Source organism: Mustelus asterias, chromosome 15 (assembly GCF_964213995.1).
Source record: "Mustelus asterias chromosome 15, sMusAst1.hap1.1, whole genome shotgun sequence".
Taxonomy (NCBI): Eukaryota; Metazoa; Chordata; class Chondrichthyes; order Carcharhiniformes; family Triakidae; genus Mustelus; species Mustelus asterias.
Genome location: NC_135815.1, coordinates 41,604,645 through 41,848,658, shown reverse-complemented (window position 1 = coordinate 41,848,658; position 244,014 = coordinate 41,604,645). Strand labels below are relative to the sequence as shown.

At 44.3% G+C, this 244,014-nt stretch overlaps 3 protein-coding genes across 9 annotated transcripts; 1 reads left to right on the top strand and 2 right to left on the bottom strand.

Moving 5' to 3' along the window:
• Positions 1-45,222: 45,222 nt before the first annotated feature.
• batf3 (basic leucine zipper transcription factor, ATF-like 3) lies at positions 45,223-65,897 on the bottom strand. The gene is made up of 3 exons (XM_078230554.1): positions 65,621-65,897; positions 65,401-65,505; positions 45,223-46,185 (listed from the first exon to the last, which is right to left on the bottom strand). Exons 1-3 carry the CDS (start codon positions 65,693-65,695, stop codon positions 45,973-45,975), a joined length of 393 nt encoding a protein of 130 aa, XP_078086680.1. The 5' UTR covers positions 65,696-65,897; the 3' UTR covers positions 45,223-45,972.
• A 13,264-nt stretch (positions 65,898-79,161) lies between these two features.
• nsl1 (NSL1 component of MIS12 kinetochore complex) lies at positions 79,162-102,050 on the bottom strand. The gene is made up of 6 exons (XM_078229820.1): positions 101,784-102,050; positions 95,340-95,424; positions 89,753-89,883; positions 88,321-88,378; positions 84,745-84,815; positions 79,162-81,355 (listed from the first exon to the last, which is right to left on the bottom strand). Exons 1-6 carry the CDS (start codon positions 101,913-101,915, stop codon positions 81,080-81,082), a joined length of 753 nt encoding a protein of 250 aa, XP_078085946.1. The 5' UTR covers positions 101,916-102,050; the 3' UTR covers positions 79,162-81,079.
• Positions 101,982-194,820, top strand: LOC144504478 (deoxyribonuclease TATDN3-like). Of its 7 annotated transcripts, none has more exons than XM_078229812.1 (10): positions 101,982-102,300; positions 121,829-121,861; positions 122,466-122,539; positions 138,890-138,974; positions 141,284-141,346; positions 169,279-169,388; positions 177,446-177,501; positions 180,548-180,660; positions 182,808-182,888; positions 194,128-194,820. In XM_078229812.1, the coding sequence occupies exons 1-10, from the start codon at positions 102,247-102,249 to the stop codon at positions 194,269-194,271; spliced, it is 813 nt and encodes a 270-aa protein (XP_078085938.1). In that variant the 5' UTR covers positions 101,982-102,246; the 3' UTR covers positions 194,272-194,820. The 7 variants fall into 7 exon arrangements, with proteins under 7 accessions (XP_078085938.1, XP_078085945.1, XP_078085944.1 ...); XM_078229815.1 differs by having other exon boundaries at positions 102,128-102,300; positions 182,814-182,888; XM_078229814.1 differs by having other exon boundaries at positions 102,128-102,300; positions 182,811-182,888.
• The last annotated feature ends 49,194 nt before the right edge of the window (positions 194,821-244,014 follow it).

The following is a 244,014-nucleotide window of genomic DNA, read 5'->3' as shown; positions in this document are numbered from 1 at the left end:
GTATCCAATTTAAAGTTTGTGAGATGGCCATTAACTGAGATGTCCACATTCCAGAATGAAGATCTGGAATCTTTGTCCTCACCCAAGAAGCAAGGTTGTGTGTCCTCTCAGTGTGCAGCCTGAACTGTGTGAATCTTCTTGGGATCTTCCATGTGCTTTGATGTTTTGGCTTCGCACAGCTCCCTGAAGTGTCTTGTTCAGTTACATTGAAAGCATTTTACTGAAATTGTCAGACATTGATCATACTTTGCTCCACAGCGCTGGCATAATCACTCTACTGCCCAGTTAGGGTATTGATTCCTATGGCCTGGAGTGTCCCTATTTCTATGCTGTTCAACTAACAGGACAGTAGGCTTTACTTTGTACCACAGTTTGCCTTCTCCACTTAATATTGGATCCGTGCTGCAAATGGATTTCAGCTTGCCTGACCATCTAGATGGCCTTCTCAATGGGTTAGATCTACCTTCACTTGAAGCATGTCTGAGAGTGTATTGTTCGCCACTCCCACAACTATTCTATCCCTGATGAGCTCAGATTTCAGGTCACTTTATTTACAGCCTTTAGCCATTCTGTTCAGCTCATTAATGAAGGAACTGACTATTTGTCCTGGCTGCTGGGTATATTTATTAAATTTAGCCCTTTCAAGGATTTTGTTACTTCTGAGTTTAATATTGAATAATTTCAAGTCATCAAATTTTGCAGATAATTCATTGATTCCTTGTCTACTATTACATTATCAGCTATTGGACCTACTGAATAAAGCAGTATGCTAACTTATCCAGCTTCTGCCTTTTTATCCAGACTTGAAGCAATTATGTGTCTAGGGAATCTCCAGAGTCCCCAGTTTTGTGACTGAGTCTTCAATAAGTGCAAATTGATCTGGAAGCACGGATTTCTGATCCATGGTTAAAATTTTTGAATTCTGGGTTCAGCTTTCATAGAATCATAGAATCCCTACAGTGCAGAAGGAGGCCATTCAGCCCATCAAGCCTGCACCGGCATCAATCGCATCCAAGCCCCATCCCTGTAACCCCACATATTTACCCCGCTAATCCCCCTTTTTGATTTGATTTATTATTGTCACTGTGTGGCCGGAGCCTTATACTGCAGTAGGCAACAGCTAAAGATCACCTCAAATTTATCTTAAATTCATATCAACACACATTTTTAGATTGAGGTGTGATGGAGCTTTGCAGTCAACACAAAGGTATCCAACTCATTAAGTAATATTCCTGAGTTTAGCTGGTGAAAGTGAAGCAGTCGTTGGAAAGTGCGATCTGATCTACAGCTTCATACGCAATTTGTAAAGCCACATTTTACCGCCTGGGGTTTGAAACCCCTTTCGAACAATAAGAAGGACAATGCCTGTCTTCTCCTCACTAACAGCATTTCAGGGCCAGTTACTTTGAAAGGTCGGGGGTGGCCGGGGGTGGGGAATCTCCCCGCTCTAGCAGCGCAGTGGGCTGGGAGACATAAGCAGAGGCCGTTTAGTAGGCTTCCCGTTCGGCGCCACAGCCTCTGTGCCTCTCCGGCCGCTGGATTTCTGGTGCTGTCAGCTCCCCGTGGAGCTGATTTAAATATTATGATCGCAATTTAAATATCATTAGCGGGCCTGGGACTGAAGTCTCCGGGACTGAAGTCTCCAAGCCCGCTAGCCTCTCCTCCCCTGCCAGGGATGGTTCACTCCAATGTGGTTTACAACAGCTCCCCACTAATGGGGAGCTGGCAGAAGTGAAGGGAGGCGATGGAGGCCCGTCAGAAGGTCGGGTCGGGTGCCCCCTTGGCACTGCCCAACAGACAAAGTGTCAAAGCCCACCGGGCATTGGGCAGTGCCAAGGGGCAGGGCCAGAGGGGCGGGCCTATTTTGTGGGGCCGCTGGGGGGGGGGGAGATTGGTGGGGGTGGGTGGTCCTGCTGCCACTCTGCACTTTGGATCAGTGACAGAGGGAGGGAGAAGGGCTGATCAGGGCTGGTCATCAGGGTGCGGGGTGTTCGGCCTGCTTGGGGATCAAGTGCTCGGGACTGCGGGCAGTGGGCTCTGGGAGATTAGGACTGCTGGGCTTGGGGGCGGGGGTGGGGGACAGGGGACGGGGGGGGGGGGGGGGGAGACGGTGGATAAGATCAAGGTGGGCCGGGAGTGGGAGGGGGGGGTCAGGGCTGGCCCAGGCATGTCCAGGAGACCAGCAATCAGGACATGGAGGGGTCGGAGGGGAAGCAATAGCGGGTTGCTGTGCTGGCCAGCGATCGGGAGGCCGACAGTGAGGAGCTACTGCACATGCGCTGATCTCTGCTAGGATAGATCGGTGCAGGCTCAGTGGCCCATTCACAGCTATGCTGCCGGTGTCTCCAGCGGAACTAGGCCCCGCCCATTGATTTTTTATCGTGATTCACGCTAAGGCACTCTGTGATGCGCAGAATGTGGGAGACTCATTTTGAAAATCCCACTGAAACAACTAGGGGATTTACTCCAGTTTTTACGCAAATTCGGCACTCAGAATTTCTTTGAGAGAATTCCACCCAGAATTTTTCAGAGGGTTATTTTGTGAGCTGCCATTGCTACAATTAAAAGCAAACATTTTCTCATTTTTTCTGAAAGCTAACGTCGTCAGCTAAAATAAGAAGCGGCACAGATTCTCCAACTTCACGCCTTTTACTTGTGGAGTTGAGTAAACCAGTGCCCTAGTTCACTGCAATCTGTTTGGCTCGACGCTGTGTGAAGAAGTGCCCCTTGGGGTGAGACAAGTACAGACAGCATTTCCATGTTGGTCTTACCAAGCAGCCGACTCTATTACAGGACGGGCAGCCTTGTATGAAATAAAATGAAGACTTTCTTTTCCATTGGTTAGACCCTCCGCTGGGCAATTATCAGGAGGATTGATTTTCTGGTGGATCAGATTGTGAATGGATAATTAAGACCTGTAAAAAATGGAGTGCAGACATGATTTCATGCGCTTTTTCCATTGTTCCGTGTTACACTATGCCTTGACGGTCAGGTTGCTGTGGTGATGGTTTGGTACCATGAATGCTGGTCATTTCTTTCTGGGAGGAGGGGAGTGGTATCCATCTGTCAGTTGCACCTCTTCTCCTTCCATCTTTTTCTGGCGTCTGAAAGCCTTTGGGGTAGAGGGGAGTTGTGGATGGAAGGAGGTTGTAGAAGTCGTTCACCTCGGTTGAGTCGTGTTTGTGTCTGGCTGCTACCTGGTTCCAGTGGACTTCAGCACAGTGTGATTTCAGCATACTGGTTGATAGTTGCTGGGGACGTGTGGAGGTCATCATTTTAACCAACTGCACCATGGCCACTGGTGGAACCAGAGGATCTTCTGGAAGCCATTCTGGCTGTGGTGTCACATCCACTGGGAATGCTGTGGTAACCTCCTGGGTTGATCTGGCCCTTGGTGCAGTTTGGAGATTGGAAAAGGCAAAGAACAGACTTGCTCCGTGAATAGGGAAGAGAGGTTATCAACAAAGTCAACATCTGAATGTGGTTTTGTGGTTGAGCTTTCTGGAGGATGCTGTTGAAATTGGGTTATGACTGAGGGCTTGTCACTGCCCCATGCTTTTGCCAATTGGTTTTGGCTCTTTAGCGAGAACTTCAACCGTTGTTTGCCATTCTATGTGGTTAATGTTCAGTTCTTTGTGGATCTCTTTGGGAATGTAATCCTTATAGATGTGTTCCCTTCAGTGCTGCAATCTCGCTGACGTACCTCTCGACTTCTTCACAGAAAAGTGAACATTTCTGAGTCTTCAGAGTGAAAACAGGATTGTCAGCTCACTCAGAGTGACAGTAGCCCCACTTTGTAATGTTCCCGAGGATGACCTTGGACCTGAGGGAACCTTGAACTGTGAAAAAAGGTCCTTCAACAGGTTTTCCTTTTTGTTGCAGTGTTCAAGTGCTTTGTCTTGAGTCTTCTTGTAAGTTATCATTGAACCTGTCCTGACATTCTGTTGTTCAAGGTGTTCTGCATTTCATTGAGTTGCCAAAGAGTAACGGATTGAGTTTGAATTTGCCCTTAAAGGACAACTAGCTGCTCTTTCAAATATTTATTTTTTTGTTCTACTCTTGCCTTTGTGAGCTGTGTATTCAGTGAGCATGCTTGTCATTGCTGACAGCTCCTTCTCTGAAGCAGCCTTCATGGTGTTTGCCCACTCTTTGTGTTTTTCAAGGGATCATGTATCAGTTTGTCACAGAGTAACTAAAGGCAAGTGAAGAGTTTGGTGAGCGCCTGTCTTGTCTGCTGTCGTGCCTGGCTGTCATTCATGTTGAGGTCATAAGACCATAAGAAATAGGAACAGGAGTAGGCCATTCGGCCCTTCGAACCTGCTCCTCCATTTACTAAGGTCATGGCTGATTTTCCAGTCTGGCTTTGAGACAAAAATATTTTCAGCTTGCATCTGTGCTTTAAATTAGTTGGCTTGGTGCAGGGGTCTTTTCTTGTTGTCCACTACCAGCCGTGAGTACGGATCAGGAAACTAGTCCGGGTCGTTGAGATGGAAATCATCTGGGTCTTCTGGCGCAGGTCCCCATGAAGATAACTTGGCTGCAGCTCTGGCCAGTGTGTGTGTCTCATTGGCGCCCTCGTGTGGTTGGTTCAAGTTTGTCTTTTGCCTATCCTTTGTTTTGCTGGGGCTTTTGAATGGCCCTTTTCAAACCTTGCGCAGTCCTCAGCCTGAAGATTAAAACATCCATCAAAGGCTGTTAACAGTTCTCTGAAACTGGTGTCGGATTCATCAATGCCTGGCATCAGGACTACATGAAACGCAAGATCACCAAAACTGTGACAAAACGCACAGACCTGTTTTTGCTCTGACTTTTTCATGATGCCTGATGGAGTCAAGTATTGTGAAAAACCGCTTCTCCTGTTGGATTGAGTGTGGTGGAATTTGTGACGCATTTTTAAAATAATTAAAAGTGTGCACATTCCCTTAGGAGATTGGAGGATTTCAAGATGATTCCGCCAGTACTCCTGAGGAGAAGAGCTTCATGCGTACTTTGGAATTTTGGCTCAGCTTTTAAAATGGCGGCGACAGGCCGGGAGGAGGCAAAAGCTGCAAAATGGCCACCGGTTGGGTCATGACTGTGAATGATTAGAGTGTGTTTGGCTTGCTGCAAATCAGGACCGGGTTGTGATGTCGAAGTCTCGCTGGCTGGGAGGCTGAACACCTTGGATGAGAATGTACAAGACATGATCAGTAAGTTTGCAGATGACACTAAAATAGGTGGCATTGCAGACAGCGAGGAAGGTTATCAAAAATTGCAGCAGGATCTTGATCTGCTGGGGAAGTGGGCCGAGAAATGGCAAATGGAGTTTAATACAGATAAGTGTGAGGTGTTGCATTTTGGAAAGTCGAATCAAGGTAGGACTTCCATGGTGAATGGTAGGACCTTAGGGAGTATCGTGGAACAGAGGGACCTTGGGAGGTCAGGTGCACAGTTCTCTAAAGGTGAAGTCACAGGTAGATAGGGTAGATAAGGTTTTTGGCATGTTGGCCTTCATCAGTCAGGGCATTGCGTATAGGAGTTGGGAAAATATGTTGCAGTTGTACATGAAATTGATGAGTCCATACCTGGAGTACTGTGTTCAGTTTTGGTCACCTTGCTATAAGAAAGACATTATTAAACTGGAGAGAGTGCCAAAGAGGTTTACAAGGACGTTCCCAGGACTCAAGGGACTGAGTTATAGGGAGAGATTGGACAGACTAGGACTTTTTTCTGTGGAGCGCAGGAGATTGAGGCGTGATCTTGTTGAGATGGATAGGGTGAATGCACGCTGTCTTTTTCCCAGGGTTGGGGAATCGAGAACTAGAGGGCGTAGGTTTACGTTAAGAGGGGAAAGAATTAATGGGAACCTGAGAAGCAACTTTTTTATGCAGAGGGTGGTATGCATGTAGAATGAGCTGCCGGAGGAAGTGATTGAGGCAGGGACATTGACAACATTTAAAAGGTGTTTGGACAGATACATGGAATAGGAAAGGTTTCGAGGGATAGGGACCAAATGCAGGGGTTAGCTTAGATGGGCTTTTTGGTGGGCATGAACCAGTTTGGGCTGAAGGATCTGTCTCCGTGCCGTAGATTCTATGATTTTGTCAAGCACTCTGGCTTTCATTTAAACAGGGGTTTCTGCATGTTCAATGATTTTTGTTTTGTTGTGCTCCAGACCTGGTGGCCATGTGGAGGTAGCACTGAGTCCGAGGTCAGGCTAGCAATGCGTTTCTTGTGGTGGAGGTGACTCACCGTTGGCCGCAGGCAGGATCACCTGTTTCCACTGAAGTCAATTGTTGTATCACCAGCCCACCTGCCCCTGGGGATCCCATGGCGCAGGCTGACTCCAGCTGGACTGGAAAATTCTGCTAGCAGGAAGGGCTGGAAAATCCTACCTCTGGAGTCTGGCTACAAGGACCTGGCAGCAGCGCCGTAAAAAGTTTAATGACCTCACATGATGGTTATGGTCAGTGAAATACGTTTTCAAAAGATGTCTCCTAATCATCACACCATCCGTCTCTCACACTGTGTTACAGCTCCACCACTCACCCATCAGCATGCCTAGCATCTATATCCATGTCTAAGATCCAGATACTCCAACTCACCCTTACACACTTTTGATTGATACCCGCCTCATGCCCATTTCTCCACATCACCCAAACATAGTGGGCGCGATCTTACCAGCCGTTCAGGCCATGCTCCCACTGCAGTGAATTTGGAGAATTTGGCGCCCAGCCAAATCTCCATTCACTGCAGCGGGATGGGAAAATACCGCTTAAAGCTTAAAGTGATCAAACAAAACAGACTTTAACAAAACTGAATGAAAGCCATAGCCTTGTCTGGAGAAGATTAGTGTATACTCAATCTAAAAGGTTTGAAAATTGCTTTAAATAATTTTATCATACCCTCCAAATGTCCCAATATCCTTTCCAAACAATGGATTTACTTTGAAGCCACTACTTTTATGTACGCACTGTAATAGAATCATAGAATCCCTACAAGGCAAAAGGAGACTATTCGGCCCATCGAGTCTGCACCAGCAATAATCCCACCCAGGTTCTATCCCTGTAACCCCACATATGGGCGGCATGCTGGCATAGTGGTTAGCACTGATGCCTCACAGCGCCAGGGACCTGGGTTGGATTCCCGGCTTGGGTCACTGTCTGTATGGAGTCTGCATGTTCTACTCGTGTCTGTGTGGGGTTTCCTCCGGGTGCTCTGGTTTCCTCCCACAGTCCGAAAGACGTGCTGGTTAAGTGCATTGACCATGCTAAATTCTCCCTCAGTGTACCCGAACAGGCGCCAGACTGTGGCGACTAGGGGATTTTCACAGTAACTTCATTGCAGTGTATACCTACTTGTGACACTAATAAATAAACTTTAAAAAATATATATACATTTATTTACCCTGCTAATCTCCTGGCACTAAGGAGCAATTTACCATGGCCAATCCAGCCGACTCACACACCTTTGGACTGTGGGAGGAAACTGGAGCACCCGGAGGAAACCCACGCACACACGGGGAGAACGTGCAGACTCCACACAGACAGTGACCCGAGGCCGGAATTGAACCAGGTCCCTGGCACTGTGAGGCAGCAGTGCTAACCACTGTGCAACCGTGCCAAATTACATAATAATGTGTGCCTTTCAAAGATAAGTTTCTCACTTCGAATAAATGGTGTTGAGTAGATTCAGTCAGCTCAAGAATAATACCACTTATGCCTTCCGTTTAAACTAGAGGTTCATCTTTCAAATGACCTAATTTTAACATGCCAGAAATTACATTATTGCGTATAGCCCATCCTCCTAAATAATTATCATTTCAAAAATTATCTTGAATTTCTTGCCCTCCCTATGGATTCTCTTCTCCCAGACTTTCCAAAAATTGACAGCAACCACGTGAGGCAAACCGCTGATTGCGCAAGTTTTCCCTCAAACTTTCAGTTGCCATTTTTGTAATTTCCAAGAACTCTGACTGATAATGGCAGAGATTAGGTGAGCTTGGTTGTTCCTTGTCTCTCTGCAAAGGGAATCTTCTAGAACACTGAACTGCTATACGAATAGCAGTTCAGTCAAAATATTAAAGAGCTACAAATTCATCTTTTAGGTCCAGAGTTCAGATTTTGATCAGATTTCCTTTACTTTCTGACAGACTTCAAAGGTAAAGATTCAGTGTTCAAACACGACACACTCTGCAAAAACAGACATGCTCACAATTGGCCACAACCTTCTTGCAGTTCCCCTTATTCTCAGTCAGATCTTTGGTAAAATTAACACTGAAAATGCATTACTCAAGATCTAATTTACTGTACGTTGACTAAATTACTGAGTACTCTCGCGGAACTTGTTCAGTGTTTCTCTGAAAAATAAAAAATAAAATATGCAATAAACACAGGATTGCTTTTTGAAAAATATCCTGAGAGTGGGCCTTCCTGACAGCTCAGTGGGCTTATTTATTTGATTTTGATTTGATTTATTATTGTCACATGCATTAACATACAGTAAAAGTATTGTTTCTTGTGCGCTATACAGACAAAGCATACCGTTCACAGAGAATAAAGGACAGAGTGCAGAGTGTAGTGTTGCAGTCATAGTTAGGGTGTAGAGAAAGATCAACTTAATGCAAGGTAAGTCCATTCAAAAGTCTGACATCAGCAGGGAAGAAGCTGTTCTTGAGTTGGTTGCTACGTGACCTCAGACTTTTGTATCTTTTTCCTGAAGGAAGAAGGTAGAAGAGAGAATGTCCGGGGTGCGTGGGGTCCTTAATTATGCTGGCTGCTTTGCCGAGGCAGCGGGAAGTGTAGACAGAGTCAATGGATGGGAGGCTGGTTTGCGTGATGGATTGGACTACATTCATGACCTTTTGTAGTTCCTTGCGGTCTTGGGCAGTAAATGAGTAGTTAATGACGGTTAAATCATGCAGGGCAGCATGATGTCCGATTCAATCCCTACTACATGGTGTGTTAGCTGATCTCACTCAGGGAAGTGATAGGAATTTACTATGAACTTTTACATCACTATTCAAAAAACTCTCCTAGACGAACATGGTTAGATTTTCCATTGTTTTCGATGATTCTAAGGCTATGTGACAAAGGCCTTGTGCTAATTCTTTCTTACTTTTGAGAGGTTGCTGTTATTTCCTTCTCTTCCTCCTAATAGGAGGAACCTGGGGAACCTGTCTCGGGGGCAGGGAATTCATATGGTGTTCGTGGAAGTGGAAATGACTAGGGTTGGGAAGCATTTTCCGATCGGGGCCATTGTGATCTCCTGGACTCGTTTCGATCGCCTCAGGGGGTCGGAGAGGAATTTCCCAGATTTTTTTTCCCCATATTGGCCCTGGGGTTTTTCACTCTGGGTTTTCGCCTCTCCCTGGAGATCACATGGTCTGGAATGGAGGGGTGGGGGTGAGTTAATAGGTTGTAATGAACAAAGCATCGTAGCTGTGAGGGACAGCTCGGTGGATAGGATATTGGTATGTAGATAGGCTGGAAAATTGGGCGGGGATCCTGGATTCAGGATTCAATCCTGGACCGGGGAGCGGCGCGGGCTTGGAGGGCCGAAGGGCCTGTTCCTGTGCTGTATTGTTCTTTGTTCTTTGTTTGTTCTAATATTGGTGTTCCATGATTCCTGCCAAAATTCTATCACAGCATGAAAATCCAACTGTAGTCAATGTGCAACATACCAATACTTTTATTTCCCCACTCCCTGGCCCTGCCCTGTAAAAATCAGCATTGGTACGAAAAGAAAAAGAAACAACTTGTATTTCCTGGCCCCTTTTCTGGCCTCGGACTGGTCCAAAGCACCATGAAACTGAGGAAGTACTTTTTGAGGACATGGTAGGAAAATGGAAGTTCTACAGGTTGAGAATGGCTGAAACATTGGGTGGGATTCTCCAGAGTCATCTGTGGCGGGACATGCTGCAAGCGAGAACGGAGAATTTGGATGCTCCAGCTAAAACTCCGTTCGCCTCCAGTGGCACTGGAAAATCCCAGCCGTGATCGAGGACGGAAGATTTTGGCCATCGAAAGAGGAGTGGTAAGCCTAAATTTTAGAGCTTGGGCTGCATTTCTACCCAAAAGAGGACCTTTTCCCATTTGTTCGCTTTTGGGAGAGGAGTCAAATGTGAGGTTGATGAGAAAGGATTTCAACCATTTAGTGTGCAACTGTGATGTCAAGCACATCACCATGTACATAAATGTCAGGCACCCAAGAGCTCTTACAATCCCTTTAGTAAGATCAAGAAACTGAATACTCTTCACATATCCACTGTAGGTCTCTGGAAAGTTGTTCTGTGGAAAAAACTCTCCACTACAATAGCAGCTTATGTCCCTGCAAAAAAGAAACTCTCCAGCACTAGTACAATGACGCTCATTATGCTACAGAATTGCTATCAAGCCATTGATGAGTGTTTTAATGGATGCAGAAGTAAACTCCAGAATAGGGTATCTAGGATCATTGAGGCTTGCTGCATGCTGCACACTTTCAATGTTAGAGTTAAAGGAAATGAGGGAGGGAACCCCTAACTGATGAAGTCAGCAGCTTGTGAGGGCGTGAGAATCCCTTGCGGACTCTCACTTAGGTTCGGAGCTGTACTCTGGATGAGCAGGGATGAATATCTCAAACAGCAGATAATGTGTGAAAACAACAATTCAACAATTATTCAACAATTACTAACAATTAAAAGAAAAAGGAAAAAATATAACTTTATTAAAAAGAAAGAAAGGAAGAAGGAGAAACAAACATTTTGGGTGGAATTTTCCTGTCTCACCCGCCATGGGAATCGTAGTGGGCGGGACATGGACCCTTGACCTCGGGTGGAATTTTCCGGCTTTGGGGTGAGCACGGCCGGAAAAATCCCACCCTTTATATGTAAAGAAAGACAACTTTATTATGTAACCTCAAATTGGTCTGTTCACGACAACTCCCCTGAATGGTAAAACAATCCCAAATTCGACTTTTCAAGACAGCTCCCTAAATGATACAATTCCTATTGGTTCATACATCACCAAGTCTGCAAGTAATCTCCAGTCAGCCTCACCATAGATGTCCCCCTTCCTCCATAGTCTTCAGTGGTTGACTCTTCCACTCCTGCTGCAGCCCTGAACATTAGAGGCTGTGCCTCTTCAAGTCCAATTTCTGGCTCCGTTCCAGCCTTTTGAGGCTTCTACTCAGACTTTCTCAAAACAAGAGTCTAGCAAACACGAGTCTTTATCAATTCTCCTCGCAGGCACTGTGAGGCTTGCAAACTACACAATATCCAAGTCATTTACACATCTTTTGATAATGCCTCCCATCTTCCATCAATCAAATCCCATTTCCTGGCTCTACACCATAGTTGACCAACACACGTGCGAGGTTATCCACTTCCTGGCTTGGAGTTCAAGTATCATTGAATGCAGTGAGCAAATGACTTCTGCTAAATGAAAACAACTTTTATTTTATAAGTGTAGGTTGAAAAAGGAAAATAACGAGTATGGATGAAATATCAGCTGTGAACATGGCCAATATGAAAAACCTAGTCTTGGGAAAACTTAGTCTCCAGTTAATAAAATCATTACTGATTACTATTGATTAATTATTTGACATTCACACTTAGTTTTGAATCAAAGTTTACAAAGTGACTTTAAATATTTAATACAGAAACAAGGGCAAAGGAGAAATAGAAACATAGAAAAACTACAAATAAAATGCAAAAATTCAAAATTGCAAAATTTAATGGCTGCAGGCTTCAGGCCTACAAGGTTGAAGAGGTCCAAATCGTGGAGGGTTAGAAACATGAGGAGGAACCTGTACCAGCTACTTCACAGATACATCCCAACTCACAACTGACCACTTCATATCAAAGTGATCTTTCCCCACTGCATCCTCAGTACTGCCATTGGGATTCCCCATTATGAATGCTTTCTCTCATCATGCTGATACAAAACATATATGTACCAAATTAGTCATAAGTGTCATAAGATATAGGAGCAGAATTAGGCCATTCAGCCCACCGAGTCCACTCCACCATTCGATCATGGCTGATATGCTCCTCATCCTCATTTTCCTGCCTTCTCCACATAACCTTTCAACTCATTACCAATTAAAAATCTGTCTAACTCCTCCTTAAATTTACTCATTCTCCCAGCATCTACTGCACTTTGGGGTAGAAAATTCTTCAGATTCACAACCCTTTGGGAGAAGTAGTTTCTCCTCAACTCTGTTTTAACTTTGCTACCCCTTATCCTAAGACTATGACCTCATCCTAGAATGCCCCCCAAGAGGAAGCATCCTCTCCATGTCTACCTTATCCATACCTTTTGTCACCTTGTATACCTCAATTTGATCTTCCCTCATTCTTCTAAATTCCAGAGAGTATAGGCTGTGCTGCCTCATTTGCAACAAATCAGCTCAAACCAGAAAGTTCAATGCCAAGTAATATTTACTCAATAATACATTGTGAACTGTTCTATCCCACCCACACCTCCGCCCCTTTCAATAGAAGGAAGTTCAGAGGTGGATGGCTGATCAAGTGTCTTTCAATCAGTGTAGCTGAGGACTGGTTGAGTACAGAATTGAACATCTGTGCTGCTCCTCTCCCTGGCTGCTAACTCTCAAATATTTAGGGCTCTGAAGGAGCTTAGGGAATGACACATAATGAACAGTGCTCTGAAAGGCAGTCTCATTGGACCTCTGCATACCCTCCAAGTTATTAATATTGGGCTTTGCATCCATTAAATCACTGGGCTGCAGAAAAGATGTCAAGTGGTTCTAATCGATTATCTACTTTTTTCTTTGTTTTAACCTTTACCAGCTCTAGAAAGGAACCTATGTGTGATGTGTGTTCTATTGGGCAGTTATTGTGCAATTCCTAGGGTAGCCCAAGGACACCCTCAAGACTGACCATTGGATCACAGAACATAAGAAATAGAAGCAGAAGTAGGCTATTTTATCCCTTGAGTATACTCTATTGCTTAAAAGGCTTGCCTTGATGTTCTGGGATGTTGTCCCCACTGTAATAACAGTAAGTCCCTCCAGCACTCACTCCTCACCCCCTCACTGCCCACCAACTCCCCATGTACCATCCATGCCAATCATGATCCTACTCAATGACATGGACCTTCATGACCCTCATAACCTTCATGCCAACATATGCTCCATGGCCCCTTATATGCACTAAACCATCCTATGCTCCTACACTCCCTCCAATGGCCCGTTATAGCCGCTATACCAACTTGGTGTCAACTCCAATGACCATCACTCATCCCCATGGTCCCTTATTGTCTCCATGCCAACTCAGAACAAATGCATGGCAATCCATGACACCCCACCCATCACCATTTGTCTTCATATTCTTCATGCCAATTCACCCAGTATCCACCATGGGCAAATCTCTGGAGGCATGCTGGAATGAAATAAAATAAAGTCCTATGCATATGTTACAGGCTTTGCTATATTAAAAAACTCTGAAAAAAGCTGATTCAGTACATTTAAATGCCTTCAAGTATCTAGTCCTTATCTCCTTATCTCTAGCTGTGCCACAGTAACTATAAACTAGATTTAACTTCTAGATTTGTTTAAGGTAGGGGAACAGAGGAGTCTTACTGAGTTCAGATATTGAGGATATAGTTTGGAAGAAGGGGTAATTTCTAAATAAAACTGTTTGTATGTGTATCAATCTGGGGTTTATATGTCTTTTAGAATTATAGTCCTGTTTGTGTGTATTTGTGTTTCTTTAATAAATAGCCTTTAGTAATTGATGTGCTACGAATGGGCTGCTTATTCTCAAGGATGGTTTCACATTAAAAGAAAACAAGATACACCACCACGGAGTAGTGTTGAGACACCTTTGCAGATAACATTAGCATGGTTCATGACAAACGGCAGTAATAGATTCTATACAGCATAGCTTGTTTATAGAGCTGTCTAGGAGAATGGATCTTTTTTTGACAGATTTATAAGCATCTAAAGAGGATATTGGTTTTCAATGCTGATTGTTATAATGTTTACTTATATTGACAGATTTATGAGCTTTCCAAAGACTTCCAAATATGATCATAATACTTGTGAATTATTTTTATAAAGTGGATATTGGTAATTGAGTTAGAGGAGTAACGGGTACAGGGACACTAACTGGGCCATGTCTTGGGAAGAGAGGTGGACCTTTTAACCTTTTGGTATCAGCCCACCTCCCTCTCTATCTCCAGCCTGGCACCTCCAGGCCATCCCACACTCATGGAGGTGAAAATCCCACTTGCTAGAACGGCTGGCCAGGGGCAAGATTACAAAGTAAGGAAAATTCCCAATTCCCTCCTCCACGATGAAAATCTGGATCCCTGAGTCTGTAATGGCAATTAGATGTAAACCATTTATCTCGAGCTGTGCCACTAGCTCATCTAGTTTATTGTGAATACATCACAAATTCAGATAAAGGGCCAGGTCACTGGGATGAAGAGAGGTGGGGTCTGCTCCTTATGGTTCAGTATGCCTTGCCCAGTTCTCAGTGGGGTGGTAACCCAGCTGATTTACATCCTCTATTCCAATTTACATCCTTCCTCCCTTGACTGGAAATAGGGCAGTATTACATTCTTCAGAATCATGCCATTTCTGGTCTCTAGGATTGGGAATGGGGACAGCCAGGGCCTCACAATGCTGGAATTGGCCAAGTGGTGGTTTTCCCACCACATTCCTGGCATTGGCTATTTTGGCTGTGGTGAGTATGGGGCTGAAAATAGATCCAGTTCCTGTTTCCCACCCCCAAAGTGAAAAATGGCGAGGACCTCAGCACCTCACTATACCGCAAGCCCACGGATAACCTCACGATGCTCCACTTCTCCAGCTTCCACCCTAAACACGTTAAAGAAGCCATCCCCTACGGACAAGCCCTCCGTATACACAGGATCTGCTCGGATGAGGAGGATCGCAACAGACACCTCCAGACACTGAAAGATGCCCTCATAAGAACAGGATATGGCGCTCGACTTATCAATCGACAGTTCCGATGTGCCACAGCGAAAAACCGCACCGACCGCCACAGAAGACAAACACAGGACACGGTGGACTGAGTACCCTTCGTCGTCCAGTACTTCCCCGGAGCGGAGAAGCTATGGCATCTCCTCCGGAGCCTTCAACATGTCATTGATGAAGACGAACATCTCGCCAAGGCCATCCCCACACCCCCACTTCTTGCCTTCAAACAACCACGCAACCTCAAACAGACCATTGTCCGCAGCAAACTACCCAGCCTTCAGGAGAACAGTGACCACGACACCACACAACCCTGCGACAGCAACCTCTGCAAGACGTGCTGGATCATCGACACAGATGCCATCATCTCACGTGAGATCACCATCCACCAGGTGCATGGTACATACTTTTGCAACTCAGCCAACGTTGTCTACCTGATACACTGCTGGAAAGGATGTCCCGAGGCATGGTACATTGGGGAAACTATGCAGACGCTACGACAACGGATGAATGAACACCGCTCGACAATCACCAGGCAAGACTGTTCTCTTCCTGTTGGGGAGCACTTTAGCAGTCACAGGCATTCGGCCTCTGATCTTCGCGTAAGCGTTCTCCAAGGCGGCCTTCACAACACACAACAGCGCAGAGTCGCTGAGCAGAAACTGATAGCCAAGTTCTGCACACATGAGGACGGCCTCAACCGGGATCTTGGGTTCAAGTCACACTATTTGTAACCCCCACAGCTTGCCTGGACTTGCAGAATCTCACTGGCTGTCCTGTCTGGAGACAATACACATCTCTTTAACCTGTGCTTAATGCTCTCTCCACTCACATTGTTTGTACCTTTAAGACTTGATTATCTGTAAAGACTACATTCCAATCATTATTCTGTAAATTGAGTTTGTGTCTCTGTATGCCCTGTTTGTGAGCATTTCTCCACTCCACCTGACGAAGGAGCAGCGCTCCGAAAGCTAGTGGCATTTGCTACCAAATAAACCTGTTGGACTTTAACCTGGTGTTGTTAGACTTCTTACTGTGTTCACTCTGTTTGGCCAGCTACACCTTTGTTACATACTCTTACAAAGCATCAGAAACAGATTACCGAGACATGCAGTGAAGTGAGTTGAGAGTCAGCCCAGTATGTCTGGCACAATTCCTTTCTTACTTCCTGTCCTTCAGTTGCTGCTAAGCTAGAACTGTCTTTTTAAAGGCTGCTCACTGATTTTCATGTTTTTAGCAGAATACACACATCCGATACCGGATTAAACATTACTCCAATGGAACTGAGCTGTTGCAGCAAACTCTCCCATAGATACATTTTCAGACCACCAACACATGAAAATCTTTTCCTATTGGTGTAAGAGTAATGCAGCTTACTGCGGAGAAACTCACCCTCACTTTCCCTGGTCATGGTGAAGGGGCAGAAATTGCTATCGGTCGACTAACCGCAATAACATTCTCTTTGAATCCACTTATGAAAGCAAGAGAGCAATAGGCTTTGTGAAGGCAATGCTGTTGATTAAGGCAGGCTTTGTGAGTTCTGCTGGCCATGATTTTGGGTTAGAGGTGGATAAAAATGATGGTAAATAAATTCTGTACAGTTATCAGTCCTCATGAACAAAAAAAACCCTTGATGTAAAAAAGTCTAACTCTCGAAAAGGCAAACCCCAGCACCTCTCAAATACTGGAAGCTGAATGTTACAATAGAAAATGAAAAAGGAACCAATGGATCCCCAAGACTGTCTGCTCTTACTCTGATAATGAATAACTCTGATGTTGAAACACCTTCCTTAACTCTTTGGGTACTGAATATCATTCCCACACTTTCCACCATACATTTGAAGCCATAGTGCTGAATGATTCAAGTAGAATTAGGGAGGAGCAGAGAAATTGGAGGATCAGTCTTTCCCTATCTACCCCATCTTATCCCTTCATGAATTTAAATAGCTCCATCAAATTATTCAGTAATCTCCTCCTCTCTAATGAGAAATTTCACAGACTTCTCAAGTCTTCCTTAGTTTCTTCCTTCAAAAAAAAATCCAATAAAAACATCCTGGGGTAACTTTCCACTCCGGAGACTAAGAGCAATGGGGGGCTGGAAAGACAGTGTGGAGTGTACTGGTTGTCGTGGCGGTTTTCCCCGTCAATTGTCTGCTTTGCAGCTCATTACATATGCATGAATACATGAAGCACATCGTATCTTGTGCTGGATTGGGCTGGGATTTATCCACCCTGCCATTACCCCATTGGCTCTCATTTCCAGGCGCCATATTGAAACTGTCCCCACACACACATCACTCTTTGCAGCCCAGGACTGGCCGTGCTGACCAGTAGAATGGCCCCCAAGGGAACTAAACATTTAGCGACACCACACTGCGGGCACTCCTCCAGCCAGTGGAGGACTGGCGGGACATACTTTTCCCCCGTGATGGGAGCCAACAGTCCATCAAACTCACCAGCAAGGCTTAGGAGCGGGTCACCAGGTCACCAGGGCCATCAGATCTAATGTGCCCCAGAGGAGAATCACCATCCGGTGAGAAAGAGGATGAACGATCTCATCCGCTCTGCCAGGACAAGTCCTTTCAACTCTGACCCTCACTAGCCCATCAGACATTCACAGGGATCTCACATACTGCCAGCACAAGGGACATCATTACTGAATCTTTCACACACACGTCTTCATCCCTTGTCACATGCTGTAAATCGCACATCCTCAGCCCATACAGAGGTCCACTCAGCACCCATAGAAGGCAGGCAAGCTTATTACCTGCTGTGGCATCAGTCCTGTTCAGTCTGTTTGTCCATATCTCTTTCATGTGTTGATGCGGACTCGATGGGCTGCAGGGCCTCTTCTGCACTGTAGTATTCTGTGATTCTGTGATTCTTTGTGCAGGAGAAGATTGCCCACAACAACAGGTAGAGGTCCCAGACCGGAGGAGGATGCCTGAGCTCAGGACACTCACAATATATGAAGAGCAGGTGGCAGAACTGGCTAGGGAGGCACTAGCAATGAATGGCCACCCAGACCCTGTGGTGTCGACTCCTCCTGGAGAATGTGGCAGATCTGAGCTACCACATCCGGTGACAAGTGAAGGAGGACAGGGCACTGTCTCTCATTCATCTGGAGGAATGAGAAGCATCTTCCGCACACCCTTGGTTTTGCCAAATGTCTCAGTTGACTGGGTTTGTCAGCATCAGGTTCAGGGTCTTGAGTGTACCCCGCTGTTCAACCCTTCTCCCAGCCTGACAGCAATGGGCCCTTCTTCTCCTCCGTCGCAGTTGCACGATTGCCAGAGTGAATGCAATGGTGGCTGCTCCATCCATAATGCACTGTGCTCGTCTATGCGGAAACATTGGGCAGATACACAAATGCACTTTGAGCTGCAGTGATCACCTACCTTCCTGTCACAAGCTAGGGAGTCATTGTGAAGTCCAGGGGTTACATCAATCAGAGCCATTCCATACCCACATTGTTCCTTACAGTGATATCACTGCCTTAAGGATCACCAGTGGGACCCCCCTGACCCACCACAAACACCACAGGCATGACAGGGCTTTCACACAGGAGGCATGGATCTGACTGAGTCCTGCCAAATGACAGCAGCCTCAAAATTGGTTACAGGCTCACACAAGAATGCGCAACATGAGCTAAAGTGACACAATCTCAAAATTGACATTTGGCTGTTCTCAACCTTTCTCAGCTGTGCTTTCTTCACCATTTGGTAAAGTGGTATTTAGGCAGTAAATGGTCATGAGCTCTGAAAACTTTCCAGCAATAGTACTGAAGACTTGTGCTCCAGATAAGTGGCAAGTAACATTTGTGTCAGGCAATGACCATCTCCAACAAGAGAGAATCTAACTATCTTCCCATTGATATTCAATGCCATTACCATCACTGAATCCCACTATCAACATCCTGGGGGCTATTGGTGACTAGTAACTGAACTGGACCAGCCATGTGAGGACTGAAGCTATAACAGCAGAGGCTCTAGAGAATAACTTCCCAAAGCCTGTTCACCACCAACAAGGCATAAGCCAGGAATATAATGAAATACTCTCCACTTGCCTGGAGGTTCACCACCATTCAGGACAAAGTAGCCCACTTGATTGGCACCACAAACATCACTTTTGACAACTCCTGCCCTGCCGATGCACAGGGGCAGCAGTGTCTACCATCTACAAGATACACTGTAGCAATTCACCAAGGTACCAGCAACAGAACGTTCCATCACATGACCTCTGCCACCTAGAAGGACAAGGGTAGCAGGCACATGAAAACACCACCATTAGCAGGTTTCCCTCCAAGTCACACACCATCCTGATTTGGAGCTATATTGCCATTCCTTCTGTCCTGGAACTCCTTCCCTAACAGAACTCTGGATGTAGATACACCACATGGACTGTCAATGTTCAAGAAGACAGCTCACCACCACCTTCTCAAGGGCAATTAGGGTTGGGCAATAGGTGCTAACTTAGCCCATATCCCACAAAATAATGAAAAGAAAATCAGTGTCCATCTGAAGTCCCTGGACACTGTTAACTTGAAAAGATGTATATCAATATACCCTCTTTCACTGAGGACACAAAAGTTCTGATGGCACAGAGACTCCCTTCTCTGACCCCTTTAAATGGTCCAGTGGGCTCTGGCAACCCTGTATCAGCAGCAGTGGGTCTTGTCCAATCCACAATCCCCTACTGTTTCTGTCTTCAGTTCTCTGTCCTTTCCAACTGTCTGACACACACAATATCACAGTCTCTGCTATATCCTTAGAGCCCCGATTCAACACCAACACAAGATTTGTTCTAAACTGTCAGACAGATGATTGATCCATGTGTGGAGAGACGTGCTTGTTTCCATTCACACCAGTCAATGCATTCTGAACTGTCCTCAACTCCACCACCGTGATTAGCTTCCCATTTACCCTTTTGCTTCTTATGTTTTCATCCCTACGGCAACCTCAGATCACATGGGCATGTCTTGGAACCTAATGATGTCATACTAACTCTCTTTTCGAATACTCTCCATTTAACTTTGGCTTTTCAAGGGGATATTGAACAGTAAGAAAACACAGGCCTTTTGCAAAGCATCATTGCAAACAACTTCTAAACAGCTTCATTATTATTTCTTATAACATAAGATCATTTCAAGAAGAATAGAGGAGTTATCCTGGGTATCCGGCCAATATTAATCCCTCAATCAAAATTGCAAATAAAAGCAAACACTATTACATTGCTATTTTGGGAGTTTATCATGTGTCAATTGGCTGCCATGTTTCCTACATTACAACAGTGATTGCAATGCTATTTTGGTTGTGAAAGTGCTATATAAATGCAAGTTTTTTTTAGGACTCCTACTGTCCATACCTGCTGTGGCCTATATTTGACACCAGGTCCCGCACCAATGTAGTTAAAATAAAGTTTATTTATTAGTCACAAGTGAGACTTACATTAACACTGCAATGAAGTTACTGTGAAATTCGCCACACTCCAGCACCTGTTCAGGTCAATGTACCCAACCAGCATGTCTTTTAGACTGTGGGAGGAAACCGGAGCACCCGGAGGAAACCCACACAGACATGGGGAGAATGTGCTAACTCCACCTCCACACAGACAGTGACCCAAGCCAGGTAATTGAACCTGAGTCCCTGGCGCTGTGAGGCAACAGTGCTAACCACTGTGCCAACGTGCCACCCTTCTTAATCATTCTCTGAAATGGCTTGGCAAAACACTCAGTTGTATCAAATCATACTACTACCTACTCAGGGCAACTAGGCATAGGCAAGAAATACTGGCATTGTCAGCAACATCCACAATTTGAGAATGAATTTCTTAAAAGAGTAAATATTAAGTGGCAAATGTTTAAATTAACTATGGTCCTTGCATTTCCTTGGATTTGTCACTGTATTGGCTATATTAGAATGATTTTTAAATAATTGGTGTTTACAATTAAGACGTTTAGGGAAAGTTCTGCACATTAAAAGAAATGGGGTGGCACGGTGGCACAGTGTTTAGCGCCAGGGACCGGGTTCAATTCCGGCCTCAGGTCACTGTGTGGAGTTTGCTCGCTCTCCCCGTGTTTGCGTGGGTTTCCTCCGGGTGCTCTGGTTTCCTCCCACAGTCCAAAGATGTGCAGGTTAGGTTGATTGACCATGCTAAATTGTCTATTAATGTCAGGGGGATTAGCAGGCTAAATATGTGACATTACAGGAATAGGGCCTGGTGGGATTGTGGTCGATGCAGGCTCGATGGGCCAAATGGCCTCCTTCTGCACTGTAGGGATTCTATGATTCTATGAAATCATACTTGGTTTATAGCATGTAGGTTTACAACATCTTCACGTTGCATACAGAAAAAATCGTTCCCATTGAGGTTATTTTTAGAATGTCACATTTTTTCTTCCATTAACGTCATTTGTTATGAGACTTTTTTGAGTTAGTTCTTTAATCTGAGGAGTCCCACCAGGAATGAATGTTCAGCCAATCAGAATGGCAATCTTTATTTAATAAAGTGTTAATAAATATTCTCCCATTGCGAGGGATCACAATTGGCACCTGATGAACTGAATAATTTTGAAATTCTTGAACAGCCAAATCAAAAAACCAGAAGAGAAACTATCTATTCTGAGAATATTTTCCAAAATTTTTAACACATTAGTATGTCCACTATTTTAACAATGTGCTGACCCATCCACCAATATCATCAGTCATTCCTAGCCTCACATTCCTACCAATAAATACACGTTGTTGTGGTAAGGTAAAACTGACATATCATTTTATTTGGTTTGTGAGAGAGATACAGAATCACTTTTAGGTTACTGAGGTGAATGCCTGAAATCAGTTTTTGGACTAAAAATAAAGTAAAGCAGTTAAATAATGTGCATTGTGGCAGAGTCATCCCAATACCTACTGGTGATCAAGTCTTCTTGGGTGACCATTGTGGTGACCACCATGTCGGGAATGTCAGAATGCTTCATATCTGACCGTTGTAGGAAGTTATCCCCTCTCAAAACGACTTGGCAGCTAAATGGTGGACCTTGAACAAAAAGAATACGCAGTTTAAACAAACCTCCAGAAATTCTGAATTGTAAACATAAGAAAAACAGCATTAAAACTGTGATTAATGGAAGAATCCCTCACCCTGAACTTTGCATCAATGGCTATGTTGAAAACAAGAAGACATTTTCATACAAAAGCTATTTACAAAGAACTTATGCTCCGAGTTGTGATCTTTTTCTTAATTTGTTCACTGAAGGAGCTAAGTGGAAGGATATCTTCTGTAATTCTATAATATCTGGTCTAGCTGCTCCTTATTTGCTTGTTCATCTTTTGTAAGAATAATTTTTTAACTGCTTGATATTTTAAACTTAACTCTCGGCCTGATACAATTCTCTGCTAGTTTCAGAGACTGGTGAGATCTTATAGGAGGAATAAGGTAAGTACAGTGTGTAAACTAATTACCAGACAGGTAACATACTGTTATCCTTCAGGGCTTTCCTGAAAGCTTACTTCAGTCTCAAGACACAGACATACACATGAGGATTTGGAGGGTTGGGACTGATGAGAATGATATAAGGATTGAGAGCCAAAGTAACCTCGAATAAAAAAAGTTTGAAATGTTTCTAAGACACATAATCAAACAAAACAATTATTTTCATATAGTGCCATTGTATTGAATTATATTTTTGTAGCAGAATGTCTCACAAGACTGTGATAATGCTCACTTTAATTCCAGGCTATCAATTTCGCCTTGAATTATATGTGCACATAATTGCAGTATTTTGGAAGGGTGGTGGGAAGTCCCGGATAGAAAGGATGGAGGTCATCTTAAGGGCTACTTAAAGGCTTCATTCACCACCCCTGGAATTCGACCAGCAACTACCAGGAAAGTCACCCTGTAGGACAACCGCACAGAATATCCTGTCAGGTTAGCCTTCAGCCTACTAGAGGGTCCCTCATGTTCACACTCTCTGTGGTCTATTGAGGGACTTGAGAAGGTGGGGGATTTGACTGGGAAGGCTTTGGTCTGTTATAGTGAAGAGTCATGATGTGGAGATGCCAGCGTTGGACTGGGGTAAACACAGTAAGAGTTTTAACAACACCAGGTTAAAGTCCAACAGGTTTATTTGGTAGCAAATACCATTAGCTTTCGGAGCGCTGACGAAGGAGCAGCGCTCCGAAAACTAATGGTATTTGCTACCAAATAAGCCTGTTGGACTTTAACTTGGTGTTGTTAAAACTCTTACAGTGAAGAGTGCCAGCCATTGTGATACTGCTGTTAAAACACACCTTCTCTCAGAGAGTGTAATTACTTGACAGGTGCTTACCAACATCTTAGATGGCACTTCATCTGTCCAGCATTTCATGTCCCTTCAGCTGGCACTTCCCCGCTTCCAGCCTTCAGAGCAGAACAGGAGCAGGTAATACAACTTTACTGTCCACTACAACTGAGGTAAGTACAGTGTGTATACTAATTACCAGACAGGGTATACTGGGTAAGGGCAGGGGGCTGACTACCACCAACTGCTCAGCAGCAGCTGGAGCAACAACAGCAGGAAAACTTGCTGCCTTCTCCTTAGCAACATGCTCCTCCACTGAGATCCAGCATGAAGGAGGCGAGACCCCTAACAGGGTCTACAGGTTGGGTCGGCCATCTCGACATGTCTGAGCACCGATGGCTGAGGTTCTCATGCCAGGTCATTGTTGACATCTGCATCCTCAGAGTGCAAGACTGCATCATCAGACACACAAAGCCAGTGGATGTCAAGGTGTCTGAGGTTGGATTTCCCGCCTCCCCCACTTCCCCGCATCTTTGCCACTCACCAACGTATCCACTCTCTTCTGCAAAGAAAGAAAGGTGTGAGTACTCATAATGGTTTGTATGCAGCGGAGGCAAGGACACCATTTGTGGAGGGTAATTGTGAGATATGGGTATAAGAGGGTCAGTTGAGGGTCATTACAAGACTTTTGAGATGGAGATGTGAGGTACTTGCAGAGAGAGTAATGAATGGATCTGCAAAGTGTGGAAGTGTGCTGAATATTGGGTAAGGGGCAGCACGGCATGGTGGCACAGTGGTTAGCACTGCTGCCTCACAGCGCCAGGGACCAGGGTTCAATTCCAGCCTTGGGTGACTGTCTGTGTGGCGTTTGCACATTCTCCTTGAGCCTGACTGGGTTTCCTCTGGGTGCTCCAGTTTCCTCACACAGTCCAAAGATGTGCAACTTCAGTGGATTGGCCAAGCTAAATTGCCCCTTAATGTCTAAAGATGTGTCGGTCGGGTGGATTTGCAATGATCAATGTGCGGGGTTACGGTGAGGGATAGGGCTTAGGTAGGGTGCTCCTTCAGAGGGTCAGTGCAGACTCGATGGGCTGAATGGCCTCTTCTGCACTGTAGGGATTCTATGAATTCATAGTGTGGGGGTTGGTACCTGACAGTGTCCTGTCACTCAGCTCTCGTGCTGTCCTGTGATCCTGGATTATTTTGGTGCATAGTCTTAGTTGGAAGGAACAGGATGGTGGCTGATTACCTCAGCCACTTCTATGCATGCCTCCTACAGCTCACCTCACTGCAGCCCATCAGCTCCCTCAGCTGGACTCCATATAGATAGAAGTGACAGACAAGAGGAGGGAGGTCATCCTTCTCAGGTCTCCTCTCCATTCCTGTGGGTGCTGCAGTCTCAAAACTCCAAGTGCTCTTGAAAGCTGTTCTGGAATACGCTGTAATCCCTTCTTAGCAAAAATCCTTCCTCTGGCAAGATAGCCTTGTCATCCTACCCACATCCCTGATTGGTCAGGGAGCTGGGACGCAAGCTCCTCATTGGTTTGCTCTTGTAAAGAATAGTTAGATGGAGGTCTTGTGGTCCTGTCTCTAAACCAGAAGCTCAGGGTTTGAATCCTGATAGAGGTAGATGGATTCTTAATAAGCAGGGGCTGAAAGGTTATGGAGGGTAGACGGGTATGTGGCATTGAGATCACAACCAGATCAGCCATGATCTTATTGAATGGTGTTGCAGGCTGGAGGGCTGAATGATCTATTCCTGCGCCTAATTCACATGTTCATAATTGTCTAATTGAGAGAGGAGGTGCTGTTCCTTGAGTTTGCATTGAGTTTCACTGGGACAGTATAGGACGCTGAGGACAGAGTGATCAGAATGGATGTGGTTCACAGAGTTATAATGACAAGTGACTGGAATATTCAGGTCATACTCAGCCATCATTTCCAAGTCTCTCATTGTCCTCATATCCTCTGGAGATCTTCTCTCCAATGACTCCAGACTCAATCTTCCAGCCCTAAACAGCCCACTTCTACCTCATTCCTAAGATCCACAAACAGGACTGCCCTGACAGACCCATCACTTTAGCCTGTTCTTGTCAGACAGAACTGGTTTCCTCTTAGCTCAACTCCATTTTTCTTCCCTTGTCCAGTTACTTCCCGACTACATTCTCAGTTCTCCTAATTAGTGTAACTTGCAATCATGCCTTCAGTTTTGGTATTGTCTTTTGCTCTTTCTCTTCTGTCTCCTGAAGCTCATTGAAGGTCGTTAAAACTGGGGGAAATTTTTTTCCTGCAAGTTCCCATACCGCTTGCTTAATCTGCAAAAATGTACTTTAAAAAGGGAAAAAAATAGCTTTCTTAATCAAACAAAGCTTTCAGTTGGTTAAAACCAAATACCACATCTTCCTCAGGAAAGTTCCCACCCTCAATACGCTTTCTCTTTCATGTTCTAAATTGAATGTGGGCAAAGACCATGGCCTGGCAGGGAGGGAGGGTGTGTGGCAGTGGGTCAGGAACCTGTTTGGGTGGTGCAGAGTGGCAAGTGGGTTGTTGGGGTGTGGCTCTTCAACTCAGATGCAGTTGCAGAGTGCACGGGGAATCCATCTGCTGCTGTTAAAGCCAGGGTTCAGGACTAAATTCAAAAGTTAATTACCTATTTGAAGATTTTAATGACTGTCTTGATAGCTGCTTGGAATTGCTGCTCACCTGCAACCCTGTCTGGGCCAAACCCAGAAGTGCAGTGGATCACACTCCAGGGATATAACACCACATTCACATCCAAGCAGTTACAATTCCGCTGTATTTTAAATTGAGACTATTCCACCAGAGGCAATCTGGGAGTTTGGTACAGATAGGATATTAATATTAATGGTTCAATTTGCCAAATATCATTATTGTTCTACAAACAACAATTATTCCCATACAATCAAACCAGTGTTTATTGGACAGAAATGAGATATGATTAACTAAGGGCAGAAAAATACACTCTAGTGTTCACTGCTTCATGTGAAGATATGAATTAGGAGCAGGAATAGGCCACCCAGTCCCTTGGGCCTGCTCCACCATTCAATAAGATCATGGCTCATCTGATTGTAACCTCAATCTCACATTCCTACTTACCCCAATAACCTTTCATCCCTTGTTAATTAAGAATCTATTTAGCTCTGCCTTAAAAATACTCAAAGACTCTGCTTCCATGGCCTTTTGAGGAAGAAATTTCCAGAGGATCACAACCCTCAGAGACAAAAATTCTCTCATCTCGGTCTTCAATGAGCGACCCCTTATTTTTAAACAGTGACCTCTAGTTCTATATTCTCGCACAAGAGGAAACATCCTCTCCACATCTACCCAGTCAATACCTCTCAATATCTTAAAGGTTTCGATCAAGATACCTCTTACTCTTCTAAAGTCTGGTGGATATAGAATAGAAGATAGAATTCCTACAGTACAAAAGAAGGCTATTTGGCCATCGAGTCTGTACCGACCACAATCCCATCCAAGCCCTATTCCCCTAACTCCGTACATTTACCCTGCTAATCCCCCTGACACTAGGGTCAATTTAGCATGGCCAATCAACCTAACCGGCACATCTTTGGACTGTGGGAAGAAACCAGAGCATCTGGAGGAAACCCACGCAGAAAAAGTGCAAACTCCACACAGATAGTGACCCAAGGCCAGAATTGAACCTGGGTGCCTGGCACTGTGAGGCAACAGTGCTAACCACTGTGCCACCGTGCCGCCGAACCTATAAACCTAACTTTTCCAACCTTTCCTCATAAGATAACCCGCTCATTCTTGGTATTAGTCTAGTAAACCTTATCGGAACTGTTTCTAACACACCTACATCTTCATGAAGCATAATATTGTGCGTTATGTCGATGGATGCCATTTGCAATAATGTGGCATGCGGATGGGTCAAAAAATTGGAGAGTTGCCCACATTATTTAGATTGCAAATGAGAAGGAAATTGAAGTAATTAACAATGCAAACCTCAGCTATAATACATTCAGAAGACAATAACGCCTTCAGGGTGAGAACCACGATAAGTAGGAAATCTGTTTTTTAAGGAGTAACTTGTTTGGGCTTGTTTTAAACTGCAGCTGGGACCAGAGTCTCATCTTTGCGATGACCATTTGATTGACTGCAGGGAGTGTTTCTGTGAATGAGAGGAAGAACCTTTTGGACATTGTTTTATCAGGAGGCCTCTCCTCGGATTCAGAGGGCTGTTTTGATTGATTTTCACCCCTTTTACCCAGGGGTGAAAAGTCCCTGGGACAGATGGGGATTGTGGTCTCTACTGGAGACACAACCTCCAGTGAAGAGGACAGAAAGACAAGGAGGAGGAGGAGGAGGAAGAGAATGGTGAGAGGAAGAGGGGAAAACAGGGAGACTCAGGATGTGGTTTTTCAGGAACGGGACAGTACTGAAGAGGCCCTGAAGGTCGGGGGAAATCAGAGACGCTTAGCAGAGGCACTGACCATCTTCCGCTGCCCCCAGGGTGTACAGGCAGAGATTTAGCTACCTGCAACTGATTGTGACACAATGCAGGAGAAGATACAGGCTGGAATTCCCTAGCCATTCATGCCCTGCTGCCGCTGTCAGCATGGATGAAGAGTTTGGCGCTCAGCCATCAGTATTTGAAGAGCCACAGTAACATCACTTTGTGAGATGCTCGCAGGGGTGATTTCACCCAGGTGCATAGGGGATCATCCCATGCCCGTCTCATTGAAGATAACTGTCAAGCTGAAACTCTTCACAACAGAATAAAAATCAACTATTTACCAGCAGAAGACAACTATACTGGAATCGGAGAGGCACAGTAGTTAGCACTGCTGCCTCACAGCACCAGGGACCTGGATTCAATTCCCGACTTGGGTCACTGTCTGTGTGGAGTTGGCACGTTCTCCCCATATCTGCATGGATTTTCTCCGGGTGCTCCGGTTTCCTCCCACAGTCCAAACATGTGCAGGTTGGGTGGATTGGCCATGCTAAATTGCCCCTTAGTGTCAAGGGCACTAACTGGGGTAAATGGGGTTATGGGGATAGGGCCTGGGTGGAATTGTGGTTGGTGCAGACTCGATGGGCCGAATGGCCTCCTTCTGCATTGTAGGGATTCTATGATTCTATGAATCAATTCGCAATGGCTGCACATGTTGTCATCTACTCCTAACGAGGACTATTTTGTATAACATTGTATCTATATTTATTTACTATTAGACTCAATTCTTCTAATCCATATGAATGTAGATACGTGTGTTTTACCATTTCTTACTGTTGTAATCTATCATAACTCACGAAAGCCTGGTTAAATTGGCCCATTTTTAAGAATAACTATTTGAAGAGGTACCCAAGGGAAAGGGAACCTTGTCAGATTAAACTTTTGTTGCTACCAGCAGAGGGTGGGTTGAATAAAGACTAGTTATCCTTTCTCACCCGAGTTTGTAACAGTTTTGAGGATATCCCAGCAGGGCGGTGACAAATTGGGGGAGTTTCAGCTGGATCTTTTGGGCAACCTCACTTTGGGCTGGTCATAACAAAGGTACCCGGGCAGCTGTTACCCGTCTTGCATCCAAAGGACCTCACAGGTTCCAGACCTTTTCACCAGCCTGAATTCATTTGAGGGATGTCCATTAGGGGACAAGGACTCTCCACTGAAAAAGGTGGCTAATGATGCATGTGAGGGTGCCCAGGCCTGGAGCTGAGAGATGGTATAATGTCAGCTCCACCACCACCTGGGCCACAATGGAAAAGAGCCAATGTTTGGACAGATCTAGAGGGGCATTACAGTTTCCCCCCTCATGTGTCCCTGATGTGGTTTGCTGTGCTCTCCATAACATCACCAGCAACGAGGAGATGGCCTGGAGGATCAGGGCATGCCAAGTGGGGGCTAATCCTCTGAAAATGAGGGTGATTGAGTTGAGTAACCATGGCGATGCTCCTGCTGATGTCCCTGACCATGGCCAAATGGATGGCCATGACACCAGGGATGCCTTAACATGGCAAAGGTTTCAATAGTACGTCTTGCCGCTGCAGCAGAAGGGATCTGGAGAAACCTTGGCCCTCTGTTCCCCATGTTGCTAAGAGAGTGTCCTATAGCTCCTTAAATCTAAACATTCACCATCACCCCACACGATTCCTCCTGCCCTCCCTCAAACTTTTATTTAATTTTTTCCCTCAACCTCCAGACACCATCACACAGACACAGTCATCAATAAGAACACCAGGAGGACAGAATGTGAGACTTGTGTTTATCCACAAGTTTGAAAGGTTTAACAACATCAAAGAATTAAAAGCTCACCCACATGCCCCTATTCGTGATTAATGTGGATATTTAGCAACATGTTAATGAGTACTCCGGTGCAGTGCTCCCCCCTCACTTGGGCTGCATCACAGAGTGGCGGCTGACCTGCCACCTCCCTGCTCTCAGTGGACACCCCGTGTGTGGTTGTGGCCTTGAGCATCCGACCACTCCAGGAGACTCTTGCTGACACGAAGGTGAGTCTTCAGTCGCCAACTGAAGTGTCATGAGAGGAACATCCAAATGGAAGCAGCTGTTGTACATCCTCAGCTACTAGCTCTGCTGGTCCACCCTGCCAACCTGTGAGGTTGCAGGAACTGCGTGTGCGACCATGCTTCTAATTCCCCTGTCGCCTTGGGTGTGTGTCGCTGAGCTCAGAGTGCACCTGGATGATTGCGTCTAAAACGCGCTCGGTTTATCCCCCCCGGGCAGTCACCAACCTATCCAGCACTTAACCAAGGGCGGCCTCACTGAATCTGGCAGCAGCTTTGCCCCTTTGGGAATGCCTCTGCCTTGCTCTGATGGCACAAACATCCATGTATGGAACTGTGTAACGAATGTACAACTCCCTAAAGCCAGAAGGTGGGTACTTAACGTCTGCTCTTCTCCTCACTGAAGCATCCAAAGTCTGAAGACATAGCCAGATGAAGCCTCCACTTCAATGAACCTCTCAGAAACCCTGTCCTGCCTCCAGTGGCTGTTGTGGACCTGGCTGACACCTCGCCACAAGCAGCTTTGGCCCCAGTCTCAGCAGTGCTTTCCAACTTGATAGCTCCACTTCTTCAAGACGCAACTTACAGACAGCTTCACAACATGGTTACTCATTCCCTCCGCACTCACTTGGAAGAAATGATTCACTGTATCAATTCCTCTTCAGGTCCTGGACCAAATAATACTCACTCTTGCTTTGATCATTGTTTTCTTGTCGATTGCAGTAAGCTGAAAAAACAAAGAAAAATACAGCATAGGAACAGGCCCTTCAGCCCAATACACTGTTTCTATCCCTCTGATCGCCTCTCGTTCATGTGTTTATCAAGATACACTTTAGCCAATATAAAGCCTTCAAACATGTTTTTCACATTGGTTTGGATTTATTTAAATGGTTACTTTTAGCCTAATTTCTCCTTTGTGCAGATGAGACTCTGAGCCTTCATGCATCTGTACGCAATTAGTAAAATTAAAACGTGGTAGGAAAATACCTTACGGTTGGCTGTTTAATGATCTTCCTGCTGCTGAGATGTCTGGCACTAATCGGTTCCTCCACCCACACCTTGTAAAATTGGTCGGCAGCTGGAGTTACGTTGGGGAGCCAGCCCAACATGGACCGGAATCATTTCATGGGTTCCCCCACCCCCTTGTCTCCATTTCTGCTTCAACATGACGAGTAAAATTCTGCCTTATACACTCATGGTTTACAATGAACAAGAACTCCACAGAAGATACGCTACTTAAATTTAAAAGTTCTGAAGTTACCTCATAAAAACCCCAACAGTATGGTCATGGATGGAAAGCGTTTACTTGGAAGATTAATTCCTCTTCAGGTCCTGGACCAAATAATACTCACTCTTCCTTTGATCATTGTTTGCTTGTCGATTGCAGTAAGCTGAATAAACAAAGAAAAATACAGCATAGGAACAGGCCCTTCGGCCCACCAAGCCTGCGCCAATACGTTGTTTCTATCCCTCTGATCACCTCTCGTTCAAGTGTTTATCAAGATACACTTTAGCCAATATAAAGCCTTCAAACATGTTTTTCACACTGGTTTGGATTTATTTAAATGGTTACTTTTAGCCTAATTCAGTGAACATCAGCTTTGCTGGCCTACCACACTGACGTTCCTTTCTGTTGTGCATGCCATGCAATGATTCACTGCAATTTAGGCTCACAATTCAACACCTCATGAGTTCCCGGTCCAACCATTTTGAGAGGAGAACAGAATGAAAGTCAGAATTCCCCTTTAGGGGGAGAGTGGGAAAATCAATGGGACAAGAGTTCATTCTTGTATATTTGCTGGGGTTTGGCTCATTGGCATTTGCAGAAACTCTTGGGCAATTGCTCTCTTGATTGGGAAATTTTGCTGAGGCCTAAAATGGAAGAAGTATGTAAACACAATAATTTGGAATGTTGGTGACTCCAAGATAACAGTTAATTTACTCAATGCCCAGCAGAGCTACATTGACCAGTTAGTTTCCAGGTTCTGTTGCTGGTATGTGCTGAGTTACCTGATACCAGTTGGGCTGTGGATAGGTATCCTCCCATTGACCTCAGTGTTTCTAGTTTAGAGAAGCCAGGGTTTCTGCCTCCATTCAGTGGATCTGCTGGAAATACAAGTTTGTACGCATAGGGGCAGGATTTGGCTTGCCATTGACATTCCTCATAAGAGTATAGTTTGCCAAGATTCACTGGCAAGTACCAGACATAGATAATCAAGGGTAACTGGAAGCCAAGGAACTGTTAGTGCCTTGGGGTAGGGATGGTGGCAAGAATGAAAAAATTTGAAGGAAAATAAAAGGATTGGGCTCTGCTAAAAGTAACCCAGTTTTCACCCCCAGTTTTTGAGGAAGTTAAGCATCCATCAAAATAATAGATTGAGGAAATTAGTCTGAACGCATTAATGCCAATTAATTTTTGTAATTAGCAAAGAGCCTTACCAACAGATATCCAAAGATCACTGACACACTACCTACCATTTTCAGTTCACAATGTTCCAATGGCATCATCAGCAGCAGATAGCATGCTAACTTTTTTTGAGTCCCATTAGCGGAGTATGTCAGCTGTCTACTCATGATAACAGCAAAGCGGCCGGGGCCCTTTTAAGGTCCAAGCCTTATTTAAATGGTAACACGGTGGCAACTGGCGACCTGGTGGCACAGTGGTTAGCACTGCTGCCTCACAGCTCCAGGGACCAGGGTTCGATTCCCGGCTTGGGTCACTGTGTGGAGTTTGCACATTCTCCCTGTGTCTGCGTGGGTTTCCTCCGGGTGCTCCGGTTTCCTCCCACAGTCCAAAGATGTGCGGGTTAGGTTGATTGGCTATGCTAAATTGCTCCTTAGTGTCCTGGGATGTGTATTTAGAAGGATTAGCAGGGTAAATATGTGGAGATATAGGGATAGGTCTGAGTGGGATTGTGGTGGGTGCAGACTCGATGGGCCGAATGGCCTCCTTCTGCATTGTAGGGTTTCTATGGTTTCTAAAAAGTGGTGATTCAGGCTGTTGCAATATCAGATGGCACGGAGACTACATAGCCAGCAGTAAGATAAAGCAGGAGAAGGGAGGGGGAGGGGGAGGGGGAGGGGGTGTGATCACAGAGTGGAGGAAGCCCAAAGTGACAGTAGACAAGAGGAATTTTGTCGTCTAGAGGAGAACTCCTACAACTGCGGGTCCCCAAAATAAAACATATATTGTTGATGCCTCTTCAGTTGCAGCACCAGTGCTATTAGTCCAAGCATGCAGAGTGCGCATGCCAACCACTGCTTGTCCTGAAATGGCAATTGGTATGTTGCAGGATAGGATCCAAATTGGCATGTTGGGCCTATCGCCGGACACAGGCTTTGCTGCCCAGTGGTAGGCTGTTGTCATGATGGCAGCAGTGGGACAAAGTAGTAAATCTACCAACCCCATTTTGAGGCCACTGATGTCAATTTCAGTGATTTAAAATCAGCCCGACGTCTTTAAACACAGCTTAAAGAGTACAGAACTACTCATGGGATTTCCAAAATAAAGAGAATTGGAATATTTGTCAAGTTTTAGATGAGCATCATTTAAAAATAGTTTTGTAGCATTTTCAAATTTGGGAATCTGTGACAATCTATAAAATCTGGGTGGCACGGTGACACTGTGGTTAGCACTGCTGATGCACAGCTCCAGGGACCCGGGTTCAATTCCGGCCTTGGGTCACTGTCTGTGTGGAGTTAGCATGTTCTTCCCTGTGTCTGCGTGGGTTTCTTCCAGGTGTTCCGGTTTCCTCCCACAGTCCAAAGATGTGCAGGTTAGGTAGATTGGCCATGCTAAATTGCCCCTTAGTGTCCAAAGATGTGTAGGTTAGATGGATTAACCATGATAGATGTGAGGGGTTAGGGGATAGGGTGTGGGGAGGGCCTGGGTAAAATACTCTGCCGGAGAGTCGGTGCAGACTCCAAGGGCCGAATGGTTGCCTTCTGCACTGTTAGAATTCTATGCTCTGATAACAAACAACTGATTTACTTCACATTTACTTGAATGCTATGTGCAATTGTCAATACAGCATCGGAAACAAGGTTGCTAATGTGAGCATCAGAAGATTACATCTGCTCAAAGCTACTGTTCCAGTGACAGGCAGATTTATGCGAGACATTAATGGAATAGTAAGGCCTGAAACATTAACTTGTCTTCGTTAATCAACCTGATGCACACTTCCAGTTTTTCAGCCAGACATTTCAAGTTCCCAGAATTTGAGGGGTTTTTTTTGCATCCTTAACATGAAGTTGTTTAATCTGTTAATCTTTTTTAGAGCTTTGCAGCAACTGATCATAAATTGTTGTGCATCTGAGCCACGCTTGTGGTAATTTTTATGATCTGATGACTCAATGTGATTTCCTGTTAGCTGGGTGACTTATAAACTAAAGCTGACAAATAATGGGAGTAACACTGCTAAAAATATGAAATAAATACAGAAAATTGCTGGTGATACTGGAAATCGATGACTTTGCTCCCTTGAATACATGAATACTTGGTGACAGGCACTAAAAAGCAAGACTATCCTCTGCCGATGCCCAAGTCTGGATCTGTCGACATGGGGTGAAGTTTAGATTGGTTTGGTTAGAGCAATTTTTAGATCCAGTGCGCTATTGGATATTCCTGGATCAGCTAATTCATGTCATTTTCTACAGATCCAGGAGCAGAGATTCAAGCAGAATGCGTACTGCTGGTGAACTGGACAATTGCAGGGAATTCTAAAGGGTAGATTAGAATGACAGAAATTCTGAAAACCTTTGGAAGGTTATGAAGCATCTCATCCTATGAACAGCTTTTTCCGAGGGGACGGGGAGTGGGTAGCTCAAGAGAAACGAAGAAACAACAGGCAAAAAGGAAGATAAAAAAAAACCAAAATCAGACATGAGTTTTCAAAAGCGAAGAAATATGGTAAAGAGAAGACAACTATATTCTTACTTTAATGTTGCTGTTTTTTTCAATGAAGATCCCTACACTGACTGCTGCCGATAATCTTCGGTATCCAGCTTGCATGGTATAATCCTGAATAGACTTCAGAACATTGTGCACTCTCTGAACACTTACACAAGCGCTAAGTTTCATTTTGTACATTTGATCAGTACAATTTTCACCGCATTGAATGTTAAATTGTGGGTGGTACACATGCATGTTGTGACAATACTGTGCCTTTAAGAAATTGTATTTTAGTTATGTTTCTTGTGCAGGATCTGTTCTGTGCACTTGGAGGTATTTTGTCTGGATCCACAGCACTGTTACTTCAGCCACATAATTGATCTTAATTGATACAACGTTTGTTTTAATCTGAACTAATGGATTCTGTTTTATTGTGTTTTCCCCTGGGATATTGCATAGTAGGAAGTGATTAGGTTGATTGATAGGTAAAGTCATATGATTGGGTACAGCTAAGTTTAAACAGAGAACTCAAGGCAGTCTGCTTTTTCGGGATCTTTAGAGAGTGGTTGCTTTCTCTGTCTCTCATGCTCTGTTGGAAGTGGAGACTGGAATCTGCCAAGAAATAAGTCTTTTCCTCTGTGTTTTGACTGTTTGGGGATGGAGCTTTCTCTGGAAGTTGCTGCATAAGAATTAGAAGACAGGGGTCTGCCTGAATCACTCTCCTGAAGTGTCAAAAGGCTTGAAATCTAATACCTATGTAAGCATCTTTAATTTTTATGATTGGTGATTCTAAAGAAGGAATTTAGGTCTATGTGGGGATACTGCTCAATTAGGACAATAGAGATAGTTCGATGTTAAGAATTATATCTTGTCATGTTTAAGTATTTCGATTGGTTAAAGTTATGTAATTATTTTTGTTATATTCCAACTGTGTTCTTAAATAAAGTTTGTTTTTATAAAAGCTTCCGAGTGGATCATTTGAATCATATCTGGAGTGAAACAAGTTATGCTCACCCTAATGCCAAAATCAAAAGTAAATGTTAGGGTCTAGGCTAACTTCATAAATACCTTGCAGTTTCTGATCTGGTCCTTAACAATGTCCACTCTTCCCTAAACAAACTAAACATAATTATCAGTAATAATGTGATTAAATATCTTCTACAAATATGTTTTGGACTTTTTTTTTGATGTACCTATGTAAAATTGACAATCCCTCTTTCAGTGTCAGGTACCTTACTTATATTATCATCTGAAAAGATTCAACAGGCACGTCAGGTGAATTTTTGGACTTGAATTCAGTAATAGAATTATAATATTGTCAAACTTCTCAGTATTTTTAATGATTTGGAATTCTTTTTTCATTTGACATCTAATAAGTTACTATCACTTTTTCACACAAAGGATAGTGGAAATCTGGAACTATGTCATTCAAAAAGCTGTTGAAGCTTAACCCTTCGAAAGTGTCGAAGCCAAGATTAATGGAGTTTGTTTGCCAAATAGATTCAGGGTTACGGGGGCCAATGCAGATGAGTTAAGATACAGATTAGACATGATATAATTGAGGGAGAGGAAGTGCTGTTGGGCCCTGCCCAATGTCAGGAGACCACCTATATTTAGCTGTGGGCTCCAGCCTCTTCTGGGGTCCATCTCATCCACCATTAGGAAAATCCCAGCAGCACCATAGCCATGCCCTGATTGGCCCCTTAATAGGCCTGATTTGCTACCTGCGGTTGGCATGTTGACTCCACCTGTGGTAAGATGGTTCACAGGCGGGAATGTGACAGATAGCTAACCCAGCACATTAACTTCCTCATTTCCTCCCAGTGCCATTTCCAAATCCATCTCTGAAGATTCCTGTGGTAGTGTGCCCCTTTAAGGGGCAAGTTATCAGGGAGGGTCACATGACCTATCAGGCCAATCATTGTGAGGCATGAATGGAAAGTGGGAGCATGGGCTTTCTGGCAGTGGGAGCCCAGGAATCGTGGAGATCAGAAGGATTCTTATCTTTGTCTTGTATATAGTTATTTTCCGTCCAAAAACCCCTGCTTGTTTATCTACCTTGTTGGTCGTCGCTTCTCGCAGTGATTGCATTTGGCGACGAGGTATATCTGAGTCTTTTTTTCTGTTATCTGCTGCAAGTTGGGAGAGCAGTCTGTGAATCACAACCTTAGAAATCATAGAAATCATAGAAAACCTACAACACAGAAAGAGGCCATTCGGCCCATCGAGTCTGCACCAACCACAATCCCACCCAGGCCCTACCCCCATATCCCTACATATTTACCCACTAATCCCTCTAACCTATGCATCTCAGGACACTAAGGGCAATTTTAGCATGGCCAATCAACCTAACCCGCACATCTTTGGACTGTGGGAGGAAACCGGAGCACCCGGAGGAAACCCACGTAGACACGAGGAGAATGTGCAAACTCCACACAGACAGTGACCCGAGCCGGGAATCGAACCCAGGTCCCTGGAGCTGTGAGGCAGCAGTGCTAAGCACTGAGATACCGTGCCGCCCGCAACCTTGTTGAAGAACACTACTCGAGTTCAAATCCCACTAATATTGCCCTCTTAACCCTGCCCCCATCTGTTGGAAAGGCCCCGTGGTTCCCTTTGGTTGCAGGGCCAGTCATGAGGGGACATAGGTTGAAGGTGAGGGACAGGAGGTTTAGGAGGGATGTGAGGAAAAGCTTTTTTACCCCGAGGCTTTGGTGTAATGGAGATGGGCCAGCATTCTCAGTGGTTCCCAGCAGTGGTCTCTTAATTGACTAGCTTGATAGCAGAATCGGGAATTTATACCTATGTCAAAAGATCAAAACAGGTTGGGACTCTTTTCTCTAGAAAAGGAGGGACTGAGGGTTGGTCCTGAGAGACATCTTGGTTATGAAAGGGTTTAATAGGGTAAATGCAGAGAAGACGGCTGTAAAAGAAGGTTGAATGGATCGCATATTTTCAGCGTTACAGTTATCATTTGGAGGTGTAAATAGTGTCCATGCTGCGTGGATGTGCACACTTCTGTATTGGCTGCACAAGATGTCATTTTGATGAGAAAATGAGCAGAGACACTGGGAATTTGTCAGAGTTTGTAGATTGAGATATCAATCAGTGCGTAACACTGATTTGTCTTCAACAGTGCCTATTTCAACATCAACACTGCAGCTAGTACTCCTCCTACTCCAAACAGCAGAGCAGGAACGGCCCTGGCATCACTACTTAAAGGGAACATCCATTTCTTCAGGTTGGCTACTGAATGGTTTCTAGTGATTATCGTTGAATTAGTCGAAGTGTTTTGTGGTCTGTGCTGCTATTAAAAGTTGGTGAATTCGGGAAGGGGTGGTGTGGCATGTGGTGGAGGCCTTGGTTTTCACTTCAGGTTTCTGTTCAGACCACTTATTCATGGTCATAGGTGCTGATGGTGCCATCCCCTCTTGCTCATGTCGCATGACAGGGAGAATGAGCAGAAGCAAGACAGAGGAAAGCAAGTTGCTTTAAGAGGGAGAAGGGGACAAGAGACCATGTCCATGGAATAATTCCCTTACCTCCGCCTCAGTAAGGGAGATCTGCAGAACATCACCATTTCACTAAAGACGAGCTCACAGAAAAGCTGCCACCTCAGAACAGTGGGAGGATTTTGTCAGTGGCTGGATAGATGACCATGGCTTTGAACTTCTCGTGACAGGGTAATTTTAGACTGGCGCAGGAGATATCTCCAATATTTCACAATTCACTCTTGTAAAACATTCTGAGTGCAAAGGGCAGGGGGGGCATGGTGGGTGGGGAGATACAGTGCATTCTCTTTCTGGAGAGTGAAGCAGATGGAGTGAGCACACAGCTCACAGGATAACACAGGATTTCCCATGGTGCAGAGTGCCATTGACTGCCTGCATGTCACGTTGCAGGCATAGCAAGCAAATTCAGAGATCTATCCCAGCCCCAAAATGTTCCATTCCTTCAATATCCAGCTGGTTAACAACCATACTCAGTGCATCATGCAGGTCAATGCCCAAGTCCTGGCAGCAGCCACGATTCTACAGCACGCCCAGGAGAGCTATTGTGTCCACAGTGCCTGGTTGACCCTGAAGTTCACCATAACAAGTACCTGGGTCCTTGACCTCTCTACCAGGAAACATCCTGACTAGTCCAATGAAAATAGCCAAGAACTACAGAACCTAATTGAGCTGACGTGCAACCAAAGCTTTCACAGAATGGAAATCTCACCAAGGCTCAAGAGAAAACCAACAATCCTCTAGATGGCTGACAACCACAGTACAGCATAAAACCCATGACATAAATGACAAATGGCAGGCAAAGAGCGCACAGGAGATCCAACAACTTGCAGATATCAGTGACATGCATAGATTCTCTAGAGCTGTCGAGGCTATCTATGGCCCAAGCACTCAAGGGCCAACCCCACTGAGAGTCATGCATGGAGAGGAGCTCATCAAGGACAGATACACAGTCAGTGCTCACTGGAGAGAACATTTTGAAGAACTTCTCGAACAAAACATCCTCAACACCATTCCTCAATACCCCATTCGCCTCAGCACTACCGTGTCTCAGAGCCAGGTTGAAAAAGCCTTTCGACAGCTGCAAAGCAACATGGCCTCTGGAGCAAATAGAATCCTGCCAAATTTCTGAAATACTGCAGAGATACACTCCTGGCCTGGCTGCACAAACTCATCCCTCCTTTGGGAAAAGGGGTGCGTGATGAGATATCTCAGGGATACTGTGATCGTGACGAGATTCAAGAAGGAAGATTAATGTTATTGTGGTAACTAAAGAGGATTCTCCCTGCCACAGGGAAAATTATTGCAAGGATGCTTTTCCATCACCTCCTTCCAGTGGCTGGAGAGCTCCTTCCAGAAAAACAGTGCAGTCATTTTCACCCATGGTGCAGAAACATAGACCTGCTCTTCACTTATCCCCACACTCTGCAGGCTTGGAGGGCCGAAGGGCCTGTTCCTGTACTATAATTTTCTTTGTTCTTTGTTCTCTGTAAGGCTGTTTATATCTTCCTGTAGTCCTTTCCTTTATTAGATATTTCCCCAAATAGCCAGTGGGGCCTAGAATTCCAATGACATTGTCCCAGTCTTTCAAGCGCTAAGTTCCTAACTTTCCAAAATGGCAGGAAAGAGGCACACATTCATTCTGGAAGTGCATCATCCATCATAAATGGTGGGATTTTCTGGCCACGCTCGCCCCAAAACCGGAAAATCCCACCCGAAGTCAATGGATCTTTGCATGGGATGGGAAAATTTCCCCCCTAGGAGTTCAGGGCTTGTCTCTAAACAAGGGGCTAAGTAATTTACATATGCATGCAAGAAGCTTAATTTAGGTGCCCTGTGCAAACAGCGTTTGCCTGTTAATGGCAGGTCAGTTGTTTCCAGAAAAGCCAGCCTTACATGTAACATAATGCGCAGTCTTTAAAATGACAACTGCCGCCCACAAGAGGGTAAGATTTATCAAACTTACCTGAAAGAAGAGTTGGATGGTGCAGGCCTGTTCCACCCAGCTCCATTTTAAAAATACACACCCACCACTCCTGCCAGTGAGAAAGAAATTCCAGGTACATAACTTCACCTTCTGTGTTCAAACCATTTATAATTTCAATGACAACAACTTGCATTTATCATAGAAATCATAGAAACCCTACAGTGCAGAAGGAGGCCATTCGGCCCATCAAGTCTGCACCGACCACAATCCCACCCAGGCCCTACCCCCACATATTTACCTGCTAATCCCTCTAACCTACGCATCTCAGGACTCTAAGGGGCAATTTTTAACCTGGCCAATCAACCTAACCCGCACATCTTTGGACTGTGAGAGGAAACCGGAGCACCCGGAGGAAACCCGCGCAGACACGAGGAGAATGTGCAAACTCCACACAGACAGTGACCCGAGCCGGGAATCGAACCTGGGACCCTGGAGCTGTGAAGCAGCAGTGCTAACCACTGTGCTACCGTGCCGCCCTTATATAGCAACTTCTATCTAAAATGTCTCCAGGTGTTTCACAGGTGCGTTACCACACAAAATGTAACTCCAAACACAAAAGGAGGTATTAGTGCAGATAACCAATCGGGGCTTTCTTAAAGGAGAGGTGGAGAGACAGAGAGATGTGGGAACGGAATTCCAGAATTCAGGATCCATGCAGGCAGCTGAAGGTATGGCTAACCTTAATGGAATGATTAAAACTAGAGATGCACAAGAGGCTAGAATTGGAGGATTATTGATGGCAGAGCTTAATGATAGAGAGAAATGGGGCCATGAAAATAAGCATGACAATTTTAAAATTGAGGCCTTGATGGACCAATGCAGATCAGTGAGCAAAGGGGTGAATGGCGAATGGAATTTGGTGTGGGGTGGGATGAGCAGACTTTTGGATGAGTTCAAGTCTATAGAGGGTGAAGTGGGGAGGCTAACAGGAAAAACATTGGGATAATTCCCACTTGCTGTTCCTCCGAGAAGTCTTTCTTAAATTCTGTCCTCTGCTTTGCGGTCACCCTTCAATCCATCCTGCTACTTGGTCTGTCACTCCCCATTTCTGATCTTTGTCATGAGTTTCTTATTTGACTTTCAGAAAGTCCATGTTAACCTCAAATTTGCACTGGTCTGAGTCAGCAACTAGCACTATGAATAATGATACAAAGGAGGCAACTCAAAGATTACCATTCAAGCTGGATTAACAATAGTTCTTATCCTCTTGGACACGATTAAAAGAGGTCCCAAATTAGAGAAACCGAAGCAAATTAGAATGGATTGGGATTTTAGGATAAAAATGGTTAGTATTCCATTAATATGCAAACAGATATGTTCAGGCAACTATGTATTGCTCAAAGACAAGGTAACTTATGAATACAATTTTTATTAAAAAGTGTATATACAGTAACAAAAATAAGATTACCAGTAAAACATCAGAATTTATTGCGGACATCATGACTCATCATAGATAGAGTGAACAGTGGGAAGCTTTTTCCCAGGTCGGAGGTGATGAACACAAGGGGTCACGGGTTCAAGGTGAGGGGGGCAAGGTTCAACAGTTGTCAGGGGGACGTATTTTACACAAAGGGTGGTGGGGGCCTGGAATGCACTGCCAAGCAAGGTGATTGAGGCGGACACGCTGGGATCGTTTAAGACTTATCTAGATAGCCACATGAACAGACTGGGAATAGAGGGATACAAAAGAATGGTCTAGTGGGCACATGAGCGGCGCAGGCTTGGAGGGTCGAAGGGCCTGTTCCTGAGCTGTATTGTTCTTTGTTCAAGTTTTGGATTAAATTTAATGAGTATGTATATACATAGATATACTGGGATAAATTAATTTCTTCATTCAAATTTCCTGATTATTGTACAAATTATATAGAAGCAAAAATATATTTCAGTAGAAAGCCAGCTACTTTGGCAGTGAATCTTCTTTCACATAAGAAACTAGATCCGGGGCAAGGGTGGGGGATGGGTATTGTTCCTTGAGCCTGCTCCCCCATTAATTTGTCTATGATTAGTCTTTTATCTCAACTCCACTTCCTCACCAGCTATCCAATCCCTTGGTTGCCTGAGCGAATTAAACTCTATCTAACCCAGCCTTAAATATACACAATAATGGAGGATACACCACCCTCTGGGGTAGAGAATTCCAAAGGTTCAGAATCCTCTGAACAAAATAATTCCTCCTCATCCCAGTCCTCAATGATCACCCTCTTATCCTGAGGCTGTGTCATTTTCTAGATTCCTCAGCCAGGTGAAATAAGCCCCCCATACATGTCAAGGCCCTTCAGAATCTTGCATGTTTCAACAAGATCAACTCCCATTCTTTCAAACTCCAGAGAGTCTAGGCCCAATTTACTCAGCCTGTCATGATAGCCTAATACTCTTATCTAATTAACGCTTACTGTACTGCCTCCAAGGTAAAAAACCCTTCCTTAAATATGGAGACCAAGACTGAACACACTACTCCAGGTGTGGTGTCACCAATAGAATTATGGAATCCCTACAGTGCAGAAGGTGGCCATTTGGTCCATCGAGCCTGCACTGACAACAATTCCACCCAGGCCCTATCCCCGTCACCCCATGTATTTAACCTGTTGATCCCCCTGCCACTAAGGGACAATTTAGCATGGTCAATCAACCTTACCCCGCATATCTTTGAAGTGTGGGAGGAAACTGGAGCACCCTGAGGAAACCCATGCAGACACGAGGAGAGCGTGCCAACTGCACACAGACAATCACCCAAGGCTGGGATTGGACCCGGGTATCTAGCCCTGTGAGGTAGCAGTGCTAACCATTGTGCCGTCCTGCAACACTCTTCTACTCCAATCCCTTGGAGTAAAAGCCAACATGCCATTTTCCTTCCTAAAGGTTCGGGGGGTGGGGGGTGGGTGGATCCTCCCAGCCTGCTGCGATGGGTATTTCTCGCTGAGCTTTTGTTTTTTTTTAAATGGAACATATTTTTGTTCAACATTTTGAATGACATTTGAAAATGCTTCCCATTATTTATTTACCAGCCTATCTTACTGTTTATTTACCCAAGCAACCTTAGCCAGCTCTCTACTCATAACTATGCAATTAGCTTTAAGTTGAAGATTCTTGTTTTGAAATACGGTAAATCATTCTCATTGATAAGTCATATGTGACCAGTTTCTGCATTGCTTAATTTGTAAGATCTTTGTCATTATGGGCGAGTGATTGGAACTGGGGAGGTGAATAAAAGATAAAGGGGAAATTTGATTTTGTTTAATTGTGTCTCACCAAATGCATTGCCTATCAATTAAGAACTCACTGACATTATGATCGGTAATTACTCAGCCACATATTCATCCGTCCTTTAACTTAAAGGGTCACTGTGCAAAACAGAGGCGTAAAAGAACAAAAGTAATGAATAAAATAGAAAAAAAGCATTGAAATTCAAGACTTGTATTGCATAGCAACCAGGTTCAAAGATTAAACCATTAGATGATATCAGGAAACAATAGTATAACAGATAAAAGCAAATTACTGTGGATGCTGGAAGCTGAAACAAAAACAGAAAATGCTGGAAAATCTCAGCAGGTCTGGCAGCATCTGTGGGGAGAGGATAGAGCCAACGTTTCAAGTCTGGATGACTCTGATGAAATTTCATACAGACTCAAAACGTTAGCTCTGTTCTATTTCTACAGTTGCTGTCAGGCCTGCTGAGATTTTCCAGCATTTTCTGTTTTTGATACAGTACAATAGTTTTCATAATGTGGCACCGCTAAACATTTAAGCCCTAAAATTTCAATGTGTGAACATTTCGTGCATTCATCTGAATTTCCTCTCACTCCAATGTTAATGGATGTGCTAACCCTGCTATATTAGAATAGAATAGAATAGAAACCCTACAGTGCAGAAGGAGGCCATTCGGCCCATCGAGTCTGCACCGACCACAATGCCACCCAGGCCCTACCCCCACATATTTACCCGCTAATCCCACTAACCTACGCATCAGGACTCTAAGGGGCAATTTTTAACCTGGCCAATCAACCTAACCCGCACATCTTTTTGACTGTGGGAGGAAACCGGAGCACCCGGAGGAAACCCACGCAGACACGAGGAGAATGTGCAAACTCCACACAGACAGTGACCTGAGCCGGGAATCGAACCCGGGACCCTGGAGCTGTGAAGCAGCAGTGCTAACCACTGTGCTACCATGCCGCCCATTATTATATAATGGAGAGAAATTCTCAATAAATATGGGGTGTTTGAACAGCAGTACCCCAAACATATTTACAAGATCCTCGTGCATGATGTCATAGTACAGGCATGTGACAGGATAGCTGTGACATTTTGGGCCCCGTATCTAAGAAAGGATGTGCAAGCCTTTGGGAGGGTCCAGAGGAGATTCACGAGAATGATCCCAAGAATGAAAAGCTTGACATATGAGGAGCATTTGAGGACTCTATGTCTGTACTCAATGGAGTTTAGAAGGATGAGTGAGGATCTCATTCAAACTTACAGAATACTGAAAGGCCTGGACAGAGTGGACATCGGGAAGATATTTCCACAAGTAGGTGAGACGAGGATCTGACGGCACAGTCTCAGAATAAAGGGACGACCCTTTAGAGCCGAGATGAAGAGGTATTTCTTCAGCCAGAAGGCGGTGAATCTGTGGAATTCATTGCCACAGAAGGCTGTGGAGGCCAGGTCATTGAGTGTATTTAAGACAGAGATAGATAGGTTCTAGATTTATAAGGGGATCAAAGGTTACAGGGAAAATGTGAGAGAATGGGATTGAGAAACTTATCAGCCATGATTGAATGACGGAGCAGACCCAATGGGTCGAATGGCCTAATTCTGCTCCTATATCTTATGGACATCAGGGCCACATGCTTTCCATCATGGTGCATTCTAGCTGCAAATTACCATGGCAATAATACATTCCATATCACAAAGTAAATTTCACTCAGGAACTGAAGGAACAATTTATTTCATACAGGGGTAGCTCTTACCTGTTCATATCCTTAATATGATAAAATTAGCATAATTCATTGCTCTGTGGAGATAGTTATTACTTTACTTCATTTAGTGTAAAACATGGCTTGTTTTCTTTGTTTCATTTCTTTGAGGAAATGAAACTCCTATAGAATTTAGGACACTAGTGCAAGTGGTCACAAAAATGTAACTGTTTATTTGGTCAGTTTTGCTGTTTTCTACTAAAGAACGAACATCATGACATGGTATCTGCTGGTTTCAATAATTATAATGTTGTCCACGTTGCTAAAGAGTGGGTTAAAATGCAAAGCTTATGAAATAAATGAACAATTTCAGAATGACCTCTCTCAAAAAGTTGAATTTCTTATCTGTTCACAGAAAAGCTTGTTAAATTGTGCAACAAATCATCATATTCTTTTGGATTGCCTTTGCCCGTGTGTGTTTAAAACAAAGATGTGAGCCAGGTTTCGGCTATGTGACTGCTGGCATGTGTAAAACCTTACTACATTTGATTTGTGAAGAGCACAATCCCTGAAAACTATGCAAAAGAAAAAAAAATCTACATGTCTATAAAATACATTCACTCTGGTGGTCTTACAGATAGAGTTTAAGCTAAGCAGGATCCACAGGCGGGACAATAAATCTGCAAAATCTTTCTTTCCACTTGGCTATACATGCATAGGGCCATAGCAGCATCATATAGTTTGCAATATAGATCATAGAAGATTGTAGAATCCCTATAGTGCAGAAGGAAACCATTCGGCCCATCGAGTCCACACTGACTCTCAGACTGAGTATCGTCCAATATCTGATAAATAATGTCCTCGGGACTCTCCTGGTTGCAAAAAGTCAAACGCATACAAACATGTAACAGTGTATCCTAGCCTTCCAAAATAAAATAACATTCAAAATTCTGTGCTAAAGCCATCTACGAGACTTCACTTTGACCATCACGTGGTAAACAGCTGGCGAGCACATCAGGGTGAGGTCTAGGCATGGTGACAAAGTTCACGGCACAATGTATCAATGGGCATAAACGTTCATGATCTTTCAATGCTTCTGATAAATGTTTCACTTCTTCACCAAGTTTCCTTATTTCCCTTTTTAGAGCGGTGTTTTCCTGTTCCAGCTTTTCATATTCCTGTGAAAAAAAGCACAGTCTTAAATAAGGGGAACTCAAAAAGAAATTGAGTAAGCTAAAAGAATTAAAATCAGTTTCAACAAAGCTGCCTGTGAACGCTTAACATCACAATGCTGGAATCCCAAAATGGGGGAACTTTGCATTCAAAGTCCATCTGGGCTGTGATCAAACTCATCTGCCTTCAATACATAGGCTTTGCAAGAACATATGTAATATTCGATGGAAATCTGGGAAGGAGACAAAAATTAGAAACAGCGTAGCAACTTTCAGATAATTATAGTTTGATCTGTGCAATCTCAGGAGAAGGAAGAAATGTGGACAGCGATAACAATGGGGGGGGGGGGTTGCTGTGTAGGTTGAGGGGGAGAGGGAGGGGGAGGGGAGTGGACGGCTAAGCTAAAAGGGGAACAGATAAAAATAGTGGAATAAGCAGTTTCGCAGAAACCTTCTCCAATTTCTGAGTCATACTTTTTGAACCTACACTTAGAAACAGGCCGACCGGCTTATTCAGAAGTCGAGTTTCTGCGGCCTTTAACCTGACACTAACTCTGGTGGAAATCCTTTGGAATCGATCAGAAAACACCAGGAAGCAACAGAGAGACTGAACTCCCCATGCTGGGAATTCTCTCTTCCCTGGCCCCAAATGGACCCAGGATAAGATTCAAAACCAGGATGTTTGTTATATGTAGCATAACTCCCTCTAGAAAGGCAGGCATGAGGTTTGGTGAGAGGGGTTGTCGTTCTGGGCGAGGAAACAACAATGAAGATGCTCATTGCCATGGCCCCTTTAACAGGGAGATCTGTATTGGGTTATGGGATTGTGCCCTAGAGTGCCTCCACCACCTCCTTCCCCTCAGCCCTACCCACAGATAACAGGTAGACAGTTTCTGTCAACACAACACGTATGGGCAGCCTCTAGTGCATGCTAGTAAGGTGCCCTTTCACTGACCTACAAGCTCAAGAAGGACCAATCCTACCAGGATTGGGTCCCATGGATTTTCAGTCCCTTAGTACCTATGTTTTATCATTGCTTACCTGTAGATTAGTTGATAACTAGACACGGTTTGTGAGTATGAAAGTACGTATTGTCTGATGACAGAATATTATGAACTTGCTGCCCTCACTAAACTTCCCTGACATTCATTTTAAATGCAGATGTCTGTCTATTGTCCATGCTATGCTAGCTAGCTAGCAGGAGGTGCAGTAGAGGAACCTTGTTTAAGGACCCCTCCATTTAACATGTTCTGAAGCAGCTAAATATAACAGCAGCATTTTAATTGCAATGCCCAGGCCAGGAAAATAAATCATCATTACTCAATCAAATCCAATTCACAAAGAAAAAGGAAAAAACTTGCTTTCATAACCTTTGGGACATTCTAAGTGTTCTATATCCAATTAATTACTTCTGTGTCACTAAATTAATGAAGAAACTCTCAACAATCTGTTTCTTTAGATGTTGGTTGGGGATAAATGATGACCAGGTCACTGGAAGGATTCTACTGTTCATCTTCAAATAGCGCATTGGGATCGGATACATCCACCTGAGGGAGCAAAAAGGGACCAGTTCTGAAGAGGTGTCACATTGAACTCAAAGCGTTGGCCAGAATTCTCCAGTTGTTCACACGTCCTGCGGCCTCGCTCAGCCAAATCTCCGTTCGCTGCAGAGGGATCGGAGAATCCCAGCTGTGGGCAAGGTTGTAAAATCCAGCCCATTAACTGTTTTCTCTCTCCGCAGATGCTGCCAGACCTGCTGAGTTTTCCAGCACTTTGTTTTCATGAGGCAAATGGGGCCTTGGTTTAATGATTGATCTGAAAGATGGCACCTCTAACGGTGCAGCACGCTCTCAATACAGAACTGGAGTATCAGCCTGGAAATTGCTCAAGTTTCAACCCCAAGGAAAATCCCTTGCAGATTAATCTTGTCAATTTCCCTTTAAAAGACAAAGGAGCCCACAACATGGACAGGCAAGAGCTTAGTTTCAATACTGAAATATAATGAAAGTGTATTAGCATATGTACGCAGAATTGCAAATGATGTTTATTGGAAAAGTACTGTAGTCATCTGCATAAATAGATAAAAGGGGCCATGCACATTCTGGGCTAACAGGAGGGCAACACTTAAAGTTGAATCCTCTGTATGTTCAATGGGATCCAAAAACTAAGTGCTTCTGTAGTTTTACTCTAAGTTTTCTGTACTTACATTAATTGTCTCTTACTTTCTAAGGGGTTTGTTTCAGTGTTTTGCCTGCCTGACTTTTAGGCCCCATATTATCAATCCATGGGAGGCAGACTGGGAAGTGGGAGGGGGAGGATGGGGGACAGGGACGGGGCAGTAAATCATGGGGAGCCATGTTAGATGGTGGGACTAGAAGTAGAGAGAGACTGCCTATTCCAAGGGCAGTTGATTTGTATAATTAAAAAGGTCCAATTAGCAGTCATTTTATATTGCCATCAGAAAAGGGAGTCAACTTGCTAAATGGATGCAGCCTCCCAATGGCAGCGCAGGATACAAGTTCTGTGGATCAAAGAGGAGACCGGAGGCAGGAAAGGCCCAAAGCCCCCATAATTCCCCTGGAGGTGTTACTCCTTCGACACTGGGTCCCCTCGATTTTTTACATCTTTTTTATTATCCGCTTTAGGCACCAGGCCACCAGCAATGGCCAACTCTCCCGGTGACGCCACAGAGGCCTCATATCCACTGGTCCTCTGACTGGGCTGGCAGCATCAGGAGCTCACCCATTGTCCTTAAATGGTGGGTCCGCAGTTGGCCAACCTGCTGTAAAATTGCTGAGCTGGTCGTGCTCCCAGCAAATGCAGGTTTGGGACCTGCTTTTTATCCCGACAGTGGAGCGCCACTGTCTTTCAAATTCAGTGCTTTGTCACTGCAAACTTTAAAATATGAATCTCAGTGGGGATTCCTCTTTTTTGGGGTCATTTGGAAGTGTGTTTCTTCTGTCAGCACCTCCAAAGCTCCACCAGAAATAAAGATGCTCCAACTCTTTCTTCAGTTGTGATTCCTGCTTGATGTACCAACAACAATGTAGTTCCAAGAGCTGAAAAGCCAACGATGGACTTTATTACTTGTCCTCCAACTATGCTGATGGCTAAAGTCCAGTCTTGGCTTGTTCTCGAAAGGCATTGATAAAGAAATAGGAATGAGAATATAAGTGTAAACTAGCAAGAGACATAAAACAGACAATAAAAAGTTTCTGTAGGTATAGAAAAAGGAAGAGTGTACTTAAAGTGTAGGCCCATTAGAGACAGAAACAAAATAATTCAAAATGGAGGATTTACAAACACCTGGTATCTTTCTTCATAGCAGTAGACACAAAAAACATTCTGAAATAGTGTAGAACTAGGTCTCGCGTGAATGGGGAACTTAGAAATTAGTATTAATAAAAAAAAGCACTGGAAAAGTTAATGGGATGAAAAATTAATAATTCTCTGGGACCTAATGGCCTGCACTCTGGTGCTTTAAAAGATGCAATTACAAAGATAATGGTTGCACTGATTTTGATCTTCCGGAATTCCCTAGGTCCCCTTGCATTGGAAGATAGCAAATGTAACCCCATTATTTAAGAAAAGAGGAAGAGAGAAGAGCAACTAAAAACCAGCTAGCCTGTCATCAATAGTAGTGAAGAGGCTAGGTTCTATTATTCAGGACATGGTAACAGAGCATTTAAAAAATCATAACATGATTGAGCGGAATTAGAACACACTTATCAATGGGAAAGTCTTGCTGACAAATCTGTTGAGGTTTTTGAGATTGGAAGTAGCAGGATAAATAATGAGGAGCTAGTGGAAGTAGCATATTTGGATTTCAACATAGCATTCAATAAGGCACCACACAAGAGTGTCACACACAATTTGAGCTCATTGGATTGGGGGTATTATATTAGCATGGACTGAGAAACATAGAAACTAGAAGCAGAAGTAGGCTATTTGGCCCTTCGAGCCTGCTCAGCCATTCATTTTGATCTTGGCTGATCATCGAATTCAATATCTTGATTCCCCTTCGCCGGAGTCCTTGTATATGGTGCAGTGGCCAAGTGGGAAGGTGTTAGTTTCATAAACCAAAAATCGCCGCTTCGGTTCTCGTCCATGCCTGAAAGTAAGTGTTCCGCTTGGATTCTTCCTTTTTCTTCTATAGGGGCAGCGCGGTGGCACAGTGGTTAGCACTACTGCCTCACAGCACCAGGGACCCGGATTCAATTCCTGGCTTGGGTCAGTGTGTGTGGAGTTTGCACGTTCTCCCCATGTCTGTGTGAGTTTCCTCCGGGTGCTCCAGTTTCCTCCCACAGTCCAAAAGACGTGCTGATTAGGTGCATTGGCCATGCTAAATTCTCCCTCAGTGTACCCAAACCGGTGCTGGAGTGTGGCGACAAGGGGATTTTCACAGTAACCTCATTGTAATATTAAGGTAAGCCTACTTGTGACACTAATAAATAAACTTTGAACTATAACAAGTTAACATGAAAGTACAGCGAGCACTTAGGGAAAAAAATGGTAAGTTACAAAAGGATTCCGGTATAATAGTAAAGAAGTCTTGCTATCATTATATGGTGCCTATGTGAGACCACACCTGGAGCATTGTGCAGAGTTTTTATCTCCTTACTTAAGGAAGCATACATTGCCTTTCAGGGAATGCAACAAAGGATCACTAGACTGATTCAAAGGGTCATCCTGACTCAATATTAGCTCTGTTATCTCTCCACAGATACAGTCAGACCTGCTGAGAGTTACCAGCATTTTCTGTTTCTTTGTTTCAGATTCCAGCATCCGTAGTAATTCCTGGAATTAGATGATTGTGTTGTGATGAGAGATTGCATAGACCAGGCCAATATCCCCTATTGAAGAATGAGAGGTGATTTCTCGAGGCATATAAAATTTGTAAAGATTTGACAGAGCACATGTTGGGAGGATGTTTCCCCTAATTTGGTAATCTAGAATTAGAGATCATAGTCTCAGAATAAGGGGTGGGCCATTAGGGACTGAGATGAGGAGAAATGTCTTCACTCAAAGGGTTGTGAATCTTTGGAGAGCTGCGGGATGCTCAGTCATAGAGCATATTCAAAACTGAGATCGACAGGTCTTTGGATACTAAGTGAATCAAGGGATATGGAGATAGTGCATAAAAGTGTAGCTGATTTAGATCAGCCATGATATTACTGAATGGCAGAACAGGCGTGAAGGGCCAAATGGCTCACTGCTGCTCTCAATTCTTATGTTTTTATGTTCACCATGAACAGTGATTGAGCTCAGCTTCAGAAAATTCTATGAGAACGGCCCAGTGTTAAACTCACTGCTCTAACCCTTAAGATATACAGAAATTTTCTTTTTAAAAACCAGAGCACAGAGAGTTCAGAAACAGAATAGATGTACCCTGTACAACCTATTATTAAAGGCTATCATAAAGACTAGGGATTATTGGTTAAGGTATCCTCATTGCCAAACAGTTGGAAATACTCAATACTACTGGAGAGAGAAGCATGGGTAACAGTTTACATCTGCAACCTTTCATCAGAAGCTTCTCTGACCTGAAACATTGGGTGGTTTTTCGTGCAGGTGGCAGAGGTCTCACCTGGGTAGGAGGGCAGAACCGAGGGCATCAGGGGAAGGGGGGGGGGGGGGACTCTTAGCTGGCAACCCCTCCCTTCCTGATGTTTGATCCTTCAATCAAGCAGCGGGTGGGTGCCTTTGAATGAGCCTGACAAGACTAGCTGTTTGAGCTTCTAGCCTGGCTGAATAGCAGTGACAATGGGATGACGCCATTAATTGCCCACTTAAGAGCCTCGATTGGTGAAGGAGCAGACTGGCAGTTCACAAGCTATCCTTACCAGCCTTAATCGGGGCAGAGGTGGGAAGATGGCAGGGTCCACACCTGTCACCCTCCTGCCCCAATAAATGTGCCCACGCCTTCTAACTTGGCCCAGGGAGGGCATTAGATTCCACCCACTAACACTGTTTCTCTTTCCACAGACATGCTGAGTATTTGCAAACATTTTCTGTTTTTGTTTCAGATTTCCAGCAACGGCGGTGTATTGCTTTTTGCACTGTTGAACAGTTGCTTCCTCAAGCACCAACCCAAGGACTGTAAATTGTTCATCTGTGTATCTGTTGCAGGGTTTCTGAAAAGCTTCACTTTCAAATTGAGGGAAGCCAGTAACAATGAACATTCATAATCAGATTACCTAGTCTCTGATGGTGGAGAACCTCACCGCTAGCAGCGCAAATTGGAAAAACCACAGGCAGCACAGACGATGGGTGCGGTCTTCTGGTGTGAGCAGAAAATTTCCCTTGCATGTCAGAATCTATCGATAATACATCAACAAGGATCTCAAACCAGAAGAGCACTTAGCACTGGACCTGTACTAGTCCACAAATATCCCCATCCTCAATGATGGAGGAGCCCAGCACATCAGTGCAAAAGACAAGGTTGAAGTATTTGCAGCAATCTTCAGCCAGGAGTGCCGAGTGGATGATCCATCTTAGTCTCCTCCAGTCGTCCCCAGCATCTCAGATGTCAGTCTCCAGACAATTCGATTCACTCTATGTGAAATCAAGAAATGGTTGGAGGCACTAGATACTGCAAAGGCAATGGGCCCCGATAACATTCCGGCAAAAGTACTGAAGACTTATGCTCCAGAACTTGCCGCTCCCCTAGCCAAGCTCTTCCAATACAGTTTCAACACTGGCATCTACCCAACAATGTGGAAAATTGCCCAGGTATGTCCTATACACGAAAAGCAGGACAAATCCAACCCGGCCAATTACCGCCCAGTCTACTCTCGATCATCTGTAAAGTGATGGAAGGGGTCATCAACAATATTATCAAGCAGCACCTGCTCAGCAATAACCTGCTCAGTGATGCCCAGTTTGGGTTTTGCCAGGGTCACTCAGCTCCTGACCTCATTACAACCTTGGTTCAAACATGGACAAAAGAGCTGAATTCCAGAGGTGAGGTGAGAGTGACAGCCCTTGAGATAAGGCCGCATTCGACCGAGTGTGGCATCAAGGAGTCCTAGCGAAACTGGAATCAATGTGTATCAGGGGGCAAACTCTCCATTGGTTGGAGTCATACCTGGTACATAGGAAGATGGTTGTGGTTGTGGAGGGTCAGTCATCTCAGCTCCAGGACATCTCTGCAGGAATCCCTCAGGTTAGTGTCCTAGGCCCAACAATCTTCAGCTGCTTCATCAATGACCTTCCCTCTATCATAAGGTCAGAAGTGGAGATGTTCGCCAATGATTGCACAATGTTCAGCACCATTTGCGACTCCTCAGATACTGAAGCAGTCTATGTTCAAATGCAACAAGATCTGGACAATATCCAGGCTTGGGCTGACAAGTGGCAAGTAACATTCGCGCCACACAAATGCTAGGCAATGACCGTCACCAATAAGAGACACTCTAACCACCACCCTTTGACATTCAATGGTGTTACCATCACTGAATCCCCCACTGTCAACATCCTTGGAGTTACCATTGACCAGAAACTCAACTGGACTCATCACATAAACACAGTGGCTACAAAAGCAGGTCAGAATAGTAGGAATACTGCGGTGAGTAATTCACCTCCTGACTCCCCAGAGCCTATCCACCATCTACAAGGCACAAGTCAGGAGTGTGATGAAATACTCCCCACTTGCCTGGATGGGTGCAGCTCCAACAACACTCAAGAAGCTCAACACTATCCTGGACAAAGCAGTCCACTTGATTAGCACCACATCTACAAACATTCAATCCCTCCGCCACCGACGCTCAGTAGCAGTAATGTGTACTATCTAAAAGATGCACTGCAGCAATTCACCAAAGGTCCTTAGACAGCACCTTCCAAACCCACGACCACTTCCATCTAGAAAGACAAGGGCAGCAGATAATGGGAACACCACCACCTGCAAGTTCCCCTCCAAGCCACTCACCATCCTGATTTGGAAATATATCACTGTTCCTTCGCAGTCACTGGATAAAAATCCTGGAATTCCCTCCCTAACAGCATTGTGGATCAACCCAAAGCACATGGACTGCAGCAATTCAAAACGGTAGCTCACCACCACCTTCTCAAGGGCAACTAGGGATGAGCAATAAATGCTGGCCAGCAACACCCATGTCCCACGAATGAATAAAAAAAAAGTCAATTTTGTACACCAGTTATTTTACAGTCCAAGTTTTCATCATTTTCTTCATTAACAACAACATATTGTGTTTCTAACTTGTCTTTGGTAAAAATAAAGTTGAATCTGTTCACTCATTTCAGTTAGCACCCTATTAATGTCATAGAATCATAGAATGAATCATAGAATCCCTACAGTGCAGGAGCCTGCACTGACCACATCACACCCAGGCTCCATTCCCGTAACCTCACACAATCCCCTTGACACTAGGGTCAATTTAGTATGGCCAATCAACCTAACCTGCACATCTTTGGACTGTGGGAGGAAACCAGAGCACCCGGAGGAAACCCACACAGACACAAGGAGAAAGTGCAAACTCCACTTCGACAGTGACCTGAGGTCGGAATTGAACCTGGGTCCCTGGCGCTGTGAGGCAGCAGTGCTAACCACTGTACCACCATGCCGCCAGAGAAATATTTTACTCCACACTGTTTGAACTGGATCTAAACCCAAATTTTAAATGTAGCTATTAATATATTAAAATATATATATATAATATATATATATTATATATATATTATAGGAATAGGGATAGCCCAGGTAAACACATTGACGAAGGGAAGGCGGTAGATGTGGTTTATATGGATTTTAGCAAGGCATTCGATAAGGTCCCCCATGCAAGGCTTCTAGAAAAAGTGAGAGGGCATGGGATCCAAGGGGCTGCTGCCCGGTGGATCCAGAACTGGCTTTCCCAAAGGAGGCAGAGAGTGGGTATAGCTGGGTCTTTTTCTAAATGGAGGTCGGTCACCAGTGGTGTGCCCCAGGGATCTGTTCTGGGACCCTTGCTTTTGTCATTTTCATAAATGACCTGGATGAGGAAGCGGAGGGATGGGTTGGTAAGTTTGCCGACGACACGAAGGTTGGTGGGGTTGTGGATAGTCTGGAGGGATGTCAGAAGTTACAGAGGGACATAGATAGGGTGCAAGACTGGGTGGAGAAGTGGCAGACGGACTTCAACCCAGATAAATGCGTCGTGGTCCATTTTGGTAGGACAAATGGGATGAAGGAGTACAATATAAAGGGAAAGACTCTTAGTACGGTAGGGGATCAGAAGGACCTTGGGGTCCGGGTCCATAGGACTCTAAAATCGGCCCCGCAGGTGGAGGAGGTGGTTAAGAAGGCGTATGGTGTGCTGGCCTTTATCAATCGAGGGATTGAGTTTAGGAGTCCGGGGATAATGATGCAGCTATATAAGACCCTCGTCAGACCCCACTTGGAGTACTGTGTTCAGTTCTGGTCGCCTCATTACAGGAAGGATGTGGAAAAGATTGAAAGGGTGCAGAGGAGATTTACAAGGATGTTGCCTGGATTGAGTGGCATGCCTTACGAGGATAGGCTGAGGGAGCCCGGTCTTTTCTCCTTGGAGAGACGAAGGATGAGAGGAGACCTAATAGAGGTATATAAGATGTTGAGAGGCATAGATCGGGTGGACTCTGAGGCTTTTTCCCAGGGTGGAAATGGCTGCTACAAGAGGACACAGGTTTAAGGTGCTGGGGGGTAGGTACAGGGGAAATGTTAGGGGGAAGTTTTTCACACAGAGGGTGGTGAGCGAGTGGAATCGGCTGCCGTCAGTGGTGGTGGAGGCGAACTCAATGGGGTCTTTTAAGAGACTCCTGGATGAGCACATGGAGCTTAATAGGATGGAGGGTTATAGGTAGCTCTAGAAGGTAGGGATGTGTTCGGCACAACTTGTGGGCCGAAGGGCCTGTTTGTGCTGTAGTTTTTCTGTTTCTATATGTTTGATATAGCTCCCACATGGAGCTGAAAACATGTGGACCAGTTATTTACTCTAGGATCTTACCTGATGATGACCTCCATTAGAACATGTGATGGGCAGCAGGTTCCCATGCCACTATGGCCACATCTTGGGTGCCTTCCTGCCCCACAAAACCACAAGATGCAGTGTTGGTGGTTGGGCAGAGTGTATCAGCCACAACACCCACTACAACCCACCCCATGCCCAAGAAAGGTCCAGCTGCCCGTTGCCAACAACCAGCTGCCTTTGACCAAAACAAACTGCCGCCTAGCCACACTAAGCAACAATCAAATAGCATGAAGCAGATTTCTACAATTCAATATCCTTGCAGAGTAAACCCACTATTATTCAAAAAATCTAAATAAAATGATAACATTGTCTGCCAAGAGACTTGGTGCTTAAAAATAACTACCAGAGAGTCAATAGCCCATAATTTCTGATCTCCAGGGCATTGTACCCATGGGATACCACAAAGATTCACGGGGGGTTTCCTGTAAAGATTTCACGGGAATTGCCTGGAAAGTTCACAATTACCCTGCACTGGAAACCATCCAAAACTCCAATTGAAATCCAAGATTTTGGATGGATCCTTACAGAAGTTATCCAGCAAAAGTTTGAATGATTGAAACCACATCTAGCTCCTGGGTAACTGGTACTGACACCACCACCCCATCCACTCCTGCCTGCTTTGCCTTCCCCTCACTGGACTTGCTGATCCCCCCCATTGGACCCCCTTGACTATCCCAACCCTGACTCCCATTCCAACCCCTTGCCTACCTCCCTGAACCCCCTAATACTGGCAGGAACTACCAGATTAGCACTTGCCCAGAATACTTCCCAGACAACTGAGAAGGATACACATGTACATCACATGTAACAGTAAGAAAGACCTAGGCTGCAAAGTTGGACAAGGCTGGAAACAAGCCCAGGTATCACACTATGTGATTGACCTGATAATTGACTAAATGTATTGCCAAGTGGTCACGTTTCAGCAGAGGACCCAAGTTTGCATGGTAACATTGCACAAAGCTAGCCGGCATTATGTAAATCTAGTTTGCAACTTTTAAAGGGGAGGTGCATTCTGCAACTGGTTGCATAGGAGAGTGAGAGAAAAAAGAACAGTGAATTATGCAACAAGGCAGAAAGAGTCCTCCAAGGATCTCTGATGCTGTACTGGAGACCCTGGCAGAGAAGTTGAAGAGGCAAAGAGAAGCCGTCTATCCATAAGGGATCATGAGGCCATCCACTGTCGGGGCAGTGGGAGCAGATCACAATAGTCAACGTCGGGACTTTAGCCTCGAGAACCTGAATGCAGTACCACAAGAAATTCAATCACCTCAAACGAATGGCCAAGGTTGATAAATTCATCTTCAAATGTCAAATCTCACCAACTGCACCACTACCCTCACACACTGTTCATCCACACCCCCAAGACTCACCTACCATCAGTGATATATCACACACATAGCTTCACCTCACTGTTACACACTTAGCACTGCTGCAAATCTCAGACCTACAACTCACAGCTTGCATGCACTGCCAGTTATTCAGCCATGACTGTCACATCATCCAAAGACAGTGCAAGATACTCACTCACACACCTCTCTTGCAGGAAGAAGTGGTACATAACCAGAGACAGCAGCAGTTAACTGGTGGAGAACATGCCCTGATGAAGGAGATAGTGGCTGCCATTATTGGAGAGGCCATGAATGAGTTCACAGCCAGTGGTGCATCCGAAATCATTTTGAAAGTAATGGAAGGCAAAGTCATACCTTTTTCTCCGGCCAATCCCACTTTCTACTCGGCCCACAGTCCCTTCTGATTTAGCTGGCATGGGGTAAGCAGTCACCTTTTACTTTCCCCCCAACCCATAATCACAACCTTACCCTTGTGCTTTTTCATTTCCGATACCCAAGAACTGCAACCTGTTTGGGCAGGGATGGGAGAGAAAAAGAGCAGGAGGACAAGAAGGAAAAACAAAAACGCTGGAAATGCTCAGCAGGTCAGGCAGCATCTATAGAGAGAAACAGAGTTAACATTTCAGGTCAATGACATTGATCAGAGCGATGTTTCTCTGCTCAGATGCTGCAGGCCTGCTGAGTATTTCCAGCATTTTCTGTTTTTATGTCAGATTTCCAGAAGCTGCAGTAGTTTGCTCTTGCATTGAGGATGAAGGAACATCCTCATCGCCACTAGCTCAGACACTGACACAGAATCATAGAATCCTACAGTGCAGAAGGAGACCATTCGACCCATCAAGTCTGCTCTGACCACAATCCCACCCAGGCCCTATCCCCATAACCCCATGCATTTACCCTAGCTACTCCCCCTGACACTAAGGGGCAATTTATCATGGCCAATCCATCTAACCTTTACAGACACTTTACAGGATAGCGTGGAGGTAGAGTCCACACATAATGAGGCCATGGGTATGAATGGGTTACAGCCAGAGCAGGTGATGAATGGTAGCACAGGCACCAGCTTGTCGAAGAGCAATATTTGGCTGCAGAAAATTCAGATGTGAAACTTGATGAGGCAGCCAACAGAGGAGGCTGATAGGTCCGCAAGATGCTGGATACATTGGCAGGTGCATGTGAGTTGGGCACAGTAGTTATGTTGCTAAACTAGTAGTCTGGAGGCCTGAACTAATATTCCAGAGATGTGAATTCAAATCCGATGGAATTTAAATTCAATTAATTAAATTAAAGGCTTAAAAAACCACGATCACTAACAGTGATTACCAGATGGTGGTTTTAGGAGCAGTGCAACATGGGTAGGCCATTTACCCCTTTGAGAAATAGAATATAATAAAATAAAGGCTGATCTGCAACCTAACTCCATATAGCCACCTCTGCCTTATATTTCCTAATACCTATGGCTACTAAAAACATGCCCATCTTAATTTTTAAATTAACAATTCATCCAAACTTCTATCATCCATTGTACAAATTAGTGTTTCCTAATTCACCCCTCAATTTTTTGACTGCGTACTTCTTTTTGGAAGGTTGTGAAGGTTTTGGAGACCTAGGGTGCAGAAAAGATTTACAAAAATAGTTCCGGGGTGAAGGACATCAATTACTTGGGTAGATTGAAGGTGGTGAGGTTGTTCTGATTTGAGACGAGAGGGTTAACAGGAGATTTGATAAAAGTGTTCAAAACCATGAGGTATAGACAGAGTAGATATGGACATACAACTTAGAGGCAGGAGTAGGCCAGTCAGTCCCTCGAGCCTGTTTCACCTTTTGATAAAATCATGGCTGATCTGATTGTAGCCTCAACTCTACTTTCCTGACCATCTCCAAAAGCCTTTGACTCCCTAGTCAATGGAGAATCTATGTGAATCTGCCTTTAAAATATTCAATGACCCAACCACCACTACTCTCTGTGAAAGAGAATTTCATAGACTAATGACCCTCAGAGAAAAACTTCTCACCGTTTCCATCTTAAATGGGAGATCCTTTACATTTAAACTGTGTCCCTTGTTCTAGTCTCTCCCACATGAAGAAACATCCTCTCAGCATCCATCCTATCAAATCCCCTCAGGATCTTATAAGTTTCAATAAGATGGGTGGCACAGTGGTTAGCACTGTTGCCTCACAGCGCCAGCGACTTGGGTTCAATTCCTGGCTTGGGTCACTGTCTGTGTGGAGTCTACACATTCTCCCCATGTCTGCGTGGGTTTTCTCCAGGTGCTCTAGTTTCCCCTCCACAGTCCGAAGGACATGCTGGTTAGGTGCATTGGCCATGCTAAATTCTCCCTCCGTGTACCCGAACAGTGTGACAACCAGGTGATTTTCATAGTAACTTCATTGCAGTATTAATGTAAGCCTACTTGCGATGACATTAATAAATAAATTAAAACTTAAAGATTACCTCTCATTCTCTCAACTCCAATACAACCTTTCTCAAAAGATAACTGCTCCATTCCAGGAATCTAGTTCAGTGAACCTTCTCTGAATTGTTTCTAATGCAATTTTATCCTTTCTTCAAGAAGGAGACCAAGACTGTACACAGTACTCCAGATATTGGCCAGAATTCTCCAGCTATTCACCCCCCGCAATTGCTGCCAGCGAGAACAGAGAACTTGGCGCTCAGCCAAATCTCTGTTCACTGCAGCTGGATCGGAGAATCCCAGATACGGGTGAGATCAGAGAACACAGCCCGTTGTCTTACCAAAGCCCTGTTGAACTGTAGTAGAATTCCCTTATCTTTATATTTAATTCTCCTCGCAATAAAAGATAACATTCTTCAAATGTCAAATCTCACCAACTGCACCACTACCCTCACACACTGTTCATCCACACAGATTGGGATCTGGAATGCACTGCCTGAGTGTGTGGTGGAGGGACATTGTGGCTTTCAACAGGGGATTGAATAAGCAACTGTAGAGAAATAAAATGCTGAGTAATGGAGAAAGGTGGGTAAGTAGAACTAGTTAAATTGCTTTTACAGAGGGCCAGCGTAGACAAAGGGGAAAATGACCTCTTTTCAGGTTGTAATCATGCTTTGACTCTATGTTGCCTGTTAGCTAGCCAGCTCAGAGCCACCTTCTAGTTTGTTCTGGATGCAGATGGTACAGTGGATCGTACAGTCAATGGCACCTTGTACCGTGGGAAAACCTGCAACCCTTGCAAAGCTTCATGCTTGCTCCATCTACTTCTCTCTTACAAGGTGGTGAAATGTATTCAGCATTCTTGGAATACAGCACCTAGGTCAGCACCCTTACGAAACAGTGGAAAGCAAACTAGGAGGTGTTGCAAATATCACAAGCTCTGGCCTGGAAAGACCCAAAAATATAAAAGGTGACCATAGCCACTGGCAAATCTACCCACTCCCTGCTCTGAGGTTTCACTCGTGGCTGTTGCACTGTGGGCATCCTTACTGAAGAGCAGATGGCTGGCATCATTGAGGCTCTGGTAGAAAAATTACTCAGTGCTGTTGCTGTGGTCAATTATTAGTGGGAGGCCACAAATACAGCTTGCAACCAGTTGGTAAGTGCTGTGAAGTTCCTAAAGGACTTGCACCATGTCCTTTACTTATCCAATGAATGGCTAACACACTTAGACAAATGTGGATGACTTGGCAGTCTGTATAAATGCAATTGTAATAAATTAATCAATCAATCAGATTTTTACTTCATAAAGGAGGCAGCAATATCATGTTCACCCAGTTCATTCTTTTTAAATCCACACCAATCATATATTTTTTTATTTATACGGTATTATCTCTAATTCTGCATGACTATTCTATACCTGAATTTCAATCACTTAACAATTAAGGCATATTGTGAAATTCACCACTCTCAAATTGCATTAAATATTCTGGATATCAGTTTATCCCTTTGCTCTGCAATTCTTTTTATGACTGTCTTTAATATATTAAGCTTCCTACACATGCCACAAACATGGGTTTCATAATTCTGTGACACAGTCATTCCTGCAGCCTGCAATTCATGCCACACAAATGCTAGGCAATGACCATCTAACCAACTCTCCTTGACTTTCAACAACATTACGACGACTGAAAACCCTACCATTAACTCCTACCATTGACCAGAAACTTAACTGGACTAGCCTACAAGAGCAATCAGAGGCTGGGACTTTTGTACGATTAACCCACCTTCTCATTCCTCAAAGCCTGTCCACCATCTCCAAGGCACATGAGTAGTGTGTGGGATTACTTGACTTTACTGGATGAGTGCAGTGCCAATGATGCTCGAGACCATTCAGAACAAAGCAGCTCACTTGATTGACACCATATCCACCACCTTAAACATTCACTCTCTCCACCAACGGCACACAGTGGTTGCAAGATGCACTGGAGAAATTTGACAAAGTCCTTCAACAGCACATTCCAAAACTGAGATCTCTAGCACCTAAAAGGACAAGAGCAGCAGATGCATGGGAACACCACCAACTCCAAGAGCCCCTCCAAGCCACACACCATCCTGACTTGTCACAATATCACCATTCTTTCACAGTTACTGGGTCAAAATCTTGGAACTCCTTTTCTAACAGTATTGTGGATCTATCTCCATCACAAGGATTGCAGTGGTTCAAGAAGACAGCTCACCACAACCTTCTCAGAGGTAAATAGGGATAGAGAATACTGGTATTGCTAGTAATGCCCACATTCCATAAATGAATAAGAAAAAATGAATAGAAAATCTATTCCTATATGGAGCTTCAGAAGCTGGAGATTCCCATGTCCAAACTTACAATACCAATAAGGCTCTCGGAGGGAAATTTTATCCTGATTTTCTATATGTAAAGTAACAGGAGATTCATGAGCATAATTATAAGTTTCAGACATGTTATGTTACACACCTTGTGTCAAAATTCAAAGCATCATGAATCCTCAAGACAAAAAAATCAACCAATGAAATGAGGCCTAATTTGTTAAATAATCAAACATTAAATTAACTAAACATTAAAATAAAAAGCAGAAATAAAAACAAAAATTGTTGGAAATACTCAGACCAGGCTGCATCTGAGAAGAGAAACTTCCATCAAGAGCAAATGAAAACCAGTTTCATTCAGTTGGTACATGACAATGAGGTAGGACTAAGTGGCAGAACAATAAGCAGATTTTTACTAATAAATAGGGATTTAGTAGTCGTAGTGTCTTTGAAGACCAGGACTGCCTTATAAGTCTAAGTTTATTTATTAGTGTCACAAGGAGGCCCACATTAACACTGCAATGAAGCCACTGTGAAAAACCCCTAGTTGCCACACTCCAGCGCCTGTTTGGATCCATCGAGGGAGAATTTAGCATGGCCAATGCACCTAACCAGTCTTTTGGACTGTGGGAGGAAACCAGAGCACCTGGAGGAAATCCACGCAGACACGGGGAGAACGTGCAGACTCTGCACAGTGACCCACGTTGGGAATCGAACCAGGGTCTGGTAACTCCAACATGCACTGAATTACATTCCAATCTCCCTTACATTGAGAGCTCATAACATTGGGAAAGATAGATAAAGGGTGTTGGGGTGGGGATGAAGGTGATGGGGGTCAGGCTCTTTCCTCCAGGCTGAGGGGTGACCTGATAGAGGTCTTTAAAATTATGAAAGTTTTAACAGGGTAGACATGGAGAAAATCTTTCCAATTGTTGAGAAAGCAAAACCAGGGGTTGTGAATATAAGACAGTCACTAATAAATCCAAAAGGAATTCAGGTGAAATTTCTTTACTCAAGAAGGTGGTGAGAATGTGAAACTCACACCACAAAGAGCTGGTGAGTCCAATAGGAAAGATGCACCGAAGGGGAAGGTGGACATGTGTGAAGGAGAATAACAAGTTGACAGGCTGGGGTGAAGAGGGGTGGGAGGAAGCTCAGGTGAAGCACTGACCAGTTGAGTTGAATGAGCTGTTTCTGTGTTGTAAATCCTACGGAATGCTTTGTGAAAATGTCCTACCTCCCTTCAGTTGATATTCAGCCCTCCTTGTTATTTCATTCGAGTTATTAACTGCCAATTAGCATTGCCATTTGTTTAATTCTTCCCATAGCAGCTACTCCAGGTCTACAGAGATAATGGCTTTGATTCTGCAATCAATAATAAACCTTTGCTGCACTCCCACCAAGGCACTGCTTCCCAAACATTTTCCTGATGTGACCCCATTTTAATGCCGCAGACTTGGTGTGACCCCAGAGTGAAAATTTGGGGTGAGGGATCACGAGAGCTATTAGGGGGAGGTGCCAGTTGTTGAACAGGGGGAAGGAGGAAGCCTCAACTGCTGAGTGGGGGGGAGGAGGGGAAAGAGGAGTGGGAGGGCTTTAGTCCTTCAACAGGGATGTGGGGGAACAGGAGCCTGCCACTAGGGAAATTGATGGAAAGGCAGTGTTTCAAGAAAGCTGACATCTTCCTTTTTGCAGGCTCACAGTTTGAGAAGCCCTGCTCTAAGACAAGTATACCCTTCCTTAGGTAAGGAGACCAAAACTGCACACAGTACATGAGGTGTGATCTCATGAAAGCCATATACAATTACAGTAAAACTACACTTACACTCCAGTCCCTTTGCAATAAAAGGTAAGCATGCTATCTGCTTTCCCAATTGTCCTGCATGTTAACTTTGTGATTTATGTTCAGACGACCACCGGGAATAATACACGATGTCACATTCAGGCAGATAATGTAGAACTATACATTGCATCTAACCCATGCATAACCTTATCTAGAAGTGATTAATATGGACGTAATGTACATAAAGGAGAAAAGATCCCCTCACCAGTGAAAGTATCATTCACTTTGATGAGCACACAATTCTAAGAAATTGTATTTTTCAAAAACCAAAAAGGAGAAAGAGCAAACAGCTAGATATGATTGTACACCACATGTCAGCACACCAATTAACTTGTTAACATTTTATTGCCAGGCAAAGTGCTTAACTTTTGCAGAGTTTATCATTTTGGATAGATACTTTCAAATGGATCAAAGAGTCAGAAAAGTCAAGTGCGGCACACACAAGGGTAGAGTAGTACAGTAGGCATTTTAACCAACTGTGCTCCTAGTAACTCTGCATGAATGCGAGAGTTCCAGAAATGTATCTTAAAAAGCCACATCTTTATAGATTAAGGTCAACTAAACGACACATAGCAATCGCAGGCTTTGTTACTCAGCGCCATAACTCGATTTGCATTTAATTCTCCCCTGCAGACTTTACTGTAAATCGAATGTAGGAATTTTAAAAAAAATATTCCTTTCTCAGAGTTACAAAGCCAATGTGCAGAGTGAACAGGGCAAGTCCCTAATCCATCTCCTGGCTTGCTCCAAAAACCTATTCAGATTGAATCCAATTCATGGTCTCCACAAGCGAGACATATTAGATCCAAGCTGACAAGAAGGGACATCACACCTGATCTCACTCTCAGCCGTAAGAGAATTAATTCCCCACATGGTAGAAGGAAGCTTTTAAGCGATCCCCAGTTTTGTTTTTAGAATTAAGTCAGTGAGCTCAATGAATTGCGATCCGCATTTAAATCAGCTTTGCAATTGGGATGGGACAGTCCCATCAGTTTTGCAATTGGGATGGGACATTCTTGAGTAATTACTGAACAGCCAAAAACCCCAATGGGGGGATTTCATTTTAATTCAAAGTTATTCATTTTATAGGATTAAAAAATGCAAATTAATTCCTTGAAAGTATTTCCTAATGTCTAACCGTGCCGTTTTCTGTATTGGATTTTGGTTGTGTTGCAAATCATTATTGGCTGAAATACTCTGTTACAAAGGAGTTAAAATCCATAAAGGGGGCCGACCACTGGCAGCTCCGTCTCTGGGCTTCTTACCTCGTGTAGCTGATCTGCCTTCTGTGTCTGCTTCTTCCGACTCCTCTGCGCAGCGATCCTGTTCTTTTCCCTTCTCCGAAGTCTCTTATTGTCGCCTCCATGATCCTTTAAAATAGTTCAAAACAGGAGATTCGCGAGCTTGTTGTGGTAACAGCTGTGATGGGCGCAATGGCTGAATAGCCATGAGAGGTTGAAACATTGATCATTTTTTGTCACTGACCTGTGATTCTCGGTCTGTACAGCTGTCGTCCGTAGGACTGTACACGATTAACTTCGCAGAACTTAGCTCAGACATGACACACACACACAAATCACATTGACACACACACACAAACTGTAAGCGACTGCCAAAGAAAACCAACTTGCTGTCAAAATCCCAGATCCCCCATTGAACTGCTAGAGTAAAGCATTGAGGCTGATGTTGAGCATGCTTTGGATTCCAGATCTTTCTGTTATGATGCAACTGTAAAACTAAAAGCAGGTTTGAGAGTTTCACTTTGTGTAGAAAAGTATTTTCTTCTTGGAATGCGTTTGCCAAATTTTCAGTAAGTCACGTGGCGTGGCTTTATTAAACCTGGGTTTGAAGGAATCTCAAAAAGAAATCCTGCCTTCAGTCTCCACTGACCAACCCTGTAGGATCAGCCCTAGTGATCCAACACCCGCTCTTTAAACTCTCACTGTGCGGAAGATTAACAGGACACAACTTCTTATTATTCCAACTCGGCGCCCTTGCAAATGTCTGGCTACAACAGCGACTGCTCTTTGTTCAGATGTACCGATGCTATATTTTTGATTACAATTTCCACTAACCCCGGCGCCTAGTTCAGTGAGGAACAATTTGACAGTGAACTAGCACTGGCTGGGGTATTCCTTCAGACTCTCAGAGAATTACAAGAAAACCTACTCCCTCGGAAACTAAAAATCAACATGCACAGAACCGATACTGCCAGCAATGTAGAATAAACTCGGGCGTGACTGTGGCTGCAGAACTATAATAACCTCTCTCCGCCCCATTCAACATTCGAACCACTTTCACTGGAGCTAACTTCAGCTTAAGCGTGTCAGAAACGCCCCTGATGGGTTCACTTATATTTTACGAAATGTCCTTAAGGTGATTTTGATGTGTTTTCATTTGTTGTGTCTAGGCAAAGCCAAGTTAAAGTGATGTAATTTATATTAAAAGGATAACTTACCATATATATATATATGCTCATTTAGTTTCTGACATTGCACAAACTGTTGTACAGCTTTCCCGTTTAGCGGTAATTTATTCAAACGAGAGTGACATATTGATCCAACTGAATGCACAAGAAATCCTGAAATAAGGCGAGTCGTTGAGAAGGGCACTGGAAGTTCATTTGAAAAATGACACAGCAGCAAGCTTTATCTTAACGTTTGACATTGGAAGCCTTACTCGACCGAATCTCAACTTGCGAAGACCAAAAAGTGCTTGCACCAACCTCAATTATACAGAACATACAACGCAGAAACAGGAGAATTTGTGTTGATGTTTATACTCCACAGAAATTTTCTGCCATTCCACCTGCCTCATCACAGCTATTCAGCATTTCACCGAATAGTCACAACCTAGAAGGAGTCTATTCGGCCCGTTATATCTGTGCTAGCCCTATGACGGAGCAATTCACTAGTGCCACTGCCCTGACTTTTTCCTGTACTCCTGGATGTTTGGTCCCTTTTCCGATCATGATCTAATTTGAAAGCCTCAATTGACCCTCCCTCTACCGCACTCTCAGGTATTGTATTCCAGATCCTAAGCACTCGCTGTGTGAAAAGGTTTCTCCTCATGCTGCCATTACTTTTTCTTTGCCAGTTGCCTTAAATCTGTTCCCTTGACTCTCCATCCTTCCACCAATGGGAACAGCTTCTCTCTATCTCTGCTGTCCAGACCCTTCATGATCTCCTTTCAATCTTCTCCAACGAAAAAAGTCTCAAATTTTTCAATCCTTCCAGGTAAGTGAAGCTCCTCATCACTGGGACCATTCTGGTGAATCTTTTCTGCAGCCTAACACCTTCACACCTTTCCCAATGTGTGGTGCTGAGAACTCCAGTTGAGGCAGAATCAGTGTTTCATGCAGGTTTAACACAACCTCCTTGCTTTTGTACTCTATTCACCTATTGATAAAGCCCAGGGTGTTGTATGCTTTATTAACCATTCTCACAACCTGTCTTGCACCCTATTTGGAATTGTACCTTTTATTTTAAATTGTCTCTCTGCATTCTTCCTACCAGAATGAATGGTGGGGCTGAGGTTGTAAAATGCAGCAAACCCATTCATAAGTGCATGGATTTCAGTTGGATTGCAAAATTCCATCAGTGGCCATAATTTTAAGCACTTCTATTGAGAGTTATCTCTTTCTTCATTTATCTAAATTAAACAACCCAATCTGTTCAATCTTTCCCAAGAGGTGTAATCTCTCGATTCTGGTGGCATATTTGTAAATCTTTATTTGCATTGTCTGTAATCTGTTTACATTCTTTGCATTGCACAGAAACCAGAACTGTGCACAATACTCTTCCTGAAGCTTGATTAGGATCATATACATATTTAATGTAACTTCACTACCTTTGATCTCCATACCCTCTAGAAATAAATCCCAGTGCTCTGTTGAATTTTGAACTACTTTTCTGACCTGCAATGCTGCTTTTAATGACTTGTTAACCTGAATACCTAGATCTCTTTATGCTTCTAGCCATTCAGTTTCTTATTTTGTAAGATGTAGATGTTTCTGTTTTTCTTACTTGCATCACCTTGCCTTCATCAATATTAAAGCTCATTCATCACTTAACTGCCCTCTGTGCAGCTTCCCTAACATCTTATATTATCTTCCTCAGTGTTGGCTATACCCACCAGTTGGATATCATTTGCAAATCTTGTTATCAAAGCAGTTATTCAATATTCCTGCCATCTATGCCATTACCTGCACATTTATCTCACTCACTCTTTAGTTGCCTTATCCCTACTTAAATTTTGAACTCCAATAGAGATTCCATAATATTTTTCACTAATTTAAGAATCATCTGTTAGATACTGGACACACCCCAGATCAAATTAATCATTATTGTAATTTTCTTGTGATTGTGTCTGTTCATGGGCCTTTGAGAAACCTTTTAAAATTAAACAGTTTCTCTCAGGAGCAGGGAAAAGGGTAGTAAGTGTTACACATTAACATAGGAATGTAGAAATTAGGAACAGAAGTAGCCAAATTTAGCCCTTCCAGTCTACACCGCTATTCAATCAGATCATGGCTGATCTCTCCCTGGTCTCAAATCCACCTCTCCCCCTGCTCCCCATGTCCCTTTATCCCATTTTTTATTAGGACTATATCTATCTCCTTCTTGAAACCTTGAACGATTCAGACTCGACCATGCTATGTGGCAGCGAGCTCCACAAATTCCCCACCCTCTGTGAGAAGTAGTTCCTCCTTACCTCAGTTTTAAATCTACCACCTCTCAACCTATACCTGTGACCTCTTGTTCTAGATTGCCCCATAAGGGGAAACATTTACTTTATCAATCCCTTTTAAAATTTATATATCACAATCAGATCCCCTCTCATCCTTCTAAACTCCAGTGAGTACAAGCCCAAATTGTTTAAACTCTCCTCATCTGTCAACCTTTTCATCCCCAGAATCAATCTAGTGAACCTGCCCTGAACTGCCTCCAATGCCACCACATCCTTCTTCAAATATGGAGACCAGAACTGGACATAATACTCCAGATGTGGTCTCACCGGCACCCTATACAATTGTAAAACCGCTTTTAAAAGCTTTTCATCTTTTTCTTCATTTATTAAAAGCCTAACTGCTATACATTAATATAATCAATGAATGCTTCTTGGAAACAAACACAATTTTGAGCACAATTTGCACCCAGCTCACCAATTGCACCCAACACAGAAACTCTTGGTCATGGAGCATATAAGTAATAGTGATCAAAAATACAGCAAGGAAAAAGATGATAATTTTACAAACATCTTAAACTGATGGTGCAGCAATGTTCATAATATTTAAACAAAATGGATGAACTTGGAGCAATAACTTGTAGAGAGCATTTGCGTTTAATAGAGACGATTGAAATATGGGCCAGAATTTTACGCTCCGCCACAGATGGGTTTTTAGGTGTGGGGTGGGGGGAGTGTGAAATTGATGGGATCTACCCTCTAGTTCCCCAACCACACAGCGATTGTACGCAGAGGCAGGCAAAGCCTTGGACAGGAAGCTTGCCCTTGCCCCAATTGAGGCCTTTAAATGGCCAATTTACCACCCAGCCTCAATATTTAGGCTGGCAGAAAGTTGGAAGTCATGTGGGGGAAGGTTAAAATTAAACAGCTACATCTCAGATAGGAAGATGGAACTGCTCCTCCATCACAAGGACCCTTCTGAAGTTGGGCAATGGTTACAAAGGGAATAGTTCTGTCCATTGCAGGATATAACACATTTAGAAAGGAAGGAAGTGGAGTGGAGGTAAAGTAGCTTTATGACTTAAAGAATAAAAGGATTTAATCCACAGTAAGATAAACACAGAACCCCGATGGATTGAATTAAAAGGTAAACTAACCACCAAATAGTGGAGGGAAATGGAAGGAAGAAATATAAAGGCAAATCTTTGAGGTGAGTGTTAGGCATAGAATAATAGTCCTTGGAGATTTCAACTATCCCCAAATAAACTGTAAAAAGCTCACTTCTTACAGTTGATTTGCTGTTCATTGTTAACTGCCACTGACATGCACTTTACAAGCAAGAATAATTCAGGTTGCTAGCTACACACCATCTGTATCATGTCCCACTACTGACCAGTAAATTTGTATTCTCACTAAATTTCCATCACTATTCTGTTAAGCAAACCCATTGTGTAGATTGAGTGGTCATGTGAGAATGTGATGATGTGTCTATATGGGAGCACATATGGTGGGAGCGTGGGAGTTATCCCTGGGATCTCGGGCAGAGTAAAAGTACTCTATGTAGCTGTTGAGCTTAGTAATCAACTATCTTTGGTTGGAAGTCTTTGGTATCAGTGATTTGAGGAGCCCACAACATTCTACACACTCTGTTTAGTGTGCTCTCCCAGTTCTGTCCATACAAGCTCCTGAATTTAGCTGAGATGAAGATGATACCCGAGTCAGTCCAGCAACTATAAGGCTGTTTACAAGAGGTGTGATCTTACCGGCCATTCATGCCACGCTCCTGCTGCAACCGAGTTAGAAAATATAGCACCCAGCCAAATCTCTGTTCACTGCAGCGGGATGGGAAAATCCCGTCGGCATGAACGGCCAAGGTCTGTAGCTGTGAAGGTTTATCACCCAGGAGTGAATGAATAGGTAATTATGCTAAGTATTTTGGCAGTTTCAAAGTTGGTCTGCCTTGGCAATGACAAAAATTATGGAGAACACTCATGAGCACCTCCAAGAGTCACAAGGTTTCGAGTTCAATATGGCTCTTCATCCGAATTGGAGAGTTCTGATGTAGAGTCGCCTTGGACCTCGAAACACTAACTCTGTTTCAGGCTGCACAGCTGCTGCCAGGCCTGCTGAGACTTTGCAGCACTTTCTTGTTTTTATTTCAGATCTCCAGCATCTGCGGTATTTTGCTTTTACCTCCCATAGGTCAATTTTCAGGGGCGGCAGGGTGGCAGGGGTGGCATGATGGCACAGTGGTTAGGACTGCTGCCTCACAACGCCAGGGACCTGGGTTCGATTCCCAGCTTCGGTCACTATCTGTGTGGAGTCTGCACCTTCTCCCCGTGTCTGCATGGGTTTCCTCCAGTTGATCCGGTTTCCTCCCACAGTCCGAAAGATGTGCTGGTTAGGTGCATTGGCCATGCTAAATTCTCCCTCAGTGTACCCAAACAGGTGCTGGAGTGTGACAACGAGGGGACTTTCACAGTAACTTTATTGCAGTGTTAATGTAAGCCTATTGTGACACGAATAAATAAACTTTAACTTTATTTTGTATCGATAAGCCTCAGGTTTGCTGCATTTTCAGAAACTGTCTCGTAATCTGTTTCCCTGCTTTTATTGCAGTGCAACCCAGCCAAAGTAAGTTTGTTTTTAAAAAGAATGTCGACAGCCTGTCTTTATCTTTCTAATATTAATGTTGCCTAATTGGTTCATATTAAAAGTTTCACTAACATTCGAATACTGGACAGTCTTGTTTTCAGCCGGTCTATTCCCTGTCCGGTTTCAGGTGACTTTATGTCCATTATTTTGATTTTGAGGTTGACAATAATGTAAATAGTTGAACAGGGTTGTCCCTCTGCCGCACACTGACCACTCTGTCCAGATCCTCGGAGACTTGCCCCCGGACTGCATTGCTGGCCCACAAATGTTTAGGAGTTTACTCTCTGGCTGCCATCCTGCCCCAGCCCCATGTCCAACTTTCATAGTAACAGGCTCCCACGGGCTGATGCTCTGAATGGCAATGAACGAGAGAAATAGGGTGACCATGCATCTCGTTTTATATCAACCAAGTTTTCAGCCGGCCTGTTGTCCAGTGTTCTTGAGCTCAGTCAGTGGCTATTTTGTCTTTGTTCATGACCTTGGTTAGGCCAAAGTTCGAATACTGTGTCCAGTTTTGGTCACTTCACTTGGTGGGTGATATTGAGACACTGAATAAGTTAGGAAGGCCACAAGATTCATTCACAGTCTACAGCATCTTGGTTATCAAGATAAGCTCAAATCAGTGGGCCTACACTTTACAGAAGCGCATCCTTAAAGGTGTTTAATTGAATTTTATATGATGGTGAAAGGACTAGATTATGCTTATGTAGACTAATTATCGCAAGCAAATAGATTAGGGAGTGCCAGGGTCCCAGAGATCATAATATCAAATAATGCAAAGGAAGGAGACGATTATGTGTTAGGAGGCTCTTATTCTGCTCCCTGAGAGTAGTAGACCCGTGGGGCAGCTTGTCAGGTCTTGTGATGGATGATGAATCCCTGTTGGACTTATTTCTGGCTGAAGAAAGATCACTTTGGATAAGAGGTAAGACTGTGCAAAATTAATCAGGGCCAGAATGTCTTCAGGACTAGCTTTGATCATCTAATGGGATCTAGTTTATTTTAAATTGGTTTAACAGGGGTGGCACGGTGGTTAGCGCTGCTGCCTCACAGCGCCAGGGACTTGAGTTCGATCCCCAGCTTGGGTCACTGTCCGTGTGGAGTTTGCACGTTCTCTTCGTGTCTGCGTGGCTTTCCTCCATTTTCCTCTCACAGTCCAAAGATGTGTAGGTTAGGTGGTTTGGACATGCTAAATTGCCCCTTAAGTGTCCAAAGATATGTAGGTTAGGTGGGTGGGGTTATGAGGGAAAGACCTGGGTGGGACGCTCTTTCGGAGAGTTCACGCAGACTTGATAGGCCTTATGGCCTCTTTCTGCACTGTAGGGATTCTATGGTTCTATGTTATCTGCCTAACCTGTTAAATGTTTTTCCAGCATTTTGTTTTTTCTTCAGATTTCTGGCATCCACAGTATTCCGTTTTATGATTAATTTTTCAGATCGATGACCTTTTGTTAGAATAGATAGGTAATCAACCTGAAACCTTAAACCTATCTCTCTTCACAGATGCTGCCAGGTTTGCTGAGCATTTCCAGCATTTCCTATTTTAAAGTCCTGGGTTTTGTTTTTATTTTTTATTTTCTATTATAAATTCCTGCAGCTAAATTTGTCATAGAAACTGTCTGTGGATATGTGTGACTGTATCCTCTTGCTCATAGTGACACCAGTTCTCCTGCTGTGCTCTGCATGGGATCAGCACTATTCTAAAATAACTGATTCTCTGATACCTCTACTTGTATGTAAGTAAAGGTCTAGCATCCAGCCACATCTATCATAAAATAAAAGCAAAATACTGCGGATACTGGAAACAAAAACAGAAAATGCTGGAAAATCTCAGCAGGTCTGACAACATCTGTGGGGAGATAATAGAGCCAACGTTTCGAGTCTGGATGACCCTTCATCAGAGTCCAGCCACATCTATTACATTTAATGGAACATCTGCAAAGTGTACGCACATTTAAATGTGATTGTCTCAAATACCCATTGTGTTATGTTATTATGTTAACACACTCAAGTAAAGACAATTAAGAAAAATACAAACAGAATATCTTAAGAAAACGCTGTAAGCCAATAACTGCAATGGCTTTCTATGCCCGTTCCAATACCCCCTACCAATACAACCTCCTGGTTCAAGTATAAACATCACTGACAATCACACACACACCAACTCACCACAACCCCTTGGTGTCTACTTGGTAGCTGGACTTTTCCTCTACTTACAGAGTTACATGGTCCTACACAATTCTCTAGAACCCCCTCTTTTCCTCTCTAAACATATAGAACTGAATTCTATGATTAAACACAATAGTTTGCATCCTTCAGGTCTTCGTAAAAAAGAACAAAATCCACCAGTTTTGCTATTAGAACATAACTCCACCCTCAGAAATTTTCTCCATAGTAAACTCTGGGATTTCTTCTTCTAAAAGCCTCTCAGCTGGGTTGAGCATGGTTTTGTACCCACATCTAGGTGTACAAAACCAAACCAAAAGTACACAATTCCAATTCACCTTAAACTGAAACGAAGACACTAAATTCTTAACTCTTAATATAACCCACAATGGAGACAGTTGTAACATTACTACTCATGATCAATATATTTGTATGTAAAAGGCATGTGGTTTCATACCTTCAGAATGATTGCCCCAGTTTAAATAATCCCAGCAGCAATCTTCTGTGAGTTAGGAAATAAAAAGATTTACCATCACACTCGTAGCCCAGATGTTTAAAGTGCGATGTTCCACTCATTCGACTCACAAACACTATCACACACAAAGATTAGATAGAGACAAAGAAAAAACAATGCAAATACAATTTATGATTGTCCCAGTCTCTTTTGTGGCAGGTCTATAGTTTCTTATGAGTTGATGCTTTAGTTGAATTAAAAGTCTTGGGAAGCAATGGGCTCTCAGTAAACAATGCAGCTTCTTATAATCAAATTTCCAGGAGGTTGTTCTCAGATTAAATTGAATTTGTAACATGTTGGGGGGAGTACTTCTCCAACATTCAAGGGATTATTGTTTATTACATTGACTGTTTGGATGATTTGCAGCTGGTTTGGTGGCTTTTAGATGGAGTTCACGTTGCAGAACAGCTTCTTGCTGTTATTTTAAAAGCAGACAAGAAAATAGCTTCCTCACCATGTGACTTGTACAATTTCAAAGTCCTTCTCCAAAAACGGGTGGTGTGTTATCTTGAAATTCACCCAGTCTAAATTGGATGGGGCAACATTGTAGTGCAAAGTTGATGGGATTTATTCACAGTTGTCTAACACACATTGAATTTTGATGTTTCTTTCATTCATGGTGAAATAAAAAGACAAAACAGGCTGGAATGCGATGGTTCATTTGTTGATGGAGTTTGATTTGATTTGATTTATCATTGTTGCATGTATTGGGATACAGTGAAAAGTATTGTTTCTTGTGCTATTCAGAAAAAAGCATACTGTTCATAGAGTATATAGGAGGGAAGAAAAGGAGAGCGTGCAGAATATAGTGTTACAGTCATAGCTAGGGTGCAGAGAAAGATCAACTTAATATATGGTAGATCCATTCAAAAGTCTGATAGCAGCAGGGAAGGAACTGTTCTTGAGTCGGTTGGCATGTGATCTCAGACTTTTGTATCTTTTTCCCGGGGTGTGTGGGGCCCTTAATAATGCTGACTGCTTTTCCGAGGCAGTGGGAAGTATAGATGGAGTCAATGGATGGGAGGCTGATTTGCATGATGGACTGGGCTATGTTCACAACCGTTTGTAGTTTCTTGCGGTCTTGGTCAGAGCAGGAGCCATACCAAGCAGTGATATATCTGGAAAGGATGCTTTCTATGGTGCATCTGTAAAAACTGGCGAGAGTTGTAGCATACATTCTGTTATGTGTTATCTAGTGAATGTTCATTAATACCAGTGCACAAGATTTCAGGAATGGTAAATCTAACAGAGATATGATTCTCAATGCAGTTAGCTGTTGGTGGAAGTTCAAACTCCATGCTGATTCCGAGGGAGGTGTTTGAAGCTTGCAATATGTAAGTTACTCTGATTATTTTGTTGGATGACCTGTAGTGCTCTTAACCCTTTCATGGCTGCTCCCACAATACAATAACCTGATCATTTCAGTTCTGTTTTATTGATGATTCTTCCATGGTGGTGGTACGGAGTGCATTGTTTTTAGACCCATGTGAGGTGTCTTGGTTCTTCCACTGCAATTTATTGTCAGTAGCCCTGATAATTGAACTGTTGGGTTCAGGTTGTTTTAAGTTTCAAACCTGCCCCTACATTAGTTTTGTGGTTAATTCTGTGCTAGCTATACTTGTACTTCCCTTGCGGAATTCGTAAGTGCAGGTTACCTTAAAGGGTATTGACTTCCCCATTTTGTTACTTTGGGGATGGATTGGTCCTCAGTCTGCTGCAGGTCCTTTGGGGCAATACTGCCCACAGGTGTTGAATGGTGTCTGCTAGCTGCACCTCTAGTTCAACTCCTTCATTCCTTTTAAAGTGCACAAACTCTTCCTTGGACTTTTTGTTCTCTACTAGCCTGGTTTTGGCCTCTTTAGCTCTTATGGATCATTTCCCAAAAATAGCTCCACTCCACAACCTTGATTGTCACTATATTGGCGATCCACTTACACTGCAGGGAATCTTTAAGCATGTGCCAGCAAGCCATTTTGCTAATACCACGATGTATGTCCTACTTTCTGGTGGCAACTCAACAACCTTTGCTCCAGTGATTGTTTGAACACACCCTGTATCTCTGAAAATGGTTGTTTTTTTTTCTTTGAGTTTGTGATGCAAAATGAGTCATTTTCCTTTTGGAGCCTTGGTAGGTATTTGTTCCTCCTCTATGCCATTTGAGTCTGGGTACGATACTTTCAAGGCTACAGACTCAGTTCTGACTGCAGATTCCCTGCTGCGTTCTTGGTGAACCGATGGTTTCCTTTATGTACAGTAAGAAGTCTCACAACACCAGGTTAAAGTCCAACAGGTTTATTTGGTAGCAAATACCATAAGCTTTACCAAAACCTGATGTTGTGAGACTTCTTACTGTGCTTACCCCAGTCCAACGCCGGCATCTCCACATCATTCCTTTATGTAGACAGGCTTGCTGCAAAGGAAGCAAGCGTGCTGTGCTCCTAACCATTTATTTTCCAGGTTCTTTCTTTTTAAAGTTGGGAATTGATCTGCCTGCCTTCCCTACTCTCCTTTCTTCTGTAATCTATTTCTTTTACTTCTATTTCCTTCTTATTACCTTGTTGGTAGGTGTCCTGGTTTAGAGGTTTATGGGTTAAATTGTAGTCATCAGCCATGATGACTGCCTCTCTGACTTTGGAAACCCTTTTTTTCTCTATGTGAGTTTTAAACTGCACAATCCACACTTATTGATGACTGGGTGCCACACAATTCCCCACTCGAGCCCTGGAATGATCCGGTGGTAAAGTTCAGGGCTCCTATAACCTTCATGGCCAACAGGAGCGAGTGTCCTCCTCCCCCTTGAGGCGTCAGGCCCACGAGGATGTAACACAGGTGCTGCATTGTCTCCTTGCGCAGGTGGAGTCTCCAATTGTAGTGTCAGGCAGCTCATCGTAGGACATGCAAGTCCTGTACAACCAAGATCTCCTTCTCCGCCATCTTCTAGCTCCTCCCCCCTTGGGGTGGCTGGGCTCTGACCAGCTGCCCCCTATTGTTTTGGTGTGGCTGCCAGCCTTGGATGGCCTTGCCATAGCAGCAACAATGATTACTGCCACTTCTGTTGGTTCAATACCAACATTCATGGTTGCTCTGGGGTGGGAGTGAAGGAGGGAGAGACCATTCATAAGATTATCCAGCCTTGGCCTCTAAGTCCCTCCCACCGCCCCGTGGCCCCATGGGTCCGGAAGCTGACAAGCCAACTGCCATGGTTACATCGTCACCTCAATGGCCACAGGCCACAATGCACCTGCATGGTGGCCAATGGCCTCCCACACAGCTTTACCCCCCCTTCACGAGGCCTTCTGCACCCCCGATGTAATTGCATGATCACTGGTGTGCAGCTTTCTCTCCGGATGGCCAACCCCGCCCCATTGACACAGACCCCTGATACCACAAATGGCAGAATAACTAATGCAACATTGGTAGGATTTTAATTCAACCACATATGACATCTTGGAGGTCTTTCAGCACGCAGGGAGAGTGCTTGCAACGAGCCCCAACCCAGTGGTGACCCCTGACCTGAGGACTCCTGGCCCAGCCTGTGCCCTCCCCCACCCCACAACACAGCAGCGGCTGACCCTAGAAGTTGGTGGTACTCATCTCCGCACTCGCCCTCACAACTGTTGTGCCTGAACCACACTTCAAGGGACTGGTACTGATTCGCTCCGGTGTGACATCTTGCCAGGCAGGTGGGAACATTCCAGGAAGGGGGGATGTGATCACATGCCAAGCTCTCTAATGAGATTGAAATCCAGTGAATCTGATGCTAATCATCCTCAAGCTCATTCTGGGCACAATCTTGTTCATGCCATTTGAAAGGGACTAGAATAATTGCAAACTGTTTGGTGCCAGGCTGAAACTGATTTTTAGGCCTGCACGCTATTTTCCAGGATCGACATAATCTCCACCAGGCACGGCAAGATTGGAAAATCATCCCTGAGAATTCCACCACTTGCAAATTTCCCTCCAAGCCATACACCCCCCTGGTTTGGAACTGTATCACCTTTCCTTCACTGTTGATGGGTCAAAACCAGAGGGTGGCGAATGTGTGGAATTCATTACCACCAGCTGTAGTTGAGGCCAAAACATTGTCTAATTTCAAAAAGAAATGAGCTCTTGTGGCTAAAGGGATCACGGGATATGAGAGGAAGGGGGATCAGGATATTGAATTCGATGATCAGGATGAATGGCGGAGCAGGCTTGAAGGGGCGAATGGTCTACTCCTGCTTCTAGTTTCTAAAACCCTGGACCCCCTCCCTAATAGCATTGTGGGTACAACCATGCTACATTGGCTGCAATGGTTCAAGAATGTGGCTCACCAACACCTTTTCAAAGGCAATTGGGGATAAACAATAAATACTGACCTTGCCAGTGATGCTCACATGCCATGAACAAATAAAAAGACTACAATGTTCTAGTTATAAAACATTGTGCACTCTGATATTAAAAATCTGCCAACTTCTAACAAAAAATATAGCTTTACAATATATATTGGTATGGAAATGGAAAAAGATTAACAGGGAATTCATAACGCTCAACAAAGAAATGGCTGAGGAACTAAATCTGTACTAGAAGTTGAGAAACACGTTTTAGTGAGGAGCTGAAGGAAATCAATATTCGTAGAGAAATGGTTCTGGGAAAATTAATGGGATTGAAGGCAGATAAATCTCCAGGGCCTGATAATCTTCATCCCAGAGTAATTGAGGAAGTGGCGCTAGAAATAGTAGATCCATTTGTGGTCATTTTCCAAAATTCTTTGGACTCTGAAATGGTTCCTACAGATTGGAGGGTAGCTCATGTAAGCCCGCTATCCAAAAAGGGAGGTAGAGAGCAAACAGGGAACTATGGACCAGTGAGCCTAACGTTAGTCGTAGGGAAGTTGCTAGAGTCCATTATCAAGGATTTCATAACACAGCATTTGGAAAACAGTGGTACAATGAGACAAAGTCAGCATGGATTTATGAAAGGGAAATCATGCTCGACAAATCAACTGATTTTCTTTGACGGTGTAACTGGTGAAGTTGACCAGGGAGAACTGGTGGATGTGGTTTATTTATAGACTTTTAGAAGGCTTTCAACAAGGTCTCATCTCACATGGCAGATTACTATGTAAAGTTAAAGTGCATGGCATTGCATGTAGTCTCTTGACATGGATAAAAAGCTGGTTAACAGACAGGAAGCAAAGATTTGGAATAAATGGGTCTTTTTCCAATTCGCAGGCAGAGACTAATGGGGTACCATAAGAATCTATGCTAGGACCCCAGTTGTTCACATTATATATTAATGATTTGGATGAGGGAACTAAACATATTCTCACCAAATCTTCAATTGATACAAAGTTGGTTGGGAGGGTGGGCTGTGAGGGGGATGCAGAGGTGCTGCAGTGTGATTTGGACAAGTGAGTGGGTACATGCATGGCAGTTACAGTATAATGCAGATAAATGTGATGTTATCCACTTCAGTAGCAAAAATAGGAAGGCAGATTATTTGAATCGGTACAGAGAGAGGTGCATACTCAGCGAGACCTTGGTATCTTCATGCATCAGTTGCTAAAAGTATGTACGCAGGTACAATAGGCAGCAAAGTAGGCAAATGGTATGTTGGGCTTCATACTGAGAAAATCTGAGTACAGGAGTAGGGATGTTTTACTGCCATTGTATAGTGTTGATGAAGCCACATCTGAAACTCTGCAGTTTTGGTATCCTTAGCTAAAGAAGGATGTTCTTGCTATGGAGGGACTGCAGTGAAGGTTTACCAGGCTGATTCCTGGGATGGCAGGAGTCATACGAGAAACAAAGTAGGTTAGGGTTATATTCATTGTAGTTTAGAAGATTGAGAGGGGATCCCATAGAAACCTATAAAACTCTAACAGGATTATACAGGGTAGATTCAGAAAGGATGTTCCTCATGGTAGGGGAATCCAGACCCTTTTAGAACTGAGGTGAGGAGAAATTTCTTCACCCAGAATTCTACCACAGAAAGTAGTCAATGCCAAAACATTGAGATATTTCAGATATAGCTCTTGGAGCTAAATGGATCAAGGGATATTGGGGAGTGTGCAAGGCAGGATCAGGGTATTGAATTTGATGATCTGCCATGATCATAATGAATGGGGGGAAACAGGCTTGAAGGGCTGAAGGGCCCACTCCTGCTTCTATGTTCATGTATGTTTCTATGCATATTTAAATTTATAAGGGAAACATACAAAAAGACAAACATTGAATATGTACAATCTTTGACCTTTACAACATTTCAAAAATTTGCACCGCATTATCTATTAAATAAAACTTATTTTATACAAGAGTTAGAAAGTCACCATTCAACACTATTACATTTCATATTATCCATTTATATTAACAAATTTAACTTCCTTAGATTTTCCAGACATTTATACAAGCTTATTTTAACTGAATTGATAAAGTAACTGGCATTATTCAATTATACATTGCTCTAGAATAGATCGGTAGGTTCAGTTAAAAGTGAATAAACTAATAAAGCAGAAAAAAAAAGTAATAACAAAAACTAAGCGATTCTATACATTAAAAAATCTTGTCTGCAGGGAATTTTAAAATAGAAATGGATCTCCATAATATGAAATAGAATGGAGTCAGATTTTGAAATACAAAGAACAAGCTAAACTTTAATGTTTAATTCAAATCTAATCCAATCTTTTGCAAATGTAAATAAGGTGGAATTTTGCTTTAAGTTGCATTTATTTAGACAATTCTTAAAGTACCTAATTTTCCATTTACAGAGCTCTCTCCAGAACTGCACACTTTAACCTAGTTAACATGAATAAGACAACTTTGGTCATATATCTCTGCTGATTATACTCCAGCCACTTGCAAACTGAGGTGCTAACTGTCTAACTTTCATTGAACCAGGCTAGAACAGAAATGCACAAGTCTGTCTTTTGAAATTTTTCACGTTTATTGGCTGAGGTACAGTCTTCGCTTAGGATATGCATTATTAATGCAAGAAGCTGCTTTTCTTTTCTGAGAGTTACAATTCTTCAGCAATTCCTTGTCATTAGTCTCTATGGGAGTGACATCGGTATTCGGAAGAGCTTGTTGACTGCTATTTGGGAAGCACATTTCTGTGTGGGGTGAGAAGATTGCCTTATTTGTCTGGGATTGCTTCATGTTGGGAATGAGACTTAAAGTTTGCACAAATCCTTCGGCTTTCTCCATAAACGTTGGCAAATGCTTGGGAACAAAACGGCATAGTTATTAGGACTTTTACATCACAATTATATACACTTGAAAGAATGACATAAAAATTGTACACTATAAAATGCTTTAATGACAATTGATACATTACCCATTAGCTATATAATTTCAAACGTCTGGCTATAGCAATCACTTGTTTTATACTTTCCCAAAGTTAACCGTGATCCAATTCTAAATTGAAATTCTCACTCAACCTCAATCATCCTTCCTTCCTGAAGGCACTTAATCATCACAATTGCTCAGGTGTGAGTCACATTCAACAGCATTTACAAAAAATCACTTTTCTTTGTTCTCAAGCTGTGGACAAGTCAAGTATAAATTTATCTGTTCAGCAGGCTCCTTTCCCCAAATTAGACCAGTGAACTAGTTGAGTTTTTACAACAATCAGGTAGCTTTCATGGTTAATTTGTGGTGCTGGCCCTCAAATAATTAGATTTATTGGATTCAATTTTCCAACTTGGCACTGCGCAATCTTAATGCTGGTCCAATATTATAACCATTAGGCCATTGCGTCACATAGAAACATGTTTGGCCACAATGTTCTATTTCCACATGCTCACTTTCAGCAGGAGAAACAGAACAACAGTAGGAAGCTTATTCAATAAAGATTAGGGACTGGACCTGGCACAATATTGGTCAGAATGGCTCAATTACTCATTGCGCAAATGAGGGTGAGCATTAGTATCTACTTTACTTTTTGTATTATTCAATCTGTTCATTTCAGTTTAGAAAAAACCTCTTTAGAAAAGAGTTCATCCAGGAAGCTGTACAAATTTAGCACTCAATTCTTGTCACCGTAACAGACTTTAATAATGCAACATAGAGGGCCATGACTTTCAATTAAGTGGCAATTGAGTTGGTTTGCCGTTCCGCTCGAAATTACTTGGAAATCCAGGTGATCCCATCTCATCTGACCTTCCGACTCACCGACCTCTTCACCGCACAGGACCTTCAACCGATGCTATACACTAGATACATCAATGACATTTTCTTCCTTTGGACTCATGACGAACAATCACTGAAACAACTATATGATGCATCAACAAGTTCCATCCTACCTTCAGACTCACCATGGACTACTCTCTGGAATCAGTTGCATTCTTGGACACATGCATCTCCATCAAGGATGGTCATCTCAGCACTTCACTGTACCATAAGCCCACGGATAACCTCATGATGCTCCACTTCTCCAGCTTCCACCCTAAACACGTTAAAGAAGCCATCCCCTACGGACAAGCCCTCCGTATACACAGGATCTGCTCAGATGAGGAGGATCGCAACAGACACCTACAGATGCTCTCATAAGAACAGGATATGGCGCTCGACTCATTGATTGACATTTCCGATGCGCCACAGCAAAAAACCGCACCGGCTTCCTCAGAAGACAAACACGGGACACGGCAGACAGAGTACCCTTCGTCATCCAGTACTTCCCCAGAGCGGAGAAGCTACATCTTCTCCGGAGCCTTCAACATGTCATCGATGAAGACGAACATCTCGCCAAGACCATTCCCACACCCCCATTTCTTGCCATCAAACAACCGCACAACCTCAGACCATTGTCTGCAGCAAACTACCCAGCCTTCAGGGGAACAGTGACCATGACATTACACAACCCTGCCACAGCAATCTCTGCAAGACGTGCCGGATCATCGACACAGATGCGCGAGATCATCATCCACCAGGTACACGGTACATACTCTTGCGACTCGGCCAACGTTGTCTACCTGACACGCTGCAGGAAAGGATGGTCCCGAGGCATGATACGTTGGGGAGACCATGCAGATGCTACAACAACAGATGAATGAACACCACTCGACAATCACCAGGCAGGAGTGTTCTCTTCCTGTTGGGGAACACTTCAGCAGTCACGGGCATTCAGCCTCTGATCTTCAGGTAAGCGTTCTCCAAGGCAGCCTTCATGACACACGACAATGCAGAATCGCTGAGCAGAAACTGATAGCCAAGTTCCACACACGAGGATGGCCTCAACCAGGATCTTGGATTAATGTCACACTATCTGTAACCCCCACGACTTGCCCGAGTTTGCAAAATCTCACTAACTGTCCTGGCTGGAGACAATACACACCTCTTTAACCTGTGCTTAACCCTCTCTCCACTCACATTGTCTGTACCTTTAAAACTTGATTACCTGTAAAGACTCGCATTCCAACCATTATCTTGTAAATTGAGTTTGTGTCTATATATGCCCTGTTTGTGAACACAACTCCCACTCACCTGATGAAGGGGCAGTGCTCTGAAAGCTTGTGCTATCAAATAAACCTGTTGGACTTTAACCTGGTGTTGTGAAACTTCTTATTGTGCTTCCGACTCAGGCCAGACGAAATATGTGTACTGCATCACACCTCTAGGGCTTAGTCGAGGGCAGCTCAGCCGCAGGTAAGTAAGTCATATACCCATTACTTTCACAAACGGGTACCGGGTTTTGGGGGGGGGGAGAGGGAGAGGGAAAGAAAGAGGAGCTTTGGTGCTACAAGTGGTTTTAATTCTAATTTTTTTGGTAACCATTGCAATCACAACCAGGTTTGTGATTTAAATTACATTTTCAGATGGTTCCCAGTGAGGGCAATTGCCCATCGGAAATTGGAACTTTGCGGGCAACAGCCAGACAATCCTTATCTGGGAATGTCCAGGGGGTTGGGGCGCTCCCAAGTCTACTTTTGGGTACTCCCCTCCGTGGCAATGCCCTAGAGCTTCGAGGTTATGTCCCACTGTTTTATAGTACAACTTCATTCACTGGGTGGAGCTGTACATGACGGCAGTCAGATTCTTAATTTCTTGAAATTACTACCTGGTGGGTAAAATTGTGTGAGAATTTAAAAAAGTGAACACTTCTAACTACCGGCTGAATTATGTACTGCAACAAAGGAATAATTGGCTCTTAATTCTGGACTCGGGCAACCAATACAAAAACATACAATTTGGAAATTTATTTTGCTACATCCACTACAAGAATGCTTAAATACATAGTTATATCACTGGACGCAGTATATAAACGCAACCACTTTAATTCTCAACTATCCATTTCATTTTGAAGGAAATTTTAGAAACCTAATACACTTCTAATAGTGCAGTATTACAATTAGCCAAGAACACTATACTGGAGAAGGAATTAAAATAGCACTTTGGGGAATTCAAGATCTCTCACACCAGGCCAGAGGTAGGGCAACTTGTCCAAAGTTGTGTGAAACAAAATGCAAGTAAATGGTTCCTTTCAAAGGTTCCAGTTAAGATCTTAGAGTTCAAAAAAGTTGGAACTCCTGAAATTTGTTAAATTGAACTGCTGATTGAATCTCCAATAAATAGAAGATGAATTAATACACAGATTGCTCTGGAATTCTTACCTTCATAGCATTACTCATTTCTTGAGAAAGGTTTGATGCAATTCTCATCAATTCTGTCTCCCTGGATGCTACTAAAAACGCATTTGCAAAATGTATCAGTTAAAAATACTTATGCAGTAAGTATATATGTTGACAATCACTGTGGTTCAGGATTTTCTAAAATCATAAGGAAACTATTCAGTGAACCAGGATCTCTAGCTCAAATCTTTCCAGAAAGCACATGATCTACCCTATATGGGTACTTCATGGATCCATTTAATCTTCTAAGTAGTTCCTGACTCCCAAAGATAATCAAAGAGAGCTCCATAATTATCTATCTAGCTCACTTATATTTAATTATCCAACAATTGCTTCAGTTTACACATCTTTGTGCTAGAATTACGTTAGTTACTAATACGATAATTAAGGTGCTCAAACCCCTTTTGTCAACTGTAATAAATGCTCGCTATACAATTGACAGATCAGAGATAATACTGTGTTATTTGTACTATGAGCAAAGTTAGCTTAAATGTAGTCATTTAAGGAAAAAATATTGTGCTATCACTATTTTCAGGAAAGAGCAGTATAATAGAGCACCAATATCTGCTCTAGTCCCTCTTTTTCTCATTCATATACTTCGCCTTGGCCACATTACCCAGAAATGGTGAGTTCCACAGATATGCTGATGATACCCAGCTCTACCACACTATTTGGGTGATTTGATGTAGTGGTAATGTCACTGGACAAGTATTCCAGAGTACCAGACTAGGTTTTGGTTCAAATCTCATCTGGGCGGTTGGTGGCATTTTAAAATAAATAGTTCATTACTTGGTTTGGCCTACTTTGACTCCAGACCCATATCAACGTGGTTGACTCTTAAATGCTAACTCAGTTGTACCAAACCACCATAGAAAATTCAAAAAGAAATAAAACTATGGACTGCCTGGCATCAATTTTGGAAATGCTAAAGGCACAGCCAGCACTGTCAACATGCCAAAATTAGCAGAGCTGTCCCATAAATTACTCAGGTCATACTCATATAGAATCATACCCTACAGTCAATGTCCTGGATAGGACTATCACCATTCATGGTTAACATAGAATCCCTACAGTGCAGAAGGAGGCCATTTGGTCCATCAAGTCTGTACCGACTCTTCAACAAAGCATCCAACCCAGGCCCCATCCCTGTAGCCCATGTATTTATCCCTTCTAACCTATACATCTTGGGACACAAAGAGGCAATTTACCATGGCCAATCAACTTAACCTGCACATCTTTGGAATGTGGGAGGAAACTGAAGCACCCAGAGGAAACCCACGCAGTCATGGGAAGAACGTGCAAACTCCACACAGACAGTCACCCAAGGTTGGAATTGAACCCTTTGAGGCAGCATTGTTAGCCATTATGCCACCATTAAATACTTTCTTTTAACATTTCCAAGCACACAAACTCTCAAAGGCAAATATTCAATCATGTAAAATACAGAATTATTAAAAAAGGAATTCAGAATATCGCCCTATTAATGAAGGTTCCTTTTCCTCTAGTTACTAACCTGGATTCACTTTATATGGTTATGTGTCTGCATACGCAGTTGCTTTTCTAAAATTCATTTTAAAACATGGAATTTCTTTCTTCAAGTATCTGAATTTATACAGTTACAGAAATTAGGATGACAGATTCATTCTGTCCTCATTTCACTGGGTGTGCAAATTTCATTTGCCTTGCATCATAACTGAAGTTCAGGTGAACGGACAAATCCCACAACGCTATTGCTGAACGTGGGAGAGAAGACCAGGGAAAAGCATCTTTCCAGTTTTGAAATGATTTCACTGGAATCCTCAACTAGCAGCTCCCTTTTCCCCCCTGGTTATCCCCTTCTCCCCAGCCTGAGCTGTTGTACTGACAATGCTACTAAAATGACAGCAATGAAGAAATCAAAGGATTGCACTGATTCCAATACAACTTCTTTTATAATTCCCACTGGTTATCCTCTTGAGTGTGATCAGAGATCAATAACGTTTTTTGTGTTAGTGTCATGTGATACAATATTTGCACTGATTTGAGGGAATTGTACATCCCAAGTTAGGCCCTGTCCCACTGACAAAAAATGGGCTACAAATGCTGGCCTAGCTAGCAATGCCCACATCCCATGAAATAATTAAAAAAACAACCACTCTGTTCAACCTCATTACTGATGCCGATTTGCTCAATGAATGGAAATACCAAATCATTGTCTTCAGACCTACCACAAACTGCACTTTACACATTGTCTAAATCCTTCTCCCTGGTCACCATCTGAGACCCAAACAGAATATTGGCATCATATTTTACTAAATTAAGATTTTGATCTCATGTCCTCTTTGTAGCCAAGATTGTCTACTTCCTCCTCTCAGATTTCCTGTTTGGGGCCCTACCTCAGCTCATCCACTGCTGAAATACTCCTTCATGTTTGTTATCTTTAGCCTCAACTATTTTGATGCTATTCTGGCCAGCCTCCCATCTTCTACCCTTTCTAAACTTGAACTTATTAAAAACGCCATTGCCAGTATTCCAGCTCATCCTAACTCCTGGTGACTAATCAATCCTGTGCTAATTGTACATTAATTTACATTTACTGGAAATTAATTTGTGTGCCAATAAATGGGCCTCATTTTTTAAAATGAGGTATAAAATAAGATGACTAAAACTGTGGTTTTTAGGTTAGGAGATGCTTGTTTGTAATGTGCATCTCTAAATAAATGCTTATAAAAGCAGGTAAAGAATGACTTCAGTTTTCACCTCCATTTCCTGGTTTTCTGGAGAGTAAGGAGTCTAACAACACCAGGTTAGACTCCTTACTGTGTTTATCCCAGTCCAACGCCAGCATCTCCACTTTCTGGAGAGTAGCATCCTGTGCTCATCGAACTGCATTGACGCCTAGTCCTGCAATGCCTTGAATTTTATCATCTTTGTTTTCAAATCCACTCCCCTCTCCCCACCCCCCTCCATGGTCTTGTCCCACTCTGCTCAGAAACCTCAAAGATCACTCTTCCACATTCCAGATTTTATTTAAAACTACCATTACAGACCATGCCTTCAGCTCTAGACCTGAAGTTCTGCAATTTCATCCCTAAATGTCTCATCTCTACTTCTCTCTGCTTTAAGACCCTACATAAAATCTACCTGTTTATCAAAGCTTTTTGACCTGTCTATTTCCCCAAGTAATTGTTGTTAAATTTTGTCCAATAACACATCTGTAGATGTTTGACATTGTTAAAGGCACTACATTAATTTCAAGTTTTTGAAATTTCTGATTTTAGCTTTTACTGCACAAGGAGGTGCTGAGTAAAGGCCATGCAATTTGCCCCTTCCCAAATGAAGGAGAAAGGAATGATCATTTAGTGGTTAGGTAAGAGGAAGAAAGGCAGTCTCTCGAGAAGCTGGCAATCCACTATACACATGATCCCAGAGGGTCCACAAAAACAGCTAAAGTCAATTTTTAATTTTCCCTAATAAAACAATATTCAAATATATCTATTAGATTAGAGTTGTGGGCAGCACAGTAACTAAGGAAGGCATTTGGTGGCTGATAAAAAATACAATTGCTCACATGCTTACCATCTTCAAGTTGGACCTCTGGTTGCATTTTGGAGGCTACTGCAGGCTGACAAAGCTTCTGCATACAATGAAATATGTATTGTATTATTAACAATGAAACCATATATAAAGTTACCGTGTTTTAATTTTCAAAATGACCCCTCCACTGACTCACTGCTGGTTGAATAGTTGAATGGTCTACACTGCAGCCCTCTCGGTCATTCATACAAGCTAACAGGAATCAGAGTCTTACAGCATGGGATACCATTGTCCCTTTGCGCTTTAGCTAGTTCACTGAAAGAACTGTTAACTTGGTTGTCCTCCTTCTTGCAACTTCTTCTCGTAACTCTTCTACATACCTAGTTAAGTATTTTTTCAAATACTTAACCATTTGCTTTTAAAAGCTATTGCACATTCTGTTTTATTCACCGTACTGGATAAGGCATTCTATGTACCAACAGCACACCACACAAGAAATATTTTTTGTAACTCTTCCTTCAGTATTATATGCAACAACAGGAAACAGACAGCATCAGTTTTTCCTCTCATAAAAGCAGTGTGCTTAATCACAAAGGCCCAGATTTTGTTGTAATAACAGTGAGGCTATCAGCATTCACAATTACCACAGGGCAAATCAGACAGCAAATCCTGTTGTACTTTGAAACTCAGAAGTTGCTGTCAGCGATATCTTGCATCACAACAGGGTGTGCAGTTGAAGATCTTACGGCATTTAAATCACTGTAACAGCATTAACTTGCTGGACTTTTGTCGACTGGTTCTGCATCAAGACCTCAGAAAAAGTTAGTGCTAGAATAATCAAGAGCACAGGAGATTTTCATGGCGCACAAGATGAAAATTATTGCTGTACCAAATTCCTGGCCCATAAAATTTAATTTTTGAAATGTGGCATATCATTCCTTCAGAAGAAGGAAATTAATGTTGGAGATTGAAGAGATTTACCCACAGAAGATAGCTACTTGAGCCCAATATATTTTAGAATTGGAGATAAATGCTTGTACCAAGAGCCCTTTGCAAAAAGGTCCTGTTCTAAGTTTAGTCGTGTCCATGCTCCCAATATTAAACTATGTTTTTTCTCTTAAATTCAAACATCCACTATTTAGCAGTTTTTTTCTCAAATCAATTTATAATGGCTTTCACTACCAAAATAGGGCACTGCAAATACTGCAGTTTGTTACTGACTTGACAAAATCGCTTGAGTTTGGATAACTGCATCTTTTTGATAAGTACATCCATGTTTAACTATAGAAGCGATTTGACAATTAAAGTAATTTGCCCATCGTTTGCTTCAACAACAATATGTGATTTAATTTATTTACCAAATATAGAAGTTAAATGCTGTCATATATAAAGCATAGTGGTCAAAACACTTAGCAAATGAATGCAAAAGTGAATTCCAACACAATAAAATATACCCCAAAAAATGTAAACATACTAGTGATTCTCTCTCTGTTTTCATGGTCCTAACAAGATGTCCAACAATCTTCCTTGGAAACTGCTTACGTTTTGAGGCTGTCTCTTTGATACATTCATCCAAATCATCATCTAAACTCTTTATGTCATTACCTGGAAATAAAATAGTTATACAGGATATTTAATAAAGGTATAATATTCATTTGACAAATATTGATACATAATTAGTTGAAATCAGGTTTTAACAAATACAAAAAAAAATCATATGGTTTTTCCCAGCAAACAATTTGAATAATGTGATAACATATGGAGGTTTTAAAATGAGAGAGGTTAGTATCGGCCTCTTGATCTTCCAGAAGCATGATTGAATCAAGAGTGATTAACGGATTCAGTTTAGTTAGAGGGGTCGGGAAGAAAATAATTAACCAAGGATATTATGGTGGTACTCAACTGAACATTTTGATTTATAAAATTCAAAAATAATCTAAATATATTTAATTGCAACCACAAATCTCAAATTATGCTCAATTATTAATTTCTGCTGTTAAGACATTAATATTCATCTTGTAGTTACTTCACTGTCCAAATGTGTAAATACACATTCACAACATAGGTGATTGTAAACTTTGTAGATAGACCAGTCACATTAGATTTGCTGCACAGAAACTGACCATTCGGCCCAAGTGGTCTCTGATGTTTCTGCCCCATGTGAGCCTCCTCACACTCAATCTGCATATCTTATTACTTTCCACCTCACGTGGGTGTCAAACTTTGTCTTACCACAACCACCAACCACTCTCTAGGTAAAGAAATTCCTTCTGAATTCTTTATTGGATTTATTAGTGGCCATCATATTTATGGCTTCTGATTTTGGACTTTCCCAGAAGTCAAAATATCTTCTAACCTCTACTCTATCAAACCCCTTCATAATTTTAAAGACTTCTATAAGGTCATCCTTCAGCCTTTCATTTTCTCGAGAAAAGAGTCCCAGCCTGTTCAGTTTTCTCTGGTAATGATCTCTCAGCTCGGATATCCTTATAACCCTTTTAGCCATTTCAGTGCCACTAAATCCATGTTGTAATATGGTGACCGGTATGGTCTAACCAAGGTTCTGTACAAGTTTAAACAGAACTCACATTTTTAGTTATATTCCTCCAGAAATGAACTCCAATGCTGTTTTAATTCTTTTTCTTGCTTTAACTTGCATTACTTTTAATTATTTGTGAATGTGTAGCCTTAGATTCCGTTGCTCCTCAATTTAGATGATATTTTTCAATGAATAAGTGACCTCTTTATTTGCCCCATCAAACTGCATCATCTCAAATTTGCTGGGTCATTTGTCATTTACTTGTCCATTCTGCACGTTTAACAACATCTAACATGACAATTTTCTTCAGTACTTATTGTTGAAACATTACCAAGAGATAATGGCCAAGGCAGTAAACCTGACAACACGTGGAGCGGAGTCCCATTAGGAAGACAGTGCTTCTCTCAAGTAAGTACCTTCTGGCAACTCCTTCAATTGACTAGGCTTCAGATGTACAGGCTTTCATCTTTCCTATGGAGCCCAGCCTACGAGGTCAAGAGGTTGTTAGGCAAGTCCTCAGCTCCTAACAAACCATGCCCAGGCTATGCAGAAAACAAAGATAACCTTTCAGCTTCAAAGCGGAAATGTGGCAACTATGTGCCCTGGATTAACAAAGAACAAAACAGCACAGGAACAGGCCCTTCGGCCCGCCAGGCCTGCGCCACTCCCTGGTCCAAACTAGATCATTCTTTTGTATCCCTCCATTCCCACTCCGTTCATGTGGTTATCTAGATAAGTCTTAAACGTTCCCAGTGTGTCCGCCTCCGCCACCTTGCCTGGCAGCGCATTCCAGGCCCCCACCACCCTCTGTGTAAAATATGTCCTTCTGATATGTGTGTTAAACCTCCCACCTTCACCTTGAACCTATGACCCCTCGTGAACGTCACCACCGACCTGGGGAAGCTTCCCACCATTCACCCTATCTATGCCTTTCATACTTTTATACACCTCTATTAAGTCTCCCCTCATCCTCCGTCTTTCCAGGGAGAACAACCCCAGTTTACCCAATTTCTCCTCATAACCAAGCCCCTCCATACCAGGCAACATCCTGGTAAACCTCCTCTGTATTCTCTCCAAAGCCTCCATGTCCTTCTGGTAGTGTGGCGACCAGAACTGGACGCAGTATTCCAAATGCGGCCGAACCAACGTTCTATACATCTGCAACATCAGACCCCAACTTTTATACTCTATGCCCCGTCCTATAAAGGCAAGCATGCCATATGCCTTCTTCACCACCTTCTCCACCTGTGACGTCACCTTCAAGGATCTGTGGACTTGCACACCCAGGTCCCTCTGCGTATCTACACCCTTTATGGTTCTGCCATTTATCGTATAGCTCCTCCCTACATTAGTTCTACCAAAATGCATCACTTCGCATTTATCAGGATTGAACTCCATCTGCCATTTCTTTGCCCAAATTTCCAGCCTATCTATATCCTTCTGTAGCCTCTGACAATGCTCCTCACTATCTGCAAGTCCTGCCAATTTTGTGTCGATTGATAACACACACTCCACAGCAAGTGTATTGATTGATCAGGAGTTACACAAGCCAGGTGTCAACATTGCCACTCTACAAGAAACCAGATTAGCTGCCACAGAGTCTATTTGAGAGCCTACCATCTACTGACATGCAAAGAGCTTTTTAAACCACCGTGAGCACTGCATACGCGTTTTAGTAAGCAACCAGCTGACAGTCAATTGAGTCGTTAGTAGCAACCTTTGAGTGCCACATCTCCTTGTGGCTTTCATTTGGAGGTGCAGTTCAAATACATGTCTTCTCTTGGGTAGTCTTTTGGAGTCAAGGATTATTTGCTTCCATACTAAAAATTAGTTCTCAGGTAACTTAGGAGTCCAATGTGTGACCTAGAGGGGGTGATCTTACCGTTGTGCCATGTCGATGATGGGCGGGGCAAGCCGGTAAGATCATGCGAGAGACGAGAAATCAGCTTCGCACCCGATTTCTTGCCTTATCCAGGGTATCCAGCGCGATCAGCCTCACGCCCATTTCCGGCACAAAGCTGAATAATTTATTTAAATATATTAAAATCTGATTTTGCACAGATTGAATGAATCCGGGACCATATCATCCAGGCTCACTGGACTCTGTGGCCTTGTTGGGAGAGATTCTCTCCGGCAAGGATCATAGCTGGTTCCCAGCAACGGGGGGACCAGTTAAGATGGCTTTGCTGGTAGAACCAGAGGCCATTGAGGCCCCTGGGGAGGTCGGGAGGTGCCCCTTGGGCAGTGCCAACTAGGCACCACACATCAGGTAGTGTCAAGGGAGTCGGGGGTCGCTGCGTACTCTGCATTAGGGATTGTTATGGGGAGAGGGAGATAATCAGGGCTGGGCTAAGGTTTGGGGGGGGGGGGGGGGGGGGGGGGGGGGGTGGGTGGTCGCAATAGGCTGTGGGTCCCTGTGGTAGCTGGGTGGAGGCTGTCTGAGAACTGCGGATGCGTGACAGGTCTCTGCTGCACATGTGCAATGGCACCCTCCACCGCTCTCAGCCAGAGTTTGGGTGATTTAAGCCCCGCCCCCTCCATCTACAGGTGAGAGCCTGTTTCTGCTGTTTTTTTCATGCACTGAGTGTGCAAATAGCAAATCTGAACTCGCCCAAAAAAATGGTTCCAGGCCAGCATTCGTTGCCCATCCCTAATTGCCCTCGAGAAGGTGACGGTGAGCAAACTTGTTGAATTGTTGCAGTCCACTGGTACATCCTCAGTGCTATTAGGGACTGAGCTCCTCGATAAAACAGCCAGATAATCAATAACCCTACGCACCCCGGACATACCCTCTTCCACATTCTTCCGTTGAGAAAAATATACAAAAGTCGGAGATCACATATCAACCAACTCAAAAACAGCCTCTTTCCTGCTGCCATCAGACTTTTGAAGAGACCCACCTTGCATTAAGTTGATCTTTCTGTACACCCTAGCTATGACTGTAACACTACATTCTGCACCTTCTTCTTTCCTTCTCTATGGATGGTAGGCTTTGTCTGTATAGCACGCAAGAAACAATACTTTTCACTATATACTAATATATGTGGCAATAATAAATCAAAAGGATTTTGATCCAATGATTGAAGGAATGGCAATATATTTCCACCTCAGGATGGATAACTTCTAGATGGTGATGTCCCCATGGACCTGTCGCCCTTGTCCTTTTAGATGGTAATGGTCTTGGTTTGGAAGGTGCCATCAAGGAGCCTTGGTGAGTTCCTGCAGTGCATCCTGTAGATGGTACACACTGCTACTACTGTGTGTCGGTGGTGGAGGGAGTGAATGTGGATAAAGTGCCAATCAAGCATTGTCCTCGATGGGATCAAGCTTCTTGAGTGTTGTTGGAACTGCACTCATCCAGGTGAGTGAATTCTTTATAGGCTTTGAAGAGTCAGGAGGCGAGTTACACACTGCACGATTCCTAGCCTTAGACCTGCCCTTGTAGCCATAGTATTTATATGGGAGTCAGTTCAGTTTCTGGCCAATAATGTTTTTAAAGTTTATTTACTAATGTCACAAGTAGGCTTACATTACCAATTGCAATGAGGTTACTGCGAAAACCCCCTAGTCACCACACTCTGGCACCTGTTCAAAAACAGTGGGGAAAAATTTAGCATGACCAATACACTTAATCAGCACGTCTTTCGGACTGTGGGAAGAAACAAGAGGAAACACGCAGACACTAGGAGAATGTGCAGACTCCACACAGTGACCCAAGCTGGGAATCAAACCTGGGTCGCTGGCATTGTGAGGCAGCAGTGCTAACCACTGTGCCGCCCCAACTATGCCACCACCCAGGATGTTGATAATGGGGAATTCAGTGATGGTAATCTTTTGTGTGATGCGAATGTTACTTGCCACTTGTCAGCCAAGCCTGGATATTGTCCACGTCTTGCTGGATTTGGACACGGAATGCGCCAGTATAAAAGTCATCGTGAATGGTGCTGAACATGTGAGCAAAAATCCCCACTTTTGACCTTATGATGTGAATCATGTCTGCTCATTTATAGACTGGGCCTCGGACTAGATGTATACCTTTCCGCATATCAAAATAAAGACAGGTGATATATTAATTAAAGATTCTCTGTTCAACCTTGCTATTCTGATCTCGATATTTGGCAACTAAAAGGAATTTTGGAATGATTGAGGGAAACTGTCTGTGCGGAGTCTGCATGTTCTCCCCAAATCTGCGTGGGTTTCTTTCGGATGCCCTGGTTTCCTCCCACAGTCCGAAAGATGTGCTGGTTAGATGCATTGGCCATGCTAAATTCTCCCTGAGTGTACCCAAACAGGCGCTGGAGTATAGTGACGAGGGGATTTTCACAGTAACTTGATTGTGGTGTTAATGTAAGCCTACTTATGGCTGATAAACAAACTTTTTCATGATCAGGTTACATACTAATGTTTTGGTTTCTTTTAAAGTAGAACATCTGCATTAGTATTTCAATTTGCACTAAATATTTTGATTACTATCTATCGAGATTGCAAAGAAAATTGGACCAAATTTATTTTTGTTCCATACCATATCTCAGCTCCTCTTCCTCAGAGACTTCTTGCCATAAGAGCCCATTGACAAGGATATTCTCTTGAACAGCAGTTTCAAATATCTGCAAAAAGAATTATTGCATATTCAAGCACAATCTCTCCTCCCCTCACCCCTTCCAGTCTCTCTACCCACCACCACCTCAAACACCCGACCATTCCCAATCTCTCTCTTCCCCTCCACCCCCAAACTCTCTCTTCCCCTCCAAAATCATTCCCTTTCCTCTCCCCCAAAATCTTTCTCGCTCTCCCTGCCCACGCCCCCGATCTCTCTCTCCCCTGCCCCCCTCCCCCCCCAATATCTCTCTCTCCCTCCCCTCTGATCTCACTCTCTCCCTCCCCCCCGATCTCACTCTCTCCCCCTCCCCTCCCCCCGATCGATCCCTCTCGCTCCCCCCCCCGATCTCTCTCTCGCCCTCCCCCCGATCTCTCTCTCTCTCCCTTCCCTCCCCTCCCCCCGATCTCTCTTTCTCCCACCCCCTCCCCCCGATCTCTCTCTCCCTCCCCTCCCCCCGATCTCTCTCTCCCTCCCCCGATCTCTCTCCCTCCCCTCCCCCGATCTCTCTCTCCCTCCCCTCCCCCGATCTCTCTCTCCCTCCCCTCCCCCCGATCTCTCTCTCTCCCTCCCCCCGATCTCTCTCTCTCCCTCCCCTCCGATCTCTCTCTCTCCCTCCCCTCCCCCCGATCTCTCTCTCTCCCTCCCCTCCCCCCGATCTCTCTCTCTCCCTCCCCTCCCCCGATCTCTCTCTCTCCCTCCCCTCCCCCCGATCTCTCTCTCTCCCTCCCCTCCCCCCGATCTCTCTCTCTCCCTCCCCTCCCCCCGATCTCTCTCTCTCCCTCCCCTCCCCCCGATCTCTCTCTCTCCCTCCCCTCCCCCCGATCTCTCTCTCTCCCTCCCCTCCCCCCGATCTCTCTCTCTCCCTCCCCTCCCCCCGATCTCTCTCTCCCTCCCCTCCCCCCGATCTCTCTCTCTCCCTCCCCTCCCCCCGATCTCTCTCTCTCCCTCCCCTCCCCCCGATCTCTCTCTCTCTCTCCCTCCCCTCCCCCTGATCTCTCTCTCTCCCTCCCCTCCCCCTGATCTCTCTCTCTCCCTCCCCCCGATCTCTCTCTCTCCCTCCCCCCGATCTCTCTCTCTCCCTCCCCTCCCCCCAATCTCTCTCTCTCCCTCCCCTCCCCCAATCTCTCTCTCTCCCTCCCCTCCCCCCAATCTCTCTCTCTCCCTCCCCTCCCCCCAATCTCTCTCTCTCCCTCCCCTCCCCCCATCTCTCTCTCTCCCTCCCCTCCCCCCAATCTCTCTCTCTCTCTCCCTCCCCTCCCCCCGATCTCTCTCTCTCCCTCCCCTCCCCCCGATCTCTCTCTCTCTCTCTCTCTCCCTCCCCTCCCCCTGATCTCTCTCTCTCTCTCCCCTCCCCCTGATCTCTCTCTCCCTCCCCCCCGATCTCTCTCTCTCCCTCCCCTCCCCCCGATCTCTCTCTCTCCCTCCCCCCGATCTCTCTCTCTCCCTCCCTCCCCTCCCCCCGATCTCTCTCTCTCCCTCCCTCCCCCTCCCCCCGATCTCTCTCTCTCCCTCCCCTCCCCCCGATCTCTCTCTCTCCCTCCCCTCCCCCTCCCCCCGATCTCTCTCTCTCCCTCCCCTCCCCCCGATCTCTCTCTCTCCCTCCCCTCCCCCCGATCTCTCTCTCTCCCTCCCCTCCCCCCGATCTCTCTCTCTCCCTCCCCTCCCCCCGATCTCTCTCTCTCCCTCCCCTCCCCCCGATCTCTCTCTCTCCCTCCCCTCCCCCCGATCTCTCTCTCTCCCTCCCCTCCCCCGATCTCTCTCTCTCCCTCCCCTCCCCCCCCCCGATCTCTCTCTCTCCCTCCCCTCCCCCCGATCTCTCTCTCTCCCTCCCTCCCCCCGATCTCTCTCTCTCCCTCCCCTCCCCCCGATCTCTCTCTCTCCCTCCCCTCCCCCCGATCTCTCTCTCTCCCTCCCCTCCCCCGATCTCTCTCTACCTCCCCCCGATCTCTCTCTCTCCCTCCCCTCCCCCCGATCTCTCTCTCTCCCCTCCCCTCCCCCCGATCTCTCTCTCTCCCTCCCCTCCCCCGATCTCTCTCTCTCCCTCCCCTCCCCCGATCTCTCTCTACCTCCCCTCCCCCCGATCTCTCTCTCCCTCCCCTCCCCCCCGATCTCTCTCTCTCCCTCCCCTCCCCCCGATCTCTCTCTCTCTCCCTCCCTCCCCCCGATCTCTCTCTCTCTCTCCCTCCCCTCCCCCCGATCTCTCTCTCTCTCTCCCTCCCCTCCCCCGATCTCTCTCTCTCTCACTCCCTCCCCTCCCCCCGATCTCTCTCTCTCCCCTCCCCCCGATCTCTCTCTCTCCCCTCCCCCCGATCTCTCTCTCTCCCCTCCCCCCGATCTCTCTCTCTCCCTCCCCTCGATCTCTCTCTCTCTCTCCCCTCCCCCCGATCTCTCTCTCTCTCCCTCCCCCGATCTCTCTCTCCCTCCCCTCCCCCGAACTCTCTCTCTCTCCCTCCCCTCCCCCGATCTCTCTCTCTCTCCCTCCCCCTCCCCCGATCTCTCTCTCTCCCTCCCCTCCCCCCGATCTCTCTCTCCCTCCCCCCGATCTCTCTCTCCCTCCCCCCGATCTCTCTCTCCCTCCCCCCGATCTCTCTCTCTCCCTCCCCCCGATCTCTCTCTCTCCCTCCCCCCGATCTCTCTCTCTCCCTTCCCTCCCCGCGATCTCTCTCTCTCCCTCCCCTCCCCCCGATCTCTCTCTCTCCCTCCCCTCCCCCCGATCTCTCTCTCTCCCTCCCCCTCCCCCCGATCTCTCTCTCTCCCTCCCCTCCCCCCGATCTCTTTCTCTCCCTCCCCTCCCCCGATCTCTCTCTCCCTCCCCTCCCCCCGATCTCTCTCTCTCCCTCCCCTCCCCCCGATCTCTCTCTCTCCCTCCCCTCCCCCCGATCTCTCTCTCTCCCTCCCCTCCCCCCGATCTCTCTCTCTCCCTCCCCTCCCCCCGATCTCTCTCTCTCCCTCCCCTCCCCCCGATCTCTCTCTCTCCCTCCCCCTCCCCCCGATCTCTCTCTCTCCCTCCCTCCCCCCGATCTCTCTCTCTCCCTCCCCCCGATCTCTCTCTCTCCCTCCCCTCCCCCCGATCTCTCTCTCTCCCTCCCCTCCCCCTGATCTCTCTCTCCCTCCCCTCCCCCCGATCTCTCTCTCTCCCTCCCCTCCCCCCGATCTCTCTCTCTCCCTCCCCTCCCCCCGATCTCTCTCTCTCCCTCCCCCCGATCTCTCTCTCTCCCTCCCCCCGATCTCTCTCTCTCCCTCCCCTCCCCCCGATCTCTCTCTCTCCCTCCCCTCCCCCCGATCTCTCTCTCTCCCTCCCCTCCCCCCCGATCTCTCTCTCTCCCCTCCCCCCGATCTCTCTCTCTCCCTCCCCTCCCCCCGATCTCTCTCTCTCCCTCCCCTCCCCCCGATCTCTCTCTCTCCCTCCCCTCCCCCCGATCTCTCTCTCTCCCTCCCCCCCTCCCCCCGATCTCTCTCTCTCTCCCCCCCCTCCCTCTCTCTCCCCCCCCTCCCCCCGATCTCTCTCTCTCCCCCCCCTCCCCCCGATCTCTCTCTCTCACCCCCCCTCCCCCCGATCTCTCTCTCTCCCTCCCCTCCCCTCCCCCCGATCTCTCTCTCTCCCTCCCCTCCCCCCGATCTCTCTCTCTCCCTCCCCTCCCCCCCGATCTCTCTCTCTCCCTCCCCTCCCCCCGATCTCTCTCTCTCCCTCCCCTCCCCCCGATCTCTCTCTCTCCCTCCCCTCCCCCCGATCTCTCTCTCTCCCCTCCCCTCCCCCCCGATCTCTCTCTCTCCCTCCCCTCCCCCCGATCTCTCTCTCTCCCTCCCCTCCCCCGATCTCTCTCTCTCCCTCCCCCCGATCTCTCTCTCTCCCTCCCCCTCCCCCCGATCTCTCTCTCTCCCTCCCCTCCCCCCGATCTCTCTCTCTCCCTCCCCTCCCCCGATCTCTCTCTCTCCCTCCCCTCCCCCCGATCTCTCTCTCTCCCTCCCCTCCCCCCGATCTCTCTCTCTCCCCCCTCTCCCCCCGATCTCTCTCTCTCCCTCCCCTCCCCCCGATCTCTCTCTCTCCCCCCCCTCCCCCCGATCTCTCTCTCTTTCCCCCCCCTCCCCCCGATCTCTCTCTCTCCCCTCCCCTCCCCTCCATCTCTCTCTCCCCCCCGATCTCTCTCCCCCCCCCCGATCTCTCTCCCCCCCCCCGATCTCTCTCCCCCCCCCGATCTCTCTCTCCCCCCCCGATCTCTCTCTCCCCCCCCGATCTCTCTCTCCCCCCCCCGATCTCTCTCTTCCCCCCCCCGATCTCTCTCCCCTCCCGATCTCTCTCTCCCCTCCCCCCCAATCTCTTTCTCCTCCCCACCCTCTCTCTCTCCCTCCCCTCCCCGATATCTCTCTCCCCCGCCCCCCCACCTATCCATCTCTCCCTCCCCCGCCCCCCCACCTATCCATCTCTCCCTCCCCCCGCCCCCCCACCTATCCATCTCTCCCTCCCCCGCCCCCCCACCTATCCATCTCTCCCTCCCCCCCGCCCCCCCACCTATCCATCTCTCCCTCCCCCCCACCTTTCCAACTCTCCCTCCCCCGCCCCCCACCCATCCATCTCTCCCTCCCCCGCCCCCTCACCTATCCATCTCCCCCTCCCCCACCTATCCATCCCCCCCACCTTTCCAACTCTCTCTCCACCGCCCCCCCACCTATCCAACTCTCCCTCCCCCGCCCCCCCACCTATCAATTTCTCCTTCCCCCACCCCCCCACCTATCCATCTCTCCCTCCCCCGCCCCCCCACCTATCCATTTCTCCTTCCCCCGCCCCCCCACCTATCCATCTCTCCCTCCCCCGCCCCCCCACCTATCCATCTCTCCCTCCCCGCCCCCCCACCCTATCCATCTCTCCCTCCCCCGTCCCCCCACCTATCCATCTCTCCCTCCCCCCCCACCTTTCCCAACTCTCCCTCCCCCCCACCTTTCCAACTCTCCCTCCCTCCCCTGCCCCCCCCACCTATCCATCTCTCCCTCCCCCGCCCCCCCACCTATCCATCCCTCCCTCCCCCGCCCCCCCACCTATCCATCTCTCCCTCCCCCGCCCCCCCACCTATCCATCTCTCCCCTCCCCCACCCCCCCCCCCACACCTATCCATCTCTCCCCTCCCCCACCCCCCCCCCACACCTATCCATCTCTCCCCTCCCCCCACCCCCCCCACACCTATCCATCTCTCCCTCCCCCACCCCCCACCCTATCCATCTCTCCCTCCCCCGCCCCCCACCTATCCATCTCTCCCTCCCCCGCCCCCCCTATCCATTTCTCCTTCCCCCGCCCCCCCACCTATCCATCTCTCCCTCCCCCGCCCCCCCACCTATCCATCTCTCCCTCCCCGCCCCCCCACCTATCCATCTCTCCCTCCCCCGTCCCCCCACCTATCCATCTCTCCCTCCCCCCCACCTTTCCAACTCTCCCTCCCCCCCACCTTTCCAACTCTCCCTCCCCCCCACCTTTAACTCTCCCTCCCTCCCCCGCCCCCCCCCACCTATCCATCTCTCCCTCCCCCGCCCCCCCACCTATCCATCTCTCCCTCCCCCGCCCCCCCCACCTATCCATCTCTCCCTCCCCCGCCCCCCCACCTATCCATCTCTCCCTCCCCCACCCCCCCCCCACACCTATCCATCTCTCCCTCCCCCACCCCCCCCCACACCTATCCATCTCTCCCTCCCCCACCCCCCCCACACCTATCCATCTCTCCCTCCCCCACCCCCCCACCTATCCATCTCTCCCTCCCCCACCCCCCCACCTATCCATCTCTCCCTCCCCCGCCCCCCACCTATCCATCTCTCCCTCCCCCGCCCCCCACCTATCCATCTCTCCCTCCCCCGCCCCCCCTATCCATTTCTCCCCCCCCCGCCCCCCCCCCCCACCTATCCATCTCTCCCTCCCCCGCCCCCCCCCACCTATCCATCTCTCCCTCCCCCGCCCCCCCCCCCCCCCCACCTATCCATCTCTCCCTCCCCCGCCCCCCCCCCACCTATCCATCTCTCCCTCCCCCGCCCCCCCCCCACCTATCCATCTCTCCCTCCCCCGCCCCCCCCCCACCTATCCATCTCTCCCTCCACCGCCCCCCACCTATCCATCTCTCCCGCCCCCCCACCTATCTGACTCTCCCTCCCCCGCCCCCCCACCTATCTGACTCTCCCTCCCCCGCCCCCCCACCTATCTGACTCTCCCTCCCCCGCCCCCCACCTATCTGACTCTCCCTCCCCCGCCCCCCCACCCCACCTATCTGACTCTCCCTCCCCCGCACCCCCACCCCACCTATCTGACTCTCCCTCCCCCGCACCCCCACCCCACCTATCTGACTCTCCCTCCCCCCTTTCCCAGCCTCGCTCCCCGGCCCCATTCACCTGCCGGGCCTCCCATTCTCCCTCCTGCGGGAATTTTCCCAGCTGTCTCTGCAGCGGCTCCACAAGCCGCTCGAGCGCCGCCATCACCGCGCGCTTTGAGTAACAGCGCACGCGCCCCTCTCGCGCCTCCATTCTCGCGCCGCTCGGTTCAAATCCTCAAACCGCCGCGCTGCCCGCCCGCTCTCCTGCCGCTTCTCCCTGTCCGCCAGGAAACAAAGCCTGAAATAACAGTTCCGCGAGGCCTGGCATCACATCCCTTATTGAACCGATGCAGCACAGGCTCGGTCTCCTGTTTGTGGAAAGTAAACTCAGCGGTTTGTTAGCGGGACAGATCTAAATAGCGCGACAGAATATAAGACACGGGCAAAACGGAAGGATGCCGCGCCTTTTTAAAACTAAGGGACAATTTTAAAAATGATGTTTACCCGGTCGGAAGTGCATCAGTTTTTGTGGTCCGGGCAACATGAATGGATTCATCGATTGTCACTGTCACCTCGCAGCACCCGAATTTCTCACAGTAAGAGCTAGGCCTGGCTCCGGGCCCTTTTACTTACAGTAAAGGCAACCTTTCCTCAAAGCTATTATAGTCTATGTTTCAGATCTGCGCCAGAACAAAGAGCCCCAGGTTTTATCCCTGGTTTGTGTTGTGGCATTGTGCTGATGGGCGTCACATATGGTCATCTGCAATTTCTATAGAATAACTTAGTAGATGTTGGGGCCAAAGCCAGACTCTGTTGTGATTCTTCCTTTCGGAACATAAATGAACTCTCACTATTCACACAGTGCCATTTAAAACCATTGCAAAAATGATTTGTTTTGCCAAGCATTTGCAATATTACATTCCATTTTCAAATAATCCCAAAGTATATTTTTATATGGATTCGCGGTAATTTACAGACTGGTACTTTCCTTACGAGTTTTCACTTCGTTATAGACTGGGCAATGACAATTTCATTTTTTCGTGAGACCAGTCATAGCTCTGCAGACGTGGGCACAGCCTGACATAACATTGAGTAATTTGAACCAGAATGGCCCAGCTGGGTGTAAACAATCTCAGGGTACTGTTTCAAAGCGAAGAAGGGTTACCCCCAGTGCCCTGAGAAATAGTTTCCTCTCAAATAGTATTACAAAAATAGATTATCTGATCATTATCACAATGCTAGTTGTGGAAGCTTGTTGTGTATCGATGGCTGCATTTTCCACATTGCAACAGTGCTATACTTCAGAAGTGCTGTACTTCATTTGCTGTAAATCCCTGATTTGTGTTGTGGCATTGTGCTGATGGGCGTCACAGGTGGTCATCTGCAATTTCTATAGAATAACTTAGTAGATGCTTTGCAATGTCCTGACCAAAGTCATGCACTTTGGTAGGAGGAATCAAAAGGCAGATTATCTAAGTGGAGAGACTCTAGAGGAGAGTGAAGTACAGAGGGATCTAGGTGTTCTAGTGAATGAATCACAAAAAGCTAGCAAGCAGGCCCAACGAGTAGTTAAAAAGGCAAATGGCCTTTTGGCCTTTATTGCAAAGGGTTTGGAGTTTAAAAATAGGGAGTTTTTATTACAATTGTACAGAGTGTTGGAATACTACGTACAGTTTTAGCCCCCTCACCTTAGAAAAGATATAGTAACATTGGAGGCAGTCCAAGGGAGATTCACCAGGCTAATTCCTGGGTTGCCCTCAAGAGAGACTAAATCGTTTGGGTCTGTATTCCTTGGGAGTTTAGATGAGTGAGGGGTGATCTTATTCAAATGTACAAGATCCTGAGGGGGCTTGACAGGATAGATGGTGAGATGTTTTCACTAGTGGGAGAGGGAATGATTTTGGAGGGGAAGAGAGAGATTAGGGGTGGAGGGGAAGAGAGAGATTGGGAATGGTCGGGGGTTTGAGGTGGTGGTGGGTAGAGAGACTGAGAGGGGTGAGGGGGGGAGAGATTGTGCTTGAATATGCAATAATTCTTTTTGCAGATATTTGAAACTGCTGTTCAAGAGAATATCCTTGTCAATGGGCTCTTATGGCAAGAAGTCTCTGAGGAAGAGATGAACTCCTCATCCAAGCTACCTTTGCTAATTGGATTTTTCCAATCTATATGTAGATTAAAATCTCCCATTATTTCTTTGTACCTTTCTGACAAGCTCCCATTATCTCTTTTTTTATACTCTGTCCTGCCATGTAGTTACAACTAGGGGGCCTGTTTACCACTCCCACAAGTGACTTCTTGCCTTTATGATTTCTCATCTCAACCTAAACGGCTTCTGCATCCTGGTTTCCTGAACTTGGGTCATCCCTCTCTAATATACTAATATCATAATTAATTAACAGATCCACACTTCACCTTTTCTTCACTTATGTACTTCCTAAATATTGCATACCCCCAATATTCAGGTCCCAATCTATGTCATCCAGTGGTCATGTCTATGTAATGGCTATCAAATCATTCTTATTAATTTCTATTTGCACTTTCAGTTAATCTGTTGTGTTATGAATGCTACGTGTTTAGATACAGAGTCTTTAGTTTTGTCCTTTTATTATTTTTGTAGCATCTAGCTTTACCTGCTGATTAACACTTAGTTTTGTATTCTCTGTCCCTTCCTGTCATGGTCTGTATATATTTCCTACATTAGTACCTCCTCTCTTGCTTTCTCTATTCTTTGGTATATCACATCTTCCCCAAGTTGATCTCTTGCCCCCACTTATTCAGTTTAAAACTCTCTCTACTTCCCTAGTTTTGCGGCTCACTAGAACACAGTGTCTAGGCGGCAGGTGGTACAGTGGTTAGCACTGCTGCCTCACAGCACCAGGGACGTGGGTTCTATTCCCGGCTTGGGTCACTGTGTGGAGAATTGCACATTCTCCCCATGTCTGCCTGGGTTTCCTCCGGGTGCTCTGGTTTCCTCCCACAGTCCAAAGATATGCGGGTTAGGTGGATTGGCCATGCTAGATTGCCCCTTAGTGTCAGGGGGACTAGCTAGGGTAAATGCATGGGGTTAAGGCCTGGATGGAATTGTGGTCGGTGCAGACTCGATGGGCCGAATGGCCTCCTTCTGCATTGTAGGGATTCTATCAGCCCCAGCATGGTTCAGGTGTAGACCATCCCAATAGTACAGATCCTATTTTCCGCAGAACTGGTGCCAGTGCCTCATGACCCAGAACCCACTTCTCCCACACCCGCCTTTGAGCCATACATTCATCTATATAATCCTATTTGTCCTATGCCAATTTGTTTGGGTAATAATCCAGAAATTATTATCTTTGAGTTTCTGCTTCATAATTTGATGCTTAGCTCCTCACAATGACTGTGCAGAACCTCTTTCTTCATCCTGCCTATGTTATTGGAACCTATATGGACCAATGGATCCTCTCCCTCCCCCTGCAACTTCCTCTCCACCTGGAGCAGATGTCCCGAATCCTGGCACGAGGCAGGCAACACAGTTATCTGGACTCTTGCTCCTTGTTACAGAGAACAGTGTCAATCCTCTTCACTATACTGTCCCCTACTACCATTACATTCCTATGTGCTTTGTCCACTTGTTGCATCTAGCTTTACCTACTGATTTACTCTTAGATTTGTACTCTCTGTCCTTCCCCTCCACTGTACCATGGTCAGGTCAGTTCATCCACTCTGCAACCCTCCCCTCTCATCCAAACAATCTGAGAGAATCTCAAGCGTGTTGGGCAATTGCAGAGGCTGACACTTCTGCACTCTGCCCTCTGGGTCCCCTTACCTGCCTCACTCACAGCCACACTCTGCTGTCCGTGATCACTTTCCAAATCAGAACACTCTATCCTAGGAGGTATGACTGCCTCATGGTACAAAGCATCCAGGCAACAACCCCCTCCCTGATGTGTCGCAGTGTCCAGAGCTTAGCCTCCACACATGTTTGCCCTGGATCACAATGTTATCCATGAGCTCCCACATGCTGCAGCCTTGAAACATCACCTGCCGTACCATTTTAATGTGTTTTAAACAATTACTTAATTGAATTATTTCCTTATCTATGGTGCTTTTAAAATATTTTATTAACTTCATCATCAAGTTGTTTACCATTTTAAACTTCAGGGATAGAATAGAACTTATCCACGTACCAGATTCTAAACAGACAGCTAGCTCGTTTCCCTATAGCAGCGTATGAATCAGTCCGAAAGGGTGAGAAGATAGAAAAAGTGAAGGGACACACACATCTCCTTCTTCCCTTCACCAAACTCCCCCACTTACCAAACTCTAAGCTTGCACTCAGCTTTCTTACCATACTCCATTTGTTTTACCGCATTGAAGATTCTGAATTTATAGAAAAGTCTCTTCTACAATACCTTGTTATATGGATATACAATCACTTTGACTAGATACTTATATGAAAACCAGCTGTATTGTAATGAGAGATCCTGTACACAGAAAAACATAAGTCCCAACACCCGATTCGCTCTAGCTATTGCTGCGTGACAAGAACGTTTACAGATCTGTGTAGTAGAACATCCAGATTTGTTTCTGCACTTTTTTTAATGCTTCTCCCTGAAGAGTGTATGTACAATAACAAAACAACATATGTTTATATCAGGCTTTGAACATAATAAAACGTCCCAAGGTGCTTTAGAGGAGCATTAAAAAAAAATGACATCGAGCAACCTGAGGCGATATCAGCTCAGATGACCAAAAGCTTGATCAAAGAGGTGGGCTTTGAGGATTGTCTTAAAGGTGGAAACCTAATTAGCGAGACAGAAAGGTATAGGGAGAGTATTTCAGAGCTTAGGGCCCATGCAGCTGAGGGCACAGTCATGAATGCTGGAGCCACTAAAATGGGGGATGCTCAACGAGGATTTGATGATAAGAGTCACTGCCATCGTGACTGTCTTAGTGAGGCAAGTGGTGGAAGATGTAGCCAGGCAGAGAGGCTTCATTTAGGGAAAAGTTGTCATCACCCCTCAGCCAGGTTTCTGTCAAGGCCATGATGTTGATGCAGTCATCCACAACAAATACATGGATGGCAAGTGCCTTGTTCACAAGTGATCAGATAATCTGGAGGGAGATGCGTGCAAGCATTGTAAGAGCTGATTCCTGGCAGAGTCCACAGGATGTGGAGATGCCGGCGTTGGACTGGGGTAGGCACAGTAAGAAGTCTCACAACACTAGGTTAAAGTCCAACAGGTTTATTTGAGCACTGCTCCTTCGTCAGATGGAGTGGATATCTGCTCTCAAACAGTGCACAGACACAGAAATCAAGTTACAGAATACTAATTAGAATGCGAATCTCTACAGCCAGCCAGGTCTTAAAGGTACAGACAATGTGGGTGGAGGGAGCATTCAACACAGGTTAAAGAGAAATGTATTGTCTCCAGACAGAACAGCTAGTGAGATTCTGCAAGACCAGGGGGAAAGCTGTGGGAGTTACTGATAATGTGACATAAATCCAACTTCCCGGTTTAGGCCGTCCTCATGTGTGCGGAACTTGGCTATCAGTTTCTGCTCAGCCACTCTGCGCTGTCGTGTGTCGTGAAGGCCGCCTTGGAGAACGCTTACCTGAAGATCCCAGGCTGAATGCCTGTGACTGCTGAAGTGCTCCCCCACAGGAAGAGAACAGTCTTGCCTGGTGATTGTCGAGCGGTGTTCATTCATCCGTTGTCGTAGCGTCTGCATGGTTTCCCCAATGCACCATGCCTCGGGACATCCTTTCCTGCAGCGTATCAGGTAGACAACGTTGGCCGAGTTGCAAGAGTAGGTACCGTGTACCTGGTAGATGGTGTTCTCACGTGAGATGATGGCATCTGTGTCGATGATCCGGCACGTCTTGCAGAGGTTGCTGTGGCAGGGTTGTGTGGTGTCGTGGTCACTGTTCTCCTGAGGGCTGGGTAGTTTGCTGCGGCAATGGTCTGTTTGAGGTTGCGTGGTTGTTTGAAGGCAAGAAGTGGGGGTGTGGGGATGGCCTTGGTGAGATGTTCGTCTTCATCAATGACATGTTGAAGGCTCCGGAGGAGATGTCGTATCTTCTCCGCTCCAGGGAAGTACTGGACGACGAAGGGTACTCTGTCCACCGTGTCCCGTGTTTGTCTTCTGAGGAGGTCAGTGCGGTTTTTCGCTGTGGCGCGTCGGAACTGTTGATCGATGAGTCTAGCGCCATATCCTGTTCTTATGAGGGCATCTTTCAGCGTCTGGAGGTGTCTGTTGCGATCCTCCTCATCCGAGCAGATCCTGTGTATTCGGAGGGCTTGTCCGTAGGGGATGGCTTCTTTTACGTGTTTAGGGTGGAAGCTGGAGAAGTGGAGCATCATGAGGTTATCTGTGGGCTTGCGGTACAGTGAAGTGCTGAGGTGACCATCCTTAATGGAGATGCGTGTGTCCAAGAATGCAACCGATTCCGGAGAGTAGTCCATGGTGAGTCTGATGGTGGGATGGAACTTGTTGATGTCATCATATAGTTGTTTCAGTGATTGCTCACCATGACTCCAAAGGAAGAAAATGTCATCGATGTATCTAGTGTATAGCATCGGTTGAAGGTCCTGTGCGGTGAAGAAGTCTTGTTCGAACCTGTGCATGAAGATGTTGGCATATTGAGGTGCGAATTTTGTCCCCATGGCTGTTCCGTGTGTCTGGATGAAGAACTGGTTGTTGAAGGTGAAGATATTGTGGTCCAGGATGAAGCGGATGAGTTGTAAAATTGCATCTGGAAACTGGCAGTTGACGGCATTGAGTACTGAGGCCGTTGCAGCAATGCCATCATCGTGGGGGATGCTGGTGTAGAGTGCCGAGACATCCATTGTGACGAGGAGTGCTCCTGGTTCAACTGCTCCATGTGTGTTGAGTTTCTGTAGGAAGTCCGTAGTGTTGCGACAAAAGCTGGGGGTTCTTTGTACAATGGGTTTCAAGATGCCCTCGACATCGCTGGAGAGGTTCTCGCACAGGGTTCCATTTCCTGAAACGATGGGACGGCCGGGTGTGTTTGCCTTGTGTATTTTTGGGAGGCAGTAGAGATCTCCAACGTGTGGAGTACGTGGGGTGAGAGCACGGAGGGTGTTTTGAAGGTCCGGCTCAAAGGTTTTGATCAGAGTGTTGAGTTGACGGGTGTGTTTTTTGGTCAGACCTGTGGGTAACTGTCTGTAGTGTTCCTCGTTGTTCAGTTGTTGGTACACTTCTTTGCAGTAATTCGTTCTGTTCAGTATGACGATGGCCCCTCCTTTGTCTGCTGGTTTGATGACAATGTTGCGGTTGGTCTTGAGAGCGTGGATGGCGTTGCGTTGTGCTTGGGTGATATTCGGTGTCCCCTACGGACAAGCCCTCCGAATACACAGGATCTGCTCGGATGAGGAGGATCGCAACAGACACCTCCAGACGCTGAAAGATGCCCTCATAAGAACAGGATATGGCGCTTGACTCATCGATCAACAGTTCCGACGCACCACAGCGAAAAACCGCACCGACCTCCTCAGAAGACAAACACGGGACACGGTGGACAGAGTACCCTTCGTCGTCCAGTACTTCCCCGGAGCGGAGAAGCTACGGCATCTCCTCCGGAGCCTTCAACATGTCATTGATGAAGACGAACATCTCGCCAAGGCCATCCCCACACCCCCACTTCTTGCCTTCAAACAACCACGCAACCTCAAACAGACCATTGTCCGCAGCAAACTACCCAGCCTTCAGGAGAACAGTGACCACGACACCACACAACCCTGCCACAGCAACCTCTGCAAGACGTGCCGGATCATCGACACGGATGCCATCATCTCACGTGAGAACACCATCTACCAGGTACACGGTACCTACTCTTGCAACTCGGCCAACGTTGTCTACCTGATACGCTGCAGGAAAGGATGTCCCGAGGCATGGTGCATTGGGGAAACCATGCAGACGCTACGACAACGGATGAATGAACACCGCTCGACAATCACCAGGCAAGACTGTTCTCTTCCTGTGGGGGAGCACTTCAGCAGTCACGGGCATTCAGCCTTGGATCTTCAGGTAAACGTTCTCCAAGGCGGCCTTCACGACACACGACAGCGCAGAGTGGCTGAGCAGAAACTGATAGCCAAGTTCCGCACACATGAGGACGGCCTAAACCGGGATGTTGGATTTATGTCACATTATCAGTAACCCCCACAGCTTTCCCCCTGGTCTTGCAGAATCTCACCAGCTGTTCTGTCTGGAGACAATACACATCTCTTTAACCTGTGTTGAATGCTCCCTCCCCCCACATTGTCTGTACCTTTAAGACCTGGCTGGCTGTAGAGATTCGCATTCTAATTAGTATTCTGTAACTTGATTTCTGTGTCTGTGCACTGTTTGAGAGCAGATATCCACTCCATCTGACGAAGGAGCTGTGCTCCGAAAGCTTATGGTATTTGCTATTAGATAAACCTGTTGGACTTTAACCTGGTGTTGTGAGACTTCTTTGAGTCCACAGGGTCAGTAGTGGGCGGGTGGACATTGGCAAGACTAGCCTCCAAGTGAGAGCACTGGGCAGGAAGGTTGGTGAGAGAGTGGAATGGGGGTAAATGGCATTGCTGCTCATTAGAAGCCAGTGCAGAGTTATTGAAGAATGTAGATATGCTGATCATTCAACCTACCCTGGTGCATAACACTGCACTTTTTCAAACTAAACATTATTTTCGTGAACATAATCACTTAACGCTTCAAGATCCACATAAAGAGGACAGAATTATTTACAGCCCAGTATTCATACAATTCTTAATAATGTCTATAAATTTCTCTGGTATTTCACCAATGTGCTAAAGCTATTGTGGGAGATTTTGATTAGTAGACCTGAAAGATTGGTAAAGGTTACTCATTGGTCAAATCCACCAAACAGGAGTAACTTTTCTAGTCCCTCAGACCCAAGAACTTAAACCAACCAAATTTGAAAGTTTTGGAAAAAAGTTTTGTACACAGAACTGATAGCAGCAGCATTGCTCAGATCCAAATATCTAGAAGGCTGCATTGGGCTCGCTCATGCATATTGAATACTGATACCCTATCAAGTTGTTCTTTGTGTATCCACTTAAGTTTGATCCACTGCATTCCTTTCTCTATGATGTGGAGCTGCCGGCGTTGGACTGGGGTAAACACAGTAAGAAGTCTAACAACACCAGGTTAAAGTCCAACAGGTTTATTTGGTAGCAAAAGCCACGAGCTTTCGGAACAGGCTGTCCCTTCGTCAGGTGGGTGGGAGTTCTGATAGTTCTGGTGGGTCAGGTGGGTGGGAGTTCTAATTCAGAACTCCCACCCACCTGACGAAGGGACAGCCTGTTCCGAAAGCTCGTGGCTTTTGCTACCAAATAAACCTGTTGGACTTTAACCTGGTGTTGTTAGACTTCTTACTGTACTTCCTTTCTCTAAACAATGGTCAAATATGACCTACCCTTCAGAAATCTAATTTTCATCAGATGACATTTCACAAAACACTTATGTAATTTCCTTCAGTATTTTAGGCCCTAGAAGTTTATTAGTAACTGAAGTAAAACTAACTAGTCAGTAACAAACCTTGTCTCTTTTTAGAAAGGAGGAAAATCACATTTTCCCCATTCAAAGAATTTCAATCAATGCCTCTGCCTTTTCTTCCCTTGTTCCCTTCACGATTCTTAGATATAAACCAAAGTAATTTAAGTACATTAAGTTTCAGTAACTTATTTAATACCATCTACTTTTTGAATAATAACCTGCAGTAATAAGTCTATTGGTTCTACAATCCCAATAGCCACCTAACCTAAAAACCAAAGCAAAGTGTTGATTTGATATCCCCACCATTTCCACAATCTCTATTACAAACTTGCCTCTTTATTCTCTTAATAGTCCTGCCACAACTTAGCTATCCTCTTGCTGCTAATGTGCCCATAGAAAGTCTTTTTTTGCTATATTTCTATGACTATCCCTCTTTTCTTTTCTAATCTTTTAGTAGTTTTTCTCTCCAGTTTGTTCTTGCTGTTTTCATCTTATCTTTTGTATAAGCTCTAATTGCCATTTTTATTAGTTTCAAGTTTGCTCTAGTTTCACCCACTTTTCACCCATGGCACCATTACCTTTGATACACTCCCCTTTGTGCTCATTATTGCAACATACTCGATCTATACTTATTTAAACATTCTCTATTGTTGCTCTGTCATTTTTATTCGCCAATTCCTCCTATTTAATCTGGGCAAGGTCCCATTTTATCTCACTTACAATCTTTTGTAGTTAAATATCCTTGTCCCCTGCTTATTTTTCCTTTCCTATTCCTATATTGGATCTTTTTATATTGTGGTCACTTCTACACAAACATCCCTTACATTTTGGGTACCTATGTGCTCTGCACTACTACGCAGTGTAGGTCAAGTAGTGGTTTCTTCCTTGTTCAAAAACTGCAGCTGCAGAAGCATTTTGATTGAGAAAATAATCATGAGTACATTGCAAAAAATACCCCTTGCCTCTACCACCACAACCATTTTCCTCATTCCAACTGATATTTGGATAATATCTACCACATTGTAACTATTGTTCATATAATTTGTCTACAGATCTCATCCTCAGTTAGCTTTGATGCTCTGTAATATTTTCCAAGTAGCTTTTCTTTAGTTTAATTTCTCTGTATAAACACAATGAATACTGCTACTTCTCTTTCCTTTATTCCTTCCCTACCTTACTGAAAGTTTTATGCTCAGGAATATTTAATTGTCATTCCTCACCCAGCTAGTCATGTTTCAGTTATTACTGTAACATTGTGTAGTTTAATTTTAAGCAATTACCAGTTTTGTTTCTTACATTCAGTGCATTGATATTTAAATATAAAAAACACACATTAGTTTTATATGTTGCAATTTTTCCTATTTTTTTTCTTTCTATGTATTGAATTTTTGTTAGCCCACTTGGCAGAGGTTAACTCCAACTTTTCTACCTCCTTAACTACAAACCTAAAGCTTTCCTTGCCTCCAAGCTGTGCATTACTCCTTAGGGAGACCCCTTTACATCTCCATTTAAATACAGTCCTGACTGATAGGATGAAAGTCTCCCCCCTCTGCTGTTCGTAAGGATTTTGCATGAAGGACTTCATCACAATTCTAAGTAATTGTCCCCCTATTCTGAGACTGTGCCCCCATTTTCTGGATACTATTGCTCAGAGAAACAGCAGGCACAATTGTCCTGGTGGGAAAAGTGATGCAATTCCTACCAGGTGGGTCGGCGTGATCGACATCACAATCCACCCACACTTAGTCATTTTTTTGGAGCTTGGGATGATTCCTGCTGCGAAAGAGATGTGTGAGACCTAAAGATGCCGGCAAAGCTGGATCCTCAGAGATCAGGGTGCCTTTTTTAAAGGGTGGCCAAGTCTCCAGACAACCCTAGTGACGCCCCATGTCCATACAAAGAGACTGTGAGTAATATACAAAGTTTACTGATGATAGAAACTAGATGGGAATGGAAACTCTCAAGAGGACACCAATAGACTGCAAAGAGATATAGTACTCTACAGTACTCTAGGTATGGTGATTTCCTTCCTAATTGCTTGTTGTATCTGCACGGTAACTTACTGTGTTTCCTGTATGAGTACACCCAAGTTTCCCTGAACTATTACAAGATTCATGCTTTTTCAGATATATTTTGATTTTCTGTTCTTACTACAAAAGTGAATAACATCACATTTCTCCACATATTCTACCTTGTTGCCCACTTGTTTAATCTGCCTATATCTCTTTGCAGTCTATTGGTGTCCTACTCACCAGCAAAGACCCGCACCCCCCACCCCCCCCACCACTCGTTGGCATCAGTTCCTCCCCCCACTCACCACTACCAGTGGCACCCCCCCACCAGGTAAGTGAAACTCTGCTATGGGGTTGCCAAAGGTAGCCCCCTTCAGGCCCCCTACCCCTCATGCCCCCTGCAGGCCCTGCCCCTTGGAAGTGCCAACCTGGCATTAGTGCCAACCTCTCAGAGTCCACCCAATGAAGTCACTTCAGAGCCTTGTATGCTTCAATGAGGTGGCCTCACATTCTTTTTCAGAGAGTATAGACAATTTACTCAGACTGTAATCATAGGACAATCTTCTTGTCCCAGGGACCAGTCTAGTGAACCTTCACTGTACTGCTCCAATGCAAGTATATCCTTTGATGTGGAAACCAAAGGAGGACACAGTACTCTAGGTATGGTGATTTCCTTCCTAATTGCTTGTTGTATCTGCATGGTAACTTACTGTGTTTCCTGTATGAGTACACCCAAGTTTCTCTGAACTATTACAAGATTCATGCCTTTTCAAATATATTTTGATTTTCTGTTCTTACTACCAAAGTGAATAACATCACATTTCTCCACATATTCTACCTTGTTGCCCACTCGTTTAACCTGCCTATATCTCTTTGTAGTCTATTGGTGTCCTCTTTAGAGTTTCCATTCCCATCTAGTTTCTATCATCAGTAAACTTTGTATATTACTCACAGTTTCTTTGTCTAAGTCATTAATATAGATTGCAAATAACTGAAGACCCTGCAGTCATGAATGCAGCACTTAATTAGTTACAGCCTGCCAATGTGAAAATGCCCATCTATCTCTGCTTCTCATCCGTTAATCAATTCTTCATCCATGCAAATATATTACCCCCAATTCCATGAGCCCTTATCTTATGTGTTAACCTTTAGAGTGGCACCTTATAATTTGCCTTTTGGAAATCCCAACATAGTACATTTATTGGTTTCCCTTTATCTACCCTATTAATTACATCCTCACAAAATTCTTAATAAATTTGTCAAACACAATTTCCTTTCATAAAACCACATTGACTTTGATCCTACTAAGAAATCTCCAAGTCCATTGTTAAAACTTCCTTAATAATAGATTTCAGCATTTTCCCAATGACCAATGTTAGGCTAGCTGACCGATAATTCCCTCTTTTCTATCTCCCTCCAATTTCACACTCACCTCTGGAACCTAGGAGACCCAGCCCTCCCTCCTTGCCCGGTTTATCCTCCAACCCCGAGATCATCCCATCCTGACCACCAGGGCATACCCTAGCTTCCTGCTCCCGGGACCCCAGGATTTACCTCCCGGGACTTAGTTCCAGGCAAAGCACTGCAGTACTTCTTCTGGTCACTTCAGTGCTGTGCCTGGACAGGCTGGAGAGTTGTTAGCCAATCTGATTGGCTGACAGCCCTTCAAGGTGAAGTCCTGCCTACTGAGCTCAATTGAGCATGAAATGGCAGTGATCCTATCAGAGTTGGCATGTATGGGTTATGTATCAACTCCCAGAACGACAAGCACTCACCATCCTGAAAATTCTGACCCATACCTTTCCAATGGTGGTTAGATCTAAACCATTTTTTACTATTTGCAATTTTAATTTTATTTGTTTACTGTTTTCCTTTGCATGGACTTTATTAGCTGATGAACTATTACCATTAAAGTTTCTCTCCCTTCTTGTTCCACTCTGCTTGTTATTACCCACATCATTGCACTGCTCTGTTTCCTTAATCTTTGTCTTTAGATTTATAAATCTCCCTTCACTTGACTGCCCCCCGCACCTTTGGTTTTTAAGCCCGATTCACAGTTCTAGTTATACAGTTTGCCAGGACACTGATCCCAGACCGGTTTAAGTGGAGCCCATCCAAATGTAAAAGCTCCATCTTCCTATTACAGGTGGCAGTGCACCCATGAATTGAAATCCTTTCTTCCCACACTGCGATTTGAGCCACGCCTTTAATTCTCCAATCTGTTTACCCCTTTGCTTTTGAAACGTGGCTTAAGAAATAACTCAGTGATTATTACCTTTGAGGTTCTGTGTTTTATTTTGGACACTAACTCGTCAAAACTCTGTCAGCAGAACATAATTCCTAGCTGTACCTTTGCCATTGGTTCCTAAGTGGACCACAACAACTGGATCCTCCCTCTCTCTTTCAAGTTTGTCTCTAGCCATGAGGAGATATCTTGAACGCTGACATTGGGCAGGCAGCACTGCCTTTGGAACTCCTGTTTATGGCTGCAAAGAACATGATCTATCCCCCCCCCCCGCACCATCCCCATCCATCCTCCTGTCATTGTTCTCATCCACACAGGTAGCAAGTATCTGTCCTTCAAAATCAGTACTGGGATTTCTCTGTCATTGCACCATGGATCCCTATACCTGCCTGACTCACACACCCTGGTGTACCTGATACCTGACCAACTCTAAAGGTCTCCTTTCCCAAAGGGGTGTGATTCCTTCTTGGATCAAAGTGTCCAGGTAACTTTTCCCCTCCCCGATGCCCTGCATTGTCTGCAGTTTGGACTCCTGTTCAACAACTCTGAGCCAAAGTTACTTGTGCTGCAGACACTTACTGCAGATATGGTTGTCCCGGGATTTCAATGTTCTCCTCAAACCCCCAAGTGTTGCCTTTATAGGTTATCAGCTACTCTGTTGTGTGTACCTATTTATTTATTTAATTAGTTATTAGTTTATTAAAGTAATATCAAGTTACAGTCTCCTAGCTTAGAGACAAAAGAAGAACACTCACCAGCTACTGGGGATAAAGGAGAGGGGGTAAAAAGCAGCACCTCTTCCCTTTCTGCATCAAATTCCCACTTGCATCAAATTCCCAACTTTATCATTTTTTATGGAGCATTCTGCTCCATGATCACTCTGTGCTTTACCCTTGAAGTTAAGTTACCTCCGGACACAGCCAATAAGAACATAAGAAATAGGAGCAGGAGTAGGCCAGCTAGCCCCTCGAGCCTGCCCCGCCATTCAACAAGATCATGGCTGATCTGAAGCAAATCAGTTCCACTTACCCGCCTGCTCCCCATATCCCTTAATTCCCTTATCGATCAGAAATCTATCTATCCATGATTTAAACATATTCAATGAGGTAGCCTCCACCACTTCAATGATCATGTCTAAATAGTGATCATTTGGGTGCCAGAGGGAGATGTGAGCCCATGGAATCAAATTGCAGAAAAGAGTAGGCGCTCTTAAGAGAGGGTAACAATTTGCAAAGAAAATTGGTGAAAGGAATCTCACTCTTCTGATAAATGGTTAAAACATTGATGCAAAACACTGCAAGTTTGAGAACATATCTTCTGGGATACCAGAGAATGTTCTCTGATAATATTGTGATTAAATTCTATATGGATACTTTTTCCTTTGCTTTATTCTGATGTCTTTAGGACTTAAGATAAGTCTATTGGTAACTTCACAAACAACTTCAGAAAGTTATGAAGAAGCAACTAAACAGAGCACAGTACATTTGATGAATCAACGGAAATGTTCAGGTCTAGGACTAATGGATTTTTCTTTGGAAAGGTTATCAAGGATATGGAGGAAAAGCAAGGCAAATGGAGCTACAGATCAGCTATAACCTAACAGAATTGCGGCATATGTTTGAGGGCTGAATGTTCCTAAATTTAAATGAGGAAAGATAACATTTGCGAGATCTTTCGAGTAGACAAAGTAGAAATTTCATTAATGGTTTTCACTGGGAAAGGGATGTCAGAGTGACCTTCACCGAGTGTGGGATGCAGGTTAATATTAAAACAGATGTGAACTTAATGTTTTTAATTCTATGACCTAGTCTCTTTGAATGCATTTTTATTTTTTTTACCAGATCACATTTAAACTTATGCAGTTTCGTTACATGGGAACATAAGAGCAGCAGTAGGCCATTTGGCCCTTCAAGCCTATTCCACCGTTCAAACACATCATGGCTGATCATTCACCTCAATGCCATTTCCCCCCACTATCCCTTCTATATCCCTATCCCTTAATATCATTAGTATTCAGAAAACTATCAATTACAGTATTGAACATGCTCAGTTGAGCTTCCTTAGCCCTCTGGGGCAAAGAATTCCAAAGGTTCATCACCCCAAGTGGAGAAATTGCTCCTTGTCTCAGACTTAAATGGCCTGCCCCTTATTCTGATTATTCTGAGACCATGTCTCCTAGTTCTAGACTTGACAGCAAGGGGAAACATCCTATTCACATCTACCCTGTCACACCCTGAAAGAATTTTGTAAGTTTCAATGAGATCTTCTTGGAAATTCTAGAGAATACATCACAAGTGTATGAAGTTTAAAATATTTGGGCGAGAGCCAGCAAATACATAAGATCTGTCTAAACAGTAAGATAATTTCCTGCTAGGGTTAAGGAACTTTGACTCATATACACTGTGTAAGCCTAAAGAATTATCTGTTTCGCAAAGTATCCTCAACCTATTGGCAAGTCATCCCGTCTTGCCTCATCCCGTCTTGCCTCACCCAGAGGGAGACCTCACTCTTCCTCCTGTTCTGCCTCACCCAGAGGAAGACACCACTCGCTACCATCCTGCCTCATTGAGATTTAACAAATGATCCAAGGAGCATAAGTACTGGTCAGTGGCCCACCTCCCCTGCACTAAGTTTGTAAGGTTTTTTTTCATGCTACCAGTTATGAATGATAAGAGCACTAGAGGGCAGTATAAACACACTAGTGACGAGTGGCATGCTGCAGGGATCGGTGCTGGGGCCTCAACTATTTACCATATGCATAGACGAGCTGGAGGAGGGGACCGAGTATAGGGTAACAAAGTTTGCGGATGACACAAAGATGAGTGGGAAAGCAAATTGCATGGAGGACACAGAGAGTCTGCAGAGAGATTTGGATAGGCTAAGTGAGTGGGCAAGGATCTGGCAGATGGTGTATAACGTTGGTAAGTGTGAAGTTATCTACTTTGGAAAGAATAATAGTAAAATGGACTATTATTTAAACGGTGAAAAATTACAACATGCTACTGTGCAGAGGGACCTGGGGGTCCTTGTGCATGAATCACAAAAACTCAGTTTGCAGGTGCAGCAGGTAATCAAGAAGGCAAATGGAACGTTGGCCTTTATCGCGAGAGGGATGGAGTATAAAAGCAGGGAGGTCATGCTGCAACTGTACAGGGTACTGGTGAGGCCGCACCTAGAGTACTGTGTACAATTTTGGTCCCCTTATTTAAGAAAGGATATATTAGCTTTGGAGGGGGTACAGAGAAGGTTCACCAGGTTGATTCCGGAGATGAGGGGGTTAGCTTATGAGGAGAGATTGAGTAGACTGGGCCTGTACTCATTGGAGTTTAGAAGGTTGAGGGGAGATCTTATAGAGACATATAAGATAATGAAGGGGCTAGACAGGGTAGAAGCAGCGAGGTTATTTCCACTTAAAATGGAAACAAGAACATAGGGGGCATAGCCTCAAAATAAGGGGGAGTTAATTTAGAACAGAGTTGAGGAGGAACTTCTTCTCCCAGAGGGTAGTGAATCTTTGGAACTCTCTGCCCAATGAAGCAATACAGGCTACCTCGTTAAATGTGTTTAAGTCACAGATAGATAGATTTTTAACCATTAAGGGAATTAAGGGTTATGGGGAGCGGGCGGGTAAGTGGAACTGAACCAACTATCAGATCAGCCATGATCTTATTGAATGGCGGAGCAGGCTTGAGGGGCTAGATGGCCTACTCCTGCTCCTATTTCTTATGTTCTTACACCTTCTTATGGAGGCCACATGTTAAGTTGGAAGGATATAGGCCTTCAGTGCCTTTGATCTCATCTTATCAGAATGTCATACATATCTTCAAAATATCACAGCTTCTGCTCTTCTTGCAAAAGAATGTGGTGTCACCATTCCACAGAGAACCTATTCTGGCTGTCGATCATCCCCTGTGTATTGCATTATTTTTTGATACTGAACAAAATTTGTCAGTCACACCTCTGAATGTGAAACCTCTTGCCCAATTCCCCAGCATATCTGAAATTATTATGTGTGGTTGATTTTATCCATTGATGATCTTGTTTTAACTCCATGAGAATTTTTTTTTCTGCAGTGCCACTTTTTGAGGCTTAACAGCTTTGTTGTATCAAGTCATTTTTCATAGCTCTTAGCTCTGGTACTGGGTCTTAAACTCATTGATATTTTTCTGGCTAGTAGAAGCATAATTGTTTTATTACTGCACCAGTAATCCAGAGACATGGACTCATGATTGGGAGACATGAGTTCAGATCCGACCATGGCAGTTGGGGAATTTAAATTCAGTGAATTAAATAAACCTGGAATAAAAAGATAGAATCAGTCATAGTGACTGAAACCACCAAATTGTCATTAAAACCCATTTGGTTCGCTCATATTTAGGAAAGAAAATCTTCTGTCCTTACCTGATCTGATCCATATATGACTCCAGATCCATAGAACCATAGAATTCCTGTGGTGCAGAAGAGGGTTTTCAGCCCATCGAATTGCACTGACCCTCTGAGAGAACATCCCACCCAGGCCCATCCCGTGCATTTAGCATGGGCAATCCATCTAACTCACATCTTTGGAGTGTGGGAGGAAACCGGAGTACCCGGAGGAAACCCACGCTGACACTGGGAGAATGTGGAAATTCCACACAGTCACCCAAGGCCGGAGTTGAACCTGGTCCCTGGTGCTGTGAGGTAGCAGTGCTAACCACTGTGTCACCGTGCTGCCCCTTGTGGTTGATTATTAACTATGGAAAATAGCAGCTGGGCAAGGTGTATCCCTTAAGTGGGCAATAATAGGCCATTTATAGGTTCCAATTGGGGCAAGGTTGAGCCGATTGCCCTCGACCTCGCCTGTCCCCTGTAAAATTGTGGGCAGGTGGATAGCGGGAAGGTTACCTGGGGTATTTTATGGGCCACCTGGCCTGTGGTCCCGCCAGAAATTTCTGCTCATGGTGCTTTAGAGGTGTCAGGTTCACCTCTCTGAGGCCAGACCATCAAGTGTAACAAATTTGAAAGGATTTGTGCAGGATGCAAGACTTATTCCGTAGATGCGTTGGGGCAGGGCTTCCCAAACTCTGGGTCATGACTTCCAGTGGAGTTGCAAGATGAAAGTTTGCTGTCGTGACCTTTGAGGCAGCAATGGCTGCTGTGGAGCTAGGACTGAATGCTAACAACTGGCAAATGGTGGACGTGGCTTAATAAGTTGCTCTTGGAGGCCCAGTTGCTGCTGCAAACAAAAAGCCTGTGAAAAGGTAAATGTTTAGTTTATTTAGAGAGATCCTACTATTTCATTACTTCTGTCTCCCCTCACCCCTGATGGTGATGAGCGAGGGGATTTGGGAGGTGGAGATGGGTGACGAGAGAGGGAAAATGGGAGGTAAGGAAGGAGAAGATGGGGGTGAAGAAGATGGAGTTGGGAGATGAAGGAGAGGGAGTTGGGTGAAGGAGAGGGTAGCATGGTGGCACAGTGGTTAGCACTGCTACCATTCATGAATGAATATGGCAGGGCTGCAGAGTTTAAATCTGATCCATTGGCCATGGGATTGCTTAACTCCGTCTATTGAATGCTGTGTCTGCTGTTTAGCATTCAAGTAGTCCTGTAACTTTACCAGGTTGACACCTATTTTTAGGCTTGCCTGTGTTGCTCCAGGCATGCCCTCCTGCATTGTGCATTGAACCAGAGTTGATTTCCCAGCTTGATTCTAATAGTAGAATGGTGGATATGCTGGATCATGAGGCTACAGATTATAGTTGAGTACAATTCTGTTGCTGCAGATGGCCCACAGTGCCTCATGGATGTCCAGTTTTGGGTTGTTCCATCTGTTTGAAATCTATCCCATCTAACACAGTGAAGGTGTCTCAGAACACAATGGAAGTTATCCTCAATATGAAGACCGGACTTTGTCACTGCCAGGACTGTGCAGTGGTCACTCTTATGGGCTTTGAAGGCTGAATGCCTTGCTAGGCAATTTCAGAGGGCAGTGAATAGTCAACCACATTGCTGTATGCCTGGCGTCACATGTAGGCCAAGCCACATAAGGACAGCACATTTCTTCCCCTAAGGGATATTAGTGAACTAGATGGCGTTTTACGACAATCAATAATGGTTTCATGGTTACTGTTACTGACACCAGCTTTTACTTCTAGATTTATTAACTGAATTTAAATTTCACCAGCCACCGTTTCATTCCTATGTCCAGTGAGCAGCAGCCCAGGCCTCTGGATTGCTAGTCTGGTGACATTAACACCATGCCATTGCTGTCATTAATGCCCAATAGTATTTTAAATTTAAACATTTATCTTTGTTAAACCAACTTTGGTAAAGTTATCGTTAGGATATGGACATGATTACTAATCTTGTTATTTTTGTTTTAGGATATTGACACAGTGATAGAGCAAGCTAAAAAGGTACAGTTAATTTCCATTAATCAATTCTTGGATTAAATAACACACAGACAAATATGTTCATTTGTAAATAAACATTGAAAACAAGTATTCTTCAAGTGGCATTATCAATCCTAGTCAGAAATTTCCTCAAAGCTTCTCCAGCCACACTGTCATAACTTATTGGGAAATACAGTGGCCACCCTGTTGATATACAATAGGGCTTCCACTGCACTTCTGGTGAAATTGCTACAATAGAGTTCAAATATTTCTGAGGAAGTTCCAGGCTTGTAATTTGATGGTCTGCTAAGTATGGATTTTACCCTGTCTGGAGCATTTGATGAGAATGCAACCACATGTTTCTGCCCATGTGCATTCTGGCTGTTTCACAGACAGCTCATGGAATGGTAAACAGTGTAATAGACTCCCTATCACAACTGCACTCCAGCTGATTGGAGAAAGGTGTGACAAGGTGGATTAACACTTTAGCTACCGTGCTTGTTGATTGTGCAATCTTTAATTAGAGCTGAGCAACAGGTCTATTTTGGATTATGTCCTATGGGCATTCATACAACTGTTGTTGATGTGAGTATGATTATCCATTGCAGCAGTTTTTTGTTCTTTCCAGGCTGGACTCCTAGCTCTTGTGGCAGTAGCAGAACATTCGGGAGAGTTTGAAAAGCTGATAGAGCTTTCAGATAAGTATGTATATCATACCTTTTGCACATTTATTTATAAAATATCCAAGCCCTAAAGCACCCTGGTAATTCAGTGGTAAAGGTACCATGTGATGTAGTAACTGAGTCATATAGACTTAGGTAGGTCTTAGGTTTCATCTGAGTCTTTACTTGACTTCAACTGAGATTTAGCAGAGGTTCTAATTTTGGCCTTATTATTAAGCTGAGTGCGAAGAAAGTTAATCAGCAAACACCCCTTTACTTGATTGCTATCCAGCGAATTACTAAAGGAAAGCATGTGTATGGACATTGGATTATGAGAACCCTTTAGCCAAATGCCCCATTAGCATTCATATGAAGAACAGTCTCTTGACTGAGAAACTAGAGGATTTCACCATCTATGGAACTCAGCAGCAGAAAATCTCCAAATTATTATGCTTCCTTCATGTACATACTCATTTCTGTATTGATTGCCACTGTGTTGTGCATACCTGTATCTGTAAATTCAGATTTGATTTGGATCTGTGTGTGAAGTAATGGTTCTTAAAGAGAGGGGAAGAATAACTTTGGTTGGAATCTGTTGATTAAAGTGATAATTGTGTCCCATGGTCACAGGTGAGGTGCCTGAAGATTGGAGGGTGGCAAATGTTGGCCCTTTGTTTAAGAAGGGCTGCAAGGAAAAGCCTGGGAACCACAGGCCAGTGAGCCTAATGTCTGTAGTGGGTAAGTTGTGAGAAGGTATTTTGAGAGACAGGATCTACAGGCATTTAGCGAGACAAGGACTGATTAGGGACAATCAGCATGGCTTTGTGAGTGGAAAATCATATCTTACGAATTTGATTGAGTTTTTTGAAGGGGTAACCAAGAAGATAGATGAGGGCAGTGCAGTCAATGTTGTCTACATGTATTTTAGCAAGGCCTTTGACAAGGTACCGGATGGTAGGTTGTTGCATTATGTTAAATCTCTCGAGATCGAGGGTGAGGTAGCCAATTGGATACAAAAATGGGTGGTTACAGAAGACAGAGGGTGATTGTAGAGGGTTGTTTTTCAAACTGGAGGCCTATGACCAGCGGTGTGCTTCAGGGATCGGTGCTTGGTCCACTGTTATTTGTCATTTATGTTAATGATTTGGATGAGAATTTAGGAGGCATGGTCAGTAAGTTTGCAGTTGGCACCAAGATTGGTGGCACAGTGGACAGTGAAGAAGGTTATTTAGGATTACAATGGGATCTTGCTCAATTGGGTCATTGATGAATGGCAGATGGAGTTTAATTTAGATAAATGCGAGGTGATGCATTTTGGTAGATTGAACCAGGGCAGGACTTACTCAGTTAATGGTAGGGCATTGGGGAGAGTTATAGAACAAAGAGATCTAGGGGTCACAGGTTCATAGCTCCTTGAAAGTGGAGTCACAGGTGGACAGGGTGGTGAAAAAGGCATTCGGCATGCTTGGTTTCATTGGTCAGAACATTGAATACAGGAGTTGGGACATCTTGTTGAAGTTGTACAAGACATTGGTAAGGCCGCACTTGGAATACTGTGTACAGTTCTGGTTACCCTATTATAGAAAGGATATTATTAAGCTTGAAAGAGTGCAGAAAAGATTTACTAGGATGCTACAGGGACTTGATGGTTTGAGTTATAAGGAGAGGCTGAATAGACTGGGACTTTTTTTCCCTGAAGCGTAGAAGGTTTAAGGTGATCTTATAGAGGTCTATAAAATAATGAGGGGCATAGATAGGTAGATAGTCACCATCTATTCCCAAGGGTAGGGGAGTCTAAAACTAGAGGGCATAGATTTAAGGGGAGAGATACATAAAGGATCCAGAGGAGCAATTTTTTCACACACAAGATAGTGATTGGCTGGATCGAGCTGCTAGAGATAGTAGGAGAAGCAGGTAGTATTTTGGCTTTTAAAAAGCTTTTAGACAGTTTCATGGGTAAGATTGGTTTGGAGGGATATGGGCCAAATGTGGGAAATTGGGACTAGCTTAATGGTAAAAACTGGGCGGCATGGACAAGTTGGCCCAAAGGGCCTGTTTCCATGCTGTAAACCTCTATGACTCTTTGGTTGTAGTCTTTGTGTTTCTCTAGTTAATAGGAGCCAGACATAATTTATTTTTTCAAAGGACTCTGGTGACCCATGAAACTAACTCCAAGTCATCTAATCTGCTCACAACTCCAGATTTTAAAAACCAAGGCCCAGATTTTTATCATGGCTGCAAATCCGAAGTCCTGCCCCTGAACACAGCATTTCTTATTTTTGCCGAGTGGGACTGGAATTAGGCCAGGATTTGCGCACATGCAGTTTATGGACACAGATGGTCAATTAAATCATCGGTTACATCCACAGAAGTGGGATTTTGGCAGGCCAGGAGTGTGAAACCCAAAGTGTGCAAATTATTCCAGCTAAGAACTGGTCTGAACTTGGTGGATTAATTTGGATAGCCAGGGTACCCCTTTGGAGAGATAAGGTACCCCTTTTTATATGATTCTGGGACACCTTTGGGAGAGTTAAGGTACACTTTGAGGCAGGAGTGTAACTGGAAGAGAATGGCTAGAGAATGGGAGGGGTGGGAATAAATTGAGGCCCAGGCTCAAAGGCCTTTCACCCACCTGAAAACAGAGTCAGGAGCAGACAAATAGGTGGACAAATCTCTGAGAAAGGCAAAAACAATAGGGCATTAACAATTGGGGATTTTAACGACCCAATATTAACTAGGATAGTTTTAGCTTGAAAGGAATGGAAAGAACAGAATTCTGGAGGTGCATTCAAGAGAACTTTTTTAGCCTGAATGGAGTAGGCCTAACAAGAAAAAGATGCGGTTCTGGGTTTAGTTTTTGTAAACGAAGCTGGGCAGGTGGAAGGGGTGGCAATGGGAGAGCATTTTGGTGGTAGTGATCATTATTCGGTTAGTTTTAAAGTAATTATAGAAGAGGACAAAGCTAGAACAGGAGTTAAAGTTCTAAATTGGGGTAGGGCCAATTTTACTGAACTGAGGAATGATTCAGCAAATGTGGATTAAAAACAGCTACTTAAAGGTAAATCAGTGTTATAACAGTGGGAGGCATTCAAAGGGAAAATCAAGGGGTTCAGACACAAAGAACCCAATATTACAGAAAACCAAGAGGAGTATAGAAAGTGCAGGGGTGAAATCAAAAAGGAAGTTAGGAAAGCAAAGAGAGGGTGTGAAAGAATATTGGCAAGTAAAATCTAAGAGAACCCAAAGATGTTTTATCAATACAGAGTAAGAGAACTAAGGAATGAGTAGGGCCTATAGAAGACCAAAAAGGTAACCTGTTAAGAACTGCCCTGATGTTACCTGCAAGAGTGTTTCCCCTTGTTGGACATTCTAGAATGAGAGGCCATAGTTTTAGACTAAGGGGAGAAATTTAAAGGGATTTGAACAGAAATGAGGAGGAATTACTTCACTCAAAGGGCCGTGAACCTGTGGAATTCTCTACTCCAGAGTGCAGTGGACACTAGAACACTAACCAAATTTAAGAAGGGGATAGATAGGTTTTTAATTAGTAGTGGGATGAAAGATTTTGGAGAATGGGCAGAAAGGTGGCGATGAGGCCAAGATGAGATCAGGCGTGATCGCATTGAATGGCAGAGCAGGCTCGAGGGGCTGAATTGCCTGCTTTTAGTTCTTATGTTCTTATGAGTTCCAGACCCCTACTACCCTCTGGATGAAAACATTTTTCCTCATCTTCCCTCTAATCTTCTAAAAATCACTTTAAATCTATGCTTCTAGTCATTGGGCTCTCTGCTAAGAGAAATGAATCCTTTCTGTCCACTCTATCCAGGCCCCTTACAACCTTGCACACCTTAATAAAATCTCCCCTCAGACTCTTCCAAGCCAAGGAAAACAACACCAGTCTATCCAATCTTCCCTCATAGCTGTAATTTTCAAGACCTGCGAACATCCTCATAAATCTTCTCTGAACCCTCTCTAATGCAATTATATCCTTTCTGTAGTAAGGTGACCAGAACTGTATGCAGTACTCAAGATGTGCCCTAACTAGTATTTTATGTAGCTCCAGCAAAACCTCCCTACTCTTATACTCCGTACCTCAACTAATGAAGAAAAATATCCCATATGCCTTCTTAACCACCTCATCAACCTGTCCTGCTACCTTCAGAGATCTGTAGACATTCATTCCAAGGTCCCTCATTTCCTGTACACCTCTCAGTATCCTCCTATTTATTGTGTTTGACTTCCACAAATGCATCACCTCACACCTCTCTGGGTGAATTCCATTTGCCACTTCTCTGCTCACCTGTCCAGTTCATTGCTATCTTCCTGCAGACTACAGTTTACTTCCTCACTATCAACCAAGTAGCCAAGTTTTGTATTGTCTGCAAAAGTTCTTGATCACCCTCCTGACATTTAAATCCAAAGCATTAATAAATAACACAACAAGCAGGGGCCAAGTACTGGTCCCTGTAGAAAAAAGTTTAACGTTTATTCATTAGTCACAATAAGGTTCACATTCACACTGCAATGAAGTTACTGTGAAAATCCTACTGAAAAAACCCTACTGAAAGAATCCTACTGAAAAAAAGCCTGCCTGTTTCAAAAGCACCCATCAACCATTACTCTTAGTTTCCTGCCATTGAGCCAATTTTATATCCAATTTGTTACATTCTCTTTGACCCATTAATTTTTTAACTAGTTTTCCATGTGGGACCTTGTCAATCTTGCTAAAATCCATGTAGAATCCATCACTGAATCCCCCACGATCAACATCCTGGGGGTTACCATTGACCAGAAACTGAAGTAGACTAGCCATCTAAGTACTATGGTTACAAGAGCAAGTCAGAGGCTAGGAATCCTGCAGTGAGTAACTCACCTCCTGACTCCACAATGCCTGTCCACCATCTACAAATCAGGAGTGTGTTGGGACCCTGTCCACTTGGCTGGATGAGTGCAGCTCCAAGAACACTCAAGAAACCTGATCCCATTCCAGGACAAAGCAGCCTGGTTGATTGGCACTCCATCCACAAACATTCATTCCCTCCACCATCAATGCACAGTGGCAGCAGTGTGGATGATCCACAAGATACAAGAACATGCTAAAACTCCTTAGACAGCATCTTCCAAACCTACAACTGCTATCATAACAAAGAACAATACAGCACAGGAACAGGCCCTTCGGCCCTCCAAGCCCGCGCCGCTCCCTGGTCCAAACTAGACCATTCTTTTGTATCCCTCCATTCCCACTCTGTTCATGTGGCGATCTAGATAAGTCTTAAACGTTCCCAGTGTGTCCGCCTCCACCACCTTGCCCGGCAGCGCATTCCAGGCCCCCACCACCCTCTGTGTAAAATACATCCTTCTGATATCCGTGTTAAACCTCCCCGCCCCCCCCCCCCTCCCCTCACCTTGAACCTATGACCCCTTGTGAATGTAACCACCGACCTGGGAAAAAGCTTCCCACTGTTCACCCTATCTATGCCTTTCATAATTTTATACACCTCTATTAGGTCACCCTCATCCTCCGTCTTTCCAGTGAGAACAACCCCAGTTTACCCAATCTCTCCTCATACCTAAGCCCCTCCATACCAGGCAACATCCTATTAAACCTCCTCTGCACTCTCTCTAAAGCCTCCACATCCTTCTGGTAGTGTGGCGACCAGAACTGGACGCAGTATTCCAAATGCAGCCGAACCAACGTTCTATACAACTGCAACATCAGACCCCAACTTTTATGCTCTATGCCCCGTCCTAAAAAGGCAAGCATGCCATATGCCTTATTCACTACCTTCTCCACCTGTGACGTCACCTTCAAGGATCTGTGGACTTGCACACCCAGGTCCCTCTGCGTATCTACACCCTTTATGGTTCTGCCATTTATCGTATAGCTCCCCCCTACGTTAGTTCTACCAAAATGCATCACTTCGCATTTATCAGAATTGAACTCCATCTGCCATTTCTTTGCCCAAATTTCCAGTCTATCTATATCCTTCTGTAGCCTCTGACAATGTTCCTCACTATCTGCAAGTCCAGCCATTTTCGTGTCATCCGCAAACTTACTGATCACCCCAGTTACACCTTCTTCCAGATCGTTTATATAAATCACAAACAGTAGAGGTCCCAATACAGAGCCCTGTGGAACACCACTGGTCACAGGCATCCAGCCGGAAAAAGACCCTTCCACTACCACCCTCTGTCTTCTGTGACCAAGCCAGTTCTCCACCCATCTAGCCACCTCCCTCTTTATCCCATGAGATCCAACCTTTTGCACCAACCTACCATGAGGGACTTTGTCAAACGCTTTACTAAAGTCCATATAGATGACACCCACGGCCCTTCCCTCGTCAACCATTCTAGTCACTTCTTCAAAAAACTCCAGCAGGTTAGTGAGGCATGACCTCCCTCTCACAAAACCATGCTGACTATCGTTAATGAGTTTATTCCTTTCTAAATGCGCATACATCCTATCTCTAAGAATCCTCTCCAACAACCTCCCTACCACGGACATCAAGCTCACCGGCCTATAATTTCCCGGGTTATCCTTCCTACCCTTCTTAAATAACGGGACCACATTAGCTATCCTCCAATCCTCTGGGACCTCACCTGTGTCCAGTGACGAGACAAAGATTTGCGTCAGAGGTCCAGCGATTTCATCTCTCGTCTCCCTGAGCAGCCTTGGATAGATTCCATCAGGTGCTGGGGATTTGTCAGTCTTTATATTCCCTAAAACACCTAACACTTCCTCCCTTGTAATGGAGATTTTCTCTAACGGGTCAACACTCCCCTCCGAGACACTCCCAGTCAACACATCCCTCTCCTTTGTGAATACCGACGCAAAGTATTCATTTAGGATCTCCCCTACTTCTTTGGGCTCTAAGCATAATTCCCCACTTTTGTCCCTGAGAGGTCCGATTTTTTCCCTGACAACCCTTTTGTTCCTAACGTATGAATAAAATGCCTTGGGATTCTCCTTAATCCTGTCTGCCAAGGACATTTCGTGACCCCTTTTTGCCCTTCTAATTCCTCGTTTGAGTTCTTTCCTACTTTCTTTGTATTCCTCCAGAGCTCCCTCCGTTTTTAGCTGCCTGGACCTAACGTACGCCTCTCTTTTCTTTTTGATCAATCCCTCAATTTCCCTGGTTATCCACGGTTCTCGAATCCTACCCTTGCTATCCATTTGTACAGGCACATGCCTATCCTGCAGCCCTAACAACTGTTCCTTAAAAGACTCCCACATGCCAGATGTGGATTTACCCTCAAACAGCCTCTCCCAATCAACAGCTGCCAATTTCTGCCTAATCCCACTAAAGTTAGCCTTCCCCCAATCCAACACCTTACCCTTGGGACACCACTCATCCTTTTCCATCACTATCCTAAAGCTAACAGAATTGTGGTCACTATTTGCCACATGTTCCCCTACCAAAACTTTGAAGACCTGACCGGGCTCATTCCCCAGTACCAGGTCCAGTATAGCCCCCTCTCTAGTCGGGCTATCTACATATTGTTCCAAAGAACCTTCCTGTACGCATTTTACAAATTCCTCCCCATTCAGACTCCCAGCCCTACGCAATTTCCAGTCTATACCAGGGAAATTGAAGTCGCCCACTACAACAACCCTATTTTTCCTGCACCTATCCATTATCTCCTGACATATCCGTTCTTCCACTTCCCTTGGGCTGTTGGGGGGCCTGTAGTATACCCCAAACATAGTGACTGCGCCCTTCCTGTTTCTGAGCTCCACCCATTACACGACCCCTCTGAATTGTCCTCCCTCTGCACCACTGTAATATGCTCTCTAACTAATATTGCTACTCCCCCCCCTCTTTTGGCCCCTCCTCTGTCTCGCCTAAAACACTTGTAACCCAGAATATTCAGCTGCCAGTCCTGTCCCTCTTTCAACCAAGTCTCTGTCACCGCAACCACATCCAAATTCCTCGTAAGCATTAAGGCCCTAAGTTCGTCTGTCTTACCAGATGATGAAGTAGATGCACTCCAGACTTCCAGGCCCAGTGAGGTCATCCTCCCCCAGAGTGCTCTTCTTCTTTGCCAGCCTTGTCCTGGCCCCAAGCTCGTCCCCAGCCTCTACACTTGTAGACATAATTTTTGATCCCCACCATCATCTAAGAGGACCAGGGCAGCAGAATCATGGAAGTTCCCCTCCAAGTCATTCACAATGCTGACTTGGAAATATATCCACCCCGATCATCAGTACACTCATTTCAGGGGAGGCAGACTTGGCTTATAATCCAACCTGCACCCCCCCGTCCCTCCTCCTGAATGGAAATTGGAACTGTGGGCCGCTATTTTAAAAGATTAGGCTTGCAGAGCTAAGAATTCTTCCATCTCTATGCACCTAACCCAGAAGGGAGAATCTGGGCCCAAAATAACATGACATGCAACTATTTGGGGATTAGTTTGACAGTGTCCAGCCCATACTTGAAGAAAATCACTTGGGCTAATATTTCATAGTTAATACATATCTTAACCATACATGAAACTATACCTTCAGTGTTGAAATTGACTAAACTTCACTCCCTAACCTCTCCACCTTTCTCTTCCCATTTAGAACCCACCTTCAAATCCACCTTTTGAACCAAGTGTTCGCTCCATCTATATTAGAACATAGAACAGTACAGCACAGAACAAGCCCTTCGGCCCACGATGTTGTGCCGAGCTTTATCTGAAACCAAGATCAAGCTATCCCACTCCCTATCATCCTGGTGTGCTCCATGTGCCTATCCAATAACCGCTTAAATGTTCCTAAAGTGTCTGACTCCACTATCACTGCAGGCAGTCCATTCCACACCCCAACCACTCTCTGCGTAAAGAACCTACCTCTGATATCCTTCCTGTATCTCCCACCACGAACCCTATAGTTATGCCCCCTTGTAATAGCTCCATCCACCCGAGGAAATAGTCTTTGAACGTTCACTCTATCTATCCCCTTCATCATTTTATAAACCTCTATTAAGTCTCCCCTCAGCCTCCTCCGCTCCAGAGAGAACAGCCCTAGCTCCCTCAACCTTTCCTCATAAGACCTACCCTCCAAACCAGGCAGCATCCTGGTAAATCTCCTCTGCACTCTTTCCAGCGCTTCCACATCCTTCTTATAGTGAGGTGACCAGAACTGCACACAATATTCCAAATGTGGTCTCACCAAGGTCCTGTATAGTTGCAGCATAACCCCACGGCTCTTAAACTCCAACCCCCTGTTAATAAAAGCTAACACACTATAGGCCTTCTTCACAGCTCTATCCACTTGAGTGGCAACCTTTAGAGATCTGTGGATATGAACCCCAAGATCTCTCTGTTCCTCCACAGTCTTCAGAACCCTACCTTTGACCCTGTAATCCACATTTAAATTAGTCCTACCAAAATGAATCACCTCACATTTATCAGGGTTAAACTCCATTTGCCATTTTTCAGCCCAGCTTTGCATCCTATCTATGTCTCTTTGCAGCCTACAACAGCCCTCCACCTCATCCACTACTCCACCAATCTTGGTGTCATCAGCAAATTTACTGATCCACCCTTCAGCCCCCTCCTCTAAGTCATTAATAAAAATCACAAAGAGCAGAGGACCAAGCACTGATCCCTGCGGCACTCCGCTAGCAACCTGCCTCCAATCCGAAAATTTTCCATCGACCACCACCCTCTGTCTTCGATCAGACAGCCAGTTACCTATCCAATCGGCCAACTTTCCCTCTATCCCACACCTCCTCACTTTCATCACAAGCCGACCATGGGGGACCTTATCAAACGCCTTACTAAAATCCATGTATATGACATCAACTGCCCTACCTTCATCAACACACTTAGTTACCTCCTCAAAAAATTCAATCAAATTTGTGAGGCACGACTTGCCCTTCACGAATCCGTGCTGACTATCCCGGATAAATCCGCATCTTTCTAAATGGTCGTAAATCCCATCTCTAAGGACCTTTTCCATCAATTTACCAACCACCGAAGTAAGACTAACCGGTCTATAATTACCAGGGTCATTTCTATTCCCTTTCTTAAACAGAGGAACAACATTCGCCATTCTCCAGTCCTCTGGCACCATCCCCGTGGACAGCGAGGACCCAAAGATCAAAGCCAAAGGCTCTGCAATCTCATCCCTTGCCTCCCAAAGAATCCTAGGATACATTTCATCAGGCCCAGGGGACTTATCGACCTTCAGTTTATTCAAAACTGCCAGGACATCCTCCCTCCGAACATCTATTTCCTCCAGCCTATTAGCCTGTAACACCTTCTCTTCCTCAAAAACATGGCCCCTCTCCTTGGTGAACACTGAAGAAAAGTATTCATTCATCACCTCTCCTATCTCTACTGACTCCATACACAAGTTCCCACTACTGTCCTTGACCGGCCCTAAGATATTATCTTCTTTGGTTCAACATCCTTTCTTTTTAGAACCATCCTTTACATGATGTAGCATTCCTTTTTTAGAATTACAACTCTGGGACTTTTTCTACTGTCAAGATTCAATATAAATACTTTGTTTTTTAGTCATGAAATATTTGAATGGAATCGTGGAAATTTAAATTTACATGTTCCCATTAAAAAAAAATTAAGTTCAAATAAACTGCAAGTCTACCAGCATGATTCAAATTCCATTGCATTTCAAACTGACTGATGAAAACAGGTCAAGGCCATAACATGTGCTGTAATAATAAGTAACAAGAGTGCCACAAGAGCAAAATGACCCATTTGATAGGAGGAATGTTACACTATTTCTTTTTACAATTCAAATGTAATATGTATTCTTGAGCTGCGTCTTGGTGAGCGCAATCCATTTGAAGCAAAGACAGATATTCAAAACAAGCTAGCAAAATTTTGAATCACATTTTATGAGAAAACTATTTAAATTATTAGCACATAGCAGTTATTTCAAAAGTAATAACTTTTTGACAACTTTTCTATGTTCTTTTGATTTTCTTCCTCTTGAAGGTGTTCACTCTTACAGACACTACTCTTTAGGACTCTCTTCGATTGCATGTGCTGCCAAAAACAATCAGATTCACCAAAAGGGTGGATGTTCACAGTAAGTTAACTGTAACAGCAGTGAACTACAAAAAGAAAACCTGCCAAAGCAAGTGTTTAGTCACTGCCACACTGAAATAAAACAGCAGAGACCAGCCCTTTTGAATACTGAATGTCTTTTGGAACTTGCATGTTTGTTAACTACCAAAAATGGAATTGGTAGTTCCTTTGATTCCAGGGCCATTTTTCATAGGTGAGCCTTGACTGTTCGAAGACTATTAAACCATTGGCACATCATTGCAGGATTTCATCCTCCTCTCACTGTAGAAATGAAAATTAGGCAGTTTCCAAATGGACAGCTGATCACAATACCCATGGACCATAAGTTGAAAATCTACCCATTTGCACTTTCTGGACGTGGTTAATGGTTAAAGATCAGGAGGACAAGGCATTCCTAATTTCTGGCCTTCTCCTAGAAAGAAGAACACTGGCATTGACCATTGCTCCTGAGAGCAATTGTAATACTTCCACCATTGACCAGGTTGAGATAGTCTAATAGCACAAACCATGAGCTGAATTCTACATGCTGGATGTGGCAACCTCCCTCTAGTGTAAAGGTTGGTAGTGAGCCTGCTCATTCTTAGCTGGTTCACCACACAGCCATTTAATGGCTGTCGGGCCTTGAATTGGCTCAAGGCAAGCTTCCTTCCCCCATTGGAGAAGATGTCCTGCCTGAGAAAACTGCCAGCCTATCAAATGGCTGGTAACTCTGTTGTCTCAAAAGCGCCACCGGACTACTGTCAATCCCCAAAGACGAACAGCATGGAGTCCAGAAAGGTAAGCCCAGGGTCTTGCCGAGGCCAGGCTGGTGGGTCTTGGCAATAGGCTTAGGAGGCGTTGGGAGCAGAATCAACATGGGAAGGGTGCAGTTGAAATGAGGAAGAGGGAGGGGTGAAATATGTTGTGGGGAAGATAGCCTCCGATGAGCACAGGATGTCCCATGAGAAGGCACACCACCAGATCAGCCCAACAACAAGTTTCTCCAGGTTTTCCTGGGTGGCCTGGCACTTGGCACTAGCTTCCCCTACTGTAGGTAAAATCTTCGTGGTAGTAGGAAAAGACATGTAAGTGACCATTAATTGTCCACTTAAGAGTCTCAACTGGCCCAAGGGAGAAGGGGAACCTGACACTTCCTCTGCCATGTGTAAAATATCCATGTGGATGGGGTGTGTGGGGAGGTAGTGATAAGAGCAGCGCTGCCCTGGTGCCCAGTTATGCCTTCTCCACCCAGGTCCCTACCTGGAGAAAGGTAAAATTCTACTTGGGATTGCCGTGATCTGTTTAGCTCACTATCACACTATGTGGTACATTTACCTGAAGAGTTATTAGGTCACACTGTGCTCTTAACGCAGTTTGGAGGGAATGTTGGTAACAGAAATGTTTCTTTAATAAAATAAATGATACATATCTAGTGTAGGTTTGTCTACAATTTGGTGCTATGGCTTTCCAGCCTATAGTACAGATATTCATCATTTTCTGTCTCTTAATATTAGGACGAATAGGTTGCTCTCAGTAATTCTCCACTCTGTTTCTATCTTTCTATGTTATCATGCATAATACATTTGTGTACAAGGTATCCATCTAATTCCCTCACCTAGTATCTCATACGTTTAAATATTCTTTCATGGTTGTATGATCTCATTGTTCCTCCCTACCCTGTTTTATCACCAATCCCACATTTTTACATAAGGCGCCTATCTAATTGTCTCCCTTAATAGTGTTCATTCTTTTACTGTTATTTAGTCACCTAGTCCCTCCCACTGGGTGTTGTCTCCAGCCACACATTTTTTATGCAGCTTGTCTATTTCCCCATATACCATTAACATTCTTAATTACTCTTTTATTGTTGCTTGTTCAGTCTCTGAAATAAACATAGATTCAAGCTCCTTTGTTTTGATGACGCTCCTTTCTAACTTGCGTGGAGAGAACAGCCCATAAAGGTCATGTCAGAACTTGAGTGATGCTATGAGATGCCGATTGTTCAGAAATACCAAACATGTATCATCACTGTTAACAAATCCAGTCACTTAATCTATAAAGTTCACAAATACAATCTAAGTGCATACTCAGCCCCACCCAAGGGAGAAAAAAATTGCTCCTTTGATTTCAGACAAGAAGGAAATTTACTGAAGCTTGCCAGAAATTCTTTGTTGTATTCTGGCAGATTATTTTGGTTGATATAATCTGTGTGCTATGATTATATTTCACAAATTGCTTGACTCTAATTTGAACAGAAATTGAATATGTATTGAGCTATATGTCAAAGGAGCTCACAGATTTGATTTATGTTCAATAAGTCATTGATGACAGAGGGAGTATGATATCTGACTATGGTGTTCCTGGGGTAGAAAGGAAATAAATTTAGTTTATTTATTAGTATCACAAGTAGGCTTACATTAACACTGCAATGAAGTTACTGTGAAAATCCCCTAGTCGCCACAGTCCGGCACCCGTTCAGGTGCACAGAGGGAGAATTTAGCATGGCCAATGCACCTAACCAGCACATCTTTCGGACTGTGGGAGGAAACCGTAGTTCCGGAGGAAACCCACAAAGATGCGTGAGAACGTGCAGACTCCACACAGACAGTAACCAAAGCCGGGAATTGAACCCTGGTCCCTGGCGTTGTGAGGCAGCAGTGCTAACCACTCTGCCACCGTGCCGCCCTAGGTCTGATTCCTGCTGGAAGAGTATTCTGACATAAATGTTGGGATAAGACAGAATCAGACTTAGTTTTGATGGCCCGCTTCCAACACTCAATAATTAATATTTCACAGTCATAATTTTAATGGGCTGTTGGTGCTCATGGAACTGCATCCAGTCTGACTTTGAAAAAAGAAAGACTTCAAGCAGATTCAGATGGCCTGAACTAACTTGTGTTCAAGAAAATCATTTAATCTCTGATAGTTCTGCACTTTATTTGAAGGATCTTCAGCTGACATTTTTCTGGATAGAATTTTCTTTTGACAAAATGAGTGATAGAGCAGTGGAAGTATGTTTTATTACTTCTGGTCATTATTTCCTGCATCACTTATATACCTGTGGTTGATTTTTTTTTGGTTGCTAACATCAGTGATTATCGTTTCGGACAGCTTGTTCTCACAATTCCTCCCTGTCCTGTTCCATCCCATTTGACCCTGTTAATTGGCTGCCTTTTGCACATTATGTAAAATTTCATGTAGATTCATACTATTCTGTTATGAAGATGCTACTTTCTCACCAGTGCAGAGAAACCTACCCCATATATTCTTGTCAGTACTTGCAAACCATTGAATAATGTCTGGAAATATTTAAAACTTGTACTGACTTGACAAGATCAATATCGCAAACAGATACAGTCATAAAATTATTTAAAATTACATTGTAGAAAAGTGAAGCAGGGAATCTCCAGAATCGATAAAATACTTATGCATCTTCAAGGACGCCATTGACACCAAGAGCAAAGTAGATCTGGACATGTGGACATATCTTTCTAACTTTTCAGGTGTTTGGTGTACCAGCTGTAGACTTATTATTTGATAGATTTTAAATTTTATGGCACCCAAAGCATATAAAGTAGATGACCTCAAACATATGGCCTGCACTTATGCATTCACATGGTTACACTTGCTATCCCATAGAGTAGTTGAGGCTGTAAGCATAGTTACATTTAAGAGGACACTGGGGTGGAATCTTGCGCTCCTGTTCACATCAGGTATGAATGGCAAAGAGAGTGCAAAATATCGCGAGAGGCTCAAATCGTGTTTTATGTTAGCAGGATTTCCCATTACGATTGTTCCCGTCTCCCCCTCCCCCCACTGTGCAATGTTGGGAACCCCGTTAAAATATATTAGCATAACATTATTGGGCCACTCCGGAGCAATCACCCCCCCCGCCCCCCCCCCCCCCCCCCCCAATGCTCAAAAGTCCTCCCATGGTGTGTGACATCACAGTGGCGCCATTTATGACAGCTTTTTGAAAATGGGAACCTGGCGAGCTCACTTCTCTCCACCGAGGGAAGTTTGGAAATGAGTGTGCAGTTCGCCATGAGCCACCACTGCTTCCCAAGGGAGAGAGAGCACCAGCAAGGGGCAAGGGTAAGGAGAAACCGGCAAAGTGCTTCAGGGTGCGTGTGGGGGGGGTGGGGTTGGGGGGGGGAGGGGAGGAGGAGGTAGTAGTAAAGGAACATAGGTGCCTTGGATTCGGGGTGGAGGTTAGTGAAGCAGTGTGCGAGAGTTGTAGGTGATGGGGTGACCGGCACAGAAGGTTTAACCTGGTGTGGTTGGGAGGAGGAGGAGGAGGGGGGGGGGGGGGGGGGGGGCAACAGGCAGAGGGTGGCATTTGGCAGAGGGATTGGCGGCAGAAGGGGCCAAAACACTGGGTCAGACAGCTGAGTGCTCAGGGGCTGAAGTCACCGGGGCTATAGGGACAATGGAGACAAGGCAAAGGGATTATGGCCTTGGGGATATCAGAATCGGGGAAGAGTTGGAGCCTGAAGAGGGGAGGGCTCAGTTGCAGATGGGGAAGAAAGCCAAATTCAAACTGACCCTACTGCTTTACTCTTTAGCTGCTGGGTCTCCGTCCTCTTGGGGGGTGCTGGCACTGGGGAGGAAAGCTTAGGCAAGTGCAATGGATGGGTGGCGAGTAACCAGGGGCTGAGGGATCCACTCAAATGTGGCAGAGGGGAGGTTGCTTGCAAGTTCATTACTGACTATGTCAACTCTAATGGAGAGGCATGACAATGAATATTCTTTTGCCGCTGAGATTGTTCATCTACATTCCTTTACTCTGACAGCTAAGCCAATTATGCCCACTAACTCGCCACTGATGTGTGTGAGTGCCACTGATTGCTGCTCAACAGATAACCCTTGGCATACTGATCTCATCATTCCGTGATTGCTATGGTCACCCTGCACCATTCGCCGAGTGGGTGAGCACATACATCCCTCTTAGCAGTGAACAAGGGCACACAGGTTAAGCAGAGCACCCTGATTCATCAGATGCGGATGCTGGGGCATCTTTACAGGGCCTGCCCCTTGACCAGGTTGCATGCAGGGGCTTTGTGTGAAACCAAGGACAAATGCCTGCTCAGGAGGGTGGTCAAAGCTGAGGCAATTCAGTCAAGCTGAGTGGGGAAAGGGCGATGTGAGGTCTTGTCCATTCTGGGTGCTGTGAAGGACAGGTCCTCAATGTGATGGCCAGCATTGTAGTCAGTGTCCACCAGGACACAGCTACCCAAGGTGAATGAATTAAATGCAGGTTATGATATTGTGAAGATTTATGACTGAAAACATCTTCCATTTACCTTCTTTGATTCCTTTATGTAGCTTATTCTTCTTATGGATAATTACACTTTGAACTTATATTCTTTAGGTATTCTGGGTTTGTGCTACCATGTCTTGGTGTTCATCCAGTGCAAGGAAACCCACCGCAAGAACAGCGTGCTGCCACTCTTCAGGTAATTTCAATGCAAAATTCATTTTTCAAGGTTTTTTGCCTAATTGGCATCGGAAGAATTTCTGGTAAATTAATATGAAGATTTTTTTAAAAATTAAGTTAATATACAGGAGTTAACTCAATATGAAACATGTTATTTAGGAATTTGGATTTGATTATTAATGACTGCCAAATAACTTCCCTAGTCCAGAGAGTAAACAGTTATAAGTGTGGATATGCATTGCTTTAGGTTGTGAATTATTTTTGACAATGTTAAAAGTGCTACTTTTAAATATTAGAAACAATTTTTCTTCCTATGTTTCTTTTCCCTCTCTCAATCCAATTTTTCTTTTCCTCACTTTATTGCTTTCTGTATCTGTTGTGACATTGAATTCACCCACTTTAATTTATTCTCCTCAGTCCTTTCTCTGTTTATTTCCTAATCTTTTACTTCATTGGCTAAGGAGTTACTCTCTTCTGTTGCGGGGCGGCACAGTGGTTAGCACTGAATTGCGGATAGCGAAGAGCATTGTCGGGCAATACAGCAGGATATAGATAGGCTGGAAAATTGGGCGGAGAGGTGGCAGATGGAATTTAATCCGGATAAATGCGAAGTGATGCATTTTGGAAGAAATAATGTCGGGAGGAGTTATACAATAAATGGCAGAGTCATCAGGAGTATAGAAACACAGAGGGACCTAGGTGTGCAAGTCCACAAATCCTTGAAGGTGGCAACACAGGTGGAGAAGGTGGTGAAGAAGGCATATGGTATGCTTGCCTTTATAGGACGGGGTATAGAGTATAAAAGCTGGAGTCTGATGATGCAGCTGTATAGAACGCTGGTTAGGCCACATTTGGAGTACTGCGTCCAGTTCTGGTCGCCGCACTACCAGAAGGACGTGGAGGCATTGGAGAGAGTGCAGAGAAGGTTTACCAGGATGTTACCTGGTATGGAGGGTCTTAGCTATGAGGAGAGATTGGGTAGACTGGGGTTGTTCTCCTTGGAAAGACGGAGAATGAGGGGAGATCTAATAGAGGTGTACAAGATTATGAAGGGTATAGATAGGGTGAACAGTGGGAAGCTTTTTCCCAGGTCGGAGGTGACGATCACGAGGGGTCACGGGCTCAAGCTGAGAGGGGCGAAGTATAACTCAGACATCAGAGGGACGTTTTTTACACAGAGGGTGGTGGGGGCCTGGAATGCGCTGCCAAGTAGGGTGGTGGAGGCAGGCACGCTGACATCGTTTAAGACTTACCTGGATAGTCACATGAGCAGCCTGGGAATGGAGGGATACAAACGATTGGTCTAGTTGGACCAAGGAGCGGCACAGGCTTGGAGGGCCGAAGGGCCTGTTTCCTGTGCTGTACTGTTCTTTGTTCTTTGTTCTTTGTGTGTAGACTTTACTTGCTGCCTCACAGCGCCAGGGACCCAGGTTTGATTTCCGGCTTGGGTTACTGACTGTGTGGAGTCTGCGTAGGTTTCCTCCGGGTGCTCTGGTTTCTTCCCACGGTCTGAAAGATGTGCATTGACCCAGAGTGTGGTGACTAGGGGAGTTTCACAGTAACTTCATTGCAGTGTGAATGTAAGCCTACTTGTGCCGAATAAATAAACTTTAGCTTTTTACTTTAACTTTGTTTACTAAAGTTCGAGATGCCCTGTTGCCCAGGCTGTGCTCAAACTGAGGGCAAAAAATATTAAAGCCTAGGAGTGCAATTGTAAGCCTAACTAATGGGACACTCCATGAGATGTTCCATGTCTACAAAATCTGGTTCATTGTGTATATCTTTGCTCATCTCTTTCAGAAACATATGAGCAGAGTCATGCAGTGTAGCAAAGGCCCTTCAGCTCATCAAGTCTGCACCGACAATAACTACCACTAAAGGCACGCTAATCGCATGCTCCTGCACTTATCCCATATCCTCGATTGTTATGATATTTCAAGTGCTCTTCAAATATTTTTTAAAGGTTGTAAGATTTCTGGCCTCCACTACCTTCCCAGGCACTGCATTCCAGATTCCCACCACACTCTGAGTGAAAAAAGTTTTTTCTCAAATCCCCTCTGTATCTCCTGCCCCTTACCCAAAAACTGTGCCCCCTCGTGATTGACCCCTTAACCAAGGGGAACAGCTGCTCCCTACTCACCTTGTCCATACCCCTCTTAATCTTATACACCTCAATCATTTCCCCCTTAGCATTTCCTGTTCTAAAGAAAACAATCCAAGCCAATCCAGGCTCTCCTTATAGCTCAAATGCTCTATCCCAGGAAACATCCTGATATTGATCTCATCTGTGTATTTTCTCTTTATTAAAAATCATTTTCTCTCCTCCAGGATTTGCAGACTGCACTTCCATTAATAGAAAAATATAAAGAGCATTTACTGGCAATTGGAGAGGTAATTTCAATTCAGCATTTCAAATTTTATGTTCTATTGGAATATCAGTCTTGGTTACAAGGAAATCAGATGATTGTGTTGTAACCACTAGAAATAAGATGTCTGATCAAAATGAAATTTATTGTTGTGACTATTATACATTGTTGCTGCATCAATGATGCAGTGTACCACTGCTCCCAAAAAACAAAGCATACAGAGGATACATGAGTGAGTTACACAGACCAGACTCACTAGTGGTTCACCTTTACTGAGAACAATTTGCATTTATATAACATCAGTAAATTACATGAAATATAATTTAATCACGTAATCTTATTGTGTAACTCTTATATCCCTATAATTCGTTTTTTTAAAATTGAGATTTCTTTCATTTTGGTATATACTAAATTGGTACAGTAATTTGAGACATAACATGTAATATGTTCAGTCTACTGGGGAAGAAAATGTTGAGTTTGGAACTTTTTAACTTTGGGGTTTTCTTTGTATTATTTTAGGGTCTTTGTAGGCTAATTGATGGTTATATCAGTCAATAACTCCAATACCATTGTATCATGCAAATAGCAGGATGGTAGAAGACAAACATATTCCCATGAAAGCAGTACAATGGCATTCTCCGTGGGCATTCTGCTGTTACTGATGCATGAGCCCATGTTCTATACTTCATGGATCAATAGTGTCTGTACGTTTCATATGGTTACCCAGCCATTCATTATCTCACTTCCTAACTTCTTGAAGCCCAGTAAAGAAATTTCTAAACAGCTATGTTGCTATTTTGTGTGGAGTGGCTTTTTATTTTTAATGATTTCAAACTCCTCTGAGTTCATGGTTGCAGTGACCCGAGGCCGGAATTGAACCCGGGTCCTTGGTGCTGTGAGGCAGCAGTGCTAACCACTGTGCTACCGTGCCACCCCTGCACCAAGGTCTCTATTGCGGATGCCACCCTCGCAGTGTTGGCCACATTACTCTAAAGTGACAGCACCATCTCCTCAAGTAGAAGGCGTTGGAACTCCTCCAATTGGCCTTGTACTCTGAAGAGAGCCGTTGTCATCCCTTGCTGGTGCACGTGACTCTGCTCTTTCAGCTCCAGCAGCTGTTGGACAACCGGACCCAAGGTCTAGTCATTGGCAAGGGGCTCAGCAGAGTCCTGGGCTCTGGCATCTCTTTGAGTAACAGTTCCTTGGGATGTCACTACCTTTGCCTGCTGTGAATCCTCCGCTGAGGTGTTCACCAATGAGTGACTCAGATGCCTGCCTCTGTATTGGATCCATCAAGGTGTGAGTACATGCGCTGGTGTGGGTGACAGCTGTGACACCTCTTCAATGCTGGGGTTGGAGGAGTCCCCCCTCAGAGCTGCTGGAATCTGGTGGGTCCAGGGGGTGTGAGGATGGTCTAGCTTGTTTCACTGGTCAGAATGCAAGAGATGGGAGATGGCCACTTGATACTTGAAGAATGGCAGCATACAGCTTGGGGATTCTCATGTTTGTCTGCTGCCCCCAACAGCACAGACACGGGCTTCCTCCTCCCCGGCCAGTTTGAGGGTTCACACCTCAAAACGCATGACGGTTCAGCCACTCACGCCTGTTGTGGTTGAGTTTGTCTTGCAATGACAGAGAGGAAGAGTGTGGGTGGGAGTGTTGGCATTTAAGATGGTGATTTAGGTATGGCAAGCGTGGGGCTTGGGTGGGAGCTGGAGTGTGAGCAGCATAGGGGTTACTGGGGTAACATGGTGATTGTGGGAGTGGTGGGTGGGGGTGGGATCCTGATACCTGGTGTTGGCAAAGACCAAGGTTGCTGAGTGAGAGAAAGGGTTGGGTGTGCAAGGGGGTTCAGTGGGAAACGGGGGTTGTTCACTTAGCCTGGTTTAGCAAAGAAAATCATTCATCTTCCAACAATGCTGCCTGTCCTCTTCTGGAGTGCACTTGCACTGACCAGAGCTGCCACTGCATCCCAGGTGGGGTGGCGACGCTGGCTATCTCCTGGAGCTGGGGTAGAGTGTGTCTCACCTCAGCTCCACTCCATCCATCATCCTCTGAAAAGTGAGTGCTGCTTTCTTGGCTGCCATCCCCTGCAGTCCTTGAGGAACAAGTTCTGGGAGTGCTGGGGAGCCTTTTATATGGAGCTCCCCAGTGTTTGCAGCATTTAAGCTGTTGCAGGATGGGTGAATCAGAGGGAATGTTCTGCAAGTGCAGCGTGATACTTCTGTAAGAAGTCTCACAACACCAGGTTAAAGTGGGAGTGAGTGGGCCACTCGCCTGATGAAGGAGCAGTGCCCCGAAAGCTGGTGATACCAAATAAACCTGTTGAACTTTAACCTGGTGTTGTGAGACTTCTTACTGTCCCCACCCCAGTCCAACACCGGCATCTCCACAACGTGATGCTTCTGGGCATAGAAATTATTACTAATGAGGCATAGGATTCGGTCTGAAAACATGCCGGCCCCTTCAGTGGGAAACACTTGTTTTTCAAGCTGGAACCAACACCTGCAATTTTTTGGTAAGATTTTGCCTGAGGTCTTGTATATCTATTAACACTTTAACATTAATTTAATTAGTATGTCAATACTACTATTAACTAATTTATGGACCAATTAGTCTGTGTGGTGTCTTGCAAACACCCGAACAAATTTTAACATTTGGTGACAAAAGACGTTTTTTAATTTAACTCATTATTTTATAGCATACTGCTTTGAAATACAACAATTTTCCCAATTTGACCCAGGATAGAAGCTTTGCTTTGTCACATGGCTAATGAATTGGGGGGGAAAAAATTAAGTCAATGTATATTTCATTTTGATTCATTTTGATTCAGGTGATTCATTTTGGTAGGACAAATTTAAATGTGGATTACAGGGTCAAAGGTAGGGTTCTGAAGACTGTGGAGGAACAGAGAGATCTTGGGGTCCATATCCACAGATCTCTGAAGGTTGCCACTCAAGTGGATAGAGCTGTGAAGAAGGCCTATATTTTTTTAAAATACTTTTCCAATTCAATCAAATCAAATCCAATTCAGAGTCTCAACAAGTTGAGACATTTCAGATCCAGGCTGACAAGACAGGGCGAGCGACCAAACCACCCTGTCCTGGGCCTGATCTACATGAGCCAAGCTGATTGGAGAAGGGGGAGGTTCCTCCTCCAAGACTTGAGCTCATTTGCATCTTAGCCAAAAGGCCGAGATGCCACTTTTAAAAATTGCTTCATATGAAACAACCCAATGACCTCAACCAAGTGCGGCCGACCATGGGCTGCCGACCACACCACACTCGATCCCAGCCAAAAGGCCGAGAAGGTTATGCTGCAACTGTACAGGACCTTGAGACCACATTTGGAATATTGTGTGCAGTTCTGGTCACCTCACTTTAAGAAGGATGTGGGAGCGCTGGAAAGAGTGCAAAGGAGATTTACCAGGATGCTGCCTGGTTTGGAGGGTAGGTCTTATGAGGAAAGGTTGGGGGAGCTAGGGCTGTTCTCTCTGGAGCGGATGAGGTTGAGGGGAGACTTAATAGAGGTTTATAAAATGATGAAGGGGATAGATAGAGTGAATGTTCAAAGACTATTTCCTCGGGTGGATGGAGCTATTACAAGGGGGCATAACTATAGGGTTCATGGTGGGAGATACAGGAAGGATGTCTGAGGTAGGTTCTTTCCTCAGAGAGTGGTTGGGGTGTGGAATGGACTGCCTGCAGCGATAGTGGAGTCAGACACTTTAGGAACATTTAAGCGGTTATTGGATAGGCACATGGAGCACACCAGGATGATAAGGAGTGGGATAGCTTGATCTTGGTTTCAGATAAAGCTCGGCACAACATCGTGGGCCGAAGGGCCTGTTCTGTGCTGTACTGTTCTAAGTCTAAGTCTAAGTCCTCTTATCGTTCTTATGATCTCAGTGGCAACCAGTAAATTTTAAAAAGAAATTATAACTCCTTCTTATAAACTGGCAGAATTATACCAATTGATTTCAGGTTTTAAACAAAAACAGATACTGTACAAGATTTAAATAAAGCATGTACAATGAACAATGCTGTATTTCATAAACATATATTTTAAACCGAAAAGTTTTAACAACGTAGTCCTCGTTCTACTTTTATTTCCACATAAGAGTTCCCCTATACTTTACAGGATCTTGAGGGTTCCTTCACTTATCCTGGGATCAAACCAAGGTTATCCACAGCACTTATTAATTCACTTTGATTCTCCTTGGTGTTCCTGCTATTGTCTAAAGTATGAAATTTCTTGGGGTCCTTTGACTTGCATCAGGCTGGGCGACCCTCCAATTCTCCCTCAACCCTTCACAGTTGTAGACTCCCCAGCTCAAGTATGGGTCTCACTGCATTCTTGCTTAGTGACTCCAAATCAGAAAACACCCTTGGTATCTGATAGCCCTCTGCTACTGCCCTACAGCTCCTAGCAGATTCTCTCTCTGCGGTCTCAAACGTGCTCCCAGGCTGATCCACACTTAACTAACTATTTCCGTGAGAAATCAACAGATGGAACCAAAAACCAAAATAAAAGCTCCCGGCAATCTATCCATATGGCAACGTAGCCCCCCCCCCCGCCCCCCAAGGAAAACCCTGATAGAAATTTAAACTGTTTATCCCCAATTTCCAAGCCTTACCTTTGTTTGGAGAAGCCATATGAATGGTTTAAACCCTTAACGAGAGAACTGTAGACATCTCAGTTGGGATTTCCCAGCCCTGCCTACCATTGCGATCTTCCAGTTCTGTTGAAAGTCAGTGGATTTTTGGCTGGCCCACTGCATCTTCTGCCGTGAGCCCGCCTGGAAAATCCCAGCCTCCCCCCCCGCCACCCCACCTCGCCCATCTCCACCACAAAAATCAGGAAGGGTCATCTCCACCACAAAAATCAGGAAGGGTAACCCATTTATTACTGTTTTCCCACTTCCAACTCTATTCTTATTAAATAAACATAGGCTACCCTTTGAATTACAATTACTCCAGATCAGATTGCCAGCTTTTCGAACTGGGAGTTTATATTTCACAGCATCATAGAATTGTGTTTGTGCAGAAGGAGTCCATTTGGCCCATCGTGTCTGCACTGAGTCTCCAAGTGAGCAACTCACCTTGTTCCATTTCTCCGCCTTCTCCCCATAACCCTGTACATTCTTTGGTTTCAGATTACAGTCTAATTGAACCTGCCTCCACTCTTAGGCAGCGCATTCCAAACCTTAATCACTCACTGCGTAAAAACATTTTTCCTCATATCACTTTTGCTTATTTTACTAATTATGTTAAATCTGTGCCCTCTCGTTCCTGATCCTTTCACTCGTGGGAACAGTTTCTCCCTATCTGCTCTAACTTCGCCCACAAGTCTGTTATGCAGTACTATGGCAAACATCTTTGGGAAGTCTATGTGCAACCACATCAATCGCATTGCCCTCTTTAACCCTTTCCATTACCTCTTCAAAAAACTCCAGCAAGTCAGTTAAACACAATTTTCCCTGAAGGAATCCATGCTAGCTTCCCTTAACTAAATTGCATTTATCCATGTAACTATTAATTTTGTCCAGAATTATTGTTCCTAGACATTTCCCTCCTACTGAAGGTAAATTGGCAGGCCTGTTGTTGCTGGGCTTATCTTTACACCCTTTTTTAAACAAGGGTGTAACATTTGCATTTTTTCAGTCCTCCAGGACCATCCCTGAGTCTAAGGAAGACTGGAAAACTTTGGTCAGTGCCTCTCCCACTTCCCTCAGTCTCCTTAGATGCATCTCATCTGGTACCGACAGCTTGGCAACTTTAAGCACAGATAACCTATCTAATACCTCCTCCTTTTCAATTATAAACCCATCTAATGTCTGAATTACCTCATCTTTTATCATGGCCTGGGGATAGCATCTTCTTCCTTGGTAAAGACAGATGCAAAGTATTAATTTAGTACCTTGGCTATGCCCTCTGTCCCATATGTACATTCCCTTTTGTCCCTCATTGGCCCTATTTTTACCACCATTTTACTTTTCATATACCGATAGGAGACTTTGGGATTCCCTTTTATGCTACCTGCCAGTCTCTTCTTTTATTTGCTTCTTCAACTCTCTGAACCTTTTATGTTTAGCTTGGTTTTCAATTGTATTTTCCACCTTACACCTGTCATAAGCACACTTTTTCTTCTTTGTCTTAATTTGTCATCCAGAGAGCTCTGGATTTGTTTGCCTTACCTTGTCCTTTTAAGGAAATGTACCTTGACTGTGCCTGAACCATCTCTTCTTTGCAGGTAGCCCATTGATCAGCTACCGTTTTTCCTGCCAACCTTGCACTCCAATTTATTTGGCCTGGATCCATTCTTATCCCAATGAAGTTGGCTTTTCTTCTGCTAATTTTTCAAACTCTGGATTGTTCTTTGTCCTTTTCTGCAGTCAGCCTGAAACATGATACAATGATCATTGTTCCCTAAATGGTTTCCTTCCCGATACTTGATCCACTTGGCCCACTCATTCCTAAGTGCCAGGTCTAAAATGTCTCCTTCCTTGATGGACTGGAAACATACTGCTGAAGAAATTTTTCCTGACGTACTCTAAGAACTCTTGTCCTTTCTGCCCTTTATACTGCTGCTATCCCAGTTTATATTTGGATAGTGGAAGTGACCCATTATAAGTACTCTATAATTTTTGCACCTCACCATAATTTCTCTGCAGATTTGTTCCGCTACATCCTTCCTGCTTGATGGTGGTCTTTAGACTACAGAGGGCAATGTAATTGCAGCATTTTGTTCCTGAGCTCCAGCTAAATTGAATCTGTCCTTGATCCTCTCTCTCTTCAGCACCTCAAATCTCTCCATTATCAATATCAACCCTTTTCTTCCTTTACTATTTTTACTGAACTTTTTATCAAGGTTATAATCAACATTCAGACCTGCCATTCTTTGACCCAGATCCCTGAAATAGCCACAACATCATTTCCACATGGTAATCTGAGCCTGTCACTCACCAATCTTATTTACCATTCTCCATGCTTTCATATACGTGCATAGTAATCCTGATTTAGACTCTATTCCTTTGTCCTTTATTTTGACCCCAACTATTAATTTACTATTCCCTACTCTGGTGTTATTTACCTCTCCCAGTATTCTGTGCCCCTTGGTACTCCCCTCTAATATAATCTCCTGGTTCATACTCTCCTGCTGACATAGTTTTAAACCTCTCGACAGCTCCAGCAAAATGTCCCACAAGGAACTTTGTCCCAGCTCTGTTCAGATACAACTTGTCTGGCCTATACAAGTCCCATCTCCCCCAGAACCGGCTGCCATGTCCCAAGATCTAAAGCCCTCCTCCCTGCACCACTTTTCCAGCCACGCATTCATTCGTCTTATCCTCTTTTGTGTACTGATTTATGGGAGTAAACTGGAGATGACTAATTTTGAGATCCTGCTTCCTAATTCTCTACTGAGCTCCCTAAATTCAGACTGCAGCACAATATTCCTCTTTCTGTCTTTGTCGCTGGTAAAGATATGGACCAGAACTGCTAACTGTTCACTCCCCCAACTGTGAGGGTGTCGGGGTGGGGGGGGAGGGGGGCATGCCTGTGAGGGACATGCCTGTGAGGACAGGGCTCATGCCCGTGAGGGACAGGGCGCATGCCCGTGAGGGTCAGGGCGCATGCCCGTGAGGGTCAGGGCGCATGCCCGTGAGGGTCAGGGCGCATGCCCGTGAGGGTCAGGGCGCATGCCCGTGAGGAGCGGATGCATTCCTTTGCGGGGGGCGGGGTGCAAGGGCGCAGTCACTCCAATGCTTGTGTGGTGGGAGGGCTCCCCCGTGCTTGGGTGGTGAGGGAGGTCCCCAATGCTTGTGATGGGGGAGGGAGGTATTTATTTTTAGCACAGATTGGGGCTCCCTTTAAAGATACGCCTCTGATCTCTGTGGAGCCAGTCTTGCTGGATCTCTCAGACCCCTCCCCACCAGAGTGACAGCGTAATCCACTCCCCAAAATTCTCTGTGCACTGAGGGCCAGAAAATCTGGAATGAAAACTTGACTGCGTCTGGAGAGATACAGGCTGGTTTTCAGTCTGAACCTCTCACATTGACAAATTTTTGGAAAATTTTGGCTTCTATGTTTGAACCATACAGTAAGATTTCCACCCTGTCACATTGCTGTAACAGTCCATATGTAATTGACAAATTACATGCTACGTGACTCTGGCAAAGGTAAACTCTACTCTCCCTCCTCAACCAGTCTGCAGCCTTTGACAAAGTTGCCTACACCATCCTTCTGCAATGTCAGGGGTGCATTTACTGGTTCCACTCTTATCTACCTAAATGTAGCCAGGCAATTACTTGCAATAGCTTCTCTTCCTACCCTCCCTATTCCTTACCTACAAGCTGCACCTTGCCAACATTATTTAAAACAAGCATCAGTTTCCATATGTATGCTGACAATAATCAACTGTTTCTCACCACTATCAGTCATCACTTTCTCTAAATTGTTAGGCGGCTTGTCCCATGTCCAGTATTGGATGAGCAGAAATTTTCTCTAATTAAATATCAGAAAGATTGAAGCCATTAAAAATTGGTCAAAATTGTAACTCAAAATTTATTAAAATTCTGACATTGACTTTGGTGCCCATTATAACTTCCATTCCCTACCCACTGAACCATCTCTCTCCTTTCAACTATCTGAGACTGAACTAACTGTTTGCAACCTTGGTGTTATATATGACCCTGATTGAGCTTCTGACCTCATATCTGCACCATCACTAAATCTACTTCTTTCCACCTGTGTAACATTGCATGATTCCACCCTTGCCTCGGTGAATCTGCTGCTGAAACCCTCATTCAGACCTCTTGACTTGACAATTCCAGCACACTGCTGGCCAGTCTCTAATGTTTTATCCTTCATAATCTTGAGGTCATTCATCTGCTGCCTGTGTCCTAACTTGCACCAAATCCTATTCACCTATCACCCTGTGCTTGCTGACCTTGAGCTACATTGGCTCCAGGTTAAGCAATGTCTCAATTTTAACATTCTCATTCCTGTATACAGATCCCTCCAATGACTTATGTCTATTTAATTTTCTCCAGCCCCACAGCTCTCCAGGGTATCTGTACTCCCCTAATTTCGGTCTCATGAACATCCCAAAATTTAATTGTGAGTGACTGCCTCCAGCTGCTGAGGCCCAAGCTCTGGAATTCCCTCACTAAACCTCTTGGTCTCCCTCTCTCTCTTTTTCTCTATATTCCATAAAACCTATCTCTGACTAAACTTTCCGTTATCTGACCTAATATTTCCTAATGTGATTCAGTGTCAAATTTTGCTTATAATATTCAACCGAAATGGGATATTTTATTATGGTAAAGGGCTATACAAGTGTAAGTTGTTATGGTAATTATAGTGCAATGTGAGTACTGAGTATAAAAGTCCAACTAAAGCTATTTTCTGCCAGGCCTCTCATTGCAGCAATTTCTGGCTCAAAATCATGTTGTTTAAAAAAAATTGATGGCTTTGAGACAAATCAGAAAAATAAATTTTCTGCCTTCATTAGTTAAAATATATAAGCCTTTAAACTGCCCAATTTCAGTCTAGAGTAATACCTAAATAACAGAATTGTCTGAAAATGATATTAAATTTTGAAACTAAAAATAATACACATACAGAGCTGCACCTGACACACTGATCCCAAAATATTTTAATAAAGGATTTGAGCACATATTTTGCAAAATAAAGTTCATAGAATCACATAGCACGGAAGGACACCATTCAGCCCTGCATGCCTGAAAGAAGTATCCATTAAGCCCATTCCCTGCTCTTTCCCTATAGAGCTGAAAGTTTTACCTGTACAGGAATATATCCAATTCCCATTTGAATACTACTATTCAGGCTGCTTCCATCATCTTTTTAGACAGTGCATTTCAAATGTTCACAACTCGCTCAATGTTCACAAAATTATCCTTGTTTCCCACTGGTTCCTTTTTCTGGGCAGAGGAAATAGTTTCCCTTAATTAATCAATTAGATTCCCTTGGGCTGGGGTATCTCGAACACAAGAAACAGCCTCAGGATAGGGGATGATTATTTAAATGAGGAGAAATTTCTTCACTCAGTGGGTTGTGAATCTTTGAAGTCCTCAACCCGAGAGGGTAGTGGCTGTTCAGTCTTTGAATACATTTAAGACTGGGATGGACATATTTTTGGTCTCTCAGAGAATCAAGGCGAACTGGAAGGGTGCACAAAATTGGAGTTGAGGCAGCAGATCAGCCATGATCACATTGAATAGCTGGCTGTGCTCAAGTAACGATATGGTCTAATATTGTATTGTTATTTTCTTATGACAGAACTCGCTGTCTACAAGGTTGGTTGAAGCAGAGATGATCAATGAAATGAAAAGAAAATTGGGTAGGCATTTGAGGGAATTAAACTTGCAGAGTAATGCGGGTGAGAGAAGGGCAATAGGCATGACTGGATTGCTTTATGGAGAGCAGACATGGTCTGAATGGGCGAGGGCCTCCTCCTGTATCTTAATGACTCTATAAACACAAAGGGGAAGAGTTCACCTCACCCTTCTGTCTGTCTCTTCTCCAGCAGCTGATGCTGTTCTGACTGGCTTCTTGCCATTCTTCTGCAGGCTAAGAGGAACCACTAGCACAATATCCATGATCAAGCACTCCCTTTCTGCTGGTGACTCCTTTAAGGTACCCAATAAGGTGGAATGGCACAGCATTTACCCATTTTAAGTGATGTCCTCAGTGAATTTCCAGAATAAATGTTGGTAGAATGTTATGAAGTCTTCAGAGCACCCTAGAAAGATGCATTTCAAAAATACTCTTCGAACCTGCAGCAACAAATGTCCAGTAAAATGTGGTATATCTTTAAGTAGTGCTCAAAATTCACTTCAATATCTAGTTTACTCCTAATCAGTTGGTCACAGTAAGTTAGGTCAAGTGCATGCCACCAAAATGCCATGCAGCCTTCTCAATGAGTGGTCGTTTCCAACATGTTTCAACTCCTTTATAAGGTTGTGAACTGCACTGAATGTGGGTTAAACCGGCGTTTCCATTTTCTACCCCATCTTTAACAACCCAGAGGTTCTTTAGTGGCTAAAATAAACAGGGAAAATGGTTCCTTGAGGATGGCTTTCAGGAGTAACATTGAAAGAAGAAGTTTGATATTGTGTTTTATTTCCCCTTGGTTTATTTTAGGAGGCTTAAATCAATTTCCTGTAACTATTAGCAGTAGAAATTCTGTTACAAGCTTGTTAGTGCAATCATTGCTAGCATTGTCATCATATAATGAATAATTTTAAGTTTAAAACTGACAAAAGAAGTTGCAGTTGATCAGGACAATATTTCCATTGTGGATACATCTGAACCAAACAGTGAACTGTTGGCTTCTATAATCAACAGTAGATGAACCCACACGTTCATCCATTGAGTCATCCATTATTCGCAATAAAGCGTCTGATTATTATGATTTCGCCATTAGTCAGACAATTAAACCATTTAATTCTGTGTGTAAGGGAGTGTACCACATCAATTTAAAAGAAACAGGATATGAACAACTAAGTCGGCCCTGTAAAATCATTAAAATTTATGGCACAGGAGGTCATTTAGTCTATTGTGTCTGCGCCAGCCAAAAAATAACAATCCAGCCTAATCCAACTTCCCACTCTTGATCATAGCCTTGCTGGTTACAGCATTTTGAGAGCATATCCTAGTACTTTTTAAATGCAATGAGAGATTCCACATCTACCACCATTTCAAACAGTGAGTTCCAAACCCCCATCACTCTCTGGGTGAAAACATTTCTCAATTTCCCCTCTAACCCTCTTGCTAATCACTTTAAATAATGCCCACTGTTATTGACCTCTGTTAATAGAAATAGATCCTTACTATCCACTCTCTCTGGGCTCAGAATCATTTTGTACACAACTAAATCTCCCCTCAACCTTCTGTGTTCCAAAGAAAACAACTACAGTCTATTCAATCTTTCCAGTGCTGTCAACATCTTTGTTAATCTCCTCTGTATGCTCACTAGTGCATTCAACATCCTTACTGTATTGTGGTGACCACAACTGTATGTTGTACTCTAGCTGCGGTCTGACTAATATTTTATAGAGTTCTAGCATAACCTCCTTGCTCTTATATTCTTTCTCAGCCAATACAGGAAATAAGCCTTCTTAACCACCTTATATATGTGAGAGATTTCCACTGTTTAGCTGAGTTGCGACTTTTGGATCATGGAATTCCGCATTTAATTTTTTTCTGACCTCTGCCCAGGGATGGCATCACTCAGCCTCACACACAGCCCAGATCTAGCTGTTATCCACATAGTCAGCTTGAACCGCTTTCACTGCTAGGATGGCTGTGTTGGCAATGGTTACTGGCTGCACCTGCAGCTGCACCAGGGTATCGGGGGGGCTTAGATGCCCATCCACTGCTTTGAGTTACAAGTATAGCTTCAAGGGGCCATACCTAGTATACAGCTGTGGCAGAAAACCCTTCAAGACACACAAAGGTAGTAAGTTGTCATTGGCTACTAGTAGTGGGCCTCAGGGTGAAGTTACATCCCTTGGAATGAGGGGACGGCGAGGTCCATGTCAATCACTGCATCCACCACTTGGTGCAGGTCACCACTGTACCTTTCCCCTTGCAGCAAGCTATATATGATGCAATCTATACATGATGAACCCATTATTTTGTATATAAAATGTATTTAACCTCTCACTGAGGCTTAATGAGGGTTGGCTGAGAGCCCAGATAGCTGTTAGAATACCAGAAACCTGCCCCTCGGAGGAAACATTGTTTCATTGACAAGTTAAGTGGTTTCGAGGGTTTGCCATTTGTGATTTTCAACATTTCAAAGGGTCTGGCTGAATGACACTTTTAGTGGAGCAGAATTTTTATTCAATAGGAAAAGTTTCTCAATTAATTACTTTTCTAACAAAGTATTTTTTACGCAATCCATTAGACAGTATTGGGTTCATTGGTTTTAGAAAGTGTATAATGGGTTAATGGTCACGCAAGTGCATTGAGGACATGAGGGGTCATAGGAATGGATATAGGGGTATGAGAGGAAGAAAGGGTGGGTAGAGGTTAATGGAAGCATGAGGGGACATGGGGGTGATGGAGTGGCATATGAGGTGGCATGAATATAGCTTGGAGAGTTTTTGGAGGATGCATGGGATGTGAGAGGTGAGGGGTGGAGGGCCTTTGCGTTTTTCTTTCACTGGGACAAAGTCCCACAGCACCGAGGTGGGCCTTTTAAACAGCCTGCCTTTACACCCAGCAGCCCTTGCAGCTGCCTCTACACTTCTTCCCAGGTTGACTGACCCGATTCCATGGAGGCTAGGAATTCTGCAGCGAGCAACTCATCTCCAGACTCCTCAAAGCCTGTCTACGGTCTACAAGGTACGAGTCAGGAATGTGATGGAATATTCTCCATTATTCTGGATGAGTGCTGCTCCAACAACAGTCAAGAAGCTTGACACCATCCAGGACAAGGCAGCCCATTTGATTTGCATCACATCCACAAACATTCACCCACTCCACCACCGACACCCAGGGGCAGCAGTGTGAACCATTTACAAGTTGCACTGCCGGAACACACCAAGGCTCCTTGGGCAGCACTTTACAAACCACAACTACTACCACCTAGAACAGGAGTCTCCAAACTACGGCCCGCGGGCCACATCCGGCCCGCAGCGGGCTAACATCTGGCCCGCAGCCAGTGGGGCGGGACGGGATTCCTGCTGCCGAAAACACTCCCGCGTCTGGAACCCTGCCGCAGACTCGGGATCCAGATGCGGGGACGGAAGCCACAGGCCGGACATTTGCTGCCGCTCCCCGCGGTGTCTGATGGACCCATGGGAATCCCCGCCCCCTTTACCGGCCTATTGTCCAATCAGAGCTGCCGTCCTGTGACTGACAGTTTATTAAACGAATCAGCAATTGAGACATCTGTTATCCAATTGCCGCTCTGCATTGACTGAGTGACAGCTGCTTTATCCAATCCGTAAGCTCCATCTTCTGAAATGAGCGAGAACAATGACAATGATGGCGGCAATTCAGTTATGGAAGGAAAAAAGAAAAGAAAAGTGGACAGTGAGTGCCGCCTGTTTAATGAAGAATGGGGTGTAAAGTACTTCTTTGTACAAGCAGGTGACAAAGCCTTGTGTGTTATATGCAACGAAACTGTTGCAGTTTTGAAGGAGTACAATGTACGTTGGCACTATGAGACCAAACGTGAACCAAGGTATTCCCAATTCACAGGAACACAGCGTTCGGAAAAATTTGAATCAATGCAACGCTTTCCCTTTACGCAGAAGATAACTGAAAATGAAGCTTTAACCAGGGCCAGTTACAACTCGCTTATATGTTGGCTAAAAGAGGAAAGCCATTCACCGATGGAGATCTCATCCAAGAGAGTATAATGGAAGCAGTGGAAGAGTTATGCCCAGAAAAAGCAAATCTGTTCAAAATCATCAGTCTTGCGCCAAATACTGTTGCTCGTAGAATTGAGGATATAGGAAGCAATATATTTCATCAAATTTCAGACAAAGCAAGAAATTTTCAATTGTATTCTCTCGCACTTGATGAATCGACTGGTGTGTGTGACACATCACAACTCCTAGTATTCATCCATGGTGTCGACAGTGAATTTAATGTGACACAAGAATTAGCATCAATGCATAGCATGCACAGCACAGTAACTGGAGAAGACATCTTCAAAGAATTGCAAAAAACTGTGTTAGAATATAACCTGGAGTGGAATAAACTGCAATGCATGACAATTGATGGAGGAAAGAACATGTCTGGGGTGAAGAAAGGTTTGGTTGGACAAATCACAAAAGCTTGTGAGGTTGGTGGATTCTCAAAGTCCATGTTTCTGCATTGCATTATCCATCAACAAGCATTGTGCGGAAAATATGTGGATATGTCTTGCGTTCTGAAACCTGTTGTTTCAACAGTGAATTTCATTCGATCTCACGGGCTTAATCATCGCTAGTTCATTTATAAAGCTAATTTTTTTTCTTTGGCCCCTGAAAATGTGTAAAATGTATGATGTGGCCCTCGTACTGAAAAGTTTGGAGACCCCTGATCTAGAAGGACAAGGGTATTAGACACATGGGAGCTTCCACCACCTGGAAGTTCCCCTCCAAGACACTTACCATCCTGACTTGGAAATATATCGCCATTTCTTCACTGTCACTGGATCAAAATCCTGGAACTCTCCCTCACTAACAACATTAGGTGTATGTACACAACATGGACTACAGCAGTTCAAGAAGGCAGCTCACCACCTCCTTCTCAAGGACAATTATGGATGGGCAATAAATGCTGGCCTAGCCAGTGATGCCCACATCCCATGAATGAATAAAACAAAAGTAGGCTCAAGAGGCCATATGGTCTCCTGATCCTATTTTTTGTTGTGTTCCTGGAGAATGCACCATAACACTTAAAGCACAGCATTTCAGTTTTGGTTATTGTAGATTTTTATGGTTGCTATAATAATCATTATGCAACATTCTTCTTCAGAAATGGGACTGCAAAGTACGATGGTTAGTTTCACTGAGAACTGTCAGTTTGTCACTTTTGGAATATGTGTGTGTGAAACTGCTCACATTGATAAAAGGGAAGCTGTGCATCTAGAGAGATCACATATTGACTCCTAGGTTTGAATTTTCACCAAGTAAGGATGGTTCAGGAGCCCTTTAAAAATGGTGATACCAAGAGTCCCAACCACATTTCCAGGCTGTCTGATTTTCAGGATTGCCTTTAAAGGGTATGGGGCTGGTTCCTATTAAAAGCTTGCATCCTAACCTGGCCATCTCCATTATGGAGATAAGAATGTGCTGCATGTAGTGGTGAAGCCTAATCTGCATGAGAGGACTTTTAAAATGGTGAGTTTAAAAGGTCCTCTTCAGGGCCCCAATGGCAAGATTATGTCCTTCCACCAACCTCCTATGGTTCCTCATAACCAATGTCAAGCTATGCCCTTCCATCTACCCCCTATGGCCCTTAAATACCCTAATGTCAAGCTATGCCCTTTCATCCACCCTCTGTGGCCCCCTCATGCTCCAAATGCTAAGCTATGGCACTTCCATGCCCAATGATCCACTATACACTGTATAGAACCAACGAACCCTATCGTGATAGTAGATGTGTTAAAAAGAAACTTAATTCATAACTTCTTGGTTTAAAAAAGTTATTCCACTAGATAGACAATAAAAGTGTGAATCATCAATACCCTTTAAAATATCAAAACAAAAGGCCCCAAAACCACTTAACCTTGTGTCAACAAACATTGTGAAATTGATGACAGAGATCAGAGCGCCTGAACTGTCAATCAAGCAATGTTTTCTCTGTTTCAACAAGAGTAGTGGTTGGCTGGGCTCTTGCCTTTGCCCAAGGTAGGTGGGCCGAGCGGGGAATTTTCCCAATTTGCACCACCTGCCTCAAGGATAAAACTTCAGGCCATACAGTTCGAGCAGAAGTTGCAGATTATAACATATTTTATGCTCATGAAAGTTAGAATTAATTATATATGATGTGCATTAATATTTTAAAGTCTGTTTTAGTTAATCCTTGCTTTAATATGAAATTATTTGATAATATTCTCTGTTAAAACCTTTTGTGAAAGAAACAATGGAAAAGATAAGGTGGAGACCTTGCTCGTAGAAATTAAAGGAGAAGATGTAAATTGAAACTGCAGATTTGCAGAAGTTGAGATGCTAACAGAATCTTAGAATCTTTGGAAAATAGGAAGCAATCTTAAATGCCTACATATTGGGACATAGAGGGGACGATTCTCCCAAAAAATTTGAAGTGCTGAATTGGTGGGAAAAATGGTGTAAATCACAATTGTTTTTCAATGGGAGTTCAGACTTAAATCTCCAATTTCTGTGCAATGCACAGGTCACAATAGTGAATCTCATTAAAAACTGGTGGTGGGGGGGGGGGGGGGGGGGGTGGTGGGGTGTGGCGGAGGGGGGTGCGGGGGGAGGTCATTCACACCAGAGTCTGACAGTCCCGGGTCTCTGCGCATGCACAGTGGTCCGATCTGTCAGCCTCTCATTTGCTGGTCAGCTCGGTCACTGGCCAGTCTGGGATCCTCGCAATGCTGTCCCCCCAACCCTCTTGCGGCCCCATGACCATTCCCGGGCCAGCTCCAACAATCCCTCCCCCCCCCACCGCCGGTCCCAGAGTGCCCCGATCACCAGTCCCCTCCCCCCCCCAGCAGTGATGACCCCCTCACCCCGGCAGACCTCTCCACCTCCCACCCCCCACGGGAGGCAGACCTCCCCCCTATCCACGGGAGGCAGACCCCCCGCCCCATTCACGGGAGGCAGACCCCCCCCCCCACCCCCTCTCCACGGGATGTAAACCACCCCCTCTCCACGGGATGCAGACCCCCCCCCCACCTCACGGGAGGCAGACCCCCCCGGCCCCCCCCCCCCCCCCCCCCCCTCCACAGGAGGCAGATCCCCCCCTTCCTCGGGAGGCAGACCCCACCCCGTCCACGGGAGGCAGACCTCCCCCCCCCGGGAGGCAGAGCCCCCTCCACGGGAAGCAGACCCCTCCACGGGAGGCAGATCCCCCCTTCCTCGGGAGGCAGAACCCCCGTTCTCCGTCCACGGGAGGCAGAGCCCCCCCGGTCCATGGGAGGGAGAGCCCCCCCCTCGGGAGGCAGATCCACTCCCTCCACGGGATGCAGACTCCCCCCTTCCACGGGATGCAGACTCCCCCCTTCCACGGGATGCAGACTCCCCCCTTCCACGGGATGCAGACTCCCCCCTTCCACGGGATGCAGACCCCCCCCTTCCACGGGATGCAGACCCCCCCCTTCCACGGGATGCAGACCCCCCCCTTCCACGGGATGCAGACCCCCCCCTTCCACGGGATGCAGACCCCCCCCTTCCACGGGATGCAGAGCCCCCCCTTCCACGGGATGCAGAGCCCCCCCTTCCACGGGGTGCAGAGCCCCCCCTTCCACGGGGTGCAGAGCCCCCCCTTCCACGGGGTGCAGAGCCCCCCCCTTCCACGGGGTGCAGAGCCCCCCCTTCCACGGGGTGCAGAGCCCCCCCTTCCACGGGGTGCAGAGCCCCCCCTTCCACGGGGTGCAGAGCCCCCCCTTCCACGGGGTGCAGAGCCCCCCCTTCCACGGGGTGCAGAGCCCCCCCTTCCACGGGGTGCAGAGCCCCCCCTTCCACGGGGTGCAGAGCCCCCCCTTCCACGGGGTGCAGAGCCCCCCCTTCCACGGGGTGCAGAGCCCCCCCCTTCCACGGGATGCAGATTCCCCCCCTCCATGGGAGGCAGACACCCTCCCCAGAGACCACATCCCCGCAGCCCGCCCCGATCGCTCCAGCCCCGACCAAATCCCAATGGCAGAGAGGCAGTGGGAGCCCCCCACCCCCACCAATCGCCCTAGGCCCTGCCCCTTGGCATTGCCTGATGCCCAGTGGGCTGTCCCAAGGTGCCCCCTGGGCATGGATACTTTGCCTCCTGAGCAGTGCCAGAGGCACAGGCTGGCACTGCCAGGGTGCCCATGCCCAGGGGGCACCAACCCCCCCATCGCCCGACCCCTGGGGGGCCCCAATTGCCCCCCCTTCACTCCAGCGCGAGTTTTTATAGATATTTAAATGGCAGGGAAGCAGAGTCGAATATGTATGAAAGCTGTCATATTCCTTGTCTGTCTTTTACCAGCTCTCTAGCTAGTGCTGGTGTCCACAATGTTCCCGGTACCACTCCTGAACAGAACACTTTCCACCCGGTTTAAAGAACCAAATTAGCCCAACACATTATAGTCTTGCAAGGGGAATATTTTGTGAGATTCAAATGTTAAATCTTGAATTTTGGGTATTTGACTCTTAATGATGTTGGAGGAAATACAAATTTCCATGTGCTGGTAACATTCATCTGCTATAGTTCTTTATGGACTGTTTTTTTTACTCTGTTAGCTGTCTTGTGAAGGATCAGGTACAGTTTATTCTCATCATTTGGATGTACAGTGATAGGGTTCATATTCTGTTTCTTTATAATAAGATAACTGGAAAGACAGCATCCCAGCCATGTCAGATGGCAGTTTGATTTAGAGTACAAACATGAGCCCAACTACATTCATCTCATAGTACTTTTATAATTCCTGCTGCGTCCTAATTCTTTCCTGTTATCTTCAGTGGTGTTTAAAGGTTTGTTTGTTCAAAGATACCAGTTAACAGTAGTTAATAGATGAAGAAAACCATGAATTAAATCCCCAGCAGCTGCAGTAGTCATTAAATGGTTGCTATCGGTATTTAGAACAGGCAACCCAGTTATTCTGACAGGCTAGCAACCTGTTTCAGGTAAAAAAAAACTCGCTATGGGACCAGATGAAAATTTGCCTTACGCACCATTGGGTGCGGAAAGAGAAACAACAACAACCCAGTTACTCCTGCACGGGAGGTCATCAGATACAAATATTTCTCGTAATTTCGCTGGTTTCTCTTCTGAACTGAAGTTCTTCAGAAAATACTTTGTCCTTCTGAGTAACTATACATTGAGAAAACATTTTTGAGCACTTTTATTAGAAATTGTCTTAACCACCAGCTAATATACAGATGAAAATACTTTCTGATAATAAAAATAACCTTACTCACATTGCAGACAAGATGTACGCTTGAATGATTTGATGGGGGCTGTGATTTTTTTCCTTTTTGTTATTTTCATAGAACCATGATTCTGTGATTTTTTTCACTTTTTAAGTTTAATTTGATTTATTATTGTCACGTGTTGATATACAGTGAAAAGTATTATTTCTTTCGTGCTATACAGACAAAGCATACCATTCATAGAGTAGAAGACTTGCATGCAGGTTAATAAATACAAGATAAAAGTAGATAAATATAAGATACAAGATAAAAATCTCTGGCCTAGGACTTAAACATGCGCCATTAGCTTGCATTCCTGACAAGGTATGTCCCTTAGGAATGTGATGACTACTTGTTTACCGTACTGACACAAACTCAATGAAATGGCCTAGAAATGCTACAATTTTCCAGCCCTTCATTCTACAATGACTGCAGCTTTCCTCTATAAAGTTTATATAATACCATGTCAGAAAGATATTTCAGACCTTTTTGTTTTTGACCAGTAAATTTCAGATCACTTTGTCATTATCTGGCCTTATCCAGTTGTTCCATCACCTTCAGAGATCTGCGAACATCCAAGTATTTACACTTCTCAATATCTGATTGTGTATTCCCTTGCCTTGTTTGCCTTCTTCAGAGAAGTACACTTCTCTGGACTGAATTCCTTTCGGGATGGAGAACTCCAGACCTTATTTGATCTGGCCTATCCAAGGGGACGGAAGATAACAAATTGAGGGAGATCGTCTGGGTTAATAAATTTGGGGAACCTTACCTGGGGGCCAGTCACAACAAGAACATTTGAACTTTTATCTCCTTTAGCGTTACATTTATGCAATGTTGGCTTTTATAATCAACAACATACAACCTAAACACTTATCCATTGAATCATCCATCCTTCACAATAAAGCTTCTGTTTATTAGGATTTCATCATCATCGGACAATAGTTCATAGAACTTAACATGAAACAATTCTTTGTTTAAAAAAGAAACACTATATTAATAAATAATCTGGAACTATTACTGTTGTCATCTGTAATTTCCTTTTTTAAGTACCAAGTAGTTATCTGTAATAGTATTTAAAGATCAAAGCTTAAAATTTATCCATATTATTATAGTGATATTTTAGGTGCTGTATTAATATAGCCTCAGCTGTCTGAAAGATGCACTGCAGCATTATTTGATGTTGTTCATCATTGGAGGAGAAGAAAAATCATTGGAGTCTGACTCCCATCAAATCTGTTAGAAAAAGTTTAATTCCACAATTGTAATACTACTCCAGGTTGTCTCCTAGCAACCACAAAAATGTACTGATAAATCACTTTGAGAAACAAGATTTTTGAGTGCACTGTCATCCAGTGAGAAACCTTGTGGTGGTGCTGAGAGTTATTTACTGGTTAATGGATACATAAGATTACTCCCATAGCAACTGAAAGTGATTTTTAACAGCGGCGAAACCCAGACCTGCTTGGGAACACTGGTGTCATTTTCCATTGCATTCCTAAGTATGAAAACAAGATAGCTGAAAAATGGTGGGTCGAGCATGTCTTAAATAGTTGTATAAAAATCCCACTATCAACAATCAGATAGTAGCTCCTAGTCCTGTGTCATTTGCGGCAACATTGGGCTGCAAATCCTCTTCAAGTCAAAATTGTACAAAATTTTGATTTATACATATATTAACAGTGATAAAATAGCTCATCCTATTGTCAGTCCAAACAAACAATCAAAATTGACAACAGATAAAATCGAACTTGTCAATATTGGCTTTTGAAAAGTGCCATGCATAAACGCTCCAGTGATAACTGTGTAAATTGAGCTTGTTACATTTGCCACAGTGGTGATGCTATACAGATAAACATTCTAAAGGCTGGAACTCACTACATTGAAGGGGTTTGAATGAATAAAGGGGTTATGGGAATATAAAAACAGATTTGAAGAGGCTTTACAAGTATACAAAAAAAACGAGGAGAGTAGTTAAAGTAAATGTTAGTCCCTTCGAAGCAGAGACAGGAGAAATTATCATGAGGAAACGGCAGGAATATTGAACAAATATTTTGGATGGAATTTAAAACCCTCCCCCGAGAGTTGGGACGTGAGGGGGCATTTAAACAGGCTACAGGGTGTTGGAACCCTGCCACCTTCCGCCTCCTGATCTGATCAATTCCTTGGGTGGCCTTCACACCCCAAGGTCAATTGAGACCCTTAAATGGACAATCAGATTTGCTTGTGAGCTCCAAGGATGGATCGCTCAGTGTCAAGCACTCAGTGGGGATAGGGAGGGGTTCGACAGCCACCACTCTTCCCTTTCTTCCAAGAATTATATAGTTGAATTCTGAGTGTAAGAAAGGTATTTGTGCAACATCAGATTAAAATAACAGGATATGAACATCTAAGCCAACCTTGTAGAATCATGGAAATGTATGGCACAGCAGGAGGTCATTTGGTCAGTCATATCTGTGCCAACCCTTAAAGAACAATCCAGCCTAATCTCACTTAGCTGTTCCTGATCATAGCTTTGCTGGTCACATCATTTTAAATGTGCACATCCAATAACTTTTTTAATGTTCTACCCTTAATATCCTTTCAAACAGCGAGATACAGACTATTTCCACAACCGTCACCCCCAACCCTTACTCTCTGGTTGAAACATTTTTCAACTATTCTCTAATTATTTTAAATTATCCCCACTGGTTATTGATCTCTCCACTAAAAAACATAGATCCTTTGTATCCACTCTATCTAGACCCAAAATAATTTTATACACCTCAACTAAATCTCCCCTCAGCCTCCTGTGTTCCAAAGAAAACAACCACAACCTATCCAATCTTTCCTCATAACTAACGTTTTCCAGTTCTACCAACATCATCCTCAATCTCCTCTGTCTGCACACTACTACACTCTTGTCATTATTGTAATGTGGTGACCAGAACTGTACAAAATACTCTAGCTGTGGCCTAACTACATTTCTAGCATAACCTCCTTGCTCTTATGTTCTCTCCCTCAGCTAATACAGGAAAATATGCTTTCTTAACCACCTTATCCATCTGTTACACTACCTTCAGAGATCAGTGAGAATTCAGTCCAAGGACTTTACACTTCTCAAGTTCCTTCTACTTGTGTATCCCCTTGCCTTGTTTGCGCTTACCAAATGCATTACCTCACACTTCTCTAGATTGAATTTCTTAAGGAATGGAAACCTGTCATTCTTACCTGATCTGGCACACATGACTCCTGACCTACCGCAATGTGATTAACTCATAACAGCCTTCAAATGGTTGTTAATGATGGGCAACAAATGCTGGCATTGCCAGTGATGCGCACATCCCATTAAAGAACAAATAAACAAAATTCCCAGTTTCCCTAGTCTCTCTTCATAAGTAAAATCTCTCACCCCTGGTAGAATTCAGGTAAATCTCCTCTGTACCCTCTCAAAGGTCTTGATATCATTACTAAATTGGACACAATGGCTTTTCGAGTCCTTCACACTGGCAGGATCTTCCAGTCTCGCCAATGTGAACAGAAATTTCAATGGCTCACCAGCCCTGCCACGAGTAAACTCGGGGCAGGGGTTTGGAAAATCCTGACCAATACTTCAACTGATGCGTAATCAGTGATTTATAATGGTTTAGTATAACTTCCTAAATTCAGGAAATGAGGATGTGTAAAATGTTTGGATAGAGATGAGAAATGGTAAGGGCAACAAATCACTTGTGGGAGTTGTGTACAGGCCCCTAATAGTAACCGTATGGGAAGGTGGAGCATAGAACAAGAAATAATAGGAGCTTGTCAGAAAGGCAGGGCAAAAATAATGGGAGAACTTAATCATATATATATATTATATATGGACTGCAAAAGTCAGATGGGCAAAGGTAACCTAAATGAGGGGTTCATAGAATGTTTTTGGGATAGTTTCTTACAAACAGTAAGTTCTAGAGCCAATCAGAGAGCAGACTATACTAGACCTGGTGTTGTGCAATGAGATGGGATTAATTAATGATCTCATAGTGAAGGAGCATAGTGAAGGGGCGGCACGGTAGCACAGTGGTTAGCACTGCTGCTTCAAAGCTCCAGCGACCTGGGTCCGATTCCCGGCTTGGGTCACTGTCTGTGTGGAGTTTGCACATTCTCCTCGTGTCTGCGTGGGTTTCCTCCGGGTGCTCCGGTTTCCTCCCACAGTCCAAAGATGTGCGGGTTAGGTTGATTGGCCATGCTAAAATTGTCCCTTAGTGTCCTGGGATGCGTAGATTAGAGGGATTAGTGGGTAAAATATGTAGGGATATGGAGGTAGGGCCTGGGTGGGATTGTGGTCGGTGCAGACTCGATGGGCCGAATGGCCTCTTTCTGTACTGTAGGGTTTCTATGATTTCTATGAGCCCCAAAGTTGCAGTGATCATAATATGATGGAATTTTACATTCAATTTGAAGGAGAGAGGAGTGGGTCTGAGAATATGGATGGGATTTTCTGGTCCTTCCCACAGGCAGAATCTTGCAGACCCGCCGAAGGCCACCCCTTGCAGCTGGAGCCCTGACGGCAAGACGGGTGAGCCATGCAAAACAGCTGTAAACATGGGCGGGGTTGGAAGATCCCACCAGTGGCTTTTGGTGAGCTGCCTCCACCACTGGAAACATGCCACAGCACTCGACCTCTGCCCGCCCTCCCCTCCAGCACTGAGGCTTTCCCAGCATGCATTTCACACTGGCTGCCCATTAATTGGCTAGCCAACATGAAATCACATTCCAGGGCCAACTGTTTCCAGGCCCAGTGAGTGCACTTGCCTGAGGAATTCAGGCCTATGGCTTCACCATGAATTCCAAATGCTTTTTAAATTGCTTTCTCAACTTGTCCTTCAACTTCAAGTACTTATGTATGTGAAATGCCCAGGTGTCTCTGTTTCAACACATCCTTTAAAATTGTACTATTTATTTTATTCTTCCTCTCAAAATATTGTTTTATTCAACAACACAATATGTTATTTTATGTTGCTAAAAATGATTAAGAACATATTGTCCTTGCCAATTGATTTATGTATTGAGCATGAAATGGTTCATGGAACTTATTAAGAAACAGATGGCTTTGTCTTTGTTGACAAAAAGACAGTAATATTAATAAATCATCTGGAACTATTGATATCATTATATGTATTTTTATTTTTTAACTACCAGATAGTTATCTGTATTCAGGAATAAAAGCTTAAAATCTATAATGATAGTGATGTTTGAGGTGCTGTACTAATATTGTCTCAGGCATAGTGTTTGCACCACTTCTTCATTTGACATTGTTCATCAATGGAAGAGAAGAAAGAAGCCTTCAGAGCCTGATTTCCAGTGGATAAATCTAGTGGATAAAATTTGTTTCTCTGTTTATAATGCCTCTCTAGGTTGTCGCTAGCAACCACAAAAATGCTAATAAATCACTTTGAGAAACAAGGTTTTGAGTATACAGTCTTCCAGCAAGGAAGAATTGTGGTGCTGAGAGTTATTCACTCATTAATGAGTGCATAAGATAACTCTTTTACCAACTGAAGCAGCAGTAAAACACAAAACTGCAGTGGAACCAGCAATGTCATTTCCATTGCATTCCTAACTATGAAAACAACAGATCTGAAAAATGCTAGAACTGGCATGTCATAAATAGTTCTATAAAAATCCTACTATCAACAATCAGTCAATCACTCCCTGTATGAAAACATTTCCCTACTCCCCTCCTATCTTTTTGCCAATTACTTTAAATTATCCCCACTGGTTATTGACCTTTCTGCTAAAAGAAAATGATCCTTCTTATCCATTCTATCTAGGCCTAAAATTTGTTTTTATCTTTTAACTAAATCTCCCTTTAGCCTTCTGTATTTCAAAGAGAACAACCATAGCCTATCCAATCTTTCCTAACTAATATTTTCTAGTCCTGCCAACATCTTTATTAATCTCCTCAGTACACTCACGAGTGCACTCACATCATTACTGTAATGTGATGACTAGAACTGTACAAAATTCTCTAGCTGTGGCCTAGCTAGTGTTTATACATTTCTAGTATAACCCCCTAGCTCTTATGTTCACCCCTTCAGCTCATACATGAAAGTATGCCTTCTTAACCACCTTATAAACCTGTTCCACTACTTTCAGAGGTTTCTGAACATTTGTCCAAAGTCTTTACATTTCTCAATATCCTACCATTTATCGTGTATTCTCTTGTGCTGTTTGCCTTCACCAAATGCATTACCTCAACACTTCTGTGAATCGAATTCTATTTGTCACTTCTACCCACGAGGTCAGACTATTAAAATCTCTCTGCAATCTACAGCTTTCCCCCTCATATCAACCACATGGCCAATTTTTACATCATCTGCAAACTTCTTCATCACACCTCAACATTTAAATTTATATCGTTGATAGATGCCATGAAAAACCAGCGACCTAGTATTGAGAGTTGTGGAACTCAGGAAAGCGATAGATGTGGTTTATATGGATTTTAGCAAGGCGTTCGATAAGGTCCCCCATGCAAAGCTTCTAGAAAAAGTGAGAGGGCATGGGATCCAAGGGGCTGCTGCCCTGTGGATCCAGAACTGGCTTGCCCAAAGGAGGCAGAGAGTGTGTATAGACGGGTCTTTTTCTAATTGGAGGTCGGTCACCAGTGGTGTGCCCCAAGGATCTGTTCTGGGACCCTTGCTGTTTGTCATTTTCATAAATGACCTGGACGAGGAAGTGGAGGGATGGGTTGGTAAGTTTGCCGACGACACGAAGGTTGGTGGGGTTGTGGATAGTCTGGAGGGATATCAGAAGTTACAGAGGGACATAGATAGGATGCAAGACTGGGCGGAGAAGTGGCAGATGGACTTCAACCCAGATAAATGCGTAGTGGTCCATTTTGGCAGGTCAAATGGGATGAAGGAGTACAATATAAAGGGAAAGACTCTTAGTACTGTAGAGGATCAGAAGGACCTTGGGGTCCGGGTCCATAGGACTCTAAAATTGGCCCCGCAGGTGGAGGAGGTGGTTAAGAAGGCTTATGGTGTGCTGGCCTTTATCAATCGAGGGATTGAGTTTAGGAGTCCGGGGATAATGATGCAGCTATATAAGACCCTCGTCAGACCCCACTTGGAGTATTGTGCTCAGTTCTGGTCACCTCATTACAGGAAGGATGTGGAAAAGATTGAAAAGGTGCAGAGGAGATTTACAAGGATGTTGCCTGGATTGAGTGGCATGCCTTATGAGGATAGGCTGAGGGAGCTCGGTCTTTTCTCCTTGGAGAGACGTAGGATGAGAGGAGACCTAATAGACGTATATAAGATGTTGAGAGGCATAGATCGGGTGGACTCTCAGACACTTTTTCCCAGGGTGGAAATGGCTGCTACGAGAGGCCACAGGTTTAAGGTGCTGGGGGGTAGGTACAGGGGAAATGTTACGGGTAAGTTTTTCACACAGAGGGTGGTGGGCGAGTGGAATCGGCTGCCGTCAGTGGTGGTGGAGGCAAACTCAATAGGGTCTTTTAAGAGACTCCTGGATGAGTACATGGGACTTAATAGGATGGAGGGTTATAGTTAGGCCTAAAAGGTAGGGATATGTTCGGCACAACTTGCGGGGCCGAAGGGCCTGTTTTGTGCTGTAGTTTTCTAAGTTTCTGTGTAACCCCACTGGAAATAGCTTTCTAGTCACAAAAGCACCCATCAACCATTACCCTTTTGCTTCTCGCCATGAGGAATGTTTTAGATCCTACTTGCCACTTTCCCTTAGATCAAATGGGCTTTTACTTTTCTGATCAGACTCCCATGGACCCCGTCAGAGGCTTTGTTAAAATCAATGTAGACTACATCAAACATACTACCCTCACCCACACTCCTTGTTACCCCCTCCAAAATTTCAGTCACGTTAATCAGGCATTTTCCTTAAAAAGTCCATGCTGACCATTGTTGATTAACCTGTACAAACCTTCTTAAATGATGATTAATACTCATTCTCAGGATCTTTTCCCAACAATTTGCCCACTATTAACATTAGGCTGACTGACCAGTAATTACTCATTCTATCCCCTTCTCCCTTTTTAAACAATGATGCAGTGGTTAGCAATTTTCCAGTCCTCTTGGCAGCATGCCCGTCCTAATGAAGATTGGAAAATGATGTTCAGAGTGGATAAAGGACCAAATAGTCAGAAATTGGTAGTTTGCGGCTCCCTAAAACGTATTCACAGGACGGGCAAAGGATGCCTAAACCTCAAATTTACACTACTGGAAAGTGAAGCCACTTCATTATCAATGGACTGAAAAATACTGTTGTTGATCATTTTCCATTAATATAGTGGATTAATATGTGAAATCTGAATATGTAATTTTGAATCATAAAGTCTCTTATGTTGTTCTCTGATTTGATTCTAGGTTGGATTGGATTTCAGTCCACGATTTGCCAGCACGGAGGCACAGAAAAATGAACAGAGAAAGGTCTTTATTGAACAGATTGAAATTGCAAAGCGGCTGGACCTACCCTTGTAATGTAAAACCTTTTTTCTATGGGAATTGGGAAATGGGGAGAGGAAAGTCCAAGTTACTTGCTATCCCATTATGGCAAGGAGAAATGCTTGTACAGGCCGACAGTTCAAGTAAATCAGCTATTCGATACTACATCGATCCACTTCAATAGTATCATGAAACAAACTATTCCTTTCCCAAATCTCACTTATTTCTTTATATCACTGTTAGTAATAATGGTATTTACTTTGTGCCTCATCAAGATGCAATTTCCCTTGAGCAGATACATCATGGGGCTGTGACTTCGGTGGAGTGGCAATTGCATCATGTTGCCACTCAACTCAGAAGTACTTATCTTGATATCCAACTGCTCCTATCTCCCTCGACCTACTGACTCAGGCTGGGTAGCTCGCTCCCAGAACCTACCATTGAGTGCAGCTCAGTCACAAGTAAGTGGCCTGGCCAGTGGGGTGGTGGTGCAGAGTCAGGCCTAGCCAGGGTTGGTAGTGTTGGATAGTTGGTTGTCAGCATGGAGTAGACCTCTTGGGCTCTTTCTGTAGCTGCCCTTGTATTGAAAAGGTGCAGATCGCTGATGGCCATTTCAACTGTCCTGCTACTTTCTCAAAAGTGGAAAAAATGACTCCACATCACTCTTCTCAGATTTGGGAATGAATCTAATAGATTTGTGGGCCTCAGAGAGTGATGGTTGGCAGTGGTCCTTGGGGCTGTGGCCTTGGGGTTTGGGGGGGATTTATTTGATTTATTATTGTCACATGTATTAGTATACAGTGAAAAGTATTATTTCTCGCGGGCTATACAGACAAAGCATACTGTACATAGGGAAGGAAAGGAGAGAGTGCAGAATGCAGTGTTACAGTCATAGATAGGATGTAAAGAAAGATCAACTTAATGCGAGGTAGGTCCATTCAAAAGTCTGATGGCAGCAGGGAAGAAGCTGTTTTTGAGTTGGTTAGTACGTGTCTTAAGACTTTTGTATCTTTTTCCCCATCGAAGAAGGTGTTGGATTAGAATGTGTGGGGGAAGGGGTCTTGCCAGGTGCCAAGCTGGCAGGCCAGGGCAAGGGATTGGGTGATTGGGGTTGGAGAGATCATTAGGAAGTTAAACCTGATTAGGGGGAGGGAAACTGGGAGTAGGGGATTGGGGCACCTCCGATGGGCCCAGAGAGCTGTTTAAGGTGGTACCACGCCCCACCCTGCCTTCCACCAACATGTGCAAGGAAACTTGCTGGGCTGGCCACTTGGCATGGGCCTTTCCTGCTGCCAGTTAAATCCCAGCGTGGTAGAAAGAGGCCCTTAAATTGGCACTAATTGCCCACTTATGGGCCTTAATTGATGCACTGGCTGGTGGGCTGTTGACGCCACCCACCATTGGTACAATTGTGGTGGGGGCAGGGGTGGGCAAGTAGTGGGCAGGCCACCCGCTGGATTTAACCAATGCCCCCCTGCTTACAAGCCCCTGGGCCAGGAGTGTTAAATCCAACCCTAGGATTTCTACCTTTGCAGGACCAGGAATTTCTGATTGAGCCAATTTACACAGAGGTTCCGCAAGAGAAACACTACAGCAATAGTTCGTCCAGCTTCAGTGCAAGCTGATGAAGCACGGGATTTTATCACCATCCTAAATTGCATTGTTTAAAAACTGCAATTCGCCAGGACCATTTGTCAAAACATAAATACTTGGTTAAAGAAACAGTGCTCATTAAATTGCTTGTAGAACCTTTCAGCTCCGTCGGAGAGGCGCCTCAGTTATTGCAAAAAATAAAATCAATGCTATGTTCAGAAAGCCTCTACCTATATTTATTTAAAGACAATTATCAGACTAAGATCTCTGGGCTGTGTAAGAATGGTGGATGATTAAACAACTAACAACAGAAGGGGAGGTTCTATGAACATCCGCATCTTTAATGAAGCCCTGCACATGAGTGCAAAAGACAAGGCAGAAGTCTTTGCGGCCACTTTCTGCCAGAAGGTACGAGTGGATGATCCACCTTGGCCTGCACCTGAGGTCCACAACATCACAGATGCCAGTCTTCAGCCAATTTGATTCACTTCACATGATATCAGAAAATGGCTGAATGCAACGGATATAGGAAAAACCAAGGTTCTGATAATCCTCTGGCTGAACATCTGTGTTCCAGAACTAGCTCTAGTCAAACCATTCCAGGACAGCCATAACACTGGCATCTATCAGACACCATGCCACAATAGTTGGTGTCAGTAAAATGGTGGATAAGAGAGTGTTGTATGAATCTCAGCTATTTGAACCTCCACAAGGCATTTGACAGTCCCACACAAGAGATTATTAGCAAAGCTGAAAGCACTTTGGATTGGTGGCAAAGTTGCCTTGTGATGTAGTTTAGAAATTGGGATATAGGAAACAGAGAGTAAGAATAAAAGATGGTTATTCTAATTTGTAGGGTGCGACAAGTGGTGTTCTCTGCACTGTACAATGATTTGGATGAGGTAATAAAAACTTGTATATCAAAGTTTTCAGATGACATTCACTTGGGAGGCAAAGTAAATTGTATAGATTGGAGCAGGAAATTATAAAGGGAAATAGATAACGGCACCATGGCAAACAGAGTTCATTGTGGGGAAGTGTGAGTTCATCCACTTTGATTCATGAGAAACAGGAGTATTTTCCAAATGGTGAGAAACTGGAAACAAGGAGGAGCAGAGGTGTGGGTACCCACATTCAAATATTACTCAAACAGTTTGGACAGAATCAAAGAGCTGAATGGAATATTAACTTTTATCTCAATGGGGGCTAGAATACAAAGGTATGGAAGTTATGCTTAAGTTATACAGAGCTTTGTGCACATCCCATCTGTAGTACTGCGTTCAGCTCATGTCAAGCAGAATATATTTATCTTGAAGGCGATGTAAGCACAGAATCAACAGAATAATAATAGACTAAAAGAATTAAATTACAAGGAGAGGTTGCATACACTTGGTTTATATTTGCTTTAGTATCGAAGATTGAGTGGTGATTTAATCATAGTATTTAAAATGATAAATGGATTTGAAAGAATAGATAAAGAGAAACTGCTTTCCCTTGTGGAGGTATCCAGAGCTTTTGAACAAGGGGTGTATATCCTTAAAATGAGAGCCAGGCCATTAAGAAGGGAAATCAGAAAGCCCTTCTTCACATGTGGGGCAAAAAAATCTACAACTCTTTCCTACAAAGACTATGGCTACTGGATCAATTAAGGCTTTCAAGACTAAGATTAAAAGATTTTTCTTAAGTAAATCTATCAATGAAGCAAAGGTGAGTAAATAATGTTGACATATAAATCAATCGTCATCAAATTGAAGGCGGAAACGGCATACTCCTGTACCCGTGTCTCTCTATATTAGCATCACAGATCATTGTGTTAATGCCATTTAATATCAGTGCAGTGTTAATTGTATTTCATACATAACTTGTTTAGTGTTGATTCATCCTACTGTTCATAGTTTCAGAGGCAGACTGGTTTGGCCTGACCAGGAACTTAGTCTACTTAAAAACCGCGATGCACTAAAGTGTCATTTTAAAGTTCGATATTCGTTTGTGGTTTTTTTTGGTTACGGTTTTGAATGAAAAGATGTGTGCCTACATTGGGTCATATGTTGCCAACTAAATGCAAATAATTCTGTTTCCCATTGTAATGATATACTGTTTTGATGTAATTATCAATATCTACAGGCTAAATTGGCTATTGCTTGTAGTCCATCCATGCTTGGAAACTCCTGAGACAACATGTATTTTCCTTATAATCTTTGAGCAGTTATCAAGCATGGAAGTTCCAAAAGACATTCAGTGGACAAAAGGATTATTAATCAGTATTGTTTCATTTTGTGATGTGTGTTCAGTGCAAAACACATGTTCTGGGTTTTCCTTTGCTGTTCACTGTTGTTGCGTCTGTTCATCTTCAGCATTCTCCCTTTTTGTGAATCTGATTGAACATTAGCAAATCAAGAAGTTTAATTTGCATGACCTTCCTCTTTTCATTACTCTCAATTCTAATCGCAGGGATAAAGTATGGCAACATAGCATACAACATGTTCAAGACTTCCATTTCTGGTTTGCAGGGAACAGTCTAGATGTTGTTTCGCTTCGCATTATGACATTTTATTTCTAATAATACAAACTATCACCTAAAGGTGTGTGTATATTTATCAAGAAGAGGAGTATTAAAAGATTCACAGGACACCGGGTGGGGAGAGGAGCGAAAAGGGCCATAAGTATCAAGATGATAATCACGTGTATTACTTAACTAAAAATAAGAGCACATCTGATTTAGAACAGGCACTTGTTGTTCTCATGTGCCAAAGCAGACAGTGTAGGGTCATTTGTCAATAAGTACAGAATGTGTAGACACCGACTTAACATTAGTTCGAGTTGTGAAGAATAGTTTTAACATTATGGGCTGTTGACCACAGATGCAATACTGGAATTACTCTGCATGGACTCATTGTAAGAAACATCCAGGTGATTTCTGAAGGTGCTGTGGAAGAATTTAAGGAATGTCATCACTGAAGTTAGTGGAGATCATAGAGGTCATAGAGGTTTACAGCATGGAAACAGGCCCTTCGGCCCAACTTGTCTATGCTGCCCTTTTTTCACCACTAAGTTAGTCCCAATTGTCCGTGTTTTGCACATACCCCTCTATACCAGACTTACCCATGTAACTGTCTAAATGCTTTTTAAAAGACAAAATTTTACCCGCCTCTACTACTACCTCTGGCAGCTCGTTCCAGACACTCACCACCCTCTGTGTGAAAAAATTGTCCCTCTGGACCTTTTTGTATCTCTCCCCTCTCATGTTAAACCTGTACCTCTAATTTTAGACTCCCCTCCCTACCTTTGGGAAAAGGTGTTGACTATCTACCTTATCTATGCACTTCAGTATTTTATAGACCTCTATAAGATCACCCCTAAGCCTCCTACGCACCAGGGGAAAAAGTCCCAGTCTTTCCAGCCTCTCCTTATAACTCAAACCATCAAGTCCCGGTGTCATCCTAGTAAATTGTTTCTGCACTCTTTCTAGTTTAATAATATCCTTTCTATAATAGGGTGACCAGAACTGTACACAGTATTCCAAGTGTGGCCTTACCAATGTCTTGTACAACTTCAACAAGACGTCCCAACTCCTGTATTCAATGTTCTGACCAATGAAATCAAGCATGCTGAATGCCTTCTTCACCACTCTGTCCACCTGTGACTCCACTTTTAAGAAGCCAAGAACCTGTACCTCTAGATCTCTTTGTTCTATAACTCTCCCAATACCCTACCATTAACTGAGTAAGTCCTGCCCTGGTTCGATCTACCAAAATGCATCCCCTCACATTTATCTAAATTAAACTTGATCTACCATTCATCAACCCACTGGCCCAATTGATCAAGATCCTGTTATAATCCTAGATAACCTTCTTCACTGTCCACCATGCAACCAAATTTACTAACTATGCCTCCTAAATTCTCATCCAGATCATTAATATGCTTTTAATTCTGCATCTCTGTTTAGACTGTTACTGATTTGCGGGGTTCTAATGTGAAAATGGGAGCAAACTGAATAGGGGCGGAATGGTGGTCCCTAGCGCAGTGGTTAGCACTGCTGCCTCACAGTGCCAGGGACCTGGGTTCAATTCCAGCCTTGGGTGATTGTGTGGAGTTTACGTGTTCTCCCTGTGTCTGCGTGGGTTTCCTCCTGGTGCTCCGGTTTCCTCCCACAATCCAAAGGACGTGCAGATTAGGTGGATTGGCCATGCTAAATTGTCCCTTAGTGTCCAAAGATGTGTTGGTTAGAGGGATTAGCAGGGTAAATACATGGGGTTACAGGAAAAGGGCTGATGCTCTGTCAGAGAGCTGTTGCAGACTCGATGGGCCAAATGACCTCTTTCTGCACTGTAGGAATTCTATAATTCTATGAAAATTGCAAAATCTGTTACCAAATGGGCAATCTTTTAAGTTTTCTATCTTCATTTTCAAAATACCTAGCTGCAATGGCACAGGAAGTAGTGCCACAATTTTTAATCTAAGAATTGTTTAAAAAACTGAAACAACTTAATATATATTTTTTATTATTTGTTCTTGTGATGTGAGGGTCACTGGTTATTGACCCCTCTACTAAGGGAAAAAGGTTCTTCCTATTTCGCCTAACTATGTCTCTCATAGTTTTGTACACCTCAATCATGTTCCCCCTCAGCCTTCTCTGCTCTAGAAAACAACCTCAGTCTAACCAGCCTCTCTTCGTAGCTGAAAGTCTCCAGACCAGGCAACATCGTGGTAAATCTCCTCTGTACCCTTTCCAATGCAATCACATCCTTCCTATTGTGTGAACTGCAGACAGTACTCTCAACTGTGGCATTATGAACATTTTATACAGCTCAATTATAACCTTGCTGCACTTATATTCTATGCCTCAGCTAATAAATGCAAGTGTCCCATATGCTTTCTTAATCACCTTATCTACCTGTCCTGCTGCCTTCAAGGATCTTTGGACATGTACCCCACGGTCCTCTCTGTCCTCTGTGCTTCCTAGCATTCTATCAGTCATTGCGTATACACCGTTGTCTTGTTAGTCCTCTCAAAATGCATCACCTCACACTTTTAAGGGTTAAATTCCATTTGCTACTGTTCTGCCTATCTGACCAGCCTGTCTATGTCATCCTGCAATCTAAGGCTTTCCTCCTTGTTATTTATCACACCAGCAATTTTCATGTCATCTATAAACTTAATGATCATACTTGCCATATACACATACATCTAGATGATTAATGTACATGACAAACGGTAGGAGACCCAGCACCGATTCCTGCAGGATACCACTGGACACAGGCTTCCTGTCACGAAAGCGAGCTTTGGCTATCACCTCCTGCCACTAAGCCAATTTTGGATCTAATTTGCAAAATTGTCCTGGAATCTCATGGGCTCCTACCTTCTTGATCAGTCTAAATGTGCTGAAGATATATCTACAGTGCTGTTAGGGAGGAAGTTCCAGGAATTTGACTCAGTGACAGTGAAGGAATGACAATATATTTGCAAGGCAGGATAGTATGTGACTTGGAGTGGGACATGCAGGTGGTGGTGTTCCCATGCATCTATTGCTCTTCGTCAAATAAGTGGCAGGAATCAAGGGTTTGAAGGATACTGGAAGATGAAGGATTCATGAAGAGTTGCTGCAGCGCATCTTGTATGTGGTACACATTGCTGCCACTATGTGTTGGTGATGGAGGGAATGGATGTTTGGCATGAATTGACTCTAAGTTGACATAGGGGCCAAAAGGGACCATGGGGATGAGTGGGAGATCATGGTTAACATGAGTTGACACCAAGTTGGCATGTGGTCCTCGGATGGGGTGCCACCCTTGCAAGCTGCTTTGTCTTGGATGGTATTGGCTTCATGAATATGGTTAGAGCTGCACTTATCCAGATAAGTGAAGATTATTCTATCGCACTCCTGACTTGTACCTTATAAATGGGGGCAGCCTTTGGAAAGTCAGGAGGTGAGTTACTCACTGCAGAGTAACTCTCAAATGTTGGTGGTAGGGTCTTCAGCACTGACAATGCCATAGAATGTCAATGGAAGATGGTTAGGTTCTCTCTTATTGCCTGGCATCTATGTGGTGCGAATGTTACTTGCCATTCATCAGCCCAAACCTTTTGTTTAGATCTTGCTACATCCAGGAATGAACTGTTTGGTGTTCTGGTTTCCTCCCACACTCCAAAGATGTGTAGGTTAGGTGGATTTGCCATGCTAAATTGCCCTTTAGTGTCCAAAGATGTGTTGGGTAGATGAATTAGCCATGATAAATGTGTGGGAGACGGCGTGGGTAGGATACTCTTCCAGAGAGTTGGTGCAAACTCAATGGGCCACATGGCCTCCTTCTGCACTGTAGGAATTCTATGATTCTATAATGCTTTAGTATCTAAGGAGTTGTGAATGGTATTGCAAACTGCAATTCTATCACATGAACTTTTTAACTGGAGGTTACCATTTTACATTTAATGTAATGGTTCATTCAGTATACTGCTTGCATTGTGTCGTTCTAATTATTCATTTTCTTCCTTATAGAAATGTACATTCTCGATCTGCTGGGCGTCCAACCATTAATCTTCTGAAGGAACAAGGTCTAAATTTTAAATTATTTTTCAGTTTTATAGGTGTCACATGCATATTGAGACCCGATTTTTCATGGAGGTGAAAGCGCCTTTGACAAAATGGCGATGGAGCCATAAATCTGGAATTTCTACCCATATTTCCAACAGATGCTATTCTCACTGGGGCGAGGGGCAGGGTGGAATGGAGTGGGATGTGATTCACACACATGAGAACCCAAACCCAGCAGTGCCATTTGAACTCAGTGCTGAGTTCCAACAGACCCCATTTTTACTGGAGCAAGGTCCATTTTCTACAGTGTGTGACTAACAATTGTTAAGAATGAATGTATATAAAAGATGAATAAAGTGGTGGAACTGTCAAGTTATTTAAATCCCCTGTTCATTCAATTTTGAAAAGAGCAGCCTGCTATAATTGAGTTAAAAAATCAGTGCTTACAATCTCAATGTCTGTTTGTTGACCTAGATCTGAGGGTCATCATCATAGTATTAGTACTGCTTGACTACTTCCACAACCTGTTACTATCACAATGGGGGAACCTGGAGGTTCACAGTGATTGACAGCTCCAAGTGATTATAAAGAGATTAGTTGTCTTTGATATGGGGCTATGAATACAAATATTTGATTTTCTAAGGGATTAAGTACTTAACATGATTTAAATTTATTGAATGGGCTCTTATCAATGAAAGTGTTTTTCCAATATGGTGAAAACTGTATTGGATACTCAGCATTTCAATGTATTTCACCTCAGCGTGTCTTCTGAGGCCTGCCCATGATGGATGCTGGGTGAGTTGGCATGGAGGGTATAAATAGTGGATAGGCATAGGTTGGCATGAATTGACTCTAAGTTGACATAGGGGCCAAAAGGGACCATGGGGATGAGTGGGGGATCATGGTTGACATGAGTTGACACCAAGTTGGCATGTGGGCTTTAAGAGGTGGGTAGAGGGTCCTCGGTTAGCATAGAAGCTGTAAGAGGTCATTGGGGTGGGTAGCAGGGCATAGTTTGTCATGGCGGGCATGAAGGGGCATGGGGATCGGGTAGATGGGCATAGGTTAACATGGGGGGCATGATTTGACTTGGATGGGGCATGGGGAGTGTTTGGGTGTTGAGGAGGTGTGAGGATTGAGGGCTAGTGGGCCTTACTATTTTCATTATAACTGGGACAAAGTTCCAGAGCACTAAGATGGACCTTTCAAACAGCAAGACTTGGCCGCACTGTTTCTGGGGACGCAGGGCTGGACTCCAATATGCACCATGTACAAATTCCAATGGTTCATGGCAGTTTCTCCCAAGTTAGGAGATTTGGAAGCGAAAATTTGGGCCTGAACGTTAAACAGAAATACTTAAGGCAAATGGCATTGTTACGTTATTGTTACCGTTATTCAATTAACTTCTTGCAGTCTTTTCTTGCTCATTCCCATATCTCTACCTATACTGGTACGCATTATTGTTTAGTCCTCTTGTAAATTCTGTGGCATGTCTTTCCAGTTACAAGTGCTAAATTTATATGTGGGATAATGGAGTGCTTCGTACTTCTTTTGCCCTCCATTCCATCATGCTGAAGTGGTTGTCAAGTTCAACATTGTCCCACTCATAAAATAATTACTGGAAATACACAGGTGGTCAGGCAGCAACTGTGGAGAGAGAAACAATTAGGTCAGTGACCTTTCATCAGAATTAGGAAAAGTTAGAAATATAATAATCAAAAGAGCAAACACTGGAAAATCTCAGCAGGTCTGGCAGCATCTGTAAGGAGAGAAAAGAGCTGATGTATAATGTAATAAATAAGAAATATAATAAACTTTAAGCAAGTGAAAGCAGGGAGTGAGAAAAAGAACAAAAGGGAAAGTCTGCATTAGGGTGGAAGACAATAGAAATTAAATGATCGAAGGGTTGGTGATGCAAGGTCAAAGGGAGTAGCAATGGAACAAGTAAAAGAACAAAGGTTGTGTCTTGAGAAGGTGGGGATAGCAGAATGATGACCAGCTACCATTCAAAGACAAAATAAAAAGCAAGAGAGTAAAACCAAAACCAGCCAAGAAAAACAAAACAAAATGGGGACAGAGGTTGTAGTCTAAAATTGTTGAATTCAGTGTTGAGGCTGAAAGTCTGTAAAGTGCCTAATCGAAAGATGAGGGGTGGGATTTTCTGGCTGCACTTGCCCCAAAACTAGAAAATCCTGCTCAAGGTCAATGGATCTTTCCATGGTCCACCCCTCGCCCACTATGATTCCCAAAGTGGGTTGAACAGGTAAACTCACCCTGAGGTGAAGCCTACATTGAGTTTCACTGGAGCACCGCAGGAGGCTGAGAACAGAAATGTCAGCATGAGAGAAAAGAGAATAATTAAAAAGACAGGTGACTGGTAGCGCAGTGTTCAATAAGTTATTCAATCTGCTTTTGGTCTCCCCTAGTGCGGAGCAGAGCACATTGTGAACAACAAATACAATATACTAAGTTGAAGGCAATACATGTAAATCGCTGCTTCAACTAGAAAGAGGATTTGGGGCCATGAACAGTGAGGACAGAGGAAGTAGAAGGAAGTTGCTGATAGAACGGATCCTTTGGAATGCTGAAAAGGGAGGGGAAGATGCGTTTGGTGAAGGCATCACACTGAAGGTGACAGAAATGACAGAGGATGATCCATTGAATACAGAGCCTGGTGGGGTGGAAGGTGAGGACAAGGAACATGTGCAACAAAGACAGAAAAATGGAATACTGGAAGTGGGGTGTGAAGAAGTGTAGTCAAGGTAGTTGTCAGAGTTGATGGGCTTCTACCGAACATTCTTTGATAATCCATACCCAGAAATGAAGACCGAGAAGTCAAGGAAGGGAATGGGAAGAATTTGAGATGAATCATGTGAAGATGAAAGAAGGGCAAAAATTGGAAGCTTCTGTTTCTTTCACCACAGCTTCTACCTGACCTGAAGAGTATTTCAGATTTCCAACATTGGTAGAATGCATAGGGTGTATCCAAAGGAATTGAAAACAGATTACATAATGATACGATCTAAATTATTAGACAATAAGACATTATTCTTTTTATTTTTCTAGGAGCTAAGAAAGTGCTGCTTCATGCTTTTGATGGAAAACCCTCTGTGGCAATGGAAGGGGTGAAAGCTGGATTTTTTTTTTCAATTCCACCATCTATCATAAGAAGCGAGCAGGTTAGATCAGATATCATAAGTTCTCAAAAAACATACGTGATAGGCATGTAGCAGTGATATTAACTAAAGCAATGAAGACTCTTTTGAAGGCCCAGAACTTCATTGCTATGCTTAAGGTACAGTATTTGTGGAAAACAAAGTCCAAGATGCTTCTACAACTGTCAGTCTGCTCAACCACTCACACACCTCCACCCTTGAGGAACAAAACCTTGCTACCTCTTGTGTGGGTCATTTCCTACGATGGCTCCTTTGTTCACTTCCTCAAATCAAAGTGATACAAATGTGAGCATATCTGCTGCACAACTGACTTAGCTTTTCTAGCACAAGGTCTGGCTGAAAACAGGGGAGGTGATGGCGTATTGGTATAAACGATACTATTAATCCAGAAACTCAGCTAATGTTCTAGGAACCCGGGTTTGAATCCCGCCGCGGCAGATAGTGGAATTTGAATTCAATAAGAAATATCTGGAATTAAGAATCTACTGATGACCAGAAAACCATTGTCGATTGTTGGGAAAACCCACCTGGTTCACTAATGTCCTTTATGCCCATATCCCACGAATGAATTTTAAAAAAACTTCATCGGCCGCTGTCGAACCTCATACTCTTCCGTCAAACTGCAGTCCAAGATTCTTTTGAAGAGTAAACCTTTTCATACCTGTCCTGTCTGCCATCATCTCCAATAACAAATACAAGGAGCACTTAAACTTCTTTTCCACCAAGATTTCCTGCTACTTTCCTTCACGATTCCCTTTTCCATCAAGTCAAATGTCCCCACTGCTCTAGCCCTAAATCATTGTTCCTCCGTATTTCTCTCCAATCTTCCTTAATGCCTGCCTTGAGCTTATTTTGCTCTTGAAACGCCTGAGCTGTTTTCTAAAATGCACTTATACTAACCGCTGATCACCCAACCTTTCTTCCTGGCTCTCATGGCTAGTCAACATTGTCTACTGTCTCCATAAACCTCCAATGCCTTTTTAAACCATTGTTTCCTTAAAACACCCACTCTCGACCCCTCTGACCTTGCAAATAACCACTGTATCTGCAGATTCCTTTTCCTTTTCAAAGTCTTGAATGTGTTGTAATATTCCATTCTTATGTTCATTTTTCATGAAACTTCCTGTTTGAATCTCTCCAATTACATCTCTATGCCTTTCACAACACCAAAATGGCCCTAACCAAGATTATAAATAACAAATCCTCTGTGACAGTGCTGCATTATCTGGTTTCATCCTCCTTCACCATTCAGCAGCCTTTAATGTGGTCTACCATATAATGCTCCTCCAATGCCTCTTAACCATTGTCTAGCTCAAGGGGACTACCACCACTTACTTCTATCCTTCACTCTCTGATTGTATCCAGAGCATCTCCAGCAATGACTTCCATCTCATCACAGCAGTGTAATGTTAGAGTCTACCAAGGCTCTATCCTTAGTCTCTTCCTCTTCTTTATCGATGTGTTGCAACTTGGCAACATCATCCTTAGACATGGGGTCAGATTCCACAAACATGCTAACAACACCTACTCAATCTCTCCAGCACCTCTTTCAATCCCTCTACTGTTCCTGTGTTGTCAGACCACTTGTCTGGATGATGTCCCAATTTGGATGAATTAATCACATCTCCTGCCTCAACTTCTTTGATCAGGCTGAACCAGACTGTTTGCAACCTTGACAACTAGAGAAAACCATCTACCATATGAGGACAGAATTCAGCTTATTGGTGGTAATCTCCAGTATTCATTATGTGGCTCCCACTTAGTGTGATCATGTGGATGCAATACTGAAGGTCTGTTGCCCCTCATAGGAATTCACCATTGCATGAGAATTATACCCTTATTACTAAAGGGCAGAAAATTGCAGAGTAAAGAGAAAACTAACAAACTAGTCATGTAGTACATATATAAAACTTAAATGTTAATTTTCAGTATTCACTTAGGCATCTTTCATGTATCAAAACTTGCTGCTACAAACCTGTGGGATAGACAGAATAAGTTTGTCACAGGAGGTTTTTCTTAGAGAGGTTATCTTTAAACTACTACAATGAATAGTTTTAAAAGATTTTTGAAAGGTTTTGTTGAATTTTCTGGATCAGTTTTGGATTTGTGTAATCTGCAGACACACTGATTTACATATTGTTTTTCCCAAGAAGCAGAAATTGGTGAAGCAGCTACCTCTCGAGTTTATCTGCTTGGAGACAGACTCTCCCGCTTTAGGGCCAGAAAAACAGGTAACATTTGGAATTCTATGTGTAATTGTCTTGCTAAAATCAGGAGGGGGGAGGGGGCGGTGGGATCATCCTGATTGCTTAATTGCCAATCCTTCTGATCTTGTGCTCCTTCCACTTTCTCAACCTAACCCTGACGTTCCGATCCCATCTTCAACCCTTCTGATCCTGCCCACGACCCTTGAGACCTCGCACCACAGCCTCTATGATTCCACCCCCACGATCACTCCACTTTCGCCCCCATCCCTTTTAATCTCACCCTGGACTCTTCCGATCTCAGAACCACCACCCTGCCCAACTCCCTGACTCTTCCAATCTTGGCCCTATCCCTTGTACTGTAACCCTAGACTTTCTGATCACGTCCCTTACCTTCTGATCCCACCCCTACCCTAATATTTGTAATCCTGCTCGCCACCCCTTCTGATCTTCCCTCCTTGACCCTTCTAATGCCTAACACCCTAGCTGACTCTTCTGTTCCAGTGAACCTCCCAATTTCACCCTCCACCCTTCCAATCACTCCGCCCCTGACCCTTACAAAGTCCAACACTCCTACTCAACCCTTCTGTTCCACTGATATTGCAGTATTCCCTGACATGGGCCCTTCTGAACTCTCCTGACCTTGACCTTTCCAACCTCCCCCTGTAGCCTCCAATTGCATCCTCTCATCTCTGTGCTCCCTGATTGCAGTCGGTTGCTGAATGCTTACCTAACCCATGGCTAGTCAGTCTCTCAATCTAGGACCTGGAAACACAGCTAAAAACTATTAATCAGGTTCTGCTTCTTCAATCGATAGGACCTCAGGGAAAGGCGTTCTTCCGGGTTTTCCAACCTTAAACAACCCCTCCATTCCCTCCTGCCTCAGGGTTATATCCTGCTATAAATTTCAGGGCTTTGTTAATTCCAAATGTCTGCCAGAGGGCAGGAAATTGATTAATGTAGTGGCCATTTTTAAGAAGGAATATGGAACTAATCAGAATAATTAATGGTAACATAGCTTAACATTTGTGGTGGAGAAAATCTTAGGTCTTTAATTAACATAAAGTTCTGAAATACCTAGATTTTAAAAATAGTTAGAAGTGCTCAGCACAGATTTCATTTACCATGCTTTATAGACCTGAATGAGGATAGAAACATAGAAACTAGAAGAAGGAGTAGGCCATTCAGCCCTTCAAGCCTGCTCTTCCATTCATCTTGATCATGGCTGATCATCGAATTCAATATCCTGTTCCCCCCTCCCTTGATCCCTTTAGCCTCAAGAGCTCTATCTAATTTTTTCTTGAAATCAGACAGTGTTTTGGCCTCAACTACATTCTGTGGTAGTGAATTCCACACATTCACCACCCTTTGGGTGAAGAAATTTCTCCTCACCTCAGTTCTAAAAGGTTTACATAGAAACATAGAAGATAGGAGCAGAAGGAGGCGCCTCTTGAATGCATTCAATTTTTTGGCATCAACTACTTCCTGTGGTAATGAATTCCACAGGCTCACCACTCTTTAGGTGAAGCAATGTCTCCTCACCTCTGTCCTAAATCGTCTACCCTGAATCCTTAGACTGTGACCCCTGGTTCTGGACTCCCCACCATCGGGAACATCCTCCCTGCATCTATTCTATCTAGACCTGTTAGAATTTTATAAGTCTCTATGAGATCCCTCCTCATTCATAAGAACATAAGAACATAAGAAATAGGAGCAGGAGTAGGCCATCTAGCCCCTCGAGCCTGCCCCGCCATTCAATAAGATCATGGCTGATCTGACGTGGATCAGTACCACTTACCCGCCTGATCCCCATAACCCTTAATTCCCTTACCGATCAGGAATCCATCCATCCGCGCTTTAAACATATTCAGCGAGGTAGCCTCCACCACCTCAGTGGGCAGAGAATTCCAGAGATTCACCACCCTCTGGGAGAAGAAGTTCCTCCTCAACTCTGTCTTAAACCGACCCCCCTTTATTTTGAGGCTGTGTCCTCTAGTTTTAACTTCCTTACTAAGTGGAAAGAATCTCTCCGCCTCCACCCTATCCAGCCCCCGCATTATCTTATAAGTCTCCATAAGATCCCCCCTCATCCTTCTAAACTCCAACGAGTACAAACCCAATCTCCTCAGCCTCTCCTCATAATCCAAACCCCTCATCTCCGGTATCAACCTGGTGAACCTTCTCTGCACTCCCTCCAATGCCAATATATCCTTCCTCATATAAGGGGACCAATACTGCACACAGTATTCCAGCTGCGGCCTCACCAATGCCCTGTACAGGTGCATCAAGACATCCCTGCTTTTATATTCTATCCCCTTCGCAATATAGGCCAACATCCCATTTGCCTTCTTGATCACCTGTTGTACCTGCAGACTGGGCTTTTGCGTCTCATGCACAAGGACCCCCAGGTCCCTTTGCACGGTAGCATGTTTTAATTTGTTTCCATTGAGATAGTAATCCCATTTGTTATTATTTCCTCCAAAGTGTATAACCTCGCATTTCTCAACGTTATACTCCATTTGCCATATCCTCGCCCACTCACTCAGCCTGTCCAAATCTCTCTGCAGATCTTCTCCGTCCTCCACACGATTCACTTTTCCACTTATCTTTGTGTCGTCTGCAAACTTCGTTACCCTACACTCCGTCCCCTCCTCCAGATCATCTATATAAATGGTAAATAGTTGCGGCCCGAGTACCGATCCCTGCGGCACGCCACTAGTTACCTTCCTCCAACCGGAAAAACACCCATTTATTCCGACTCTTTGCTTCCTGTCGGATAGCCAGTCCCCAATCCACTTTAACACACTACCCCCAACTCCGTGTGCCCTAATCTTCTTCAGTAGCCTTTTATGGGGCACCTTATCAAACGCCTTTTGGAAATCCAAAAACACCGCATCCACCGGTTCTCCTCCATCAACCGCCCTAGTCACATCTTCATAAAAATCCAACATGTTCGTCAAGCACGACTTTCCCCTCATGAATCCATGCTGCGTCTGATTGATCGAACCATTTCTATCCAGATGCCCTGCTATCTCCTCTTTAATAATGGATTCCAGCATTTTCCCTACTACAGACGTTAAGCTGACCGGCCTATAGTTACCCGCCTTTTGTCTCCTTCCTTTTTTAAACAGCGGCGTAACATTAGCCGTTTTCCAATCAACCGGCACTACCCCAGAATGCAACGAGTTTTGATAAATAATCACTAACGCATCCACTATTACCTCTGACATTTCTTTCAATACCCTGGGATGCATTCCATCCGGACCCGGGGACTTGTCCACCTTCAGTCCCATTAGTCTACCCAGCACTGCCTCTCTGGTTACATTAATTGTATTAAGTATTTCTCCTGCTGCCAACCCTCTATCGTTAATATTTGGCAAACTATTTGTGTCCTCCACCGTGAAGACCGACACAAAAAACTTATTTAAAGACTCAGCCATATCCTCATTTCCCACTATTAACTCCCCCCTCTCGTCCTCCAAGGGTCCAACATTCACTCTAGCCACTCTATTCCTTTTTATATATTTATAAAAACTTTTACTATCATTTTTTATATTAATTGCTAGCCTAGCTTCATAGTCTATCCTTCCTTTCTTTATCGCTTTCTTAGTCTCTCTTTGTTGTTTCTTAAATTTTTCCAATCACTTGTTTCTCCACTATTTTTGGCCACTCTGTACGCAGCTGTTTTTATTTTAATACTCTCCTTTATTTCCTTCGTTATCCACGGCTGGTTCTCCCTTTTCTTACAATCCTTGTTTTTTGCTGGAATATATTTTTGCTGAGAACTGAAAAGGATCTCCTTAAAAATCCTCCACTGTTCCTCAGCTATCCTACCTGCCAGCCTGCTCTCCCAGTCTACCTTAGCCAATTCATCCCTCATCCTATCATATTTCCCTCTGTTCAAACAGAGGACACTGGTTTGGGACCAAACTTTCTCCTCTTCCATCTGAATCAGAAATTCGACCATATTGTGGTCACTAGACCCAAGAGGGTCCTTCACAATAAGATCCTTAATTCTACCTACCTCGTTACACAATACCAGATCCAAAATAGCTCGTTCCCTCGTCGGTTCCGTAACATGCTGTTCAAGGAAACTATCCCGACAGCATTCTAAGAACTCTTCCTCCATTCCACCCTTACCGACTTGAGTCTGCCAGTCAATGTGCATGTTGAAGTCCCCCATGATTATTGCCGTTCCGTTTTTACACGCATCCCTTATCTGCTTGTTTATAGCCCTCCCCACCTCAACATTATTATTTGGGGGCCTATATACCACACCTACTAGTGTCTTTCTCCCTCTACTATTCCTCATCTCTACCCATAATGATTCCACGTTTTGTTCCTCAGAGCCTATGTCATCCCTCAGTACTACCCTGATATTATCTCTTATTAATAGCGCGACCCCACCACCTTTTCCTTCCTGTCTATTCTTCCTAAACGCCTGATACCCCTGGATATTCATCTCCCAGTCCTGGTCACCTTTCAGCCACGTTTCTGTAATGGCCACTAGATCGTACCCACTCGTGCTGATTTGCACCATCAACTCATATACCTTGTTCCGAATGCTTCGTGCATTCAGGCAAAGTGTCCTTATTCCAGCTTTTATCTGGACCCGCTTTGATGAGTCGCGAACACCCTCTCCCTCTACTCCCTTATCTAAATTACCGCCTTCATTCACTTGCACCCTCTCCTCTACCATTAATTTTGTAATTCCCCTTACCCCTGCATCCTCCACCCCATCAATTAGTTCCTTGATCCTAGTCAACTCTTCTAGCTCCCCTCCCCCCAACCTATCTAGTTTAAATTCTCCCCAGTAACTTTAGCCAACCTACCGGCCAGGATATTGGTCCCCGTGTGATTCAAGTTCCACCCGTTTTTTGTATACAGATCACCCCTGCCCCTAAAGAGGTCCCAATGGTCCAGGAACCTGAATCCCTGCCCCCTGCACCAGTCCCTCAGCCACACATTCATCTTCCACCTCACTCCATTCCTGCCCTCACCTTCCCGTGGCACAGGCAGTAATCCTGAGATTACTACCTTTGCTTTCCTCTTTCTCAGCTGTCTCCCTAATTCCCTGTACTCCCTTTTCATGACCCCTTCTCCCTTCCTACCCACATCAGCGGTACCAATATGTACCGCTACCTCAGGCTCCTCTCCCTCCCACCTCAGGATTTCCGGGACGCGACTAGCGACATCCTGGATCCCGGCCCCAGGGAGGCAGACCACCATGCGAGAATCCCGCCTACCTCCGCAGAAACGCCTGTCTGTCCCCTTCACCATCGAGTCCCCGATTAATACCGCCTTCCTCCTCTTTTCCTTAGCCCTCTGAGTTACAGGGCTGGACTCCACTGCGGAGACACGGCCACTGCTGCTTCCCCCAGGCGGGCTGTCCCCCCCAGCAGTACTCAAGCAGGAGTACTTGTTGTGCAGGGGCAAATCCACTGGGGTGCTCTCAACCACCCTAGCCTTACCCTTCCTGGCCATCACCCACTTGGCCTCCTCCCGTTGCCCTGGTGTGACCACCTGATGATAGCTCTTGTCTATCACCTCCTCATTCTCCCTCATCAGCCTAAGATCCTCGAGCTGCAGTTCCAGCTCCCTAACACGGTCCCTCAGGAACCGCAGCTCGACACACCCCTCACAGATGTGGATGTCCGGGAGGCCAGATGCCTCCAGGACCTCCCACATCCTACACTGGGAACAACACACTGGTTTCACACTCATACTGGACACTTTATGTCAAGTAAGACAGTGAAAAGTTAATAAGAGTGTAAGGAAACAAAAAAATAAATAATTAATTAAAGTCAGAAAACCCACTCTCTTACCCTCAGCCTGCTCCTGGGAACAAATCCCTGATATTAACAACTGATATTAAACCCAAACAACTGAGATTAAACCTAAACAACTGAGATTAAACCCAAACAACTGATATTAAACCCAGAACAACTGAGATTAAACCCAGAACAACTGATATTAAACCCAAACAACTGAGATTAAACCCAAAACAACTGAGATTAAACCTAAACAACTGATATTAAACCCAAACAACTGATACTAAATCCAAACAACTGATATTAAACCCAAACAACTGATACTAAATCCAAACAACTGATATTAAATCCAAACAACTGATACTAAATCCAAACAACTGATATTAAATCCAAACAACTGAGATTAAACCCAAACAACTGATACTAAATCCAAACAACTGATATTAAATCCAAACAACTGATACTAAATCCAAACAACTGATATTAAATCCAAACAACTGAGATTAAACCCAAACAACTGCGATTAAACCCAAACAACTGATACTAAATCCAAACAACTGATATTAAACCCAAACAACTGATATTAAACCCAAACAACCGATACTAAATCCAAACAACTGATATTAAACCCAAACAACTGATATTAAACCCAAACAACTGAGATTAAACCCAAACAACTGAGATTAAACCCAAACAACTGATACTAAATCCAAACAACTGAGATTAAACCCAAACAACTGAGATTAAACCCAAACAACTGATATTAAACCCAAACAACTGATACTAAATCCAAACAACTGATATTAAATCCAAACAACTGAGATTAAACCCAAACAACTGAGATTAAACCCAAACAACTGATATTAAACCCAAACAACTGATACTAAATCCAAACAACTGATATTAAACCCAAAAACCTGATATTAAACCCAAACAACTGATATTAAATCCAAACAACTGATACTAAATCCAAACAACTGATATTAAATCCAAACAACTGAGATTAAATCCAAACAACTGAGATTAAACCCAAACAACTGATACTAAATCCAAACAACTGATATTAAACCCAAAAAACTGATATTAAACCCAAACAACTGATATTAAATCCAAACAACTGATATTAAATCCAAACAACTGATATTAAACCCAAACAACTGATACTAAATCCAAACAACTGATATTAAACCCAAAAAACTGATATTAAACCCAAAAAACTGATATTAAACCCAAACAACTGAGATTAAACCCAAACAACTGATATTAAATCCAAACAACTGATACTAAATCCAAACAACTGATATTAAATCCAAACAACTGAGATTAAACCCAAACAACTGAGATTAAACCCAAACAACTGATACTAAATCCAAACAACTGATACTAAATCCAAACAACTGAGATTAAACCCAAACAACTGAGATTAAACCCAAACAACTGATATTAAACCCCATTCGTCTGAACTCCAGCGAAAACAATCCTAACCTAGTCAATCTCTCCTCATACATCAGTCCCACCATCCCCAGAATCAGCCTGGTAAACCTTCATTGCACTCCCTCAAGAGTAAGAACATCCTTCCTCAGAAAAGGAGACCAAAACTGCACACAGTACTCTAGGTGTGGCCTCACCAAGGCCCTGTACTGCCTGCCAATTTGAAAAGTACCCATTAATTCCTACTCTTTGTTTCCTCTCTGCCAACAACACATCCCTGCTCCTGTACTCGAAACCTCTCGCAATGAAGGCCAGCATACCATTTGCCGCCTTTACCGCCTGCTGCAACTGCATGCTTACCTTCAGTGACTGGCGCACAAGGACATCCAGGTCCTGCTGCACACTCCCCTCCCCCAATTTACAGCCATTCAGGTAGTAATCTGCCTTCTTGTTTTTGCTTCCAAAGTGAATAATCTCACACTTATCCAAATTATACTGCATCTGCCATTGATTAGCCCACTCACCCAACGTCCAGATCATTCTGAAGGTACTCTGCATCCTCATCACAGTTCACCCTCCCACCCAACTTGCTATCATCTGCAAACTTTGAGATGTTGCATTTGTTCCCTCATCCAAATCATTAATATATATTGTGAATAGCTGGGGTCCCAGCACTGATCCCTGTGGCACCCCACTAGTTACTGCCTGCCAATTTGAAAAGCACCCATTAATTCCTACTCTTTGTTTCCTCTCTGCCAACCAGTTTTCTATCTAGATACACTTCCTCCAATCCCATGCGCTTTAATCTTGCATGATAATCTCTTGTGCAGGACTTTGTCAAACGCTTTCTGAAAGTCCAAATATATCACATCTACTGGTTCCCCCTTGTCAACTCCACCTGTTACATCTTCAAAGAATTCCAACAGATTTGACAAGCACGATTTCCCCTTCATAAATCCATGCTGACTTTGTCTGATCCTGCCACTACCTTCTAAATGCTTTGTTATAAAGTCCTTGATAATGGATTTGAGAATTTTCCCCACTACCAATGTTAAGCTTACTGGTCCATAACTCCCTGTTTTCTCTCTATCTCCCTTTTTGAATATTGGAGTGACATTAGCTACCCTCCAATCTGCAGCAACTGGTTCCAGAGTCTATAGAATCCTGGAAGGTGACCATCAATGCATCCATGCATCCACTATTTCTAGAGCCACTTCCTTAAGTACTCTGTAGATCATCAGGCCCTGGGGATTTATCTGCCTTCAATCCCATCAACTTTCCCAGTACCATTTCTCTACTAATATTGATCTCCCTCAGTTCTTCCTTCTCACTAAATCTTGCATTCTCCAACATTTCTGGCATCTGATTTGTGTCCTCTTTTGTGAAGACAGAACCAAAGTATGTATTCAGTTGCTCGGCCATTTCTTTGTCCCCTATTATACATTCCCCCATTTCTGTCTGTAGAGGACCTACATTTGTCTTCACCAACCTCTTTCTCTTCACGTATCTATAGAAACTCTTTGTGTCAGTCTTTATGTTCCCTGCAAGCTTATTTTCGTACTGTGTTTTCCCCTTCTTAATCAATCCCTTGGTCCTTCTTTGTTGAATTCTAAACTGCTCCCAATTCTCAGACCTATTATTTTTCTTGGCCAATCTGTATGCTTCTTAGATTGGATGCTCTCTCTAATTTCCTTTGTAAGCCATGGATTGGACCTCTTACCCATTTTGCTTTTGTACCAGACAGGAATAAACAGTTGCTGCAGTTTCCCCATGCGTTCCTTGAATGTTTGCCATTGTTTGCTATTACCCCATAACCTCAAACTATGACCCTAGTCCTGGACTTCCCCCAACATTGGGAACATTCTTTCTACCCTGTCTAACCCTGTTAGAATTTTATAAGTTTCTATGAGATCCACACTCACTCTTCTGAACGCCAATGAATATAATCCTAACCAATTTAGTCTCTCCTCATATGACAGACCTGCCATCCCAGGAGTCAGCCTAGTAAACCTTTGCTGTACTCCCTCTATAGCACGGACATCTTTCCTCAGATAAGGACACCAAAACTGCACACAATACTCCAGGTATTGTGATAGATGTGATAGGCATGGTAAATGGGAGAAATGTGAATGAATGTGGTGATCTTTGGGGAAATTCTTTGGCAGGGTACCACATTAGTAAAGATTATTGGTATGGAATGGGAAAGGATAGAAATCTGGATTAAAAATCAGCTAGAAGGCAACAAAAACAATGTAGGATATAAAGGCAGTTTCTCAAAAAGTTTGGAACTGAACAGAATTGGCTCTGGGACCACTCCTTCCTCTGTGTTGGTCGGTGATCATCAGTTATCTTGATATTTTATACATAAGATATATAAGCAGAATTAGGCCATTTGGCCCATCTAGTCTGCTCCTCCATTAAATCATGGCTGATAAAAGGAATGGTGTCAAAATTTTACCAATGTACCATAATAGGAGATATAATTAATTCTTTATGAGAGCAGAGAAATATTAATGAAATATTAGTGAAACACTGGTCTAATAATGGCAGATGAAATTCAGTGTCAGTAAGCAATATGACAACAATTCCATTCAACATTTCAACAATTTCAGATTGTGAATTCTATCATTGTTTCCTTTTTGTTGCATGCTTCATTTTGCTTTCAGACAGCAGCACATCTGCTGTAGGCACATCCTTTGTTTCTTTTTTTGCCCCATCACCATTTGCTTTGGCTCAGTAAGTCTAACTCTTCTGTCTCTCCTGTTTACACTCTGTCACAGATCTTGTCCCAGCCAGCTCTTGCTCAAAACCTATTATATCTCTGACTTTACCCAGTTCTGATTAAAGGCCATCTCTGGTTAACTCTGTTTCTTCCTCCACAGATACTACCTGACCTGCTGAGTCTTGCTAGAATTTTCTGTGTTTATAACATTAAACAGGTTGGCTAGAGGGGCTAAAACAGACATCTGCGGATGCTTGATTAGAAGCAATTTTCTTGGCATAGTTTGAAGATGCACCTTGCACTGCCTAATATGGGATTCAGGATGACTCAGGTACTGAAGGAGAGGGCACAGGTTCTTGAAGCGGAACTGGAGGTTTGGAGAGGAGAAGGGATGTCCTGTATCTGCAGGAAAAGAAGTCCACCTTTCCCTCCTGTTCTTCTAGCCTGATCTCTTTCTCCCATGCCTTCTGCAGACCAAAGACTAAGATAACCATGACCAAGCATTCCCTTTTTCCTGGTGCTTCCGAAAAGGTAGAATAAGTAGCATGGTGCTTACTCTTTTTAGGTGAAGCCCTCGGAGAATTTTGAGAATATTGATAGAATAGAATCATAGAATCCTACAGTGCAGAAGGAGGCCCATCGAGTCTGCACCAACCGCAATCCCACTCGGGCCCTATCCCCATAACCCCCTAGCTAGTCTCCCCGACACTAAGGGGCAATTTAGCATGGCCAATCCACCTAGTCCACACATCTGTGGACTGTGGGAGGAAACCGGAGCACCCAGAGGAAACCCACAGAGACACAGGGAGGATGTGCAAACTCCACACAGACAGTGGCCGGAGGCCAGGAATCGAACCCAGGTCCATGGCGCTGTGAGGCAGCAGTGCTAACCACTGTGCCATCGTGCTGCCCCAGTGTTGATGAAGTCTTGACACACTGTTCCAGAAAGTTCCCCAATGTGTTAAAAATCCTTCAAACCTGCAGCAGGAAATGAACAATAAAAGGTGAATATGACTTTAAGTCAGTCATCATATTGGCCTTCCAGGTGGTGAGCAAGAGAATGCTGCATTACCTAAGTGTTTATGTATGTATTGTTCATTTTTAAAATAAGAAAGAGAGCAGGCTGGAGGAACAGGAGGGAAAGGTGGACTTCATTTCCCTGCCAATGGATGGGGGGGGATCCGATGTCTGTTGAGGGGGTCTGGAAGAGTATTGCAGCTGACAACAAACATAATGTTCTTTTAATTTAGTTTGGATTAATTGATCTCTTTCTTTTACTGGAACCTACAACTGTACTGTATTGTGCTGAAAGTCCCTGAAACACAATTCTTGCTTTTTACAGATGAGAAATGAACCAAAGAACATATCCGTCTCCTGCCAGTACATTGCACAGGTTAAAGGGCTTTCAGTGGAGAATGTCATGGAAGTGACAACACAGAATGCATGCAAACTTTTCCCAAAGCTTCAAAAATTATTCTGCCGATAACCCATCTTACCTCTGCAATAAAAGAAGTAACAAAAATGAGTAAGAATGATTTACTTGCTGGAAAGAGAGATTGAATGATTCTACCCTGAGTTATTCTTTTTTTTGCATGTCTTAAGAGTTAAGAAGTCTTAAGTGTCTTAAAAATAAGACACATTAAAGATAACCTTAAAGTTCAGTACAGCAGTCCTGATTTTCTTAATTATATTTAATGTATACTGTGCATACATTAAAACTAAGGTAAAATAATTTTTAATATTCACTAATTTGCCAATCAGTGGTTAAAAAAATGGCAAATCTGAAGTAAAGGCAAAAGAAGCTGGAAATACACAACAGATTCATCATGATTGGAAACAAGAAAAATAGGTTAGCATTTATGTGTACCTATCTGTGTTTCTATCTTGCTTTCCTCCTTTAAGACACTCTTTAAAACCATGTTTATTTGCTCAGGTTTTGATTATCTGACCTATTATCTGGTGTGTTCAGTATCATTTTGTTTTATAATGCTCCTATGAAGCACTGTGGGATGTATAATTACATTAAAGGCACTATAAAAATAGAAATTCTTCCTAGCAGCACTATTGGTCACCACGTGAGATGCAAGGGTTCAAGAAGGCACTCACCACTTCCTTCTTAAGGGGAAATAGGGATGGGCAATAAAACTGGCCTAACCAGTGACACCCACATCCCATGAAATAATATGTTTTAAAAAGTTGCTGTCATAGATCATCAAAGGAAAACTATTTTGCACTGTATTACAGGAATTTGTCTCATCTACCTTAGATGCATTTATAATTTGCATAACCCTATTCTCTCCATCACTACGACTGTAATATTATCCACATGCCCCTGCCTCAGTCCTTTGTTAGTTCCAAATGTTCCAGTGCTTTCTAGGCTGGCGATCATTCAATTCTGGCCTCTTGTAAATTCCCAATTTCCATTTCCCCGTCATTGAGGGGAGGTGGTGGCATAATGATATTATCACTGGACTAGTCATCCAGAAACCCAGGGTAATGATCTGGGTCCCGGGTTCAAATCCTATCATGGCAGATGGTAAAATTTGAATTTAATAAAAATCTGGAATTATGACATGAAACCATTGTCAATTGTCGCAAAAAATCCATCTGGTTCCCTAATGTCCTTCAGGGAAGGAAATCTGCCACCCTTACCCAGTCTGGCCTATGTGTGACTCCAGTCCCACAGCATGTAGTTGACTCTTAAATTGCCTAGCAAGCCATCAATTCAATAAATACTGGCCCAGCTAGCGATGCCCACATCCCATGAAGGAATACAAAATATGCCTTCAGATGTCTAAGCCGTAAGTTCTGGAATTCTCTCCTGAAACCCCTCTTGTTATCTAACTTTCCTCCTTTAAGTTACTATATAGGTATACCACTTTAACTTTCTTAAGCTACCTGCCCAAATTTTTCCTTATGTGGCTCTGTGATTTGGGACATTTTACTAAGGTTGTTGTTGTTGAAGCAGGGCAGGTGAGTTAATTTATTATAAAACAAGGCGACAAAATAGTTTAGCTTCCAATCTTTAAAATATTGATTTGTGACAATGAAGCACACCAGAGTTTAACTTTAAAGGCTTATCCATTTGAACTTTCAGATGAGACATAGGGCGGGATTTTCTGTCCGTGCGCTCCCGAAAACCAGAAAATCCCGGCTGAGGTCAACGGACATTTACATGGTCCACCCCCGGCTACAATTCCCGTGACAGGCGGGATGGGAAAATTCCCCCCATATAGCTGAAGGATTGTCTGTCTGCTCAAGTAAAACATTCCATGACACTATTCAAAGAATAGCAGGGTAGTTAACCTACTGTCCTAGACAACACTTATCCCTTAAGGGGCAGGCATGAAATGGAGGTCACACCAAAATCCGATCAGCCATTACCTTATTGAATGGCAGAGTAGACTCGAGAGACCAATAAGCCCACACCTGCTCCTACTTATATTAAACAAAACTATACAGATTATCTGATCATTCACCTCCTTATTGTTTATATGACCTTGCTATGTGAGAATTAGCTGCAGCTTTTGCTTATACAGTATTACAGCTTCAAAGTAATTAATTGGCTCTAAAATGATCTAGGACATGCTCTAAAGTCATGAAAGGTGTTAAATAAATAAAAGTTCTCTTTTTATTTGATAGGGCTTCACATTAAGTAGATATATATTAGGTTCAAGGTTCATTCTATGCAGTGTGAAACATTCTTTCAGACATTTCTATAAGGAGATTCACTGAAAACATTTATTTCTTGAATTGCTTGGATATCCAAATTAGTGGTTCCAACAAAGTCAGCCAAAACAGCTGCACCTATGGTAATGACAGAGAATAAATCATAGACATGTCAACCTGTATAACCAGCACAACCCCGTCATGACCCTTTCCGCGACCCACCCCTGCATGATACCCCTACACGATCCCTCCTCCTCTGCATAGGCCCCCCCGTGCGTAGCACCCCCCCCCCCCCCGTTATTGTGCATAGCCTCCCTGTCAGAGTGCATAACCTCCCCATGCATAGCCCCCTGTCATAGTCCCACCACTACTTAGGCCCCACCCCCTTGACACTGCCCCTGGAAGACCAATATGATGACCGACTTAAAGGCATATTCACCTTTTATTGTTCATTTCCTGCTGCAGGTTTGAAGGATTTTTAACACATTGGGGAACTTTCTGGAACAGTGTATCTGACTGTGTTTGTGTTTGACCTGAGTCAGAACATAGGATGTGTGGATGACCGCAAATGCAAAACCTTACATCCAGTACTTGCCCTGCATTAGTCATTGTCATTGGAATGGCATGCAGAATGGACAGATAGCTCATTTTGAAGGACTGTCTGCCCCCCTTCACACACAGATTGTAAACACCAGGGGCGGAATTTTCCCCCAAAAATTCAAAGTGTAATAATGGAAAGTAGACGGTATTTTTGTTGAGCTTGGCATTGTAATTTTCTGGCACTCTGTCAATTGGTTTGACAGCTGGGAGCTTTGCCCCAGTACAGGGGGGACGGAGCCCACACACGCCAGTGAAGCTGGATTCAGAGCGCTCAGGTGCCATTTCGCAGAGCACCCTGATCTGCCGGTGAACCGGGAGACCTCCTCCCACTGACCCCCTCAACAGACATCGGACCCCGCCCCCCCTCCACTGGCAGCATTGTCACCCCCCACACCGACATGGGTCAGCATCACCAGGGCATCAGGACCCTCTCAATGTGTCCCCTGGCAGACCCCTGACATGGCTTCCCGTCATGACCCTTTCCGCGACCCACCCCTGCATGATACCCCTGCACGATCCCTCCCCCTCTGCATAGGCCCCCCCGTGCGTAGCACCCCCCCCCCCTCCCCCGTTATTGTGCATAGCCTCCCTGTCAGAGTGCATAGGCCCCACCATCAGAATGCATAACCTCCCCATGCATAGCCCCCTGTCATAGTCCCACCACTACTCAGGCCCCACCCCCTTGACACTGCCCCTGGCACACATACCGTGCTCAACTGGGTACTGCCAGGGTGCCAGGTGGGCACTGCCCAGCCATGCCCTTGACCACTCAGGGCCTTCAATGGGCTCCAATCCCCCCAGTATGGCCATGGCGCATCTCCACTACTGCACAGAATAGTGATTCTTCCTGGTGTGACATCTTGCTGGTGAGGTGGGAAGCATCTGGGAGGGGAGAAGTAGCCATGCCGGACTCCCTAATGATGTGGAGATCCAGACAATCTTGTGGGAATGAGCTACGTGTCCTTTATTGTGCAAAGCATTCTCGCCAGTAAAACAGGGCTGGGAAGATAATCCGATTCGCGCCTAGTCTCTCACGCTATCTTCCCGGCATACCATGCTTATTGACGGGCGCGCTGAGCTGGGTAAGATTGCGTCCCAGTTTTCCTCCATTATCCACAAAAATCCCATGTAATATAAACTGGCAATGTTTACAGCAAGTTTTAATTTATAAAGTAGTGCGATGAGAAGAAACATAATCACTATTACTTACCAAATTACACCCATCAGATAATGAACTAAAATTTGATAACTGTTCAAAAATGTTATATTTGCAGCAGCTTTGAACAATGCACATTTTGGGAAGGCCCATACAGATACCCTTCTTACAATGTTTTGACCTAACTCTACTAAGATTTTGTGTTTTGAATTTATGGCACAGGCACAGAGGGGCTAAATGGCCTCTTACTGTGTTGTATCAAGTTCTGAAATGTCTTGCATGTGAAACAAAATTATCAAAACTATACAATATAAAAAATTTGATTTGGTTTTCAAAAATATGCTATGAAAGTACTCAGTAAAGGTGTCACCTATATTTCACTATCCACGTGTATAATATAGTTGGAAATCTAAGAACATATACCAGCAAAATACGACTCAAGTACAAGAACAAAATATTTGGTTACCTTACATACTAAGCCACTTTTCTGGATTATAAATGGAGTGAAAACTTAAAGACAGGAAAAACAAGGTCCTTGCTTTAATCTGTCACAGTCCTTAATTAGGCCAAATATTCAGTTTCTGTAAATGGAATAATGCTTGCAGACGGGTCACCCGGAGGATCAGAGTTGTTTTTCTCACAGACTTCAATGTGCCGAAATCCTGCATCAATTTAAATAAACTAACTTGAGATAGCACAAAGAATGTCAAATAGATGCAGATTTATTTCTTTAATAAAGTAGAAAGATTTCTCAAGACTTACAAAGTACAGAATGAAATTATGAGGGGTCAGATGATTCATGTCTCAGCTGTGTTATTATGCAGGTTAACTTTAAAAGTGAAGTTCATCCAAGTTACAGCTGAAACCCACTAGTGAGAATTGAGATTCAGCACGGCACATTAATGCATGCTTGCTTGAGTTGTTACTTGGAGTTATGCTCCAGTCTAAAGCCCTTGGAGATGGAGAAAAAGAATCAGGTACATTTTCTATTTATAACACAGCTCCAATTATAATGAGTGGATAGGATGAGCTTACCAATGTATAGCCTGGGAAATTAAAATCTACTTGGAGTTCAACTAACACTTTGACTAACGTCATTTTTAAAACAAAAAATCATTTATGGGATGTGGGCATCACTGGCTAGGCCAGAATTTATTGTCCATCCTTAGTTGCCCTTGAGAAGATGGTGGTGAGTGCCTTCTTGAACCACTGCAGTCCAGGTGGTCTAGGTATACCCACAGCGTACCCTCATCTCCCAAATCTCTGGAGTTAAAATTGCAGCTGCCGAGAATGCAATGCCAAGTTGGAGGGCAGGATACTGCCTCTAAATTACCCTCCCCCAACCTTATTTTTTGTTAATGTGGAATTTAAATTGACCCTCATAAGTCTTGCAAAATTACTTAGAACGCAGCGGACCACAGCACATGATTGTGGCAGTGGAGAGATAAATAAATAAACTAAAAGGAACATGATGTAAAAGGCATAATGCAGCAGAAAAGTAAATTAGCATTTACTTTTCTGCAGCATTATGCCTTGCATCATATTTTCCATACTTTTCTTTCATGATTAAACTTATTTATTATAATTCACCTCTGATTGAGCCTTCTGAGGTTGATCTCCAAATTTGTTGCTGTTGTTCATTATCTCTGAGACCTCCAAACTGTCTTCAGGCTAGAAGGTGCTATGTTCTACAGTACCACCCACATCACAACTGCTTCTCTCTCTTGCCTGCCATAATCCTGTGCTGTGGTCCCCCACATTCTACCCCCCTCCTTTCCCCACAACACCTCTGCTACATTCCACTCCATTGGTACATATCCCATCCCACCGCAGTCTCCTACTGTGGTACTTATACCACCCCCTCACAACCACCATGTCAAAGTGGTGTGGCAGTCCCTTCCACAGCCCCTTGCTGCCTGCCAGCATCCCCTGGTATGGCACTCCCACCTCCCCTAGCTCACAGTTCCCCGGTGTGCAAGGCCCAGTAAAGGGGAGTGAAAACAGTGCAAAACAACGGAGGCTGTGCTCTAGAGCAGTGGTTTCCAACCGGTGTGTCGCAGTATACTGGCATGCCATGAAGGCCCCCAAAGTGTGCCATGAAATAAGATTCACGATGATTCAAAATTCATGTAAATAAACTAAAACCAATTTTCGTCGTCAGCTTCATGGTCAGCAGCGCTAAGTCCCGAGGAACCTCGGGCCTCCTGTGCATGTGCCGGCCGGGAAAGAGCCGCACATCCGCGGTTTGGAACTTTACGTTCATTAGGCCCATGCCTGACCAACAGGGCCCGTACACTGTCGCTGCAGCAACTGTTACTTGGCTCTTGGATTTTTGTTGACTGGGGTGATGCCTCTTGCCCAGTCCTACGATGCCTAATTTGCAGGGAGAAGCTCTCAAACACTGCAATGGTAATAAGTAAGTTGAAACACCATTCAATACAATACACCGTCCGCTCTCCAGCAAGGAGATACAATACTTCAGTCTCCTGAAACAACAAGACACATAGCAAAATCAACATATGATGGGGTGTGGATAATGTACATGAAGTGAGTTCCCGGGTGCCTGAGCTCATAGCGAAATCAAAAAACATGCAAACCATTGCTGAAACCCTAATTCTGCCGGCATGCAGAAGTATTGTGGGAGTAATGTTGGGAGTCAATACTATCAAAGCACCTCTTAAAATACAAATGGCATATTGGCGATATCAGTCGATAATGAACAGGTGCTTTAGGAGAAATTAGAAATGAAAAGTCAAAGGATTCATGAGTCAGGTGAAAGAACAGAATTCTGACATCCAAGTCAGCCACTGTATCCTTCACCATGAAGCCCTTATTGCCAAAACAATGCTATCTGAGTTAACTGTAGTATTAGACTAAACAGTGAATGTCATAAATAATGTGAAGTCGCGTCCTTTGAAATTGCGCTTGTTCACTATTTTGTGTGAAGAACTAGGAGCCGGGTACCGGTGAAGTGCGATGGCTGTTTCGGGATACTCATGTTTATGAGCTCCGTAATGCGCTGAAAACATTTTCAACTCTGCATGAATTGCCACAGAAAGATTTGATATATGATGATCCTTGGTGTGTTAAGCTTCCCTATGTTTCAGATATATTCAGCCATCTGAATAAGCTGAAAAGTTAAAATGCAGGGCAAAGATGAGAACATTCTGACTCACAGATAAACTTCAAGGATTCAAATCAAAACTGGCCCTTTGGCAGAAGAAAAGTGGCAAGTGGGTTGAGTAAGATATTCAAGCTGGCATCAGCAACTCCTCCTAGCAAATCCACGCTCAATCTCATTTACCATAAAACATTACAAGAGAAGTTTGAATGCTATTTCCCCTCCATGAGCATGGAAGACTTTGGCTGGGTATGTGATCCATTTAGATCACTTTCTTTTGAATCATCAAAGGCGTCATTAAAAGAACAAGAGGAATTCGTAGAGCTCAGGATAGATTATATAATGAAATTGAAGTTTGCAGTGATGCCTCTGGACACATTTTGGTTGCTTGTGGGACAGGAAGATCCATTAATTTCAGATTGCGCAATAACAGTTTTCCCACAACCTACTTGCGCGAGTTGGCATTCTCAGCACTGGCTTATGTAAAAAGCAGAAGGAAGGAGTGCCTGTCAGTGGAACAAGACCTGCGAGTTGCCCTGTCATCAGTTCCCCCCGATCAAGAGACTGCTCACAGAGGCAGGCTCAGGTGTCAAATCAAGATTGTCAGTCAGATACTGCTCACAGTATTTCCTTCATTTATGAACGTCCACATAGAGAAATATAGACTTAAAAAAAACTGAAAACAGCTAAAATCAGGTAGTTTTCTGGTTTTATTTTAATGATTTTTACTGAGGGCTATGGGCCAAATGTTGGCAGATGGGATTAGTTAGAAGTTCAGGTATTTCTAATGTGTTGGTGCAGACTCGATGGGCCAAAGGGCCTCTTCTGTGCTGTATGATTCCATGATTCTATGACTTCACTTTTTCCTCAAACCTGTAACCTTGAAGGCAACCAAAACAATACCACAACATTTGTACGAAGTTACGCTGGGGACCTGGCTTTCAATTAGCTAGTTTTCAAAACTCTACTATTATAATTGAATGAAAGGATAACTACCAAAGTAAAACTAGACAAAATAGTTGATTTTTTCCTATCATTCCCCCAATACATTAACTCTCCCGTCAGAACATCTAACTATACTTTGAAAAACCCTAACATTTTTTAATCTATAGTAACTTGTTTGCTAGACTGTTCCAGTTATCACTCTTAAAGATATGTCATTTTAACTCGTGCTTTCTTTACATTTGCTTTAAGTTCATTTCTATTTTCTATGTCCTCTAATTCTTTTAGAGTACACCGTATCTGGAATAATTAATATTTTATAAACTTCAGTGAGGCATTTCCTTTAATCTTTTCTTTCTAGAGTGTAAAGCATAAGTCTCTTTAATCTTTCTTCATAGCTTATTCAGTCTGACTTCGTCCTTAATTGGGCGACATGGTGGCACAGTGGTTAGCACTGTTGCCTCACAGCACCAGAGACCGGGGTTCAATTCCAGCCTCGGTCACTGTCTGTGCGGAGTCTGCACTTTTTCCCTTGTGTGGATTTCCTACTGGTGCTCCGGTTTCCTTCTACAGTCCAAAAATGTGTGGGTTAGGTTGATTAGCCATGTTAAATTGACCCGAGTGTCAGCGGGATTAACAGGGTAAATATATGAGATTATGGGAATGGGGCCTGGGTGGGTGCAAGTTTGATGGGCTGAATGGCCTCCTTCTGTACTGTAGGGATTCTATGTTGGGTGAGCACAGCCTTTTTAGAGTAGTTGTGATGAGCACAATGGGAAGAATTCTCACTCTTCTGTCAGCCTTTCCCTTGCCATCAATTTGCTTCAGCAAAGATGGTTAAGAATGAGAATATGGTAAATAATGTTATATCATTATAAAAAGCAAGGGGCATGATGGTGGGCAGCAGTTGGGAATGGGGGTTCAGTTGGGAATGGGGGTTCAGGCGGTGGCAGGAGGCAACAGGGGGGGTGGGGGGGGCGGTGTCTGCCTTCTCTGCACTGACTGCATTACCAACCTTCATCACTAATAAACTTTCAGCTTGCCATTGATCCCATCAACTCCGAGTCTCTGAGAATGGGGAGGTTGGAGGCCGAGATGGATGATGACTGCATCTGTCCCTATGCCATCCATTGGTGCTTAATGTGTTGAAAGCATCTGGAGCAAATAGGGAGAGGCTGTCCTCTTTAAAAGTCACTTTTGGTTTATTTATATCTCTTTTTTAAACTAAAATGAAACACAGCTTTTCAAAACTTGTCCAATCACATTAATGGTTAGGTGCATTGGACATGTTAAATTCTCCCTCCGTGTACCCGAACAGGTGCCAGAGTGTGGCGACTAGGGGATTTTCACAGTAACTTCATTGTAGTGTTAATGTAAGCCTACTTGTGGCACTAATAAATAAATTTTAAACTTTAAATGCCTGAGCCCAGGCTGGGGAAGTATGGGCTTTTTCTGAGCTTAAAGCAAAGTTTTGTTTGGAAAAATACTTTACCCTGTTTTTCTCACCATTATTATTTGAAGTGAACTTGATACAGATTTTCTTAGAATTAGCGATGGTGGGGGAGGGCTGAAGTGGGGGTGGGGGGGAATGGAGAGCCAGAAACAAGAGCAGCACAGGGCCCATGATTTCTCTCCCTGGTCCTGCCGCTGTGGCACTACCTTCTCCACCCTCACAATCCCCTGCTATGGATATTCCCCCCTCCTGCCCATTCCTGCCACAACCCCCTACTACAGTTTTCCTGCTTTTCTCTCTCTGACATTCACCACAATCTGCTGCTATTCCCCCATCTTCCCCCCTAGCCCCACAACCCCCTGCTGTGGTTCTCCCCCTGATCTGCATCCGTCCAAGACTCAACGACACCAGTTTGGGTTTCTGTCAAAGCTGAGTCCACCTCTGACACTGGCTTCGAGCTTGAGTTGCCCGATTGTAGCATCCATTGAGATGCTAGCACACTGCACGTTAAGACAACAGAATGCTGATACCTTACAACAGGATGCCACAGAAACTGGAAACAGATGCTTCCATATTCTCATAGTGTGGCAGCTCTAGAAAGGCTTTTGAAATTCTCATATCATTGAAGTGTGCAGAATATTGGGCCCCTTCAGTCTGCACCACCTTAGATCTGATCTTGCCTTTTGGCAAACTGTCTCTGAAACTGTCCTTTCCACTAACCTCAGTTCCTACTTATCCCACCAGATCTGAAGATTCCCTTACTGCTGCTGGGGAGTAGCAGATAGCTCGCAGCTCAAATTGCCATGGGATACTCAACCTGCCCTCCCTTTACTGGCTCAAATATGCACTATTGTGACTCAGATACAGTAATACCACCAACTCGCTAATATGGAAAGGATAGAATAAAGAATGTAAACCTATCATTTGAACATGTCCCTAAAGGCCATTGAAATAAGCATGGGAGTAAGCAGCTGCATTCTACCCAATAGAAGCCCCTTCCTGTGTTGAGGTAGATGATTGGGTTTAATGTATTTGCGTTGTTACAGTGCTACATCATTCTCATGTGATACAGCTTAGTTGGAATTAACTATTCTAAGGACTACTTTTATCCAGCCTGAAGGCTGGATTACTTTCATTGCAGTTGAAGAGAAGATAGCCAATATATTCATGATGAGACTTGACTTTTCTGTGGATTAAGATGGTTGTGTCAGAACTGTGGGACTTTGGATTCTGTGGTGGAAGAGCAGAAATGTCTAATCAGTTGTGGAGGGTCAATTCAGGTATCAGGTTCAGATTGCTTCTCTGATTTCAATCCTAACTCCAAAAGCAAAATGCAATGTGAAAAAACATCAGAACCATCACAGGGCTGTTTGTATATGCTTAACTGTACTTAAGGTTTGTACCTTAAAGAATGTAGAAATTTAGTTAACTATTTTAACTGCTTTTGTTTTGCATGATTTTATGTGGGTATCTCGTAAAACCTTCTTAATGGAACAGTGCACAGGAAGCAGCTGACACCTGTGATGATCACTGTAATAACTCAGGAAGCCTGACTGGAAAGGAACATAGTTTATGACAGAATGCAAAGTAGAATCACTACTATGGTGTACACACACTAGTCCTGCTACAGTTGGACTACAGTTCAGTAGGCCCAGGCTGCCTTCACCTCTGCAGCGGATGTTGAGGGTACACCAAGATGTAGCAGGAGTATTAGAAAAATCAAGAGGTACAGAAAGTACAATGGTGGCACGGGCATTCACTCACTGTAGGTACTTTGCACGTGTATAAATATATTTTGCTTTTCTGCTGCAAACTCTTAGCTGGTGAATGGCTCTTCCATGAGATGCTCTGTTCAGAGGTCATCCAAGTGTAACAGATGCTTCCCCTCCTCAAGTATTTCCCATTGTGTCCCTCAGGTCTATGGTGTCTCGCTCTATCTCAGCTCACTCAGTCTTCTTTATGTCCACAGAAATCACATGAGCAAAGCCAGTTGCTCAGAGGATCAAATAAGGTGGCCTCATAAGTATATATTTTGTTATGCTTTTTATTATCCTGATGCTGCTGCATTGAAGCCTGTTCCAGGGATCTTAACCTTTAATGCTGCCCTGCAGCATTAATCCATGATCGTTTTTAAGGCTAAACATCACCTCTACAATAGTTCCACTCTTCACCTGAATGATGCAGAGAAATGGATTTAGTTACCACTTAGTGAAATGTCTGCTAGACGGCCACGACTATTCAATATTATAGTGTGTGTCTAGCCTCATGATGTTAGCCTATTACATGTGGGGATGCTAGTTTGCACATGAAGGTCTGGTTAGCGTGGCTTGGCAATTATTATGGCTAACGACATGGTTCTCTGTCACAGTGCCATCAGTGTCCTAAGGCATCCTCGTCCATAACTCAATCTGCTAGAATAAAGTTAAAGTTAATTTATTAGTCACAAGTAAGGCTTACATTAACACTGCAGTGAAGTTACTGTTAAATTCCCCTAGATGCCACAGTCCAGCGCCTGTTCGGGTCAATGCACCTAACCAGCACATCTTTCAGAATGTGGGAGGAAACCGGAGCACTCCCACGCAGACACGGGGAGAACATGCAAACTCCACACAGACAGTGACCCAAGCTAGGAATCGAACCCGGGTCCCTAGCACTGTGAAGCAGCAGTGCTAACCACTGTGCTACCGTGTCGCCTGTAATGGGATGAGAGCAAAGCTCCAATACATCTGTGTGGTCTTTAGAAAAAACAAAGTTATTGAGTATTCCTTAAATGCAGTGTCAGGACTGACAGTGCCACAACACTCTGAGATGCTATGGCAATGCTGGACGTGAACCTTGGAAGCTCCTGACGAAGGCTGGGTCATGAGTGCTTGTCAATGATCAGACGATGGTGCTGCTGAACCTCTCTGGCCACATAAAGGTAACCTGACTTGCAGGCTCGCATCCATGATTGAGAGTGTCAGATCACAGTGTCTTGAAGAGCAATTTCATCCTGGGGACTAGATATGAGAATGAGGCCAAAATATTATTCATACTGGAGAGGTGCTACGGTCCGGATTAAGATCAATCCTCATATAGTCGACGATAACCAGTGATTGGTGATTGTCCTCGTTGAGGTGCCTTGCAACACTCCAGGTATACTGCCATGAGTGTATTAATGTCTGCAGTGCTTTTCCTGCCTCTTGAAGGCTGCCATAGGCCGTGAAATGTTGGTGTGATGCTTGAAAGGACTGCATCATGTCTACTGACTACAGATTGACCACTGGTGGAGTTCTTATCATTACCATTACCAAATGGCAACATACTCCATAAGCTGCCTAACCTTACCAGGGTGAGGCAGTCATTATGCAAGATTATGTCTACTCATTCTGAGATTGATGTCCTTCATTGAGATTTTGAGGATAGCAAAGAAAATGTTAATGTCTACCCTTCATCAAAGGGACAGGTGAAATGGGTTCGTATGGGCTAGACCTCTTCACCGTCCTGGAACTTTATCACCATAAGGGTTGTTATAATCCAGGTCAGAAGCTTCAAGGTATTTTGTGAAGTCAACCTAGACCATAGGTTTTGCACTTTGAATTTGGCGCAGGTAAGCATAAGATGTTTCACTTCAGGTATGATTCAAATGGCCCAGTTGGAAGCTTTTATCAAACAAAGTTTAATTAAGAATACAGTTAATACACAGAAAGAAATTAGCATAACTTTTACCAATTACAAACAAGAAAAAAACCAACCATAATATTGTATAAACCTTAACAATTAAATGCACTGTTCCTACCAAACCAGCCTTCTTATAAACATACACCAGTATCAGGTTTAGCACAGAAAATAAGAATGCTCATGTGATGCTGGAACTTAGTCCTTTGGTTTGAAAATTGAAACTCTGGCTTCTCTGTTCTGGAAGTTCCCATTGAGGTAGAGATAATGCCACTGCTGGCCTGTAGCTTGCAAACTGCACACAGCAAAATTTTCCCTTCAGAGATAAGAAAGACTGCTTCCTGTCTGTTGTCCAAACAGCTTCTAACTAAAACTAAAAATGAATCCTTGGATTCCTCTGTGAAGGAACCACCTGACCTTGACTTGTCAATTCATCTTCCTAGAACATTTCAAAAGGGTCGTAAACTTGTAAAACTCCAGGACATTCCATTAGGCCCAAATTAAAAATAAACAAAACCCCATTTAAATCATTTAAGCAGCAATAAAAAGACATCTAATCAGGCAGCTTGGTGCCAATAACAAAAACACAAAAAAAACAGTCTTGGTTACAAACTTCATACCGAGAGGATTTGGGTGCAGGAGCAGGGATGTCTTCTTGCAATTACAGTAAGAAGTCTCACAACACCAGGTTAAAGTCCAACAGGTTTATTTGGTAGCACAAGCCACAAGCTTTCAGAGCGCTGCCCCTTCATCAGGTGAGTGGGAGTTCTGTTCACAAACAGGGCATATAAAGACACAAACTCAATTTACAAAATAATGGTTGGAATGCGAGTCTTTACAGGTAATCAAGTCTTAAAGATAAGACAATGTTTGTCTGTAACTTTAAGACTTGATTACCTGTAAAGACTTGCATTCCAACCATTATTTTGTAAATTGAGTTTGTGTCTTTATATGCCCTGTTTGTGAACAGAACTCCCACTCACCTGATGAAGGGGCAGCACTCCGAAAGCTTGTGGCTTGTGCTACCAAATAAACCTGTTGAACTTTAACCTGGTGTTGTGAGACTTCTTACTGTGTTTACCCCAGTCCAACGCCGGCATCTCCACATCATTGCTGCAATTATACTGGGCCTTGGTGAGGCCACAGCTGGAATATTGTATGTAGTTTTGGTCTTCTTATCTGAGGAAAGATGTTGTTGCTCGAGGGAGAGTGCAAAGAAGGTTCACCAGACTGATTCCTGGGATGGCAGGACTGACGTATGAGGAGGGATTGAGTCGCTTAGGGATATATTAGCTGGAGTTCAGAAGAAGGGGAGGGGATCTCATAGAAACCTATAAAATTCTAACAGGACCAGACAGGACAGATGCAAGAAGGATGTTCTCAATGGTGGGGGTGTCCAGAACCAGGAAGTTACAGTCTGAGGATACAGGGTAGACCGTTTAGCACAAATATAGGGAGAAATTTCTTCACCCAGAGTGGTAAGCCTATGTAATTCACTACCATAGAAAGTAGTTGAGGCCAAAACATTGTATGTTTTCAAGAAGCAGTTAGATATATTACTTGAGGCAAAAGGGATCAAAGGATATAGGGGAAAGGCTATTGAGTTGGATGATCAGCCATGATCATAATGAATGGCGGAGCAGGCTCGAAGGGCCAAATTACCTCCACCTGCTCCTATTTTCGATGTAAAATGTAAAAATCATTCGAGAACTCAGAGTACCTTGCACAAACCTGCATTATCTGCTTTTGGTGATCACAGACCATCCGAACCTTAAGAGTGGAAGCCTTTTCTATTGATACATCTTACTGGCTGCTTAAGACCACATGTATGCAGTTGATGGCACCCTGCATTTGTGGAAATTAGAGGTTGTTGCAAATCCCACTGCTCTGGCTGCTTAGCTGGCTCCATCTATCGAGAATGGGACATGATTGTGTGCCTTACTGAAAAGGGCATTGGTGATCTTCCTTTTGTATTTATGAGTGAAGGATTATGATTTTCCATAGAGGAATACAGTGGAGCCTTGGAACAAGCAACTTGCAAAAAAGGTTGAGTGCAGTGGTCACCTTTAGAGTCATTGGCAATAGATGGCCTCCCAGGCCATCTGATGTCAGATCCTCCCAAAGAATGTGGCAGATGTGAACGATCACATTCCTTAACAAGCAAAGGCGTCTGCGGCACTATCTTTCGCTCATCTTTTAGCTGTAAGAAGCATCTTGGATACACCCTTTTGTGCACCAAATGCCTCCGTGGAATTGGTCTCTCCTTCTCAACTTCTGGATCTTCACAGGGCTCCTCTGGCCCATGTTCCTCATGGTGAGCCTCTTCCCTTAGCCCTACTAGACTTTGCCTGCTACCTTCATTCTGCATACCTTGTCTGTATGGAAAAATAGATGAGATGCCCTGCAATGATCACCTTAGATTGCCGAGCCCTTAACTTCCCTTATTCCAGACATTTCCTCCCTGGGTTCTCCCTTGCAGCTGAAGCACATCCTGAAGGATCATAGAAAGCTGAACCTCTTTTAAACCCATGACATCTACCACCTAAAAGGACGAGAGCAGCAGATGCATATGAATGCCACTGCCTGCAGGTTCCCCTCCAAGTCACGCACCATCCTGACTTGGAGCTATATTGCCATTCCTTCACTGTCACTGGATCAAAACAGTACAGTGGATGTAGCTATACCACATGGGCTGCAGTGGTTAAAAAAGGGGATTCACCACCAACTTCTTGAGGGTAATTAGCAATGGACAACAAATGCTGGCGTAGTCAGCGATGTCCACATCCTGTGAAAGAATAAAGATAAACTCTGTGGGTGAAATTTTCTGCCCCCATCCATTTTCCCACAGAAGACCCCATCGGCAGGAAGGGCTGGATTGGTCAGCCCTGCATCTCAGTAAGGATTTGTTAATTTGATTGTTAAAGAGATCACCACTGCTTGCCCTGTTTACTCAGGTCCCTGATCCCTTATAGAGGGGATTTCAATAAATACAAGTTCCTTTGTGTAAGTTCATAGAGAGACTGGGTAGCTAGCACGCTGTCTGTAAAATCTGGGCCATGATGTTTCGTCAATCCACTACAATTGACCAGTGGGGTTGAGCGGCTGGCAACAGAGAGAAAGTATCAAGTTCAGTCATGGTTCTGCGATGAAATGTTGCCAAAATAATAGAAAGCTTTTCATCGGTTGCCAAGCAGTAAAACATCTTCCACGTGTTATGTAAAACATCCTGAACAGTTCTTTTAAACGCCCATGAGCAAAACTTCCCAATCTGTTGTGAACCATTGAATCTTACAGCACAGAAGCAAGCCATTTGAGCCAATGTGTTTGTGCTGGCTCTTTGAAAAAGTACTCCAACTCTCTTCTTTTTGCCTGTGGCATTTAATTTTTAAAAATTCATTCGTGGGACATGGGCATCACTGGCTGGCCAGCATTTATTGCCCATCCCTAGTTGCCCAAGGGCAGTTGAGAGCCAACCACATTGCTGTAGCTCTGGAGTTTCATGTAGGCCAGACCAGGTAAAGATGGCAGATTTCCTTCCCGAAAGGGCATTAGTGAACCAAATGGGTTTTTCTGACAATCGTTTCATGGTCATCAGTAGATTCTTAATTCTAGATATTTTTTATTGAATTCAAATTGAATTCCCTGTGGCGGGATTTGAACCTGGGTCCACAGAACATTAGCTGAGTTTCTGGATTAAGAGTCTCTGATCATACCACTAGGCCATTACCTCCCTCTTTAAATCTTTCCTTTTCTAGTAAATATCCCTCTTGAAACAGTGGCACAGTGGTTAGTACTGCTGCCTCACAGCGTCAGGAACCCAGGTTCAATTCCCGGCTTGGGTCACTGCCTGTGTGGAGTGTGCACATTCTCCCCGTGTCTGCATAGGTTTCTTCCGGGTGCTCCGGTTTCCTCCCTCAGTCCGAAAGATGTGCTGGTTAGGTGCATTAGCCATGCTAAATTCTCCCTCAGTGTACTCGAAGAGGCGTCGGAGACGACTAGGGGATTTTCACAGTAACTTCATTGCAGTGTTAATATAAGCCTACTTGTGGCACTAATAAATAAACTTGAAAGTTACGATTAAATTGGCTTATATCACCTTTTTAGGTGGCGGATTCCAGATCATAACAATTCTGCTGTGAGAAAGGAGCTTGGTTCTTTTGCTAATTATCCTGAATCTGTATCCTCTGGTTATCGACCCTGCTGTTATTGGTGAGATCAGTATATTTTTCAGCTTCAGGAAGATGTAATACTTCCACTTCGTGTCGAATGTGTGATTTTTAGTCATGTTAATTTCACTAAATTTGCTGCATTATTGATCAATCAACCTGGTTTTAATATAGAATAGAATATAGAATCCCTACAGTGCAGAAGGAGGCCATTCGGCCCATTGAGCCTACACCAACAATCCTACCCAGACCCTATCCCCGTAACCCCACGTATTTACCCTGCTGATGGGTTAGAACAGAGCCACAACAAACATCAAAACTGCACTCCTCACTGGATTACACTCAGGACTTCTACATGTTTTAAATTAATTATGCTGAGTCAGTGCTGTTGCTGTATTTCTGGAATCAATCCCAATGGAAAATTAAAATGTTGCTACAAATTATTACACTGGAGCACAGTTTTGAGAGAGTTAATGGAAGCGATTTTCCCTAAAAAAATCTAAGTGCCCAATGGGCATGAAAACGGGAAATTTTCCCATCCTTTTTTTTGGTGTACTTAGTGGGGTGGATTTGCGGCACTCTGTGTTTTAGAGGTCCCGCTGCCGCCTTACCGGTGTGAATCCCCCGATGGCACTGGAATGCTGCCAAGGGATTCACGCCGGTAAGGGGGGCGGGGCCTAATCCCACCTGAGAGGCTGGCATTCGTGAGCTCAGTGGGCAACTGCACATGCGCCGATGTCAGGAGGGAGATCAGCGCATGCGCACTGGCCACCCATCGCCGGCCTCCTGATTGTTTCTCCCCCCCCCGCCCACCCCCCCGTCCCCAACCCTGATTGCTGGCCTTAATGACCACCCCATCATTGATCACCGGCTTCCCCACCAACACCCCCTCCGGGCGAAGCCTGATCACCAGCCCCAACCACCGCCTCCATGGCCAACCTGACCCCCCCACCCCCCATCCCATGGCCACCCTGACCCTCCCCGTCACATGGCCAGCCTGACCCACCCCCCTCCCCCCCCCGTCCCATGGCCAACCTGACCTTCCCCCCCTATGGTCAGCCCGACCCCCCGGTCCCATGGCCAACCCGTTCCCCACCCCCATGGCCAACCCATCCCCCGCACCCATGGCCAGCCTGTCCCCCCCCCTACATGGCCAGCCTGACCTCCCTCCCCCCCCCCCTCCATGGCCAACCCAAACCCCCACCCCCTTTCCCCATGACCTGCCTCAATCGCCCTCCTTCCTCTCCACTCGCTAATTACATAAATATGGCAATTTCCATATGGTGACTTCTGGCATTAGGCTAATTATGTTTAAAAAAAGGGCCTGGGAGAGTTGCAATCGGCCGGATGCTGATATTTCCCAACCCGCTGCGCTACCCAAGCAGCGCATTGGGCTGGAAAAATCGGGCCCATACCTGCGAAAGTGAACATAATCTAATGTTAAAGTTAAAAAATATAGAAATCTTGTAAAATCTCACTGCATATCAACAAATGAGGTTATATGTGATGTCTGCTAATATACTACCCTAGTCTATACTTGTTGAATGACAATAAATTGCAAAACATTTTTTTCCTTACTATGATTGGAGCTTACTTGACAGACCTTCAGGATTTATGTGAATGAGGCTCTTCCACCTTTGCACTCCCACTGAGAGCCAATGCTAAGCAAGATAGAAACCAAAGTTGAAGTTTATACCAAAACTTTAGTTTCTTGCACACACTTTCTATTCGAGTTTCCATCTGGGTTGGATGTGGTCCTGGAGATTTCATCACGTGACCTCTGCTTCCAACCATCCCAGCCACATGTTGCTGCCATTGGCCACCCAACAAATCCATCCTACTGGCACACTACCTTCCCATGTTAAGGCCAGAATTTTATGTATAAAATTCAGGCACAGACCTGACTCAGAAGGGTGAGAAAATGCTGGGCACATCTCCTGGTGTCATCATGCCCTTGTCTAATATTTTGGGTGGCGGCGCACGCACGAGTAGGAGTCGCAACAATCAAGAAGTCAATTTAAATTAGTTAAATGCCAACTGTCTGGGATTTTACGTTGCCTGTCTGCCTTTATGGTTGGTGGATGGGATGATTAGCAAGGCAGCTTTTATGTTTAAGCTGCAAATTCAATACAGGACGGCGAAAGTTCGAGGCTCAAATAAAATTAAGAAATGTGCCTGGGAGCTGAGGTCTTTGTACGATTGTGCTGCCTGGACTCTCCTGGCATAGTTTTAACACCTATATTTGTTTTTCACAGGTCAACAGCTTCCTGAGGCAGCTCCACAGTGGCTGTCCCCCGAGGGAGCTCATTGGAAATGCCTTTGCTTTTCTCAGCCCCACCCTCCCCGGCAGAGCTCAGCCTTTTAGCTGTTAGTTGGCCAGCCAGTGTAAATTGCGCCAGAGGGCCGACCAAAGCTGGGAACGTGTTTCATGTATGTTTCTGGGCCCGTCAACTGCATGCACCTAACATGCAAAAAATTCACCTCTAAGCGCAGACTTATTGTTCCTTCATTTTAACCGGGTCAAAATCTTGGACCTCCCTATCTAACAGAATTTTGTGTGAAAGCCTATACTTTATTAACTGTAGCAGTTGAAGGGAGAGTCCTCTACCAACCTCTTAGTACAACTAGGGGTGAGAATAATTGGTAGCCTTGACAATGTCACCCAGACCCTGGAAACAAATAAACAAATCCATCCTGACAGCATGAATATTTTCAAGTTTAAGCTCCAGGATTATGGGCTTATTTGTCAAGTTGGGGCAAAAGGAATATTGTTTCAAAAGAAATGAAAGTAATTGTGATCGAGAGAATTATATAGAAATTTATAAATGAAATTTATTTCATTAAAATATAAGAATTCACATATTGGAAATGTTTTATGTAGCTATGAAGCTTCATGAATAGAGTGAATAGGAGTTAAATGAATTTATTGCGGGATGTTTTAAAATATATTGATACATGAACATTGATGCTTGAAAGAAATGACATTCCACAATGATTGTCACAGATTAAGAGAGAAAGAGCTGACCATTGAAGCTTGCTCTGCCAATACTGTGCTGTCATAGAATAGCTACAGTGCAGAAGGAGGCCATTCAGCCCATCCATCAGGTCTGCACCGACAACAATCTCACCCAGCCGCTATCCATGTGACCCCACGTATTTACTCTACTAATCTCCCTGACATCCCCCTAACACTAAGGAGCAACTTAGCACAGCCAATCAACCTAACTCGCACATTTATGGTCTGTGGGAGGAAACCGGAGCACTCGGAGGAAACCCACACAGACACGGGGAGAATGTGCAAACTCCACACAGTCACCCAAGCCGGGAATCGAACCCTGGTCCTTGGCGCTGTGAGGCAGCAGTGCTAACCACTGTGCCACTGTGCCACTCTTGGTGTCCTAGTATTTCTGTCCATGTATTACAATCAGTGCCCGATCAGGCATTGAAATCACCAAGAATAATGACATTTTCCTGGTGGGGTTCGAACTCATCTCTATGTGTCATTGGTGGAGCACTAATTAATGTTACTTGTTGGTTAATTGCAAAACTGAAATGAAAAACTGAGTCGATTTCTGATCCCCGCAGGAAGTGAGTCAAGCTTGCGTGCCAGTTCAGATGGAATAACAAAGCCAACACCTACTGTTGAGGCTGGTCCTTGGACTTGCCAATCCAGTAGAATGTGTAGCCTGCACCAACCTTCTCAAATTGAGACTCCTCAGCAAACCTTGTTTCGCTTAGGTTGGCGATGTCGATGTATCTCCCCAGCATTCTGGCTATGAAGGCTATTCTGGGCTCTGATCTCAGATTGTTGGCTAGAAATGTTCTGACATTCCATGAACTGTGTTTTATTCGATGACTAGTAGTCTTGTTCTTTACATTTTGACCATGGTAAATGGATGACCAGCCAGGAGCAGTAACCTGGCAGGTGCACGGAGAAGTTAGGCTGTGTTTAGGATTTCTTTTTTATCTCTCCCCGGGATCAAGAAGAGCAGCGTAGCACTTGGAAAGGTCTACTGTGTCGCCTCAAGAAGATATGAACTCTGCACAGTTATCCAATCCGTGGAAAGCGACCACCACCCTGAGGCCTCCTTTGTGCAGAGTTATGACTAAAGGCTGCCAGTAGCATCCTCTACCTGTCCCCACCTTCTATCACCACAGGGCTTGGTGCGTGTGGTGCCTTGATTGATGACAACTTGCTGAACAACCTGCATGCTGAGTATATTTAAGTAGGTAGGGTTTGTGCAGAGGCACGGGTGCAATGCATGGGAACTGCAACATAAAGTTCATTAGCGTCTATAGATAGAAGGTGTCGCAGGGAGCACAGTGAGTTCAGGAAGAAGCCATAGGAATCAGGAGTGGTATTGGAAGGAGACACAAACATCTATTCTGTAAATTGCACAATGTTTGCATAAGATAAATAGGTTTCAAGAGCATGTTGTTTTTGCTATTGATACTTTAAAGGGTCCAGATGATTGACACTTGTATAGGGCTGTAGTAAAAGCATTTTATGAATGTACTTGAAGCTTTTTCACACATGCTGTTACTATTCTTATAGCGGTCAATGGCTCTGTGCTGACTATACTGGCTGAATGGAAGTGCCATAAGTAGGCATGGAAAGTAGGAAAAGCCATGGGGGTTGGGTGCGGAGCATAGGTTGGTGAGAGGGTATGGATAAGACCTTTTGAACCTTTCAAAAGGTTCTCTCATCCAGGCTATGGTTCAGGCACCTGCCCCCATTTTTTAAGGTCTGCAGTGTCTTCCCGGCTCTACAAAAAAGTCTAGCCTGTTAACTATGTTTCTCTTTCCACTGATGCTATCAGATATGTGCTGCGTTTTCCGGCACTTTCAGTTTTCATTCCAGGTGGGACTGACTTCTTTCCCTAAAATTGGGAGAATTTCTAATATATCAAAACTCTCCCTGCACTTTAACAACAAATATTTCCTAATCATGCAGAAATTCGAAGGTAAATAATTACGTATGTAGTTGGTTCAAATGCAATTGGGCTGTAACTCGTTTATCATATTGATCATATTGGATATGGAGCCACTCCTAGTTAAATGGGTAGAGATCAATGGTTGTGGATGATGGGAAAATTAAATAATCAACAATGGGTTTCCAGCAGCAAGGTGACAGGCCACTAGCTACGATCATACAGAAAATCACCTTGGTGATGTGGGGCGCGGTCTGTTTGGTTACTCCGTGGCTGGGTGGGGCACCATCTCCTGCACAATTCACTCCAGCATTTGCAGTCATGAGTCAGCTTGCAAACTTTCCACTCACTTCACCTGGAACTGAGTAAAACAAGCTCTTCATGCAACCCTCTGTCTTTTCACAGTTATAAATAGATTAAATAAAACAATTACTTCTTGAGCCAATTTAATACACCCTACCCTTTCCTTGTTACCTGTACAGGAATACTCAGTCAGATGCAGAATGGCTCAACCACTCAAACCATTGATGTTTTTGTCTCCTGTAAATCTGCTCCTCTTACCTATTCTGGTTTTTGCCCAAATATGACTTCTAGCTACGTTTTGCCTCAAGTCCAAGGTGTGCACAGCGTAGGCTGGATTGAAGAATGGTTTGCCTATTCTACATAGATCTATCTGGGCTATTTGGAGCATTATAGGGTTTCACTCAGCCGAAACTGCCCCATCCTTCAGGATGATTTTGCAAAGCAATTATAAGACCTGGCTTATTTTCTCCATTATCTACTGCCTCCTTATCCCTTTCACTCCTATAGACTTCATTGTCACTAAGATATAGTCCATCCATTCATCTGTCTGTGTTACTTCTTCCTTCTCCACCTTGGTAATCAAACCCATTCAACTCTTTCGCCCTAATCTCTAGTTTCTCTTCAATTTTCCCTCATCCTTTGTCTAATCCTGTTCATATGACCTTCCTAATGTTCCCTTGACCCCATTACCACCACTCTGCTGACCACTCACTTCTTTTCCTGATCATCATGCCAGGTAACATTGTAAACAGTTTATTTTTCTCAAGTACTGACCATTTATCTCTTTTAAAATACATCCTCCTTAAAAGCCACACTCTCAACCCCTTTGATATTGCAAGCATATTTCATCTCCAATTGACCTTTCCTCTCTAAAGTCCTTGAACATGGTGACTCAAAAATTGGTGCCAATCTTTACTGCAATTCACCTACTGCCACCCCTGTGACATTGGCCAACCCTGTCTTGGTTCAGCTACTGCTGATACCCACATCCATGTCTTTGTCACCTTAAAATGTAATTATCCTATGCTTTCCTGGCTATGCTGCCATTTGCCGTGTGTTGCAAATATCAGCTCATCCAAAACTTTACTGTCCTTGTCCTGTCCTGCACCGTGTCTTGCTCACACATCACCCATCCTTGCTGACCTACATTAGCCCCCACTTTTGTGATATCTTCAATTTAAAATTCTCGTCCTCCTGTTTAACTCCTTCGTAGTCTTGACCCTCAGTAACCTGCAGGTTTACAACTCCGTCCCCTAACCCCTAAGCTTCTCTGGCATTGGCTTTTTATGCAGCTCTCCCCTCTTCAACATTAGCGATGATGCCTTCAACCAATATTTCCTGTGAGCAGCACAGCAACCTAAAAGTCCTTGCGCAGGCCACGGACAAGTTGGCTCCTTTAAGATATGTGCGAAGAAATTTAAAGTTGTTCATACTTAAATAAATCACCCACAGCTTCTGAAAAGCTCCATGTTCTGGAATTCCTTACTTTAAACTTCCTTCTCCTTCTTTAAAAACCACCTTACAACACTTTGATACATCTTTTGATCACCCCTCTAATATCTCCCTGTTTTCTCTAGAATTTAGAAGATTAAGAGGTAATCGAAGTCTTCAGGATATTAACAGAAAAATATACTGTAGATTAACTATTTCCACTGGTTGGAGATTCTAAAACAAGGGGGCACATAGTCTAAAGATTAGGGCCAGACCATTCAGGAGAGATGTTAGGAAGCACTTCTATACACAAAGGATGGTAGAAGTTTGGAACTGTCTTCCAGAAACAGCAGTTAATCCGAGTTCAGTTGCTAATTTTCAATTTGAAATAGATAAATTCTTATTAAGCAAAGATATTAAGGGATATGGACCAAAGGCAGATATATGGAGTTAGGCCACTGATCAGCCGTGATCACATTGAATGGTGGAACAGGTTTGAGAGGCCGAATGGCTTTCTCCTGTTCCTATGTTCCTCCCTCTTTGGCCTGGTATCCATTTCTGTCTCCCAATCTCTCTGAAACATCTTGGGACATGTTTCATATTAAAATTGGGGCTGAATCTGGGCGTAATTCAGATCCGACTGAGAAAACCTGGTCTCAGGCGCCTCCATACGCACTCAGCCTGAAAAAAAAGTCGCGAGTCTGAATCGTGCTGTGGGTGGGGCTTATTGCGCCCAAGATGCTGCTGCTCCGATTGGAGCCTTCAACAGTGCATGCGCAGTAAAAAAAATTTGAAAAATGCTCCCCTGTCACATCGCTCCCGGGCTGCAAAAAGCAGATAAAGCAGCCCGGGAACAATGGCCCCCACAGATATTGCCCCAACCCCACAATGTGACTGTTCCCCTTATCCACCTATCCCTCTGCTACCCAGACCGATCGTGACCCCTTGCCCCTCTTCCCCCTCACCGATCGTCCGCAGAGTGGCAGCGGACCCCCCGCTCCTGCCCCCCACGCCCCCATCCCACCAGAGAACGATCTGGCCTCTCTCTTCCTCCTGCCCCCCCACCAGAGACCGATCTGGCCCCCCTCCCTCCCCCACCAGAGAACGATCTGGCCCCCCTCCCCCCCCACACCAGAGAATGATCTGGCCTCCCTCCCTCCCCCACCAGAGAATGATCTGGTCCCCCTCCCCCCCCGTGCCCCCCCTCCCACTAGAGAACAATCTGTCCTCCCTCCTCCTCCCCCCCTCCTCCCCCACCAGAGAATGATCTGGCCTCCCTCCTCCTCCTCCCCCCCCCCCCACCAGAGAATGATCTGGCCTCCCTCCTCCTCCCCCCCCCCCCCCCCACCAGAGAATGATCTGGCCCCCCTTCCCCCCCGCCCCACCAGAGATACTTCTGGCCCTCCTCCTCCCCCCCCCCCCACCCCCACCAGAGAACAATCTGTCCTCCCTCCTCCTCCCCCCCTCCTCCCCCACCAGAGAATGATCTGGCCCCCCTTCCCCCCCGCCCCACCAGAGATACTTCTGGCCCTCCTCCTCCCCCCCCCCCCACCCCCACCAGAGAACAATCTGTCCTCCCTCCTCCTCCCCCCCTCCTCCCCCACCAGAGAATGATCTGGCCTCCCTCCTCCTCCTCCCCCCCCCCACCAGAGAACGATCTGGCCCCCCTTCCCCCCCGCCCCCACCAGAGATACTTCTGGCCCTCCTCCTCCCCCCCCCTCCCCCCACCAGCGAATGATCTGGCCTCCCTCCTCCTACCCCCCCACCACCAGAGAACGATCTGGCCCTCCTCCCCCCCCCACCAGAGATACTTCTGGCCCTCCTCCTCCCCCCCTCCCCCCACCAGAGAATGATCTGGCCTCCCTCCTCCTGCCCCCCCACCACCAGAGAATGATCTGGCCCTCCTCCCCCCAACTCGAGAACAATCTGGTCCCTGTCCCTCCCCCCCCACAAGAGAACGATCGGGCCTCCCCCCCCCCTCCACCAGAGATACATCCGACCCTCCCCCCCACCACCCACACCAGAGAACGATCTGGCCTCCCTCCTCCCCCCCAACCAGAGAATTATTTGCACCCCCCCCCCACGGCCCCACCTCCCCCCCCCCCCCCCCCCCCCCCCCGCCTCCAACCACCGATCTGAGTCAAAGAGCTGCCAGAAGCTCTGAACTTAACTTTTCAGAAGCTGGAACGCCGAAAACAGACCTTTACCGAGCATGTCTGTTTTGTGCTGAATCTGGACGGGTGAACCTGATGGTAAAGGGGGAAGTGCTGGTAAGATTGGGCGTCCAGCTCATTAAGGCAATTTAAATGCATACAAATGCATTTAAATTGACATCATGCCCATTTCATGCGCGGTGCCGATTGTGGCCATTTTCGGGCCTTGTTAAAGTGGGAATCTGCGCGGATGCCGGCGCAGATTGCGCTATTCACCTCACGCCCGACTTTACCAAGTTTTCACGCCCGAAAACGGGTGCAACGCAATGGTAAAATTGGGCCCTGAGAGTGGTATGTGTGCCAAAGGGGAGAAGGAAATTAAACTTTTAGGAATTAAGTGACTTTTATACTTGTTGACATCAAAACACACTATAATTTACTCTAAGAAATGCCAAACAGGAAGAGGAGAAAAGACTGGTTCGAGTTAAGTAACATGTGATGATTCAGTTTTGGACATGTCTTTGTGTCATGGTTGAGCAAATTGAACAGAAAATTAAACAAAATAAGCTCCTGCTTAAACAAACATGTGCTCCTGCCATGCGAATCTTCAGTTCCCATCCATCATTTCTGAGAATGCTGAATTCATGTGTATTGTTAGATGGTATCGTAGCCAGCAAGCGCAAACTCTCTCCAAAGTCATCAAAACCTTGACATTCCTGCAATTACTTTAAACTCGCTATCTAGTCATTTTTACACTGCTAATCTTTAACCTCCAATGATCAAGTGCTGGGTAGGCAAAAACAGTTTTGCGTCTGCTTAGTGAGGTCTCGCCAAAGTTCTCGATAATTTTAAACATTTTACTATTTTTGAATAGCTTTAATCTAAGAAAGAACTTATTTTAATGTGATGATTTAGTACGCCCAAAGTGCTTACAACCAATTCGTTACTTTTGAGATACTGTCCCGGTTGTTATGTTGCAGGGGCGGAGTGCAGGGAGTGGGTGAGGTGAAGTTAGTTTTGCACAAGAAATCCAGAAATTCAGGTTTCTCCACCTGGAGTTTTGATTCCACAGGTTTTTTTTCAAAATATTTGGTTGTAGAGGGTTGTTTTTCAAACTGGAGGCCTGTAACCAGCGGTGTGCCTCAGGGATCAGTGCTGGGTCCATTGTTATTTGTCATTTATATTAATGATTTGGATGAGAATATAGGAGACATGGTTAGTAAGTTTGCAGATGACACCAAGATTGGTGGAATAGTGGATAGTGAAGAAAGTTATCTCCGATTGCAACGGGATCTTGGGCTGACGAATGGCAGATGGAGTTTAATTTAAATAAATGTGAGGTGATGCATTTTGGTAGATTGAACCAGGGCAGGACTTACTGAGTTAATGGTAGGACATTGGGGAGAGTTACAGAACAAAGATATCGAGGGGTACATGTTCATAGCTCCTTAAAAGTGGAGTCACAGGTGGACAGAGTAGTGAAGAAGGCATTCAGTATGCTTGATTTCATCGGTCAGAACATTGAATACAGGAGTTGGGACGTCTTGTTGAAATTGTACAAGACATTGGTAAGGCCATACTTGGAATACTGTGTACAGTTCTGGTCACCCTATTATAGAAAGGATATAATTGAACTAGAAAGTGTGCAGAAAAGATTTACTTGGATGCTACCGGGACTTGATGGATTGAGTTATAAGGAGAGGCTGGATAGACTGGGACTTTTTTACCTGGAGTGTAGAAGGCTGAGGGGTGATCTTATAGAGGTCAATAAAATAATGAGGGGCATGGATCAGCTAGTCAATATCTTTTCCCAAAGGTAGGGGAGTCTAAAACTAAAGGGCATAGGTTTAAGATGAGAGGGAAGAGATACAGAAGTGTCGAGAGGGGCAAGTTTTTCACACAGAGGATGGTGAGTGTCTGGAACAAGCTGCCAGAGGAAGTAGCAGAGTCGGGTACAATTTTGTCTTTTAAAAAGCATTTAGATAGTTACATGGATACGATGGGTATAGAGCGATGTGGGCCAAATGCAGGCAATTGGGATTAGCTTAGGAGTTTTTAAAAAAAGGGCGGCATGGACAAGTTGGGTTGAAGGGCTTGTTTCCATGCTGTAAACCTCTATGACTCTATGACTCTATTTACTGGAAGATCCCTGCCCAATGTCAGCCTGACTGTTCGGCTTGGTTTTCACTTTAGACCAAGTTGCAGCCCCCAAATCTGATCCCCTACCTTTGGCTGGGTTGGGTTCTTTGTTGGGAAAGTGATCCAATCTAAGGTTTGGACTAGGATGGAGAAGATAGGCTGAATGGCCTCCTTTTGTGCTGTAACTTTTCTATGGTTGTATGGTTTCTAAGGTATGCTTGGAGGGCTGGTAGGGATGGAACTGTAGCACCTCCTAGTCCACTGACAGTGTTGCAATGGCATTTACCTGCTTCTGAAGTTGTCTTGCCTCCCTTCTGCTGCCTGGTTTCACAAGACCTGAGAAACTTGAATGGTTCAAGCTTAAACTTGACTGCCAGCTTCATTGAATTGCTAACTCTCCTCCTGGTAGTTGTTTGGCTGCTTGTCTCTGTTAAACCTGGAAGTAGATGGATTGGGCTGTGATTTTGAGTTCCTTAAGGAGGTAACAAGGAAGTTAGATAAAGGAGAGTCAGTGGACGTGATTCATTTAGACTTCCAGAAGGCCTTTGACAAGGTGTCGCCTGGGAGACTGTTAAATAAGTTAGGTGCCCATGATGTTAAGGGTAAGATCCTGGCATGGATAGAGGATTGGCTGACTGGCAGAATGTGGAGATGCCGGCGTTGGACTGGGGTAAACACAGTAAGAAGTTTAACAACACCAGGTTAAGGTCCAACAGGTTTATTTGGTAGCAAAAGCCACACAAGCTTTCGAAGCTCTAAGCCCCTTCTTCAGGTGAGTGGGAATTCTGTTCACAAACAGAGTTTATAAAGACACAGACTCAATTTACATGAATAATGGTTGGAATGCGAATACTTACAACTAATCAAGTCTTTAAGAAACAAAACAATGGGAGTGGAGAGAGCATCAAGACAGGCTAAAAAGATGTGTATTGTCTCCAGACAAGACAGCCAGTGAAACTCTGCAGGTCCACGCAACTGTGGGCGTTACAAATAGTGTGACATGAACCCAATATCCCGGTTGAGGCCGTCCGCCTGTGTGCGGAACTTGGCTATCAGTTTCTGCTCAGCGACTCTGCGCTGTCGTGTGTCGCGAAGGCCGCCTTGGAGAACGCTTACCCGAATATCAGAGGCCGAATGCCCGTGACCGCTGAAGTGCTCCCCAACAGGAAGAGAACAGTCTTGCCTGGTGATTGTCGAGCGGTGTTCATTCATCCGTTGTCGCAGCGTCTGCATAGTTTCCCCAATGTACCATGCCTCGGGACATCCTTTCTTGCAGCGTATCAGGTAGACAACGTTGGCCGAGTTGCAAGAGTATGTACCGTGTACCTGGTGGATGGTGTTCTCACGTGAGATGATGGCATCTGAGTCGATGATCCGGCACGTGCCGGATCATCGACTCAGATGCCATCATCTCACGTGAGAACACCATCCACCAGGTACACGGTACATACTCTTGCAACTCGGCCAACGTTGTCTACCTGATACTCTGCAAGAAAGGATGTCCCGAGGCATGGTACATTGGGGAAACTATGCAGACGCTGCGACAACGGATGAATGAACACCGCTCGACAATCACCAGGCAAGACTGTTCTCTTCCTGTTGGGGAGCACTTCAGCGGTCACGGGCATTCGGCCTCTGATATTCGGGTAAGCGTTCTCCAAGGCGGCCTTCGCGACACACGACAGCGCAGAGTCGCTGAGCAGAAACTGATAGCCAAGTTCCGCACACACGCGGACGGCCTCAACCGGGATATTGGGTTCATGTCACACTATTTGTAACGCCCACAGTTGCGTGGACCTGCAGAGTTTCACTGGCTGTCTTGTCTGGAGACAATACACATCTTTTTAGCCTGTCTTGATGCTCTCTCCACTCCCATTGTTTTGTTTCTTAAAGACTTGATTAGTTGTAAGTATTCGCATTCCAACCATTATTCATGTAAATTGAGTCTGTGTCTTTATAAACTCTGTTTGTGAACAGAATTCCCACTCACCTGAAGAAGGGGCTTAGAGCTTCGAAAGCTTGTGTGGCTTTTGCTACCAAATAAACCTGTTGGACTTTAACCTGGTGTTGTTAAACTTCTTACTGTGACTGGCAGAAGGCAGAGTGGGGATAAAGGGGTCTTTTTCAGGATGGCAGCCAGTGACTGCACGGGTCTTTTTCAGGATGACAGCCAGGGGCGGCACGGTAGCACAGTGGTTAGCACTGCTGCTTCACAGCTCCAGAGTCCCGGGTTCGATTCCCGGCTCGGGTCACTGTCTGTGTGGAGTTTGCACATTCTCTTCGTGTCTGCATGGGTTTCCTCCGGGTGCTCTGGTTTCCTCCCACAGTCCAAAGATGTGCGGGTTAGGTTGATTGGCCAGGTTAAAAAATTGCCCCTTAGAGTCCTGGGATGTGTAGGTTAGAGGGATTAGCGGGTAAAGTGTGTGGGGGTGGGGCCTGGGTGGGATTGTGGTCGGTGCGGACTCGATGGGCCGAGTGGCCTCCTTCTGCACTGTAGGGTTTCTATGATTTCTATGACTAGTGGTGTGCCTCAGGGACCACAACTTTTCACAATATACATTAATGATTTGGAGGAAGGAACTGAAGGCACTGTTGCTAAGTTTGCAGATGATATAAAGATATGTAGAGGGACAGGTAGTATTGAGGAAGCAAGGGGGCTGCAGAAGGACTTGGACAGGTTAGGAGAGTGGGCAAAGAAGTGGCAGATGGAATACAATGTGGAAAAGTGTGAGGTTATATATTTGGAAGGAGGAATGGAGGCACAGACTATTTTCTAAATGGGAAAATGCTTAGGAAATCAGAAACACAAAGGGACTTGGGAGTCATTGTTCAAGATTCTGTTAAGGTTAACGTGCAGGTTCTGTCGGCAGGTAGGAAGGCAAATGCAATGTTGGCATTCATGTCGAGAGGGCTAGAATACAAGAGCAGGGATGTACTTCTGAGGCTGTATAAGGCTCTGGACAGACCCCATTTGGAGTATTGTGAGCAGTTTTGGACCCCAAATCTAAGGAAGGATGTGCTGGCCTTTGGAAAGGGTCCAGAGGAGGTTCACAAGAATGATCCCTGGAATGAAGAGCTTGTCGTATGAGGAATAGTTGAGGACTCTGGGTCTGTACTCGTTGGAATTTAGAAGGATGAGGGGGGATCTTATTGAAACTTACAGGATACTGCGAGGCCTGGATAGAGTGGATGTGGAGAGGATGTTTCCACTAGTAGGAAAAACTAGAACCAGAGGGCGCAACCTTAGGCTAAAGGGACGATCCTTTAAATTAGAAGTGAGGAGGAATTTCTTCAGCCAGAGAGTGATGAATCTGTGGAACTCTTTGCCGCAGAAGGCTGTGGAGGCCAGGTCATTGAGTGTCTTTAAGACAGAGATAGATAGGTTCTTGATTGATAAGGGGATCAGGGGTTATGGGGAAAAGGCAGGAGAATGGGGATGAGAAAAATATCAGCCATGATTGAATGGCGAAGCAGACTCGATGGGCTGAGTGGCCTAATTCTGCTCCTATGTCTTATGGTCTATGGTGTTATTTGAGATCTTTCATTTTAAAATTTCAACCGAACCCAACCCGACCATTTCTGGGAGTTAAAAGTCATCCCACAGAAAGGTAAACAGGATATTTAATTCAGTGCTCTAGTATAGAAAGCAAAATAGAGAGGGGAAGAAAATGGGATTCAGAAAGGTAAAAGAGACAAAGAATAAGAAATAAAGAGTTTTCTTTTGTTCATTAAAATCTCCAACTATAATTAGAATAAAGTTTAAATTTATTTATTATTGTCACAAGTAGGCTTGCATTAACATTGCAATGATGTTACTGTGAAAACCCCCTAGTCACTACACTCCGGCGCCTATTTGGAGAATTTAGCATGGCCAATCCACCTAACCAGCACATCTTTTGGACTGTAGGAGGAAAGCGGGGCAATCGGAAGAAATCCATGCAAACACGGGGAGAACGTGCAAACTCCGCACAGACAGTGACCCAAGCCGAGAATTGAACCTGGGTCCCTGGCACTGTGAGGCAGCAGTGCTAATCACTGCACCATCGTGCCACCCTGAAGCAATTAGACTCCACACTTCTGAAAGTAAATTTTTAGTGCCAGATAAGCTGCTTGGCAGAAATTAAGTCTTACCACAGCATTAAAAATTCCATTATATTTGAATTGGACAAGCCCAAATCTTTTTGCTGTGCCTAGTGGGCATCTATCATTTAAGTACCACAAATTCATGCCTTTTCATACATATGAATGCAGAGTCTCAGCAAGCTATCAGAACCGCAAAGTTTCTGCAAGAGATGGACAACTCAAATAGCAGCTTCTTGATTTCTACATTTAATTATGCATGTGCAGATGCCAAATGTTGCAATCTAATCTACTCCTGAATGAGAGTGAGTGCTGATAGCCTAGTATATTTACTGCAAAATCCAAGCCAATAACTTATTAACTTTATTTACCCGCGTGAAAATGGATCCCATACAAGAGTCAATTCATGAATTTTAGCTTTAAATTACATAATTTTTCATGTAACTTGCATAAAACTGAACCTTAGCTCTTCAGGGATCAAAGCCGAACGAATACCCTGATAAATACCCTCAGGATTTTATATGCAAGCTTTTCGCAGCCCGTTGCGCTACTTGAGCAGTGCAGCGGGATGGGAAATGTGAGCGGAGGGGCTGAAGCAGGATTCGCGGCCGTTCAGTCAATCAAAGAACAAGAACAAAGAACAATACAGCACAGGAACAGGCCCTTCGGCCCTCCAAGCCCGCGCCGCTCCCCGGTCCAGGATTGAATCCTGAATCCAGGATCCCCGCCCAATTTTCCAGCCTATCTACATCCTAATATCCTATCCACCGAGCTGTCCCTCACAGCTACGATGCTTTGTTCATCACAACCTATTAACTCACCCCCACCCCCCCATTCCAGACCATGTGATCTCCAGGGAGAGGCGAAAACCCAGAGTGAAAACCCCAGGGCCAATATGGGGAAAAAAAATCTGGGAAATTCCTCTCCGACCCCCTGAGGCGATCGATACGAGTCCAGGAGATCACACTGGCCCTGATCAGAAAATGCTTCCCAACCCTATTCATTTCCACTTCTGCTTTACGAACACCATCTGAATTCCCTGCCCCCGAGACAGGTTCCCAACTATCCGCAGTCTCGCTCTGTACTGGCACCAGCAAGATGATCATAGAATGAAGCCTTGAAACGAGAAACAAAGAACAATTAGCCTGCGCCGCTCCCTGGTCCAAACTAGACCACTCTTTTGTATCCCTCCATTCCCACTCCGTTCATATAGCTGTCTAGATAAGTCTTAAACGTTCCCAGTGTGTCCGCCTCCACCACCTTGCCCGGCAACACATTCCAGGCCCCCACGACCCTCTGTGTGAAATATGTCCTTCTGATATCTGTGTTAAACCTCCCCCCCTTCACCTTGAACCTATGACCCCTCGTGAACGTCACCACCGACCCGGGGAAAAGCTTCCCACCGTTCACCCTATCTATGCCTTTCATAATTTTATACACCTCTATTAAGTCTCCCCTCATCCTCCGTCTTTCCAAGGAGAACAACCCCAGTTTCCCCAATCTCTCCTCATAACCAAGCCCCTCCATACCAGGCAACATCCTGGTAAACCTCCTCTGTACTCTCTCCAAAGCCTCCACGTCCTTCTGGTAGTGTGGCGACCAGAACTGGACGCAGTATTCCAAATGCGGCCGAACCAACGTTCTATACATCTGCAACATCAGACCCCAACTTTTATACTCTATGCCCCGTCCTATAAAGGCAAGCATGCCATATGCCTTCTTCACCACCTTCTCCACCTGTGACGTCACCTTCAAAGATCTGTGGACTTGCACACCCAGGTCCCTCTGCGTCTCTACACCCTTTATGGTTCTTCCATTTATCGTGTAGCTCCTCCCTACATTATTCCCACCAAAATGCATCACTTCGCATTTATCAGGATTGAACTCCATCTGCCATTTCCTTGCCCAAATTTCCAGCCTATCTATATCCTTCTGTAGCCTCTGACAATGTTCCTCACTATCTGCAAGTCCTGCCAGTTTTGTGTCGTCCGCAAACTTACTGATCACCCCAGTTACTCCTTCTTCCAGATCATTTATATAAATCACAAACAGCAGAGGTCCCAATACAGAGCCCTGCGGTACACCACTAGTCACAGGCCTTCAGCCGGAAAAAGACCCTTCCACTACCACCCTCTGTCTTCTATGACCAAGCCAGTTCTCCACCCATCTAGCCACCTCCCCCTTTATCCCATGAGATCCAACCTTTTTCACTAGCCTACCATGAGGGACTTTGTCAAACGCTTTACTAAAGTCCATATAGACAACATCCACGGCCCTTCCTTCGTCAACCATTTTGGTCACTTCTTCAAAAAACACCACCAGGTTAGTGAGGCATGACCTCCCTCTCACAAAACCATGCTGACTATCGTTAATGAGTTTATTCCTTTCTAAATGCGCATACATCCTATCTCTAAGAATCTTCTCCAACAACTTCCCCACCACGGACGTCAAGCTCACCGGCCTATAATTACCCGGGTTATCCTTCCTACCCTTCTTAAATAACGGGACCACATTGGCTATCCTCCAATCCTCTGGGACCTCACCTGCGTCCAGTGACGAGACAAAGATTTGCGTCAGAGGCCCAACGATTTCACCTCTCGTCTCCCTGAGCAGCCTTGGATAGATTCCATCAGGCCCTGGGGATTTGTCAGTCTTTATATTCTCTAACAAACCTAACACTTCCTCCTTTGTAATGGAGATTTTCTCCAACGGTTCAACACTCCCCTCAGAGACACTCCCAGTCAACACATCCCTCTCCTTTGTGAATACCGACGCAAAGTATTCATTTAGGATCTCCCCTACTTCTTTGGGCTCCAAGCATAAGTCCCCACTTTTGTCCCTGAGAGGTCCGATTTTTTCCCTAACAACCCTTTTGTTCCTAACGTATGAATAAAATGCCTTGGGATTCTCCTTAATCCTGTCTGCCAAGAACATTTCGTGACCCCTTTTTGCTCTTCTAATTCCCCGTTTGAGTACTTTCCTACTTTCTTTGTACTCCTCCAGAGCTCCCTCCGTTTTTAGCTGCTTGGACCTAACTTACGCCTCTCTTTTCTTTTTGACCAGTCCCTCAATTTCCCTGGTTATCCACGGTTCTCTAATCCTACCCTTCCTATCCTTCTTTTTTACAGGCACATGCTTGTCCTGTAGCCCTAACAACCGTTCCTTAAAAGACTGCCACATACCAGATGTGGATTTAATCGTAACTTTCCCAGGCTATTTTTTATGGTGTAATCAGCCTTGTGTCGGAAAACAGCGCGAGGCTGATTACAATATTTAAATCTTCATTTGATTGTCATCAGTAAGCCCCGGATGGTATCATCCAGGCTCACTAATGTTTCCCACCCTGCCGGAAGAGGTTCCCACCAGTGGGGATTAAAGCTGGCCCCCACCAACGGGGATCAAGGGTGATGGTCTCGCTGGTGGGGCAGAGGCCATTGTAGGGTCCCCGGGAGGTCAGGGGCAGGGGAGTGCCCCTTGGGCTGTGCCAGCCTAGCACTGATCAATGGTGGTGGGGGCAGGGGGGAACCGCTGCGCACTCTGCCACAGTGATCAGTGGGGGAGGGAAGAAGGGAGGGTGCGATCGGGACTGGCCATGGTGGGGGGCTTCGGGAAACCAACAGGAGGCCAATAATCGGGGGCGGGCTGTCGAGGAAGCCATCGGGAGGCCAGAGATTGTGGGGAGGGGGGAGGGTCGAGCTGGTCATGGGGGGCAGGGGGGTTGATTGGGGCTGTCCATTGGAGGGGTCAGGGACCGGCAATCAGGATAGGAGGGTCGGGGAAGCCACCGGGAAGCCGGCTATCAGGAGACCAGTGCAATAGCAGTCGCCCGCTCAGCGCGCTGGTGCCAGCCTCTTGGATGGAATTAGGCCCTGCCCCCTCTTACTGGCATGAATCCTCCAGTGGACTCTGTGAAGCATAGAGTGCCAGGAATTCAACCAACTCAGCTCGCCCAAAGAAACAGGCGAGAAATTCTCCCATTTCTCCGCCCATTGGATGCTTAGTTTCTTTTTGGGATAATCACCCCCTATATGTCTCTTGAGATGTTAAATTGAGACTCTGTTGGCCTGCTTGAGTGGATGTGAAAGGTCCCATGGCAATACTTCAAAGAAGAGCAGGGGAATCAATTGAGAACGCACAACTGATTAGCAACAGTGGCAACAGCAGAGGATAAAGAGAAAGCGAGCAGGAGAAGAATGCTGACCTGATTAGAGATCACAGCAGCTATGGACCAAAGGACAAAAGGGATTGGCTGGCAGCTCTCAACAGGCAGGACTTACGCCGCTGGGGTCCTTGACTCTGGGGCAAGACCTGCCGCTAGCCTGTTAAGTGCTTGACTGGCAAAAGATGTAGAGAGCCTTCTAAAAGGGACACTGGAATCTTACCAGCTATTTAGCTGATGGCCAAAACCTGCATGACGTTCACAAGATTCTACCCAGGGTACAGATAAGTCCACCAACCACAGGCCAGTGCATTGAACCTTAGTGGGGAAGGTTTTAGAAGTAATAATTCAGGTAAAGATTAGTAATCACTTGGCAGGTTGATTAGTTAAGGAAAGCCAGCACAGATTGGTTAAAGGCAAATCATGTCAACTATCTTTGACATTTTTGAAGAGGTAACAGAGAGGGTGGATAAGGGCAATGCAATTAATGTGGTGTGCATGAACTTCCAAAGGCATTTGATACAGTGCCACACAGCAGACCTGTGAGCAAAGTTAGAGTTCATGGAGTAAAAGGGGCAGTTGCAACATGGATATGAAATTGGTTGAGTGGCAGGAAACAGGAAGTTGTTGCTAATGATTGTTTTTCGGACTGGAGGAAGGTTTGTAATGAAGTTCCCCAGGGATAGGTGTTAGGATGCCTATTATTCCTGATGTAAATTAATGACCTGAACCTTCGTGTACAGGACACAATTACAAAATTTGCAGATGATACTAAACTTGGAAGTAATGTGAATTGTGAGGAGGATCGTGTAGAACTTTAAAAGAACATAGAAAGTTGGTGGAATGGGTGGATAAGTCGCAAATGAAATTTAATGCAGAGAAGCGTGAAGTAGTTCATTTTGATTGAAAGAACACAGAGAGGCAATATAAAATGAAGGGTACAATTCTAAAGGAGGTGCCGGAACAGAGGGAACTGGATGTATATGTGCATAAATCACTGCAGGTGGCAGGACAGATTGAGAGTGATTAATAAAGCATAGAGTATCCTGAATACGAACATAGGGTAAAAAAGCAAGCATGTTATGTTAAACCTATATAAAACACTGGTTCACCTTCAGCTGGAGTACTGCATCGAGTTCTGGGCACCACACCTTAGGAAAGTTGTGGAGGCATTGGAGAGAGTGTCAAAAAGTTTCACAAAAATGGTCCGAGAGATGAGGAACACAAAAAGGAAGATAGATTGGAGAAGTTGGCACTGATTTCCCTGTAGAAGAGAAGGTTGAGAGCAGATGTGATAGAGGTATTCAAAATCATGAGGTGTCTGGACAGAGTAGATAGGGAAAAACTGTTCCCACTGGTGGAGGGATCGAGAAGCCGGGATTTAAGATAACTGACAAAAGAAGCAATGGCAACATGCGGAAAAAACCTTTCCTGTTAGAATATAACCAATGATAACATTGGATCTCTGGTAACATGCTCTAAGGGTCAGCTGACTCAGTTAACTATGTAACCAGTGACAAAATGTAGAGGTGGTCAACTGACCAGCTGACTCAGTACAAATAAGAAGCTGCTGGGGTTTGGGGGAGCTTAGAATGGCCCTGGGTGAGGCCTCAAGTGTAGGAGTAATGGAGTTTCTTTATTAAACCTTTATCTTTGATTTATAAGTTGGAGTAAGTCTTGTTTCATTTTATTGCCTACAAGTTCCTTCTGATGGATCAGCATTGTCAAGAAGAAACTGATAAGGAACTGGAATGCACTGCCTGAGAGTGTGGTGGAGGCAGGGTGAATTGAGGCATTGAAGAGCGAATTAGATAATTAACTGGAAAGGAGGGATGTGCAGGGTTACAGAGAAAGGACATAGACACAATGGGCTGAATGGCCTCCTTCTATGCTGTAACTACTTTATGATTCTCTGATTCTTTCTATGACTCTATAAGTCATCCCTAGTGTCCTAGTCAATGTTTATCCTTCAAGCAACATCACAAAAACAGATTATTTGCTCATTATCACATTGCTGTTTGTGAGTGTTTGCTGAGTGCAAATTGGCTGCAGCATTTCTTACATTACAACAGTGAGTACACCTCAAAAAGTACTTAATTGGTTGTAAAGCTCCATATGGGAGACGATTCTGGGCTGCTGTGCAGCGCAGTGGGCCAGGAGACTCACGGAGGCCGATTAGCGGGCTTCCCGCTGGGTGCCATGGCCTCCGTGAGTCTCCCACCGAGCATTGGGCAGTGCCAAGGGGGTGGGCCCAGAGAAGATGTGGCCAATTGAGGCAGGACCGTTGGAGGGGAGATCGGTGGGGGTGATGGGTCCCGCTGCCACTCTGCATTGGCATCAGTGACAGAGAGAGGGAAGGAGCTGATAGGAGCTGGACATTGGGGGGGGGGGCTGGGGTCGGCTTGCCAGGGGGGTGATTGGGGCTAACGGTGGGGGAGATCAGGACCAAGGGGGGCGGGGGTGGGGAGATCGGGTCTGGTTGGGAGGGGCGGGAGGGGTGATGAGGTGGTGGTTGGGGCTGGCCCAGACACATCAGGGAGGGCAGCAATCGGGGTGTGGGAGGGGGGGGGTCGCACAGCCAGCAATGGAGGGGTGTGGGTTGACCAGCAGTAATTGGAAGGCCAGCAATGCGGAGCTACTGCGCATGCGCCGATCTCCACGCTGACAGATCGGCACATGCGCAGTGGCCCGCTCAGCACTATGCTGCTGGCCTCTCCAGCGGGAATAGGTCCTGCCCATTGATTTTTTTGCTAGAATCACGCTAGGGCTCTCTGTGATGCACAGAGTATGGGAGATTCATTTTAAACTCCCGCTGAAAAAAACAGCCGGATTTACTCCAGTTTTTACGCAAATTCAATACTTAGAAGTTGTTTGGGAGAATCCCACCCTCGATGTCCAGAGACTATGTAAGTGCTATATACATGCCATTTTTCTTCCTCTATGATTCTCCTTCCCCCCACCCCACCACCCTGCCACACTCAAAATATTTAGAAAAACATTTGCTATAATCCTTTGTTGGCTACTGGTTTTATCCCTGCTGTTTCTTGGCTTTCTCATCTCTCTCTTTGATTCTGTTGGTAGGTAATAAGTACGGTCAACTCCTATCATTTGCAACACTCTTGATTGCAAATTAATTTACCCACGCAAATATAGTTGTAAAAGTTATCACAGTTCGCAGCCTCAAAACTTCACTCATTCGCGATTTAGAATGTTGAACTCTCACCTTTCACACTTCATTCCCACAAGGAAAGCATACTCTGCACATGTGCTAACTCTGTACTTGTGCAAGTTCGCTGTTCAGGATTTCACACTTCACGAGAATTTGCAGCACTAAATCCCCAGCGAACGGTGGGATTTTACTATCTAATTACCATATAGACATGATCTTCCTTATTCAGACTTACCAAGTAGAAGGGGAGAGGGAAAGAAAGAAAGTTGGGATCTTTTACTTTGGAAACTTAGCACCAGGGGAATAATAAGCAGAAAGTGCTGGAAAATCTCAATAGATCTGACAGCATCTGTGGAGAGAGAATAGAGCCAACATTTCGAGTCAGGACGACACCCAATCCAGACTCAAAACGTTGGCTCTATTCACTCTTCACAGATGCTGTCAGACCTGCTGAGACTGTTTTTGTTTCAGATTCGAGCATCCGTAGTATTTTGCTTTTACTGGAGGAATCATGTTAATCATGTGTCTTTTGAGCACCTCTCCTATGTGGGGAATCTTTGCAGAAACATAGCTCAACATCTTTGAGCAGAAGAAAAAGCCACTGAGTTGGTACAATAAGGAATTCAAAATTCACGTGTTCACAGCAAAAAGGAAGTTCAGATGCACCATATGAAACAACAATAGACCCTTGTGACCTAGAAAAATGGAAGTCTCTAGCTAAAGGTTTCTTGGTCATGAACAGTTTCTTCCTTTCCCTAGAGTGAAGGATGCATTCTGTTCAGAACACTTTCCCTCAACCAACCATCTGACAAGATGAGGTCTCATTTCTCTCTGTGCTCATGCTGTCCTTGCCCGAGTTCTGGTGAAATCTTTTCATAAAAATTATCTCCACTGTCCTTGAAAATAAGGCTTGCATTCGTGACGTCAGGATATCCCGATGCACCTCACAACCAATGAAGTACTTTTGTAGCCACTGTTGCAACAAAGGGAACTTGGCAGCTTGTTTACGCATAGCAAGATCCCAGAAACAAAAATGAAATAAATGACCAGATAACTTGTTTTAGCTATGTTAGCTGGGGGATAAATGTTGACCAAGATACCAAGAGAATCCCCCTGCTCTTCTTTGAATAGTGTGTGGATCTTAAACATTTACCTAAGCAGAAGGCACCTCCAATTGTGCTGCATTCCTTCAGTACTCTACTGAAGTGTCTGCCTAGATTTTCTGTTCAAGTCTCAGAGGCCTCACTATTTCTGGGATAGAATTTCCCTTTTTTGCCGATGCTGGGATTTCTCTAAAACTGTTGTTGCAAAAAAAAGTGCTGGGAAAGAGGAGAAGAAATTGCAAAATTGAGACACGGGTCAAGAATGAGGCCACATTTATTGCCCATTAGTAACATTACTGATTAACTGCATTCCTTCACAAATTAAAATTCTTAAAATGAGATACCTGATTTAACTTCAGAGGAGGAATAATTCTGAATAATCTGTTTGAAACAAAGAAAGAATCCTTTTTAGAATACTTATTCATGAAGGCAGCTGCTGCTGAAATAAAAATGGCACAAAGGTCACAATTTGTGATGTAATTTCTGGAAACCAGCCTACCATGACCAACGGTTCCTCTTTTTGTATATTCAGACCATCAGCATTATGAACATGCCTAAGAAATTTGTGCACACTAAGTTACATTTTGTTTCTGTTATTTACAGACTTGTGTCCTTCTGCTGTCTGCAACTGTTGCCACGTTGTACACTGTCATCAATATACCAAATCTCAGGGACTCAAAAATGCAGTATTACCTATCCACCTGAACAAACGAGAAGTTTGTTCAGGTGGATAGGTCTTTATCTTGCTTGAGTTTCTTTTTGCCTATTAAGCTTGTTAGTTTAGTACAAGACGAGTATTATGTTAGAGTTATACCAAGCTAGTCACACACTGATAAGGCTGCCTAGCAACCCCAAGTCCTTGACAAAGGAATTTAGCTCTTGAATAGCTTTCATTTTAACCTCAATATTGCTGGCATTATTAGTTGAATTTTCCAATGTCATATAATTCAGTGTTAATTAGTATTAAAATTATAGCTATATATAAGGTCATTATGAAAAATACAATGACACAAGCAGCTAATCATGCACAAGAAAATGAAATATCTAAGACTCAAAGTCAGTGTGAGGAGTCAGCTCCAACTCCTAGCTGGTGCTGCTCCAGATGGAAAGATGTAAAAAACTGCAACGCTCGACAAAGGATCACAGTCCTACCCTATATTAAGTTGATCTTTCTCTACACCCCCAGCTATGACTGTAACACAATATTCTGCATCCTCTCCTTTCCTTCTCCCCTATGTACTCTATGAACGGTATGTTATGTCTGTAAAGCGTGCAAGAAACAATACTTTTCACTGCATCCCAATACATGTGACAATAATAAATCAAATCAAATCAGTCAGACCTCTGATTACTACAAAGCCAATTAAGGACTGCTGGAACAACTCAATTATAAAAGAATTGTCGTCTGATGGCAAAATTGGCTTTAGAGCAAATGAGCGCACTTGCCACTCTGAAACCCAAGGTCAATAAAGTTTGATGGTTCAGCCTCTTTGAGAAAGTACGGCAATGATGATCGATAATTAAAGAGGATTTAAGGGGGGAGGAAAGTGTAGGGTGAAATTTTTGTTGAAAATATTGGCAGGGATTCTCCAACCTTGCCCGTTGCTGGGATTCTCCAGTCCTGCTACCGCAAATGGATATTTGGCTGAGTGCCAAATTCTCCATTCTCACTGGCAGTGGCAATGGGCATACAGCATCGGAGAATTCCGGCCATTATTTTTATTCAAAGAAACACAGTTGAGATATTTCTTTGACTTTTGAAAAAAAGCATCAATTTTATCATTTGCCTCTCTCCCAGACTGCTTCAATGATGTGAAGCATTTCGTGAAGCATATTCATTGCAGAAAGACAGAAAGGACCTTGTAGTTATGTAGTGCCTTTCCAGACCACATGACATCCCAGAGCATATTTGTTAATGAGTTACCCCTGAAGGATAATCATTGTTGTAATGTAGGAAAAAGCAACAGCCAGTTTGCACTCAGCGAAACCTTACAAATAGCAGTGAGGTGAATGACTAATTAAACTACTTTAATATTAGTTGAAGGATAAATGTTAGCCGTGACTGAGAGAATTCCTCAATTCTTTTGCATCCACCTAAACAGACAGATAGGACTTCTGATCTCAGCTCATCCAAAAGATGGCAGCTATGTGATTTCACACTGGCTGGAGGGCCACTCAGGGCTAGCTAGTCCCAGCGAATCAGCCCCAGCCAGAGAATAAATATTGCTCAATCTTTAGAATAATAGGATGTTACCGTGCAGAAGGAGGCCATTCAGTTCATCAAACTGATACTGGCTCTTTTGTAGAGTTATCAAATTTATCCCACTCTCCCCTTCTTTTTCCAAAGTCCTGTACTCCTTTTCCTTCATGTGTTTATCTAATTCTAGCAGAATTTTATATTTTGTTTTTCAGGAGCCTGAAGTCACATTAACTGTTGCTTGCCTTTCTTGAGATTGGTACAAAAATTATTCTTTTTAAATTGAAATATCTAGTAAGAGTATAACTTTCTTCAATAAAAAGAGAGAATGTATTGAACACAGAGTGCTCCCCATGTGCTTTCCTTCAAACAGTAACTAAACCAACAACATAATGATCAATGGCTGTGAGGCTGTGATTAAATATCATTATACCACTGCTGGGAATAGCTTTATCTCTTCCATTAAGTTTCTTGTATAACTGTGGTATTCTATTGTTTTTCTTGCTCTTGTTTAAATGATTTCAAGTGGTAATGAACTCGGCATTTGAAGGCCAAGTTTGACAATGTAATAAATTCTGGGTATTGGACCTAAAGGAGTTGTTGTTGTTTCAATGTTATTATTCCGAAGTCTGTCTTTGCCTACATGTTTTCTGTGTCACATGATTAGCTTGGCATCAGTTAAGAAGAGTTTTATGAAAGAATGACATTCAACAGCCCAAGGACTGCTCCAGAGCAAACACAAAAATACACCAGAAGCTGTACAGATCTTATAAACTGGCATTCATGTTAGTAAGCAGCTAACTTGGCAAATGCATGATAGATGTAGTGTCGGCTTTTTACAAGTAATGAATGTGATAAAACCTTTCAAATAATTCATTGATAACAAACAAATGTGTACATTTTTTTGAATCTGTAACCCAAAGTTCCGGCTTTCCAATTTGATACATTGTTTGTTGCCTTTCTCAGTAGAATCGGGTGGAGAAACAAAAATTCAGTTCGATGTTTTAACTCAGGGAATCTTATATTACTTTTTCAATCATCTGCCATAACAGTACCCCTCTTCAGTGTTCACGACTAAGCACATAATAGAAAAATGGAGTTAAGTTCTATCTTACTTTGATGTGTGAACTGTTGACTGTTTCCCTTATGGTTGCTCTGCCTAGATTCCAATGTCACTTGCATTCGCTTGGCTGTAACCTCCCACCGATCCTCCTAAAATTTACTTCTCCAGGCCTCCAATCCACTGACCTTGACCTTTATTTGCCATTCACTCTCGACCCTATTTTAGCTCTGATCTGTTATGTTTATGTATGCAATGCATGGAAGATTTTCCTAGGATTTCTATGGTTTTTATGCTAAATTCTAATAAATTCTTATTTTGGCCTTTTTATTGCATTAGGTTATTTCTTTCCCCATGATTTCCATGAAAACACATTTGCAACATTTCAGCATTACTGATCCTACTGTGTCTAGTCCACATGCATGTGGATTATTAGCTCTAAAATAAATAATAATTCCCTCTGTTGTCTTTCTAGTACTTTGCCAGAAGTTCAGAAACATAATCAGATATTTAAATCAAAATTACACACTTCTTTATACATATTTTTTTGAATGGGATATTCAATTATGCATTACAAAAGAGTATCAACTTCAATGTATTGACCAAGAAACCAGGGCAGGAATAGTTTATCAAATTTTACAGTCTAATCCAAAAGATCCAGAACAACAACATTTTGCATTTATATTGTACCTTTTCTGTACATAATGTAGCAAGGCACTTCACAGAAAAATAATTGTTAGTAGTTTCCTCCTTCGAAAGGACATCCAGCCCAATCAATCCTGCAAAGTCCCTCATAGTGGTATCTTTTGATTTTTGATTTGATTTATTATTGTCACATAGAAACCCTACAGTACAGAAAGAGGCCATTCGGCCCATTGAGTCTGCTCCGACCACAATCCCACCCAATCTACCCCCATATCCCTACATATTTACCCACTAATCCCTCTAACCTACACATCTCAGGACACTAAGGGCAATTTTGAGCATGGCCAATCAACCTAACCCGCACATCTTTGGACTGTATTTTGGACATGTATTAGGTATGCAATTAAAAATATTGTTTCGTGTGGGCTGTACAGACAAAGCATACCGTTCACAGAGAAGGAAAGGAAAGAGTGCAGAATGTAGTGTTACAGTCATATCTCGGGTATAGAGAAAGATCAACTTAGTACGAGGTAGGTCCATTCAAAAGTCTGATGGCAGCAAGGAAGAAACTGTTCTTGAGTCAGTTGGTAGGTGACCTCAGTCTTTTGTATCTTTTTCCCAACGGAAGAAGGTGGAAGAGAGAATGTCCAGGATGCGTGGCGTCTTTAATTATGCTGGTTGCTTTTCCGAGACAGTGGGAAGTGTAGACAGAGTCAATGGATGGGAGACTGGTTTGCATGATGGATTGGGCTTCATTCATGACCCTTTGTAATTTCTTGCGGTCTTGGGTAGAGCAGGAGCCATACCAAGCTGTGATACAACCAGAAGGAGACTTGTGCCAAAATTGGGAAAGATGTTCTCTTAAATTAGTCAAGTAACAGCCTGGAAGAGTCATACTCACTGAATCATAAGTTTCAGCCAACATGCAAAACACCATCATCACCATCTTTGGGTTTGTCTTGTCCACCTGCAGGACAGACCCAACAGTTCATGGCACAATGAGATACAGTTGAGACGGAGTGGCCTTGGATGTCCTCAGCATCACTTCAATCCCAGTGAAGTCTCATGGAATCAGGTCAATCACGGGAAATGAAACTTCCTGCTTAATACTGCCTGCTGAATTAATTCATCAGCTGAGGAAACATCCTGTAAGTTCCTTTCCAACTCATGCACCATCCTGCCTGAAAATGTATCACTGTTCCTTGCTGGTCAAAATCCTGGAATTCCCTTCTGAGTGGGATAGTGGGAATGACTTTACCGCATGGACTGCAGTGATACAAGCTCCTCTCCGTCCTGTGAATGAATAAATGAAAATCTTGGGATTAATCCATTCAAGCTTCTACTCTTTAATTTCATGCCTACCTCCTGATCCTTTCTTAATAGGGCCTCCTCTCTGTTTGGACATGGATCACAACACCTGATTCTTCTGCTTCCTTTCCCAGTTGCCTAGGGATATCCCTTTTCCTTTCCCACTTGCCAACACCTCTTTCTCCCTCAATATTAAATTCACTGTTGTGTTTCTCCCAATCGGCTGCCCTGACTTATGATAGCTTAGTTAGAGTTCATCCACCCTGCAGCCTTCCTCCTTCTCCCCACGAGTTGAATTTAATCACTCCTACTGGACAGGACCAGTCTCTGCAGGTTTTGCTCTCATGCTTTCACTAGGTTTCTCCCAATCTGCTAAATACCATTCGCACATACCTTTTGCTATACATGTACTTATCTGTGACGTGAATGTATTGCAGTAAATTATCCTGCTCTTTCTGCCCCTCCCTTATGTGACAAAGTGTATCTAATTTGTGTTGCAGCTCAAGTATGACTCATCTGGGATTGGCTCACAATCCACAAGTTCACACATTATGTATTCCAAACACTCTGACTGTGCTATCGTTGTGTATGCTGTTCTAAATCAAAGAGGTATTGTCTTTTTCTGGGCAAGCAATTTCATCACTTTCCCCTGAGTAATTGACACAGCATGACAGAGAACTACAGTTCTACAGCGAGTAGGATTCCAAAAAGTACACTCATGCTCTGCAAATGTTTTTGTTCAAAACCATTATGTTCGTCAAAAGGAAGGGATCCCACTCTGTCAATGCAGGGCTTATTTGTAATTGGTAGCACTGAATGATGCAATTGAATGCTTCTTCTGATCTTGGTAGTTGCTATGAAGTCTTCATTTTAAGCAGACTACTTTGCCAGCAATGTTTGATGCAGGAAATTAAGTTTTTGGGTGGTTTCTGGCTATCCTCTGTTGCCACAGTTGCTGCCAATTATGTTTCCTCAGACCACGAGTTGAATAATGATAATAATTTATGTGTCAAACTATAGCTAAGATCACCAAGACTCGTTGAAGGTGCATTTTCAATGCCTCAAACAAGTTCCATGTAACCTGCATTATTATACCGAAGAGGTTTCAAGAATTGAATGCATGCTACAGAACTTTGCTTTACGAAGAAGCCTGATCCTGCAAATCCCAGAGGAACAAGATGCCACTGTGGAGCAAGGGATTTAGCAAGAGGGACAGCAGCATCCTGAAATGGTTACAAGGACAATTCTCTTACAGCTACAAGAGACATTCATGCAACCCTCAGGCAGAAGATCTTCTCCACCAGTAGTGGCCAATGCATCTTCTTCCTTTCTGCTGAACATGCCATCTTCTACACATCCCTTGTCTCCTGCCACAGATATGCCTTTCAGTTCTCGGTCAGTATTGGTGCTATTGAGCCATTCTTGGTGATCGGCATTGAAGTCCCACATTTTGAGTATATTTTGTGCCCTTGCTTCTTCCACATAGTTTTTAATATGGAGGAATACAGATTCATTAGCTGGTAATTAGCAGGAGGTGTCATCCAAGGTGTCGTCCGAGGTGTCGTCCGAGGTGTCCTGGGTAACTGGTTGGGGAGCAGCACGGAGCTGACACCCAAAGGGGCTGGAGCATCGGGGTCCAGGATTGTAAAAAAGAACACACATTAGTGAAGGGAGGCAAAGCAGCCTGTGCAGCATAGCGCTTACTTCAAAGAAGACTTAGGAAGAGGGTTAAGCTGATGCTCACTTGCATGCCGGATGCCGACCTGGCTATCAGTTACCATTCTAGGCATGGAGTCTCCCCGTGCCAGCTCCAGGGCACACTGCTCACAGAGCATCAGCAGCCACAGCTCAGGAACACCACTACCAGTCTTTGCCCTCTCAGGGCAGTTGTGCACATTTTTCTCCTGTGGGGACATAAAGGGGATTGAAAGCATGGATGCATGGAAGGGCATGGGGTGCAATGTGTGTCTGAGTTGGGGAGCTTGTGTTGGCTGTTTCGGGGAAATGGGTCACCATTGGGAGGTGCTGCTCGCTAATGCCATCTGCAGTGTGCAGATTGTGGGGGATTCTTCTCTGAACTCCAGCTGAAAAAAACAGAGTGATTTACTCCAGTTTTCACACAAATTTGACACTTAGAATTGTTTTGGAAGAATCCTGGCCAGTAACTTTAAAGTTACCCAGTTCCAAACATCTGTATTTCCCTAACTTCAAAGTTAACCCTCCCCAAACAACATCCTATTGGGTTGTAAAACTGTAGGCAAAATCCAGTAATAGATACCACACTAGGCACTAATTGATACAAGGTTGTTTCTGACATAGAGCAGAACAACTGGTTTTCCAAACAATCTTTTCTATGGACCCGGCTTGTTGGGAGTTCACATAACTTTTCCAGCTGTGGGCTGAGTTCTCAAAACAACTAACTTACATTGGTCAAAATTGCTCCTGATATGCTGTCCTTCCTTTTGATCTTTTCTCATCTGAACTAACCTCTTCAGAAATCACTCTTAATTATCTTCATTTTGTGAGCCCACCATATGGAATGTAATTGTGAACTTCACAACTCATCTTCTTCTTTGAACCTCTAACATTTTTACTCAAACCTATGACATTCTATTCTCCAATGTTACCAACTTGCCTTAGGTAAACACTATCTACAGGCTTATCAACATATCAAAAGCACTAGTTCCATCAACGTAGCCAAACTGTCACTACATAGTTTCTATTTTTAAGCACTTTAAAAAAATACAACCAGCAGAACACATTCCAAGTTACTGGACATCCTTGATTTTCACGATAACATGGTTTCCTGACAATATATTTATTTTATATATTTTATACAGTGCCTATTTTCATTCTTCCTACCAAACTGAATCACATTACAGTTCTTTACATTAAATTTAATCCGTCACTTGTATGTCTATTCACCCAGCCTAAGTCCTCTCGAAGTTTAACATTATTCTCAGTTCACACTATTGAACTGCATAGGTCTCCCCACTTGCCATTCTCTTGCATCTACTTTGTTTGACAATTAAGCTGTTTTCTTCTTCCTCCACAAAGGCACGTAAAAAAATCCTCTTACATTATTGACCTGCTCAGCACACTGGGATGAGAAAAGTCTGAGACACCTCCATGATTTATACACATCTATTTTATAGTCACTAATAGGGTTGGCGGTCATTCAGATCAGATATGCTGGAATAACGATATATCCCTTTAAATTATTTCTTTATTAGTTATGCAGTCATAAAGATTATCTAAAATCCTCTATTGTATTGAGTGTAAAATGGACATTTACCAATGCTTGAAATAGTAGATCCACCTACTTGTAATCACGGTGTGTGTCAGTAGGACAAATACATGCATAGTCATGTGGTGTTATTGTGTAATTTGTATTTTAACCTTAAACATCTTTCACTAGATTGAGTAGATCTGAAGTAGATGTCATTGTAGTGCATTGAAATAAAACCAGCGGATTTAAATGCTATTGTTAACAGTGGATGGGTTTGTTACAGGCAAGCGGATGTGTGCTCAGCTAAGATGAACGAGATACAGTGCAACCAGGCAAGACTGTTCTCTTCCTGTTGGGGAACACTTCAGCGGTCACGGGCATTCGGCCTCTGATCTTCGGGTAAGCGTTCTCCAAGGCGGCCTTCACGACACACGACAACGCAGAGTCGCTGAGCAGAGACTGATAGCCAAGTTCCGCACACATGAGGATGGCCTCAACTGGGATCTTGGGTTCATGTCACAATATCTGTAACCCCCACGACTTGCCTGGACTTGCGAA

Bases quoted from the DNA above. Each gene is read 5' to 3' on its own strand.
- batf3 (XM_078230554.1), bottom strand. From the start codon at position 65,695: ATGTCTGAGCTAAGTTCTGCGAAGTTAATCGTGTACAGTCCTACGGAC. The intron at 65,506-65,620 runs GTCAGTGACAAA...ACTATTTTAAAG, and splicing joins GTACAGACCGAGAATCACAG to GATCATGGAGGCGACAATAA. The intron at 46,186-65,400 runs GTAAGAAGCCCA...TTTTTTTCACAG, and splicing joins AGGCAGATCAGCTACACGAG to GAATATGAAAAGCTGGAACA.
- nsl1 (XM_078229820.1), bottom strand. From the start codon at position 101,915: ATGGAGGCGCGAGAGGGGCGCGTGCGCTGTTACTCAAAGCGCGCGGTG. The intron at 89,884-95,339 runs GTATGGAACAAA...TTTTATTTCCAG, and splicing joins GGAAGAGGAGCTGAGATATG to GTAATGACATAAAGAGTTTA. The intron at 88,379-89,752 runs GTATGTTTACAT...CATTGTATGCAG, and splicing joins AAACAGAGAGAGAATCACTA to AAGCTTTGTCAGCCTGCAGT.
- LOC144504478 (XM_078229812.1), top strand. From the start codon at position 102,247: ATGAATGGATTCATCGATTGTCACTGTCACCTCGCAGCACCCGAATTT. The intron at 102,301-121,828 runs GTAAGAGCTAGG...TTTTTGTTTTAG, and splicing joins CAGCACCCGAATTTCTCACA to GATATTGACACAGTGATAGA. The intron at 141,347-169,278 runs GTAATTTCAATT...ATTTGATTCTAG, and splicing joins ATTTACTGGCAATTGGAGAG to GTTGGATTGGATTTCAGTCC.